Source organism: Lichenostomus cassidix, chromosome 1 (assembly GCF_008360975.1).
Source record: "Lichenostomus cassidix isolate B80296 chromosome 1, HeHo_3.0, whole genome shotgun sequence".
NCBI lineage: Eukaryota > Metazoa > Chordata > Aves > Passeriformes > Meliphagidae > Lichenostomus > Lichenostomus cassidix.
This window is the reverse complement of record NC_139479.1, coordinates 74545859-74812011: the sequence shown is the minus strand read 5'-3', so window position 1 is coordinate 74812011 and position 266153 is coordinate 74545859. Positions and strand designations below refer to the sequence as shown.

Below are 266153 nucleotides of genomic sequence, written 5' to 3'. Positions count from 1 at the left end.
AGAACTTTCAGGGTATCAGATTTGGACAACTCCAAACACACCATCCCTGCCAGGATATTGCTTTAAATCATAGACATTTAGAATCATAGAATGGCTTGGATAAAACCTTAAAAGTAGTCTTGTTCCAACCCCTCTGTCATGTGTAGGGACATCTTCCACTAGACTTAAAGCCCCATCCAGCCTGGTCTGGGACACTTATAGGTATGGACATCCACAACTTCTCTGGCAACTTGTCTCCTGGTGCTTCACTACCCTCCAAGTAAAAAATCTCTTCCTAAGATCTAATCAAAATCTCTTGTATTTTCATTTGAAACCATTTGCTCTTCCATTTGCTCTTGTCCTGTCACTATCTGCCTTTGTAAAAAGTCCCTATCCCTCTTTCTTATAAGCCCCCTTTAAGTACTGGAAACCCACAATGATGGGTGTCCCTGAAGCCTTCTCATCACAGCTCCCTCAATCTGTCTTTACAGCAGAGGTGTTCCAGAGCTGCTTGCATGGAAAATCTCCATGTAATCAAAGCAGAGAGGTAAACTTTACTTTTACCTACCCCAACAGTTCTTCAGAGGCAGCTCTTGTGTGGACCAAAAGCATCAGTGCCTCACTCACCCTGAACCACCCTGCTATCACCTCTGGTCCCCATCTGCTAAGCCACTGCTAAACCCAGACAGGGTGCCTGGGGAAGAGGAGGTGGCACAGGTGTTGAGCCAGTGCCCTCAAGGGGTTTTCTATCATACACCCAGGCGGTAGATATTTGTGTCTCCTTGTTTTGCGATAATCCTGCTTTATTTTGTCCACACTTCTTTCTCAGCAAAACTGCACCCTTGCTCCTTCTGTTGAGGCAAGAGACCTCAAAATGTCCCTTTTCTAGGGACCCTACTGACTATTCCTCCCTCACTAGGTCTGCACAGGAATGTAAGCACAGCCAGAGGTCTACCCAGCATTGTTTCTCTTTTCAGCATTAATTCAAAAAAGCATTTAGGCAGGATTAAGAGGACACATAATTCGCCAGAAGAATTCCCCAGCCTTGAACAATTTTCTGTCCCGGTGATTTCTATATACTTCATACCTCATTTACCTAGGGCTTGGATTTGACTCTTGAAGCTATTTCTCTTTTCCCACTAGCTATCTCTGGTGCCATGTTCTAATGACTTCCACCCACACCCCTGACTGAATAATGAAAACATAAATTCACAGTGTGAATCATAGTGAGGTTTCCCTAAATCAAGTCTCTCACTAAAAAATTACTGTAGAAAAGGGAACTTTGATAGGTAGTTCCGTCATTTTACTGTTACAAAAATGAAAATTGCTATCTTGTAATTCTTAAGAATTGTTTATTGTTACAGTTTGTCACAACAACATTTGCAACTGCTTTCTCAATAGCAGGTGGCATTACCAAGTAGTTGTCATTCCCACAGGAATTGTTTTTTTTTCCATTCAGTGCTCTTACACATATGCTAATCTTCTCACATCTTTCCAAACTATTTTGAAGCAACGAAAACAAAATCTTTCTGCAAACCTAGAATATTATCAAGAAACAAGCCATTTTCCTTGCAGGGTGTCATTTTTAATGTGAAGTCTAATGTGTCAAAGATATAAGTCCTGTCACTGTGCAGCAATATTCTACTGATTGCCAGATATTTGCTTGAGGAAGAAGTTTTCCCTTAATGAACCAAGTACATTTTAATACTGAGATGACAAAGCCAAAGGCAAGCCTCCACAGCAGCTGTCTTAATGTTTGCACAAGCTGATGCCTTCACGTCACCCAGTGTTAAACATTTCCTTTATAGAGCTGCTGCTGGTGCTGCTCCAGTGAATGATCAGGTTTACAAACCAGGGTGCTGTGCTGGGCAGTGTTACGAGCACAATTCTGTAGTTCAAACCTCTCAGAAGTCCAAAGGCCACTGCGATAGGGCTCAGGATGTCAAGTGCTGAATCAGTGCTAATTATCCTGTTGTAGAAAAGCAGAGCAATGTGACCAGTCCCACACTGGGGCAGCGCCTGAGTTACACCTCAGTGACTTGCACAGTCTCAGACATGGCATCATCAATGATTTCAGTTAAAGGAGAAGGGAAGGAGTGCCACTTTCCATGCCAAGCCCCTGTTTCCTGAACACAGGGAAATCAAATCACATTCTTCAGCCTTGCTGTTGAGCTGTTGCCTGGGATGGAAATCTGGTCTGTTACATCCAGGTTAAGATTTCCCTGATGGCAGATAGGCCTTGGGATGCCCTGCAGAACGAACCTTACCAACTTGAAGTCCTTTGCCTCTAAACTTCATGGTTATCATACGAGCTGTGCAGATGTAAAACTTGTCCTGAAAAAGGCAGCAATAAGATATCAATGTCTCCACACTGATCTAAAAAATAAATCTGTATATATCCTGGAGATCTGCACCATTTGGGGGAATACTGGAACTTCAGGAGGTTCACAGTCCCCCAGTAGGACACATGGCACAAATGCCAAAATATCCTGTGAGAGAGTCACTGCTTGTAAACCTGCAAAGTCAGTTTTCTTCCTGGCAGCCAGAGGGAAGTTCAGAGGAATAATCTGGAAACAAAGTCTGGTCCTTGGCAGTTTTAAAATATTTTCTCTGTTATATCAATGGCACCCAAGACATGCATCTTTGCAGTTCTGAGTTGTCTTAAGCACTTCTGAACCCACAAATCTGCTGTTTCTGTCACCAAGAAAAGGTTTTTTTCCCCCACAGTGTTTCCATTAACCAAACCAAGCACCTCACTGGGAACAAGTTCCTGCAAACAATATTTAAATGGACTCATTTTAATCTTATTTTGTTCTGCCAGGACTCATCAGTTACCTTTGGTTTACTTAGGTGGCAAACTCTCTGCTCTTAGTCTGAGTATTTAAATCACTATACAATGTCTTCCAGCTCAGGTCAGCACCTCAGACCTACCTTGTTTGATAATGTATTTGTAATCCTGCCAAGAACAGTATCAAAGGTCATTTGTCCCTTCTAGGAAGTAAGAGTGTGTGAAACCAAGAAAACCAATATATAGTAAGAAAAAGAACTTCCAAACCAAATCAGTATTTTTCCCGGACTAGGCAGTGTTGAGACTTTCATGTTGGACCTTCTGGATTGTGTCTGAGGGTCACACAATGGAGTCCTTGAAAAGCAAAAGGCAAATATATACATTCAGATGTAGACAAAATATCCTCCAAGACAAGATGGTGGAAACCACAACAAATGAGACCATTATATATAAAACACAGAAGAAAACAAAGAAATTCTTGTGATCTGAATTCTAGAGTCACATGAAAAGCCTGTTCCTTGTGAAGAGACTTTTCACCCAAGTTTTTATGCAAACAGGGTAGAAAATTGCTAGAACATGGGAAAATCTGATATGTTTAGAAGACTGAGAAAATTATAACTGAAATGCTTGGACTGTGTGTACCACAGACAGTGAATGCATTTAACTCAGAGCCTAGGTCTCAAACTGAATCTTAGAAGAGCACAGGATATTGACCACAGGTCAATCGCCTTCAGTTCAAAAGTCTGTTTTCACTCAAGTGGTGAGACTGTCTTGTTAGTGGTACCACAGATTTTGAAAATAAGAGTTGTGAGCCAAAAAAGATACCAACACTCATCCATAAACCAGCTAAACTGTATTAAGACAGACAGCACTAGAGTCAGCAAAGCTCTACTTCTGCCACAGATCCAAGACTTCATATTCACAATTAGTATGACCATCTGTGTGCACGGAAATAGTGAAAGAAAGAACTCCAACTAAACAGAAATCATCAAAAAAAACCCCAAAGAAGAACTAGATGGATAGGTATGTGACAGCCAGAGAACTACAAAACAGTCACAAAAGGTCTAGGACCAGCCCACTTGGCTCTGAAAGCTATAATCTCATCTGAAATACACTATTTCCAAAAGAAAGTTGGATAGACCAGAGCTGGAAGAGATTATCCCATTTAAAATAATATGATCTCGTGCAGTTACCCACAATGGAAGTGATATGCAAGGCACAGATACTGTTGAAGAGGAACACCAGAAGAAAACTATTCAAATGAGAACAGTTAGAAACTTCCTCAAGGAACAAAAACCAACAACAACAAAAAAAAGAAACTAACAAAAAAACCCAACCAACCAAACAAAAAACTATAAAATGTGAGCCAAGCTGTTCATGCATCTTTTTAACTTTCACTGTTTTAGCTGACATGATGGACTGATTAAGTCTTGCAGCTGTGAGACCAATCAAAAAGCCACACCAGAAACATGAAGGAAATACAGAATTAGAAAACAAGAACAGTACAAGGAGAAAGAAAATAAACAGCATAGAACGAAATAAACAGATCAGAAATACTTTCTGCTAAATTCAATAGGAAATTTCAAGTTATAAGTCTTGAACTTCCTTCTCTAACCTCAGCAATATCAGACATTCACCAGAGCTAGTAATTTCCTTTTCTCTCAGCGCTGTGATTAAATTTTATCCTTTTAACTCTAGTTCTGCTTGGACAGCAAAGCCTTGTTTGCCACCTCTACAGCAGGTGTGGCAGCAGTGTTTGTCTTGAAAGGTTGACAATGCCATAATACATTTTTGACACTGATAGAATTCAGATGAAAATTCCTCAGTGACTGGAGTGCCCCATTTGAGTAGCCCTGCTACCAGGGGTTTTAAAAATGCATCAGGAAAAAGGTTCCATAAAGTGTGTTGAAATATCTCATTGCATTCTTGCAGTACCATTTTATGTATGAATACTGTGCATTCACCTTGTCCCGACAGCATCGGAGGCAATGAGCACAAACTGAAATGCAGGAGGTTCCCTCTGAGCATCAGGGGACACTTTTTTAATTTTGAGCATGACAGAACATTGGCACAGGTTGCCCAGTGAGGTGGTGGAGTCTCCTTTTTTGTGGAAAAAGCAGTATCTCCAAAAGACAACTAGACACACAGTAGCCCACTCTAAGTGGCCCTGCTTGAACATGATGGCTGCCAGAGGCCAAACGAGCCTCAGCCATTTGGTGATTCTGTGATTCATGGAAAAGCAGAATTAAACAGAACTGTCTTTTCTCAGAGTTTTCCCTTTTTTTTGAGGAAGTTGTTTAATGAGGGGAAGACATTGGGTGCTGGGAGAGATGTTTTTACATGCATGAAAGAAAGGATACCTTCTCTAAGACTTTGGATGTTGCTAGCTGTCCATCTGAATACTTGTGGGCCCTGAGTGATGTCTGGCTTCAGCATCAGGTAGATTATTGTCAGCAGTATTGAACTGGCAGCTGATTCATGTCTGCCCCACAGAGACTATCACAGATAGAAAACATGGATCATTTGGCCAGATGTGAAAAGGTCTGGCGGCCCCATCCCATTGCTTGCCTCCCTCTGATGAGAACTTCTGTCCCATGGTGAGGCATTGCCATGGAAATCCCAACAGCATGGAGTCCTTCAGAGCTGTTCTTAGCCACAGAGCTCTGCCAGTAGAGCAGCTGCCCCACACCCCCTATATCCACAGGAACATTCACATCCCTGTGGCTCAAAGCAATGCTCCAGATGCTGGAATTCAGACCTCTTAACCTCCTCAGCAGCCAGCCCAGCCTGAAGCTCACCCAAACACACATAGAAAGAGCTCATCCACACATAAGGCATGATTTACTGAGAAGACAGGACCAAGTGTGCAGGGCATGGCCAAAGAAGCATGCTGACTGCAGCCTGTTTGCATGCAATCAACCCATTTCATCCACTTATCCCTCCATTTTCCCTGTTCCTCCCCAATCTACCTTGATCCTGCCTTTGGTTTTCCAAGTAATCAACTTATAATAAATTTTGAACATTCCCACAGTCCCTTTGAACATGACATAGTAAGTTTTATGGAATACCCAGATGCTCTGACCCTGGATATTGATCCCTATTCCCCTGGCAGTGAGCCCTAAGCCTGTGAGGTGACAGGGACTCTCTCCCACTGACACATGATCACAGGTGTCCCCCTGCCCATAGGGTCTCTGCAGGGAAACTGGGGATGAGCAGAAGAGGGTCAGCAGTGTCTGGGTTTTCCCTACATGCCAGTGTGCCCCTCTGCTCCTCTTTGGAGATGAGCTTTTGATAAAGAATCACATAGTGGGTAAGGGTTGAAAGGACCGCAGTGGGGTCGTCTGGTCCAACCTCCCTGATCAAACAGGGTTGTCCTAGGGTGCATTGCATAGGAAATTATGTATATCAATAAATACCTTAGGGTAGAATTCATTTCACTTAAGTGTAGCCTTCTATAGTCAGGTGTCCAACATAAATTACCTTTCCAGTCAGTGAAAAAAAGAAGCATTTCCCCCTCTCAGCACCCACCTCAGGTTGGGCAGGATTGCTCTCTGCAAGTCCCATATGTCTCACTGTAATTATGAGCAGTAGCTTTGATTAGTCTGGCTGCTTAACTTTGAAATATCTAAAACTGTTTGAAATCAATCCTAGCTTGAGGAACAGAAATGCTCTCCCTCGTGGAATCCTGGCTCCATGGTAGGGCTCCATATAGGGTGATCTACGCCTTGAAGAGTGAATAGAAGAAGGCAGAAATAATAAAATCAGTCACAATTTTGTATCAAAAGTAAAAATTGTATTGTTGTTTGGTAAGTTAGCCAGCCTCACTTTAATTACATACTTCTGTACATGTTGGTATGTTAAATTGGTACGTTAATACTGTTATTTACAGAAACAGTTTGTGCAGGGACTGAGGTTTGCAGACTAATGCTGAAGTGTGGAGGTTGCCACTGAAGTACTTGTAAATTCCATATATTTATAAAAGAACAAGCTTTTCTAGTGCAATAACACTACATTTTTTCCAACACCAGTACAGATTTCATTTTCTTAACATGGAAGCCAGAAGTTTGTCTTTAGGATGCGTGTAACTCTCCTTTTATCAAGGTCAAACTCAAATTGCTTTCTTCCACTGAAGAAATAAAGGAAGCCTATAAAAGAAACAACAATCCAGATGAATTAAGTTATTGGAAATGTAAAGATTAGTATGGTAGGAAGCATGCAACTCTCCTTTTATTAAGGTCAAACTCAAATTGCTTTCTTCCACTGAAGAAATAAAGGAAACCTATAAAGAACCAACAACCTGGATGAATTATGATATCGCAAATATAAAGATTAGTATGGTTTAACAACATCCTGAGAGAGCTCAAAGCAACCTTTGGATGCATTTGTGCTGCCAACAGCACCTACTCCCAGGTGTAACATGGGACAGCAGCAAAAACGTGGCACAGCGGCATGGGGACATCTTCCACAGCAAACCAGCCACGCACATGCTGCGTCACGTACTAGATGAACCCCACAAAGTGACTCTACAAAAGATCTTTCCTGTGCCTTTCTTCAGTTTAAAAGAGCTGCTCTGACACAGCAGCTGTGTTGGAGCCCTCCAGCAGGGTGCATTTGTGGCCACCTGTGGGTAGGTATTTCACAGACCAGAGTATGGCGCAGAGCAAAGCAAAGCTTGATGGGTGCTGCTGGATGCCATGCAGGAAAGGAGAGGTACAGCCTGGGGTGGTCATGTCCACACTGCCCTCTGAGAGTGAGGCCTCTCAGCACCACATGGGAGACTCATTTTGGAGGAAGAAGAAAAATTTGGTATGAAACAATTAACATGTGTGGATTTAGATGAGCACCAGATGAGGAGGGAGGAGGCAACTGGGAAGCTGTGACATCTGGCAATGTGAATGTATCCTTGAGTCCGGTCTAAGTAACATTCACCCTCATTCAGGAGAAGCTGGTGCCAACTGGGTCTCAAAATAGTCCCATTTTATGTCAGAGGACCAGGCTGGGACAGCTCACTCATAGCAGGTACACCATATGTTGTTGAGCCATCGCTGTTTTGAGTGTTGATCTTCATGGTGTGATGTACACTCCAATCTGAATACAGATGTATCTGTCCCTTAGAACTGGCCTTTCCAGATGTGCAGGTCTCACCAAAGGTGTACCATCACTATTTTTCAAGGGGCTAAAGTGAAGGATGGGAGTGTTACATGACTGCTCCAGGGTCTTCTTGGTCATCCTGTGGGTTCTGAGCAGCATTTAGAAGTGCCTCTCTCTGCCCAAGCACTCTCAGCCCTATTGCATTGAACCTTTCATGCAGATTTTATTAAGAACAGCTACTCACTTTCATGTTGAAAAACAGCATCAATCTTCCCATTAATTCCTGGAAATGCATCTCTTATCAGTAACGACTTCCTATCCATTGACTGACTTCTCTTTTCATAACTGAGAAAAAGGATAAAAAATCTGGAGTCAATGAAAACTGCAAAAGACTCATGATTAATTCCTCTCAGCTCGTTATCTTCTAACTATCAACAGATAACTAAACTCATTGAAGGTTTTGAGTATCATCTAGGTTGTGTAGAGAGAGACACAATTTGCCATAAATTAATTATTACTCTATTAACTGTACTGGAAGAATTGCTTCTATTTACTCCACCTTAAGATACATCTAAGAATATCTAATATTTGAACCATCACAATAAATCTGCTTTATATTTTTTCTAAGAGACCATGCCTAAAGGAGCTATAGATAATAGATTATAAAAAGATTGTTTTCATGTCATATCTCTGTAAGAAAAGTCTATCAGGAAAAACCTGGGGCTTTTTTGTTTTTTTTTCTTCTGAAGTTAAAAACTATTTTAAGTCAATTTACCTAAGTTACTTACAGCAAGCTATTAGATTTTTGGTGAGTTGATTTTTAGTGCAGTTGATCTAACAGTGCTCAAATAAGCAGGCTTGATAATTTGCTCAGTGAGAGTTTTAATGATCGAACTGTTCATCATTCAAGTTACGAGAGTTTGAGCTAAAATGTGGAAACCTGACCTTCTGCTTAAACTACAAATATGTGGCTGAATAGTTACTCTAGGGTGATCTCTGTATATACCATGGCTTGGGCATTGTGGTGGAAGGAAAGAGAAGTGTTGTTGTTTAGCTACAAAAATTTAGATTATTTACTGTTTCTGTTACAGGAATAGGCTGTTAGAAATCTATGTAAGGAAAAACTTGAGCAGTATGGATTGGATTGAAAAGAAAAAAATAATAACCATGCACAGCAGATAATTCTTTGCAGTACATGGCATTTATCAGCAACTTCATGAAACTATCTGTTACTAACTGGAAAATGAGTGGCATGCTCCTTCTTACTCCACAGAAACTTATTTGATATAAATAGTGAGCTTCTGCCTGATTTCCTGAGATGACTTGCAGAGCTGTATGATGGCTTTTTAACCAAGGCAGCTGAATGAAAACAAACAAATAAATAAATAAATAAATAAACTGTTAACTAGTTAAATCAACTAGAAGGAAAAATAAAAGCACTGTTCCACTTCCTTTCAAATATTTTTCCACAGCCAGTTGTGACACTGAAAGAGATCACCGAAAGTGTCTGACTAATGCATCCTAAATCATGACAGGATATTGATCATGTGATTATGTTTGCTTCTATTTAGAAAAGTAGCACAGGAAATATTACCTCCAAAATTTGTCCGCTATGAAGTAATATGTTTTCCCCTCCTTTCCATTATGAAAAGCAGCATCAATTTTGGTAATATCCTTTGAAAAGCCCAGGGTGTAGAGTTTTTGGGGGTATCCAGGAAGTATGGCATCTCCTCTCACAACCCAGAATTCATTCCCTATTAAGAAAAGTTGATAACAACACATTAAGAGAATCTTCTGGAAATGACACAATCCTTTTCATGAAAGCTAATGGTCACTTGAAAATAACCCTTGAACTTGAAAATAACTGAAAAGAATTTTAGTAAAAAAAGCTATAGTTTTCCACATCACTTTTTCTGAAAACTGAAATTTCAGTCTTTCTCCATACTTATCTTAGTTACCCACAAGCTTAGAAGAAGCATGTGGTATCATTCCTACATTCAATAGATAATTTCCCAAGAGAAAAAAAAATAGTGACATTTGTTTGGGGGGGGGGATATTTCTATGTGGGTATTAAAAAATAAGATACATGTTCTTTAACTTGGCTAATAGTTTTGTTATCTCTGTGATTGAAACATACCAATTTATTGGACTAAATTGAGGCTTGTGGAATCCTACAGAAAGAGCTTAATTGGTTTTTAAACCAGATGCAAACTCTCAAGGCTAATTGGGAAAATAAAAAGACAACATTTTACCTTTAAAAATGACCATTTCATCTTTTTCAGGAATTTCATATGCATCATCAACACCAGGTGGCAGCCGTGGCCAGAATGAAGATATTAAATCAAAATCAGCTGTTCTGACTGCTGGATGTTTGCGCCAAATATGCCTTGTGTAAATGCAGAAGAAATTTTAAATAAAATCACATGTTCACACACATTAATGCATGAAACCACAGCATGGCAATGAAGGCAGTATTTATGTGACTAAACCCAACCATGTACCCTGAGTTAGTCACAATTTTAACTTAATGTAAAGATAGTTATTTCTGTGGTGGGATTGCTCTCTTCTTGATGCAGACATCTAAAATAGGTCGGATGAACTGTTTTTCCAAGATATTTATTTCTCTTGATGCAGCAATGGAGCTTTGAGAAACCTGGCTTACATGGCTGGTATGAGGTAAGAATTTGGGAACAACAGCCCGATTTTCCTTTCCTTTTATTATTATATTAAACCCTTACTAAGGGGGCTCTTCAAGAGTGTATTTTGTCAGGGCTGGTAAGCCCTCAGCTCTCTCAAAGCAAGGACAGCAAAGAGGGTGTGAAGTGTCCCAGAGTTTTGTCAAAGCTGAGCTCTCCCAGATGCTGAACGCTTCAGACTTGCTTACAGCCTAAAGTGAAAACAGCCCATGTTTGCAGAGGAGCCATCTTTTCTAACCCTATTCACAGCATCCCTGTTCCAAAGGTGATCCTCCTCCTTATACTCACCTCTCTTCATTTCTCCACCACCTTCTTTGTTTTTTGTTTTCCATCTCTTCTCCTGATTCCCTCTCTTGCCTTCCTGTCTAAAATGGCTGATATTCTGATTAAAGTTACTTTTCTATGCTGTGGGACATAATTTAAAAAGTGACACACAGCTATTTTTTTTCAGAAGCTAACTTACTTGTCTTTAAAGAACATTATTTCTCCACGAAAAGTGGTCACAGCATCAAAAGTTAAATTTGAGCTGCAGCTGTTTAGCAGTACAGGATCTTTTGACTCAGTTGGGTCTTTTATCTCAGTAGATTCCCTTTGATCATTGTTTGTGTTAGGAGATGGTCCTAAAAAGAAGCAGTTTATGGAAGAAATTATAGTGTGAACTCATTGAGGTATATCCAGTACACAAAAATATCACTGAAAGGTATCCAAAGTCTTTGAAATTATAAGCAGTAGTTGATGAAAAAAATCTGAATTACCATAGAGGTACTGTATGCCAGTAATATCATCCTGATGAAGGAGTCCTGAAGGGTCAAATTTCCTGAAGACTGGATACATCAGAGCATTGGGGTCTTTGGAATGGGCAAGTCCCAGTGAATGGCCAAACTCATGGGCAGCAACATAAAACAGGTTAGTGCCTGAAAGTGTCAAACAAAACACATAACAGTAGAGCTGTATGTTTTTATTTGTCCTGAATAATGTGAAGGCCATAAGGTAGGTCAGAAGCTTTCAAAATTCCTTGCCTAAGCAAATGAAGGTCTTGTGGGAAATTCAGTCAGAGATGAAATTCTGGTCAGAAATAAAAACAATGGAATCATCATAGCAGAGTACAAGTAAATGGTCTGTAGATCCTACATAATTCAGTGTAGGAGAAGGACCCTGGGCCAGTGCCAGTGAGGTAACTATGCAGGGAGAGGTTGGAGGATTGGGGAGATTCCCTGTGGGGCCCCCTTACAAATGAGTCCCCCCCCAGTGCATGGCAGAAGCTCAGCTGGGGCCTTAACTTCTTAAACTGGAGGCTCAGAGGCTTTTTAGAGCTCTGGAAAACAGCTGTCTGATGCTGCTTCAAATCTGCGGCAATTTAAGCACTTGTTAAGGAAGAGAGGAGACAGACACTGCACCCTTGATTCCATGTGCAACTTTCTTCAGGAAGGGCTTGGAGAACTTAGTTACCTACCCTCTGTGCTTTTGGTCCACATTTCATCCTCATCAAAGTGAGCATCTCCACCAAAGTCCTTGCCGGGTGCATAGGCATGAGCAAGGGAGCCTCCTGGGCCGTCAAAGGGGAAGAAGTCATTGTGATCTGAGGAGCAAATCCCAAACACAGCTGACTGGGGGTTCATGCACACATTGAGCAGCATATAGCAGGTACAGATCCAGTGGACTACTGCCAGCTCCCTGTATTTATTTTCTTCCTCTTTCTCTTCCTCTGCCTCTATGCTCTCCCCCAAAACCTGTCAAGAATTATAGCCATAGCATCTAGAGCAAGAACTGTGTTTTTCTGCCTGCTTGTTCATGTGGACATTGAACTTCACATGTGCTATTTATGGGGAGAAATCATCCCAGGACAAATGCTCTGTATATTGCAGCAACTTGGCAATAACTCGTAATGGTTGCATGGGGTTTTACCTCTGGCTGCAAAGGAGATCATTATGTCTGCATCACCTCTGTCCTTCTTGATGAATCTCAGTGGGGTCACACTGCTCCAAACCATGAATGCTTTCTGGATGGCTGCATTGACATCTGCCGGACGCAGGTCTGGTGTGTAGTTTACTATCCTTTAAAATATAAGAGACAACCTTGGTAAGGTGTTCTTACCATTCACCCAGCTTTGCACACTGTCTTGACATAAAGGATTCCACTGTGATTACCTGTATGTCAGGACTTGTTTGGTCCACTTTGGCTCTCCTGCAAAGGTGGAGAACCCAGCTACATCAGGGAATCCACAGCGGTGTTTCTGTACCAAGTCCAAAGTGCCAGAATCCAGTTTCCCTGTCACCTCCAGACCAAAGAATTCCTGCATTTCTTTTAGTTTTTGCGTCATTGGGCTATTACTTTTCCAAACAGAAGATTCTCCATCTTTCTTAAAGCCATAATAATTTTCCAGGTACTTCTAATGAAAAAAAACCAACCAAAACTTAGGAAAATCAATGGTGTTTGCTTTTGGTGAAGCTTACAAGATATTATACTAACACCAGCCAGTTATGTGCCTTTGCTGCTTTTCTTTCTGTTCTATAGCAGCATGGATAATAGTTTGTTAAAACCTGTATGAATATTTTTCACTTAATTGTAGCTTTTCTACATTGTATTATCACTATAAATACTTTGTATTATCAAAATAAGTTTAAAATTAGCATTTGTTTAATAAATTATTTTCTGATACACAGCCCTCCACTTACCCTGAGCCCTAGGTTTACCTAGAGTCATTTAGATGAAGTAATTTGAAATACATAACCAAATATAAAATTTCAGTAGTAGTATCCTATTTCCCCACATTTTGGACAGTAATAATTCAGAAAAAAAGTCTATATTTACTTCATGAAGAGTTATGTTTCATAATATCACAAGTCACATAAATAATCACATTTCCACCTGAACTATAAACCAACCCTGGACTGACTCAGGAGTTTGATTATTTGTATAATCAACAGAGTCAATGCATCATCAGATTTAATTGTTCTCTAAAAAAAAAGTAAAGCAAGATGAGTTGGTGCTAAAGTAGCCATTGTCATCACAGTACCCCCCTCAAATCTGAGAAATATTCAATCAGCTATTTATTCTCCTTGCTTTTTGGCTGCTATGTACTAGTTACACAGAATGCAGTGGATGCTCAACAGCTGCTAAACATCTCCCAGAGGCCTGCCTTCCTCACCTGGATAAGCTGCATGCCTTCTTCCTCTGTCTGCTTTGTAGTTGCAGGAAAAGCACAAGAAAGTGCTGCGCATAATAACAGGAGAAATGGGAGACTTTCCATTCTCATTTCCAGTGTCCTTTAGACAAGTCTTTTTTGTAGTCTGCCACACACCTACTTCACCTTTATATAGTATTTGATTACTTTATAAAGCTTTCCAATCCCTGACTCATTGATTCTCACAATGTCTAGTTAGCAACAGAACATACAAAACAAAGGTTTCACCATGAAACAGATCAGTGCTGTCTTTCATCTGGTTCCACCCTTGTGCTGGTTTTGCAACATGGAAATATGATTAATGAGAAGATAATAAACCTGTAGTTCTTTTTAACAAGCTCATTAATATTTTAATTGTTAAAATGTAGTCTTACTCTCCAAAACTTAAAGCATATCTCTTTAAGGCTTTCCATTCAACGTTAGTATTGATTTCAAATGGGTTGGTGAATTACCTAAGGGGGTAAATATTCACAGATGGTTACAGAACTGTAGACTACAATCAGAAAATTAATTTTCAAGGTTTTTTTCGGGGGGGAGGGGGTTGCAAACTTTTTTCAGGAGGCTATTATAGTGCCTCTATCTTTCCCTTTGGTAGAGTCCTGTCAGTACTCCCTGCTTGATGAAGCAATGCTCTGTGTATGCAGGTTTTTTTTTAATAGTTTGCACCTGGATGAGAATTTCCTTTTTTCTGCAGGCAAATGTGGAATTAACACAAATAAATGAAAACACTTTTCCCAGCATATATAAAAATTATAAAAATTGAGCCAAGATGTTTTTATGCTACTTTTATTCAGCACTGCAGCACTGGGGAGCAGGTGAGAGTTTGAATGTGCAGAAAGATAAATCCCCTTCCACAGAGCTGGTGGGATAATAGAGATGTGAAAGGAGAGGTTGCAAATATCTTGTACACTTGAGGTATTTGCTGAAATTATTTTCTGCTGAAGAGCCCTGTATTGGTACCAGAAGGATCCCCAGAGCACAGCCTGCCAGTTGCCCTCCACAGGAAGGACATGAGGGATTGCTGGGTTTGAGCAGCTGGCACAGGGACAGTCACTGGCAAGGCTGGTGGGACCCTGCAAGGGTTGTCTGGTCACTGAGGACTGAATTCCTGTCCTAAGGGCAGATACCTACTTGAGGCATTTCTGTTAGGGAAGAGACCTCCTCCTCATTCCTGGAAGGAGATGGACAGGCTCAGGGAATGACCCAAAAATAGGTCAGCTGAGCCAAGGGGAAGCAATCCCCTGAGGGAGCTTTTGATAATGACTCCACTCACACAGATATGTGAGGTGTCCCTGAATGGGTGAGATGAATCTAAAAATTGGGTGCAGAGCTCTCCTGTGCAGCTTAAATATCTCTCTGCAGGAATAGCTTCTGGTACTTAGAGCCCCCCTATAGCTTTCCAACTCCTTTTTCTCTTCCCTCAGTGTCTCCAGGTGTACTAGAAGGAAGAAGTAACTTTCCAGCCTGGACGACTTGATAAATTTTCATCACTCACCTCTCTCTCTAATGAGACGACTATTAGAAGCCATTAAAACTGTTCAGGAAGGTATTGAGGAAATTTTTATGGTTTTCTGACTATCAGCCTTCTCAAGAACATACTTTTGCTGCTCTATCAACCTCTTTCTCACTTTTGTTGATACTATTCCCCATTGCTCTCAAGATAGCAATCACCTAGAATACGCTTTATGAAGAAAATTCCATAACCACAGAGATCTTCTTTGATGTTGTTCTGTGAGGTGATTTTTATCCAGAAGTAGCACAATATGTAGTGTCAATCTCTTGTTTTGGCTTAAAGAAGTCAGTGTGAATATTGCTATTTTCTTTTTTTTTCAACCTGTAAAAGTGTCTGGCAAGATACTAGAATTGCCCTTATCTCTCCCTCTTCTGGAATTAATCTTCTGCCTTGGATGCATTCCCATAGCCCCACCCTGTACTAACTGTACCAGAGAAAGACATGTAACACCAACAAGGAGTGTTAAAATTTGCTCCTTTTTTTGGGCAAGGTTATTGCTAATTCACAGTTTATCTATTTTAAAACTAGTGAATATTGTAGCATAGAGAAAAGCAAAAGAACATCTCATATCCTCAATAGGATGTAACTAAGTTGGTGTGTTCTGCAAAGCCAAGGGCTTAATTGCTCAGAGGTTGAAACTGCCCCACTCTGCTGCCTTATGCACCCTCAGTGTCCTTGCCAGGCTGGGCTCTGGCAGCAGTGTAGAACCCCTGGCCAGAACGTGGGAGAACAGCTCTGTGCATGGGACACTTCTGAGTTGTAAAATTGAAGTTTCAGCCTGTGCTGCCATGAGTGTTGCTTAACTCAGTGCCTCTGGCACTCCTTCCTGGCTGTGCTGCAAACCCTCAGACCTGGCAGCACAAACCTGGCCTCAAAAATATCTTATTGCTGACAAAGATGAGTGTGTGACCTACTTCTGGCTTTTATATAACAGTTGTGGGTCCCCAGCATGGTAATGCTGATTCACTGACAGCATTCAATTCACTGGCAGAATTCAATGTTCCAGTTCCAGTCAGATTGCACATGGGTCACCCTGGCTCTCTGTCAGGCAAGTCATTAAGGGATTTTTGCCTGAGATTTCATGTGCAATAGATTTGGTCTAGTTCAGCCATTGTCCTGTCAAGAATTTTAGATGTAACAGGTTATACTGTGTGTCTCTAATTTGCATGCCTGTTCTCAGATTACAGGGAAAGTTCCTATTCATACAGGACAAGTACTTGAGGTTACATTTATGGATGGATTTCCCCTGCTGGTACCCAAGAGGCCTTCAATTCCAGCAACCATTTATGAGTTATAACAAAATCATAGTTACCAGAAATCTTCTCTTATTCACTAAGTATAGACAGGAAGCTCCAACATTTCTGTTTCCAGTGCTTCCAATCTCATCTGAACTATATCTTTCATTTCCTAGGAATTTCATTGCTTTTCCCAAACTGGAGTAGCAGTCTTTCATTTCAAAGTTTAAGGCATAAACAAAGCAGAAATAGAGATAGAAATTCCATGGTTAACACACCTCCCCAGTCACCTTGTCTATCTGAAATCCACAGCATGTCGTCATCTGTTTCTGCTCCAGGCTACTCTTGCTGGACTTTTCTTCATGGCTAAGTGAATATCACTGTTTTTTCACATATTGTGAGTTGAAGCTAATTAATACCCAAAGGTGGAAGGATTATTTTAATTTTGCTGTTTCCTGGATAACATAACTAAAAAGATAGTGGTAACCTTATGCAGGAGAAATACTTTAATGTGAGTCATTGTAAGCATCCACAGTGTTCTGCTTCACTGTTGCTGAAATGTTCCTTTTGGTTCCTCTTTAATCGCTTACAGGTCTCAGCCAACAACCAGAGCCTAAAGGCCTGATTTCTGAAGGTAGCCTTTACATACAAGAAGGTATTTAGTTAGGATATCAAGGTATGTAGGCATTTTTAAAAACAAAGGGAATTAACCTCATTAGTTATGTACAAACAGTACTCACAAGAACCCTGCCTAAGCCTGGAGGCATCTATAGTCCTTGGACTGAAGTTTCTTCAGGATAGACTATGTACTGAGCAAAAGCTATTGAGAAATACACTGGGATATGCTGGGGCAACACCAGTTTTCCTGTGTCTCTGCCCTGCCTGGACTGCTGCCAGGTGATCTCACCCACTTTTCAGGCCATGACTTCACCGTGGTGCAGCACTGTGCTTGTGGCAATGCTAGGCTGTTGTGTCCCTACTTGACTTTTAAGACGTGGCCTGATTTGTAATGTAGGTTGGTTTTAGACCTGGCTTTAGATGTACTTAGAGCATATCTAGCATGACACAAAGCATGAATGAGGAAAACACGGCAGAGAAGAGATATTCCAAGGTCATAAAATCATACAATTGTTGGGTTAGAAAGGACTTTAAGGATAACCTCATTCTAACGCTCCTGTGAAGGGCTGAGACACCTTCCAATAGACCAGGTTGTTCAAAGCCTCATCCAACCTGGCACCATCTCTGCTGCAAGTACAGTGGGACAGTGGGTCTGTCTGTGGGTACACTGGGAGACACATGGCTTCCTCTGGCCCCGATGGATGGGGGCACAGCTGGTAGTACGTCTTTTGACCAGAGGTCCGAAGGAATTGTCCTGTGCTGAAGACCAGAAGTAAATTTTACCTCTGCCTAATGGGGTTTGAGCTGTGGTAACTGGAATGCAGTCCCTGTCAGCCATTTCCATGCTCCCTTTCTGTCTTTGACAGTTCTGCTAGAGAAAGAACAATATCGAGTAGACTTCCTTGTACAATCACATCATCAGAGCAGTGTTGTTAGAGTTGGGATCAAATCCCTCCAAAGAAAGGATAGACCTCAGCGGAATATTCTTATAGGCCAAGGGGTGTTTGAAGTCACTGAGCCATTGCCCTGTTGGGGGGACCCAAAGAAGGAGCATGGAGGAGCAGATGTGCTTTTCTCTGTGTTACACCACTCATCCTCAGGAGGATCCATCTGTGGTAGTTACATAAAAATCCTTGGCGTTTTTGTTATCATTTTGGCCTGTTTGCTCTGAAAAGTGGTTCTTGTGTGTGGTTTCTTGTAATAGTGGACTGCCAGCCCTGACTGCATTTCCATGGCACACAGTCACAGCTCAGCAGGGCTAATCCACTGACACCCTGTGCCCCTGTGATCATATCTCCATCACTTCCCACCCTGCCTGCATGCTTCCTCCATCCTTACCTTTTATGCCTCCCCCACATTGTTCCTGAATGTCTTTGTTTCCCTCCTGGTTCCTCTGGGTAATTTCTAATTACATTCCAGAAAAGCCCCTCTACTTCTTCTTCTCTTTAACTTCCCCCACAGACACTGAGCCCTGCTGAAAATGCTGAAGGGTCCTGCTGTTGTGGCAGATGCTTTGTCCCCAGTGGAATGAATCAGAACACAAGAACTGCTAAACTCAAGCAAAGTGCTTTATTTCTCAAAAACAACTTGATTAATAAATAGTTGGAGAGCAAAATAAATTAAAACTGTACATTAGGTTTTGCATTTTAAAGTTTTTAAATTAGAATTGCCAAAGGCCATCATTTCAGACTCAGATGCACAGGAACAGGTGAATAACACTGTTTAGAATCAAGAAACATGAAAAATTCTTTCTGGTACAAATATACCTCTGCACCATCACTTAATATTTCTAGCAATTAAACCAACTGTTGCTCTTCATTATATGGATGAGTTTCTTTTTCTTCATGTCAACCTCATACTGGTTTGATCCATGGAAAAAGTAGAAATATCCTAGAATTGGAAGGACAAAATATTGACAAATTAATATTTCATTTTTGTATACCTGTTGTTACACGCTCACTATTTTCTTGAGTGACTTGAAAAAAATCAGTCCAAAAATTTAATATATGTACTGAAATATAAATTATTTTGGCTTTGGTTGGTGGTCTTTGGTTTTCTTTTTAAATTGGATTTTAATTTATTTACCATTTTTCTGAAGGGCAGCATCAATTGGATGGGGGACCCCTTGGAAGTCAGCTGCTATTTTTCTTGGATAGCCTCTTTCCATTGATTGGGTATTTTCATTGAAACTGAAAAAAGAAATTGCATGAAACAGAAAATAAGCATATTATATTCAATGTTGAAACTACATGGATTTTTTACATAATATACTTGCTCTCAGCTGAAAATATAGTACCTGCAAACATCTGTGACCTCACAGAGCTGTATAAATCCTGGCTGTGTGACTATTTACACCTTTAGTAGCCTAGGTAAGTCTGTTTTCAGAATATCAGGCTAAAACATTTACTTTCATTCCCTGAAACTAACACTAAGGCTGGATAGGGCTTATACTGAATAATAGACTTAAATAACTATTCAAATATAATTATTATAATTTTACAGCACACAATTGATGAAGTGACCCCATAACAGAAAGGCAAACTTCAGGTGTAATAATGCTCTTTCAAGATAGTAATACAGATTACTTATTAGGCTAAGATTACTGCTTAGTTCAACTGTTTCTTAAGAAGTAACTATTTTAATCTCCTTCCATAACGTTCTCAATTGATTTGTCATTTATAAAGTTCACAGAGCACTTCTTCTCCTTAGTAACTGCTGAATGAATATGACATGATGACAAAGTCTACTCCAATTATATATTACACTAATTATTTTATGTTTTTATACTAGTTCATGCTGCTTCTTAATGACTAAACCAAGCTCATTTGCCCCTTAATCATAGCCTGGTAAGAGTAAGTGAACACTCAGGTGTTACAGACTTTGTTCTATGAAAAGACCTGAGTAATTGAGTTTCTGCTTTTAGTGGCTGAGAAGGCTGACAAAAAGAGAACTTGAACTTCCTGTACAAATACTCGTATCACTTGATTAAAAAAGCTATTTTGATTATCTCTTCTACAGAATAGAGAAGAACCTTACCTCCAGTACTTGTTGCCAACAAAGAAATAGGTTCTCTTGGTATTTTGGTCATGAACAGCTGCATCGATTTTCCCAACACTGGCGGGGAAGCCCAGGTTCTGAATGGGCTTGGGGAACCCTGAGTCTATTCTGTAGCCACTGACAGCCCAGTACTGGTTATCTACAGGAAAACAGAAAAAGTTTTAAGGATTCTTGAGGAGTCTAATCTCCTTTTAATCAAAGACCAAGAGCTTTCGGTGTAGTAAATGCCATCAAACAGCACAGAAATCCAGCTGAAAACATTACTCTCTTAGGGCACACAGAAGTTTGAATATCTCACAGCCACTGGATTTTCCTCTTTTCATAGTCATTAAGAGTATTATATTCTCAATAGTTAAAAGTAAAAAACTTTTTTTTGGTGTATTAATCATCCTAAAAACTTATTTAGATAACTTAATGTAGCAATCAATTTTGTCTCAGCTATTATCTTCTCTCTCACTATTTAAAGGAAATCTGTGTAGGACTGTTGTGAAGCAGCATTAGTTAATGGCAGTAACTTAATTTTCAAAATTTGAATGCATTTAAATATTAAGAATATCCTCTATTAGTGCTAGTATTAGTACTAGAATTAATATGAATATTAGGATAATATTCCTTCCATTATAATTAAATAGCATTAGCAGTATTGCTGTATTCATGTATTCATAAAAAACTAGTGGAAATGTAAGAGAAATACCTTTAAAGAACAGCACTCGATCCTTGTTGTCAACCTCATATGCAGCATCAAAGCCAGCTATCAGTGATGGCCAGAAGGAGAAGATGGTGTCGTGCTCAATTTCTGAGAAATATGGACTTTTGCGCCAGACGTAGCTGATAGAAATGAAAACAGCAGTGTTTCATTGCCTGTACTTTATCAGAAGATCAGGGGCCCATGAATGTACTTTAAATCCTGCTGTCTGGGTGCTGGAACGAGTGGTGCCTATGAGGCAGAGATATCACCCCTTTTGGGATGCAGTCCTTCTCTCTGCCATGCTCCCTCACAGATAGGTGCCCTTCAATATAGGTTGTTCTGAGGTCACAGAATAGTTGATGTTGGAAGGGACCTCTGACATTCATCTTGTCCAACCCCTTGGCTCAAGCAGGGTCACCTACAGCTGGTGGCCCTGTAGGCTTCTGCATTAGCACCCTGATGGTTTGTCCAGGACAACATAGGATATCTCTGGTAGTGCTGACAATTGCAGGTTTCTCTTCACCATGCCCCATGTAGTCAGGCATAGCTCATTTCAGTTGGGTTACAAATGTTAGATATACGTTCTTGAGAAACATGTTAAAACCCGGTTGAAGGAGAAACTGTTCTTTCCCTATCCTCCTTGAAAATTATTAAGTTTTTAAGCTACAATTCTTCATGAGTTTTAGAAGGGAGATCAGACCCACACCATCAAAGGAAGCTTGTTCAATGAAAACACAATACCAAGCCAGGAACAAGGGTAAACCCTGGGCCTGGCATAGTGTTTGCTCTCAGCAGGCTGGATGTGCCCAGCCAACAACCCACTGCAGTGCCAGTGTCAGAGCCAGACCCAAAGGAGGACACCTCTAACAGCAGGGGCTCCCTGTAGATACTATAGGGCAGTGGTCTAGTGCAGAATCCAAGGTCACAGTGACACTAAAAGTCACCGGTGACATTTTCCAAAGCTCCCTGGCCCACACACAGGATAGTGTAATGAGGACAGGGCTGCATGTAGAGCAGCTGCGGCCTGAGGAGTGACCCTGGAATTATTCAGCCTTGCACAATTTTTATAGACATGGGTTATGATGTATGATGGGCTTAAAACATTTTACTCACTTTTCAGTAAATCATGTTACTCATCCAGCCCATGCGGCTTAGTAAAATTTTGCAAAGTTGCCTTACCACTTTCAGAAAGAAATATCTTCCTTTGTAACCATGGGGAGATAAATCCCTTGAACTGCACATTATGCTTTGCCCTTTTGAATCTCACAGAAAGGTGTTTCTAGAAATGAAAACATTTACCTGCCCTTGAAGAACAGTGTTTCCCCACGGAGAGTAGTGATAGCATCAAAAGTCAGATGAGGGTCACAGTCCTCTGGTCTTTGGGGTGGTTTGGATGGTGTCATTTCTGTTGGTTCTTCCCTGGGAGACATTTGAGTTGGTGCTCCTGCAGGTATCATTTCAGTTGGTTCTTGTGGGGGAAGAGCTTTTGTTGGAAGCACAGGAGATTCCCTGGGGGGTCCTTTGGAAAATAGATAAGTGTGGAATTAGAAAGTGGATCAGAGTGTTTCATGCCACAGAATTTCAGGTTGTACCATATGAAGCCAAATTTATAGGCAGTTGTGCATGTAACAACCCCTTTTCGGATGAGAAGTGAGTTTAATGCTACAGACAAGAGCTGTTTCTCTGGTACCATTGCTGAAAGGTTCTTGGATATTTTGACTAACTGGAATGAATTCAGTCTACAGATTCTACTTTGCAGATGTAGACTGTTAGCTACAAAACACAAAAGATTTGCCCAAAAATAATAACACAAAACTAAACCTCAGCATCTTTCTTGTGGTAGGAAGTTCAGTACATTTTAGCTGTTGGGTAAAATTCATTATAAATTCTTATCCATCATTCACTAAAAAATGATGCTTCTTGCTTACCATAGAGGGCTTGGATGCCATCAATATCATCCTGATGAAGTTGGTAGTACCTGGTATCTGTGGCCATATATACAGGATACATCAAAGAACCAAAGACATTGGAATGACCAAGACCTAGTGAGTGGCCCAACTCATGAGCAGCAACGAGAAATAAGTTGAAGCCTAAAACAGATCCAGCACAAAGAACAAACACTAAATAATTTTTTTTTAATAACACGAGGATACAGGCGCCATCCTTTCATGTGTGATATCCTGTTCATAAAAAAAATAGCAAAATCTAACTACATCCCAAATAAGAGCTCTCAGGCCTTCTGGAGAGGACATGAGTTTTGAATTATAAACATTTCTTACTGGAAAACTAATCTGGGAGCAGTTTTTGCCCATGTTGCAGAAATTTTCAAACAAAGAATCAAGGTTTCTTTAATGTTAAAAATTGAAAAACCGGTGAGAATGTTTTAGTCACCTGATCAGATTTTGGGAATAGTAAATTACATGGAATTTGCCTGGTAACTACTTCACAAAACCAATAACAGGCAAGATTATCCCTGGACACTGCTGGAAACCAGACCACTTCATGGTTATATTTAATTATATTTACCAATAAACTCAAGATTTTTTCCTTTCCAGAAATTAAAGATGTGCATCAATTTAAATCAGAAAAAAAAATAAACCCAAGCAAAATACAAACAAACTAACTAAAGTAAGAGGTTATAGTGCAGCTTTATAGTGCAGGGTGAAAATTCCCTGCCTTTTGATGTCACGATTACTCAATGTCACTATTCTATGCTAATGTCAGTTCCTTCACTGGAGCTGTAACTGCAGTCTGCATTAACTTCAAGTGACTGTTGCAGCCCAGATCAAAATGTGTAGAACTATTTTACCAAATTACACTGCCATTTTACTTCTCAGTAAGTATTGGAACTACTGCCATGGGATATATGTGACGTTACAGCATCTTCAAGACAACACTGTCTAGTAGAAAACAGGCAACACAATATTTAAGGTTACATACCATTATAGGTAGTAAATTTGGTCCAGTTTTCATCTTCATCAAAATGGGCATCTCCTCCTAATCCATCACCAGGGGGGTAGGCATGTGCCAGAGTTCCTCCTGGACCATCGAAGGAATAGAAGTCACCGTGAACTGAAAATAAGGGGTGGAAAAAAGGAGATGCTTTTCATTATCTTGGTAAGAAAAGCAATAAGTACTATCATTCCCAGGCAACAGAGTCCCCTTACATCCAGCTGCGAAGGAGATCATTATGTCTGCTTGACCACTGTAGAGCCTGGTGAACCTCAAAGGGGTGACACTGCTCCAGAGCTGGAAGGCTCTTGCAATTGCTTCATCTACATCAGCTTGCAGCATGTCTGGAGTGTAGTTCAAGATCCTGTGAAATAAACACAAAAGGAATTAAAAGCAACCAGATCACATGTGACTGGGACACATGGTATCAAGGTCAAATATTTTAGCCAGCAATTATTATTAGTGATGCATCTCAAGCGGTTCAATTTCAAATTATTTGCCTACATAACAGATGAAGTTTTCACAGTTTTCTTTCACGTCTTTCAGAAACCCTAAACACCACCCTCTCAGCTGTAGTCCTTCTATCCACTGAGTGTATTATTTAGTAGGCTCTTAACTAACTAATGTAAACTCTTAATTTGGTATTCTCATCACTATTTGGAAGCCTGAGTAGTTCTCGCATTTGTGCCCCTTTCATCCTGAATGGAGCTTTTAAATGGAGATATACAGAAATAGTAAAGAACCTGTGCATGTTATTTCTGCCTAACATTCACAAAGTTTCTGAGTGGTGTGGAGAAAAACACACTGTAATGTATGTTACCTATATGTCACATCTTCTTTCTTCCACGTGGGCCTGAGTGGGAAGGTGCTGTATGAACGGACATCTGGCATTCCACATCTAGGCTGCTTCATCATGTCCATAGTCTTGTGATTCAGCTCCCCAGTCACCTCTAGCCCAAAGAATGACTGCATCTCTCGTATTTTGTCAGCCATGTGGTTGAGGTCCTTTGATTTAAACAGAGAATGTTTCTCTTCTTTATAATCATAGAAGTTTTCCAGATATTTCTGATAGGGAAGAAAAAGCAACAGTTTAGAACATTAATCTTTCTTTTCAAATGCTGGTAATAAAATATTCTACATTGCTAAATAAATCACCATGTTCATTTTCTCAATAAAATATTTCTTCAGTTCTGTCTGTAGTCCTTACCTTAGCAAATTGCATATCCTCTTTTTCTTGAGACACTGGAAAAGCAGAAGAGCATACAACATATAATAACTCAAGGAAAAGAAGGATCTTTGTCTTCATTTTTGTCTCCCTGTCCTACCAGCCCTTGCTAGAAGACCTCCCAATCTCTTCTTCCTCTGTCTAGGACTCACCAGCGTTTCACTATTTATATCAGTGCTGTGCTTGCTAAAGTCAATAAAGGCATGACTCAGCTTATAACATCCTCTGATTTTCCACAGAAACACAGAAAACAAATTTGGGTTTAGAAGCAAGCAAACACATGACAGTTTACCTTGCCCAAAACCCCCTGATTTCGCAATCATATTATCAGACAGTATGCTGTTTTTTTCTTCATCCCTAACACGGGCTGAACAAAAAACTCCCCATTTTTCAGAGGTGCTGAAATGACCTGGCTCTTTGTGAGGGACAACAATCTGTAATTCCTCATAGTACATGGTAAGGGACCTCCATAAACTGCCCTTCAGTTTTCTCAGTGTGGCTTCCATAGAGAACCTCAGCATGTCAGGGAAGAACCCCTTCTTTAGCCCATCTTGCCCTGGATAATTTTGGTGACATAGCCAACTATACAAACAACTACTTCCTCTTTTCTTGAACCTGACATCCCAGCTTTGTTACAGAAACATCATTTTTGCTGTTCCCTGGTCCATGTAAACATGGATCTATGGCCTCATCCCCTTTTTCCCCCACACCACAATGTAAAGGTCTCAGTAGAGCACCCCAGATCACATATCCCAGTCTGCATGGCCTACTAGCCAAGGGTGGTATCACAACTTAAGAATAAATGGCAGAAATTGCCCTAGAGAACTACAGACACCTTTGGGATGCAATGGCCTTCAGCAGAACCTTTTATTAAACTTTGCTAACATCACATGGAAGGTGATGAGGATTTGTGCCATAGATTCCAAGTTCCCCAATTCTCTAGAAGTCCTACTTTCAGTTCCTATGTCCTTTTCTGAATATAGTGCACTGTACTTTATGGAGGGATTGCAGAATCATTGTCACTTGGATCTCTATTAACTGTCATTTCCGAGACATCCATCTTTGGAAGCAGAATTCTCCTGTGTTGACTTAATGCCCACAAGCAAGTTCAAAATGAGAAACATGAGCTAAAAATAAGCTATTTCTCTTTGAACATGAGAAAAGGAGAAGAAAGGAACCACTTTTCCAGTGAGAGCAAACATATTGGAGACTTCATAAAAACAACCCTAGCACCACAGCAGCTGAGCTCTGCAGTCTGGGAGGTGGCCTGGGGAAAGGCATGGCCTCCTTCCAAAGGAAATCTGAGTTGAACAGCCTGGCTGGTGTCAGGTCACATTTTATGTGTGACCCAGGTCAGAGCCCAGGTCCCTGAACCGCTGAGTGAAGTGGTACAAATGTTTACGTCTAAGGCTGCAGCAGGATGAAGGTGGCTTTGCCAATAGCTCACTGCAGCTGTAAATGGGTCCTCCAGCTCCTCTCATCCTGGCCAGTACTCCTGCTGTTTTCCTGTGCCCTTCTGGTACCAAGTGTGTCCTCAATAAACCGATACAGAGGGCTGAAGCTACGGGAAACAGCCCAGAAAAATAACCACAACCCCATTAACAATAGTTTGCTGCTGAAGTTAGCAACTGCACTGGCACCCTAAGGGGTGAGAAGAGCCTCCGTGAAGAAGGGGTGGGATATCACAGGTGAGAACAGGGATGCAGGAAGGCAGCCAGGAACACTGGGAAGCAAGGACCTCTCTTTTTGGCAGCAGCAGGGTTTCTCTCTGCTGATTATGGAAGAGCATCCTAAACTGCATTTGTAGAGCATTATGTTTGCATTTCCGCATAAAAATTGAGACACAAATCATGGATGTTTTAAATACTGTGTTTGTATCTCTGCACCTGGAGCAGCAGCTTGCATATGGCACTTATCCTCTGCTTTCAGCTAAATGTTTTGTAAACACCCTGTTTGCTGTGTCTAGAGGCAAAGCAGTCAGAGCATGACAAGACAACCAGTTAGTGAACATTTTTTCTTTCTCAGTGGCTTTTGCATGGCTGCCAACAGGCATGTTACAGCTCCAGCTGTTGGTTTCCTCTTCCAGAGCCTGTTGCCTGCATGCTCGAGCTGATATTTATGGAGTGACTGGCGAGTGCTGGGAGGAAGAGTTGTATCTTGCCTTGTGTTTGGCAGCACGAGTGATAAAAATTAACTGCTGAGCAGTCTGCATGGCTCTGAGGTGTGTGAGCAAGTGTGATACTTGCATGTGGATCCAAGAGAAGACTTGTCTTCTTATGCTGAACCCTAAGACAGCAGTTTTGTTGCTCAAACTAACATGGGTATTCAGTTCTGGGTGTAAGTATTCCAGGGCACAAACAAGACCTGTGTTGTGGCATTAATCAGAGGTTTAAAAAATTTGAATATCACATTGCCAGGGGACACAGTAAAGATTTATTGGCAAAGATGGAGCTTGAATTTAAATTAGTTGAACCAAGCTAAACTGATGACCTCACATGGCACGCTTGCCTTACCTATAGGCCAATTCATTTATGAGTTCTGCTTCAGAGGTGCCCAGAAACACTTAATCCTTGACAAGGCAGAGCAGGTCCGGTGCCTGCTTCATTCCCTGGCCCCATAAGTAACGAGATGCTGCTATTCCCATCTGTCCTGGGAAGCTGCTCCCCTCTGTGCCCTGAAGTCACAGTTTCCCTCCAGCTGGGTTGGAGGCCATGCAGATGTTAGTGGTGACTTGCCAGCCTATGCAGCAGCAGAGCAGCCAGAACGGGTCCAGGAACACTGCTCATTTCTTCCCTTGGCTCATCAGCACTCAGACTCATTCATCCCATGTCGCCAGCAGTTCTCCACGCACTCAGGGACAAGAGTGGGTGCTTTCCCAGGAAGACCCTGCAGCAGAACAGAGCATTTCACCAAAAGCCTGCCAACATCAAGTTTAATATTCCTCCACCACAGAACTGTTTGTGCTCTGACAGTCTAATCTGTATTATCCCATGGGGTCTACTCCAAGTGTCAGGGTTTTTAGTGGATTTGTCAAAATTCTACCTGGGAATATTGCCATTTCTTATTTTTGTACTATTGAGATTCCATCTAGAAATGTCATTCCATTTCTGCTTGGCACTTTTGACTTATGGAAAGAAATGGAAGGATACTTAACACAGTAATGTAAGCAATTGTCATTAACTGTATAAACAACAGAAAATTAGTCAAAGGAAGCTTGAACTAACTAGAGACACACACACGCACACTATGATTTCATCTCCTTAATTTTTAGAAGGATCTATAGATGTCTTCTTTCCCACCTCCCCTTTACTCACACTCTTTCTAAACTCTCCCTCTTTAACCTACTTGTGCCAAAGAAGCAGGATGTGTTATGAAGGTCCTGGACATGCCCAGACATGGAAGAAGCTGCTGGCTTCTTTCAGTTGAATGGAACTGGGAGGTAAACTCATGCAAAGGGATTCTGGGACTTGAGGAACAATAACAGAAAAAGGCACAAACCCTTTATATAATTATATGAGCCAGTCTTTAATAAATAACAGCTGGACCATAGCAAGAGTGTTTGGGGAGGTAAGCAAGCAGAAAATTTGTGACAATTTACAGACAAAAGTAGGTCTGCTATTAAATACTCAGGAAAACCAGAGAACATTGAAACTGAGCCTGAAATAGGTATTGACTTGAATTCCATGATTTTGCCTATATATCCATATACTTCCATTTATCAGTGGAATCTCTTTGTCCTAGTTTTATAATATAGAACTAATAATAATAATAATATCAGTCACTTTTCTACTTCTTCTTCATTCTAGGTTCCACTGCAAACTGACAGATGGCATGTAGAGGTGGACTCAATAGCTGATTTTAATTAAACAGGAATGCAGATACTTTTTGATGTGTGTATCCTCAAGTAATATCAGCAATAACAAAGCTGAAATCACTTCCATACTTGTATTTAGTGTATAAACACATTTCATAAGTTGCATGTCATTTCCTCTCAGCAATGTCTGACTTGGTAGCTTAGCTGGCAGAGCCACAAAGTGATCTCAGTCCATTGGTGTTATATCATCCATCAGTGAACAAGAAGTGTGACAGAATCCAATGCCCAAGAATTCTGAGGCTTGCAGGGATTAAACTGGAATACAGAAGCTGGAAATTATGGCACCCTTATTTCATATGTGGCAATATATCAGGGTCATACTCTGAATTTAGACATGGCCTGAGCAATGGGTGAGACAGGAAGCACTGTGGTTGTGAGACACAATTAATTCACTGTTTCCTCCTTAGCATCTTGGCCCCTATGGGATTCAGACTGTCCCTGTCCCAACACACCAAACCATTGAGGTAACTGACATGTGGGCAGGAGCCTGCCTTTCCTTCTGAAGGGTAATGGCCAGTAAAATGTTGCACTTCTCTCTCCTCCCAGTCTTTTATGGTCAAGGACCTAAACCTGTGCTATTCTTATTCTCACATAAAGGATATGAACAAGCTGACAGATCTCTGGTTGTTAGTAGAGGTGATGGTTATTTAGACTGAAACAGATTTACTGTTGTTTCCTGGTTTTGTAGAGAAGACAAATCCACAGAAGATGATTTCTCGTTTGTGGGAGGTCATCCCATCTCTTCAAAACTTCTTAAACTGTTGCTTAGTTATGTCCATTAGTCTTATTGTTAATATAGTATGTGGTAATGTTATATGAACTTGACTGCGATGCTTTGTATTGAGTATTAGGAAGAGATAGGGAATTTTGCCATGAAAGATTCTCCTAGCTTTTCTGGAATTCCTTTTGATGTGGACTGGAAAAAGCTGACAGTTTTTATAAGTTGACACAGAAGCCCTAATATACTTAGCCAACACACTATAAATACATGAAAAAAAGACACTGCCTTGCAATGCCTGAGTTCTTTGTCCAAAAGAAGACCCTAGCAAGGAGAGCAGGGAAGCACTCTAGGAAACAGTCTGCCATCCTGCTGTCATATGTCATGGTCATGATTTGAAAATTATGTAATCCACTGCTGGCAGTCATTTCATGTAGTGATCCTTAAATAGCTGCCAGTAGACCATGAGTACCAAACATAAACTTTACCTTCATTACTAATCATCTTTGTCTGGAGACCAACATTGTTTGTGCAACCAACCCTTTCTTTGTTTTGATGAATAAATTAAAATGGCAATATCCCCCTTAGAAGGCCTGTCTGCTCTGAGCAAACCTGCACCCCCAAAGGTTTCACTTAGCAGAAGGATGTGTTGAATGATGAAGAGAGAAAACTTTAGATGCTACCACAGCAGACAAGGGTGCAATTTGTCAGCTTTATAATGCAATTGACAATTAAATATGTTAGAGATATTCTAGGACATGAAGCCACAAACCAGAGGGCAATTGCCAAATATAAGAAGCCAAAAGAATTAAATATTTGTTGTAGGTCTAAACAATGAAAAATATTTATTTAGTTTAAACTCTTGTTAAAAAAAAGGCTAGTCAATGTTTTAAAGATGCTGACTAGTGACATTGCTGCCATTGTGCATTTGTGGAAATGGTAAACTAAAAGTATGGAATTGGCTTTCTATGTCTCTTTTACTCCTGAATACCAAAAAATATTCTTATTTTGAATGCTAGTTCAAGCAATCAAACACCACAGTTAACACATTGAACTACCTTGGAACATAGATCCAAAAGGTTTATTGACTAAAAAAGGATGAATTTTAATAAATATTGCAAATATTAAATTCACAATCCATTTAATTTTTATGAAAAAAAATTACTTTAAACATAGGGCTCTTGTAGTTAACAGAGAACCACTTGTGATCTCAAGAATGCAGTCTCAGGCCAAAGCAAAGATGTAAAATTACTAATTAATATGTCACTTTGCAGCAGTGGCTTCCTCCAGCTCACCACTGTCTGCCTGCACAGGGATTACTGAACATCTAGCTGGGGTATTCAAATGAATTCATGTTGCCTTACCCAAAATAAGTTCAACTATTAAACCTTCACAACTTTACTTGTTAATGTTATCCAAGTGATCTGAGCGAAGTGTGTCAGGGAGGGATGAGCTCTGCTGCAGAGCAGATGAAGAGGCTTCTGGGGAGCAGTTTCTCCAGCTGTCACTGCTGAGGATGGAACAGGAGTCAAGCTTGTATATGCAGTCATGAACATGGACAAAGATCATGTTTCAAATATTAAATTAAGTTACCTTTTCATGCTCACAATATTCTCAAGGAATTGCACTCACACGACTTCATTGGAAATGATTATCCAGTAGCCTCCAGCTAATTAAAAAACCCAAGGCAGGCTCATCAGGATGTTGCTTCACTACGGTTTTGTAAGACTTGATTACAGTCTTTTCTCTCCAAAATGCCTTAGGATATTACTTCACATGCTAAAAACATGCTAAACTGTTCCCAGATTTAAGAGAAGACCTTCAGGTGTATGTGAACAGAAGGAAGTGCTGTGGGTTGTCACGGAGTTTGAGGAACATAGTAATAGGCAGCTGTGTAATTCAGAATGACTGATTTTCCCCTAGATCATGCATTTACAAGACACACAAAGCTTGTCAGTGCATCTCCTGTGCCCTTAGTGTAAACACTTAATCACAAACCCATTATGATTTCCAGATCTTACATGAACTTCTTGCAGTGAAGGCACTTCATGCAGTGCACCAGGTGTTCTCTCAGCAACTCTCTGGGGCAAACTAAGGGAGACTTACACAATGTCTTTCAAAAACGAGTTGGACACAAAATTACATGGTTGTACCGAATACCAAAATCCTCAGCATTCACACACACATGATTAGGGCACATCCTGATCTCCCTCCCAGTCACTACTCTACCCTACTGTCCACAGGTCAAAACCTGTCTTTCCTTTTTTTTTCCAGAGATAACTGTAATAGTATTTATTTTCCCAGGGAGATTTTGGTTAGCCTTATCTGTCTCTTAGTAACAGTTTCTCAGCCCCTCATATGGCAACCTTCTTTGCCTATAGAGATTACATGATATATCTGTAGTTAAACTCTCAATAAATAATCTCATATTGCATTTGATTCTGAAGTCATCTGCTTCTCTTTCACACCTCCAAAACCTTTTTTTACTGGCATGAGCATTTGGTTATCTAATTCTTTTTTTTATGCAATTTAGCAAATAGGTACCAACAACATTAAAAAGTAGTAAGCAGATTCAGTTTTCTTAGTATTACAAATATCAAAAGGTCATGGGTAATAGGCTGTGGTTTTTAAAATATATATTACAATTTTTTTTATATTTTAGTGTTTCTTGAAGTGGTTACTGATCTTTGGACTTGCACTGCAAAATATAGGGTTAGAACTGTCCAAGGTGACACAGGATTTTCCTTCCAGACACTGTAATTCTCAAAGGACCTACACAATAGGGAATTTGTCTTTAAAGCATCCAAATTTTGTTTTGTCAGAACTGGGATGCTGTGTAAAATGGATCATTAGTTCGTTTCTCTAACATCTATGTCATATAGTCACTCTTCATTCTGCTTGAGAACAGAAAACATATTTGTGAAGCAATTAAAAGGCAACAAAATAGACAGAGATATTATCATTCTATTCACAGTAGATAAAAAAAAAATAAAGGGACTAATTTTTTTTGTTATCCAGGTATTATTAGTGTTAGTTGAAGACATGCAGTGAAAGGAGAGCAGGAACATTTAAAATCTTGATTTCTTTTTAATCTGAAAATCCTCCTTCTTTTGACCTGCCAACATTCTTCAAGAAACAGGTGCATCTTCCCTTATATTCTAGGAAAATGTAAAGGTGAGGAAAAAAGTATTTGTTCAAAGAACAGTTCATCCCAACATATCTGAAATCAACTTCTAGTACAACATCTAGCAATTATTTCCGTGGTTTGTTTCTTCTGAAAAGAGGTATTGTGTAGAGTTTGTTCCCAAGTACTGCAAAGAAAGGACTTCTTGTCTCCTTTGATAGTTATTTGAGGACATATTCACTTGGTATTGTAGCATAAAATTAAGAGAAAACATAATTGATATGAAAGATAGTTCATTTTATGTAAAGTGATAAAGAATCTGGTCTGAGTTTTCTTTGGTGTTAATAGAGATTTCACTGATGGAAGAATGAAAAAATTTTTTCTGCTGCAATAATGGCTCAGTGTTCAATTTGAATAAAAATGATAGTTGGGCAGAAAATGAAACAAATTGCTGCCCACTTGAGAAATTGCATAATACGGAACATGAGTTAGTCACTGAATATGTGTTAAAAGTAATCATTCAAGATGCTTAAATTGTTAATAGAGAATTTTTCATTATTTCTCAAACATAATATGCTTGGCAACATTCTGTTTTTCTTTCCTCCAACAGCGAAATTTCCCTTTCCCTTAAAAGTATATACTAGTCAAAACCAAGCAAAGTTTCCCACATTATGTTTTAGCTCTTCCAAACTTCTACACCACTTATTACTTCATGTGTTTAGAAACCATTTCCTGCCCAAAGCTGACAAATAAAGTGAAAGAGCTTATTTAAAACAAAATTTTAAATCACATTAAATTCAGATGGTGTTGTGTGGCAAGAGCATTGAAAATATTATAGTTTTCCCCCTGAACTTGGCAAATTTTGATTTCTGGTTTTACACATTATTTTTTTTTAATACTATTAAAATTAGGGCATGAAATCCAATCAAGCCTATATTTAAAACATATTTTGAATTTAACAGGAAAAAGATTTTTTCCTTGAAACACAGTGTATTAAACAGTATTTATGTTCAGCTAAGTGCTCAGAAACAGAAATATGTAATTGCTAACCTTACAGTGGCACCACAGATGATGCACACATCCATCCATGCTCTTTACTTATGAACCTGCCTTATATACAGAGCAACACAGTCAACAGAAACAGAGGCATATGTGTGGGTAATTATGGTGAAAGAATAAAATTCAGAGCTCTGATGTTTCTCTCTCATGGTCTGTTTTCCCTGTACTTGGATCAGGACAACATCCTTACTCCCAAAATACTATACTACAGGTGAGTAATGGCTCGCAGACACGCACAGGATTGAAACACAGTTCCAATGAAAAGAAAATGAAAGCCGCAATCTTTGATGAAAACTACCTTGTAACTTCCACACTGCAAAAGTCACATCCATCAGAGCAGGGGAAGACCAACACTCAAAGCAGCACTTGTGATTTCATCTGTCACAGCTAATAAGAAAACTTAAGCACAACCTGTCATTGTGCAGAAAGGCAGAGGAGGAGAAGGAGAAATGGACAACTACAGTAGCTGCTTATATACTTTAGCTCATCCTATCTACCCAAAACCTTCCTTAAAACAATTAGTTAGGTTTCTGCATGCACAGAGGACCTTGGAGGGGAGATAATTTACAAGAAAAGGGATTAGAGGGAGGATATTCCTTCACTGAACTAGCAGACCCTGAAGAAGGAAGGACATGAAGGGATATGCAGACAAACTGCTTGAGAGGACTGGAGCACATCGCTGCAGTCGTGTCCTTTGTTAGTACTAAAATCTCAGCACAATCAGCTTGAGGTCAGCAGTACTTTTATCTGTGTAAAGACAGCTATAGGGTTTGTTGGTGGTGTAGCTCCCATTACTCTCAAGAGGTATCTGGGGAACATAATTCACTCAAACTGCCTGAAGTAACTCGTTTAAGATGGAGTGAACCAACCCTTAGAGAGTTTCCTCTGTTTGTCCACCAAACATAAAGAGAGTTTTATAACAGTGACATAAGTCCTTCCACAAGGGACATTCCACATTTTTATGCAGCTGTACAAACAATTCTGTATTTTTCCTTTTAGTAAAATAGATAGTGCCTCAACCAGCTGGCTGTCATGTTAACCACCAAATCTCTGCACAGGGAATGGGAAACACAGGCAAGAGTATGTTCTGCACACAAGCAATATAGAGATTGTTATATACAATTTGATTATAAATTATAATTATAAATTACAGTGTTGATGCTAGAAGGACAATAAAAAAGGATTAAACATCTGGTCTGCTATTAAACAAAGAATAAGGCAGAAAGTGAGATAGGATTTTCATTGTCCTATAGCATCTTGTCTCCAAAGCAATAAAAGAAACATATCTAGTTAATTTTTCTGGAGAGTGTTCTAGGAAAAATTACAGTGCAGTCATTGATACCCTGCTTTAGTTGTGGAATTAAACAGATTGCATCAATATATCTCTGTGACTCCCAGTAGGCATTTCAGGAAAGGAGCATTTAACCTAAATTTTATTGTTGAAATATCATTTTGTCTCAGTAATCCATAACAAATTTCTTGAAGCAGATTATTTTGTAAGAGTATTTGAATGATGCATGAGTCAGGCTCTGTTCTGGAGCAAAAACTACTGGGACAAATTAGCATTTTGCTGAAGCAGTCACGTACCCATTTCCACACCTGGCAGAACTGATCTGGTGGAGACTGAACGAATGCCCAGGAGACATAGATCTGTGGGAATGAGGAAGCATCAGTGGGTCAAGCAAATATTCTGAAAATCACACGTGCTTTAATAAAGGCCTGGGCACTGATCCTTCCCAAGCAGTAGCTAAGGCCAATTGCTGTTCAGGGAATTTCCTTGAGAGAAAATATCCAATGTGTATCTCGTGGAGTCTGAGGCACATTCATAAATAGAGCCATTGGTATCAGTTCAGTGAGGCAGCACCACAAGTGTGTCATAGGGGCAAATGCTCTGCACCCACTGGAAGCCTCCTGGGAACACCTACCCAGGCTGAGAAGGAGGATCACCCACTGGTTGTGGAAAGTACAGTGTGCCTTGCGTCCTCTGGCAACTGAGCTTTTGTGCTCTCCCTGCTCCAGAATGACCCCTTGCACTGCTGCTGTCAGCCAGGGTGCCTGGGTGTGCCCAGAGGCTCTGCCTGCAGTGTGGGAAACAGGCTGAGCACTGAGCCCCACACTCAGTCACTCACCATCTTGTCCCTGCCAGATGAGCAACCCCAGTGAAGTCTCTTCTGACCACCACAGGTAATATTTGCCCCACAAGACGCAGAAGTTGCCAAAGCTGGTAATGAAATGAAATCAGGAAAAGGCTCCTTCCCTCCTTTTCCCAGTGCTGTTCCAGAGCCCAAGCACATCAATCCCCATCCCAGAGCAGAGCCTGCCTGTGGAGAAGCTGCTACCCCATACAGGGTCACAGTGCAGTTGGCAGCGAAGCCACTGCCCTCATCTTCTCTCAGGCACTGCCAGAACAGAGGAGATGAACCCACAAGTCCATATGGAGTCTACTGAGATCTCACTTTAGAATGTTTAACTGGTGGGTGGATTTGTCCCTTGTGCAATACTGATCAGCCTGGGCTGTTTCTTTTCTTTGTAATAGCAAAAGCTATGTGAGAAAAGACAGAAAACTGAAAGAGGTGGGAAACAGTAACCCCACAACTGAGATCTGCCTTGCCTCCATTTCCCTGTTATCAATACCAGCTAGAAAGAGGCTTATGTCTGTCTTTTCCCACGCTACTACACAATTTGTCCAAGAACATTATTGCCCACAGAGGCTTCCTGAATCTTTCTGCCTCATCTGTTTTTCATGTCTTCAAGTGTAGTTCGAAAATATTTGTATAATGAAGATTCACTTGTTCAAAACAATTGCTTGCAAAGAAATATATCACTTTTCTTCCTTTTGCTATTTTATGTTATTTATTTTATGTGTTCTTCCCAAACCTTATTAATTATTTTTTTCTCTCTTGCATAATATTCCTGGATTTTTTAAACTCATCTTTCATTTTTTACTGTAAACAGAGATATCAAACATTAAAATCTTGAAGTATTCAAAATATAATAGATACTATCTCAGAACAATAATCCAAGGCCAAAGGTAACAATAACATGACAGAACAAAAGTGTGAGTGGAACATAATTATTGATGTGTGCACATTGTGGGCAGATGAGAGAAACAAGAAAGGGATGATCAGTTAGCCTTAAGCATTATGATGTGACGGAATAAAAACAAACAAAAAAAACATCAAAAGAAAAGCAGTTTATTTGGATCAAAGTTATGTGCAGTTGAGTATCTGATTGAGATCCCTGTTTAGATTCTGAACATATTGTTTGGAATACTTTTAGAAAAATAAAGGTATGAAAGTCATCTTCAGAAATGAAATTGATTTCCCCTAGTGTTGGATTGCTCCTTTTGAAAGATTAGCATACAGAGAATGTAATTCATCTCACCCAAGAGTCCATATTTAAAATACATTAAAAGAGCCTTATAAGAAGATTCTGTTTCTTTGCTTTAACTAAAACATAAAACCAAAGGGGATAGCAGGGATTTAAACATTCCTGTTTCACCAGAAGGACTCACCCCAACTTCCACCAAAAACAGCTGCAGGGTCCAGATGGACCTTGATACTACACATAACATGATGATTGCCAGTAATCTTTGCCTCCATTAGGAGGTATTTCTATTTTGGCTTGGGCTTTGCTAAGAACCAATGAAGAGCTGACTACAAAATGTGAAATACCATTGACTGACTAAATAATAGCATCTTGATTTTCATTGGGCAAAATCAATGAATCAATCAGAAGTTAGCTGGAGTAAAAAGTTCAGGTATTAGAAGGAGAGGGGATCCGAATTTTCTGATGGTCCAAAGGTGAAAAGAAACTGGATGCCCCAAAAATAAAAGCTTTGAGAAGTACTGATATTACTTCAACATATCAGAATACTAGTAATTTGATTTAAAAAAATTAAAAAGCAGGGGTGTTTTATGTAAAAGTCAGAAACCTGGCTAAATCAAAGACAAATCTTTCATCCATGTAGAGGCTTCATAGATTTGTCTAGGTTAGGAGCATAGTCATCCAGTTTCCTAATTGCAATCAATGAAGAAAAACAGATGCCTTCAGACAGAAGCTGAGATATTAGCGGCGTGAATCACTTTCTGTCTACCTTTCTTCATTGACTGAATGGGAAGCAGAGGATAAGTTTACATCTGGCTTAGCATTTCAGTTAGAGGCTGTTACACTGGTAAAAGTTAGACAATGTGTTAAGAAGCTGGTGTCCGTGCAAAAAGGAGGCTGTGTGAAGGGAACCCAAATAACACCCCAAAACAGCATGACAGGAGCACATCTGGCCTCCCAAAGGCTGGCATGTGCTTAGTGGGAATACCTGTCCAGCCCAGATGTGAGGAAGATACCTCTTCTTAATACCATATTTAATAGGTCATGATGGCTTCAGCATTTCACCTCTCTCATGGCTTGGTCCTCAATCTGCACAAAAGGAGATACCTGAGGAAGTGAGGCATTGATGAACAGGGGAGATGATTAGGCAATTTGTACAACTTCAGGGATGCCCCAGGATTAAGCAGAAAGAGAACACGATTGCAAAATAGCAAGAGTCCCTTAGGTAATGTAAGCCAGGTTTATCTTATGAATATGAAAGAAGTGTGTTATTTAGAGCATGAATCTATGTTCAACAGCAGCCAAAGCTTTCTACTTTCTTTATTCATTTAGCCAGATTTTTTTTTTGTTTGCTTTTGGTTTTGTTTGTTTCTGTGATAAATGTGAAAATGGTTTTATTTCCATAACTCACAGTGCCAGTATGACCAGCAATAGGACATGGAGAAATGGAATGAAGTCTGTATGCCAGTTCATGTTCTTTCTGGATTTGTATGTTCTCTTACTGCCCCGAAGGTTCTTCTGTACTTTTCTTCACTGGTTAATGGTCTTGCAATAGTTTTTTCAAAGAAATGAGTCCCTTATATTTCATCATCTGCCACCAAGTGCTATAACCTGTTCACTGACAAGGTTTGGGGACAAGAGTGTTACTGAAAAGAATTTTACGAAGTCTCAGGACGCTTGCATTACATCTCCTTACCTGCAGATCTTTTCTGCCGGATGATACTTGAATTCCTTTTGAAAGCCTTTGAAACTAAACAACATGAAAAATTTTAAGGCATTGTGGTATGGTCAAGGTGGGAGGAATGAGATGCCTAATTTGTGTCATTTATGTGACAGCTGAGCCCAAGGGATCCAATCAGGATGGAAATCCTGCTTGCTTCCATGACATTCAAATGCAGATACTGCTACAGGACTCACATATCAGGAAAGGCACTAAAGCTGCTCTTTCAACACTAATCCAAACTATATTAATCTCCATTCAAGTCCTAGCAGGCATTATTTCCTGCTGCATGACATAACACAGCCTGGCGTGTTTGTTCTTCTGCTAGGTGCAGAAAGGCCCTCCAGGCCTTTGTTATTTACTCCATGCCAGCTGAAACAAGAATGCCTGACACAGCAAATGAGAATGGGTTTGTGGCACCTGAGAGCTGAAATAAAATTAAATCCTTGCAACCTCCTTGAGGGAAATATCTAATGATTCAAGATGAGGAAGCAGACTAGTCAGTGGGATCATGCTAGACAAGTACTACACCCACACAATAAATCTGGGATATTCCCAAGAGAAAAAACAACAGTTGCTTGTGATGATCTCCAGTATGATAAATAATGAAAATATTGCCAAGCGTATGGAGCAAAGCCACTTTCTCAGACCTGGACAGAAAAATTATTTGAATTTGATTGTGTTTTAGCTGTTTAAGCAACTTTGAAATGTAGTCTCAGATACCCCACAAGTGTAACAACTTTTAATTTTTTTGTGTTACAAGACATAGGAGTGACTACAATGACTCTGCCTGTGAAGGCACATCTCTGGCACTATCACTACCACCACTGATGTGTTTGCTCTTTGCTCTCTTATCATTGTAATGGGAAGGAATGAAGACAACAAAACTACCCGGAGCTTCTTAGTTAATCTCACACATGGGGTTACATGGCTTCCCTTGGCATTGGTTGTGTTGAGTAGTAACAAATTTTTTGCAGAAAGATACATTATTTGAAGTCCCATTAAATCTCTCCTTATGAGAAAGCAGGAACTGGTAAATCAGCTAGCCCATGGAAAATGTTTACTGTTTATACAGAAATAACTCATCCTTCATTCTCTGAAACTTCAAACAGGAAGAGTTCAGCCTGATTCTGAAAATAGTCCTGACAGAATAAACAGGCAGGCTTGGATAACATTTCTTTCTCAAGGTCTTCCTAGGAGTCTGCTGCTTTCTCAGCAGAAGGTCTGGTATAGATCATAAACTAAAAACTTGGTAACAAAGCACTGTAAGTATGAAAATTTGAAGATTCAATGTCACGCCATTCAATGAGACTTATAAGAAAGCCAGGGCACTTATTTGTCTTCCTTACATCCTAAGCAAAGTGGTCTGGGAGCAATTCCTGACTCTCATTTTCATTTTCCTCTGGGAATCAAATCAAGCACAAACTCTATTGCCATAGAAAGGAGATGGAGCAGCTAAGGACCCACTCCACATTTCCCATATGAGTGGGATGCATTACAGCATTGAGCTGCCCTGCAGCCCAGGGCAGTCTGAGATAGTCACCCATCCTTCTCTCTGCCTGCCCATCGCTCGCCTTCCCTTTCCTGCTCCTGGCCAGGCTTTCTTCATGGTGGTCCTTATTTCTGTCTTTGCCCTCTCCAGCATGTCATCCAAACCTGGGAAAAGAAATACACCATGGATGGACTCTGACTTCTGCAGGTTGGAGCTCAGCTCATGGGCTACTGTGGTTATACCTGCCAGCTCACTGTACGTTACATCTCCCTGGAGTGTAAAGTCTTTGGAGGAGGAATTGACTCATCCCAAACTAGAGTTACGGAGACTGCTTTTCCCTGGTACACAAGAAACAGCACGTCTGTGCCAAAACAGAAAGCAATTTATCTCCAGTTGCGTGGCTCGTAAAGCCTACCTCTGCTTCAGCCCTAGCATTTCAGAAGACGAGAGTGTACCCTTTGGTCATTCTCAAAGCAAGTCACTAATGATGCAGTAATCACCCTATCACATAGCCTTGCAACTTCTGTCTTGACCAGGCAGACACACAGTGTGTTGTTTAGTCATCTAACACAGAGGAAGTGAGACAAATTATGTCACTGGGATATTTTAAGAAATAGGTATTTTATATGTGCACTATTTTCAGTAACAAATTACATTGCTAGAAATAATACTGAGAATTGTTTTGATTAATCATCTCATCAAAAATTTGTCTACCTACTTTGAGCCTAAACACATCTGTGCCACCTACACAGCTGTGGTTGCTGTAATGTGTGTTGGGGGGTGGTGGTGGTGGTGGGTTTGCAGATCCATAATCTTGTAGCCTGATCTGCCATGATGGGTGATTTAATCTGCCCATGCATTTCAGCATTGGATCAAAGCTGTGGGTCTCACATATTTGTGAAGGTTGGCTTGACATTTCTTGCTCTGTTGAGTTTTGCTTTCATGTATCCTCCCTTGTAAGGATAACAGCACTGGTGGAGTTTAGCAGTAGCAGTAACCTTCTCCCTTTTCCTGTTGCCACAGTTTGTTCCAATCCTGTACCCCAAAGGTTGCATTCCATACATTCATTAAATCCCTACCCTGTCGAAAAGCAAGTTGTTTTCCCAGATCCTTTGCTTCTGAGAAGTGTATTTTCAGGCCGCATTTCTTGCCTTCTGGGTGTTTTTAAATGCATTTTCTAAAACCTGGCATCATAAAATTGGCACAGTAATCTGAGCAGAGAGTAAGACACATCAGAGGAAGGAAAATAATTCCTAGTTTCACACAGTCCTCTGTCTTTGTCTAACACTAATATCTATTTATTCCTGAGTGGTTCCATTCTAACAGGATGGTTGGGCTTCTTTGTGATTTAGTATTGGTAGTTTCTGTTGACAAATATTGAGCTTGTAAATCTCTGACCTTCAGTAAACACAGAGAAGATGGTAAACTGCAGATAACTAATCACTGAAGCAATAAGGGTCATGTCCTTGACTTCTGCTTATTCTCCTGTAATTTTGGGGGAATTTCTTAAATTTGTATTCCTGTGGCTTGTCTTCCCTTATTTAATGGTATTGCAGATAACTGAGATTAAAGTCAACCTATTATAACAATTAAAAACAATACATGTCTGTAAAAAATAAGGCCTTAAAGTGTAGAGAAAGAGATTAATGATAATTCTAGAAACATGACGACCTGATTCAGTCTGACCTGAATATCCTGTCTAGTTCTGATCACACAGTCTTACAAAGCAGATAGCAAGAAAAAAGTCTGCCAAAAGTGTCAGGAGAATTAAAAAATATTGCTCACATCAAAGGGCAAGAAATTGTTATATCAGTTTTAAAGTTAAAACAAGTAAGAGTTCTGCTAAAGATACATAAACAAGCAACTTACAGAAAGTAGGTGCTCTTATTTACTGTTTCTTGATATAAGAACAATGAAACATTCAGTGAACTAGGACAATAGTTTTAAAATAGATCATAGGAGAGTAGTCTTCCATAATGAACACAAAAAATCTGTTGAGCTTACTGTATTATTTTAAATCTGAGATTCAATTGAGAATGTGCATATTAAGAACACTTGCATCTATGCAAGAAAGAACTAAAGAAAAACAATGAAAAAATCAGCAGCACTTGAAATATCACAGGATAGGATCTTGTTTACTCCTTGTTTCCATTATGGTTAGAAAAGAATAGGACCAGCTGAGATGGCCTGATTTGGACAGCTGGGTACTGCTGACGTTCTGTGACTGTAATGATTAGATTCAAGGAAAAATGTCACAGTTTAAACACATATCAATATAATGCAAGTCATTACTTGGAGTGTCATGAAAATTTAATGCAGAAAACTATAAATAGAGCAAGACGAATCGCAACAATTACAATTTCCGGTGTTTATTTAAGGCTGTGTGCACAGCACTGGATTGTTTGATCCTGAGATTTCAACCAGCATTTTCCTTCTGGAGTTGATGCTTGTGCAGCCTCACAGAGGGAGAATGAGCCCACATCCGATATTTACTTTGTGCATCAAGTGACTCAGTTTCAGGGAGTATAACTCATACTCTAACTCTCATGAACATACGGCAGAAAGTTCCCAAATGTGAAGCTGTGAGGTGCAGGTTTCCTCCTTGGCACTCAGCAGAAAACTGCCACAGGGCTTTTGCTGCCCTTTTTCTGAAACACTTAAATGGTAACAGATCCCGGTGTCGGTCCAAAACTTATGGTTCTAGCATCTTCTCTCAAATTACTATTAAATTTGAGACTGCTTATAAGAGAGCAATAATTTTCCCAAGTAGTTTGCAAAGCAGCTTTTATCTGGGCAATTATACCCTGAACCAAAACCAAGTGAAGTCAGTGTTCAGTTTTCTATTTTGTTTGAATCTTCATTCAGATCCTTGCAGGCTTATTGATTATTTCTTTTTTAGTATTCAAACTTCAGATACTACTAATAATTATACAAATATAGTAATTGAAATAAACTGATGCTACCACTTGCTTTGTATTTCCTTCAATATCCTCATTCTCTTGTTTTAATTCTCTGTCTCCCTGTTGCATTACTGCACTGCCATTCTCTGTTTTCTATCACTGTAGATAGACCTGAGCACATTTTATTTCCTGAACCATGATTTCCAACAGAATTTTAGATGGGACATTTCTGTGGTACTTTTAAGAGTCTCATTTAATTTTTGTTTTGAAATCTACCTCATCTGGAAACCTATTCTCATATACAAGATAGTTCGTGAACCAGTGATCCTATTGGAGCTTCTTTCCCTTTGTTTTGGTGCAGAATATCCCCATCAGAATGACAAAAATCTTTCCAAAGCATTTTCTCAATAAAACAGTGTGCTAAATTTTGGTGCTACAGACCCAAATTTTCCATGAGTAAGAGTCCTTGGGTGATTCCTGGAAACTACAGCTGGATAGCCCAGCCATCAGCTAAGTCTCTGATATGGGCTTCTTTGTGTTTGGTCTCTGCCAGAATAACAAAAAAGGCTTTTCTTTATGGCTTTTGCCTCCAGGGTCTAATCTAATCAACTGAGACTAACAGATGAGAATATGTAGCTAGAAGGAGAGCAAGTATTTTACCAAGCTCTGTTGTTCCAGCTGTCTGGCCACATCCTGGCTGCCCCTTGTTGAAACTGCACTCCATGGCACTGCAGACACCTTCCAATGGTCCTGGTGTACCTCTATTGCTGTTTGCCTTGGGAGACCTCAAACATGAAATCTTATACTGTGGGTCCTTGCAGTTTTCTATGACCAAGTTTTCTTCTGAGATTCGTCTCATCCTATTTTCTCTGCACCACTGATGTCTTTTGACCCCATGACCTAGCTCTACACTATCTATTTGCCATTGCAACACCCATGAGCTATAGCAAAAGAGCACATCATTTGAACCAGGGGTAAGATTTATATGTTAAATTCTCCTGATACACCAGAAAACATCCTGGAACCATTGATTTAATCATAGAACCATAGAATCATAGAATGGTTTAGGTTTGAAGGGACTTTCAAGATCACCTAGCTCCAGCCCCGGTGCCATGAGCAGGGACACATGTATGCATGTTATACCTTGACTGCTGGGACCCTGAAGTCATAGTCATCTACTGAGGTCACCTAAATTATTTTGGTCCCTCTACCAACAGCGCTGACTCCACCAGCCAAAGCTACAACTGCCCCTGCCCTTCCTGACTGTGACTGTGGACCGTCTGTGCTGACCAATTAAGGGACATAGCACAGGAAAAGCCCCCCCAGAATGGATCCCTCCTCACAACTGCACTGGCTCGCATGTGCTTCCTCCCTAATGCTTGCTAGGTTAGGGCAAGGCTGCTGCTGCATAGCAGTTCCTGACAGTTTTGAGCTACTTGCCCCTCTCAGGATGGGGCACAATGGGGCAAAGACTCAGGACACACTCCAAGCTGAGGCTGAAAAGGACATTTGCTAGATAAACAGGTAGTGGGAAGGACACCATGATCTCCAGACCCTGCAGACATGGCTGATTCACAACAGACTTTCACAAGTTCTTCTTAGGATGACGGACTCTGAGGAGGGCTACACAATTTTTGTGTTCCTGTGAAGAATATATTCAGGTAATACAAATCATGCAAATATAAAAAGAAATATTTGTACTTTCTTCCCAGGGTGGTAATCCCAGTAATGATGACCCTACAGATTGCTGTAATAATGTCATTTAGGCCGAGAAAGAAACACTTGGCCCTGGAAATGACCCATCTTCTTCTTCTAAGAAGAGCAGAAGAGGATCATGTCTCCAGCAGAGACTTTGCAGTATGGATGTGACCATTCTGAGGGCACTGCTCCACAAGGCTCCTCAAGCCTGGTGGTAGGACCCTGGTGTAGTCCGTGCAAAAAAGTCCAGACACAACATGGATGGCTCACTCCAATACACACACAAATGCACCCTCCTGTATTACTATGGCTGTAGGAAAACTGTTATATGACATGTGAAAAAGAAAGTGAGACCTGCTTGTCTCTGCCTGGTAAGAGTTTCCTTAGAGGAAAATACTCTTTCATCCATTTTTTGTGAGTAAGGCAGGGGCAGAGCACACCATCTGTAGCACAGCAAATGGGACACAGGTGAAGTGAGTGCCAGAGATAGTCCTGAATGGCACTGGCTGGAAATTCAAGCCACAGTATGTATCAAAAGACTGTGACTAAAATGGATGTGCCAACCACATCCCCTGTGTTAAGCAGAAAAGAGGAAGATCCCCAGACAGATGGAGTCTCCATGGGCTTTGTACCCTCTGCATCATTTTAGGGAGAACTACTGAGGCTTTATCTGGAAATGTTTTTTATCAGAACCATCAGAACCATCAAACCTGAAAACTGGTGTGGACTCACATTTTGTGCAGACACCCCACCTTGTGCAAAAAAGCTCCCAAACATAATTGACAGAAGGTCTTGAGCCTACATCCCAAATGAGCTTTCTGGTTAGTGGGCCATCAGCTTTTCCAAAGACTACTGTTTAATTGTATATGTGTAAAGAGAAAATATCTCCAGCAGGACAGACGAACAGGCACTCACCACAACATGAGTGAATGAGCAATTCTTTGGCCTGGACTGAAGGTTCAGGTCTAGATCCTTGTTTAAGTCAATTTGAGAAAATATTCAAACAGTAAGTTCTCCTCCCCAGACTCAGTAAGAATCCTGAAAGGTTGTCATGTTCCCAGGCAGTTAGAATATGTCTATATATGTGTATGTGTAATTTTCCAATGAATGGGGTTAGACTAAGGGATAGCACTGTGTCTAGGACAAGTATACTTGTATACAAGAGTATACTGTTTGAAGTGCATTGCATTGAATTCCAGAAAAGAGTAAAAAATTAGGAGCCCTGATAGTGAATACATCTAGAAACTTCCTGAACATTGTAATATCCTAACTTTTTACTCAGAGATCATAATTTCAATAGAATAAATAATTAAATTCCACTTATTAGTGTCAGGGGTTATTATATCTTCACATAATGTAAGAATTCACTATAGTCATCTGCGCCTTCCTCACCCACCATATCATTTCTGGTTCTGTGCAGAATCTCTAGGAAGCAAAGCTGTCACTGCCATCTAGCGTCTGCAGAGCAGGTTTTTGAAGATTATGCCAAGGAAGAAAAGCATTTTCAGAACACTGAATTCCTTCTCAAGTTTCTCAGCTACTAGTAGATCGTGTAGTTCATGGAAACTCTTGCAGTGTTGCCTAGATTCTCACTTTGGAAGATTTAAATGATGCTTGATCAAATTTTTTCTCACCTGGAATATATATTTACATCCTCTGAGTCCTACTTGCTCAGGATCTTGCAACCAGCACAGAAAACTCCCTGAGGAGCATCTGACAAATTCCTTTCCTTGTCTTTTCTTTTCCCCCCCTTCCAATGATCATTCCTAGTGGAGATCATCAGGGATATAAAAGAGACATTTATCAATAACTATTCATATTCTAATCACAGAAGCACAGAATATGCTGAGTAGGAAGGGATCCACAAGGATCATGGAGTCAAACTCCTGGCCCTGCGCAGGACACCCCACGAGTCACACCATGTGCCAGAGAGCATTGTCCAAATGCTGCTTGCACTCTGTCAGACTTGGTGCTGTCACCACTTCCTTGGGGAACCTATTCCAGAGGCCAACCACCCTCTGGGTGAAGAGCCTTTTTCTAATATCCAACCTAAACTTCCTTGACACAATTTCAGGCCACTCCCTACTCTTAGGTAGATTTGTGTAGTTCCACACAAAAACTAGCAACCTGGTGGGAAGTTATTAGTTGTGCTTGTATTACATCCTGGGAGACAGCTGCTTCAGCCTCCTTGTGGTCCTTTCCTCACTCACATCTTCTCAGGGGAAGCAGTTAGATCAGTCTCTGCCTCAGGAAAAAGACATATTTCTTTTCAGTTCTTGATGGTTTTGGGTGATATCCCATCGGGTCCCCACCAGGAACCCATGCAACATTATTCTCACGTGATGGCAGTGGGTCCCAGGGCACAAGGTACTCTGGAGAGCTTTCCTTTCTGGCTGACAGCAGCAACAGGATCCCTCTGGCTCTAATCTCAGCCTTTCGCAGCACAAGCAATTTTTTCAATTTTTTTTTCTCAACAAAATGCCAGGAACTGACAGCCTGGCACTTTTCTCAGCTGAGGTAGAGCTAACCACAGGACAGCTCCCATCTCTTGCAGGGGCTGCAGACACAGAAACTGGAGCCATGCTTGGACTTGTGCCGAAGGCTGCTTCCAGTCAGCCAAGCAGCTAACAGGAATCTGTCTGTTTGGGCTGGATAGCAGCTGGATATGATCATGCTGAAGGCTTTTGAAGGTCCAGCTTCCTAGGCAGTACCTTTTTTCCCTGCCAAGGGTTCAAAGTTAGCAGAAATTCACATAGATATGAAAGACATTCATTGACGTCTCAGTGCTTCCGTGCCCAGATTCGCATTCCCTTAATCAGTGCAGCTCATGTCAGACCTTTGAAATTCAGAAGACTCAACAACTAGCCCTTATGGAAGACTCATTATTATTTTGATGCAATTTTTCATCAAGTCTTTATACTGAGACTAACCAAGATTAAGGTTACATGTGCAGACCCTTATTTCACTGCCGAGTAGTTAAGTGAAACTTCAGCCCAATATCAAACATTTTTTTCAGGCAGACTCTGTCTGTCAAAAATTATTTTTATATGTAATTGAACCCAATTATGTTTGTTATGCATAGAGAATTGTACTGACTTTTTCCCCAGTGGTTCTATCAAGATTTTATCATAAAACAAAACTTTGATTCTAGTCCACTTTAAGTTTTTCTATCAGTAAAAGTTTTTTTCCCCAGTTCTATTTCCATGTGTTTCTTTTAAGCATATTAAGGTCTGGAATTCATTAGTTCACAATTTTATGTTCAGAATAGACCTCTCAATCTGTTAGGTTCTCTCAACTAACCATCTATGTTGTGTGAGCTACAGAATTAATCTCACCTAGCCCATCACTATTGAAGCCTGGTCATTTATATCTTTTCAAAGATATTAATTGCTGGTGAGCTTTGCTTGGCAGGCCTGGTTGATTGATTGACTTACAGGTTGGTATGGAGGAAGCAGAACAGGACAATGCAGTTCTAATTGATTGTTAATATCTAACATACAAACTAATGTGTAACTGTTTTTCCCAGTACTTCTTAATAATTTCTCATTCTTTCTGTTATGATAAGGAGTAATTCCAACTTTGTTCTTATTTTGCATATTTGAGGGATCCTTCCTTTTCTCTCTCTTTTGTGTTCCTCTCCTTACCTTTTCCATAAAATTATTTTTCTTGAAGAGAAAAAAAGGTAATAGTATCTTTAATCAGAGGTGAAAATCATAATGAATAAAATGCACAGATTAAGGTTCTTGATTTCTTTTTTTCCAATAGCTCTATATTGCTTCTGTGACAGGAAGCATATAAAATTTTAATTTAAGTAATTTCACAATGTCAATTTATTTCTCCAGTTTATTTAATAGTATTTTAAGAAATCTAAATAATCACAGTCCAACATCATTTGCATTGATTAAAACAAAACTAAACAAAACAAACCAAAACCTTACAATGTACTAAAATAATTGATATAGACATTAAAATAGTGGCCAACGTGAAAAAATATATTATTTTCAATATTTCACTTTGGATGTTCAGGTTCTCTTCTGGCACAGGCATGACCTCAATAAATGTCACTTCATTTAATACCAGCTGAAAACATGGGATATGATACCAGATGTAGCATCATGCACAGTTTCAACCTGTGTGGTTCTCTGGCTGCTCTTTCCTTTCCGATTTCTTGAGGGAGTACTTTTCCCTTTTCCTGCTTTCCTGTCTGCTTTGGAATGACACCTCATTGCTCCTGTACCTTCTCGTTGTTCTAAAGATGACATAGGTATCTGCTTCCAGGGGCACATTCTCATCTAAATAGGGGTACATTCAAATACCTTTGAATTCCCTAACTTCATCATTGCTGCCTGGTGTTACTTGCTCAGGGAGTCACCATGAAATGCTCACTCATTCATTACATATCTGAATTTCCAGTACGTTAAAAGGAATTTCAAGAAGGGAGGAAGCATTAGTTTAAAAATATAACACTCCTGGGTTTAACAGGTCTATTTCTTGGGACATGCTAGGAGATCTTTTCAGATTACTGGGGATTAGTAGTGCTCATGATAATGTGTGATGTATCCAGCATCTCACTTCAATACTAGACAAACTTTAAGTGGTGCAATGCCCCTTGAAATGCTAATGATTTCTTTTCTCCTTTCCTATTAAGATAAATCAATTCCAGACACACATTCAGCTGTACAAGTCCATATATGCAATGTACATTTGGTAATAGGTAGCCCAGTACCTGTTCACAGAACCTTGCTGTCCTTTAGCAAACCTAAATGCCCACTTTATTAATATTCCCATGTGCTACAAGCTGCTCTGCAGCCTATGACATGGCACTCGGCTGTAATTAGCACCAAAACAGGGAGTTAGTATGCAGGACACGGACAATTCTTTGACTCCAGATGCTGTATTCAAACTGCAGTGGTCCATTGAAGAAGTAGAGATAACCTAAGGAAAAAGAAGGTTAAAAAAGAATTAACACTAAGAAACTGTGTTATATCAAAATGATCCTTAATATAGTAATTATCTTGTTTGTTTTCATTTTTAATAACTCAAATGCAACTTCTTTGTATTTAGCATGCTGAGCTAATTTTTTTTTAAGATCCTCAGTCCATCTGCTAGAGCTGGATAAGAGTTTTAAAAGGACTGATATTCTTTAATATTGTGTCAAATTCTTACTGCACTTGATCAGGAAAATACAGGGTTGGCACGTTAGTTTGTAAGACACTGACTTGGAAACACTCCTTGAAAAGCTGGATAGGAATAGGCTCCATTAGAAGGGACAGACACATTTTAATATTTCTACATTAAGCATATCACTTTAGGTTCCCTAAGCAAGGAGGCAGCTCTTTTCTTGGCCAGAGCACAATTTAGATCAGAAAATTGATGCAGCCAAGAGCAGAAGTGTTGATGTGAAGAAATCAAAATTACAAATGCAGAATTTTCTACAATACATTAACCTCAAGTTTCAAGGACAATTAATTGTAATCAAGTTTCATTATCAGATTATGTACCCTTTCTTTCATAGACTGCATCCACTTTATCACCAATTCCTGCGAATTCTTCCTCTATCAGCCTGGGGTAGCCTTCTTCCATAACCTCTGCCTCTTCATCGTAACTGTATTAGATACAAAAGAAAAAAAATTCAGGGAATTTAAACAGCCTGGGAGTTTGGTCTGTGCCCTTTATATGTTTTGAAGTTACCCACATCCAAAGCACACCAGCAGTCTTTAGGTGCTTTCTGTGCTTCTGCACACCTCCACCAGAAGTGGAATAAGCACAAAACAAATAGAGCTACATTTTCAGAACTGTTCTATAAAGTATGTATTATATGGAGATTATTGTACATGGATGTATTGGTACTACAAACCTATCCTGAAGATGCTTGGCCCAAAGGTAGTGGAAAGGGATGGTTATGTCTTAATTGTGCTTGAGACCTGGCTGTGAGCCCCACTCATGGACAATATAAAAGAGATCTCTTAGGGTGGGACAGATTTCTTATTGCACTGATGCCATTCCATGTCATGCAAGCAACTCAAGGAAGCACAAAGGGAATTTTGTCCAGCAGGCATGACCATATTAAAAATTCTCCCAGATTAGAGCATTTTATTCTCATTTCTTTTCACTCATTCAGCTTTTAAAGTCTGTGCCCTATTTTTGCAAAAGCCTTGAATACAGCTTTTTGACATGTTCTACACAGTTATAGTACCAATGAAAACCACAGACTGGAAACATGAGCCACAGCCAAGAGCCTGGTTTGACCCAAACTGCTGATATTTCCATGCTTCTGGACAGGTTATCCCTAGGGACACCAACACTGACCTGTCTCCAGCTTACCTCCAGTACTTATTTCCAGTAAAAAAGAGAGTCTTGCCAGTGTCTTTAATATGGACAGCTGCATCTATTCTTTTCATTTCTTTTGGGAATCCTATTTCATATATCTTTTTAGGGAAGTCTTCAACTATGTCGTAGCCATTCAAAGCCCAGACTTTCTTTCCTGAAAATACAAACAAAGTGTGGGTGATTCTTTTGTAAGGACTCAGCTTTGAGGGAAGAGTGAATTGAGGATAACATGATCCCTCATTTCATACAACAAAGAGATTCTTAGGTCACATATTCAGTTGGTATTAGACTATTTATACTATGATTCTAGCTTAATTATACATGTCCTAATTCACTGAAAATTTTATAGATGGGCATGAGGTGAAACCAACAGTTTGCTTTTTGAGCAAGGAAGGTAGGATATTTTGTTCTTCTCTTGATTACCTTTACACTACCTTTTAAGCTTGATTAAATATGGTTTTTATTCTGCCAATAACAAAATTGAAAACTTACCTTTAAACATGAACACAAGATCTTTGATGGGATTTTCATAAGCTGCATCTATTTTATTTGGAAGCTCTGGCCAAAAGGACTTAAGTAACACCAGCTCTGCCTCAACCATCTGAGGGTGCAGTCTCCAGAAAAACCTAGTTGAGAAAAGGAAGATACATTTTATGTTTCTTGTCATACTGTAGAATAGCAATATCTTTGATGTGCCATAGAAAAAATAAGTTACTGGTGAATTTATGGTTATCATAACATAGTATATTGAATTCACAGAGCCTTTCTTAGACCTTTCCTTTCCGCAAAGTCATCTAGCTGTAGACCTTTCTGTCACTCACACAGTGATCTTCTCAAGCAATAACAGATTATAACCTTTTTTTCATTTAGAATAAGAGAAACACTGCTGTCCCATGTAAAGCTCCTGAATGTGGTACAACTTCACCCAAATAAATGTTAGCAGATTTGTGCACGTTAAAGAAAGTCCTGTGAAATGAAAAACGTGTACAAAAAGTGTCAGTCTTCAGCCATATTTTCTTTGTGTCATATTACTGGGCAGTCAACTCTGTAGTTGTATTATAAATTCTGCCTAAAAAGATACACGATGTAGTTTCTTAAGAGACATTTATATTGATTTGTGTCCTTTTGAATGTATGTTTACCCAAATCTTTAGTAAAAACCTTTTATCCAGTACCCATGATTTGTGACATGGAAGTCTCTTTACCTGTCCTTGAAGACCAGCATTTCTCCACGAAGTTCTGTTATTGCATCAAGTGATAATTCTGGATCACATTTCTCTGGTGTTTTGGGATGTTTTGGGTTGGGATCTTTTTCTCCAGCACCTGGAATCATATCATATGATGTAAGCCTGACAGTGTTAATTTCCTTTCTGTCAATCATGATATAGAACAGCGCACAGAAGAGCTTTCAAGAGCATGATAAATACAAAGATAATGGGCAAAAAATTTTTACTGGGGAAAGTCTGTTCTCACTTTCTCTCCTCTAGCCAAATACATTCCTGGACTTTGCAGTTCAAGAGTGCTGCAAAGATGTTAAAAAAAACATCCTTCTTTATCCCAAGTTTTGAAGGTCCCCAAAAAATTTTATTATTTCCATAATGTAACATGGATAGTTCTGTTTCTACTATTAGGTTCTGTTTTACCTTCTCTTTTCAGGCAGTTCAGGAAGTAGAAGGACTTTGGTCCCCATCACCTACCACTAACAGAGACAGGACAGTGACCAGCTGTGCTCTGCAATATTACTTCAATTTTTTCCCTCTTAATTACTAAATCTAGGCACCTTCTCTTCCAGTGAGCCATTCCTAATCAGTCATGACTGTTGTTATGGAAGATCTGCAGCTCTGTAGCAAATGTGCAGTGCGTCTGTAACAGTCTATAATGATACAGGGGATATATGTAGTATATTATACAGACTTACCATAGAGCTCTTGGATCCCTTGCACATCATCATCAGGAAGCACAAAACCAGTTTTTCCAGTGTATGTGTAAATTGGAAACATCAAAGCTCCAGGGTCTCTAGAGTGTTCAAGTCCCAGTGAATGGCCAAATTCATGGGCAGCAACAAGAAACAAGTTATAGCCTATAACAAACCACAGCAAAAGTAAATGTCTCTCTCCGTGCATCACCGTGCTAACCTTGATGCTGTGCTTTAAAATATGGGACAATGAATGAGACAACTGAATACATGGAAAAAAAATACTCATAATTCATGAAATCATAAAAGGGTTTGGGACCTTAAAGATCACCTAGTTAAAAACCCCCTTCCACTAGTGGACACCTTCCACTAGACATAATTGCTTCTCTTTTTTTAACCTCAGTGAGTTTTGCATTAATAAGGGCCTAATCGATTTAGTGTCTCATAGCTGGTGTTCAGCCTAAACTTTATATGATTATTTTGCTATGTAGGGAGATATAGATTTCTTGGAATTTCTTAGCAACACAGAAAAGCTCTGGGGTGAAGTCTTATCCCACTCAAATTAAGAACATTTTTTGTTGGGAATTCACCTGCTGTTGAGAGCCCATATTATTTTCAGTATTGCAGGAATTAGCTTTAATAATTTCAGGGGGGTGAACCAGTGCAGGCCTGAAAAAAATAGTGCTTTGTTCTATTAAAGCTCTGTCCTGAATAGGCAAGGTGATGAGTTTTCAAATTAAACTCTAGCAGACAATTTGAAGCTGAGGTATGTTTTCTGTAGGCTTCAGTGAGGCAATTCCCATCAGTCTGTGATCAGAACTCACTGCCCTTGAGCTCAGTGAAATCTCAAAATGACAAAATCTCACTCACGGTATTTTTTTTAATCACTTCACTTGGAATGTTATATCTTAAAATTTATTTTAAGCACATGGTAGACTTCTATTTATGACTGAATGTTAAACTTATCTTTCTACATGTGAACAGTGAACATAATGGTGAACAAACAGTAAACAGGCAAAAACCCCCCTGTTTACAGATATCAAACAGGGATAAATTTTCGATCTATCACCATTTCAAATAATCTCAGGAACTTCTGTTACCTTTAGAATCATCTGACCAAGTTTCATCATCATCAAAATGGGCATCTCCTCCATAGTCTGGGCCTGGGGGAAAAGCATGTGCCAGCAATCCAGAGGGTCCATCAAAGGGGTAAAAGTCACCATGTTCTGTAAAGCAAAATTAAAAACAGTTAAATTGATTACTCCATCTTACATATATAAGAATATCATTTACTTTCAAAGTAAAAACAATTGGTTCTGTGTTACCTTTAGTGCCAAAGGAGATCATGATGTCAGCTACACCACTTCGTATTCTGGTGAAGTTCAGTGGTGTCACATCAGACCAAACTTTAAATGCTTTTTTGAAAGCTCTGTCTACTTCATTACGTCTCAGGTCTGAAGTGTAATTCATAATTCTGTCAGACAGATTAATATCACCAGTTAATTATGTGAATTGAAGAAATATGCAATGCACTTTTATCTGACTGTACACCTCATTAAAAGTTTTTGCTTTTGTCCTATGATTTTATCACAATAACAAGGATTTTAGCAGCTGCATACAGAATTAAAAAAATAAAAATAAACATTTTAATCTTCATTAAAATAATTCAGAGATATCTGAAATTACCCAACAGCTTTCTGTAATTGGTTTTCTATGCACCAGAAGATTTAGAAAATTACATATTTTCAGTATTAAGTAAAATCATATCAGTAACTTCAAACTTTTATGTCATATAAAATATCTCATGATCCTCAGTTCCTGGAGGAGCAAAACATTATCCAAAGTGATTTTTATAGGCTATAATTGTCCATATTAAAGTAATATTTATCACTAGTTATGGAACTAATGGAGTTTAGTGATTTAGTATTTGGAATCTGATATATAAACTCAGACTGCATCTGTTTAAAACCAGGGTCGACAACCTTGTGGAATTAAAGGAGAAGGAGCTAACATGTGAATTGTCAGCCCTTCACTTCCTAAGGTCAACTTTCTGAGGTCACGGGACAAGGATTTGTGTGACCAAACAGAGATATCTACACCTGAGATGTGAAATGCCAGAGTCTGCTCTCACAGCCACGCCACACAGACTGGTTTGCACCACACTGCCCTGTCCAGGACAAGATCTCTGTGAAGCAAACACCAAACCAGGTCCAAACAGAGCTAAGGAGTGACCCAGGGAAGTGCATGATCTGAGTCCCTACCCCTCTTTCATTTGGCACCAGGGATGTGTCCTGAGTGTCTATATAGAGGCCAAACAAGGAGCTGCTATCTTACACCTCACCAGGTTTCCATGACAAAGTGCAGTGTTAAAAATTCATGTTTACTTCCTTGGGCTGCAGTGGAGGCTGGGAGCACCTTTCCAAAAGTGGGGCTGTAAGGGTTTTAAACTGCAACATTAGTTTGGTCAAACTCAAATGCCTCATATACTGAGCAACCTATTGGACAAGGCACGTGGAAAGAAGTTAATAACACTAATAACACTCAAAATACCAGGCATTTACCTGTATGTCAAATTCATTTTTGACCATTTGAGTTTCCTAGGGAAAAAGTTATATTCCCCCACATCTGGGACACCACATCTTGGTTTCTGCATCAACTCAAATGTTTCTTCATCTAGTTTGCCTGTCACCTCCAAGCCAAAAAAAGCCTGCATTTCCCGAAGTTTAGATGCCACTGTGTTTCCACTCTTCCTCAGTATGCCAGCAGGATTCGGACGGAGATCATAGTGGGTTCTGAGGTAGCGCTAAGAAGGGGAAAAGAAGCAATAAGCCTAGTTTCCAAACAGTTCTAACTGCACAACTTACTGTATATGAATCATGCAAATGAATTATTTTATACTGTACCTCTGCAAACTGAAGGTCCTTCTCCGTGAATTCATGGCTGTCTTCAAGGGGAATAGGGATTGCCAGGCAAGATGACAAACTCAACAAGAAAAAGAAAACAGCTGAAAGTCCTGATTGCATCATGCTGGATTTCTAAAGTCTGAAGCCCTGATGTTTTAGAGAGCAGTTACCTTTACTTTTATAGTCCCAACCCAGTGAGTCACCACATAGGGACAAGTTAGAACTTCCTTGTTGCTGGAAGTAAACATGCTTAGATGGCTAGTTTGTTTCTCCTCCCCAACACTGTGGTTTAGGCATCCGTTCTCCATCTGAGGGCTCTGAAACTGTATCCTCGTATAAACATGAGGTCTCTGAATATTGACATAGTCTGTGGGAAGAAATGGGCAGAAGCAAGCCGCACTTTTTGGTTATTTTGCAATAACTTACACTGGCAATAGCTGCCATCAATGCTGCAATAACTTACTTTTCTTTGCTAGGAAAATTTTCTTTTTACTATTTGATAAAAAATATTAAAAGGTTAATGTTTTTAAAATAAATTCTGCAATTTTTCAGTAGTTACAGCAGTTCAACAGCTATTTTTAGCTTTTGGAATATACACACTTAAATGTTGCCTTGGAGAATAAGAAGTAACATTATAGAGTATACAATATGACATGTTTCCTTGTTTCTGTTAAGAACGATAACTCCATAACATTAACAAATTTTTATTTCAGAGATCCATAAAGAGAATTGCTATCTATATTACAGAATAATTTACTGTCTGACATGTACTCAAAAACAGAAATGCTAAATATCAGGAAATAGTTTTGAACATTCAAAAGTGGTTTTTTTTGTAATAAAGAAGGTCATGTAAAGTGAGTAGTTCATACAATTTATCTTCCTCAAAATACATGAATTTAATTTACTATATGAGAGAATGACAATCACAGATCAATGAGACAGGTAACACTCACAAAGAGGCAATCTACCTCTAGCTACAGGTAGCCAATGGATCTGTGTGCCTTGAATAACAGAAAAATGTGATTTTGTCTTATGAGGTGAGTAATAGGATAAATGTGGCATTATGACAGAGGTGGTCATCACAATACTTCAAAATATAAGGATTATTTCTCTCTCCCCAGATGATCACAATCTCAGCTTCAGCTATAACTTGTGTCATATCACATGCTGACAAGCATGGGTCCCAGGGGAGATGCTATTTCTCCTGAATTTGCCTTGCTTTTGCATGGATAATTCCTTTTGCCTGTATGGGAAACCTCAGGCAGCTTTCTGGTAGATGGTGGTACAGGCTTCCTGGAATACACTACCCTGACATGGATGTTGTTGCCTTGTTGACAAAACAGGAAAAGGACAAAAATCAGTGAAGCTGAATGTGTAAAAGCTCTATTACTCAAACAATTATAGCTGTCTTATGATGACAAAAAGCAAAAGCAAACAAAGCTGAGAAGAATTTGTTCTGTAGGCTATTTCTGCCTCACTGCCCATCTCAGCCACTGCTAAATATGATTACACCACTTAGGAGTAGACAACATCAGTCAAAGCATTTTGTATATTCTCCTTTACAGCAATGGGGCATAAAGACTTAATAAATTATTCCACCTTCTTAAGAAGTGTTCTCCCCTGAAGTGCTTCAGGACAAGCACTGAATCCATACCACTGATGCTCTCACTGCCCTTCACTCCTTGCTATTGCAGACTGCCAGATTATGTATATATCCCATTTCTTTCCTTCCAACATTTCTGTACTGATATTTTCAGCATTGCTTTTATTAATGTTCCTGTACTCAATTAGCAGATAAGCAGTGTTTACAGTGGGTTTTGCTTGCTTTGTGTGGAGCCTAGGATCAGTGGTGCTGCCTTGGCATACTGTTTGTGGCTGCAAGAAATACTTTCTGGAGACCACGGATCTGTGAACGTTACTGCTCTTCACAGCACTACCAGACATAGCTGGGAAATCTATGAGCAAAATGAATGGCTTAAAACTCCACAGGTAACATTCCAGTGAATTCCAAATTCTCTGAAATTAGGTTTCTTACATAAAGAAGCACAATTGTATACCCTCATTTGTGTATCACTGGCCTTTACCAGACTTAGTTAAAAGATTTGTTATTCTGTGTCAAGTCCTTATGCCACTACTCTTTCTCAGCTTGGATATTGGAATCTTTGCTTCTGGAATGGGAGAAACTAATTTCTTAACCAACTGTTACTGCAAAAACGTGTTCAGTCCATTACACTGGAGGAAAGGATGATCCCAAATTATTCGTCTGTGGTTTCAGGTTTACCTTAATAAACATAGTTCAGCTAACTGACAATTAAAGGTGAAACCAAATATTCAGTGACAATATTTGGATGATATAAATGTAGAACTGAAAAAAAATATTTGGCTAGACTCTAGAGTAAAATTAAAGAACAGTGTTAGCCTACCCAACAATGCTCTGAGAAGATGTGAAGCCCTACTCTTTAAAGTGCTCAGGCTGCAGTTGTCAAAGCAGTAGTAACTATAATTGTCTTGCATGAAGGGAATGACATATTAGGCAGGGAAGAAAGATCTTTCACTTTCTGTGATTTTCTTTTCACCAATGCTCTGAAGTCCTTTGAATTTCACTATGAAATCTCTGTCAAAACATTTCCTTTTGGTATCTTCAGAGAGCTGTCCTCAGGCATTTCCATGGAATGTATGAAAAACTGGACAATCCATTACAAGAAAAACCTAGAACAGGCAGCTTTTCTGAAAACAACTTCCCTTTGTGTGAAAGAGATGCATAAGCCTGGATCTTCTCTAATGTAGGACAATGAAATATACAAGTCAAGAGATAGTCCACTGTAGTGAATAGGTTCTGCATGGGAATAGAAAAATAAACAAAATGAAAAAAAAGTGGGGGCCTGTAGCCATTTTTTCCCAGGGAGTAAATCAGAATGCTAAACCAGAAATTGGTTGCTAAAAGACTGTGTGCAATGAGCCATGTGAGAGTGTATTATGGCTGAATCATGTTTTCTAAACATTCAGTTAAATCCTCTGGGAGTCCTGGCCATGTGAATATACAGAATCCAATATGTTTTCTGACACAGTTTATTGGTACTTATACTATACCAGTGGCCAGAAGCCTATACTGAGGCATGGATTTTTGTCTTCTGTAGACAAAGTGAAGAAACTCTGGTGAAAGGCTATGCAAACAAGCAAATAAAAGGCTCAAAGAAAATGAGGTTTATTCCTCCTTTTTCTGAAACAGCATCACAGATGTAGTGTATGATGGTTTTTATTAAGGGGAGATAAAATCTTGGCTGAGCTAGGAACTAAGTAGAGACCTTTGAAGTTGCTATTACCTTTATATAGCAACTCTTTAAAACCTCAAACAAATGAAGTTTTTAAAGTTGGAAACGATAAATGATAATGTCAGAGCCAGCCGGTGTTGGGCGTTGTAAGATGAAAAATCTATGGGTCAGGTGATGCCACTGCCTGAGTCAGAAAATTAATTAAAACTATGAAGAGAAGTGTAAATTAAGGTAAAACCAGTCAGCAGTGGTTTATAGACCTTATGCTGACCCCAGTGCAAGCAAGCAAGCCTGGCAAGTTGTATTTTAAAAGCTCTGAAACCCACAAAACTGCTGAATAGTAAGATTTCAACAAGCACTGCAAAATTTCTGCAGTTCTGTCATCTTGTGGCTGTGGGTAAAGTTAGCTGGACTGATGGTAATTTACACAGACACAGCAGAGACTGGAATAATCATGCTGGTTTTCCCCCCAAGGAAAAATGGAAAAGGAGGGATGGAAGATGTGTCAAGAAGAAATGAAGTGCCTTAAAGCAGCATTTAGGTACTATTAATTTGAAAACAAGAATGGTGCCAACCATATGGTTTCGACATACATTTTTCTAACACAAATAATTGAAAGGTGTCCTGTTTTGATTTACAGTCTGTATTTGGTGCCCAAAATAACAGCATATAGTGAATGTGGTGAATGTTCAGTGACCCTGAAACAGCAGACACTTCACTTAAGACAAATAAGCAAAAGTCAATGGTCCCATTTGTTAATGTTTCTTACCACAAGGCAGTTGTATTTCAAGTGAAACATTTCCAGTGCCTGGGGCTGTGCCATCACATTTAGATCAGCTTCCTCTGGGAAAAAGGATGTTATTCTGAGGCCCATTGTGCAGATGGGTAAATGGAGTCTCAGAGTAGTTCCAAACACATGGAACTATTCTGGCTCTACCTCTTCAGGTGAGAATACATCTTTGGGACCTGTTGCAAGAAGGGGAGCCAAGACAACTGAGTTGGGATGACAAGGGAAGTTACATCAACCTGACTCCTTTCTAAAATAAACAGCAGCATCCCTGTGCCATTGTCTGGCATAAAGATGCAATTGAGGTGCTCAGAGATGTTCAATATAGTCGAGTGCCAGAAGTAGGAATCATATAAACGTGTTCCCAATAGGCAATGGTTGTTGTTTGAATTAGACCTTGGAAAACCTGTGGAGCAGGGGCAAGGGGCACCACAGACAGACTGCCTTTTTGTCTGCAGAACTAAATTTGGGCACCCTCCTGGGTGCTGTGTCTAAAGTCTCATTATGATCAATGAAGTCACTCCCTAAACCCTAAACAGCAAATTTTGCTTGTTAAATGTCTAAGTGGAGTTTGAACTTTAAATTTGTGGATTCCACACCTTCAGAAGGAGCAAATGGCTCCTTCAGGAGTGTGAAATAAAAATTAACGTAATGTCCTCTGAAACATTTAGGTTCAGAGAACTTATTAGTAATGAAAATTTGGGCTAAGAGCCTTACAGAAACATACAAATTGTTTTCCTGCCTCCACAAGCTCTTTTCTCTCATGTATGTAAACACATTAATTACTGGTAATGAAGACTCATAATTTCTGACTTGGTTTTCTGTTGATTGCTTCTTAAAAGCACTATATTTTCTACACCTCTTAAGTAATAACAAATCACAGCTGTCTCCACTGGATCTAGGGATATCGAACCAGTGCTGGCTGTAGTACCTAAAGCCATGAAAGCCTTTTTTATTCTAGGTATTGTTAGAAGAAATGCAGCAGAGGAACAGGGCAGGTTGGGAGTGGATTTTGAGGGTGGAGAGAAATCCTCTCTCCAGCACCAGTGAAAAATATGAGAGTTGCATCCATTGTTCGAAAGATATGTTCATATGTACTGAATGAGTTATTGCCTGACTCTTTCCAGATGCATCAATCATTAAAGACATAGCCTAATTGAACCATATTCCTCATTCCTTTTATTTTTTCTAGCCATTTTCTACTGGAATTTCTGCCTGGGTGTTTATAAATTTCTTTTCAAGATGAGATCCTCCCATATATGCTCACAAACAATTCAGAATGGTGTAGAATAAAAAAAATTGCATTGACATTATCTTAAAGAGATGAAGAGACATTATCTAAAGAGCATCACAAGTCCTATGGACAGGTGCTTGTCCATCACAGAAATGCCTCGAAGTGAAACTTACTGTAAATTGTTGATTTGTAAGGAGTTTTATGACTAAAACTATACATTTTAAAAACATTCAGGAAAGGAAATATAATATTTAAAGTCCTGGCTTTTGCTTGCCAACCACATTCATGTTGTTTATACAGCTGGCTTTTTACATAGCAGTTTCTCAACTCCTTTGCAAAAGCTCTTGAGGGAAAGGGGGACATAAACTAGAAGAGTAATGCATATAGTTTTATAGAAAGTACTACAAGAAAGTGGTAAATGCAAAACCAATGTTTGACTTACTGCTGAGTGATTGCTAAAGGTGAGTTTAAGAAAATCCATGGTGTTACCTAGCAAAGTGAGTGTTTTCAACCATGAAGTAGTGTGGCATAGGAATCAGTGTCAATTTTTTTCCATTATGGAGAAATATAATAAAAGGGGAGCTATACATCAAAAATCTCACCCCCCTAAATGGATCAAATTCAGGGTAGGCCACCAAGATATTGGGGGCTGGAACACTTGCAATGTGAGGACAGACTGGATAGCTGGACTTGTTCTTCCTGGAGCAGAGACAGCTTCAGGGGGACATAACAGCAGCTCCCAGTGCCTGTGGTGAGGTTTCCAAGGATCTGAAGCCAGGTATGCCACTGTGGTGTAGGGCAAGAGGGTGAGAGACAGTGGGCATTAACTGAAACAAGAGAGGTTCAGCCTGGGTATGAAGAGAAACTTTTCCTCCATGAGGACAGAGTGCCCACAGAGGGTGTGCAGTCTTTGTTCTCTGAGGTTCTCAACACCAGCTGGCTTGAGAAATGTTTGCTCTCACTTGAAACCTATCTTCAGATACTTCTTATGTTCAAATTTATCCGTCAGTGTCTTCATGGTATCAGTGAATTTTCAGTTACTGTGAAAAATTGGTCAGAAAGTGATCTAGAAAAATTACCCAGCCAATACCGTTTGTAAATGCAAATTAACTTTAATGTGATTCAGACTAAGTTCTCAAGATAGATGTTTTCAACATTTTGAACATCTTATTAGCCTATCTAATGCCATAACACTATCTTGTACACTAACACTGCTCTGTATGAATGATATTAACAGAGTATTTCAGCCATTACTGCAAATTTCCCAATTTCTTGGCCATTCTCTGACATTCTCCTCTTTTCTCCTTGGTCTCTGCTATATAAATGTCCTTCTGTATTCACTTTCAGAAAAAGCTTCCATTCCTCTTTTTCACAAGACCTAGCACACAATGAGCAGCATTCAATTGCAAATATATGGGGTTGGGAATAAAATGACGAAGATTTCTCCCAGAGTTCCTGGTAAAATGTATTCAGTCTCTGTCAGGTGGCTTTAAGCACCAAACATTTGGAACATAGTAGCTGTGGGATGAAATGATAACAAAAGAAAGGAATTTCTGCAGTGTTTCTGACAAGTCCCTAGAAATGAATTTTTCAGCACACTATCACTGTTCTTACATAAGCTGAAGCATTCCATTCATGTGTTCCCCAGCCTTGGCATTCAGCATTTTCTTTCCTGTACTAGCAGATAGCAAGAAGTGGCATCTTTCACTCACTTCTTTCTCTTTTCTCATCAGGCAGTGTGCTCTGATTCACTGCAGTGATAAAGACCAACTGCTAATGACTCAAACTTGTTAGTGGGGGTTAAATGATTATAGAAAAATAAAATTAGAAACATTATTGGTTAAGAGAAGAAGACTTGCCAAAACCGTGATATTTATTGGAAATGCTTGTTCATATTCATGCTGAAAAACTAAATTCAATCATTTAGATGTAGCAAAAGATGCCTGGAGATCATGCTAACCAACCCCCTGGCTCAAACAGCATCACCTAAAGCCAGTTTCCCAGAACAAAAATGATCAGAAGGATGGAGAGCCTCTCCTGCAAAGAACGGAACCCACTGAACAGTGCACTATCAAATCCATCTTTCTCTGATGTAGAGGGCAGCATTTTGTGGGGGCCTGTGTCAAAGGCTTTACAGAAGTGCAGACAAATTACATCTGTGGCCCTTCCCTTGTCCAGTGCTGCTGTCACTCCACTGTAGACGGCCACTGGGCTGGTAAGGCAGGACTTGCCCTTGGTGTAGCTGTGCTTGCTGTCTTGAATTACCTCTGTATCCTCAACCATCCTTACACTTGCGATTAACCTCCCCAAAAGGACTCAGAGTTGTTTAATTACCCTTAATCATCCTACTGCCTTTCCTGTCAACTGAGGGTGCACTACTGGGACACTAGAGGCTATTGGGAATCCTCAGCTCAGATTCCCTCCAGGTGGGCAAACATAGTTCAGTTTATTGGAATATATAGAAAAAGAAGGAAATGGTACCTATGCAATAGAATACACACAAAATGCAAGTAATATTAATCTCATTTATGAGAATTACTCTGTGATGGTTCATACTTGCAGATTCATAACCATTAAAGAGTTCATTAAATTACATGGGGTTTAAATCAGAATAGGTTTGATCCCTGACTATTTTAAAATGGTTAGAGCATCTTCAGCCTTTGTTATCTATCACGTTATCGGCAAGGCCATGAGACAGTCAGAACAAGGTCTTTGGAAAATTTCCAGCCACTGCTCCTGAACCTTCAGCATCTTCATTTGTTTAGTCCACTTTTCTCTAGCCAGATGTGAAGTGGAATTTATTATATAAACAAATTAGGAGGTATCTGTGCATAGTTGTGTCAGAATCTTTCAACTTAGTAAAAAATCTGGCATCATATGTGGCTTGGTTTCCCTAGCATATAAAATGGAAATTCCTGCCTGAAAGTGGACCATAACAAATTTTCACTGAAAGTTTCACAGAGTTTATGTATTAAGTTGAGCTATTACATTGTTTCCTTAGTATACAAAATGGAAATTCCTGCCTGAAAGTGGACCGTAACAAATGCTCACTGAAAGTTTCACAGAGTTTATGCATTAAGTTGAGCCATTACTTTATGTCCTTTCAATGCAAAATAATTTATAAAACCTGATCAAAGTTGACACAGAAAGCTCTGGCTACTAAAAGTACTTTTATTACTGTCAAATAATGAAATTATTTGAATGGTTAAAAATAAGGTTTGTGTATTCTTGTTTTCCTTTATTTCTGGATCAGGAGAGAGGAACATTGAAGAATTACTTTTTAACTTTGTCTAAGAACTTTACAAAATATTATAAAAAATCAAGATTTTCTCTGAAGGTTGCTTCTCTATAAAGAACCATTTGAAACTCTTACAATAACTATGAATTAAACACTTTTTATCACTTACATTTGGGAAACATTACGTGTAACACCTTCTGACTTACACCAGAACAAAAAGAATAAGTCTTGTTTCTATGCAATATTAATCCAGTTGACTTCCAGAAACAGAAAGTCTTCTGACAGAAGATGATGTTACAACATGACAAATCTACTTTTCGTTTTCAGCGAATTTGACGAAGAGACAAAATTTTACATCCGTGCACCTAACAATGTAGGAAGTTGAGGTTCACCCATACCCAGATGAATGCTCTTATCCATGTAGTAAAGTTTCTCTTGCCTTTTTGTAAGAAGACATCAATCCAGTCTTTAATCCTGCTTCATAGAGTACCAAATTATCAAAGCATAAAACTTTGATTGTACCATTAAATACAATTACTTTCATTCAGTTTTGCTCAATTGCTTCAGTTTCTCTATTTAACATACAAATGACTAAATGATCCATCTATCTCAGTATTCTGTCCCTTAGCAGTGATAATAAAAGACAATATCTACGGTGAACATGAGCTTGATGAGTTTGTGGTTGTTGCTGAATGTCTTTGCAATCTTCTGTAAGAATAAATTCCAGATATTCCCTTACTGTTCTATCACAGATGGTTTAATTTCTCTGTCTTAAATCAGACCTTTGCAAGCCTGATTCACTGTCCCATACCTCTAACATTGCACAGTTTGGTATATAGCAGCTTTACTTTCAGCTTCTGATGTACCTTCATGATTTTGCAAATCGTAGTTTTACAAAGGTTTTGATCTCCTCCAAACTCCTAATTTGGTAGCTGGTCCTTCAATTTAATGATTAAAATTGCCTTTCTGGGTATTTTCTTCACTGTCATTATATCATTTCTCAGATTTGGAGAACAAAACTGCACAAAATTCTCAAGAATTGGACATGGGCAAGTTTGATATAGTGGGAAAATTATGCTTCCCAACATTCCTACTCTCAGCATTTATCCTAATGGCTTCCAGCACTTTGTTGACTTCTTTTGCCTGCCACTGCGTACTGAGCCATTGATTTCTGAGTGAAGATTTAGTCTTGCAGGGTTCACTCTGGCTTTCATACAATAGGCTGTTTATGTTCCAGATCCAGAAGGCAGAAAGTGTCTGAACTAACAACAGAATCAAGGTTGTCATGATTACAGATGTTTGGTAGCTAAACAACAACTCCAGAAGTGCACACTGTCTTTTGACTTAATCAAAACATAAAGATTGTTTTACCTTATGGTGCGTTTTTAGCTGCATTGCCTCATTATCATTTACAGGAAAAGAATAAATAGCAGGAAGAAAAGATCAATTTCCCATTCAAAGCTGAAATGACCAAAAACCCCATGCGGCTAAAAAAACTGTAAGTTAAATTATAGGATATATGATGTGCTATGCACCAGACAAATGTGTGTTTTCTCTAAAACTGTGTAAATAACTGATGGGGTTTTTTCAGTCAGAATAAGAAAAATTAAAACCCCAATGATTTCATATGAAGTTTTTTGTGTTTATCTTGCTTGTCAGAAGGAGAAAACCACCCATATTTCATGTTTCCTTAATGAGAGCTAAGGCTAAGCAAACCCAGTTTAAAACCCATGGGTAGTGTTAGTTAAGTACAGCCATAAGATCCACGGAAGTGATCACCCACTCTGCTTGGCAGATGTGAGACCACATCTGGAGTGGTGTGTCCAGATCTGGGTTCTTTAGTGCACAGAAGAGGTTACCAAGAGGGTCAGGGGCTGAAGCACAGGACATAAGAGGAAAGAGAAGAAAAGGCGAAGGGGAAACCTTACTGATATCTGCAGGTACCTGACAAGAAAATGAAGAGGTGGCAGTAGACTCTCTTTGGATGTGCAGAGAAAAGACAGGAGGCAATGAAGGCAAAATCAAAGACTGGAAATTCCACTTGGGTGTTAGGAAAATTTTCTTTGTCATGAGAGATGTAAGATGTTTGAAAGGGCTGAGTTTTGGTTCTTTGTCTTTGGAGGTGTTGGAAATTCATATAGTCGAGTGCATAAGTAAAATGATCTAATTAAATATGAGCCAGGGGTTGCCGGTATGACCTCTCAAAGTTCCTTCCAACATAGCTTAACCTATATTTTACCATTTGAATGATGGTTGTTACTGATCCAGTAGACCATTGGAAAATCTTTCAGAAGGAACCTAAGTATTTTATATCTGAGCTGCTGAGAAACAACACTCAGCACATTGCTCTTGGTTTGCTGGCTTTTCTTAGTCTAGGCTGGATCATGTTTCTATCACCCAATTCAGATCTGTAAATATTATCAGGTCCACTGAAACAGTATTTTTTCTTGTGAAAAAATATTTGTTTAAAAATTTTTTAAGCTCTAAATTTTCTCCGATTTCATAGTAGTGAGTCAATGATAAAATTCTAAAGGCTAATCTTCTATCTTCAGTGTTTCACAAACATCAGATTATTAATCCTCATATATATCTATTACTCAGGTAAGCATTTTCATGCAGGGTATATAGCAAAATTGAGAAAGATTGGTCCCTAACTTCAAAGTTATCTGTCAGTTCCAGTGCATTCATTTCTGACAGTTTGTTAAGCACCCCAATTTGGTCTTCAAATCCAGGTCAATTAAAATTCACTGGATTGTATATAATGGAGGATCCTAAAGATATTGGTGAAATTCTCAATATATATTAATTTGCAGACCAATAACATCAGCAAGCTCATTAACGACAGTCATGGTCCAAATTCTAGTACATGATGCTCAAATGAAGTTTGCAAATTAATTCTTCAGCCAATAAATAGGACAAAAGGATATCCACTGCTAATGGTTTCCCAATCCAATTTCCATGTAATCAGTGTGTTGGCATTCCAGCTCCAAATAAATATCAGCTTGACAACCCAAATTATGTGTATCTGTGGTAGGTTTCTCCCTTTAAATTCTATGCCAGGCTCTCTATTGATTCATATGCTTAGCACATTCATCTGAGAAAAAAAGTCAAAGTGACTGGCTAAAAAATTCTTGAAAATGCTACTTACAAATGCTTTGTAAGAGGATGAAGTGTTCGAAATGGTCTGTTCTTAATTCTTTCAGTCTGAAATGTAGATGTGTGGGTGAGCACCATGTATATCAGTGTTAGAAAATGACTGGGAACATAAAATGAGTAGGTAGATTGCCAAAGTTAACATGCTGTTGTTATTATGCCCACTTTAACCTAAGTCAATTGAAACTGTTCTCTGTGGTTTGATAAGACTTGATTAATGTTTGTAGGAGTCACCTAAAACTATGACTCAAGTCTAAGCCTGAAACTCAGTCAGTATTTTTAGATTATTAAAAAATGGGGAGACAATTGAGGCAGGGAACTCCTTTGTCTTGTTTACCTAAGGAATGGAGAGTAAGGTGTTTTTCACAAACACTTGAAAGCAGAAGTCTGTGAGTCACTAGTGGATTTTCCACAATGACTATTAAACAATAACTAGAAGCATAACAACAAGTAGCTCAATTCTTAAATTACTTGAAAGTTAAAGAAGGCTCAAATTAACCTCTTCTAAATATTAATTCTTCTTCTTTAAAGCAATACAGACTTAAACTCTGTCCAGGCATGACCGTGTGTTGTCATTTTCTCAAATCCTTTAGCCAAATGATCCATTTGATATGATATTTTTAGCATTCTCTTTTTCAATTCCATGGTTGTAGACAGACTGCTCTGAACCCCTTCTAAATTTTTTGCAAAGAGTAAAAAAACTGTGTTAAAATGTCTGAAAGATGTAATTAATTTATTCACACCAGTGTTTTCAGACAACCTATATTGGATATATATGGTAAAATGCAACCAACTTTCTCAATTTACCAATGTTCCACAGTGCTAGGGCTCTGGTAAAACAAAAATTGTTCTGGTTAAATAAAAGACATGTTTTTAAATACAGTCTTATGCAGACAGTAACAGCAACATGATATTTATTCAGAACTATTTTCTGAAAAATTTGGGTCTCTCTCCATATTATTGGACGTACCTATGCAGACACTGAAAATGTGTCATGGGGAAAATCATGTTCAGTTTGCCACAAATGCCTTTTATCTGGGAACATTCTGTTTGTAGTAATCACTTTCTGTTTCTCTAACAGATTCTGGTCATTAAGCCAAGACATTATTGATAACAGAAGCTGCAAAATACTTTTAATCCTGACATTCTTTGCTGATAGCAAAGACACTACAGATATGTTGATTTCTCTGGGAAGCTGTTAAGTACCAGGGACTTTTTGGTAGATGTTTGAGTATTGTCTGACTCAGACTGAAACCAAACCAAACCAAGTCATCACAAGGGGTAACCTACTGCCAGTCATCTTTATAGAGTAAGTGGTTAAATTCCAATGCAATGATCCCTGTCTTGATCAACAAGGGGGAGACTTCCAGTAGTAAAATGTTGAAACTGCACAGATCTAGGCTAAATCCCAAACCTGAGATGGCAGAAGTATTATTAGAATGGGCGTGGCACAGAGGAGGACTAATAACATTCACTGCAATAATTTACTCCTGCTCCTACTCAACCTGAGTTAATGAAATTTTTGACAGCAGTATTGGAAAGAGAGGTCAGTCATGCATTCCTCTGAATAAATGCCAATAACTCAACAGTTATGCATAGAACAGTGATTACAGTCTTTATACTGTAACATCTGATTAAATGGTTAGTTGTGGGGACTTTCCTAAAATACATTCATCTGCCTTCCACACCATATTTATAAACATACGAAATTCTGTAATGTAGAGTGAAAGTTCTCAAGGTTATCTCATTTTACATAAACTTGCATTTTAGACAGGCCTGGGGTCTGAAAATGTACAGAGATGCAATAAGAAAGTGTTTGCAAACTAGACAACACTCTATGAATTAGGCATTAAGAACACAGAGCATTCAGATGAAGAAGCAAAAGAAAGAAGATAACTGTGTACGCTGTTCATAAAGGGACACAGACTCCAAACTTAGTTAATATAATTAATTTGGGTGATTAATTTGGGTGATTGTCATGGCATCAAGGGGTAAAGGTTTGGTGGAATTACTTCATCTTCCTCCTGTGAAAGATTCTGCATATAGTCCCAAGTACAGTCCCAGACTCAAGCAGAGTTAATCAAGCAGCAGTCTTGCTAACCAATGCATTTATTTTTTTCCACAAAAAGAAGACACAGAAGAAATGCTCATTTCCAGGTTTAAACTTTTTCCTCACATATTCCTGTTTTCCCCTCTTCATTTCTTTTGAAGGACTACTTCTTTATATAAGAAATTCTGTATAAAACAGTTGTAATTCACTGCAGAGGAGCTAGTTAAAAATTAGACTTTTTGAGAAAGATATGGAACAAGAAATTTTTCTTAGATATTTTGAGGTAACTTCATAATTTACCATTTCTTGGTAGAAATCCCTTCCTAAATAAATATAAATCTAATAATAACAAAAGGCAGTGTAATTGTGTTCCTTGTCTGCAGCCTCTATCAGGAATAATTAATAAGCTTATTAGTGTCAAATCATTAAAATTAAAGATGGAACAAAGTGAGGGCAGAAGGAAACTATTGCCCAAAATTTGGCTTAATGCTTGTAATCCCAGGTGTCCTGGAGCTGATGGTCTGTATTATATCAGGAAATTTAATTGAAATGGAAGGTGCAGTAAACATAACACATGATTCACATCTTGGTACTGGCGTCAAAACAGCTAGATAAAAATAGAATAAGCAAAAAAAATTTAATGAACCAGTAGATCCTGATTTCTTAGGTACTTTGAACTTGCTTTGTTTGTGACCTCAACTGGAATGATATTTTGCATTCCAGTGAAGAAATGTTTATTGGCTATGACAAACCAAGATATTTAAAAACATTGGATATGAAAATCCCTGTATCTTACATGCAGCACTAGTCATCACAAATTAATGATAAAGAGAGGAAGTACAACAGTCACATTCATAGCAGCACAGCAGCTGTTAAATGCTGCTTGGCAGCTCCTACGTTGTCAAGCCAGAGATGTACTTACTGGAACATGAGTTATGAGGGGCTCTAAGTGTATGAGGTATTCTCTATCTCCAGGTCTATAGCTCATGAAGAAGCTTGTAAACTCCAGAAAAGTGGATTCAAGTTTAGCATGTGGGGCCCATAGTTAAAATCCAGGTGTATGAAACTGGATATCCATTGAAAAACATTACTTATAGGGGTTTGAGCAGTGTAAATACTGACATCAAGGATGAGCTTTTGTGGAGAAAGGGAATATAAAACTACTGAGGTGGTATGCTGTTCTCAGCCTGTGGTATCTGGGACATAAGGACAGGTTAATTATCCCACTGGTTTTTAGCTGCTTTGGCTAATAAAACTGGACATTTTAGATACGTCTGAAGTTCTTGTCAGAGGCTGCAAATGTTCCAAGGCAGATTTTCACGGGAATTTTACCAAATCAAGGAAATAATGTCTCAAACATCTTCTTGGTAATACAGAAGCTGAAATGCGATGAAGTTGAAAAAATGCATTAAATATTAATCACATTGTCAATGCTTTAGAACTAATGTTACTAGGAATAACAGAGATTTCAAATATTTTTATTCTCTATTCAATTACCAGATGATTTAAAAAATATAGGCTATATTTTAAGTTTCTGGGCTTGATTAATGATGATTAATGATGGAGGACATTTAATTGTTCTAGATAAAATTTGCACGTACTATTACCAATACTTTTGTTGTTCTACATCAGTCATGAACAGAAGCCCACAAAGAATTTCAGACACATGGCCTTAACACTGGTGCCTCTATCCATGTGAGTTACAGGACAAGGTCTTGGATTATTTCAATGGGCACCAAATGAAAACCTGGAAGTGAAAAAAAGTGATAGTCTGAAATAGGAGGGAGATTTTTCAGAGTGACAAAATTCTACAGAGAAAGCACAGTAGCAACTTTTTGATTATTTAAAAATTTCTCTATATATCAGTGCTTTGCCTGTTGGACTTCAGTAAAAATATATTTTGGACACATATGATCCTATATTTCTGAAATATCACAGCTCTCTGCTGTAAGGTACCAACAAAGAGCTATAAGATACGTATAATTTTTCCTGGCTAACACTGTCTTTTTATCTTTAGTGTTCCATTTACAATTATAGCATTTGAAGTGAGAGCGAGAACTATGATTTCAGACCTGTATCTTGGAAAAAGATACTACAAAAAGAATAGATGGTTTACAAACTCTTTTTTGTATCCTGTTAAAAATAAAAGACAATTATTACTGCTTTTTTTTTTTTTTTTTTTTTTTTTTAGTTCTACAATATCGTTTGTAGTAACTTCTTTGGAATCCTATCAGGATAATATTTTCCCCATCACATACTGAGGACTTATTTTTCTGGAACAAAAGCAAAGACAGTGAGAGTACAGTCTGAAAAAAAGGAGATTTTAAGATTTTCAGGGCACGTTAACTCCCAGTGTCATTCCAGCAGCTGCTTCAGAACAGCACCACTGTTGGTTTCCTCCTGCCTGTGGATGATTTTGTTATGTGCAACTGTGGAGTGTGACGGGAAAGAGAAGCTATTTGTGGCTTTCCCATTAATTCAGTTTTCATTTTGGGCAGTAAGGAATCAGCAAATTTTATCTTGTTTTTCATCAGGGTCTAAGCAGGAAGGGAATGTGATTAGGCCCTTTGGTAAATTCTTCCTTTATTCTAGCTCTGTTTTTACCCTGGAATTGCTACACTGGTATTGGCAAAACTATGCAGGGTGAATTGAAATGATTGAGAAAGCCACTTGTCACTGAACATCCCTGCCATTCCCGTGTGCTACCCTCTGGAAGTGGAAATTACAGAAGTATTACATGTCAGTTATAAATAAAATATTTGCCTCGAAAGAATTCAGCCAGTTAAACAAAAATAATTCATGTCGTGACAGTAGGAAGACAATTCAGCAGCTCTGTAATCTTAGTAGAAAATAAGGCTGAAGTTATGGGCAGTTGTAGTAAACTCAGCCCCAGAAGAAGAGGTTCGGGTCGCTCAGCCCCCTTTGAGCTCAGCAGGAGCTGGCAGAAGCTTCCAGAAGGTGCTGCTCTTGCTGGGCGTGTGGCAGGGAGCCTGCAGAGTGAGCCAAACCACAGCTATGGCAATGGCTCGAACGGCTTCCCACAGCCTGCGTGCAAGTCTGTGACCTACTTCTTTCAACACCGCAGTGCATAAACATGCCTCCCTACCTGAGCTCTGCAGTAATTTCCAAGAATCTTTTCTTGATACTTTTACCTTGATTTACCCTTTTTTTCCTCTCTCCTTCTGCCTGGGCTGAGGTGCCAGCCTGTGGGGGCTTCTCTGCAGCCCTGTGCCCACCCAGCCACACCATACTTCATCTCAATCACCATATAAGTAGGAAAGTCAGTTTTCTCACAATTAAAGATGAGAGAAATATATTCTTATCACTCATCCAAATGCACTGTGATACACATACACTTCTCTCCAAGGTACTTTCCCCCTAACAGCAAAAGTCTTTTTAAATTCCCCAGCTTCCTGCAGCAGGGTCTGGAAGTCTTTCTTTATGGAAGGCTTAGGTGTTGTTCTTGATGTACCCAGAGGAGTGAGAGACAGCCCTATTCCTGGAGAGCCTGAGATGGAGAGAGAGAAACCTGGAAACAGGGCAACAGTGCCAGAGGATGCAGCAAATCCTTGAGTTCTGACAGGCACCTCCATGGTCACAGGGAAGGATGCTCCTGATGGACAGCTCAATGAGGGGAGCAGAAGAGAAGGTCATTCTCATTATTAAGGTGTTGTACTAGAAGGAAATCAGGAATTACAGGCCTCTGTACACCAAGTTTGTGGGATTGATCCCTGAATGGGCCATTCACTTAAGAGCTGGACTTGAAGAACCTTATCTGTCCCTTCCAACTCAGAATATTCTGTGACTCTGAGTGCAGGCAAAGCCGTGCATAATAAAAACATAAACCCAAGAACACCAATTTTTCTTGTAAAGAACCATGGAAAATGCGCTGAACAAGGAAAATTAATTTCCCATGGAGTCTTTCTATGTTCTCTTTTATTTTATCTCTAGGGTGTTGTTTTTCTTAGTTATAATCTACTGTCGAAAATGGGTTGCTTTCTCTAATCTCCTCTGAGGGTATCTCCAACCTCCTATGAGGGTTTCTCTGACCTCCTCTGAGGGTATCATATTTTTGCTGACACATCTACTCCTGTTTATGGCTTCTGAGCAGGGTTTGTTTCTCATTAGCACTATCTGGACATCCAACTGGGCTTCCAATTATGAGTCGTACCAGAAAATTAACTTGAATAAATCAGTCACAAAAATTTTCTTGAAGTGGCCTCACAGCCCCAAAATCACGGCTGCAGTTAAGCCTTGCAGGGTGTGGATTAACCCTTAGCAAAGCCTTAAACATCACTACTTGCAGGTGAAGTGAAGATAGTGGACAGTGAGGTGGGAGGCTGGTGAAGCAGGGTGGCTGTGTGGGCACATCTGTGCTGTGTGTTGCTCAGGGCAGAGCAGTAGACATGCCATCCTAGGCTGTTTTATGGAGCAGTGTGGCTCTCCTGCCTTTTCTGTGCCCTTAGGGAACAGTGTGGTATATGAGGCTGCACAGCCAGTATGTAACAGATATGGAATGGAGTCACGTTTTCTGATCATACCTATGGGTATGAGGTACAGCAGAGCTGTGGATCCTGCTGTAACTTACTCGGCAGCCCTGAGGCTGTGTTGTACTTCTCCAAGGAATAAACAATGAGAATCCTTGTTCTTCCCTGTCTCACTACTAGCAGACATCTCAAAATCTTGTCCCACTATCTTGCTGCAAGAGCAATGCCTAATCTGTGTAGGGTAGCTAAAAACTCTGTGTGCTGAGCTGGCAGAGAGGTGTGGGGCAGAGACCTGACATTAGGTGCTGTAAGTCTGATTCTTAAGCATTCTGTAACTGAGCAGATTTTTGGGTAACAGCATTGGTTTCTAGTCCATTTAGTACGGGTGCTGTAATACAGACTTCTGAGTGGTTTTCACTCCTTTTTCCTGTTTTCCAGGCAAAGAGGGTTTTGTTCCTAGAAGCATGAGTTTTGCCAAGAATTATAACCACAAAAATTGCTGTTTACATCGCAAATTCAGAGGCACAGACAGCAAGTCTCCCTCTTGTCAGGATAGAGAAGAAAAGAAGTTTGAGGATCTGGGTTACCTTAGTGGGGAGGTTTGGGTTAGCGTGGGAAGAGTCCACCACAAGGAACACAACACTAACCGTGGTTTTGCTGCTGCCAGTAAAGACCACAGGGTGCCACAGAACAGAGAATTTCTTGGCCTTCTTTTGTTTTTACACTAAGGTTTAAATGAAAAATACACCTTTCTCCTCCAAATAAAATTTGCCCAATTTGAGAACCATAGTGACTGTAAACAGCAGAACTGACAGTAGCTGCTGACAGTAACCTGAACTTATAACAAAGAAATCAACTTTGTGGCAAAGTGGAAAAAACATGCCAACACACAAAGCACTAAAGGGCAGGAGGAAACAGAGCGTGCTTCTAAATATTTCTTCAGATTAGTGTAATTTTCTGTCTTGTTTAAGTTCCACAATATTGCTGGGGAGAAAGCAGGTTTGTACAGATACAAACAAATTCATTGTGGGCTCAATCCTGCCCAGCAGAGCTTGCGGTGTGCTAGCAGTCCTTCTGCAGATGCTGGCAGCAGGAACAGAGTGTTCTTCACTTCAGAGCTGAGCCACGTGCTAAGAATAACTCTCTGACTGTTCTAGAGCAGCTTATTTCAAGTCAATTATAATTCTTCATCCATTATATTAAAGCCAAAGAATGCAGCACCTTTATATATATTCCTTAATCCACAAAGTAAATTCTAGCCCTTCAGCTTTTCATGACATATAAATTGTAACCCTTGCAGTTTCTTCTTCTTAGTTTTAGTTCAGTTTTCTTCAACTTAGTTTAGTTGAGGTCTTCATAACTGAAGTTACTTTTGATCTTTAAAAGTCCTGTGAAAACCTTAATGAAAACAGTTTACTTCCATGTTTTTTGCCCAAAGTATTTCCTTCCTCTTTTAATGCATATCACTCAGATAATGAATCTGACTGGTAAATTCCAGTAAGTTCTGCTAAGAATATTAAGTTCCAGTAAATTCCAATACTATGTAGATTTCATCCTTTTCATACTTCTTTTCTGCTATTTAATGTTATAGAAACATTACCATTCTATTAAAGGCATTCAATTATTTAATATGAATCATTAGTTGTTTTTTAAATAGGGTAGAAAGTATCCCTCTGTGGGTTTTTCTAAATACAGATTTAAGTAAATAATTGTTTATCTACATCTCAAATGTGTTCTTTTCATAGAACTCTCATGGTTTCTTCCCTAATAAATTTTACAAGGTCTTCTGCATAACTTTAAGTGTTTTAGAGATCTTTGAAAGTGAAAATAAAACATTACTAGAACTGTCAAGTGAAATTAATGGTGATGTTATGTCACATCCACTTATGCGTAAGTGAAAATGAATATGAAACAAAAGCTTTGGATTAAAATAAAGCTAAAAAATTACTCTCAGATCTTATCAACCATCTAGGTCATTACCTAGCAACTGTATCAACTCTATATTTTTTGACACCGCTTTGTTTTCTCTACTGTACAGATTATAAATTTTGTTTTGGAAAGAAAGAAGGAGGGAATAAGAATAACTGGTTTCAGGAAAGGAGACTGCAACAAATTCAGGGAAGTGGTAGATGCAATCTTTTGAGAAAATAGTTTAAGAAAATAATCTGTGTAGGACAGAGTAACCTCTAAGAGAAGCAAGTGTAGTATATTAACTGTGTAAAGGCAAACTTATCTGAAGTAAGAGAAAAGTCAAAAAAGATACCATTATACTTGGAGATACCTGAGAATAAGAAGGAATTTAATAAAAGCAGAAACACTATTAAGTAAAAATATGGAGCAGCAGCAGTAGCATGTGGACATGAAATGAAAAAGATTAAGAGATTAAGACATTAAATATTGTTGGGGGTCACATAAAGCAACAAGGGCAGATCATACAGTTTAATTAGAAATAGAAGAAAGACAAATGAAACTTGATTCTGTTGCTTAGCAGTGAAGAAACCATGTAGGGAAGTGAATCTTCAGTGCATGAACCTCACCATGTGGGAGCACAAGGGACTTCCAGTGAGACCAGGAATTCCACATATTTTTATTTGACATTTGAACCAAAAGGTGGATGGAGGAATGGGGATTATGACAGAATGTGTTACCACATGTACTTATACATGTCCTGGGTGGCTCTGGCTTTTTTTTTTTTTAGTAAGTTGTTTTTTTATTTGCCCATTTCACTTTGGTTTTTTTTTTTTTTAAGATGTGTTTCTTTGCAGTTGATGGTTCAGAGGCAATGTGTAATAAATAGATGAGGTGCTGCAGGATTATGCAAAATCATGAGAACATTTGTGTCTAAGCTTCTACATAACTAAGCACAGATGAGCAGGCAATAGCAGCAGCAATGTTGTAGCAGCTACTCCTGGAACATGCTGTCTTGTTTTTATGTGATAGAACCTAAAACAGCAACATGATCTCCGTGAAATTATAGAATCACTTAGGTTGGAAAAGACCTCCTAGACCATCAACTCCAACCTTTCACTGAACAACACCTTGTCAACTAAACCATGACTTCCTCAGCTCCTCCTCATAGGACTTAGTCCCTAGACTCTTCACCAGCTATACCAATAAATGGCATCATATAACTAATGAAAAAAGCAATCATCAAGCAAATTCTAGCTTTACCTGTGACTGCATGCTTCAAATACCAGCTATTCCCAGTCAAATTCATAAAATACCTTTAGATGAGACAGAATGATCTAGATTCAGAGTATAGAGCTTCTAAACCAAAAGCAGCCCTGTATTAGGTGACCCAAGTGGTGCCAACAGTGGAAGGGTGACCACAGGCTGTTGGAGCACAGATCTGAAGGTAAAGTCGGAGTGACAGACAAAGTAAAAACCTTTCCTGCACCCTCTCACTAGGACTTTTGTTTAACTTGTGAGCAGCTGCTGCTTCCTGTCCTCCTGTCAATTGTAGATGCTGAAAATTCCCTTATTTTGCAATTTATGAATATTCCCAAAGGCATTTGGAAGGATGTCTTACGAAATAATGTACAGATTGACTTTGATTTATTTGATTTGTTGCATCTTTACCAGCTCAGATTGCTGTACACCATCTCTAAGATCGTAAGCTCTCACTTCACTTAGGAACATGTGGTTACTTCTTGTGCCAGAATAAACTAGAGACTACATGAAATGATTGCTCTCAGAAACTCCTAGTCATAGTGAAATGAAGCCATTTTGGATCCAGGACCTTTGTATTTATAAAAAACAGCTACTGGCTTCTGTTTTCGGGCATGCTGAGTAGTACTTGCAAGTCAGTTCTCTTAAACGATGACTTCAGCAGTCTCTCAGTGTACTATGGAAGCTGCTGGTGCTTAGTTTTCTTTTAAAATTATGTAGATCCTACAGTATAGCTAATTTACCATCAGGAAATGCTAACACTTAATTTATGGATAAATATCTTTGCCCAGGTGGCAGAGAAAATGCAAATATTTATATGATTCAAAATAGTAACACTAACAATCTGATTGTTATTTGTCAGTGGTTTTGAGTCAAAAATATACCAGTACTGAAAATAAAATCTTTGGTCTTCCTAGGACTTCAGATCATTTGCCCATCACAATACAGGGATGCTGATTCAGAATTGTGAGATAATGAAGCTGGCAGCCATGCTGCTAGGAGGAAGGAGTGCTAAGGCACACAGTTTTGGGTAATAGCTTTGTCTTTTATCCTTATGGTGTATTTTATGATGAATGCTGCATATAGAATATAATGTGGGTCCTGTGGTCAATCCTTTATTCATCTTCTATAATGCAGCAGAATTCAAAGTAATTAATACAAAGGCCAGAAGTACAAGAGGGAATGTTTTCTCCTCAGTTATCAATCTATAAAATTATACAATAAATGAGTGTCATGCAGAGCACTTCATTGCTTAGCACTTCATTGCAAACACATTTTATCTTAGAGCTGAAAATTTCTGTCGTTCTGCTCTTTCCCTGGAAATAATTTTCATCACATACTTTTGAAGCAAGTTCAGGAGTTGTATTAAAAAACAAACATTTACTAAATTTTCATCTCAGAATAACAGTAAAAAAACCCTAAAACGTGTGTTTATTGATGTCTTCAGAACTTCCCCATATTTGTGCTATTAGCTAAATATTTTCTGCTTTGGGAGACCACCAATGGGAGCCCAGAAGGATCTAATGTGTTGTTCTATTTGCAGGATCCACTTCTTTAGCTGTAAGTACTTCTAGATGCTGACAAAGAATACAGTTTTGTACTCAGCTGTTCCTTGAATTAGCTTGTTAAGGGTAAGGTTGGTAGTGCTTCATACATCTGGAAAAAAAAATTGAATGTGTTTCTAGGAGCAATTTGAATGTCATCCCATCTATAAAGTCATGCAAGAGAGAAGGATCCCTCTCACTGAGCTTCACAAATTCAGTCTAATCCTGTCCTTCACAGAACTTGGTGTACAGTGATATCATTGATATAATTTGTAGTCCCAGGTCCTAGAAGGACAAAGAAATGAAGGATGAGGAGACTGGATAGAATACAAACTAGTAAAATGATGACAGATGCAGATACTTTAAAGATTCTATTCAGGTAATAAGAAAAATGATGATACATCTCACAAAAAAAGGGGAATGAGTGGTAAATCTTGATTTCTGTTTATACCCAAACAGCTGTGACTTTGCTTCTCTCTGGAATTCAGAAGAAAAGGATTTTTCCAGTTAGAGATGGACAACCAAACCAGTCATTAAACACTCTATAAACACTCTGCAATGGGCTGCCAAGCAGAGACTTACATTGAAACTGGGGAGCTGTAACATGGCTTTCTGTTGAATTGGAAGATATAAAGCAATCAATGGAGCAGTGACTAATGCTCATTACTTAACACACATAAATTTAACAGTAAAATAAAACTGTAGTCCTTTCACCACATAGAACTAATTTTGTCTGTCCTTTGCTCTGTTTTGTGCTCCAGATCACTCCTTGCTCTAAAGGCAAAAAGAAAGAATGCACTGCAGCAGTTGCAGGAGAGCTCATGGTTGAGTGACTGAGCAGTTAAAACAGGGCTGGACAGAAACTCTGTGGCTGCAAATCAGTGCTCAGCCCATCTTGCTGCCAAGAGGGAGCAGGTGGTTTTACTTCACTTTGCTTTTGCCAATGTCTTCTGTTCATAAAGAGTACCTGGAAATACAGAAACTTGGATCTGATACACTGCAGTTGAGTCAATGTGCTTCTCTGCCAACTAAGAGGTAGCCCTCTGCTTGAATCATAATGTAATTCATAAAAATAAGAGATTGGGAGGAATACTGACTGTGATGAAGCATCTGATCATCCTCCTTGCCAACACAGGATTATTACCTATTGTGCCCAAATTAGGGTTTTGTGCCAAGTCATTTTTAGGAAACCTGAGCTTTGTAGAATTTTCTCTGGAAAAATCACCATATTTTTTTTCCTTTTGAGCCTAAATTTTCAACTCTGTACTGTCACTGTCAATTATGCCTGTGCCAATCAAAAAATGTCCAAGTATTTTCATTCTTCTCAATGGTATGAAAATAAGCTGATTATCCAACTTTAACCAAAAGCTGTTCTTGTGGTTGTGTGTTCCATGCCCCAAGATATGGAGATGATACGAACATCTGAGCATGACATATAAGCTAGGCACTTTGGTTCTTTTGAATTGTAAGACTTCATGGACACAGACCTCTTTCCTACTGATATTTTTTTCTAATGCAGGATAATGAGGCACCTTGTCAAAGGTATCTAAAAATTCAGATTTTCACCTTACTGAATTTAACAATGTGGTGGCAGAAGCTGGAACAAGGTTCTCTATCCATTTAACACTCACTGCAAGGAAAACAGTGGCGTGTTTTCAAGACCAGTCATGTCCCCCAATTCAATTACCAGGTTAAGTCCAATAGGGAACAGAAACTTCCAGGAAAGATTGGTGTCTGTAGTTGGAAGGTCTGTATGGAATTACAATAGCTTTGAAATATATTAATATTTTCCACATCTTAGGATTCAAAGAATATCCTAAGTGCTAATGACTTCTGTAGAAACTAGCTCTACATTATGCCCACCTTGCTGCCTGAATGCCCTGTTAGCTTGAGAGTGCCCTTGTATACTAATTTTTAACTTCCCATAGTCTTTGTAAATGACTTAGTTGTCTATTTTTGGAAGAATAAGTCTCCCAGACAATATTGTTATTACAATAACAGAGAAAATATGACTGTTACGATAATAGATTCTTTTAGACATTTATTCTTAATAAAATAAATGTTAACTTGGTAGGAGCACAAATCAGTAAGTAGGCATGACAGCTGTCTGACTTAGTAGCTTGCTACCTATGATGATAGAATATAGCAAGAACTGCAATGATAGAAATTAGACTTAAAAATACATTATTAAATTTCTGGTGCCTTTTATTGCCAGGTCATTAGGATTTCTTAGTGTGATTTTTTTTAGTTATTATTTCTTTAGTCTGTTTTTAAATGCTGCAATGTTGCTTCTGTGACTCCTTTTGGGAGGCTGTTTCTAAGTCAAACAAATCCTTCATTTGCAATATTTTGGCTGATATGTATTAAAATAATTCAATTCTAATTCATGGTTATTAATAATAATCTAGAATGCTTCATTACAGCTGTTTTTGCACTTCAAGTTTATTTCTGAAATATTTGTTCTCTATCCTAAGGTTTTCAATCACCTAAACTCTTGCAAATATGTTCTGTTTTCTCTTAAGCCTTGAGTCTGCAAACACTTTAAATACATATAGAAAAGCTACATGTATCTAAAGGTATCGCCATGCTATAATCTTTAGTGCAGCAAATCTAGTTGTTTTATTATATTCTCTACGTATACTATCTAAACACAATAGAAATAGAAATAATAGAAATATGTGTTTATATACAATAACTAGGGACAGGGAATTATGCTCAAGAAGGACAAAATCAGGATTAAGTATCTGGAGGGCCTGTTCCCAGACACCTGAAACCTGCTCAGGGCAGCCAGTGAGTTCACTGTCCATGCAGAGAGACAGAGGATGTCTGTGGGTCCCAACTGAGATTAAAATAAATACCCAGAACATTTTCCCCAGGTCTCCTGTGCCAGTATTGTGCATCTCCATAGGGTTTTGAGACAGCCCAAGTGGCACCAGGGCAGTGTGTTAAACATCTCAGTGGCTCCCTAGTCCTGAGGCACCACATTTACTTGCTTGCACCCTAACGCTGAGCTCCACCTCACTCTGCCATGATCTTGATAGCCTGTATCCAGATATAAATCAGTAGTTCTGCTTGCTGTTTGGAAACTTCCCTGAATCACAAAAACGATGCCATTTTCCTATCTGTTTCTCATTTCCATTAGGAATCACTTGCATATTCATCACAAGATGCATAACTCAGCACTTGAATCATCAGGGGAAAGAACTGTATTCCATTTCCTTTGAAATTCTGTCTACTGCAGCATGGTTTGACCACTTAAATCAGTTCACAAGTCAGTATATTATGGCATGCTTTCTAAAACAATAAAATTCTTACACGTTATCCCAACTCCGCTAGAGATCTTGCAGAAGCATTAGAATTTTAAAGCAACCAGATGATTGTTGGCTATATTTTGATTTGCCATTCCATATTAAAAATGGCAGGATGAAAGTCAACAGGAAAATGTGGCTATATGGACAGGAACAGAATAGTTGTTTAACTAGCTGGTCAAACTCGCTTTACAGTTTATTTCAGTCCCTATAGTGGCAGTGGCACAGTTCGCCTACTATATGTAAGTATACAGGGAGTATGAGAACTGTTCAAATTTCCAGATTGTTTAAAATTCTTATTTTATTGCAGCAGCTGGGGCAGAGTTCCACTAGAATCCTAGAAACTTAACATTACACATTTGAGATCATTGAGTAGGAGAATTTTTCTATAAAAGCCTAATGCACATTGACATTCCACATTAAAAAAAAAAAGTTGAAAAGTAAGAAAAAATAGAAAAAAAACCCCAGCATTTCCAAGTGTTGGTGCAAAGCAAATGCCAGTTCAGTGGGACTAGATGCTATGCTTTGTGTCCAGAAAAGAGAGTACAATTTTTGCTCCTTCTCACAAGGTAATTCAATTATAGGCAAAAAGGGATATTGGCTTCCATTCTAAAACTTATTTTCAGCTTCTGGGAGTTTTTGGTTTTTTGTTTGGTTTTTTTTTTGTGTCTGTAAGTGTTTAAGAAGCTTAGTACCAAGGTGTTATGAGAAACCCCCGCTCCTCTGCCCTGTTGTACTAAATACTTCTGGGCACAGGAGACTTCAGTCACAGCTTTACACTTGAAAGAACAAAAATGATCCAGAGATTCACCTCGCCCATATCCCTAACTCGGCAAAACCCCAGCGCTGCCTTATCTGAGGAGCTTCACCAGCATCCGACGCGTCTACAAGCTGATGAGTTCCGCAGCAGCGGCGGCCCCGCAGGAGGAGGGCCCAGGGCTGGCTCTGTCCCCGCTGTGCCGTGTCGCCGTGCTGGAGCACCCAGGGCAGCAGGCAGAGCACGGCTGGGGACACAGCTGGGGACACAGCTTCCCCTCGCGGCGCTGCGCTGCCATCGTGCGGCTTTCGCAGCGAAACACGCGGGGCTTGAGGAGCGCTCAGCATCCGCTTAGCATCACGGGGAACCTGAGCATCTTTCTCCAGAGCTGCAATTGCGAGTTGCTTACTATCACAGTGTTACACACAGGTTAAAACCAGGTAAGTTAATTTTGGTTGCTCCTGTACTTAGAATGTGTTTATCTCACTCACAGAAGAAAGTAACAGGCACAAGTGAAGAAATCGCAGGGAAAAAAGAAGAAAGGCATGAAGTTCATGGTTTTCAGCAGAAAATATTTAGCAAAGGCCAGTACAGTTTCAGTGTTTCCCAGTGGCATAGATGAGGTATGGCTATTTTTATGGCTCAGTGATACTCTGGAGTTGTACAAGTTTACTAACTCATCATTGCCGTCTGAATTCTCTGGGATGAATGAAAGAGTTTCAGTTTGGACAACGCTCTCAGGCTCAGGGTGTGGTTGTTGGGGAGTCCTGCTCAAGGCCAGGAGTTGGACTTGATAATCCTGATGAGTCCCTTCTAAATCAGCATATTCCATGACTCTATGGTTCATACAAATTTTTAACAGAGAAAATGGAAACGTACTATGGATAGATGAATTTACCTGGATCTCAGCTGTCTTGATTAGAAGAGAAAACATTTAAGTTATCAGCAAGCATCTCCATATGAGGCACGAATTTTAAAAGCAACTGAATTGCTTACTTAAAATATAATAAACAACTGTTAACTTTTATGACCCTTGTATAATTAAATCCACTTTAGATGAGGTTATGAATATGGTTTCCACAGGAACAAAAACATACAGAAACAGAAAGGGAAAAATTCCTTCAGAACATGTTCAAGACCTCAAGACCTACCACTTTCATAGCCTGTCTTTATCCTATAGCTGAAACTATGAAGTTTATGCAGGAATGCTGATCTACCTGGTCTGTGTTCAGCATGGTCCCTTTAATAATAAAATAACTCACTTCCTGAAGAGAAAAGGCGCTTCCTGATAATGCTACTTTAGAAAGAAAAAGCTGCTTGAGATAAAGGAACTATCATTATTTTACAGGAGCAATTATTTGAAGTTTCTATTCTTGGGGAAGCTTCACAAGTGAAATTCTGCTTAAACTTTTTCAAATTGTATATGGAGAAACAAAGTAAAACTAGGATTTTCTTTGAAATTAGCTCTTTTTATAGATATCAGATCAAGCCATAGGAGTATTTAACATTTTGACCTACATAGATAGCAAGTAAAATTCACACTTAAGCAACATCCATTGTGCAGCAGCGTTAAGAAACCCAACCTAGACAGAATAGGCTAATCTGAATAGCAGAGATGGGCTGTGTAGATGCGATTCTTCACCTGAAGTAATTTCACCTGCTTTTGTTCTATTCTACTTTTCTACAAAACACAGAGGAAAAAAAAGGTAAAAGTTCTTAAAAGTTTTTCTAGGCTTGTATGTCTCCTAAAATAGAACAAAATTGCAAGAGACAATACTAAAATGATGAGCTGAAATGTGTTTGAGCACACACTTTTTACTGCTGTTAAAACCATCATGTCTTTCTCCCTGGTGGCCTAGCCTCTCAGTTCATCCTCCTACCTGTGACAGTTTCTTTAATCTGTTAATTCCGTTTTTATCACACCTTCTGAATTTCTGCAGGCCTTGGGCATTTGTTTAATGAAAACCATTAAACTGAGATAGACTGGATGAGATCTCCAAGGAAACTCTAAGTGCTGAACAAAGTAGTTTTAGAAGCTCTTTCTTCTGTACAGAGCTGATCCAGTATCCCCTGCTTTGTTTTGGTTGCAGGACAGCTAGTGATGCCATCTCCCATGGGAACTGGCTAGTGACCCATTTGTTCTAGCTTCCAATAGTCCAATGAACTCGCCCAATGCCTCTGATTCACTATTTAATCAGCTGACAGATTATGCTGAATATGTCCAGTTATAAACCTTATTTCTTCTGTTGAACTGGATTTATGAGACAGAACAAAAAATGATATTGAGAGAATTTGGAGAGCAAATTTAGAGTGCACCTAAAATCCCTTTGGTAGAGAGCACACTCATCAGAAATCCAAGTTCTACTAAAGTGAATATCTAAGTTTATAACGTTTACCTGAATTTTCCTAAAAGCCATGGAAGCTTTAGTAAGCTTAAATGAATTTAAAAATACATATTAAAAAATAAGAGGAAAGGGCATAAAATAAGTGTCTTGTCAATCATAAAGAATCTAATTTCTGTAAAAACGAAATCTTAAAATGTTTGGAGAACTGAGTCTCTGTTATTTACTTCCATTATTTGCTTAACCAAAATAACTGTACAACTTGATTGGAATAATGATTGATGAACTCAAATTATGCTATCAAATCTTTGAGTTAAAAAAAAGCAAAAGTGTTCAATAAACAAACTAAGCAAGAAATGGGAATGAGGTGATTTTTCTCTCTGGCATTTATTATCATCAATACTAGAACACAAGTTCTTTGCTTAATGAAGTTTAAGGAATATTGAGCATCTACAGATGATGAACTTAAATGGAAAAAGCATTTAATATTTTGATTGCAGAAATAATCTACTTAAAAGACAAGCACTATGCAAAGCAGAAGCACAGCATTTATTAGTAGAACAGTAGTATCATTAGGTTGGAATAAAAGTTTTATAAATAGCACAGTACCCAGTACAATGAAATTGAAACCTTACATGCTAATACCCTAGCTGTCCCACAAACCCTCAAATTGAGAGAAAAATAATATTCTGTAATAAACAAGGACTATGAGCGTGTTCCCTGATGAACAGTGACCATTTAGGAAAACAGAATGAGCATCAAAAAATAAAATAGCACATTAAGCTCTCTGTTCTGAAGCTTATTCACTGCTTACAAATAGCTCCTGACACTTCAGATGCTCCCCCACGACTTCAAAAACCAATTTTTCCACTGAGAAAAGCAGCATACTCACTATGTTGCAAAATTTTGTGAAGAAGCCCCACAAACTGTAACACACTACATCATTAGTCATAAGTTTTGCATTTAAGAATTATGCATTGTAATGAACTTCAGCACAGCATAGACTCAGCTGTACAGTACAGACTCAGTTGTACAGCATAGGCACAGCAATATCCTCGTGTGAATAAACACATGACCTAAAATCACAGCCCCATTAACAAATTAGAAATAAAGAAAAGTCAGAAACATTGGCAAAGGGTAGGTCTTGGCACATAAATATCCCTGTGGTTCACTGAAGTGTGAGTAATAATTACTGTCTTCCCATGAACACTGGCATCTTCAGTTCTACAAAGACATTTTTCTACATTAGAATATTCATTCTCTAAGCCAGTAATCACCACACCAAGGAAAAAAACTCCAAAAAAACAACCCCAAGCCATATAAAGTCAGTTACTGGGTCTGGAATAAGCTTACTGAAGATCCAGGAAGGGAACAGCATTTCACTATCAAAACTTTAAACTGGCTTCAAGGACAGAACCACTGAAGTGCAGAAAAAACACCATCAAGGGAGATTTGCATAGGACAGAAAAGGAACCAGCCACTTCTACAGCCCCAAAGAAGCACATCCAATATAGCAAAGCTGAGAACACAACCTCCTTTCTAATTCTCCTTTCAGCTTCAAAATCTTTCTGGGCAGTTTCCACCACATTGAACACTAGATGGGAAACATATATTTATTTTTATATATAAAAATGCGTATGCACATATCCAGGCTACAAGTCTGAACCAGGGAGAGATCATGCTGCTGGTTAAACCAAGAACCATGGAAATGCAGGGGAAAATGGTAGGACATAACTGTATTTTGTTTTGAGATGTATTTCCTGTTCTTTCCCCTATGTACCATCAATATTTCCATTTCCCATCCTGGCAGAAGCACCATGTCTTGACCCATGCGCAGTCCTTGGAGCTCCACCAGTGGCCTTTGCTTTGCATTACTACTCAGTCCTGATGCTAAAAAACCTTAACATGCATGAGGGAATAAAACACTTTCTTTGTTTTGTAGATAGAACCAGGATCTCTAACGACTATACAAAGCATCACTCTGAAGCAAGTGTCAGGTACACAGAGGACCTATTTTTTATATAACTAAAATCTTTGTAATCTGAAAAAAATTACAGCCATTACATTTCCCATGGATTAATAATGATTTATTTCAGGTATGTCCCCACTAACATTTTGTCTACGTTCAAATTTACATATGTTGAGCAGTTAGATGAGAATTAAATATATAGCTGTTAAAGTTTGTTGTATTTCCTTGTAAGTTTTAACTATTGAGAGACATTACATCATAGGACACTACTTCATTTTTCATTAGAAAAATTGATTTATAATTAACTGATTTTGAATGCTAAAATAACTTCACATTAAGCCTATGATAGTTAGCAGGCTATATGCCACATCTACCATTTCACTTTATGATCGTTTAATTACTGTAATAGGCACAATAAACCTTTCTGAACTATTCTAATATTTAAAGGAATAAGAAAGACTTACCTCAGTGGTATTATCAGAAAAAAAAATTAGCTAGCTAGGAGTTTTTATGTTCTAGCCCTTTAATTTACTACCATAAAATGAATATTGAAAATAAACAAAGTAATTCTGGAAACACTAAGGAAAAAAATTAAATTGTATATTAGCTAGAATTGAAGTCAACTGAAAATAAAGGTATTTTATAATCAGCATTAATTCAATACAGAGCTGACAAAAATATATACATGGACAAACCCCTGGAACACAGAGTGATTTCTTTTTTCTTCAGTTGTCAAATTTAGGGAAGAAGTTTAATTTAAGAGGCTAAAGAACTTTATGTTTCCAAAACTTCTTCATCAATATGCAGTTTCTAGAGAAACTGGACACAACCATAACATTTTCATAACTTATAAAGTCATTCAATAGAATAATAGAAGGTCATTCAATAGAAATACACTGGAACCAACTGACATTAAAGAAATAGTGTTTGGCTTGTTAAGACAAAGATCTGTCCATTCTAAGGCCTATAAAACAAATCCACTAATTTACACCTTCTGTCATCCTTATTATGGTCACTATTCAGGAGAAAAAGCTAAGGAGATCTGGATATGTAGAGAGTGTCATACTCTAATTAACCAGGACAAAAACAGGAACAAGATTAAAGTTTAGAAACCAGATGACGTGATACACAAATCTAAAAAACTGATTTCATTTTGGTGACACCTGGCAGTGGTTTAAAATTAAAATAAAAATTAAGATACCACAGGCTACATAATCTTGCAGTCCATGTTGTCTTTAATATGTCTGCCTATCAATTCAGTGCCCTTTCTCACAGAGGGAAAAAGAAATATAGGAAGAATAATAATACAGAGGGTAAAGAAGTAATAGAACTCTTGCCATCAACTTGTAGATATGAGATTCCTGCTGTGCATATACCACTAAAATTCTACTGACTTAGGAAGGTATCAGGAATTTCACTGTCAGAAACAGGATAAAGCAGAACCATGGAGACAACAAACAGGCACTGCCTTAGGTCTGAGACTGAGAGAAGACTGTCCTTAGGGCAGGTATGGCATCAGACCTCAAGAATTAGCAAATGTCAAGAGTGGAACAAGCTGCATCTGCAAGGAAAACAGTATCATAAACTCAAATATATTGATAGGATGTTGTCTTTGATCCTTCCTGTAACAGGCTCTAAAAGACCCTATGGAAGAGTACATTATGAAACACCAGGTCCTTTCCTAAAAACAGAAAAGTGACCCAAGAAATATGCTGGGGGAGAGTGAAGGGAGGCAGCTGGGGAAGACAGCAAAGCTCATTCCCTCTTCATTCACACATACTGGAACAGGTTGTTGGAACAGTGTTCATTCCATGAATAATTAGTGACAGGTAATTTCCAAGATCATTAAGTCCTTATCAGCACCTAATAAATGAGATATAATAAAAAATAGTGTAAGCTGCTGCTTGCAGTTGAGATAAAGTTCTATTTCCTGCATTCCTGCAAAGAAATTCTTCAATAAGGTTAACAATTAGACTGATCCATCTTGCTGGAATTAAGTTCTCTCAGTGATTTTAACTTACACACACACATACACAAAAACACCAAAGGAAAAACTAAGAGGCAGCATGACAAAAAAAAGTTTTCTGCCCTATTACATATCATTTTATTCATCCTACTTAACAAAGCTAAACCTGTACAAGTTTGTACATATTGCATTGAAAGAACTGTTCACTAGCTCAAAAAAATGAACAAAACAGCAGAAACATTAAATTTATGGTCCCTTTTGCAATTTTTGTGCAGTCAGTATCGATGTATCAGCTCACAGCTTCTGAGTAACAAAAAACCCTCTAAACAAAGGCCATAGAGACCACAGAGCCCTCATCTGGCTACCCAAGACAGGCACCACGCTGATGTCCATAGTCATCTCAAAAGCCAAATTCAAAGTCTGCGATACAGAAATGTGAAATTATAGCCATTAGCAAATAATTTTAGAAGAATTTAAGAAGCTAATTTAAATAGTAAAGATAAATTGGATCGAAACTACATATACAGGTTAAGACATAAGTAAATGTACACAACTGTTTAATTCAAGATCACTTTTTTACACAGGAGAAAGACTACATTCCGATCTACCAGTATGGCTTTTTCCATGAATAGGTGGGTGTTTTCAAACTTTGAACTGAAAACTCTTAGATGTCTAAGAAAATTGGAAGTAATTATGTTAGGAAGAATTAATATCAAGAAATGAAAGTGAGATTAATGTGAAATTTATAGTATGATAGACACCACTATGATTTAATTTTGGAAGACATTTCACCTTCAATTTAATTGTCATACTGTGCAAGCATATTTCACCTGTGAACTTTTCATCTTAGAACACCAAAAGAAAAGGTGTAACTTTTTTTTTAAATTCAATAGACTGAAATACACCAAAACAAAATGAGCAAAACAAACATTAAAGTTCAAAGATTAAAGAAAGCATTTAGCAGAACTCAAGTTTTGGCTCGTGGACATGCACAAAACTAAAAAAAACCCAAAACACAACCAAGTTAACAGCTATTGGCACTTATCCACAGTAAGCTGTAAGGTGATGTAATAAAAGACAGCCAAGAAATGTGATTGGTTCACAATGGAACTGTACAAGCCATTAATTCACATTGAAACAATACACCTGACCGCAGATTTGAGCAAAAAAACTTAACTTAAAATTCTATTTTATTCAAATTTGAAAAACTGTATCGATTTTAACTAGTTTAAATACATTCATCCCCAGTCAAAGTTTTACAGTAACTGATGATTTTCAAGCACACACACAACCACATTGTAAATCCCTGAAACATGGATTTATTTTAGCAATACTGATAAAACCATAACAGAGATACAAATGATACATCACATAGCATCTTACACCTTAATGGCAAGTACTTGACCACCTCAGATTAGTAGGTGCATCACTCCTACTCTTACACTCTAATACCATCCTCTAAGACCAAATGATTTAAATCAAATTCAAAACAGTTTGCAGTCACCTAAAAGCGATGATTTTTTAAATCACGCTGTAAAAGATTCTCTTCCGACCAGTATTTCAAAACTTTCAGAAAGAGAAAACCCCAGTGGGGACTAAACACAGTATGCAAGGAGAGTCATTGTAGTGAATTTGAAAGTCATTTCAGAATCAGCATCCCTGAAGAGATTTAGTATACAGCAGTACTTCCCTTGACATCAGTTATGTAGTGCATGTTTATCTGTGCATCTTAGGACCTTACTGTACCAGTAGATCTTAGGACTCTTGAAATTAATCTCATTCTGGCACAAGCTTTCTGTGGGGTAGGGCAATTTCCAAATGAAAGGCACTCTGTTATGAGTGAAATCAGAATTATCAGCAATGTAAATGGATAACTTATTGAAGAGAAAAGCCACAGCTTACATGAGGTCTAAAATTAGGTTCTTCCTGTAAAGTAGGTGAAAAAATATTTAGAACAGCTGTACTGCATCTGTTTACATGCACACAGACACAAGCCATTGTACAAGCTGAGATCTTCCATGTATCTCAACAGTTGTTTGGTTTTTTCCCTCCGGTGCTTCTTATCACTTGGGTGAAACCAAGCTTCTAAGGTTCAAGGTGAATTGCAGAACAGCCCATGGCCCACCACTGCACTGCTTCCTGCAGTTCACAGCAAGCAGATCTGGAGATAAGTGGCAAGTGTGGTCCTCGGTAGAAGAACAAGAGCACAGGCACACACCACTCGTTGCTGCCCCTTATTTTGCCTCACACCTTTCCCTTTTTTTCTCCATCCTCCTTCTTAAAAAAAAAAAAAAAAAAAATTCATCTTGGGAATACAGCTTTCCTTAAGGACATGAAAACTCACGCTTGGTTAGTCTGACTAAGGGATGTGCAAAACAGAAGTAATTTCCCTGAGGCAAAGATCTTCAAGTCATGCCTAGTTTACATTGTCTATTCCTATTTCACCTGTTGAAATATTTGGCACATTGAAGCCTTGATCACTGACTGAGTCTCCTGGCATTATGACAGTCTATATTACACATTTATATAATAAAGCAGAAGTTTCAAACGCTTCATTCTCTCATTCTGGTTTGGTTTTTCACATTTACTGATTAAAATCCCTTTCCTTCTCAAGGGTGGCACTGGGCCTCCCGGGCAGGAAGGCAGAGTAAGAAACTTCTACTGTATTTAAAGGTTGTCATGAATACCGAATGCCTAAAAGGGCAATCACAGTAGTTACTGGATTCAAAACACAGAGTAACAGCGTGACAATATCACATTACATACATGTAACGTGTATGCCTGTTACTTGGTCAAAGGTAGGTGATTAATTAGTTGCTTCTTGATTTACATTATGAAAACCATCCAGGGAGGAAAAAAAAAAGTCATGTTATGAGTGCCTCCAGTCTAAAACACGTAAGAAGCAAAGCTTGAAACCAAGTCTTCCCAGCTTTCCCTTTTAAAATATAAATTGCACTTTTACACAAAGCAATCCAAAAAGCAGGAAAAGTCTGAAGCTGCCTTGTTGTACCAAAGAGTATCTTTGTTCAGCATCTGAAGTACAGACAACTAGTTTTCAGCCATTCTGCACAAAGAGCCTTTTGCTCCAGACCTTTCTGCTTTAAAAGGGCCTGCCTAGAAATGCCATGCCACTGGATGGGGAATAAACAAAGAAATAAAAAACAATAGTAGGAGTTTAAGGCCTTTATCTCCACAAGGAGCTGAAAACTGCGGCACAAGCCATGACCAATACTTAGTACACAAATTAGCAAACTCCCACCCAGGGCTTCCAAAATCAGTCATTCTTTCTAACATTTGCCACACGAGACAATCATACCAACAGCAAGCAACAGTGCCAATTAAGTATTTTTAAGGTCTTCAAAAATTCATAGCAAAGGGCACTTCTGAGAAAGACAACCTTATAGATTTGGTTTTAAAAATAGACACCACACTCACATTCAAGGGACATCCTTCACTTTTAGGCCTTTGTCACAAATCTGAATCTTTATTGTTCTGAAATAAATGCTATAAACATAAGACTCAAAACAAGAACTCCAACTTTCAGTCTCAGAAGAGGTGTGGTTCAATGCCCATATCACATGTAACAAGAAAGTTTCCTTAAAAAAGGAAAAAAAATTACTGTAAAGTCTTTCTTATAAATGAAAATGCAATCCTTTTTCTCATTACTTTGTGTACAGGCGGGCACCAAAAAAATCTTTTGCATTTTCTTTTGAATTCTTGCTATGACGCTTGACGAACTTTCTGCCATTCAACAAATTCATCCAGAAGTACAGGCCCTGCAAATGGACAAAACTTAAGAGTTACATTTGCCAATCTCTTTCAAACATCTTCTCTCAAAGTATGAGGGTTAAAACTACTGGTCTAGGAAACAGCCATGACAATCTTATTGTGAATAATTAGAACATGGGCCAAAATGGGACTTAGGCAATTCAGCCACAGCATGACTGACTACCAGCCAGGTGGAGAGTTCAGCCCCAAGTACCAGCAAATGGGCTAAAATTGTTAAAATAGAGTTTATTATATACTAGTACAAAATGAGAGTTTGCTGTTTATAGTTGTATTTGCAAGTCTACAGTTTCATGCAGCAAGCACCTTCACTAGATCCTCACTGAATAGAAGCTGGCTCGAGTATACCATCATACTACTGACATACAATTAACAACAATTAATATCTGCAGTTTGAAGATGGATGGTTATCAGGGCTGTTTTTCTATACATTGTTGGAGAAGAAATATTTTATACCTTACAGTATTGTTTCTGTTACAGAGATTTGTTTTATGCAATTTTAAAATTCTCTGCTAATATTTGAATAAGCAAAACATTAAGAATACTTACATGCACCATCTTCATCATAGTTGCTAAGATCTGCATGGACAGTCCTGCTGAACTCTAGTACGTTGTACCACTGATCCTTGTTCATAACTCTATACTTCGATTGCTAGGAAAAATAATTGTAAAATATTAAAATGTCAAGTGGCATTTGGTACTGCTCCATCTCATTTATCTCATTTTATCTTCAATCAGTTCCTAACAAACAATTTAATGGGTAACAATGGCTGCTATTTACTTGGTTTTTCCTTTTAAAAAATGCTACACATGAACCTATTTCACAGTTATGAAATGACATAAAATGATTTCTGGAAAGATCAGGACAGAATCAAAACACATGGGGATCAGGAAGTCACCATGTTAAGCTCTAAAAACTGGTATACTTTTGCCTTGCCCTGAAGTGGGGCATATCTAGTTCAGATATATTTCCAGAACGAACCGCTTTAAAAAAAAAAAAAAAAAAAAAAAAAAAAAAAAAAATCTTCTTTTCTTCAGGGTACAATCCATTATGATTATAAGGACATCTACTTTGCAATGTTAGTACTGTTTTGAAGCCAGGCAATAGTCTCAAGCCTAATGTGTTCCACAACCTATACACTTTTACTTTAATCAGTCACTTGCAGCTGAGCTGACGAGAATCTTCCAAAGACAGCCAGAGATAAAGGTATCTACACACTGTGTCTGCACAGAGCAAATCTGAAACGCAGCGTAGACACAACTGAAGAGACTAATGGGGCTCTACTATTTAATTTAAAACTTATTTTTACAATATAATTAAGAAGGAATTTTAGCTGCCGTTGATAACAGAAAGGGCATGGGACACAGGGAAGAAGATAAGGATCTGTGATGCATACAAGAACATCGATGTTTCATAAGCACATTAAGCAAGGGAAGGGGAGCAATATGGATACATTCTTGAGTAAAACAACACAGTCACAATCTTTTCACACAACAGTTCAACTACTATGCTATCATTCACAAAGTCAAGGAAACTTGTACCTCCAGGTATTGATAAAATACTGAAAACAGTGGCCAGGTTCTTCCAAGCAGAAGAGCTAACATAGACTTTGCAGTATCAATATCAAGACTTCGCTGGTCTTTTTCCTAAGGTTGAATAAAGAAAGCATAGAAACTAGTCAAGTAGAAGCTTGTTGAATAAATAAAAGTAAGAACTTGTTTAACATTTCAGCAGTCTTACCCTTGCAAAATCAAAGGCATATCTGTAGATATTCTTAAAGGATGAAATGTCATTCAACTGTGACCGTAAGAAGTCAAATTTACTCTGTAATTTTTCTGTGCAGTCACACCTTAAAATAAAAAAAACAAATAACATTAGAAGTCCAAACCACAATGTTTAGGCAATGAAAAAAATGCCAGCAAACATAAACTAAAATGCAATCATCAGATATACAGGAGTAATACTATGAAACTGACTTAACGAATATTGAACATGCTCAACATTTGCAGTTCACTGAAGTGATGAATGCTGGCTTCTGTAAGCAAGTTCGTAAAAATATATTGCAACATAATACAAAGTGCATGCTTCGCATCTTAAATAATAGCCTTTTTATTCCATACTCTGCAACCTTTATTCATACCCAGCAGTCTCTTATCTTTAAATCACTATGAAAATTTGAAGAAAACATCATTCAGTGTGTGCATTAAGGGGTAAAATCCAGCTGTAAATAATGTGGAAAAAGCAAACCCTAAACATGTAGTTTTGAAGAGTGCATTTACTAACAGCAGGATTGAGCAGGCACTCTGCAAAACATACTAGTCTGCTGATGTTTTATGACTGATAAATGCAAGCTCTGATAAACCTATCACCTGAATTAGTCAGCAGCTATTCAACTGAAAAACCAAAGGCTGTATGAGAATGTACAGGTCTGCTAGTCGACAGGATAAAACCATGGTAAAAATAACCCTTTGGCAGAAAAGATCTCTATGTACTTTACTCAGCAAGGAATTTTGGTTCCAAACAAAAAACGGGTTAGACTCCCCAGCAATGGCAAAGGAAAATGCAACTTAACCTTGCTAATCCTCCAGAAAATACTTGCTCAAAAGAACAGTTACAACATGACATTTTATTCTTATTAAAAAGCTGCCATGATTTAAACAAACAAACAAACATCTACCTTGCGTTGTATCCTTCACGAAGAAGCATTCTTTCAGAAACGCAGATGTACATAAATACTTCCTTTGGTTACATGTTCCCCTTTGGCAGCCTACCTCTCAGAGAATACATCTGCACCTCTAACAGCTCCACATGGACTTGTCACATAGGCCCAGCAAGTGCCCTTCGGGGGCTCTGCAGCAGGTTGCTGAGATGCTGTACTCTGCCCACAGCTGCTACTTCCTGTCCTCAGATCTGCCAGCCTGTGTGTGCACAGCTGTCTGTCAGTCTGTCCCTCTCAGACCACAACAAGAGAAATGTAGCAATTCCTACTGATGCAGCCTTTTACTATTTCTTGTCTCCAGCAGCATCTACCTAAAGCAGCACTGAGTCCCAGCCAACATTGGTGCTAAATAAATAAAACTATTAGCTAATTAGGCTACATATTCGGATGACAGAACTAATATATTCTGCAATAAACCACACAAATTTGGAAGAACTCTTGTTAAAAGAGCTTTGGTAAATTTAACTAAAGATAAAACTACTTTTTTTGTCTTCAGCCATCTAATTGGTCTGTATTCTACTGTTTAACCCTTAAAATAGCATTATGTTACACTAGAAAAGCATCTTATTTTATATTCATATCTCGTCTATGTTCAAATCTTCATACTTCCAACAGAATGTTCTACACATTTGAAAACAAATCCGCCTATTTAACATCTACCTAAATGCTCCAGTTGTTAGTTTACTAGTGACATATATAAACTACTTATAGTGGGGTTTACCACACATTTTGTTAAATATAATTTGACTGAAATTATTTATCATACCATGGGTAAACGCAAATTTCAGTATGATTAAATTTCTTACAAACTACTTCGTTAAAATTGTTCAAAGAATCATAAATTTAAGTGCAAAGTAAAATGCCAATTATTGTCTACTGTACTATTGGCTATGCATATTTTAATGCACAATTGATTCTTTTGAAAAAGTTCGTATGAAAATGTGCTATTCTTAAATGTGTTAAGACTCCTGAGCAATTTATCATCAGCACATTTATAACCAAACAGCCCAACGGATCATGCTCAGACAAGCACCACCCTCTGGATCCTGACACAGGGACACATCTCTGTTAAAGCCATTTATGGCATTTCTGTACCTAGCCACTGACTTTCTTCCAAAAGGAGGCATGGAGTTGTCAAACTCATCTTTTACAGAGATACAGCTGCTTGTGTGGCTGCACCATAAAATAGATCACTGAGGTCACCCATACTTAGAATAATCTTCCGAACAATCAGAACAACCTTCCAATCAGCACAAGCGAATTAACACTAAACTCCTGTACAGACACTAGAAAAAGATGTGATTTCTTAAACTGTCTTTACTGAAAGAGAGCATTAAACAATGGTACCTCAAGATCAACAAAACTAGACATTAGCTTACTAAATTCTCTTTTCATTCCTGTGTCACATTTTTAAGAAAACTTCAATTAGTACCACAAAGCAGATGTATTTTAATTTCTATTGAGGTAGAGAGATCATTTGAGGTATAGCTAATATGGACAGAGTGATGATTCATTAACACCTACTCAGATATTCCAATGTTTTATATTTCATATTTATTCACATATGCTTGTTTTTTACTAAAAAGAAAAATCAGTAAGATGCATACAAACATTAAACTAAAAGCATTTAATGTTAGTACATATATTTCATCATAAGGAGGTATTTAAAGTAGCTGAAATAAACTGTCTAGCAGAGGTACTTGTTTCTCTCTGCTATGAAAAGAGCTTGCATATATACATACATATATATATATATATACATACATATATATATATATGCACACGCACGTATGTATGTGGCAGAATTCACCCTACCTACACAATACACTGGCAACCTCACAGCTTAGGTTGCTTAGGTCCCATAAGATGCTATTTAGGGCTCAATTCACCTTAATTTTGTCAGTGTCTACCTTACCACACATTTATTTTTCCCATCTCTAAGCAACAAACTTCACCAGTGTATTACAAAATGATATGCAGAGAATATCACTTCAAGATTCAGGCACCCAAAGGCTGCCATCCAACTGTAGGTTAGATTTAGGTGTCCTAAGCTTCAGGTTTTGCCATTCATAGAGGACTAGCCAAGCAACCTCTAAGAGCAATTCAGATGACCAGTCACTAGGTCTTAGGGCAAAATGAATACCTCCCTAGGCTCCATTACACTGACTTGATCTCCAACAACTGCAGTAAGAGTTTAAGAAATCCAGGTCTTGCACACAACCCACACATTTAGTTATCTTACTAGGGAGCTGAATTCCACCCAATCCTGCTCATGCAACTACGCTGTGTGACATTTCACATATTTTGAAATAAGGATTCTATAACATAACTCTGACTAGAATACAGTCTGGGTTTTTAATGCTTTTCAAATCTCATTTCTTCATGCAAAAATTGAAAAAAAAAAAGCTGTGCAAGAATGTAGTAATACTTTGTTAGTTTAAGTGTAAAATCCTTTTCCTTCAAACTTCTGTCAAAACTTACAAGAGAAACTAGATTACTCCATTCCAAATGGAATCCCATATGATCCTCCCTTCCTAGTAAGCAACAACAGCACAGGTCTACAGGTGTGTATTTTCTTTCATCATGGCTTAACCCCAGCTGGCAACTATGTGCCACAGAGCTGTTTGCTCACTCCCAGCCAAAACCCGCACATATTTTTAAGCCAAGGGATCTTGAGTGTGTATCCTGAGTGAGTGTCACTGCTTCATCCAGGTGCTCAGCCTATAGCCAGCTTATTAGAGAACAACAGGGGAAGCAAAACATACAGGTTAACTGCTTTAGGCTGAGGCAAGTGCTCTCATCACAAATCTGTTTATATAAAATGCACAGCAGCACCCTATTTTCAGTCTTAAACACACTTAAGACTACAGCATGACCAGCTTGGTTCAGAAAAGAACCAGAAGATTTCCAGTCACAGCAAATTACTAGAAGCAAAGTCCAAAACATCAGCTCTGAAGAGGTAACTGATTTCATACATATTTGTGCTTGCATTCTGTAGATGGGCTGACCCTTGAAAGCTTCTGTTTGGGCATAAAAATTAAGTACTTCAAGTAAGTGACCAATACCCATTCACCACATCTGAAAAATCATGTGCCCAGAATTTAATCTCTGTCATTCTGAATTTCAGGCAATTTAATCATTTAAGCTCTTAATTTAATTTCTGCTGATAGTCACAAAATAATGAAAGCATCCATCAGGAGCCAGATCCTAAACCAGTTAAGAGTTAAGAGAGTCAGTCCAGAGTCACTGACTCCATAGATTTGTGTAACTGGAGGGTATCTGCCCAATAAAATTTCCCAAACCAATTCACAACTGACAGGACAAGAGTAAAATCAACCCCTCTTTCCTACTGTGCTCGAGCTGCAATAGTAGCTCCCTGACATTTTAATACTGAATGCAGTGGCATAACAAGGCACCCTTAAAACACTCAGGTACCATGAATAGTTACACGAAGAACAAACAAAAAGTAACAACTGAACTAAGCCTCACAAAAGGCTGGTTAATTTAATGTATGAAAAAATCTCTTTAAGCAGGGCATTCACTTACCAGAAATTCAAATACAAACAGAAAGAGCTAGAAGTTAATTTATAAATTGAAAAGGTGTTATTTAACCTAAGCATTAAGCATGATTTCTGACATGCATCTAATAAATAATACTAACAGCCAAATTATCCATGCAGTCCTCATGCATAAAGCTCAGAAATCAGTAAAATCTTTCCAGAATCAGTGCTGAGATATGCTTATGCGCATCTCCAGATCTACTTATTTGTGTCTGCTAATTAGAATGATATTTTAACGTATTTTTGTAAGAAAAGGAAGCCACCAAAACCTGACTTAACCAGATTTAGACAGTAACTTAATCCTTTGAGTGAACGCATCAGATTAATTTTGCAGTTGTGGACCAAGACCAGACCTAAAAGCAATCTTTTTTGTGTCTTATTCCAACATACAAGAAACTGAGAGCAAGAATAATTAAGCTATAGGTACAATTATAAAATTAGAACATTCTATTAGTATATGTAAAAACACTCTTACTGTAATGAGGTCATTCCTTTTAACCATTCTTCCTTGGTAAAAAATCCCATGCTTTCAGCCTCTAGCTTCCAGGCTAAAACTAACATAATAATCTAGGGGAAGCAAAAAAAAAAAGGGGGAGGAAAAGGAGTCATTATGTATGAAAATGCTGATTTACTAATGTCCAAGAATAAAATCAAGCATTCAAACATTCTAGCAATTGTGGTACATGCTTGTACTCCACATTTGTTACTATTAAATAATTCAGCTACATGAAATTTTTGCCTTAATTTCGATTTCTGAAAATGAAGTATTACTATGATAACCCCTTCCCAAAAAAACCCTCACACACCAGCCAAGTATAATTGATGTATTCAGCTGAACTGTCTTAGAGCAGCTCCTACACGCAGAAGACGAAAAACTTTTTGCTTAGTGGAGTTAAGAGCTCTATGCAGAACTTAATATCATCTAATACCCTCTTACGTGTTACTAGTACTATGAAAGAAACTTACATTTTCAGGTTCAACACCGATGTCTTCACAGAATTTCTCCATTCCTTCAGGGCCTACAACTTCATCAGGACCTTCAAATCAAACATTACACCAGATTGAAATATTACATAACATTCACTGCTCACAAGTGTTATATACAATAATAAGGCTATATTACACCTGAGGTATTTTTAAAAAACACTGAATGGCACTGTTAAGTAGCTACTATGCTAGAACTATTCTGTCAAGTGTGACTGTGCAGATGTGTGTGTTATGTACTACACCAAAATGTTTGTGCTGTGCGTTGCCCCCTTACAATAGCAGACAAGCCATTTTAGTTTTGGATCCAAGTTCTCAAAAGACTCTGTTGAGCTTCCTATTGGCATAGCTCAACTCCAATAACTGTGGCAGTCAGCTGTTTTACCCAAAAGACAATTTGGGTACTGCTACTCTCTGAAGTTACTTTATGAATAAGGTTCTTTGAAAAATTATTCTATCAACAATTTTTTTTATTCTGTCTGAGCTAGTATTGCAGCTATTATTCCTTTGATGGTGCTAACATTATGGGTTTATACTAACACAGAAGAGGGTGAATCTGCAAATAATGTAAGATTAGTTTTATGATGCTGAGTAATAGAAACAAAATAACAATAAATTGAAGAAATGCTAAGCATGTTAGCCATGTACAAAGCAGAATAAGGTTTAGGGCTGTAATGAACACAGCTTGATTAGCAGCACAACAGTTAGTGTTCTGCTGTCATTTCTCCATTTTAACACACACACAAAAAAAACCCCTCTAAAACACAGCAAAACACTGCATTTGAAGAGTGCACACAGACACTCTACAGTATTTTGTTCCCCTAAATCTCTCTCTGGTTTCAGTTATTTTGACTAAGCCTGTTCCAAAATGACTCCTACTGGGCAGCCAAATATTATTAAAAGGCCTGTCGACACAGTATTTTGATGTGTCTTGGATCACTACGTTAACATTTAGTGAGTATGAGCTCATGTAAAAGGCAAAAGTTTTATCTTCAAAACCACATGCCATTTTACAACTTCTTGGCACATTTTGCTACTTATAATAGGTAGAGTCCTTGATGATACCTGTCTCCACTTTATCTACTGCTAGTGTAAGCAGAAGCTCCATCAAGAATTTGGATAATGTGCTTTGAATAACTACTCCCTGTGAGATAAGAACATTGTCAATAAAAACTATTGAGAATGGCTACTTTTACAGGAAAATAAAATGCAACTGACACTTAAGATCACAAACCCCTATCTCTTGAAAAATATTGCAAAGGACATTTTGCCTAGGTAAGCAAGGCAAAACAGTGTTAGATAGAACATGTCAAAAAATAAAAAAAAAAGCAAGTTATGAAGCGAAACACAACAGTTCACCAGAAATGACAAGTAAAAGCTTGAATCAGTCTTTCTGGTCCAGAAATCATACATACAACTCATGCAGACATATGTGTGTGTACAGTTTTATCTTTCAATGGAAACATTTTGTCTCCTATTGTATATAACTTAACTGGAATTCTACTTTGTGCTAGAAATGTGACATTTTTTGATTACGGGTTAACTAACAAAGTTGAACCTCCTACATTAAATTCTTGACTCAACAAAAAAAAAAACCATACAGACATTAAGTTTAAAGGATGTGCAAGCACATTTATCACAAGAAAATTTACTTTCACTTGTTATTTCCCTAGAAAAGACTCTACTCCAGAAGACTATGCCTCAAACTTAAAGCAGCAAAGCAGATTACTATAAACAAGAGTAGTTCATTGCTGTGAAAAGAACGTAAGGAAAATATCAGTCCTGATAAATATACTTAAACCAATTGCTGGCAAATAAATCAGCAGATCATTTCATACTAAAAACTGGCCATTAATGAGTTTTAATCACCAATCAGTTATGACAGACTTTAAGTAGTGACTAAACAAGGAATTAATAGGTTAATTAATTTAAAAATCCTGAATTTGGAAACCATGTAGTTGGTAAATAAATAGCAGCAATATTATAATAAATTATGCAAAATACATTGCATATTCATGGAAAACAGCTGTTACTTCGATGGCAGTTTTTAGTTATTTGAAAGAGGCTACTCCAAATACTTTTAGAATGAGACACTTGTTATTTAGAATATAAAAAAAGTTAGTACAAATTCTCAGATGGGAAAAACAGTATAAGCATCTATTATTTTGCTTTGTAAAACAAACCCAAGAAGCTTAAATCATGACCTCTGTCATTAGCCTTCCAAAATGATCATAAGAAAGATACACTTAAATAAGCTTCACTCTGAATTACCCTCAGTGTCCTGACTTCTACTTGACAATTTCAAAATCAGTATATCCTGATTCAACACGGTACTGCTCAACATCAGTAATTTCATTTTAAAGCATAGAGTTAAAAAAAAAAAAAAAAAAAGGAAAAAAGAATTAATACCTAGATGGTATTAATAAAAGCTAAACTGATTCAGGTGCATGTTATGAGAAAGCAAATATTGACAAATTTTTATGTCTACATCAGCATAAATAAAGCAAAATGCAAATAGTATTTGATGTATTGCTTTATTTAAAACAAACCCATATAGTTTTAAACAAGAATCCATTGCATATTACCTGCATATTCATAAAACCAAGCCAGGCACTTTTTGCTTGAAAAATGTTCCTCTCCACCTATTACTTTACCAGATGTTTGTGATCTGCAGTAGCATATAGAAACACAGAGATGAACAGTGTTATTTTAACAACACATGTAAAAAAAAAGGAAAGATTAAATTACAAAATGTTTATTATGAGTTTAATCTATTTAAATTGTTTCACAAAGTCATTATACATCTACAATTATGCTGAATTTCATTAAGGGCATGTCTGTCATCCTCAACTCTTGCTGGAACATAAAACTACCTTTAGATACAACCATTTCATAGCCCAATTTATTGCAACTATTACTTTTTCTCAAATGCACAAGTACTATTATCTTGTAGATATTAAGCAAAAAAAACCCAAAATACCACAAAGATGGCCAAAATATCACCCTTCAGTAATTCAAATGCCTTATTATCTACGTGTATTTATACATACAGGCATTTAAAGTTACGCCTCTAATAAGCAGCATGATCTCCAATACTGCTGAGTATGCACAGATCCCATTAAGGTCAACAGGAGCTGCAGAGTTTGACATATTTAAAAGTCAAGCTATTTATAGTTAACCATCCAAATTTGGGGAAAAAAGCTTGGTAAATTTGTTTACATTATACATGTAACTAAGAATCTGCAAACTCTATGGATATTTGATACATACACCAGAATAGTTGAGTGCAATCTGTGGAAAGACTGAAGCTGCTCAGCACACACAGCTTCCCCTCATCATTGTCTTCATTATGTAACACACAACCCAGTTTGCCTCGGACGTGAATTTTCGTAATTCATCATTCATTAAAAGAATGCATAGAATTTCTTCCAGTAAAAACAGCGAGCACACAAAGGCATCTTTAGTCAGCAAGCAGTTGCAGCACCTTTCCAATGCACACTCCTTTCAAACATAAATTACAGACTTTTAAAACAAGCTAACATTATTTCTAACAATGAGGTGAGAGCTAATCATATGAGAGGATTTAAAATTATGCAGCTCCCACATTGCAATTTTAAAATTAAAATGTCAAGCAGGAGAAGAACAGTTGAATTCTGAGAGGGCTGAACAACTTTAACTCCCATGGATCACTTTTAGCTTCACTGGAAAAGAAAGCAATAGTCTCCAAGATGAAGCCGCCTGTGCTGAAAGCTAGAATTAAAGGTGTCCTACAAACAGCCATCCATTCAACTGGCATTAGGAACTCAAGTCACCAGAAAGAGACAGTCATATGGTATGTTATTGCTTATTGACTTTATCCAGATTAACATAGATCTACTTATAATCACAGATTTTACTAGAGAATATTACCAATAAATTGCCGCGTAAGAACATAATGCCAAAAATATGCCTGTGTATCTAATGTTTTGTGATCACCTAGCATGAACTCTCACTTACATCATAGTTTTTGCCCAACAAATAGCTCCCTGTAGAATCTGGTGGTGTGGGCTTTTTTTTTTTTTGAGCTATCAAAACACCTTAAGTAGAAGAGATTAAGATCATAAAATTTTGGTTAACAGTGTTCCAGAAAGACAAACTGAAACTGAACACGTGTAGAGAAGAGCTAAGATGAGCAAGGAAACTGAAAGTCAGTATTACAAACCAGAATAATTTAGCTTAAGTGAACAAAATAAAGTATGAGAAAACAGAAGTGTTCCCTCCAAATATCCTCTGAGGCAGAACCATGAGGGAGTAGAGCTGTATAATGGATAATGCTGGCACAAGAAGAGTTATTTACAGGCAATGAATAAACTGACTGAAACTAAAAGGTCATCAATGACCCATGAAAGTGAGCTCTGGAATAGTTACCCAAAATGAACAGCCATAACAAAATAAGAGCCTGGGTACTTCTAAGCTCAAGCTCAGCCAGCCTATGAGAAAGGCCATATGGCACAATTTCTTGCAACAGCCATTCCCGTAGCGTTGATTTCGTAAGTCCTTTGTATCCTCATGTCCTCAGGACGTTAGTCGTAACTAGTGCTTTACTGACACACTTAACAAGGTCTAATAGATGAAGCAGGCAGACAGTTACTTCAGGGAAGCCACACTGTAAGCTCGTGCTGCACCGTGCTAATGGCTTAGCATTCTAAAAACAACTTTTGGGTATCACGGCATAAAGTGGCCTTTTTACAGTAGCTAATGAACAAGATGCTTCAGACTCCTGTATTTATTAGAGAAACCTTTCCTGCTCTTGTTTTCCAGTGTGCTGACCAATCCTTCCAATTCACTGAAAAAAAAAAAAAGGGGTGGGGGGAAAAAGACAAAAAAAAAAAGAAGGAAAGGACGATTTAGCGCAGACACGCGGAGAGCCGCCTACCCCAGGGAGATAGAACGAATATAGGGACAAACGCCAGCACTGGCCCTAGAGGTACAGCCAAAGGCAAAGCCAGCCGGGAAGGGGAGGCGTTTCTCCCGAGGCGTGAACACGCCGCACGCCGCCGCTGCGGCCGCACGGCGAGCCCCGCACCTGCACCGGGACGTGCCCCCCAGCACGGCCGAGGCCTGCCGGGGCCCGCCGGGCCGCACAGCCTCACCCGCCCGCCGCCCCGGGAAGCCCCAGGGCGGAGGAGCGGCTCGGCCCCGCGGCCGCTCGCCCGGGACGTGACCGCCGGCACCGGCCGCCGCCCCGCGAGACGGTACCTGCCGAGTTTACATTTCTTGAGGCCGGTGTCGTCCGCCGCCGCCGCCCCCGAGGACTTCCTCTTCTTCTTCACCGGCATCGTCCTGCCTCGGGGCGGGGCCGCCCCGCTGCCGGGGCCCGCAGCCGAGGCCCCCCCGGGCTCGCTTCCCCCGGCCGCCGCTGCCTCCCGAGACCGGCGGTGCGGAGACGAGAGAACAGCCCGTTCCGTTCCGCTCCGCTCCTGCTGCTCCTCCCCGGCCCCGCCGGGCGCTGCCGCCCCTCGCTCGCCGCGGGCAGACGCCGCCGCCCGGTTCGCAGAAGCGGGTGTTGCGCCGGGGGCGGGAGCGAGCGCGGGCGGTATCGGCTGCGGAGGGAACGGCGAGAACGACCCGGACACAGACGGCGCCGGGCAGGAAGTGGCAGCGCCGCCGGGGCGGGGCCGGGCCGGGCCCTCCTTCGGGGGGCGGGGCTGCCGCGCGCTTCCCGGCCGGAGCGGGAGCCGCGTGCCCGGGCGCGAGCCGGCGTTCCGGGGAAGGAACCGGGGAAGCGCCAACGCTGCCAGTCCCTGCCAGCCCGCGAGGTCACAGGCCGCACCCGGGCGGGAGCTGCCGGCCGTGTCCCGTCGGTGCTGGAGGCGAGCCTGGGGCTGGGGCAGCCGACTGCCGAGAGCACGAGCGGTGGCCGAGCTCTACGGCAGCTGCTGGACGGGACCGGAGGCGCTCTGTCCCTTCAGAGGCCCTCTGGAGAAGCGGTCGGGACCGCTGGGCAGGGCGGGGATCGCCACGCCCGCACTGAGCCGGGATAGCAGGGGCAGCCACGAGCCTGTGTTCCTGCTGGGTGGTCTGAGCACTCGCCCAGCGCTCCCCGGCGCCGGGCCCGCAGTCCTTCTCCGCCTTGCGGCACCACGGCTCCCTAGCGGAAACGATCCCTAGCGGAGTGGGGCGGGGGCCAGGGAAACACCCCAAGTACTGCGGCGGCCGCGACACCGTGACGCAGGTGGTGACAGGAGAGAGATTTCGGTGAATCCACGGCAAGCCTGGCTGCAGACCGGGGCAGCCGACCCCCGGGTGACTGCCGGGCACCGCAGCCGTGCTGGAAAGAGCGCGGCACCTCCCCCGCCCCGCCCCGCCCGCCGGGCCCGCCCCGTCCCGCCGATTGCTGAGCGCGTCGACCGCCTCCTCCTCCTTCCCCGGCTTGCTCGGCGGCACCTGGACCTAGCCCGCCTGCGCGCCAGGGCCGCCATCTCCGGTCACCATAGTGACGGGTCCCGCCGACGCCGGGACGCCCGGACGGCTCCGGGCGTCTCCCGCTGTGCCCCGGGGCGAGCCGCCGTCCTTCCCGCCGTGAGCCCTTTGGGGCTTCTCCCGGTAGCGCCTGCATGTGCTCCCGTGGGGCTCTGGGTCCGCCCCCGCCTTGATCCTGCCTGGCGGGGTGCGTGTCGCCACCATGGCCGGGGAGGGAGACAGGAGGAAGCGCTTTATTTCAGCCACGGCTGCCAACTACTTCGGGCTGGACCCGGCGGGCGGTGCCGCTACTTTGGCCGCGGGGCTGCATTCCCGTCCGGAGCTGAGCCGCTTCCTCGACGACGGCAATGAGTTCCTGCTCGTGGTGCAGCACTCGGGCGCGCAGCTCAGCGCCTCCAACAAGGTACCGTAGTGTCCGGCATCCCGGCGTGCGAGCGGGGATGCGGAGCCCGGAGTCTGCCCGGGCTTAGTGGCCGTGAAGACTGGCCATTCCCAATAAAGATTTGGGAGACATCTCCCTCATGCGAATATCTGTGCAGGTTTCTGTGTCTGCTGAAAAGTGCTGGCGGCTGCCGTGGTTTAACCCTAGCCGGCAGATAAGTACCACTCATTGTCCCCCCACCCCGCCGTGGGGAGAAAAATCGGAAAGAACGGCGTGGGTTGAGATAAGATCAGTTTAAGAACTGAAAATTAATAAAATATGGTAATAGCGAACTACTAATACACTAATAATCATGTTAATAATTGTAATGAAAAAGGGGGAGAGAGAGGAAGAAAACCCAAGAGAAGCAAGCGAAGCACAGTGCAGTTGTTCACCACCCACTGACCGATGCCCAGCCCGTGCCCAGCAGCGATCGGTGCCTCCCGGCCAACTCCCCCCAGTTTATACCCTGAGCATGATGCTCTGTGGTATGGAACATCCCTCTGGCCAGGTCGGGTCAGCTGTCCTGGCCATGCTCCCTCCCAGCGTCCTGTGCCCCTCCTCACTGGCAGAGCATGGGAAACTGAAAAGTCCTTGGTTTAGAGTAATTACTGCTCAGCAACACCCAATTAATTACTATGTTATTAACATTATTCTCATATTAAACCCAAAATACATTACTATACCAGATACTAAGAAGAAAATTAACTCTATCCTAGCTGAAACAAGAACATTGTCCCCAGTTTGTGAAGACCGTATGGTCAGCTGATGATACATTTGTTAGTGGAGTGTGCCCATGTTGGTGCAGTTTAAGCGTGCTGTGTATTGTCTCTGTGTGAGCATAATGCAGCCTGGGGCATGGCACATTATCTTGCTGCAAATGCTGGGTGGAGTTGGATGTATGATTTCTTCCTGGGCGTGACTGCATGCAGGTGACCGGAAGGATTGCATGAGCAGTGTTCGTGCAGGGAATGGGATCCGATATGTGGCACATTGACTTTTATTTGACAAATCCAAAGTGGGTGTTTGTCCAAAGCATGCATTTTTCAAATTGATGTGTCCAGCTGTGAGCAAATCTGAGGTTCACTGTGTGAAATGTCGTACCTTGAGTGTTTGTGTTCATCCAAGTGATAGTGTTGTGCACTCAGTGTCAACGTGTAAGGAGGGCATGGTGTGGTGCCAGCCACACAGAGTGTACAGGCAAGTTGTGGGTCTTGACATGGGATCTGTTGTTCTGAAGTGAGACCAGGGATGTGGTGCCAGTTTTGTCAATGGCTTCACACGTGGAAGATGCATGTAAGGAGTCCTTAACATGTGAAGTGTGGACTAGTAACTTTCATGTCTCCTTGGTTAATCTGTCAAGTCTAGTGCATGCTCTTTTCAGGCAAGAATGAACATTTATGTCTATCAGTTTTTGGGGATGCTGCTGAACCACTGTCTAGAATACAAAGCAGCTTCCAGCAGCTGTGGAAGATCAGATGCACAGTGGTGTTACACTGTGTACCTGTTGTCTCAGTGAAGCTACATCTAGTTGTTGGGCTAAGGACTTGATCAGAAAGTAGAACTGATAGTGTCCAATAAAACTGAAAGCTGTTCTTACTACCCTTTGTTATGTTTAACAGAAGAATAGTACACAAATGTTTACAATTGCTCAGAATTTGGGATTGCCGCTAGTGTATCTTTTTGCTATTGATTAATCAAAAGTTTAATTATATTTTCCTGTTTTATGAATTCTTCAGCCACAAATACTTTCAGGAATTAATTTTATGGTAATGTTTGGAATTTTACCCATAAGTTGGGCTGCGGAGGGAACATGAGTCATGTTACAATTTATGATTTACTGATGAAGGAGCATGCCTTTCTCTGTCCTTGAGAAATCTGTGAATAGTGTTATGTATTTAAAAACACAGGAAAACAATACAGAGTATTTAGAATATATAGAAAGATATTCCCAAAGGTATGTAGCATAAAAATACAATAAAAAATAGGCTTCATACTTAGTTTACTCTGGGCACAAGAAAGTGTTTCTTTTTTGTCTGGGAAAGTGGTAAGCAAAGTTTTCAAAGTATAGTGAGAAACTATGGTATTTACAGGCATTATATGGTATAAAAGACTTTATGTATTTGATATTGGAAGTCAGGTTCCTATGGACTCAGAAATAAGTATAATAAAAATTTTAATTTTCTGTGCAAATCAGATACTACGAGAATTTTATCAGAGCCCAGAGGGAGTAATATGGTGTTTTATATTTTTTTTCTTGATGTGAATTGTTTCTGTAAATGGTGTATGTAAGTTAGTATAATATGCAGCCAGTAACAGCTTTCTAAAAAATCTTGTCTTCTTGATTATTGCAGATTGAAGCTACCGATTCAAAGAATAATGTGTTGGTGTTCTTTAAGCTGCGACCTGATGTAATTACAGAAGAAAATCTTCATAGTAATATTCTTGTGTCATCCATGCTAGATTCACCAGTCAACACCCTTTATCAAGCTGTACGACAAGTTTTTGCACCAGTATTACTAAAGGTGAGCAATATACCAGTTTAAATGTCCTGTAGATTTATATTGAGATATTTGAATTCAATAGGATGTTCAGTAATTTTGAGCTAGATATTTTGTGCGGTGAAACCAAAGTATTTGAGGACATTGAACAATGAGTGATAGTTATAATTTCTAAGTTAAAGAAACCTCCTGTCAGTAAGGGTGAGAGGAAGATGCTGGTCATATATATGCCTGACTGGAAACGTGGAATACACTGGGGAGTGGTAGTTAATGTGGAAAACAGCTCACACATTTTCAGAGTGCCTTTCTAAACCCAACAACTGACTTTGGAGTTTGTGATAAAAATGTTTTTTATAGTATTATTCTGAATTGTTAAATGAAAAGAATGAGTTGCTCTTCCTTGACTTTGGGGAAAAAATGCTACATTGTCCCATTATGTGGCTGGTACTTAATCTGAATTTTGTAATTTTTTTAAGATTAATGGGAAGAAAATAGTAATTACTCTTTCATATGAGTCACAATTTTTGAAATTTTCATTACAGGATGAGAAGTGGAGTAAAGCATTTGATCCCAAACTGCAGAAGCTTTTAAGTGAGCTTGAAGCTGGCTTGAGTAGTGCTCTCAGAAGATCAGATCCCAGTTACACAGGAACAAAATTCAGTGCAGATGATGTGCGAGGTTTGTTTTGCAATTATGTCTTTTATAGTTAATTTTGAATTTGGAGTAAACAATTTATTTACAAGTTGATTGTTTAGGCTTCCTGGTGATTACACAGTGTGAAGTATAACTGGCTGTTGTTAGTAGACTGGAATTACTGTCAGTCATACCAGGGGAACAGAGTTGACTTTTTTGCTGCATCTAGTCAGGATCAGAAGTTAAAGGATATTTACATAACCGTATAGTAAAAATTTGCTTTAGAAACCATCTTTTAACTGAACATACTTTATAAACATTCATTTATTTAATATATAAATATTTTCTATTTTATTTGCAGCTATACTTACACCAACAGATGAATTTCAGTTCTGGAGAGAATGTGCTCGTCATGGAAGTAAAGTGTGTAGTAAAGAGAGAGCTTCGTATTTTAGAGATCTGTTTGAGGACATTGCAAAAGTATGTTTTATTTTGTGTGAGCAGTGGTATGTTTCTAGACTTAGTAAGAAACACTCTTGCTATGAAATATGTGTCAGTATATGTATACTGTTTTCAAATATATTACTCTCAACTATTGACTAATTGAATATGTAACTATTTATTTATTTTATCTTAGACAAAATTTTACTTTAAATGATAGATGCATGGGAATACTGACACTTAAATGGGAGCAGATTTATCACCGACTGCTAAGAGCTGCTGTAGAAATAGAGCGTTATGTTACAGTTGGTTAGCTAGAGATTGATTCACAAGATAAAAAGGACACTATAAATACCATCAGGCAAAATTTTTGTCATCCATAAGGCACTTTCTTGAATAGTGCTTCCGATATCAATGAATACTTCACATGAATAAACTCACAAAAATGCTTGGTTTTTTGAGAGGATTATGACATGTTCTGTTACACGATAAACCTCAGGAAACAATGACACTTGTCAGTTTTAGAAAAGTGTAAAGGTTTCTACAATACTATTTGCAAAGTAAACATATTAAGGATATTTTTTTCCTAGGATTATTACAACTTGGATACTCTCTCTTTATTTGACGCTGTGGATTTGGTGGACACTACCAAGGGTACTGTTGACAGTGTGTGGAGACAAACAGAACATGATCCTTATCCACAGTATCGCATGCATAACCTCTTGGATGTGATAGGTAAACCTTTATGCAGTCTTTATTAAATGAACAGTTGAGAAAAGTAAAATGTTTCCTTGGGCAGAGACCTTCTTCTTCATAAAGGCACCAGTCACAAACAGCCCACAGCATGAAGGTGCTTTCTTATTGTAATTATGATCCATGAATATTATTTGCCTTCTAATATGCAATAATTCAGTCAGTTTTGGTAAATGCCTTCACACATGCTTGGGTAGATGATAGATAGTTAGAGGATGGAGTTGGATACCTTTCAGCCTGTGGGCTGGATTTGTCATGCTTCTGACTCCCTCTCTTTCAGTCAGAGGAGAAAATTTATTTACATAAGCCCCCATTAAAGGTCGATTTGGTCTGTGTGGAGGTGAAAGCAGGAATGTGCAGAGAGGTTCTTCTCTTATTCTTTCAACAACAGCCCAACTTTCGGGGACAGGCATGAGACAGTGAGTTTGTCTGCTGCTGCCAGATGTTGTGTGTGTGTGAGAGGAAGGGTTGTGGGGAGCAGCCAGATGCTGCCATTGCTGCTCATAAAGACAGGTGCTTGTGCATGAAATCCAGAATCCAAATCCATCACCTTCAGATGTTGGACGAGCCTCTGCTTACCTTGGAGATGTTAAAGAGATTTATTGAATCTGAAGCTAAATAATCAGTTATTGCTTCATTTGTGTGGTTTGAAGTCAAGACACTATGCTAGGTTTTTTAAAAATGTGATTGGAATGTGGTGTAGCCTTTAAAGGAATTATTTTAAACAAACATAACAGCTTGCTTTTTTGTACTTTTTTGTCTTCTAGGTGGCTCACTAGGTAGATTCGTTCAGAGAAAATTATCAGCTTTGAATTTGTGGGAGGATACTTTTCATAGTGTTAAAGAAAATATTCAGGCTGGCATCTTGATTTGTGAGCAGTGGGTGTCAGCTTGTGAGTACCTAACTGGACAACTGTGGCAACGTTATACTCTACATCCATGGAAAAATGAGAAATATTTCCCTGAATTGATAGCCCAACTTGGCAAACGCCTTGAGGAGGTAGAGATTTGAATTATACACATTAGTTTCATTAAACACAGAATTAAGCAGCATTGTTTGCAGTTAAAAAATTGAATTGAAACAATTTCATAGTCTGTTCAGAGTCAGATAGTATTCCATAATCTGTTTGTCTGAGCCTTTGAAAAGTTTCTTGTAAAAAGGAGAGGGATGGGTACTTGTAAATGTATGTTTTAAGTAAAAAATACATTTGATATATCAAATACTTTTTTTTCTTACAGGTGCTAACTGTTAGAACACTGCATGAAAAACTTATGTTCTTTTTACCAGCTGGAGAACAAAATTCTTTGCATCTTTCTCATGTGTTTGAACCCTTTGCTGGCCTAAATCCTGTACACTATAATCCTTACACAGAGGTATAATGCTTATTTTTAATTTGTTCACATTCTTTCTGTGTCTTTTTGCAATGTATATAGCCCTAAACTAACACGTGAACTCATTATCCCTAGCCATTATGGAAAGCAGCAGTCTCTCAGTATGAAAGAATTATTGCACCAGCGGAACAAAAAATAGCAAGCAAATTGAAGAAATTTATTTCAGAAATTCAGGACAGTCCGCAGCAGGTATGGGTAATTTTGTAGTCTGAAAACTTTCCTGAAGATCAAGTTATTTAATTCTCAAGTAGTCAGTTTGGGGGATAGGATTAAGTACTTAGAGCCAAAGACAGCACTACTGGGTAGTGTCAGCCTATGTTTAATTTTTTTCATGAGAAAAATGATAACTTTTAATAATCTTTGTATTCCAGCTTCTTCAAATATTTCAGAAACATAAGGAACTGATAAAGCACCCAAATATAAGCAAAGAATTGCTTTTTGAAAGGGAAACATTGCTAGCAGCACTTCAAGATTATGTCAAAGGTATTTAATTGCATTAGATTTTTGCAAATTCTAGAATCTTTATTTACTTCTAGAATTGTGCTAGTATTCCTAGTATATTTTTATAACTACGGTAATGTTCTAAGGTTGTTCTATTAGGTTGCTGATCTAATGAATCTTTTGCATGTGTTAGACTATGAGACAGACTTTGAAACTCGATGCCATGGTGTTCCTGGTGATGTTTCTGGCCCACTGTCAGGCAAGAACCTTTCTGAAGTTGTCAATAATATTGTATGGGTGCAGCAGCTGGAACTGAAGGTAACCAATTCTGTTACTGTTTAGACACAATTTATCACAGAATGTAAAACATGACATTTGACTCATCTGTGGGGAATTCCACACAGAAGAATTGAGGGCTTCCCAAGACTTATATAATCAAGGTTCCATATCAGTGGTGCTGCTTGCTAAGTTGAATTTTATTAACAGACCTAGAATGCAGTCTTTTTGTAGTAAACTGAACTGCCTGCTTCTTTTATAAAAAAAAAAAGACCAAAATTCAGACAGGAGGTGTTTTTGTTAAACTTTACCCTTCAGTTTACATTTTAAAATTGTGTTTAAGATTCACAGGCAGACAGATTCTGAAATACTAATTCTCCCTTGTAATTAGTAACCTTTGCAGTGTCCTCTTGAAATCAAAGAGGTTTCTTTGTAGTACATTTTGAGCTTATGCCTGCCAGGGAATTTACAGTAGTAGAAGTAAACGACTGTACGCCACTTGTACAATAATTCTGTGTTCTCTTAAAACATACTTGACTGTAGTTGAATTCATATTGTTTTTGTAAGTTTGTATTTACTCGTTGGAAACTTTGAATGTTTTTTGGAAAACATTGACCGGTGAAAACCAAAATGCTTTTTGTGAACATAATTGCCCTCTACAATAACTATGGATTTGAATGAGAATAGAAGTTACTTATTCCAAAATAATTATTAGCCCAGTTCAGCTGATGTGTGTCAGTTGTATGTCTGCTTTGGGCTGGGCTAAATTTTTTAATTGCTCTCAAATCTCCACTGATTGTATTGATCAGTGTTTTAATTTGTCAACATGTAGATGTGAAATTCAGTTTCAAATACCTTGGAGTATTGTCATGGACCTTATAGATACAACAGAAGACTCATGAGAGATCTGTGCCTTTACAGAGAGTTAATTAAAGACCTCCTGGTCTTTAATTGTGGGACATCCTGGGATGTTTTAATAGTGGTGGACCCCATTGGTGAACAGCTTATTCAGACCCAATTTACTGTAAAGAGAGTTTGAACATCTGGGACAGTTCAGGATTCACTTTTTTTTTTCCCTCTAATCTGTTTTTGAATATGACTTGTATGTTTTGTAACACTGATATTTATTGTTGTGATTTTTCTTTTTTGATTGAATACTGGGAAGTTAAGCTTCTTTTCTTTATTGTTGTGTTTAAGGTGGATGATTCTATCAAGCTGGCAGAGGCTCTTCTGTCTGACTTACCTGGATTTCAAACTTTTTGTCAAAGTGCAGATGGTTTTCTGGAACAGTTAAAAGTCTATGAACAAGACCAATTTGATGATTGGTGTAGGAATATCCAGTCAGAATTATCAAATCCCAAGTCAGGACTGTGGTAAATATATCCTTGTTTAAATAATGTTTATTAAATAATGAAATCTCTAGGGTGGGAATTTATTAGAACTTGACAAAGGAAATAAAAAAGGATTACAGAATTGAGAATGAATGGAGAGACAAAATAGAAGAATTTATTATACTTTCATCATCCTGCCAGTCTTGGTTGGTAAGGTGAAGTATACAGGATGGTATTATGAATAACTAATTAATAGCTAATATTGCAGAATAATAATTAGTCTTGCAGTTTGTTTTAGCACCTGGAATGAAAGACATGTTTGGTTTGCTTGTTGTTTTTACTTGTTATCCATTGTAATCCATATAGTGATAAAGGCGCAGAAATTAGATGGGATTAGAGTATAGTTGTAATATACTGATGACACATGTAGAGTAACAAATTAATTGTCATTCACAAGAAATTCTGCAGTCTACATAGGGCAGATGAAAGAAGGGTAAACATATCAATTTAAACTTAATGATTTTTTTACCAAAATAATAACATGTCTTTATGGGATATTGAAATATATTTTAACAATTCTTGTTTTAGTTGATTTGCCACATAATTTCTGTCTGCGATTCTGAGTTGCAAACTTCCTCTGAATAGTATTTGTCCACAGTTACAGAGCATACAGGAGTTGATGCTTAAGTGAAAACCTTTATTTTAATGGAAATACTCAACTATATAGCAGCCATCTAATTTATTAGTACCATAATTTTTTTTTATTGCAAGATATTAAGAGATCCAAACTGGTTAATTAAAAGAACAAGAAAAGAAGTAGCTCATTACAAAGGGGAATGCAATGGATATGGGAACTAGAAAAGAGATGAGAAAATAAAGGAAAAAATCAGTGAAGCCGAAGTGTTTATGAAAAGACGGTGGTAGAAGCATTGCTAAATTAGGAAAAAAAATGGAGTAATGATAGGCTGATGTTCTTATTAGCATCGGGTTGCACATGCCAAAATTCTTCTCTGATGCAGGTTCTGTCTCTTAGATTGGTTCCCTCAGATTATTTTCTCCCCACTTTGCAGTGCTGAAGATTGGGGCAGGTAAAGTGCCTGCTTGAGTGTGATGGATACTGTGTAATTTAGAAATACTGTCTAGCCATGAGTTACATGTTAACTATTGTCACAAACCAGAAAAACTTTGTAAACAAAACTGAGAGTCATTGTTAATTTTGTCTTCATTGGCTTTGAATTAAAAGAAAGGTTACTGGAATAATTTATGAGTAAATTAAAATGTTACTAAGCATAGAAAAACATAATAGAATGACATCAAGCTGTTCAGAATAATTTGTTATATTATGGTAAAATGCACCTAAGAAAGAATAAATATGAAATTATATTCAGTAATATGATTTATTTTGCTTCAGTATCCAAGCTAATAGCCCTGTGATGGAGTTGGATCACAATTCTGGCACATTAAACATACTTTACTCGGATCGGTTGGTGACTCTGCTAAGAGAAGTACGTCAGCTATCAGCACTTGGGTTTGCTATACCAGCCAAAATACAGCATGTTGCAAACACTGCACAAAAGTTCTGCAAGCAGGCAGTCATCCTCAAGCAGGTATAAGATAGTGCCATAATAACTTCCTGTTCTGACTTTGCAGCTTTAGTTTCTTGAACTTTTCTACAAAGCTGTCTTTTCTGTCTGCGTGGTTAAGATTTTTCCTGTGCTTGTCTGTATGAAAGTGACTTCTTTCTTGAACAAATTAGCTAAGTCCATAAAAGAAAATAAAAGTAAAGAAATGCTTTACAATTTCAGAATGTGTCTTCTTTTACAGTATAATATTAAAGTAATAAAAAGTTACTGTGTTAATATACAAAAGTAAGTCAAGTAATTAGTTGATCACCTGGTTTTAGTCTCATTTTTTATATTTATGACTGAAGGGAGTTGTCATAAAATGGAGCAACTTCTCCTTGCCATTGCTAGTTTTCAACTGAAAATATATTAGTTATTATTTTAATGGAAGTAGGTGAGGGTTTTTTGGGGGCATGTGATATATTTTTTTGAATTGCAATCAATGCCACATATGTTTTTGTTTGGTTTGTATTTCAATTCAGTTTCACATGTGGTGTCATTGATATCTGAGACACCCCTGCAGTGAAGGCAAAGATGACATAAGACCTTTTATTTGTTCCTGTAAATTTAATCTCTCCATTTTTACAGGTGGCACATTTTTATAATTCCATTGATCAACAAATGATTGGGAGTCAGAAGCCAATGATGTTACAATCTGCTCTAGCATTTGAACAGATAATTAAGGTGAAAGAATCCTCCTCTTTTTGTCTTTTCAATTTCAGTGGTATCTGTGCATATTCCTGTGCTGCTTTTTCTACATTTATTGTGTTGTAATTGAAAAAATTATGTAATGATAAACAGGCGAAGCTGATTAGCAATTATTAATGTCACATTTTTGGTTTTGATCTGTGCAGAACAAAGACCAAGAGAGGAATTTAAGGTGTCCTCTCATTTTCAGACATCTACTTTGTGGGGCAGAAGTCTCAACATGAGTTGATCTGTTTCAAACTCTGTTAGGAGTCTGTCATTAATCCTTCTCCAGCGCCCTGATGTAGCTATAACACTATACCTGCATGTCTGTGATTTGCCAGATTATGTTTCTAGTGCAGCTAGGGAAAGGGACGTCCTACTTTTTTGCTAGGAATAAAACAATCTTTCTCGTGTCATCACTTCCTGTATGCTAGCTGGTAGACTGTTTTTATCATTAAATCTTACAAAGTTTGTGTGTTTTTAAAGCATTCAAAGTCTGGTCCTGGAGGAAGAGCTCAAATAACATGGGATAATCCCAGAGAACTGGAGGCTTATATCCAAAAACTCCAAGCTGCTGCTGAACGGCTTTCAACTGAAAATAGAAAACTAAGGAAGTGGCACACAAACTTCATTGAAAAGGTACATTCTCCAGATGAAATTGAAATCATGTCTGTTATAGCACACCTTAACCTTTCTTTCATTTACATGTTGATGAGTGTGTTTATTATTCCTTAAAATTCTTTTAACAGGTTATATCGCTTATGAATATTGATCTACTTCGGCAGCAGCAGCGTTGGAAAGAGGGACTTCAGGAGCTCAGAACTGGTTTTGCCAGCCTCGAGTCACAGGCAGGGTTTGATTTCCATCCTGCTAACTGTCAACATTTGACTTTTCAACAGGAATCATTATTTAAGACTCAAACATAGCATTATTGAATTAATTTTAATTAAGGAGTTACTAGCTGGCTTAGGAAAACATCTGTGTCCTACTTAATGCTGGATGTGAGGTAAAATCATAGATCAGGAGGATGGAGATAATTTTTTTTATGTCATAGCAGTAATAGAAGAAGAACTTTTGGTCAATGACAGGTGTTAGATGAAGAAATGGGAAAACCTCAGGTAATATTGATCAGTAATTGATCTGAGCCATTAATGCAAGGTAAAATGAAGAAATTGGTACAGATAATGAGTGATTCCCACACAGAATTGAACAAATGCATAAAATTTAGAATTAAAATGCATTTCTGCCTGAAATAATGAGAAAAACATTTTTTGTTTGTTTGCTTATCAACTGACAACTTTTAGAGTAGTCACATAGAATTATTAAGGTTGGAAAAGACCTGTAATATCATCGAATATGATGATAAAGATTTTGATTAAAAATATCATGCTATCAAAGTAAGCTATTTTGAGGTATCATTCAAGTAATTTTTCCTATAGCCTTCATCAATCAAAGGACTATATTCTTAGATGGATATGTTGTTCTTATCCTTTATAATGCAAACCCAGATTATTTTTGTTGGTATTTGCCAGTCAAATAAATGCAGTATCTTTACAGTATTTTACTTCTAAGTTTGTAGAAGTAAAATTCTAAAGTGTTCATTCTCTCATGATAGTATGAAAAATAAGTGTATTGATTCAGCTTCCGGCTTGTAATTTCTTTTGAAGTTTAGTTTGCAGATTTTTATCTTAAAATCAGTATCTTTTATGAAAATAATCTAGATTTGCTTTAGGGTCTGCATGAAAATTGTTTTGGTATTACACAACATTTTTAGATGGAAAATTATGTTAACTATATTCAGTCACTCTTTTAAAATCATTGAGTAGAATTGAAAGAACTTAACCAAATGTGTATTTTCTCACATTCCAAAAATTCTAAGATGGTATAGTCTTACTGCTGTTGTCACCAAGATTTTAAATATTTCTTTAAAAAACCCTATTTATAATTGTCTTAAGGCTTAATAGAGACAATTTCAGGTTTTCTTAATCTCTAGAATCTTTCTGTTGGAAGAGCTCCTATGGACAGCTTTGAATTGTAGGGCAGACCTTAACTCTGTAACTTCCTGCAGCAACCCTGGACTGCCTCCAAAGCCCTGTCTGAAAATCTCTATTCAATTAAACAACAGAACCTTTTAAGCTGGAAGAAGTCTCTAATTTCTTTTCTGGCTTCTGTTGTCCTTTTGCAAATCCCTGGATGACTTGCAAATAACCATTTAGCTCATTGTCAGAGCATGATGCTAATAATACTGAGGTAACAGGTTTGATCCCCATATGGACAATTCACTTAAGAGCTGGGCTTCGTGATCCTTGTGGGTCCTTTCCAACTCAGAATATTCTGTGATTTACAGAACTTAGTGTATGATAAGGCTTTATGTGTTCTTACAGTGCAGTGTAGCAGATTCTGATGAAAATCTGAATTCTTTGAGGTAAAATCTTATGTTTATTTATTAGTTAACATTGATCTGTAGAAACACAAGAATTTTTATAAATACTATTTAAAAAATAGTTTACATATTCCAAGGAATAGAAGGTGTGATACAGGTTTAAGTCTCTCATTCACCCAGCTCTTTATCTTATTTCCAGCAGAGTCCTGTGCATTTTAGAGTAACATTGAAGAATGTTATGGTAAACCAACGGGTGATGAACATCAGTGAAGTTCTTATACTGATCTGCCATGGAGACTGTTTCATTTGGATTTTTTTTTTAATTCCTGTATTAATTTGAAATAAATGCAATAACTCTAGATCTTTTTAATGTTCAAACTGGGCACATAAGCAAAGAATATATTGATTTAGAGGGGACCCACAAGAACCATCAAGTCCAATTCCTTGCTCCTCACAGGACTACCTAAACCTGAGCAATGTGACTTAAGTATGTTGTCCAGATGGTCCTTCAACTCTGACAGGCTTAGTGCTGTGACCAAGTCTGTTCCAATGGTGTGATCACTGAATTTTACTAAGACCCTGTCTTCAGATTTTGTACTGTGTGCAGTTTCATCTTGTAATTATGGTTTGAAGAATAAAATAAATTAAAAATAAACATTGTTAAATTTTAGGGCTTCAGATCGAGTGACATGAAAGCTTGGAGACAACACTGGAATCATCAACTTTACAAAGCTCTGGAGCATCAGTATCAAATGGGCTTAGAAGCACTCAATGAGAATTTACCTGAGATAATTATTGATCTGACATTCAAGTAAGATTTTTGGTTTTGCCTTATAAGAAAATATTCATGCTCAGATTACATTAAAATATTAGTTTTTCTATTGTTTGTTTCACTTTTTAGGCAAGGCCGGTTGCAATTCAGACCTCCTTTTGAAGAAGTACGAGCTAGATATTATAGAGAAATGAAGAGATTCATCTCTATTCCAAATCAGTTTAGGGGAGTAAGCGAAGCAGAAGATGAGTCTATATTCACTGTTATGACCGAAAGAAATGCAAATGGATTTCTGACTGCTTTCAGTAAAGCAGAGGATTTGTTCAGAAGGCTGACAGATGTTTCTAATCAATTCAAGGTATTTTCAATATTGGACTGACTCATGTTTTTTTTTTTCCCTTAGATTTGTATCATTTTATGCTTTGGACCTTCTAGAAGTAGCTGAGCAATGACATTTGTGAATTACTGTCCTTTTCTACAAGGCATAAAAACAAAAGCTTAGCATGTCCATCCATATTATGTTAACCACTAAATCACATGCCTAACTTGAAGTATATGTATAGTTCCCTTTGGAAGCTCTGTGTGATAGCTGACTTTTCAGTCTTGCTGTTTTGATTATCCTTAAATGTGTAAATATGTCAAACCATATTTTACCTCCTAATTTTTGCACTAAGAGAATCTGTAGGCAATTGAAGGAGCACAAAGGACAAAGAGAATGTAACTTGAAAATACTATTGAAGTGTTTTAATGGTATTGAGAAACAGTTTTTTAATCTGGAAAATATTTCTTTTCCATGGAATAAAAAATAATGTTGGAAAGGAATGGATTGTAATTGGCCAAGTAGATATGGAATCTTTGGTGGAGAAACATCTTTCTAGCAAACAGGACTGGGAAAAAAATTTCAAAGCATTAAAAGTCAGAGGGAAAGAAGCAGAACGTCTTCCAAGGTATCTTGTAACTCTGTTCTTTTGTTTGAATAACATACTCTATCAGATATTTTAAAGGTAATATTAAAATAGAGATTTTATATGAAGATAGAATTTCAAGTGTTTTTAAAATGTTGATTTACTTTTTAAATGTTTAGGTTTTAATTTTTCATTTTTATTTTTCGATGCTTGCTCTCTTTTATTTGTGCTGCCTTCTCTGAAAACTTTTAATTCCTCTGATATAATGAGAAACTTCCTCAAAATTCAGGGCTGATGGTGAAGTATTGCAAAACATAGTGTTTTAACAAATCTTTCAGCTAAGTTCTGTACTTGTGAAATCTATATGGCAGTTCAGAACAGTGTAACTGTGGCAGTAGAACTTGCTGTCTAGTGATACTCTGATTAGTAAAGATTTTCATGAGTTCATGGACAGACTGAGGTGAATAGAAGAGAAATAGCTGATGTGCCTTATAGCCACAATCGGCATGTTGCTAAAAAAATGTATGAGTTGAAAATATTGATGTTGAGGGAGGATACTCAGGAAGATATCAAATAAGGTAGACCTTTTTCTTAATATTCTTCCGACGTCTACTTATGGTCACTGATATATTAGATATGGGTCCTTGAAATAACTCACTATGGCTTTTCTTCTGTTCTTATTACTGTTGAAGGCTGGGTTAGTAAACTGTCATGGAAATTAGAGAATTAAAGACATGAATATACAAATAATGAAGGTATTTTTCTTTCGAGTGTGGTAATAGTCTTTTTGAATTTTATGGTGCTGGTTATATAGAATCAAGCCATTTTTTGAGTATTTGGAGAACCAGAGCTTTGGACATAAGTCCCCATAAAACTGAAAGTCTATATGCATGATTGTAATAAATATTTCAAAAGGTACTATGAGTATTTTTCCCAATAAGTTATGACTTCTATTTGTAGAATTTTAAGGGAAATTTTTAATTAGGTTACAAAGTCAGGGTAAACTATAGATGTTCATAGATCTTAGAGATACTGACATGTAAGTATATTACTGAATATTTGCTGTCTTTTAATCTCTTTTTTTGAAGCACCATCAGGATAGATTGTTTAACTGTTAATTGCAACCCTGTGAAAACTGTAATTGATGATTTCATCCAGAAGTTGTACGATGTTCTAGTTGTTTCTTTGAGAAAATCTATTCAAGGTAAATAACTTCAATGAATAGTATTTTATTTTTGTTTGTTGCTGCTGTACTTGGGCACATTTGTGTTAATGTAAATACTATTTTAAAGAAATATTTTACTTTAAGGCAGAGTGAACTGTAGAAATCACAATGCAGAGAAAGCAATCAGTTACTACTGTGTATTCCTCAACACTTCTTTTTCACTGCAGACCTAACCTAGGGCCCTTTGATGTCCATTGTGTATCTTTCCTGTTCTCTTATTTTGGACACATCTGTTCCAGGTGTAAAAGAATACATATGAACATTATTTTGCTTGTTTCTTGTATCTGATGGAAAAATTTATTGCTTCAGGAAGGAAAATGTGTTTGATGTTTGAGAGCAGAAAATTTACTAGGTGTTACAGAAAGAATCATAAAATGTTGTAATAAAAATGCTATTAGATTTTTCTTTTACAAATTGAAATATTGAATGAGGAGTCTTAAATAATCTGGACTTACTCTATAGAATTGGTTGTCACTCAGATAATTGAAACTGTTAAAACTGTGTTAAAAATGCAAAACATTTCCCTATTTTGGATGGTAGATCTATATCTGGAACAGTAGGATGAAATGGAATAAAGTGTAGATGATGAATAATAGTGCTTTGTGCTTTAAATCTAACAATTGTCACAGGAAACATAGAAGAGGGATCATGCACAAAGTGAATTATTTCCATAGACTGAAAGGTGAATCTTTCCTGGAGCTGAACACCTCCTTTCTCAGTACCAAAAAGATATACTTCGGTTGATAAATTCAACATTGTAGCTTATTCAGGCATTTGTTTGTGAGTCTTTTCAATATGTAAAGCAAGGTGGCTTTAGTTAGTTTCTTTAAAAGAACCAAAACAAAACCAAACAACCTAAAAGCATCTGTTTTTCTCTGTTTACCTAAGAAAAAGACCTATACAACTTTTGAAAGTACAAAAACAAATGGCTTATATATTTATGTTTAATGTTCAGAAGGGACTGTCGTTCAGAAGGGACTGTCATACTTATGGTCTAAATCGTACACTGAATGCAATGAATTACATAAAAAAAGCTATGTGTAAACACAAATGTACAATTTTTTTTTCTGGTAGTAGATAAGATTGGAGTCTGCAATTTTTTAAGCCAATATTTTGCATACTTATGATTAATGTTGTATCATTGTGCATTTGTCTGATTTGGATATTTAAAACTGTAAATATTTTCTCCATGATAACTTTATTTTCCATCTTTATGTAGCTCACCTATGGGATGTTTCTGCATTTCTCAGCGATGCCATGGAAACACTAGTGATTAGGCCCCAGACTGTAGATGAAATAGCAGAAGACAATTTAAAATATTTAAGCCTACAGGAACAAAAAGAAAGGGTAAGATACTATTTTCTTCTATGCAGAACAACAGCTATAAAACTGTAATTATTTTCTAGTATGGAATCTTTAATAATAACTAATAAAGTTCATAGAGAGGTCATATAGGGTCAGGGCAGTAGTCCATTGAGTACAGTAATTTGTACTGCACTGGAGTGGTTTGCCTAGGGGAAAATATAAAGTCAGGATAGCATATTTGATACTTTTTGCTTCTAACCTTCAACCAGAACCTTGCTGAGTTTTATGTGGCTCCTGAGCGTATAGCAACACACAGTGGATTTCTTTTCCACAGCCTTACCTTGTCTTCTCTTGAGAGCAAATACATGTTTGACATCCAAAATATACTCTGGTAAAGGACCCCTCTTTTTCTTTTTTCCCTGCCATCTGTTAACTTCATACCATTTATGTCTTTTACTGGAAGAGATATGGACCAAACAGTTCCTATTATTCCTTTTCATAACACATGACTGTATTCTTCTTCGTTGCGTCTGGTATCAGCCATCTCTGTTCTAGATTGAAGTGTGTTAGTTTATCTAATCTTTTTTCATGCATAAACTGACTCATAACATTTTAGTCATCCTTGTTGCCTTTTGGCAAGTCTTTCTATTTCAACAGGTTTTTCTCAGTTTTTAAGATCTGAATAAACCATGGATTTATATGATGAAATAGTAACATTACCTCCTATTATCTTTTTGATCTCTATGCCTCATAACATTTAATTTGCTTCCTACTCCTTAGATTAAGCTCACACTTTGGTAAAACTAGCTGTCATAACTCCAAGATATCAAGTCTAAGGTGCAGTTTTTATTTTAGGATTCAACTTGTACATGTGAAATTTATTTTTTCACATTTATGTCACTTCACAGTTATCTAATTGAATTTTGCTTGTCACTGGTATCATCAGTCATTACTTCTTCTACATTTATTCTGCAGTTCTTTGCAGGTGAAGTATTTTAATGCTTGGAGTAGCACAGTATCATCAGTAAACTTTATCATGTCACAGGCTGGTCTTCTTTCCAACTCTTTTATGGGCACTTTGAGCAGTCCAGAATAGGTATCTACAGAACTCCATGGGTGACATTTTTTGATTGCAGGAGCTAGCCATTTCCTCCTAACACTGTTTTCTGTCGTTTACCCAATTAATCATCTGTGCAAAGATCTTTGTTCTTATGTCAAGGTTACCAGTTTTCCTTAAATGCCTTGGATAAGGGTTTGCGTTAAAAGCTTTTTGGAAACTCAACTGGAATGTATGATTTAACTTCCCTTCGTCTGTACCCTTACTGATGCCTTTAAAGAGCTCTGGTTCTACAAGATTGTGGAATTCTACAAAACCCATGTTAGCCCTTCACAACTGGATAATATTTGTCCTGTGAAGGATTCAGTTCTAAATGAGTGCATCTGAGGTTAGGTGTTTATGTGCAGGTGTCTGCAGTGCATGCACTATTAATACACGCAACAGAAGTCTGGTCCAGTTGCCCAAAAGTGCACTTTTAGAGTTACTGAGATGCATTTCCAACATCCCCACAAGGCTAGGTGATGAAACAGATGAGTACTGGGAGACCTTTACCTTCCTGCAGTTGCAGCTGGAGGCCACACAAGTGCCATGGGACGTCTTGGATGGCCCAAAATGTGTATTTGTGAAGAACTGAATGAAGTCCCAGTGGTGTAGTCAGCTGCAGCCTGGAGCAATCCTTGTCACCCTGGGATATTCACTTGTGACTGATCCTCTCGAGTTGATTTTTTAGCTCTACTGAGAGCTCAATGCAATTTTTCATGTCTAGGTGTCTACTCTGAGAGATGTCCTGTGTATCAGAGAGCTCCATACAAGTCTCAAGGTAGATAAGACACAGGATGTATAGGAAGCCCCATAACTCCTGGGGCTGTGGATATAAGGCAGATGGGATAGGGCAGAGGATCTCAAACAGCACTGGAAACCTCTGTCATTAAATGACTGAGACCTTCGTTTCAATGGAGTTTTAGATGTGTGCTTAACAAGTCCGTATACTGACATCTAATTTTAGCTTGATCTTTGTCTTGCATGCAGATTATCTGCTTGGCCCTTCACTCAGTAAGGATGGGTATAATTGTTTACACTATGTAGGAACTCTGGGAGAATTATTGGGTAATAAATAGAGTTACTCTGTAGTACTATTGCCTGTTGTTTCTTAATTTTTAAAGGAAAACATACATAGCAGGACATTTTGGTAAACACATAGAACTGTATGTGTTTATCTCAGATGATTCTTCTGACTTACATAGTTTAAAAATATCAGTTTAGTTTTTCTTTTAAATTCTGTTGTCTCCTAATAAGTGGGAAAAAAAGATGGATTTTTTTTCCCTGCATAAATGGGTGACAAAAACTGGTGCTCTTTTAGATATTTTCTGTTTATTTGGAGTGTCTCTGTTTCTTCTATTTTTTTTTTTAATACTGTATTTTTGTGGGTTAACTCTGGTATGCATCTAAGCACCACACACCTGCTGGGCCATTTATGCAATCAAAGAGCCTCCCCCCTCCCACAATGGGACAGGAGAAGAGGAAAGGAAGACTGAAAATGAGACACCTCATGGACAGAGATCAAAATAGTTCAGTAAATGGAGAAAGAGAGAAAGAAGTAAAAGAAAGAGAAATAAAGAGAAGAAACAGAGAAAGAAGGCAGTGTTATATGGGATGGAATGTCTCTGCCTGGCTGTGTCTTGTGTGTTGAGATAAAAGACAGCTTAAGAGGTAAAGCGAAAGCAAAATCAAAGCAAACAAGGCATTTATTCACCACTTCCCATGGGCAGGCAGGTGTTCAGCCATCTCTGGGGGAGCAGGGCTCTATCACACATAGTGGAGACTTGGGGAGACAAAGACCATCACTCTCAGTGCCCCCTTCCTTCTTCTTCCCCCAGCATTCTATGCTGAGCATGATGCCATGTGGTGTGAAATGTCGCTTGGGTCAGCTGGGGTCAGCCATCCTGGCTGTGTCCCGTCCCAACCCTTTGTGCATCCCCCAGCCTCGTCACTGGTGGGGTGAGGAGCAGAAAAAGCCTTGGCTCTGTGTAAGCTCTGCTCAGCAGTGACTAAAACATCCTTGTGCAATCAACGTCATTTTCATGACAAGTCTAAAACACAACCCTATATCAGCTATTAAGAAAAAAATTTCCTGCATCCCAGCCGAAGTCAAGAGACCTATACACAGGTTTATCAAATTCTGGTGCTCTGCTGCTGCTCTCCAATTTGATTGAGTTGATCTCTGCAATATATAAGGTGGCACTTACGTTTAACATTCACTTCTGTATATCTCATGTTAGGATCAAGGTTTAGAATTTCTCTAAATGCCTCAGATGCTATTTTTTTCAAATGTTTTAATGTTATTCTATAAGTATCAAAAAACAGCTTTATATAAGCTTATTGTCTGTGCATAGACAGGGATTTGTATGTATTTGCTTTAGCTAAACAGGATCTGCTGAATTTGTGCATGCACACTTATTTTTGAACTTTCTGATTTTAGGTTTTTCTCCAGTTTCAAGAGGCTGAAGATAAAAACAAACTTCTGAGAACTGTGGCTGGTGCAGGTTTGGACACTATCAGTAACCTAAGAGCTACATGGGATAAATTTGAATTAATGATGGAAAGCCACCAGCTTATGATTGCAGAACAGGTAACAATGAAAGTTTAACATTTTTACCAGAAAATGTTGAAATTATTTTGAATATGTCTAGGGGAATAACTTTTTCTTAGTTTAAGTCCATAAATGTTGTCAGTTCAGTGTTAACACCAGCATTACTGAGTTGAGGGAGAGCTGTCTAAGGAAGAATGCTAAGACTCTTAAGCAATAATTGTTAACTCTGAAGCAGTAATTAGGGGAAATTTCTGTTGAACTGATGCTGAAATGAATGTTATATTGTTATACTTCTGTATCAAAACAACTTTCTCGTGACAGAAATGGCTTAACAAATATAATGGTTAACAGGATAACTGTTCAAAGACAACATTTTTATTACTTTATCTTGTTTTTAGTATTGAAGCTTTTTATTTTCTTTTCAGTTAACTTTGCTAACCTATGCAATTACAGTCCTGTAATTCTAGTCCATAGGCAAATTGCTGAACTTATTTGAAGTTCTACTGAAGATATCAATTTGCCATACAAATATAGCAATTTTTCTATGCCCCGTAAGAGGCAGGTTCTGCAGGTAGAACAGGCTGAATAAACAGGACTCAAGTACTAGCATAATGAAAAAACAGTTGTGCCCCCTTAAAAAAGCCAACAAAACTAGGAGAACAAAGTTGAACAATTTCTTGGGTATTATACAAGAAGTTTTTTTGAGTTTGATTTTTGATCAAGTTGTAATTACCAAGTTTTGAAGTTAATGTTTTGATTTTGATCATAGTTGTAGATACAAACCATTTGAAAGAATGTAATTTTGCCTATTGCTTTGCAGGTAGAAATGATGAAAGGAAATGTGATTTCACATATCAATATATATCTTCAAGACCTTGAAAAATTTAAAGCTCGCTGGGATCAGCTAAAGCCAAATGATGATGTCATTGAAGCAGGTGATCAGGATGTACTCGAGAAAAGTGCTCAGATGATAAAGGAAAAAAAAAAAGAATTTGATGAACTTGAAACTGTGAAAAAAAAACTCATGTATGCATGTTTATTTCCCTGTATATCTTATATAATAATGTATGGATCTTTTGCAGCAATAGTAATTTTTATCACAACAGATAATGGAAGTGATATAACTTGTATTACATGTTTTTCATTAGCTTTTCAGGCTCCTTTTAGTTGATTTTACCTAACATGAATTTCTTAAGCTAAGTTTTTCTAGATGTGTTTTGGATAAATAATTTGAGAAGTCTCTTAAGGTCTTGCAAAAGGAAGTTTGTACACTAAAGGCTTGATTCTGACTTTCAGAATTCTCACTAAGAGAAGGTTTGGCATGTTGGTCCAAAAAGATCCTCAATTCTCTTGTAACTTAAGTGGGTGGGAGCTCACCTCTCCCGCAAATAAGTGTCCATGCTCATTATTACACATCTGGAGAGGATGAAGTTTTCTATTTAACTTCTTGCCTTGGTATGTAAATGATGGTAAATAAACTTAGCATATTCTTTTTACCTAGCAGGAAGAAACAATCAATTCAAAATTATTTTCTTTCCAGCTTTGATTTTGGGGGCACAAATTAATTCACTTTGCTCATAAATAGGAAATCAATGAAAGTTTATGGAAAATAATTGTGAATATGGGGGAAGATAACTGTGTAGGAGAGTTATCCCTCATTTCTTTATTTTTTGAATTCAAGAAGGAAATTATAAGGAAATTGCAGGTGGCAGCAATGTTCTTCAATACAGCCAACGACTTTTCTTAAAAAAGTGCGATGATGGTACCATTTCTTAAACCATAAAATTACAGTGAAATAATGTTATGCATAATGCAATGATCTTTTTATATAGTGAGGAATGCCATCATTTTAAATTGGATGAGCCTGACTTATCATTGTCAGAAGCTGTAAGTCAAGATATTCAGAGTTGTGCAGAAGTCTGGGCGCTGTATGAAGATTTTTATCAAGGTTTTCAGGAAAAAGCCAAAGAAGACTGGATTACTTTTAGGTAATATTTTGTTCCTTTATTTTTAATGGACCTACGTGTGTGGTTGTAGTACTGTGTTGTTAAGATGTTTTTATGTTTGATTTTCATGCAGAAGTAAAACATACCTATTTGAAGAATTTTTGTTTAACTGGCATGACAAACTGAGGAAGAAGGAAGAACATACTGTAATGACAGTAAAGTTGCAAAAAGAAGTGGACAAATATAAAGTAAGATGCTAATTGCCCTGGAATTGTTCCAGGCCAGGTTGGATGGGGCTTTGAGCAACCTGGTTTAGTAGAAGTTGTCACCACCCACAGCAGGGGGGTTGGAACTACGTGATCTCTAAGGTCATTTTCAACCCAAATAATTCTGTGATGTATGAATTTCAAAAAGGCCTGTGAAACAAAAAATGTCATGGTATTACTGGGCAATGTGCTCCATTCTATACTTAATTGTTCATTTCTTTCAATAAAATCAGTTAAAACTGAACAAAATGTCCTCTGATACTCTTTTGAACATTTCACTTACTTTTGAGAACCTTTAGTTCTCTGCAGTAAACGGAATGGTCATTACAGCTTACATAGACACAGATTTACAATGAATTGTCTTCAGAATCATACTCCTAAACTTTAAATTCAGGAACTGGAAATACTGTACCTCAGTTCAAGAATTTAAATTTTCTTTTTGTTTGAATAACATCACTCCACAATCAAGAGATGCAATTTTTCTAAAGAGTAGATGGATTCACATGTGCATTTTTTCTGTAGATGATAATTCCACTCCTGAAGTATGTAAGAGGAGAGCATCTTTCTCCAGACCATTGGCTGGATCTTTTTCGTCTTCTGGGTCTTCCCCGAGGCACTACACTTGAGGGTTTGTTATTTGGAGATCTATTAAAAGTGACAGATGCCATTTTGGAAAAAGCAATGGAACTTAAGGTATGAATATTTTTAAATACTGGATCTGCAGGTTTTTTATGGTTTATTTTATGTCGTATGGCTTATTTTATGTTGTTCCATATGCATATATTTTTCATACTATAGAAGTAGAATTTGCGTTATATTTTTGAATGAAGAGATAAAACTCTGTAGTTTCATAGGGGATCTGTTCTTGCTTTTAAATAGGATTTGAATTGTCGAGCTCAAGGTGAAATCACAATCAGAGAAGCATTACGTGAGCTTGAACTCTGGGCAGTTGGAGCTGTCTTTATGTTAACAGATTATGAAGATAGCCAAGGCAAGACTATCAGGCTTATTAAGGACTGGAAGGACACAGTCAACCAAGTTGGAGATCATCGCTGTCTTCTGCAGTCTCTTAAGGACTCTCCATATTACAAAGGTTTTGAAGATAAAGTGTCCATCTGGGAAAAAAAGCTAGCTGACTTGGATGAGTATCTGCAGAATTTAAACCAAATTCAAAGGAAGTGGGTCTATTTGGAACCGATATTTGGTCGTGGAGCTCTACCCAAAGAACAAGCTCGTTTCAACAGAGTTGATGAAAACTTCAGGTTAGTGTTATGGAATGCAATTTACCTTTTGTAGTGTCTTTGACAGGTAGTCTAGAACATTCTTCATGGTGAAAATATATGGAAAAATTGGAATATGTATGGAGAAGAGGGTCAGAGACAGAAGTTCTGAAGATGCATATGTATGATAGCAACATATATCTGAATAAAGGTGGTACTGTTTTCACTTAATGGGGTACATGTGAAGAGAGGAATCATGTGAAGCATCAAAGATTGTGAGCAAGGCAGGCAAACACAAGATAAGTCTTAGCAGCAGAAGTAAAGGTGATATAATTGTTTTTTTGAGAGTCATGTTGAAGACCATCACTTTGTTCACTAAGGCAGTCCGCATAGACTTTTTGGAGATACAGATGGTTAATTTGTTTCAAACAAGTCAAAAGATAAAAAGGGAGTAGATTGTAGAAATATAGAAGGATAGTTACCATTATCTGTCTTGGCTTGAGTTAAAATGACTTGAAATAAAAGTCAAGAATAGAATTTTCTTCGTTCTGCATGGAGAAATTTTAGCAGGAAACCATTGTTTTCAAATTCCATTGGAGAGATGGTGATGTAAATTCTGAAATGTTTCATCATTAGTACTGAAAACTGAAAGTTATATATCATCTGTTTATATTACTTGCCTATGTCTTAATTTTTATTTACTTGATTTTATATATATGATATTTAAATTAAAGTTATAATGGGTTTATGAATTTTTTTTTCTGTCAAGATCCATTATGTCAGATATCAAGGATGACAAAAGGATAACATCACTGAATGCCCGGGCAGGAATAAAAAATACCTTAACTACCATACTTGACCAGCTTCAGAGATGTCAGAAATCTTTGAATGAGTTTTTGGAGGTACAGTGAACATTAATACAGTTTTTTATAAAGAAAGTTGGTAATTTTGAGTTTAAATCAACAAAATTGACTTTTTTTTGTTTTCAAATAGGAAAAGCGCTCAGCATTTCCAAGATTCTATTTCATTGGAGATGATGACTTACTAGAAATTTTAGGACAGTCCACAAACCCTCTGGTTATCCAGTCTCATCTTAAGAAACTCTTTGCTGGTAATGCATTAATATTCATTTATTGAGTTATAATGCATTTATGAATGCATTATATTCATTAATATTAATATTCACATTTGTGAAATGTACTTCTTTAAAATGAGCTTCTTCAAAGTTAAATAATATGTTGCAGTTCCTTTGTTTCCGTGACACTAAGTAATTAATGTTTGAGAATATATAACTTTATTGATGTTTTCTATTTAATAGGCATTAATAGTGTGAGCTTTGATGAAGAATTTAAATACATAGTTGCTATGAAGTCTGTTGAAGGAGAAACTGTGCCACTTAGAAATAAAGTTCTTCTGTCAAATGATGTGGAGGTAAGAAAATCACATCCTAGTCTAGTTCAAGCATCTTTGGGAAATTAATTTGTAATGTAATTTTGTAATTTTTGAGTTTTTTCATCTCTTTGTCAGGTGTGGCTAAACAGTTTGGCTTCAGAGATGAAGGAGACCCTAAAAAAAATGTTAATTGACTGTGTTGATGCTGCAAAAAAATCACAAGGTTCAATTGATCCATCACTCTTTCCTTCCCAGGTAATAGTTTATCCAGTAGTGCCACTCTGTAGTCTTAGGTTTACCACATAAGTTATTTTTAGTTTCTGAAAGAACTTTACCTTTGAATTTGGAGGAAAATAACCCCAAACAAATCCGTTTTACTCATTTATCATATAGAGAAGTTCTTAAAAATATATGCTCTTACAAATTCCTTTGAAAACATTTGAAATATTCAAGTCTTTTACATGGCAATCTGACATATCATTTAATGGAACAGACTTGCTGTGTTAGATTACATCACAAGTTTTGGCAAAATTTGCCAGGTTTTAAGATAGTTTTATTTGTTCTTTGGGGCATAGCAAATGTAGAGCTTTGTCTAAAAATTATACAATAAAATATTTAAAGTATCAGACATAATAAGTAATTGCAAAGTATTGGAAAAACTGGTTAGTTTTTATATTTGTTCTGTATTTATAAAATATATTTTGAACTTTCTCTTCCAAAGATTCTTTGCTTGGCAGAACAAATTCTGTTCACTGAAGATGTTGAAAGTGCTATCAAAAACCACAATCTGCAGCAATTAGAGTTAGAACTCATGGCTAAACTGGACCATTATACTAGCATCGGTAGTAGCATAGAAGATACGGGGAATACAGGTATGAAAATGATAATTAATATATAATTCTTTATTATGACTGCAGCTGTATAGTATTTTACATTCTGTTTATTTAAACAAGAAATTTTATAAATCTGTCTCAATTTGACTTCATATAGCTAATTTACATAAAATCACTCACCTATTACAGCCAAGATTAGAGTCTTTAATATTTCAGAGTCAACAAAAGGTTTTATATATATTAGAAATTATCTTGGAGAGTTTATGTATTTGGAGATCTCTTTTCTTAATTTTTAAATAAATTTCTATATTTTAGTTTATGTGTCTACTGATAATTTTTCTTCACGTACTGAACTGTGCTCTAGTGCTGTGTTTCACAGGAAGTGGTCAAACAGCAGTTGAGGCACATTATGTCAAGCCAGTATATTATGTACAACTGTGCAGGTGATTCTCTTTTTCTGTGTTAAACGTACACATCTGCCTCTGAAATAATAATTCTTGAGTACCTCTGAGGCAAAACAAACTAGTTGTTCTAAAGACATGATTTTTCTGAACCTTACGTAGTCTGAATGGGTTAGAATAATTATGCCTCTGAGTACTTTTTCCTCTCTTTTGACCAGAGGCAGGGTTTTGAGTGACTACCTCAGATGTAAAATTCTATACTGTAGGTTAGGTGAGATGGCTTTAACCTTAGGTATATGCAGACTCAATTTGACATGTAGTTGATAATCTTCCACCACATTTGTATAGCTGCTTACTGCTTTAAATTCTAGTTTACAATTTGTGAACTGTAAACATCCGACACATTAATTAGAAATAGGATTTGTGTCACCTAACTCCACCTACCTCCAGAAGTCTGTGTGTGGCTCTTTATCTGAGCTGCCTTTCTGCGCTCTTTCTATAGCTATTTGAGAAATTTCATCAGTTACAGAGGAGTCTTCATTTAATCTATTGTATAATACATTGTTAGCTTTTTAGTTTGATAATAAGTGTGATTATGAAGTGAGTTGCCTGATTATTCCCGCTTACTTTGCTTTAATTCCCATCATGGAATGGTATAGAAGCACACAAACTGGATTTCTTTCAAATGAAACTAAATTAAACAATATGCTGTAAGACTACACTTAATGCACCCAATCTGTTAATGGACATTCATTCCACATCACCGTAATTATTCTGAGTAAAATCTCCAGAGCGTGTGTTATTGTGGTTTTTAGATCCTCAGCAGATCACACAGCAGGTTGGGCCACACTGATTGCTGAAGTGGATATGGCTATTAACACTCTTGGCATAAATTGCTTTGCAGAAAAGCCTCTCCTTCTCCTTTTTCCTCTCCCTCTTCCTCTTTCTCTCTCCCTCCCCGCCCTTCCCCTATCTAGAGGCAGACAAAATCACTTCAAAATGACTGAAGTTACACGATGAATTACATTGCCTGTCAGAATATAATTTTATGCTGCTTGCTTTAGAAAATAAAAATTGTTATATAATTCAAACAAGGTCAAAATAAAATCTGTTGGTATTAGAAAGCAGCACAATGAACTTGCGGATGGGTAATGTGTCTTCTTTACTACACTGTTGTGATTTTTTTTCTTTTTGTATAATGATTTGCAGGATCTGGAATCCTTGAGCTCAAGCTTAAAGCTCTGATTCTTGACATCATTCATAACATTGATGTGGTAAAGCAGCTGAATCAAGCTCAGGTTCACAATGTTGAAGACTGGGCTTGGATGAAGCAGCTGAGATTTTATATGGACAACCGAAAATGTTATGTTCGGATGGTAGATGCTGAACTCCAATACACTTATGAATATCAGGTGTGGTATTTTTAATTTTTTACCTGGTGGCTTTTATATATGAGTCAAACAATCATTTCGGACATGCTGCTGATTGTCTTCCAGCTTTTGCTATTTTTCTAAACTTTGGCACGTACTTAGCATGCTACTTCATAGAAGATATTAAAAGATAGGGTAATAATTTTTATTCCTGATGCTGATGGGATAAATGTAAGTTGTATCAAAGTAGATGCATTGTCATTTAAGTATTTTCTCATATGCTTGCTTTTATATATCGGAGTGCAGTTTCATCTGTAGTTATGAAAAAATTTGAACAATACTTTGTCATTTGGTATAAAATCAGGAGAACTTTGTAAACACATTCATGTACTTAATGAGACAGAAATTTTGGCTGTTGCTTTATATTTTAAAATTAATCACTTTTGAGAAAATTAATGAAATTACATTGCCAGTATTTTCTGTCTACCAATCAAAATAATTTGTTTTGTTTTGCAGGGTATTTCCCCAAAACTTGTTTATACACCTTTGACAGATAAGTGTTACCTAACTCTTACTCAGGCCATGAAGATGGGCCTTGGAGGAAATCCCTATGGTCCAGCTGGAACTGGGAAGACAGAATCAGTAAAGGCCTTGGGTGGACTTCTTGGAAGACAAGTATTAGTTTTTAATTGTGATGAGGTGAATATGGTTTTGTTTTATTTAGGAAATGGTATCTATGTCCATATTTCATAAAGCAATATTATATTCCAGAAATAACATTAACATTATAATATTAAGCATTATTGTATCAATTATATTTAATATTAGCAGTATTAATAATATGGAAATCATTCTGGAAATTTGTCTGTTGACATTAGAAATTTGTGGCTGTTTCCAATGACATATTTTTTAATGGATGGGAAGACAGTAATTTATATTTTCTTGTTATTTGAATTTTGACAATATTCTTTTTAATTTCAAGGGCATTGATGTGAAGTCAATGGGGCGCATATTTGTGGGCTTAGTGAAGTGTGGTGCCTGGGGCTGTTTTGATGAATTCAATAGACTTGAGGAAGCTGTATTGTCTGCAGTATCCATGCAGGTTCAGACAATTCAACATGCATTGAAGAAACACAGTCCTGTATGTGAGATGCTTGGCAAAAAGGTACAGCAAAACTTAATTACTTTGTTCACATAGGCCAAACTTAAAAACTGACTACTGTAACTAAACATAGTCCACCCAGCATTTCTCATTACTGTTTCATTTGACAATATGTCATTATAATGTACTTCTAATGCTAGGTTGAAATGGATCCTAATTCTGGAATTTTTATCACTCTGAATCCTGCTGGAAAAGGTTATGGAGGAAGACAAAAACTGCCTGATAACCTCAAACAGCTTTTCAGGCCAGTTGCTATGACTCATCCAGACAATGAACTCATTGCAGAAGTTATTTTGCATTCAGAAGGCTTTAAGGATGCGAAAATACTGGGTAGAAAATTAGTGGCTATTTTCAATCTAGCAAGGTAAGCTTTCACCACTCCACCTCCCCACTCTTTAGTAAAGTTACCTTTTTAATTCTTTTCCCTTGTAGCTCTTAAATCTTTAAATGCTCTTAAATGGTTTACCATGCAAATCTCTGTACAGATGCTTTAAACTTGTAAAGTAAAAATATTGCAATATATTGGCAGGTTGAGGTTTGGAAATATCTTGAATGCAGTTATAATCTCAATGGAGCAAATTGCTTCTCCCCTAGAATGTCACTAAATATAAATGTGAGAATATGAATGCTCACAAGAATGGTGTTGTATCTAGCGTCTTGAAATTGTTGAAGTGGAAATGACTATTTGGTTATAAGTGTGTGCATTAGAGAGTACAAAGATCAGAGGTTACAGTGAATGCTGTTATGGTCAATAATAAATACACGTTGAATATAACCCCTCTGAAAATTCCAGTGTCATTGCTGTATTTCTGAAATGCTTTTCAGAAGACACTACAAATACTCACCAGTTTCTCTTTTGACCAAACCCATATTATAAGTGTGTTCATTCACCAATCCAAAATTTCAGGTGCTCTCACCTAGAGCTTATTACAGTGTTGTTGTTTTTAAATTCAGGGAGCTTCTGACACCACAGCAGCACTATGATTGGGGTTTACGAGCACTCAAGACTGTTTTGAGAGGCTGTGGCAGTCTTCTTCATCAGCTGAAGAAAAGCAATGCAAAGCAAGAAGGTAAGATTGACCATATCAAACTTTTGACACTTCAGGATCTTGTACAAATATAATTCACTGCAGCTTTTTTGTTCACTGGAGTTTTAAAAAGCCATGGCTGGGATCTGTAGGCAATTTAGAAAAGAAGAAAGTATCTGTGAAAGCCCACCTTCACTAGATCACAAAAGACTTGTCAAATTCTAGACTGAGCTTTTATAAGATGATAAGAACACAGATTGCAAAACTTCATTTGGGAATCATTGTAAATGCTTCTCAAAGACTTGTTTTCACCTGTTTCAGGACAGGAAAGTTGATCCACTGATGCTGTCATTATTCGTTAGTTATCAAACCATTTTGATTCTATTTGATTTTTGCAAAAATTGTCTCATGGCATTACATTCAGATTGGTAGACAGAGACAAAAATATAAGGATAGGTAGAAATTATTGAAATGTATTAGACTAGACTGAATCATGGTACTTTTAAAATACTTTTTAAAATTGTTGAGGTGTTAAATGAGAGGGAATTCACGTCTTTAGGAAACAACCATTGCTTCTTGTTTGTTTAAACAGCATATATCTGAAAGTTTACAAATCTTGGCATAACAAATGCTTTGCATCTGGCCAGCATCATAACCACCTCCTATCTGTATAGAATGCATTGTGGGCATATATCATACTTACAGTAAGTATACCTAACTGTGCCTAGCTTCCACGTAGAATAGTACATGAACTGGAAGGTAATCTGTGCTCCAATTCTACTTTCAACATCTGAGCAGTGTCACCTCAGGTTCTGATATATTCAAAGGAGGAAAACACCGACAACAGCTTAAACTGATCTGTTTGCTTTGTTTTTATTTCCAGTTAATGAAAGTCACATAGTGGTTCAAGCTTTGCGGCTGAACACCACATCAAAGCTTACATTTGCAGACTGCACACGTTTTGATGAGCTGGTTAAAGATGTATTTCCTGGCACTGATTTTAAAGATGTGGAATATGCTGAGTTAACTGCAGCTTTACAACAAGTCTTTGAAGAAGCAAACTTGGAAATTATAAGCACACAGGTAAACATCAACTACAGCAACAAAACAGTGTTATTCTGAATTAGAACTGATTTGTATTATATTCATCTGACACATTTCTGGTTTTTTATTTTGAAAAATCTTTTCTAAAAATTGAGAATAACTGGTAGTTAGGATCTAATTACATGTGTTCAAAAAATTAGATCTGTGTTTGAAGCATGGCAGATTAGCTATGTAATTGAAAGAAAAATAGTGCAAGGAAAATTAAGATGTGAACATGTGACACATGGTTTCATTGAAGCCAGGTACAAATGCCAATGAATATTTTGGATTGGACAGTGAAAGAATGAAATATGTGAATATTTGGTTGTCTCAAACAGTTCTCTGTCTTGTTTTTATTTATTTGCTTCGGAACTGGATGAAGTTTTGTGACTGAAAATTTGTTAAATTGTCAGTAAAAATATGCCAAAAGACAGCTATTATTTTTATATTGGTAATTTAGTGCAATGCGTCTAACATGTAAAATAAATTTCTTCATAAAGTTTAGTAGCATAATTTAAATTATTTCTGCAAAAATGTATTGTTTAAAAAACCAAAATTATAGAAAGTGTCTGCATGCAAAGTAAATCACAGAAGTACTATAAAAGAACATGTTTCATTTAGCTTTACAAAATCATGTAGCCATTATCTCTTCCATTGTCCAGATCAAGAAGGCTTTGGAGTTATACGAACAACTGCGTCAAAGAATAGGCGTAGTTATTGTAGGTCCAAGTGGTGGAGGTAAATCAACGCTCTGGCGGATGTTGAAGACAGCCCTTGGTAAAACTGGCAAGGTAGTGAAGCAGTACACGATGAATCCCAAAGCTATGCCTCGGCATCAGCTACTGGGCCGTATTGACATGGACACCAGGGAATGGTCTGACGGAGTGCTCACAACCAGTGCTCGGCAAGTGGTGCGAGAGCCCCGAGGTATGGCTGTCAGGGACTTACAGGTCATGACACTGAAATTACTGAAATTGTTCCTTTTCAGGTACATCTTCATATTGTGTTACCGCTTGTGGATAGCATAAGGCAAGAAAAACTTCTGGTAACAATTGCAGTCAAGAGCCTTTGTACATACTTTACAAATTTTGTGATAAGAAAGCAAAAATAGGCAGCAGAAGGTAAAGCATGTAAGCATGTAAAGAGTGTCTTCATAGAACTTTAAGTCATAATGAAGAAAGAATAATAAATGGGGTTAAGATAGCATGGAGCGATATTTTTAAACTGTTTTTGTTGGGTTTGATATTTTATTTTTGTGTCTGGAAATAGATATTACTTCATGGATAATTTGTGATGGTGATATTGATCCTGAATGGATTGAATCTTTGAATTCTGTTTTGGATGACAACAAATTGTTGACTATGCCCAGTGGAGAAAGAATTCAGTTTGGTTCAAATGTCAACTTTATATTTGAAACTCATGACCTTAGCTGTGCCTCTCCTGCTACGATATCTCGAATGGGAATGATCTTTCTGAGGTAAGTCACGGAGTATTAAACACTTTTAAAGTAAGCAAATGTACTTTTCTTGAAAGCTGTTCTCAAGTGGAGGGAGCAGTTGGTTAGTTGCTTACACTTAGGATGCCAGTCACTGGGGAAGTTTCTTTAGGTTGCATATCCCTTCTGTACTGTTTATTATAATGTTTTGACTTAAATACCTCAGATTTTTTCAGAAAGACATGCTGAATTCTTTTTTGGAGAGCCTGAATATTGGTCAGATATTGTTAAAGTATTTTACCAGGTTTTTTTTTGCAATTTTGTTGTTCTTTTGAAACAATCTATTTAAAGATGTGGATGCCTTGTATTTATCTGAATCTTATTTTGCTTTGACTTAGTGATGAAGATACAGATCTTAATGCTCTAACAAAGTCTTGGCTAAGAAGTCAGCCCGAAGAATGCAGACACAACCTTGAAAATTGGATTGGGGACTATTTTGAAAAGGCTTTAAACTGGGTTGTAAAGAAGGTTAGTAAATGAATACTTAATCAAATTTCAGCTTCTGTTAAGTGTGACCCATTTTTGTAGTTTAGCACTGAATAGATGATTCAGATTAATTTTTGAATTGTAAGTAAAAAAAGAAACAAACCTCAGTGCTTTTTTGATAGAAGGACAGAATTTGATAGAATGATTGATAGAATATCCTGGGTTGGAAGAGACCCACAGGGATCACTGAAGTCCAGTTCCTGGCACTGCACAGGACCACCCCAAGAATCAGTCCATGCACCTGAGAGCGTTGTCCAAACCCTTCTTGTATTCTGGCAGGCTTGGTGCTGTGACCACATTAATGGTCCTTTATTTCCTTAATATGATTAATTCTAGGGCTATTCTAATAAGTTGCCAACAACTGATTGCTGTACTTAAACATTTGAAACATTTAATATGATTTTAACTGACAAAGACAGATACTAAATTTCACAGAAATAACACGCATTTCGTTGTTCCACAGCAGACATTTTTCTATATATTTTCAAAGATCTAAAAATCTTGAATATTTAAACTAAAAGAAAAAGTGGAGAAATAATTTTGCCTATTGCCTATCACAAAAAAAGATGGCTAGAATTTGACAAGTTGTACAGTGTACAGTGAAGGTTGTAATAGGTTGAGGAGAAATGTAATGTTATGAGCGTGCTAGAGGCATATCTGGAAAAGTATTTTGACTGTTCAGAATGCTGAATTTTAACAGCTCTCACAAATCTGTCCTGGATTTAAGTATATAACTTTAGCTCTTTGGGATTCTACTCAAAACCTTAACTGAAAAATGTTTTAATGGGTGAAAAATAATATGTAATTACAATATTATAAAAAGAATAGTCTGAAACTTTGTATATTATCTGGATCCTGGGACTCTGGGATGTATGTCATGGTAATTGTTCTGTATATGCTAGATTTTCTGAAGGATTCTAGATGCTTAACAGACTCCCCTTTTGAAGGAGTTGGATTTGCATTGATCAAGTAGCTTACATACACAAAATATTTTTTAGGAGATTTCCCCACTGCTGTGACCAGTGTGCTAGTGTTTAAGAGACCTGCATTATCTCCCCTTGGGGAACATATATGGTCCTGTTGTGTTCTTCTAATTATTTTTCCTCCTAGTTCTTTCACCCATAGCATTTTTCAGACTTTTAAAGTATCAAAGGTAAAAGCATGACATGGTTCCTGAGGCTGCAAAATTTGCCTTTGGTGCTAAAGAGCAAAATCCATAAAGAATCTGTTCAAAAGGAAGATTTCCAGTATACAGTTATGTTTATTCCTTATAGATTCTCAAAATCTGTGAGGAAAGTTCTGATTGCTTATCCTAGGTTACATGAACTCATAATCTGGAATTAAAACCTCCAAATAAATGCTTAGAAATAATTTAATGCCAAGTGCATTTTCTAGAACAATAGCAGTGCTGAGATCTTTTGCCATTTGTGGAAATGTCAAAAAGCAATGAGTACTGATAGTGTGATAGGAGCACATCACATTTATAATGAGGAATATATTTAAATCTACTACAATTTTCAATTTACAGAATGACTTTGTGGTAGAAACAAGTTTAGTGGGAACTGTGATGAATGGACTGTCTCATCTTCATGGGAGTACTGCTCGTGGACAGTTTATTATTAACTTGTTACGTGGTCTTGGTGGCAATCTCAACATGAAGTCACGACAAGAATTTGCAAAAGAGGTAATCTCTGTGCTCTAAGTTGATTTTAATTTGCGTTATCTGTAGGGAAATAGCTGAGAAGTAAAGGAATCTTTTATGTGTCACTGATACATTGCATCCATCCCAGATAGCTGTTCTTTGGTTCTGCACCAAGAGATACTGAAATGCCTTTGTCCATACTGCTTAGTGCAAGGACCCACTGTAGCAGACTGTGTGTGTCTATATGAATTGTATGTGTAATTCAGATTTGTTTTTCTGGGTTTTTTTTTCTGTTCAGAATACTTGAAACAATAGTATGAGGACTTTACACTTCACCAGGGAGGTATTCTTAGGGCATTACATTGAGGTTATGTATTGTATGCTCTAGTGTGTGGTTCTGTCTTTGTGTAGATCTTGAGAGCACAAGGGACAGGCAAAAGTGTTGGAAAACTATTTGGGTGTACTGATCCATAGTGGCTTGAGAACACTGACCTTGGAGATAGTTATTTCCACAATCACACTTGGGTTTTGTGTTGGAGAGAGGGAAGTAGTTCCTTCCAGAAGACAGCCACGAGCTATAATACATGTACTGGGCAATTGGTAAAGTTCTAGGAATTAGTTATTCATGAATATGAATGAGTTACCTCATGATTCTCATTAGGTTCCCTAGTATAAAAAAAAAACCCACAACTTGTAAAGCTTTTCTAAATACAATGTAATTTAATTTCTTTATATTATGAAAAGTGGAAGAGTAGTGTGTTACTGTTTAGTTACGGACTTAATGGTAAAGCATATGCATGATATGATTGAATTTTCAAAGGCAGCCTCAAACTATCAAATCAAAGAATTATATGATTGATTTTGCATAAGTATTCTTCGAACATTCTTTAGACTAGCTTGATATGGTAGTTCTTCTTGTTAGGAGTACGGATTTAACTGAAGTTTTATTTTTATTTTTTTTAAAGCTCTTCAGTTGGGCACAAGAGTCTCCTCCTGATCCGAGGAAGCCCCTGGACACATACTATGACACTGACACTGGAGAGCTAATGCTGTATCAGTTGAAAAAACCTGAAAATCTAACAGCTGATGACTTCACTAATCTCCAAACACTTCCTGTCATCCAAACCCCTGACATGCAGAGAGGTTTAGATTACTTTAGACCATGGCTAGATACTAATAATAAGCAGCCATTTCTTCTTGTGGGTCCTGAAGGATGCGGAAAGGGGTAAAAAATAGTTCCTATTTTAAGTAAAATATACTTCTAGTTGTTTGACAGAATTTGTAATATTTTTTATAATAATGCTTTTGTCATACGACTTTCTGATAGAATATGACTTGTTTAGGTCACTAATTAAGCAAACCTTCTGTGGTGACTAATAGGTAAATTCTTATGAAGTTCTACAGGGACAGTTCAGACTGTCACTATGCATCTAAGACATCTGAATGCAGCTTTTAGATATGAAACAGGATCTTCGGAAAACCTACTGTCATGGAGCAACAGCTTAGAGAGGTCCACAGGAGATCCAGTCTCATTTCAAGAGGCTCTTGATGCCTTGTCGAGGCAGCTGAATTTAGTGCATTCTCTTGCCTTTATTAGATCCCTAATTTAGGTGGTTTGGATTGCTATAATCAAGGTATTTAGATTAGCTGTTTGTTTTGTGTAGCTGTATACACTACGCTTTCACTGAATTTTGTGAATGGAAAATGTTACAGTTTTAAAGGCAAGAACGTTGAATTCAGCAAACCTCATATTCCACCTTTTCCATTAATACAGGATGTAGCATATACGTTTCAGTTCAAAAATGATAAAGTATCTTTGGATACGCAGGATTTTAATTTATTTATGCCTATAGGTATGTTCATGTTTGCTTTTCTAGGATGTTGCTTCACTATGCATTTTCTCAGCTCCGCTCCACTCAGATTGCTACCATTCACTGCAGTGCACAGACTACTTCTCAACATCTTCTGCAAAAATTGAGTCAAACTTGCATTGTAATCAGTACAAACACTGGACGAGTGTACAGACCAAAGGACTGTGAAAGACTTGTTTTGTACTTAAAAGATATTAATCTACCCAAACCTGATAAGTGGGGAACAAGCACTCTCGTGGCATTTCTGCAGCAGGTGAACACTTATGTCTATTTTTTATAGAGACTCAAGTATAGTGGATATAATTTAGTGTATGTAGTAAATACCTACATCAATTAATCTCAGAGTTGAAATCCTGCATCTTTGTTGGCATTGGTCTTGTTTGTGCTTTAATAGACTACATAGGTGTCAGCCAGAAATAAGATACCATTTTTATTTGGCTGATATTTATAAATAAAGACAGTGCCCATCTCAGTGAGTTACAATGCAGTAGACATATGAATGAGAAGAAAATCGCCAGGATTAAGTCAACATGGACTCACCAGGGCCAAGTCATGCTTGATGAGGCGAGGAATATAGTCTACCTCGACTTCCCTAAGACCATTGATGCTGACTCCCAAAAGATCCTCACAAGAAAAGCTGTTGATGCAGGCTGAATAAGCAGATAGTGAGGTGGGTTGAAAGCTGGCTTAAGAGCCAAGCCTGGACGATGATCATCAATCGTACAGAGTCTACTTGGAAGCCAGTATCTGTTTGACATCTTCATTAATAATCTGGACTATGCAGTCCTGCAAGTCTGCAGCTGACACAAAATTGTGAGGAGTAAGACACCTCAGACAATTAAGAAAGCAGAAATAATGGTATACTTCTTACTATTTTATTGTATTTTTTTCCTTAAGATACCCTGTTGACTTTCTTTTAATGAAATATTTATTTAATTATTAAAGGTTCTTACATATCAAGGATTTTATGACGAGAATCTGGAATGGGTTGGTTTAGAAAACATCCAAATTGTGGCTTCCATGTCAGCTGGAGGAACATTAGGAAGACACAAACTTACCTCGAGATTTACTTCTATTGTTCGTCTCTGTGCAATTGAGTAAGTATATGTAAATTAGTCTAACTCTCAGAACTCAGATTCAGCCTCTCTTTATAAGGACCCCTTGTCAATTAAGTCCTGACAAAGATGTGGCTGTTGTCATCTTTCATGTTTTCTGACAGTTTGGGATTGTCAAATTTGGTGCTGTTTGGTGCCTTCTGGCACCAGAGGCCAGCTTAGAGGAATCTGTAGCTGCTTGTTGATAGTGAAGCCTCTGAAATATGTTGCTTGTTGGATAATTTTGTGTTCAGTAAAATGCTTTCTGCAACTTTATGTTAAGACGATGTTTGGTTAAAAATTTAGAGGAATTGAAGTTTATTTGTTTGGTTTTAAGTTAGCACATATCAATAGGGATGTATTTAACAAATGGATGTATTTAGAAAATTTCTGAGAGTGGCCTATTCAATAAAATGATAATTTTATTTAGCTGCTGGATGAAATGCTATTCATTGAAATTTCTCAGTAATTGTGTATATAAGTTTAACTCAGTTTTAATTAAATTTAAAAAGTCCATAATTATTAGTTTTTTTCACTTTTTAGCTATCCAGAAAGAGAACAACTGCAAACTATTTATAGTGCCTACTTGGAACCTGTACTACAGAAAAACCTAAAGAATCACCCTGTTTGGGGTTCTTTACCAAAAATACATCAGCTAGCAGGATCTATGGTTCAAGTATATGAACAGGTATGGAAACCCTTTTCCTTTCTTCAAGGTGGAGAATTCAAAAAGGCTTCTGATATTAACAAGTGAGTAAAAAAGTTTATCAGCATTAAAATCCGAGTTTATATCTTTTTAATAATGTTGATATCAATTTTGGAGCTTCTTATTTGCAGAGAATCCTAAATATTAGGAGCAAGCTGAGTAGGCAGTAAGTGCTCTTGCTCTCCCAGAGATTTATTTTAGGATTTTGACATGCATCTTAACACTTGTGTACTTTCAGTTCTTATTTTATAAAATATGCATAATAGTGTTTTCCTACTTAATGGATGAGGAGACAGTGCAACGATTGTTGTGTGCTCAGCCTTGTTATGGATGCTGTTATGATTAGCGGAGGAGATAGGAGGGTGGAGTCCTTTACAACCATCAAAGACTACATATTAAAATTGTACACTGTTAAAAATATGTGTTTAGACACACAAATTCATTTTAGCCTCGTGAAATTTTGTGGACTTCTATCGAGCAAAACACTTAAATTCTTGCTTTTCTTAATCAGTATATAGCCTTACTGGGGTAGGTAGTATGGGGATGTGGGTGCTTGCTGTAGAATGTATGAATGTCCCCATCCAGGCAGAACCATGATACAAAACTGATTTTTATGACTGGAATGTGGGTTTAGTCACTGGCTGGCATGCACCCATTAGCAGGAGTTTCATATGACATTATCAATTTATTCTAAGAAAACTTAGTTTAAATCTCACTATACTGCGATCATCTAACTGATGAAAGCACTTATTCTTTGAAATAAAGATGTAGTTGTAAATTCAAATATCCTCTCTGGGAGAAGAGTAAATATGAAGTATTTTGTAGTGAGAAAGCATTACTTATTTAGGTAGGTTTTAGTGAGAAAATCTTAATAATTTAGGTAGGTTTTTATTACGTTTCAGTATTTCCTTTGCATTTCATATTTGATACTATTTTAAAAATTATGTATTTTGTCTGCTTATACTGTGGTATCAGTCATAGGTGAGATGTGAAGATGTTTCCATCAAAAATGGTACAGAAAAAATGTTTTGAGAAAATATTTTGTAGTCAGAAAACAAGATTTAAACAAGGAGTGCATTTATAAAATATCTAAATGTACAACCAACTACAAAACCAGTTTATCTGGTACCTTAGAAAAAATGCTTTACATTTTACAATATCACTTCTTTCCTTTCCTTAACTCCCATTTTTAGGTACGAGCAAAGTTCACGGTTGATGATCACAGTCATTACCTTTTTACACCATGTATTCTTACTCAGTGGGTTCTTGGTTTATTCAGATACAATTTAGAAGGTGGTAAGTCACTTGGTTTTCATTAATAAAGCAGTTCTAGAATGGCCTAGATGATTATTGGTGTCAGTCTTACCGTTGACTCCACATGTAACTAGTTGATCTTTCTAAACTCTGAACTGTCTATAACTCAACAGAGGGAAAAAATGCCTGAGAGTTCATTCCATAACATAAGAGTAAACAAGTTTTAAAAAGTCCAGTGATATTTTAAAATATGTGTGGGTGCTATTTATGGTTTAAGGGAAGTTAGTGGGTTGGGACTCCATCCTCTGCTATGGGAACTTGAACTGTGCCCCGTACTCCCTACTATTTTGTTTTGTGGTTTTCTGTGGTTTGGGTTGGGGTTTTTTTTTTTTGAGCATATGTGTTGTTTTCTGAATTACCAGAGCCTTGCCTCTCATGCTTGTCCTTCTATACCTGGTGGTGTAACCCTGGTTTGTACACATACTGCACAGGCTGCTTTCTAGTCTTGTTTTTGTCCCTGAAATTGGTATCATTACTAGATCGCGAGCTATTACTCATTATGTTTTAGCTCTTGGATTGATTAAAAGGTTGCATAGAGGGCTGCTTAAAGAGGATAAAAGCGATAAGAATGTTGTGCTCCCATTCCACTTATTTTCTGGGGTCATGAGATGGTAAATACAGCTTGAATGGTGTCAGAAAAGCTGCACTGACTGTCAATGAATGAGTAATCTCAGCCCATTTAAGGACTTCTTAGTTGTATCTAATGTCGACATATGCATGTGCTTTTCCAGTAATGAACAGCATGGCTTGTCATTTACTTATCTTCCTTTTTACTTTTGTGAAGAATATTTAAGATTTGGAGTCTATAGTGGCATTTTCTAATATAGACTGATTTGGGTATTTATTCTTATTTTAGTGTTTGCTATTGGTCTTTGTCTTCCCATTTAAAAATGTCTTCTGGATGTTCTTGATTTCATTGCTTGGAATTTTGACTTTTAATTTTAACTTTGTGTGCAACACCTCATTCATTTTTGTTAGAAGCTGACACTTGTTTTAATAGAGAGAACCTGTTTGAATAGAATATATATAATTTTACCTTGTAAATGATCTGTAAAGATATTATTAAAAAGCACTTCATAATGTTTACTTTTTCTCTTATTTCTTCCTTACTGATGCTCTCCTGCTGGTATGTAATTTCTCTTGCTAATTTTCAATTTAATATTTTGAAATGGAAATTTGAACATTTATTAAAAACATATAAAATTAATTCTCTCCTTAAATTTTGTAGGTTCATTGGTACAAACTGCAGACTTTGTATTGGAAGTTCTTGCTTATGAAGCACATCGCTTGTTCCGTGACAGAATTGTTGGCAAGAAAGAACTTCATGTATTTGACAACATTTTAATCAAAGTATTTCAAGGTGATTGGGGCTCAGATGTTCTGGACAATATGGCAGGTAAGCCCTTTGAAGCATAGCACAAACTTGAAATATTTGTTCAGGAACTGCCTAATCAAGTGAGATAGCATATGAGTTGAACACCTAAAGTTTCAAATGTTTCCTTTATTTTCACAGATACCTTTTATGTAACTTGGGGAGCTTCTCAAGATACATTCATCACACCAGGACAGGCACTACCACCGCATGGGAGGACACTTGGCAGACTAAACTCAACAGACCTGAAAGATGTTATTCAAAAAGTGAGACATGATTAAAGAACATACATAGCAAGGGTTCACAGCAATGATTCTAGACACTTTTTGCAGGAAGTAACATGCAAGCACCAGGTTTATGGCAGGGTCTGCTTCTTGTCAAAGAATCATCTTTTGCATTTGGTGAAGTGAGGGAAGTTTTGTCATGCTATGTGGCAGGCAGTAGGAAGTATCACGTAGCAAGGTTACTTTAATGAAAAGGCATCAGTTGCATTTGCTGCTGATGTACAACAGTTTGATGAACTAACATTTCGAGAAACATTTAGGATCAGTCTATATTTGTGTATGGTTCAAGTATCTAAGTGTTTTATTAAATGATTACTTTTTGAATTTGTAATTTGGTAACATAATTTTTTTTTTAAGAAATGCAAATGGACTTTTTGGAGATTTGGCGTGCTTTTAAGCAGGAAAGTACAAAGAGTGAGCTTGATGAGGAATGCAAACAATTTAACTCTTCTAGGCTATCTGATTTTTAGGATGAGAGCTTTGAGATTGTCACCATTAGTCATAGTGTTTGATGGAGTGCTCTTGCAGATGAGAATCCATTCCCTCTCCTTAATTTCCAAATTGTGACCAATAGACCGTATGGGAAAAGATGAAATGCAATAACCTCTGTAAGCAGGCAGTTTGTTGGTGTTGGTTTTTTTTTTCTGATTGCACATTTACATTGGGCTTCAAAAATGAGGTTTCATTAAGTATAACACGGTCAGAATTTCATCTTAGTATCCGTTTTCCTGTGTGTTTTACTAGGAACTTCCATAACCTGCAATTATGCAGCAATTAGGTGTTTAAAACACTGTTCTAAGTTATTAATTAATGAATCTATAGTCAGAGGCACAGATCTGATTTTGTTCTGGTCCATTATTCAATTTTAATTAGTTCAATGGTAGATTCCGATTTCAATATATCAAAGACTTCCAGGATGTTCTGGTGCTGGGTGTAGTGTGATATGTTCATTATTGATATATTCATTACTCATAAAGGGTATACAAGGTAGCTAAATTCTGTCACAAGAATAATTTGTTCAAAATGAATACCAATGTAGTCTCTTAAGTTTTTAAGCCCTTCTTCCCTAGATGTTTAAATGTTGGATGTTTTAATATCTCACTGCTTTTATTTATTATTAGTGATCCGATTCTTTTTTCTCTCTTTTTTAAAATAGGGTATCATTCATTATGGACGGGACAAAAAAGAGATCGATATTTTACTGTTCCATGAAGTCCTCAGTTACATGTCCAAAGTGGACAGGGTGCTAAGTTTCCCTGGAGGATCACTTCTTTTGGCAGGACGGAGTGGTGTAGGTCGTCGGACAGTTACCTCTTTAGTTAGTCATATGCATGGAGCTGTTCTGATTACTCCCAAAATTTCCAGAGGTTATGAGCTGAAGCAGTTCAAAAGCGATCTTAAACATGTAAGTTGCTCAGTTTCTTCCATTTTGTAATGTTGTAGGTGTATATTAAAGAAAAAAAAAAAGAATACAGGAATTTTGAAGGACATGAAAGTATTGTGTGAAGAGATATTTTAAGAGAAGCAAAATAGCAACAAGTAAATGAAACAAGTAGATTTCAATGTCTATATGCATATACTGCTCTTTATAGTAACTAACTGAAACTCCACTTCTTGGAATACCAGAGCTCTTTTTGAGTGTAATAGAACTTGTAAAATGAAGTTTATGTGAGTATTTGAAATACTTTTTCATGAATATATTTCTATATTGGTATATACTTTTATTTTCTGTCTCTGCTATGATCTGCCAGTTAATAGTAGTTGAATCAAATAAAATTCTAGTCATTGATGGAAGTGTACATATTATTTAAAACCAGATGCAAACCTTGAATCAAGAGTTTCTCATTACCTTCAGCAATGCTAAAGAAAATTCTAGAACTGTGCCCACACAAAAGGGTGATACAGTTCTATCATTGAACCGTATATATAAATATACTCTATGAAAGAGTCTCTTTTAGTTATTTTTTCATTACTAAGGTGTATATCTAGGTAGAATATTCTTTATATTTGATATCTCATATAACTGTACCACCTAGAAATCTTTTGTAAATACATGTTAGAGTAGATGCTGTGGAGAAAATAGCTATGTAATACGTAGTGAAGGAAAGATTATGATCCTTGTCAGTCCCTTCCAGCTCAGGATATTGTATAATTATCATCCTCTTATGAACAATACATATATTCCATATGCTGAGATTTAAATGTTTTTCCTGCTTCTAGGTGATGGAGCTTGCAGGCATTGAAGCACAGCAGGTGGTATTGCTGCTCGAAGACTATCAGTTTGTTCATCCCACATTCCTGGAGATGGTCAACAGTTTACTGTCCTCAGGTGAGTCAAGTCCAAAGAAATTATGGTGCTACTTCTACCACACAGAGTTAGCTCAACAAAGCAGAGTTAGATGATGTTTTCTAACTTTATGTCTCTATCAGAAGGTTTAGTTAGCTTTCTGTGCTGTTTTAGCTAGAGTGTTTGTACATCAGCATCTGACTCATAATTCACTTAGCTATCTTGTAACCTACCCTGTAGTACAGGTGCTTTCAGTTCCTCTAACCCATTCCAAAGAACTTCTTTGTAACAGTGTAACAGCAAAATGAGAGTGCATTCTATTCTATACCTTCTCTTTTAGAATAAAATTCAAAATTGAGGGGTTTCCAGTGCTTTACTAGATTGTATGGAATGGGTCCTTACTTAAATGGGCACCAGCCAAGCTCACTTTTCTGGAAGTAATGAGGTGATAAGTAACAATAACCAGAGTGACTTTATGTTTTTGTCAAGCTTTGTTCCTGGATCAGAGAGAGGATCATTGAACGACTGAGTATATAACTGGCTCCATGGTTTTTTTGGAGCTGCAGTAGTTTAAGAGGTGATTGATAAGAGCACCAGGCTTTCCTGCCTCTCCGGTGCAATCCCAAATCTACTTACAGTATCAGGTTTTTATCATCCAGTGTTAAATGTTTACATCTGAGGAGCTGAATGACTACTCACTTTCATGTTTCTGTATCCTGGTGTATGACAAAGTCTGGTTTGATTTGTTTTGTATGTAGTATTGGGTCACTGCCTTTGGGGAGATTTGAATGAGCTTTTTTCAAACACATTTCAGCAATATGCACTAAGTAGACTGTTAAGTAGAATCACTATAATTTGGTTTTCTGTTTTTGTGATATCATGAAAAGAATGATTAAGTACATGGGATGATACTCATGAGAGCGTAGAGGCGGATACTACCATATTAGAATTGTTTATACAGAGGATTCAAAGGAAGCCTTCAAAGAAATTTGAAGAATTATAGTGTATTTTATCTGACTTGAATTCATTCTTGAAACAGGAGAAGTTCCTGGGCTATATAAAACAGAAGAATTAGAACCATTGCTATCACCTCTGAAGGATCAAGCTTCGCAAGATGGATTTACAGGACCAATTTTCAATTATTTCACATACCGTATGTCAGCAGAATTATGACTTATAATTTATTACAAAGTTTAAAATGTGTTATAATAATGGACAGATAGTTTCTAATATAGTCCTTCTGTGTGCAGATTTAATTTTTAGTTAGTTATTAAATACGAGACAGGGATAATGATATTTGTGATATTTGAGGGTGCAGAATCCTCACCTTAAAATTTATTTTTCTATCTGATATTTTGTATTCATGAATTTTCAACAAATATTATGAAATCTGGTGTTGAAAGTAATTAGAAGGAAGAAAGCTTTTGTTCCCTTTATTTTCTGGTTTGTATAGCTTATATATATATATATCTAGTAACACTGATTTCATCTATTTGTCAATTATACTGAGAAATCACTTTGAATTCTGACTATTCATGAGGAAGTTTAGAGATAGGTTTCTTAATTATTTGTGTTTGTTCCTTGGTCCAACAAGAAGGTCGAATAGTTTACAAATAAATCAAAGAATATGACTGAAAGAATATAGTCATAGTACCAGGCCATGGAACTGCTCCTAATTGGTTTTATTGGTTACTTGAACTGGAATGAGAATTAGTGGTATCTATTTAAAAACTGTCAGCTCTTCAGAATTAAAAAATACACTGTAGTATATATAACGAGAATTCATGATACTAAATAAGGTTCTATTTATAAAGATTCCTATCCTAGTGTGATTGGATGTTACAGGCTCTTTTTTTCCAGAAATTACCTTGTGATAAGTATTTGTAAAGAAGTAAAATATGTTGTATTTCCAATAAATCTACCATCATGTAGTCAGATTGTTATGTACTAAAAATTTAATATGTTGCATTTTCTTAGGGATCCAACAAAATCTGCATATTGTCTTGATCATGGATTCTACCAATTTAAATTTCACAATAAACTGTGAAAGTAATCCAGCACTTTATAAGAAATGTCAAGTTTTGTGGATGGAAGCCTGGTCAGAAGACAGTATGAAAAAGGTAATTTGCATTAATTGTGACTTCTTTAAATTAGTATCTGTAAATATAAGTGAGCTCTGGTGAATAAGGTCAAGATATTTAAAGTTGTAAAGCAATAATTATCGCTGTACTTATTGAATCCATTTGTACACTCTTACAAAGAGTGTACAAATGAGAGAGTACAAATTGTACAGACAATTCTGCGGGACAGTTAAGTATTATTAGTGGTGTTATTTTACCAGTAACATTAGGTTTTGTCCTCTCTGTGGCCTGGCTTGAACAACATGCTGACTGTTATGACTCTGATCAAACACAGCATTTAAGAACAAAATACAAACAGGCTACAAGCAAAATACTAAAGCCAATTGTACTGGATTTGTGTGGCAAGGTTTTGCGGGGTGGGGAGGGGCCTGCAGGGGTGACTTCTCTGAGAGGCTGCCAGAAGCTTCCCCCGTGTCAGGTGGAGTCTTGAGAGAATAAGAAGTTATCAATGACATGGAAAGGCAGAATTTATTGTTCTGATTCTATAAATATTCTGTAGGTTCCTTATTCTGAGTAAGTCTATCATTTTCAGTCTTTATAAAAGAGAAGCTAGATTGATTTGTGGGGTTTTTTAAAATTTTTAACTCAAATTATCATTATTTGAAATTTTCATGCAAAAAATTATGTGGTTTTTTTAGATACCTGAAATGCTTCTGAATAATTCAGATGAACAAGAAAAGACTGGAAAAACACATAAGGAAGTTAAGAAAAAACATTCAGGTAATATTTAGGTAGACTTACTAGTTATTATTCTTGTTATTAAAAACTTGATTCTCTGTTGAGCATAGATAATAACATAGATACTTTGAGTATGTGTTTACATAGGCTTTGGTGTTGTTGACGTGGCAGGCATTTGGCACAAGGGAGTATTAGTCTGGAACATACATCCTGGCTGATCAAATGCAGTTTCTTTTGTCACAGGAGTCACTCTTTATATTCCATTTCATAAACTGATTTAGCTTATCTTGTTTTAGTCTGTATCTTCTTTCTATGTGGATATTATTTCACAACCTGAAAATTTGATATTTTGAGAATTTTTCGGTTTGTATATTTCATCATTCTTCTCGTAGATCCGCTCATTTTACTTTAATAACATCAAAAGCTACTTTCTTGTAAGTAATGCCCTTTTTTCGGAATTATTTGTTTTTATAACAAGACTTCAAATTTGATCATGTTATAAATAAGGTCTCAAACATAATCTAAGAGATCAGTGCCAGCACTCACTTGGAGAGTACTACTTTCAGCCACTTTCTGTTAAAGTAGCCCTTAGGGGTCATGGAACCAAGAGAATATAAGATGGTAAATTATTCACTTGGAGTTTCTTGTTTTTTATATTGCTTTTTAATAGGCATTTCAGCCAATCAGAATAATGGCCAAGCATAGTATTTAGTGTTCACATTACCATCCCTCTTTATCCTAGATCATCATACTTAATCTAGGCCAAAGTATTTATTAGAGGCATTCATTATGTGTAGATATGCTTTAGCAATTTTTTTCTTTTGTAGGGTAATGCAGTTTATTTTACAGTATTTTTGGGCTTCTTTTGGGAAACTGTTCAACAAACTAAATGTCAAGAAAACCTTTTTGTTTGCCTGTCATCAGAGATAAGGGAGAAGACAAAAACACATGGGCTTTATTTCTAAAAAAGTCCAAGTATTTTAAAATTCAGTTTTGGTGGAAGTAGTTTCTTATATGATTAGCCCTCAGTAATCTGCAATTAATTTTCCTGTCTTTTCCAAACATCAAGTCATTTCAGTGTATTTCTTTTTGAAGAACAAGCATTTGAAATGTACTTATATGTTGTTTCCCTTAGAGTATTTTAAAAAAGTATAGTCTTTGTAATATTTTGAGTGCCCTTAATTCATATCTGAAAAAGCAAGCACATTCGGTTGCACTTTCTTAGTTATTTTAATGTGAGATAAAATTCAGTATAATTTTATCTATATAACAAATGATGCTGTACAGGTGATTCTGATTTTCTGAAGTCATTTTTGGCAATCCATGAATCATGTAAAATATACGGAGCAACGCCTAGCAGGTATATGACATTCCTTCATGTATACAGTACCATCAATAACAGTAAAAGAAGAGAGCTAATAAAAAGGCAGAACCACTTGCAGGTATGTATTTAAAACACTTAAAACACTATTTGGTGTCTTTCCATTCACACCTACTTCTTTCCCTCCTGTATATTTTGGAAAGATCTGTATGGTCTTTTGGGCAACTTTTATCTTTACCTGTCTCCCATCTCTTTCACCTCCTCAGTGACCCTTGTGCTGTTCAGAACCACACTTACAAATCCATATTTTTTCTTTAAACACTTGTAGAAAAAAAATTACTTCCTTACCTTATATTCTACTTTGTTTCTATTCTGCCTGCCAATATTTTCCCATCACTGTATTATGCAATTTAATGAGACTTACATTTGTAAGAATAGAAATTGTTTTTTGGTTTATTTAAAAGGAAACTGGGGCTTGTTTGTGAGAAGCACTAATTTACTCGTTAAATGCTCTGGTTAAATAAAGGTAATAATTCACATGAAAATTAGAGATGTGTATCCTAAATTAAAACATCTTCCAGGAATTTTTTTTCAAATATATATTGAAATATTGCTATTATATAATTACCATAAATAATGTAAAAAGTGTGAATAAAGAAAATAGTTAATCTTAAGCATAATTGAGACTTTATTTTATATATATATATCTTCTTTAGAGAGTGTACAAATATGGAAAAATCAGATAATCTATTTTGTTTAATTCTGTTTCATTTTTATAGATTTGCTTTTAGGGGAGACATAGTTACATTAAGTTAATATCAGTTAACTGAAATGGAGTTGAATTATTGGGAAAAAGTTTATGTACTAGTTGTTGTTTCATTAAAAGTTTATTATTTTGAGAAATTTTTTATCTTCTTGATGTAGCAATAGGTCTTAGAGTGACACATCTAGAAGTGCCAGATCTCATTTTTAGGTTAAAAAATATCAAGGGAATGTAAAAATCAATTAAAAAAAGGAGAAAATCAAATCAGTCTACATTACTCTTAGTTTGTCCGTACTAGTAGCAAACTTCCATGTAAATTCACTTAAAATTCATTGGTAAATATGTGTTTCCTATAAACTTTTATAGGCAGGTGTTTCAAAGCTGAATGAAGCTAAAGCCCTGGTAGATGAACTGAACAGGAAGGCTGAAGAACAAAGCATTTTACTAAAAACAAAGCAGGATGAAGCTGATGCTGCTCTTCAAGAAATTACAGTATCTATGCAGGTGGTGTATACAGTAACATCAAAAGTGGGAAAAAAAGAAGAAAAAAAACTATGTTTTTCTGCCTTTGGTCTCTGTAACTACCTATGTTTTGTATTCTTTTCAACTGTTACAAAACCTTATGCATTTAATAAGAATTTGCCTAAGGGAAGACATTAGCCCTGAGGCTTGAATAAAGTTGCAACAGGACAGACAATTATGTAATTAAAATCGGGTTTGAACTGGTTGAGTAGGAAAAGATCAGTGCAAGTTTTTTACCTGAGCAGCGTTCACTGTTGCATTTTGGTCTGTCTAAAAGTTTTCCTAGAACTTCGCAAATCCAAATGATCGGTTTTATATTTAGCAAAGACAGGAACTTTCAACCAAATAATTACAAGTAGCACTATTTTAAGAAACAAATACCAGGAATTAAATTTGTGGACTACTAGAAAGTATCTATTTCATGAGGTCTGGTTCTCAGAAGTTAACCTCAGAAAAGGTTAAATAATACTTGTATGTTCATGACTCTTTGAATTTTTATTCTTCAGCTCAGAGGTAGACTTTTTGCAAAATTCTATAATTTTCTTTAGTAGTGTTTTCTCAGTCAAGTAAAAGAATTGTTTAGACAATAAGTCTCTACATTGATACTTGGAATTATAAATGTAGGATAAGCTGTAATGAGTCCGCTATCACTGCACGGGTTTGGTTTTTTTTGCTACTGGTTTAGTCTGGTCAGTCTGAAACTTGATGTCAAAGACATTCTCTGTATATAGTAAAGTAAATGCCTGGTCTTTCAAACCATTTGTTTCACAGGGCTGTAAAGGTGCATTACTTCCTATCTTTGTAAGTCTCTTCCTGTTGGCAGTTTTTAGTACTTTTAGGGTCTATCTGCCTGTTGTAAATGAATTTTAATTATGATGATTGGCTTGGTGTGTTGATGATTTCAGTTTTAAACCTGTGTCTGCTGTTGTCCAGTAGAGTTACAGGCATGTGGGTCGCACATACTACACTGTAGGACAAAATCAAAGAATATGCCAAGAGCAATGAAACTTGATGGCCCCACTGACATCAGAAAAATTACAATGGAAATCTGATTATTTAGGTTAGCATAAAGTATGGTTGCCCTCTAACATTTTAATGTCACTTCAGATGATCTAGCTTATGTAACAGAGAGAGCTGTAATACACACAGACTCTTTTAATCTCCTTTCAGAGAAAGGCTTTTGACCTACAACTGAATTTTAAGGTTTTCTTATTCAGAGTGATCATTCAGTACATGTTCATTTGCATGAAATGTCTAATCTAGCTTTATGTAGCTAATGTTTTATGGATTTGAATGTAATCTTCAATAACATGCTGATCTCTAGCTTGGGTTAAGTGCTCAGAGGATTATTATTATTTTAAGATTTTCTCTGCTTTTATGCATCTGTTACCTTCTGCTACAACTTCTACTCAGCTTGACAATTGCTGGTGATGATAATGTGTTATATACTGGAAAAACATAAACTCTGGTCTTTGTTGTCTTGTATCTTTTAGGTGAACTGAGGTTAGAATATTATTATTTTATTTTATGCATTTTATAGATTTATCCTCAATGGATAAAAGGCATGTAATGTCCTTTCTATTGTAGTTTTATATACTAGGTATTAATTGTTGTTAATTGCTGTACTGAAGTGTTTAGGATTCCAGGAGATGGCTAATAGCTACTGTCTGCTAGTAGACACTGGTAGGAACAGTACAAATCCAGGAAAAAAAAAAGTAGACCCAAACAACTTACAGTACACATGTAGGACACAAGACAGTAATCCTTACAGACAAAAGGTACCAAATTACAAATAAAGAAACTGTTCTATGATTAGTAATTCTGGGCTAATAAGCTGTAGTTCCAGCCCAACTGCTGCTTTTATGGTCATGATAGAAAAAGAGAGTTTTAATGGTGTTTTGAAAGAAATTGAAGTAGAAATGGGAGTAGGACAACGACAATGACAGGAAAATAGTAGTTTCAAATATAGTAAGAATGTTACAGAGGCTGTCACACATATGCTTTTAGAGGAAGGCTGACATCATGATGAGGAATGGAAAATCAGAAGCAAGGGGAAAAATTCATAATGAGCCTCAAAAATAGAGGTACAGATCTGGTCTGTGGTAAAGAAAGGGAAGGACACACAGTAAAAGCAAATAATGCTTATTCTTTATAGTTTATTTACCTAGACTGCTTGCCTAATATCAAATAGACTCAGATATTTTATTGTAATTGGTACTGTGCAAATTATTCTAATGAAGACAAAAAGAAATGAGACCCAAAAGAATAAAATCTATGTAAATTTGCAAACTAAAGGTATTCTTTTTTTTAATACAGAATGCTAGTGAACAAAAAGCAGAAATGGAAAAAGTAAAACACCAAATAGCAGAGGAGGCAGCAAAAATAGAAGAAAGAAAAAGAAAGATCGAAGATGAACTAAAAGAAGTTCAAGTAAGAACTGATAAGGAAAAATAACATTTTGCTGTCTGATTTCATCTGACTTACTCATGTCCTGCTATGCAAAATGGTTTTCCAGAATTTATCCCCACAATTCCTAAATTTTGCTCCAAATTATTTTATGTATTTAAACTTCTGTGCATTAGAAAACAGTATTCTATGTGCCAAATATAGATTGTCGTATTGGCATTTATATTCTATCAGATAGTAATTACAGAGTTTTCAACCCAAATTTTATCTCCAGCTTTGTAAATGTGAATCTACATCAATGGTAGTTGTTTAAATAATGAAGTTTTTAGAAAGAACAAGAAATTGTATGAAAACTGGAATGGCAAAGGTTTAGTTTCTTGTATCCTCATCTCTCTTTTTAATGTGTTTTCATGTTTTAAGCCACTGGTTAGTGAAGCTAAATTAGCTGTTGGAAATATAAAGCCAGAGGCTTTGTTAGAAATCCGGTCACTACGGATGCCCCCTGACATAATCAGAGACATTCTAGAGGGAGTTCTGCGGCTGATGGGGATTTTTGATACATCATGGGTGAGCATGAAGAGGTGAGAATTTTATTTAAGATTTAAAATTAAATATTAATTTCCAATATGGACTACTTTCTATTGTATTCGGGAGTAATGTGTGCTCAGAACTCTTTGGTTTCATATGAACATAACCTTTTTAACATTTGTTTCTTCTTTACTTTTTAAATTATTTTTACAGTTTCTTGGCCAAAAGAAGTGTAAGGGAGGACATAGGATCATTTGATGCCCGTAATATTCCAAAAGAAATACGAGAGAGTGTTGAAGAACTTCTTTCTAAGAACAGAGCATCTTTTGATCCAAAGGTAATTCCTTATTGCATTACATAAAATGAAAACAAGACCAAAAAAAAAGACCAAAAGAAAAGACAGGATTGCTCGGTTTGCCAACATAATTTTTAGGATGAATTTAGAGAAAAAGTGATGAATTCTGCTTATAGAATTTGTCAATATAAAGAAATAAAGGTGTAGCAGAGATTACTCTGTCTCATACTGCCTCCAACAGTGAGAATTTGGTTGGTGAGTGAGAAGAGGGGGGATGAGATGTCATTACAGAGTCGAGTACTCAGAGATTTTTGTTACTGCTATAAATTAGAACTCAGACCAAGGAATTATAACTGGCTCCCCTGGCCTCCTTGTAACAGTAAGAGTCTAATAAATCATGCATTAATTTAACACTAGTTAATTTCAGTTTAGCTTCATAGTTGTAAAGATTCCCATTGTGGTTTTTTACACAGATTGATGGCCTACAACGTAATCTCTTAGTGACAATTTAAAAGATTAGTTCACTAGAAGAGTTGGCTTACTAGCATATTTAAGTTGGTAACTAGAAAATCTGTTACCGTTACTTTTCCTGTATTTATCTCTTTTACATTATACTTCAAGGACTTTCTTGTGACAACTTTTCTTGGACTGAATTTTTCAGAATGCTAAACGAGCCAGTGCTGCAGCTGCTCCATTAGCAGCTTGGGTGAATGCCAACATCCAGTATTCCCATGTCCTAGAACGAATTCAGCCTTTGGAGAAAGAAAAGGCTGCCTTGGAAGCGTAAGTTAGACTCTATTACAAAATAAATGTTTTTAATTCCAATGGTGGTGGGTGAAACTAAAGCTGCCAAGGAGGAATCTGAGTATGAGAAAAGGCTTCTTTTCTTGAGGGTTCCAGAGCATTGGAACAAGCTGCCAGAGAAGTTTTGGAGTCTCCTCCTATGAAGATATTAAAAACATGCCTGGTCATGATCCTGCTTGAACAGGAAAGTTGGACTAGGTGATCTCCAGAGGCACTTTCCAACCCCAACTAGTCTGTGATGCTGTGTGAATTGAAGTTTATTAAAAATAAAAGTTACCTCATCCATAGGTAATAAAGTGTACATACTGAGAGAGAAAAAGTAAGTGTGCAATAATTTCCTTTTTCTGGAAGCTAAGCTTTGGATGTTTTTTGTGCAATCATGAGTTACCTGTCTCAGCAGAATACTGTCAGGGAGAAATGAGCATCACAGGTATGCTTAAAGGGTATTCTTTCAGTGAAACCCATGCTATTTTATGAGATATGTAGTTCCTCTTTTTTCAGTCATGTATCAAGCTTTATCAGTTTCTCCTTAGGATCAGAAAGATAAGACTTTGTCTTATGACCGTCCATAACCTGAGGAATCTGTACTGATTGTTTTGCCATGTCTTGAAATTCTGTATTGGAAGAATTTGTTCTGATCTTTAAGAATGGGGTGTTTGGTTTCCATTTTTAAAAATATGTGATGAGAAGTACTCAAAGCTTTTACATGTGAAAACATGTATTTTAATATAAAACCAAGAAAGAACTGCCTCTGAACTATCTCTATGTAAATTACTCTCCTTTTATATTTACTCTGTGTCCTTTGGGTCCTCAGTCTTAAAGTAAATGTTACATTTTTGTAGTAATCTCAAGAAAACTGAAGACAGAAAAAAGAAGTTAGAGGATCTTCTGAACTCTGTTGGTCAAAAAGTATTGGAACTGAAAGATAAGTAAGTTGGGTTTGTTTATTTCAAGATATTAATAAAAAAACATTGATGATTTTACAGTATGAATAATGAATTTTATCTCAGGAAATGTAACTTACTGTACTGCAAGATATTTACGTCAGAATTAGCAATACTTAGGCTGTCTGTACTCTCAGTGGATATAAATATTATTGGATTACAGTTCATCTCCTTGATCAGATGAAGCAAATGCTACCTGCTTCTCACTACTGACTGTGTTGGTAGCCTTTATTGTAGCCATTGTAGATGTCAAAGGTAAACAGTATGTTTTTCACCTTATAAATAACAGAGGACTTCAATGACTCCTTAGGAATTTGGAAACATTCCTGTACAAAACTTCTACTGATTGCAGCTTGAAGAGAGGCAGTTCTGTTTCTTTTAGGGTGGCCTACTTTTCTGAAAGTTAGCTAGTTAGCTATTTCTTTTTTTCTTAGCCTCTCATCAAGTACATGACTCACGCTGGCATAAAAATAGATCTGGTAAATGTTTATACTTTCTCCAAATTCTGTTTAATCCAAGTTTTTAGTTTGATTTTTTTTATTATGTGCATAGTACAGGAGATAATTTACAGCCTATCATATGTACATATTATTAAAAGCCATGTTTTGTGGTCTGAAAAAAAAATTGGATAATTCTTGTAATTCAGCTATACAGTGATTTCTTAGATTAATTATATACTATACATTAGACTTAAACATATTACTTTATATACTATATATTACATATTTATAATGCAATATATAAATACATTACTTTAAATAGGAGGATTAAATGTATCAAACATTTTAAATATTAATCAAACTAATTAGATATTGAACATTTCAAAATAATACCTAAACCATGCCTGGTTTTTAGGGCATGTTCTTACTTCATACTAGTTTACAAAATAGACTGCTGTGCATTGAACTGGAGTCATCCATGTGAATTAGTAATACTCTTTTTTAAACATTTAATAGATAAATTTACTGAATAGTTAGAAATGTATAGTATGGCATTGAGCCTGCCATTGTTCTCACTAGGTGCAGAACAAAACTTTATACAATCACTAAAATCGTCAGGCTGTTTAAGCAGAAGAAGGAATGATTGTCAGATATTATAGTCTGTGTTTCAAATCTATTTTTAAATCCCACCTGTGCATCTATCTGAATTGTGTTAGCCAAAAGTCTAACAAGCCCACTTAGAAGCAGAATGTGTAAAAAAAGAACTGCTGCAGTTGTGTTCTTCATCAATAATAAGCAAGGCATTCATTAAAAATTCAATCAATTAAACTGCCTTGGAAGTAACTGTTCATAAGTTTAGTAGTTCATGACAGCAATTCCAAAGAATACTTGTTTTACAGGTTCCAGAGTAGAACAACAGAAGCAGCAAAACTTGAAGCAGAACTAAGTAAAGCTCAGAAAACACTGAAAGCTGCAGAGGTACTGATAAATCAACTCGATAGGGAGCACACAAGATGGAGCACTCAGGTTAGTGAAAATGTTTATAAATACATCTTATAGCTAGCTGATAATTTGATGATGCAGTTTTTGCACTGTTTGCAGAATTTGAGTTGCTGCCATTCTGCATGTCTCCCAGTGCACATTTATTTGGTTTCTCATTAGAAAATAAAGCTTTCCTTCTGTCTGAAACTTCTTTTTACTTCATCATACTTATCACCTCACTACCAAATACGTAAAAATTCCCCTGGTATTTAATACAAAGCATACAAAATTCTGTGATGGTTTTCAATCACAAGAATGTAATTGTTATGATGGCCCAACATGTCAGCAATTGGACTCTCCAACCTGAGATACAGACAAAAGGTACAGATTTTAAATAATCACAGTCTTAAAATGTATCTCCTTTATGGCATCAATGTTGGAAATGTGCATATAGGTCTATCCAAAATGCTGGGTTGCGTTTGAAGTGTTCACTTAAATACTTGAAACTTTCCTGCTGCTGAAGTAGGGAAGGTAAGCATATCTTATTTGCCCAAATGATGTATTTGAGAGAAACTAGCAAGTCTTTGGAGACACAGGCCCTTCTACAGTCTGAAACAAATAGGAAAATCTCAAGATATATACAAGCTGACAATAGCTGTCACCTCCAGAAACCCAGTAAGTAACTTCCATGGGAATCTTCAAGGAGAATAAATCTCCATGCAGAGATGCATGGTCCTTCCTCTCCACTGATACTGAAAAAGCCTAAACTATTAGACTAAATGCCTACATTTTGAAGAACTAAAGTTAAATTTAGATGAATCCTTCTTGTAGGTTGTCCACCGTACCGGAAAAAAGTGAAAGATTTTCCTCTGAAAGGTACTTTATAGCTATTCCATCAGCTGTAGTAAGGATTGAATATATTTGAACTCCAGAGTGTAAATGCTTCTAAAAGTGACTCCTCACAATTTTTTACCCTGGTACATTAGAAAATTCAGACTATCTATTAATAGTATGCTGTAGACTAAACTGACAAATTAATCAGGAACTCATCCCATAATGAAGACAGCAAAAAGGCAGTATTTGTCTCCCTCTTTAACGTAAGGAGGAAGCAATAAAAAGTTGCCTTTATTTTGTGTAGCAGCATTTCTTTTTAATGTCAGTTTGATTAAAGTAAAAGTGGCAGTACTTTGAAACCAATTATGGGAGTCACATATTATGTTGATATCCTGTATTTTTCTCCAAAATACTGGAACAGTTCAAAACAGAGTTGATTTAGTGCAGATAAATTATTTGAAGATATATGATGAATATATTTTATCATGTAATTGTGCAGTGAGTAACAGTAAATATAATACTTGCATATAGTATTTATTGTCTGTATACATATTGTAAGTTATACTTACAGCCTGACTGTGACTAGGATCACATATTTCTTATTTTTCTGACTATAATACTGTTTATCCATTTGCTTATAAATTGAACTTGTCATCAAATTAATGGATTTTTAGCAGCTACATTCTCAGAAATATCTGTCCATGCCCTAGCCCAGAGCTAAAAGGAATTTTTCCCATACTTCCATGTGTGTCTTAGCTAGGTTTAGATACCTGAAATGCAAGAAAAGAAACTGTCTCAACTGTATTAACAATGGCAGGCAAACTTATTTCTGACTTTTTGGTAACTGATGTGATGTATTAATGCAGTTTTTGTTTGCAAAGCACCTATACATACTGTACTTTTTTTTTTTAAGGTGTCAGAGATAACAGATGAACTGGCTACATTGCCTAAAAGAGCTCAGTTAGCAGCTGCATTTATTACATATCTTTCTGCTGCTCCTGAGGATCAGAGGAAAAACAGCTTGGATGAATGGACCAAATCAGCAGGCCTTGAAAGTAATTTTGTGTGTGTGTTTGTCACTCTCTGCGTACAAGTAATTAAGCTAGATTGAGGAAGTGAGAAATGCCAGTGAGTTTTAATGAACAGTCTCAATTGTCTTAGTGTTCCCAAATGAGACGAGATGTTTTCTTACTCAATAAATATTTCCATATACTGACAGATTATTTCTTAGACTCATTCTATGAAATTATTAATATTACAAATATTTATAAATAATTTTATCAATATAGTACTTGCTTAAAAAGAAAAGTTTACAAAAATGAATGTGTTCACATTAACTGTTGTAAATTTGCCAGTGCATTCTGAATGCTTCTGCTTTTTCAGTATTCCTTTTTATCTGTGTTAGCAAAATGATTAAATATTTCTGACATCAGCTACTTATTATTAATAAGTTCAATAAAAGCAAAAAAATAATAGGTCAAAGGAAAATCTACAGACTTGCGCTCTGTTAGACAGAGTCTCTGCTGTATATAGACTGGTAAATGCTTTAAAATTATACAGACTGTAAATGATTAACACAAACAATGCTTTGCTTACACTTTCATTTGTCAGAGTTTGATTTACGGCGGTTCCTGTGTACAGAAAGTGAGGAGTTAGTTTGGAAAAGTGAAGGTTTGCCTTCAGATGACCTTTCAATAGAAAATGCTCTTGTCATCCTGCAGGTAAATTTTCTTTTTTGTCTGGTCTAGGAAGTATTTAAATTTTTATGGATTTCAGTAACATAGCAACTTGAACTATTTAATTTCATTTGTGTTATTTGTTGGCATCACAGAGTGCATACACACAGAGAGAAATAAAACTTATGTAACAATGGATATTTTGTAACAAAGGGAAAAAGAAAGAAAATACATGTTTTCATTTTTGCTTTTACAGTTTTATTCTTTATCAGTCTATTCAGGCTTATAGTGTAAATAATTGTTAACAACGATACAATCAGTGGAAGATTATGTCCTATACGTGTTCACTTTGACACATAATTTCTATTACTTGTTTTCTCAGAGAAAGGAAAACACGACATGCAGATATCTTTCAAGATCTATCTATCTATCTATCTATCTATCTATCTATCTATCTATATATATAGCTAATAGTACTTGAGAAAAGGAAAAGATTCAGTTTTATCATACAGTTACATATAGATATATAATACATAATATACAATTATGTATGTAATATTCTAGTCATTTATTAGGTCTGCTAACAAGTAAATATTTAATAGCATGAGGAGAATGTTCATTTACTACAGGTGATTTACTCAGATGATTGATGATTCAAATCAGTTACAGAATTTTCTCCAATTTGAATTTATCTTCCTTTAGCATCCTTTTAGTAGATCTATATCTTCTTTTCTCAGTTTGATTAAAAAGCTTTTCAGTAAATACTGCCTGGTACCATTAAAGCTACCCATATGCTATAATGAGATCTTATTTTCATCTTTTCCATTAGTTGAATAGCTGGAGCTCTTAAAAATCTCTGTGTGTAAAGAGCTTTCTGAAGCACTCCCTCAGCTGAAATAATTTTTTTTGTGTACATTTTTTTTCAGCATCCTTATAAACCTGAAATTGGACATGGTATTTTATCAATGTGGTCTACAGTACAGTTCTCTGCCTTTGTGCTCATCATCTTTTGATGCTTGAATACTGATCGTATTTACCTTCAGTTTGAGATCTGTGTAGTTACTCAGTTTGGAATACTGGAACTCAGTCTAAAAAAAGCCCCAAACTTAGAAATGCTTTTCTATCAGACTGAACCAGAGAATTGTTGAAAATGCATGTTTAAACCTTCAGCAAGTCTGCTGGCACAAAACTGGGGGACATGGCTCCATACATCAAGATAATATGAGGGCTGGATGATGTCTGCAATGAGGACATGCTGAGAGAGCTGGGGTTGTTCAGCCTGGAGAACAGAAGACTCTGGGTACACCTTACTATGGTCTTTCAATACTTAAAGAGGGCTTACAGAAAAGAGAGAGAACAAGTCTTACCTGGGCAGATAATAAGAGGGGAAGGGAGAATGGTTTTAAACTAAATGAGGAGAGATTTAGATGAGATGTTAGGAAAAAATTCTTTACTGAGAGTGTAGCAAGGCACTGGCACAGGTTGCTCAGAGAAGCTGTGGATGCCTCATCCCTGGAAGACCAGGTTGGATGGGACCATGGGCAGCCTGATCTAGTGAGTGGTATCCCTGCCCATGGCAGGGTGTTTGGAACTAGATGGTATTTAAGGGACTTTCTAACCCAAGCCATTCTGTGATTGAGCCTCTGATACACAACAGGGTAAAGCTGCTGCCCAGAGGGTCCCTGACAGACTGGAGAAATGGGCTGACAGGAACCTCATGAAGTTCAGCAAGGGAAATTGCACAGTCCTGTGCCTGAATAATAACAACCCCATGTACCAATATGTGCTGGGGACCAATCAGTTGCAAAACAGATTTGCAGAAAAGAACGTGGTGGTCCTGGTGGACACAAGGTTGTACATGAGTCAGTAATGGGCCCTTGTCAAGGAGAAGGCCAATGGTATCATGGACAGCTTTAGGCAAAGTATTGGCAGCAGGTCAAGGGAAATGATCTCTCCCCTTCACACGGCACTGGTGAGGCCACACCTGGAGTCCAGGCTCCAGTTGTGGGATCCTCAGCACAAATGAGACATGGATGTACTGGAGAGAGTCCAGTGTAGCTTTATGCCTGCAAAATACTTGTATTCATGATTCTTTCTGAAATGCATTGAGGTCCAAACCCAGAAGTCTTGTATCTTGCCCACTAGAAGAAGAAAAAGGAAAACTAATGCTTCTAAGTTTAAAAGCAGTTGTGAATAACTGCTGAAAAGCTGTAGATTATACTCATTGAATAGAGACTGCTATTTTTAAGAGAAGGTGAAGAACTGCCCAACTTCAGCAGGACAAACATCTGAGAATTTTGGATTTGGGTGCTCTTCTTTTTTTTTAAAGAAGAGATAAATGAAATATGTAAATTTCCTAGTCTGTTACTGTTTCTCTAAACAATTTATTTAATAAAAATATTTTAAAATATATATTCCATTATTTTGGGGAAATAAAAAAAATACTCCAGTTTTATTCTTAAATAGATTTTAGTAAATATATTTGTATTTTTTTTCCCCCAGAGTAAAGTTTGCCCATTTTTGATAGACCCTTCTTTCCGGGCTACTGAATGGTTGAAGACACATTTGAAGGAATCACGTTTGGAAGTTATTAACCAACAGGTGGAGTACTTACTCATGGTCTTACCATTCTTTTCTATTTGAGCTTTCTCTATTCCAGATCTTACAAAATAATAGTTTTTAAAGGTGTGTGATAGCAATCACCAAAAACGAGTTTATATTCTGTGAGGCATACAATTTCTCACACAGTTCTAGGTTATTTAAAATTGTAAGGTCAACATCTGGTATTACTTCTACAAGTTTGCCTCTTTGTGCTGCTCTCTCCAAGAATGTCATATTTCCTGCTGAGAGGGAGATAGTAAAAGATTTTCAAATAGAGAGGTCTTTTGTATACTTGCTTGCAGTTCACTGGATTTCAGGAGTATATATACATTTATTCCCTATGATTGTTGTGTTGTATTATCTACACTGGAAAGAGTAAGTTTGATTTCAGTTTGAGATTAAAGTACCTGAAATTAATTGTGTACCTGCAACTGCTTACATGAGTAGCGAGGCTCAGTTGCACACACATAGGCAGGCACCTGGTGCTATTTGGAAGTCACTTACTTACCCCCACCTGGCCTCAAAATATTGCTTCAAAAGTATGTAGGTTCTTACACAGATCCCTGCTGGCCCTGTGCAAGCCTTGTAGGTACTCTTTGATGGTAGTAGATAACATATCTTTGGGTAATGGATTGTTTCTCCTGCTGGCTGATAGGCCTGATTACCTTTAGCCTCTGTTGTATACATTGTCTAGGATCTCCATTGACTAATGGGATCTTAAGCACCATATGCATGTTTAAACACCTGTTTGCAACAAAAGTCTGCATGTAGATCTCTTAATAATGTGAATCCAGTCCTTGGTTCAGTTTGGAGACATTGCCACATATGAACATTTGAGATACCAGACTTGGATTTATAGGTGCACCTGGCAGACATGATGGTGAACTTGAAGATCTAGGGATGTTAAACAGGTTTTCTGTGTCTCAGTAGCTGAGTGGATCAAGTTTATTTAAACTAAACATTTGTGGCTAAACCCTGAAATATCATATGCCTCTAATAGGATTTTTCATCTATACTGCTATTTTTTAGATTTGGACTATTTGATGTAATGCCTTCCTACTCATTCAAAAAAACATGAATCAAAGGAATTTATTTTTATTTACCCAGGACACTAACTTCCTAACTGTTCTTGAGCTGGCAGTGAGATTTGGGAAAACACTTATTATACAGGAAATGGATGGAGTGGAGCCTGTACTTTACCCATTGCTAAGAAAAGATCTTATTGCTCAAGGTAAATCACCAAGATTTTTGGAAATGCTTGCTCAAAACTTGTGAAGTTTAGATATATTTATACAAAACTTGATTTTTCTGAAAACATGAATATTGTGTAGTTTTCTTCCTCTGTAGTATTAACCTGCTTCTAAAACGGCAGTGCGTGAAATGGTGTTGGAGATATGTTCTTATTTAGGAAGTCGAAAAATATTGAAAAGTATTTGAAGTTTTCTTTTTTACTGAAATTAAAAGAATGTGTTTTTATCAACTCTTAAAAATTTAAATTTTAAGTTGATTTCTATGATAATTTCAAACACATAGTTCTAGTAGGAAACTTGGGCCTTAAATAAACCAGAAGTTTCACAACTGCTTGTGCAGTTAGAAATTAAAGATTCAGTATGTTGGTGTTCCTGTTTCTCTTGCATTTGTCTGAAACTAAAGAAGACAGACTGGTGTGTTCCTGATGTGCCCTTGGAATGGGGAGGGTCATACAGATCAGCAAAATGGTGGAATTTGGTGAAAGGGTCCCTTAACCAATGCAAGAAAAGGGAAAAAGTACAACATTTCGGTTTTACAATGTAGTGTCTCTGTTTTGGACTGATAATATACTCTATCAAAATGTCTATATAGCTGCTGTGGACTTAGTTGCTTTAAAAAAGGTTTAATATGAAAAACGATGATATAAGTTTAGCAAAAATAAATAGTAATTATATAAGTATCTCAGCATGAATTATTTTGAATCAAGTTACATATTTTGAAATTATGTCAAGAGAATTGGTTGCATCAAAAAATACAGCAATGTGTGTTTTAAGTACTTTCTAAATTTCTGTAATTAAAATAATTTGCTTTATCCTTTGTAATTGTATTTCTGCCTCAAGTGGTAATTCCTCAGCATGTATCGTGTGCATGCAATTTACTGCATGAACTTTGGGTATTGAAGATAGCTCAAGACTCTTTTTTTGCTGTCATTTTGTCTACTACTGAGATCTAATAATTGTGAGGTTGCAGTAGTTGTTTAAATGTTGTAAGTACATGCTCAAAATAAATGCAGATACCATAGGATTCTTATATACATTTATCTCCAATATATGAAAGACCTGTTTAAGAAAAAGAAAGTGTTATTTTAAGTCAGTCTTCCATTACAGATGTACTTGTTTGCTTATTCTCATTGAAAGAACACCACCAAAGCGGTGATTTCAGGGGGGTTAGGTAGAACACTGTAAAAAAAAAAAAAATTGTCCCTCTAGCTTCTTCTGAATTTTGGAAAGCTGATGAGATGCAGTATGAGAGATGAATATGTCTGCAGAACTGTGGAGAAAGCAGATTAAATTCAAATATACTAGTTTGTTCAGGGAAATTGCTCATAACACTCAGACATCCTCTTTTGCTTGTTAATGAGCTATATTAATTCTAGGTCTGTGTGAGTCCAAACTAGAGAGCTGTTATTGGAAAAGGGAGAACAGGTCTCTGTTTGAATCTTTTCCATCACTGTACAAGCAAGCATGAGCTCCTTCTTTTTGTCAAAATGCAAGTGTGGGGCCTGCCTGCAGTATGTTTCTTGTGATGACTGCACCTCTCTTCATTACTTGGCATACAACATTAAGAAAAATGTGAATGTATGTACTGCAGTAAATTCTTCTTTGTACAGCTTCCATTTTCTGTTTGACATTTTTACAACATAGTCCTAAAATTTATTCTGATCTTTGGCATAAAGGCAAAATTGGTATGTGATTTTCATCTCTACCAGTGTTTTAGGAAGAGATTTATATTTCTGTTCTGTGGTCAGTGCTAAAAATAGAGAAGCACCTAAGTATGCCATCTTGGAAAGTTTTCTGAAATGGAAATTTTCACTTATCATCTTATAATTCTGTTCTTATTTCTTGTTCAGTATCAGGAGGCAAAATCTTACTCTAATCATGTGATTGTCAAAGTCTGTTCTTTTCTAACCCTGCTCAAACAGAAACCTGTTAAGGAAGAGGGGTGGGGGGGAGTGCCATACATGTAATTTTATTCTGTAACAGGCACATTGAGAAATAGTAGGAGTATAAACAGACTGAAACCATGACATCAGTTATTTAATAAATCACTTGTTTCTTTCATAACATGATTAAATTAAATATATTTATAGTAATACAAATTTATGGGACATTTCTTAATGGAATATTTTTCTTTCATTCTACTTCTAGATATTCACAGATTTGCTCTATAACAGTTGTTATAGAAAATAATATCTTCATAGAATTATGATTATACACCAACCTTCTACAAATAAATATAACAGATCCAGAGATGAAATCTAACGGGTTTGGACAACATTCTGGAAAAACTGAACCATCTTAGTTAGCCAGTATATAATTATGGCTAGTATAGAGTGGTAGGCCAGTGTTTAAAGGTGAAGGAATATGTTTAAAATTACGACAAGATTCTTACACATGACGGGAATTCTCTAGGTCATCTTCTGTGGTGTTTTATCTTGTATTCATGGTCTGAAAAATTCAAGAAGTCATTAGTATTACTTCTAATTCAGGTGCATTTTTTGTCTTTTATGCTTTGTGTTCTGGGTAGGGATAATTAAATTATTCAGGTGTATTAAAAGTTCTTACTGTGTAACTTTCCTATATTAGTGCTATGTTATTATTTTTCTGTCTCTAACAATGCAGGTTGGGATGTGCTCCTTAAATTTTTTGAATTTGTATTTTTTTCCAATCTATTCATAAATAAATATTGTAAAATATATTTACATCCACTATTCATAAGGTATTACACAGTTAGTATTGTTTTCAGATAATTTTAAAATGTTCCAATCAGAGTGAGTATAACATCTATTTATTATTTACAGGACCCCGTTATGCTGTACAAATCGGTGAAAAAATGATAGATTATAATCAAGACTTCCGTCTTTTTCTATCAACAAGGAACCCAAATCCCTTCATTCCACCTGATGCTTCTTCTATTGTTACAGAAGTAAACTTTACCACAACAGCAAGTGGCTTAAGAGGACAGGTAGGTATTTAGAATAAAACACAGTGTATGTTTGGCTGCATCCAGCATCTGGAATAAAGCCCTATTGGGCAGTTTGCAGTAATGGTTATGGAGGTATTTTCTAACTCACAAATATAAATAGTAAAATTTTTATGCACTTTGGAACCAAGGAGTGAGTCCGGTAGAGAAAATGAAAATGTTCTCTTTGACTTCCGTTGCAACAGATTAATTTCTAAGCCTTTTCTTTCTGTTCAAGATGCATTTATGGTACCATGGAAACATTTCTGTCATAGCTCTCCAGTGTCCTACTTAGAGAGTAATGCTGGTAACATCAAGATACTTTGTGTACAGAAAAAATGTAGTGAAACCAAAATACTGTGTATTTTACGCCTTTAAAATGCTAGTAGCTTTTGAGGTTTTCTCTGTAAAGTCTAGGAAGCAAAATGTAAGATACAAATGGAAGAAAGTAAAAAAAGAAGAGGGATAAAGGAAGAAAATCCGACCTCTGTTTGGTAGGAAATAAGTTTTTCTACACTAACAAGAGGCTTAGAGTGAGATGTAGATTAGATGTCAATAAATAAGATATAATTAAAAATGTGAAGCATAGATAACCATATAGATTTCCTCTGTGCACTGGAGATAGGGAATTGGCATCATAGAATGCATCCATAAAAATTGACCCTTCTTTAAAGGGAAATACGGAAAAAAACCCCAACTTTGTTTTTGTTTTCTCTCTTTGTTTTTAGCTTTTGGCTTTAACGATTCAGCATGAAAAGCCTGATTTGGAAGAGCAGAAGACAAAGCTGTTACAACAGGAAGAAGATAAGAAGATTCAGTTAGCTAAGCTTGAGGATTCTCTTTTGGAGGTAAAACAAATTTACCTCTTTTATATCTTTTAGACCAGTAAGATAACATTGAGGATAACAATGGTCACATTGTCACGGGTTTGAATGAAAATGCTGGAAGTGTTGGAATAATGAGCCTTCTGGATTTTTGATTAGAAAAAATAAAGGCATTATTTGCCTGTACCTGTTGGAAGAATAGATAAAAAGGTACCTCTGTTATGAAACTAGTATTTCAACACGTAAAGCATTTTCATAGTTAAATTTATTAACCTGGTGAGCTAGATTTAGGCTGATTTAGATTGATTAGAAATTTAATTCATTTTAACACACCAAGAAGAGAAAGCTTTATTAAAAATTATGCTATTTCATTTTGAAATCGAGTTTTTTAAAAAGCCACATTTTTAAGCTTGTGAATCATATCAAATGATTCTTTCTCAAGTTGAGAAATGATCCTGTGTTGTGAAAAAAATAAAAAAAAAATCTCACTACAAAATGGAAAGATTGCTGAGAGAGACATTTAAAATTTTAAACCTCCACAGTTGTTTCTTATTAGCAATGAGCTGTAATATTCTTTATGGTTAACATTCCCTTTCTTGCATATAAAATTAATATTCTCAGGTTTCAGTTCATCTTTTTATTTTACTGGAAGTACTTATGCTCAGAGACAGCTGTTCACCTCCATAAAAAACGTAGCTTCCAAGGAAGGACTGTTTTATTTTTTGTTTGTGTCCTGCCATGGATTTCACATAAACTGTGTTTCATGCTTGTAGGAATGGATTCTCAAATCCTCTGTCCTTCTGAAAGGTCAGATATGCAGGGAGATTGACCTGGTGCCTCAAAACCCTCAGTCTGTAGCTAAGTCACAGGACTTTGCAGTATTGGGTACAATGTTAAAATAATAGTTTTTGCAGATTAGGCTGGCCCTTTATTACACTGGCCCACAAGAGAGCTGCACAGGGGCTTATTACAAGGACATGTAGTGACAGGACAAGGGAAGAATGGTTTTTAAACTGCAAGAGGGTAGGTTTAGATTAGATATTATAAAGAAATTCTCTACTGTGAGGGTTGTAAGGCACCAGTTCCTCTGGTAACCTCTGGGAACAGGTTCCCCAGAGAACTTGTGGATGCCTCATCCCTGGAAGTGTTCAAGGCCAGTTTGGATGGAGCTTTGAGCAACCTGATGTAATGATTGGCATCCCTGCCCATGGCAGGGGGGGTTGGAACTAGATGGTCTGAGGTGCTTTCCAACCCAAACCACTCTATGATTCTGTTCTATGATTAATAGCTCAGTGTTAGAATTTTGCACATAATTATCTAATGTGATTTGCATTTCCACATTTACTGTCCCTATTGAACTCCCTATTAATTATCAAAAACTAAACTTAACCCTTTTCTAAAATTCTGATGGGGCAGATTTTTCTTATAGGAAGATGGAAACATGCTCTGTAATAAAATTCCATATCCAGATTTGACCATTTTAACATCTTATTGTCTATCAGAAACTGAGGGTTCAGAGATGTAGCAGAAAAAATTTCAGTTTTTAGAACACACTTTTTGTGTGCTCTTGGAACTCAAAAATCTTCTTCTGATCTGAATTATCAAGTGCAAAACTTAAAGTAGTTGATGCCTAAGATATCTGCAACAAAAAGCAACTGAGTACTAACAGCAAGGTTGATGTCAATTTTGGAATTCTTGTTAGCACTGGAATCAGGATACTCTTTGACCCTGAAGAAAGAAAGAAACCTAAAGCTCAGTGGAAACTGGCAGGTACTACATGGACTTTGTCAACGAAGAAGCCAGTGTTGGGTGAGGTCCGGCTAAATTTAAGTTAGTCCTAAACCAACATTACCATTCCATCTGAAGTACTGTACTTGTTCTCTTCTAAAATCCCCAGAGTAATGACATAGGTGCCGTGGCTGTCAATAGCTCACAGTATCATTTCTCATACATAAATCAGATGCTTTGAAAAAGCAGATCATCTCATCCTGAACTTGTTTCAGGTAGAGAACTAAGTGCATTCCACTACTCAGATTGGTTAATCTCTGCCTCCAAATATTCTGAAGTGCTGTCCTACAGGTGGTTACTCAGAACTGATTTGGCTGACAAGCAGCCAATTTTCTGACTAAAATAAATGTATTGATGTGTATTTACTGAAGGTTAGTAAAAAACCTTAAATATAAGTTAACTGTTCAAACTTCTCCCATTTCTTAGAAATGAAATTAATTGCTTAATTGCCTAATTTAAAGGGGAGAACTCAGGAAAAATGTGGGAAACTCAGGAAAAATGTGGGATAATCTCAAGGATTTTGCAGTGATCTCTGATTACGAAACTTAAATCATTGTAATGTGAATATTCATCTCAGTTGGAAACAAGAGCTAGATTGTACAGGAGATATTGGAAGGCTTTTTAAAGCAGAAAGGAATTTATGAATGACTGGGTACAGTAAGTTGTTACAAGTAGCCAACTTTAGGTTAAATGGGAAGTTAAACACCAGAAAAAAGTACCCTAATCTGTGTTTACCATGGGGTATTTTAGTGCCTAGGAATCTGATCACAGAAATCATTCTCAAAGGTTGCTAATAACCTCTGTTTCAGAATCTGGCAGTCTGGATTTTTGGAGTATGTTCTTGAGCATGTTTTTGAGCTTTATTTTCCATACTTCTTTAAAAAACATCTCAGTTTTTGGAGTGACCATCTGTTTTCTAGTACACTTGAAATGCATTCAGTGATTCAGAAATATGCACAGGTCAGAAAGATAGACAGCTTCCAAAATGGTTACTTTACAGGATTTTTTATTTTTAATGTAACATAGATGACTTTCTTTTTTCCAGACACTTGCCACATCGCAAGGCAATATACTAGAAAATAAGGATCTGATTGAATCTTTGAATCAAACTAAAGCAAGCAGTGCACTCATCCAAGAATCACTGGCTGAATCTTTCAGACTTCAGAGTTCCCTGGATAAGGTAGATGAATATTTTAGTCTGTTCTCCTACTATCTTTAATCTCCTGCTAAAAATAGTAATCTTTTATATAGAGAAGATACATACATCCACAGGATTATAAAATGAGTAACAATTTTTTTTGAGTAAATGATATTTAGGATATGCAAGTACATGCAGTATTTTCAGTAATTAGAATGGTTTGTTTTGCATATGCTGAATAGTTACACAATTTAAAGTCTGACAGTTTGAATTAAAGGAATTTTGACAAGTAATGGCTTCTGACTTTATTTTTGCCATCCACTATTGCAAACATCATAGTTCATGTGGATGTTTTTGTTTATTGTGCCCCTTGCTATTGGAAAAGTGTAGATTGTTGGTGATGCTATTCATCTGACATCCTCTTTTTGTGACAGATTGCAGTTTTCTTCTGTGTTCTTATTACTTTAGCTTAAAATTTTCCATTGAATTTTGGGATGTGTTCTGTGGTGGGAAAGGACCTTAGTGCCCTAGGGATTAATTTCCAGCATGTCCTTCATAATTTATTGAATTTTTTGCTAAAAATGTTTTCTTCCGGTTTTGAAAACTAAAGGCAGTGTTGAAGTCTTGAGTGCTGGTCCCTCAATTTGAAGGCTTGGAAAAGATTCGGTTTTCCAAAGCAGAGGGAGTCATAGGAATGTTTTCTCAGTGGGATGAGTAAATATTTATGCAATACTCAGTAGGTGGCAGTAATGCACCTGTTTTTTTAATATGTGTGTTGTTATTTTCTACAGGAGAGGGACGCCTATCTCCCTTTGGCTGAGAGTGCCAGCAAAATGTACTTCATTATCTCCGACTTGTCCAAAATTAATAATATGTACCGCTTTAGTTTGGCGGCGTTCCTGCGGCTTTTCCAAAGGGCTCTGCAAAGCGAGCAGGTATTTTCTCTTGAAGCTGCTAACGCTGCAGAAGAATCCATCTGCTTTGATCCTTAGAATTTATTAGTTACTCTGGACATTTTTTAAAAAAAGCTTATATAACTTTAAAAAAGCTTGTAATAACTTATAATAATGATGAAGTGTACAACAAGTGATGCTGATCTGTTGTGCTCAGATACAGGCACAGATGAGAATGTGATCTGTGTAGGTGATCAGAGTACAGGCACATGGACTTCTAAATTACCTTATGTTGTATATAAATCACAGAAGTTCTGTACCATCTGAAAGCAAAGTAACTCTTTGTGATTTCAGGCTTGTTCTTTGTCTAAGGTGAGTTAGGAAAACAAAGGTTGATTATAACTTTATTGTAGGCTTCATTTAAATAAATTAATGATAATATGCTAATAATGCTGATTTTATCAGCAAAGGGTAGAAGAAGAAAATACCTATATTTCTGCATGGTTCATTTACCCAAAGGAAGGTCAAAACTTTATCTACTTTTATACAGTTTGTAAGCATGCCTGCAGCCTGTCCTGTTTAAAATGTAATTTTTATTATTCTGTATTCTTAGGCAGTATATTCTTCTTGGAGCACAGAATGGATATATCCCTCATCACCTCACCCTTTAGATCTAAATACCCACACTGAGTAATAGAGCATTTTCTTTTTATTCAGCCTCTCTAAAGTTCTTCATATTTCTCTTTGTTTCTACTTTAAAAAAACATTCACCAGCCTTTCATCATGTTTCCTTTGGATTCCCTTTTATTCTGGCATCTGTGATACAACTCTCCTTCAGCTCCAGTCATTCTACAACACCGTTCTGATTATGTGAACTTGCCCTCTTTAAAGTTCCTATTACTTCTTTTCCACAACATAAGGTTTTAACTTCTTGTTCTTACTCTCACACTCCTTCATAATATTTTTACTTCCTGCCTATAATGTTATCTATTTAAAGCTCAACTTCTGTTTTTGCCTTCATTGCTTGCTTTTTTCCTTCTTCTTTATCCAGTTCTTCATTTTTGCCAAGTGATCTTTTAGACTGGGAAAGGTATTAGATGAATCAATTGCCCTCCTTAAACTCATTTCTTCAAATTCCAGCATGGTAGAAAGGAGCTCATATTACCTATAACACACTGCCTACCCCTCAGTCCCTTTCTTCTTTTGTCCTATGTTTCAAATTTTTTTCCTGTTAGAATTAGTCTTTCAATCTATGAGCTTTGAAGAACAGTGTACTTCTTATTTCCTACAATGTTCATTTCAGTTGGACCAAATTCTACCAGAAGTTTAATAACTACACTTAAGATCAACATACTTGTTTAGTAGTATAAATGTAGTAATTTGATGCATAAGCAATTTTTTATCAAGTGAAAATAAAGAGATTTCAATGATATTAACATTAGAAAAAACTGTTTTCTCATTCTCAATGTATTTTACCTTATACACAAAGTTGTATCATGTTCATAGTCAAAATATTCAGTGTAAAAATATTTATTTCTAAATACTTCTGCATGAACTTCCCAATTAATCATCTGCTCATTGATAGTTGCAGATAAATTTAATAATATGTTTTTAGAACTAGTGTCACATTAAGTTCAGATTATTTGTGTCATTTTGCTGAAATTTACAAAGCACGTGAAAAGTTTTTCACTTTCACATGAATTTTTGAAATCTGAAATTTTCTTTTAAGGATTCAAGTAATACTGAGGAACGAATCAAGTTGCTTATTGGCTCATTGAAACATGCAGTATATGAATATGTTTGTCGTTGTTTGTTTAAGGTAAGATTGTATTTTTTCTGGCTTTTATATAGTGCACTGGGTTTGAAAATATTCTTTCAACAGCCAACATTTGATCTACTTCAAATAAGCAGTATGGTGTAATAGGTGCAAAAAATTACACTATTAATATTTAACATGTTTAATGAGGAGGACTAAAAATCAGGATATGAACAAATTAATATTGCTGATGCACATTTCTCTACTGAGCTCCACCTTTCTGCCTCATTCTGGTTTCAGAGTCAGTCCTGGGCTTCGTGGTCTTCTGAGCACTATTTGCATTCACTCTTATTTCTTGCATTCCTAAATATGAGGTTTTGTGTGATTATTTGTTTTTTTTTTTTTTTTAATATTTTGGTTTGGGTTTTTTTTAAAGGCAATGAAAGTGGTTTTGGTAGGTTGATAGTTGGACTTGATTATCTTAATGGTCTCTTCCAACCTAGATGATTATATGTTTCTAAAAGTCCTACACTGATATTCTCCTTTATCTTTTCACAGCCTGACCCAAATGTCTACCTCCTACCTTGTTTTTTTCTGTTCCTTGTTCTTCCTCCATATGATGTTCTTAGTGTACTTCTTCTTTATTTCAATCAGATGTCTTTTCACTTTTTACTTTCTTACTGAAAACCTAACGAAGATATGCCTTTCATTTTTAGTTAAAGTTTTTATTTTCACATGGCACTGTTATAACAAGAGGTCTCTTTTCTCATAGCACCAGGCTGAAGAGTGCATAGGTCTGCATATGTGGTTTGAGCAGTACAAATCACCCAAGTCTGTAGTTTGATCTGTGAAAATGGAGAGATCTTGAAAATTTTACACCACCTCCTCTCCCTGTCCCCAGTCTAGCAATATTATGTTGAGGGTACAGTGGTAGCAGTTATTTCTAAGGGGTTTTGTTAATCAAAGTTCACGTGGATTCTCATGAAATAGTCTCATAATGCTTAATATATGTCTTTGAAGTCATGAGTATGTGAAGCCTTCCACTAAGTCACTACATTTTGTGAATATGGAAGGCAGATATTTTTATATGTAAGAAAAGAGTAGAGAGTTCAAATGCAAAGCAGAGAAGAGGTTTCTAGTAGGAAAGATTTAAAGTATGATCAGATTGGAGTTTAGAAAATACTGAAAGTGTGTTACTGTGCAACTTCAACCTAATGGTCCTTCCATCTTACTATTTTATTTTAATAATGGAAAGAACAGGTAAACTCTTCACACTATCAACAATTCACTGCTAATTCTTCATTTTATCCATCGAAATTTTTGAAGATTGCTGTGACACTGAGGTTTTACTAGTGTCTTCACAAAAATGTATACCTTTTGAAGCATGTTAGAATTGGGAAGAATGAGTTTGTCTGTCTGTGGTTTTTATTTGTGTTTACGTATATAGTCTTCATGTATGCTACTAAATGAAATGGTGCCAAGAAATTTACATGAGCACTGGAACTGGCCCACCTTTCCTGTTAATTTGTCAAAATGTTGCAGTTTTGCATTAGGATTTATGTCATTAATCATTACTATGGAATTAGATGTGTTTTTTAAATGAAATGTTACTTATGAGAAAAAGCAGAAAGGTAATTTTTCTGAGCGTGTTAATACATTTTTACTGCTTTTATTTCAGGCTGATCAGCTAATGTTTGCTCTACATTTTGTACGAGGAATGCACCCTGAACTTTTTCAAGAGAATGTAAGTGCTAGAGAAGAAAATCCCCAAGTATTTTACTTTAACTTAATATGAAGAGTAAATAAGTAGATAAAGTTTTTGTCAGTAAGCGTAGGACTTCGATGTAGTTGTCTGCAGTGAAGTCAGATTAATCTTATAAAATCTGTCTGCAGTGAAACAGTATGCATAATTGACTGAGTACAATTGCTGAAACATGGCTGATTATCCTGAGTCAAGACATATTTAATTATCTAAAGTACCTACATGGAATGGCGAGGCAAAACTAGGGCTCTCTGTACTAGAAGCTGGAGACCAGAAGGGACATCAAATGATAGTAGATGTCAGTTCGATAGAGGAGAGTCTATTATAGAGGTAAAGGTAAAAATGAGATAATACACTTGAAGGAAGTAATGGAACTTGATTATATGGAGGATGTGAACTTAATGTACAAGGTTCAAAAAAAGTTGGTTGGAGCCTTCCAACATTATGAATGAAGAGTAGTTTTGCTGTAGTCATATGGATTGACAAAATGAAATCCCAGTCTTTCTGCAGTGATGTGGCCTCATAAACGTAACTTATTTTGTTAGTAGAAATATATCCTGGCTGCTCTTCATTATCTGAAGTTCCCTATTTCATATTTGTTATTTTGTTTGAGCTTCTGAAAATATTTTGCTGTGTCTTTCTCCAGTTTCAAAAGTCATGAAGGCAGCAACCTACACACAGTTTCCTGACTAAATTAAATCCTGGCTTCTTAAGTGTTTGTAAATACAGCCCTGTGTGTTGGTTTCTATTGTTTAGCATGCATTTCTATCAGCTATTAGAGCTCTTAGACAGCTCAATCTAGGTTATATATAATGCATATTCCTTCAGTATCTGAAACTCAAGAGTGAACACAAGCAAATAATATCAAGTTTTTTACTTCTCTGAAAGGTAGAAGTTATTTTAATTAAATTGTTAAGAGAAGAGTGCTTGTGCAAAATTCTTAGTGAAGAAAATTAAGCAGAAGTGGTTATTCTTTTAAAATTATTTCTTCTAAAGCTTTTAATGTGATGAGACTAGGAGTTGCTTATTATGCTGCTAGAAAATATGGTATTCTATGTCCCAGAAGAATTCAGCCTTCTGCACTTACATTTTTTTTGCATAGTGATATGAAATTTATAGTACAACTTCAACAATATACTATAGAATGCCTTGGTTCATAATAGGGACATTCTCTTTCTGAATCAATAGGTATAGATTTTTCTGAGGTAGTTTTCTATGTCTCTGTATATTATACTTCTGCTTTTCTTTCTGCTTTTCTTCATAACAATATTGCACAAACCAAAAACTACTCCATTCATTTTTTGTGCCAAGCATTTTCTTTGTAACTGGGAGATGTGCATCAGTTTGTAACTGAAAGAGGGAGTTGTTTCAAGATGCAGATTGATGAGTGCAAAAACTTATGCTGGGGTTTGAATCAGCAGTATTGCTCTTAGTCAATTGACTTTAAAATTTCTAATGTTGCTATTATCTTTAAGAAAAAATCTTTATCATGGAATCTAGATATTAATTATGCAAAATTTCAGTACTTGTGAAGAATTTTTAGTTTGTTTCTTGCCACCTCCAAATATAGGATTATGTAATTTCTGGTGGTTTTAAATACTTGTCTAATCTGTCTTGAAACAATTAACTACTGTCTTCTGGGATACATATGCCAAGTCTAAAAGTTTTAATCATAAATTCAATCATGCATTCTGTAGTTATCTGTTCTAAGTGGGCTGCTGATGCCCCACCAGGCAGGTTGTGTGTCTTGATAGTCTGTAGATGGGCAGTCTGGGTAGAAGCTGTGGGTGCTGAGAAGTATAGAGCTTCCTCTTTGCTTCTTTTTCTTACGAAGCACTGCAGTCATGTAGCTTGGATTCTGCAAAAGGAAGTACATTCTGGTGGCATCACCTGGCATTTAAAAAATGTCTTGGAACTCTTTCAGAATCTAGGATTTGATTTGTTTAGTTTCCTGCTTTGTCTACATGCTGCTACATATTAATCTCTATTCTTAAAGATGTCTTGTGACTTATCCGAGTTGTTAATTTATTCCCACCAGGAATGGGAGACCTTTACAGGTGTGATCATTGGAGACACCATCAAAAAATCAGTAAGCTACATTTATTTGCATATTTAAAAATAAGGAACATTTACTTTAATCCTGAAAAGTTAAAGTTGTATTCTTCCTATGTTGTTTAATTAATTGTATTCATACATTAAAGAAACAAGTAACTGTTCACATAGTAATAAAGAAATATAATTTTTTTTTTAATTTTGAACATGGCAAGTAATTTTCTAATTTGAATAACTTTTTTGCCTTTGTTGCATATTTTCTTTTATTTTTCTGTTACTGGAGTGACAATTTGTAATTGCATTTTTGAGGATGTTTTCAGCCCTCTTCTGTAACTAAAATCAGTGTTTCTGAATTTCTCTGTTTCCCAGAGTCATGTATGAGTTGTACTTTTTGTATGGATTAATGAAATTATCCTCACACTTTGCTAGCTTTGAGTTGCTTTTTTCCTCAGTGTCAAGGGTTCTATATCTGGAGATGTATTTATATATTTTCCTAGGTAGCTAAGCAAGCTTGTGATGCTTTCTTTGCATGCCTGACCAAGCATGCTGTAGTTTACTAAGTGTCTTTCACTTATATTAAATCCGTATACTATTAACATAACATTCCAGTAGAAAAGGGTAGAGAGAAAAGCTAAGCTTTCCATAATATTGCCCATTATAGCCCTTCTTTGAGCCAAATATTTTGGCAAAGATTTTAGAAGTTGTTTTTAGCAAACATGAGCACAGTCAGGAAGCATGAGCTCAGTCTTTGCCTCTTCTGCTCTTTTCTGCCTTCAGGCTCAGCTACATTTGTCATCATTCATGAGTACTTTTAAAGACCTAGAGCCTTGTTTAAATATCTATCAGGGTGTCATTTACATTGAGTGGTACAAGACAATGACCAGCTTGAGTACCTTGATTTTAGAATATTCATGAGAGCAACTGTGTTCACATGCATGCTGGGAGAAGTGGCAACTTATTTAAAATACAATGTATTACTTAGGTTTTCTCAGGCATTGGTTGCTAAAATGATCCTTAAAATCCCGTTTCTCTAGCCATTAGATGGCTCTACTACTGGCTTTACATTTCAGTGTGACTGCAGTAGTCCCCCCTTCGTCTCTCTGGAGTCTTTTTAATTCAATTAAATGTCTGTGAACTGGGTGATTTTCAAGTATGTTCTTTCTGTAGGTCATTTTCAAGCAATGTGAGATCTGATTGTACAATGGAATTTAATACCTGTCTTACCTACACCCCACCTAACACACAACCCATGGATTTTGGAAAGATTGTGCAAATGCGCCCTTCAGCCCAGTTCTAAATAGAATGTTCTAAATATTGCAGACCAATCTCAAGTTTACTCCTACAATTGCTTCCCAGTTTCCTAGTTTTATTCTTTCTCAGACTTCGTAACTCATGGCTGAGATACCCTTTCACAGGAAGGCTTCTTTTTTTTCTGCTGAACATTGAAGATTACTCTTGAAGGTGCTCATTGACTGAGAGATCCAAATACATTTCCATGAAGTGACTGGTCAGACTGGTTAATGTGTACTGTAAGATCTTTTAATAGAAAATTATATCGTGAATACAGAAATTCCACTGGAGCTTAAGCAGTGTTGTTCATCCTTAGAATTTCCTCCATGCCAAACATGTAACAAGCAGGAAAATAGAGCTGTGGACAAATTTTACCAGTGCAGAGATTTTCAGAAGTGGTGTTTTGCCCTTTGTGTGAAGAACCGTCTTCATGATTGCAAATGTGTGCAATGGAGTTGATTTTTGAAGTCAGTTGCTCAGAGTGGCTATGCAGATAGCAAATAATTTTTGTCACTAGTATTTAATGAAAAACTACTTATAATTGAGTGTTTCATAAGGATACTCTAAATGGCAAAGTATTTTCAGGCTTGAGTAGCTAAGCAAATGTTAATGTGAACAGTATATCTAATATTTAAATCTCTTGGTACCTTTTTTGTTACGCCATTTATGAACTTAGCAAAAGACGACAGACAGGTTGCCGTTAAGAGTGCTATTTTTATTAAAACATGGGTTTCACGATCTTATTACTCCATATAGTGTTCCACAAAAATGTATGTAACTTGTATGTGTGATGTAACTTGCTTCCATAAGGATTCACAAAGAAGCGCTCGTGATCAGATTCCCTCTTGGATAGAACAAGACCGAGTCTGGGCAGTAGCATCTTTGAAGGTATACATCATGTTGCCTTTGAATTTAAGTTTAAAAGACTATGTTTTTGGCAGATATTAATTTGGACTTGAATACTCAAATATGTATTTGCCAGATCAAAATATTTTGTTATTTTAAGTTGCTTATTCCATCTTCTAGAAACCATGGCTTAATATACTCACTTGTAAAACAAAAAAAAAAAAGGGCTTGTTTGGTTGGTTGCTTTGGTTTTTTTGTTTTTATTTTGATTTCATTTTTCTGAACCTATTTCATGGATATTTCTACCTCATCTAATAATGAATTTCAATGTGTGTGAGTGAACCTGTTATCTTACTGAGATTAGAAAATATCATAAGTTTACCAAAGGTACTACAATTTTTACAGCTAGAAAAATAGGCAGAGAAACAGTTGCAAACAATTTTTAGTTGCAGATTTTATTTATGTAATGGCTTTCATAAATCATATTGTATTAAAAGACATAAACTGTTAATTCAGAAATTAGTATTCTCCTCATCAGATTTCTCTGTACATCTTTACAGCTGTTTCACAGTTTGTGATTGCTCATATTGAAGTAAAACAAATAATTTTCTTGCATTGGTTCCTCCTACTACAGTCAATATTGAAGTCCTTTGATCCTGAATGGAACTAAAGGAAAATACTAATATTGAAATTCTGCCTCAGGCTCTTCTCCTCCTGCATGTAGCTCAGCAGCAAGAAGAAAAACCTTGACTGGTCTTTGGCAAGGACTTTTTTTGCTAAACCCAGAGTTCACTATTTAATTTCTCTTCAACCAGGAATCAGGAACAATCACAATAATGGTGTGGAAAGCATGATAGTTAGATGTTTAAACAAACAAACAAACAGACATAAAATGAATAACTGAGTGAATCAGTAGCACGTAGTGATAGCAAAAGAACTTGATCATCATTAGAGGAAAGGACTTAAAGGTAGAGCCCAGAGCTTAAAATCAGAGAACCTTAAGGTATAAAACCAAAATTATAGTGCAAATACAGATTTAGTCTTTCTGGGGAATAGGCAAACAAATGGTTAATTTTAAAATGCACTCTTTCCTTCCCTAACACCAAGGATAAAATTCAATTTTGTGATTTGCACAAGTAGTGGTCATAATGGTATTTGGAAATTAATCAAAATATAACATGTCCAAATGGCTATTTTTCTTTGTAGTTAAATCTCCACTATTTGTTTTGTAGATTTCTCTCCCAGGACTCTATCAGACACTTTGCTTTGAAGATGAAAGTCTGTGGCATGCTTTTTCTCAGAGCTCTATATGTGAACAAGACTTTCCATCTTCTGTTGCAAAAAGAATTTCCTTATTTCAGCAGGTAATCTTTTCATTCATTATATTAATGATGAATTCAGCACTGAAAGTAAATTTTACCTCCAGGCCTGGTTGAATCATAAGCAGTGACAGTATCTACACTGTCTTACAGTTTAAGTAGTTTTTTTAGTCAAAGGATAATTTTTTTTTTTACTGTAATGCATATTATTTCTCTGTTATCTGAGTCTTTTCAGTGTTGGTATATTAGCTGCAACTGAGCATACTCTGTAAACTAATAATTTTCTTTAGAAAATATTCTTTAAATTTTATTTAGAAATACACACAGAATTAATTTTATGAATAGGTATTAAAATTCTTTCGTGATTTCTTTGTTACTTGTCAGCTTGTGCAAACTCACACATCTGACTGAAAACAACAAAATGCAGTAGCAGCTTCTGTTTCTTTATAATAGAAGTAATGAAAAATGACTTCTTGAAAATCCAGTGATAAAGAGCTCAGGAAGAATATGGGAAAGGCAAGTTCCTTCCTCAACCCAAGGGTTCTTTTCCACTGGAAGAGAAAAATATAATCACTGTTGTGCTTATGGAAGAAAAGGTGTTGTTACTTAATCTCAAATGATCTGTGATTTTACTTTTGAAATTACTTTGCATAAAAAAATCCAGAGACAGAATGGGGTATTAGACAACGTAGTTTCATGTTGATAGGCTTTTAGCAACTGTCTATTTGGAGTTTTTTGTGGAGGAGGAAAATTTCTGAAATAGCATGCATGGAATTTAGGAACAAACCATTTTGGAAGGAAATTTGTCTGAGTCATATTTGGTTCAATGAAATGCTGAGAGCACTTCTTATGTGTGCAGTGTGTTTATAGAAAATGTCTGCATTTATAGGAAAGTAAATCTAGAATGATCAGTATATCTTGTTTCTTGTACAGAAAATATTAAGAATGTTTCTGTTGATGAAATATACTGAAACTACATGGTTAGACTGATGCACCACCCATAAATTAGTTTGAGCTGAAACCAGAAATATTACTATTCCAAGCAGGACTTTGCTGCCTATATACGTGCATAGAATTTAAATTACTACTATAAAGCTAAGTTTGCTTTCTGTCATTCTAGCTACCCACATAGCTACTTTTTTCTAAAACATTGTAGAAAAGTTTGTAGCTTACAAATAGACATTAGGTATAGATCTATCTTCTGATTCTATTGATAGAACAAGCTACTTACAAAAGAACGATTACCGTAGATTATCTTGGAAAGGGATGATAAGATAGCTCTATATATTCAGAGAAAATAACTTTGTACTTTAGATAAATTCAAAGAATTCAGCCTTCTTAGAAGAGTCTTGCATTTTAAATTGTCACTATATAAAGTCATCTCCCCTGAATATATTTTATTTTAAGGTACTGGTGGTCCAGGCTGTCAGACCAGACAGGCTACAGAGTGCCATGGCTCTTTTTGCATGTAAAACCCTAGGTAAGTTAATTTTTCACCAGCATATTTCTGCACAATTAAAGATCTTTTTTTGTCCTATGTTTCTCTTGTTTTATAGTTCTTATGGAGTCACTAAGTTTTAGCATTTGAAAATACACTGTAAAAGGATTTGTTGATTTTGCTCTTCTAATATTTTGTTAGAAGTGCTTTTAAAATGGTTTTGTTTATGCTCTGCTGTGATTGAAAACATAAAAAAAAATCCTGTCAGATTATTTTAATTAATTATTGAACACTGGAGTAATTAAGAAAGGAAGATAACTTTTTCTACAAGTTTTTCACTGCAGCACTCTCTTTAAGACTCAGATTTTCCAAAAATATTTTATTTAATATCATTTACCATTTAAAAACCATTAGGTTTGCGATTTTATAAATTGCACTCAAAAGATTATTTTATTAATTTTAGTCATTTTTGTCTCATGGTCTGTAATACTCTTTGTTGTCTGTTTAAAAATACACATAATTTAGGGTGACTCAACGCTATGGTTGTCTCTTTGCTCTAGACAGTCAGTTTCCTCACTGAAGTCTGTTGTATCCAAAGTTTGAAACCCATATGCCAAATAATCTTAATATTGCAGTACAGCACAGGAAAGCCTTCCTTCAATTTTTAGCAGTCATGAGTGTCTCATCGGGGTGGACACTGTAAGTTTTAAAAGTCACTTTCTGTTACTCCCTTATACTGTCTGTCAACATTATTTGTTGCTCAAAATTGACTCCATATCTGCCACTCACACTGGTATTTTCAGCATTAGGGTATAGCTTCTCTGTCAAACATTATTAGTGGATAGAGAGGATCCTTTGATCACGGTAAGTGTACAAGGGACATGCTGACAATGTCCCTGCCTGTTGGAATCAAATGACAAGAGTTATCTGCAGTGTGTGTGGCTCAAAAACCTGCAGAGACCTGAATGCAGAATAAGTTTATTCGCTTGCTTGCTGTCTTCCATATCTTAATGTATTACATAAATTGCTTGTTTTGGGACCAGTTCCTTGGAGGAAGGCTGCACAAAGGAATGGTTTTGGTGAATGAAGCTACAGCCTCAGCAAGGAAGGCAGAATACCATTGACTCTATTTCAATTTTCAAAACCAGTAAATAATCCACAAATCATCCACAGATCTTTTCCTGCATATCAGTGAGAACAGTGAAATCATAACTAGCACTTTCTAACCAGTAAAAGATGTCATGCTTATATGAATATTTTTTCATATTTTCTGTACCATGTCTTTTTCAGTATCCCTGCCCTGAAACAACTTAAACAAATTGTTTCACATGGTGAGCCATTAAGGTTCCAATCTTGTCTGGCTGATGTCCTGTGAGAAAAATGAGTTCCAAAAGAGCTGTAATGCTCCAGAAGAAAGCCTTTCACTTCTGCTTTATCCAGACATTGCTTTTTTAAAAATTTTCTCATATTTTACCTATATTTTTAAATTTATGGATGAAGAGTGATTAAAACAATTTCTCTTGAAGATAAGGCTCATAAGAATTTTCTACGAATGCATTTTGTAATACTTATGCTGTTGAGAAATTCTTATTTCTTTATTTTACATGCTATACAGGAACCACCATGTTAGCAGCCTTTCAGTACCCAAAAGGACCACCAAGAAAACTGAAAATGGACTTTTTACAAGGCCATGTAGTAACAGAACGAAGGGAATGACTTTGAGCTGAAAGAGAGTAGATTTAAATTAGATATTAGGATGAAACTCTTTCTTGTGAGGGTAGTGAGGGACTGGAACAGATTGCCCAGGGAAACTGTGGATACCCTATCCCTTACAGTGTTCAAGGCCAGGCTAGATAGGGCTCTGAGCAATCTGGTCTACTGAGAAGTGTCCTTACCCATGGCAGGGGGTTGGAATGAGATGATCTTTGAGGTCCAAATACAAACCATTCTATGATTCTATGGTACAACTTATGTAATATTGTTCTATGTGGAATATACAATAGCTCAAGTCTGAAAACAGACTGTGCCCTCAAGAAGTGTGTGTTGCATCTTTTAGTAGTTGTGGCGTAGATGTCACTGATTTGGGCTCTTCTGTCTAGCTGTATATTGTGATTTCCCATTGCACCCAACACTTCACTAGTTAAATGCCAGTCTAAAGATGCATGAAAATGTGTGGTTAACACTAATGTATTATACACTTATACACAGGTCAGATCTTTGGCTCATGTATAAATGCTTTGCCTATACTAGGTCAACATTCTAGACCTTTAAATTGTATATTAAAACAAGTAATAGACATAAGTAATCACAGTACCTAGAACCATCTAAGTCTAATAGTTAAGGCTCACAAGACAGTAAGGAGAGAAGTGCTGCATGTGGACATACACATTGCAATTAGCTTTAGCAAATAGCATAGCTTCTCATTCCACTCTTCTCTCTTTGTATGCTTTTCTCAACACTACACTCTAAATAAAGATTGCAGTTTATATTTGTGAAGCTGGAAATTCAGGCACTGTGCTTGTGTATTTTTTTATCAATATAGGGTGCCTTATACCTGCATGTTGTAAGGAATTTTTTCTTCATTTTAAAACCAGTTTTATGGTGTCTGCTGAACAGAACTCTTGACAGCCAGATGGACTCTAAAGTGGTTATTGAAGCACTCCGTCATGTGTAGTCATTTATTTCCATAATAATAGTAATTCTAATTATAGGAATAAAAGAATTATCTCCATCACCTCTGAATATGAAACGCCTGTATAAAGAGACACTGGAAATTGAGCCCATCTTGATAATAATTTCTCCTGGTGCTGATCCTTCTCAAGAGTTGCAGGAACTTGCCAGTGTTGAAAGAAATACTGAGTGCTACTATCAGGTCAGTCTTAGATAAGTGTAATGATTAAAAACCACAATGTGTAAAATTTTACTGTAATAATACCTGTTTTAATTCATTTTTCAAGGAAGTTAATATGTAAAATCATAGTTTGGTGTCCATGTTGTTTTATTTTTCCCACCTGTCTTGACCCTAACTTCTCATTCCATTGGCAAAATGGGCTGGAGAAGAGAGACGCAATTAGTCATCCTCACAGAAGCAGAATCCAAACAAGAGGCATTCCTCCAATGTGGAGAATGAAAAACTGAGAAGATGGATGGAAAATAACAAATTAGGCTGAGACTTGTTATACATGCTGCAGCATTATCTTTTTTAGTGTGGAGTAGTTGAAACAACAAAAACTACTAAAAACTAGACTTCATAATTTCCTCTGCTTATAGGATTTGCGTATTTCTTTCTTTAATATAGAAGAAAAACATAAATTGGGTGTTCAACATTTGTGAATACTTAGGCATTTTCTGAAATTCTGTAAAATATGTTGAGAAATTTTACATCCTTGAAGGTTCCCAAGAATCCACTGGACAAAGCCCTTAGCTCCTGGGCTGATCTTTCATACCTAGCCCTACTTCAAGCAAGAGATTGGACTTCACACCTTCCAGGATCCATTCCAATTTTAATTATTCTATGAATCAAGTGTTTTTCTAATATTCCCAATACACAGTACCAATATGCTTTATAACTTTCTGTAAGATATTATTTCCTTTGGTCATTTGAAACATTAAGGGGAGGAAGTTGTTATCTAGGTGATCACTGGTTAGCATAGAAATAGAAAATGTCAAGTTTAGTGTTGCTTTTAAATAGTCCTTGAAATCGTTTCCTGGAATATACACTGCTATAGTATATTTTTCCCATCAAACTGTAAATATTTAGTTCCTACTGCCATCTTATCTAGCTGGGAACATTGCAGAATGTATATTTCTTACTTTGCCATGTTTAAATATCGTTTACATGCTGGACGTTCAAAATGTAGCATAGTGTGGTATTTACTTAAGGATCAGGACTCAAAACTAAATAATCTGAAAGTTGTTCTACTAATGAGAATATTTTGTTATTATTTTTTCCTGCACTTTCTCATGTCATTTGAAAAGCACATTAAAGATCAGAATTTTCCTCTCTGTTGAATTATTTCTCATATGGAATAAAGAACAGAGTGCTAAATTTATGCCATCTGCTGCCATATTGCTGGTGACTTTCAGTTGTCTTCTTTTGGCTATTTTCAATTATTTCAGTTTTATTTAGTCATAGAATCATAATGCGAAGACAAGATCTTTCAGACTGGCTAAGACCTCTTTATTTTCAGATTGGCTAAGACCTCTTGTTTTGTTCAGGGTTTTTTGTTATGTATAGCTTCCAAATAGATTCTAAGGTAGAACTAATATGGTACTATAAAAAGTGAAGAAAGGAGTGTATGTTAAACTATTCATGTATCTCAGCTGGAAATATAGCAGCCTTAGTTTTCAGTCATCTTAATATAAAATTGAGTATTTCTCTTCAAAGGAAGTACTCCTAACTTCCAGTCAAAAGAAACTTTGTTCTCATTTATCTCTTCTTTTTGCAGTTCTACAGTAATGCAGTTTAGTCATTGATATTCAAATTACTTTTTGACTTCCTACGGAATACCATCACTGTCCCCAAGTGATGTATGGTTTTTTCCATAAAAAGACGAGATAATGTTGTTTGCTCAGAAACTCTGGCTAGATAAGTTGCAAAGAAAAACTTGTTTCCCTTAATCTTTTCCCTACTTAAGTAACCTATCAGATTAGAGAAAATTCTGCTTATCTTTAGCACTCCTTTTTTTAATGTATGTACCCTAACTTGAAAACACGATTTTGTATTTAACGGTTAAATGAGGTGTGAGAGATTCTTGATACAACTTTATCTGCCATTTCAGATTGCCATGGGCCAGGGCCAAGCTGACCTGGCTGTTCAGACTTTAAGAGAATGTGCACAGAATGGAGAATGGCTGTGTTTGAAGAACCTGCATCTCGTTACATCTTGGCTTCCTGTATTGGAAAAGGTGAGCATAAATAGAGAAGATGATACTGGAAACCAGACAAAATTAGTATGCAACATTTCTGAAGCGTTTCAGGCATTTCCATGGTGATGTTTAAAATTCCAGTTTAAAAATATACTTTCGCGGTTTTCTCAGTCATTAATAAGGTGAACTGCTTCAGACCTAAGCAGCTCCTTTCTTCGTGTGCTTTATTTTCATACAATGTAGAGTATTTCTACCATGATTAGTGATCAAATGCTCCAGTTAGGACTTCTGGTATTTTAGGGGATACTGCCTGTGTTTTTTCATGAACTATGAATCTATGTATGCTTATATTTATTTTTTCCCACCTTAGTTCCAGGACTTTCTTTTTAGTAGTTCTTTTTTTGTGAGTCTGAATCACTAGGAGGTTTTTGCTAATTTGAGATTAAAATGTCTCATACAGAAACACACACGGTGTGTAGACTCATTAACTTGCTAACTACAATTGATTGTATGTGATATACTTTTCATGTGTATCACTGTGAAATCCTCAAAACAAGTCAGAAGAAAATAATGGAATTCCTTTAACAGTTACTACAGTCCTAATTTTCCAGTTCTCAATGATTTTTGTAAATTGTAGTCCATGGATGTGAGCTTGGAGTCTGTCATCTGTCTAGCAGTTACTGTGCGGCATGTACCTTTAGCATTCCTATAATCCATTCTGAAAAAATGGAAAGGCAAAGCAAGATAACACTGATGTGTGTCATCTTGTCTGAACTAGACAGTCAACAGTAAGGAAATGTTTGTGAGCTCCTTGCTGAATACGAAATTTCAGATCTTGTAAGTATTAAAATATGGATATGTGTCAGGAGGTTCTTATTATTTTCACAAGAACATAATACTGTGTGTGTTAAACTTCCTGCTGAGCTTAATATAGACTAAGATTTGGTGATGTTTGACTCTGCACATCCCCTTGCCTGTTTTGCATACCATTAGCAAGTGTGAGACTATGTAATTCTTACATTTGAGCATCCTCTTAAGAGACTGCTGCATATTTATAATTCAGTTCCATCTAGGTACAGAAATTTAGTTGTCACAATCTTTCAGTAAGGACCCTAGCACAGGTAGATTGATAACTGGCCTAATTGCATTACTCCAAGGGTTTCTTTCAGCATAAAAAAAATCCAGTTGGAGGCCAGTCATCAGCATTGTGCTCTAGGCATTGCTACTGTGGCCGGAAGCGTTTAACATCGTAATTAATGAGGTGAATAATGGGTCAAAGTGCATCCTCAGCAAGCAGAGATGGTAAAAAACTGAGGGAAATGACTGATGCAACAGATGAGTGTACTTTCATTCTAAAGGACCTTGGCAGACTGGAGAAGTTGGCTGATGGGAACCTTGTGAAGTTCAGCAAAGGGAAATGGCACATAGTTCCCATGAGAAAGGAGTAACTCCAGCCACCCAGACAATCTGGGGATGAAATGGCTGAAAAGCTGCTTGGCAGAAAAGACCTTGTAGCAAAGACCACTGGCATCCTGGGCTGTTTTAGGCAGTGTTGCCAGCAGGTGGAGGGACGTCATCCTTCTCTGCTCAGCACTGATGAGGCACATCTGGAGTTCTGTGTCCAGTGCTTGCCTACCCAGTACAAGAGAGACGTGGGCATTCTGGAACCAGTACAGTAAAGGGCTGCAAAGGTGATGAAGGAACTGGAGCATGTATCATAACAGGGAGAAACTGAGAGAACTGAGGCTGTTCAACTTGGGAAAGAGAAGCCACGGGAGGAATCATTATTTTGTGTTGGGAAAGAGTACAGGGGACCGAGTCAGACCCTTTTCAGTGGTGTCCCATAATAGGGCGAGAGGCTTCCAAGCTCCACAATTCCATGATTCTAGGTACCAGCTGTAGTTGTCATTTTGCTTAAATAGCTGAACCAGTAACAGTTTTTCAGATTTTTTTCTTTACTAAAAACACTGAAAACAAAATGATAATAATTATACTCTGGAGATTATCAAAATGAGTGGATTGTGAGAAAATCTCTTCAGAGTTTTTTGAGCTATGTTTCTTCCAACACACACACACAAAACTGTTGACATAGTTCTGAAACCACTTGTCAGGCAACTTTGGTGTCTTCCACGGCAAATATGTGGGTTTCAGTTGAGCCTAAATCACCAGCAGTGAGTTTCCATATATTCAATAATTACATATTTTTGTGAAGCCTTTATATTTTAAATAACTTTCAACAGTATTTCTCTTAGAACTTAGTTTTCCAATCTTCAATTTTCTATGAATCGGGATACATGAAGTTTTCATGCAACAAACACTTGAATAAAAAGAAATTAAATAGCTATACTGGTGTTGAAAGTCATTGAGATCTGTTGTTGATATGCAGCCCACATTGCAAGTGTTCATAATTTTTGATGTAGCCTTCTGGTGTTTTTATACTTAAAAGAAGTAAAGAAGTGATCTATATTTTTATGTGATGAATTTAGTATCTATGGAAAAGGTGGAAATATTTTGACACAGCTAGGATGAACTTTGAATTTGAGCACAGCAGTGATATAAACTGGGTGGAGGCAACACAACTATAACCTTATGTGTAAAAGCAACTAGATTTTTTAGATAAGCCTAACTTTCTAATCCAGGATATTACAGTTTTGTAAATACTGTTTTATATATGTTAAAAAAACCCAAAACACCTCAATGCCTGTGCCTCATCTCTTTAATAGGAACTGAATACATTACATCCTCAACCAAACTTTCGTCTTTGGCTTACTACTGAAGTTCATCCAAAATTTACTCCGATTTTGCTTCAATCAAGTCTGAAAATAACTTATGAAGTAAGATCTGTTTGGAAAGCTTTCATTAGATTCTTACATTGAATGAACCTGATGTATAGCAAACTATATATTTAGGTAGAATAACTGGTTTTACCCTATATTTCAATTAAATATAATGCAAAAAATACAGTTAATTTAGCTTGAAAAATTATTTTTTTCCTAGACGCTTTTTTCAGTTGAAAGTATGAACTAAAAATGAATTTAGATGGGGGAAGTAGTGGTTCTGTTTTGTGCTCCAAAATCTTTTGTGCATTTAATCAATGATTCATAAAAGCAAAAACCTACACAGGTGCTATTACACGAATGGAAACCAAAGTATTTCTCCTTCTTGATAGATATCCTCATCTGAAGATTACAGAATCCTACTTTTTCTCCCTTATTTTCCATTTTGGTCCCATAGCTTTATATTCCCTGAACCCTTTCAACAAAAATGGCTCTCCTCCCATGTAGCAGAACATACAGTTAAAAGCCTTTACTCAAAATTGAGAGCTTTGCATTTGAAACAGCTCAGCTTAAGGAATAATTTGGACCATATTCCTCCAACTGATTGGAAGTAGTCTAATCATGAATTCACTTAAGCAGTAATGTCCAATATGGAAATCATCAATAGGAGTGCTCCTAAGTCTTCCATTTGTAAAGGAGTGTGAAGATTTTGCTTGCAGCTGATCCAAGAAACTCCGACCCTTTAGGCTCCAATGTTGCTGACTTTCAAGAAGCTGAAATTGTTACACTTTTATACTGACTGCAGGTAGTTTTAAGGTTTTGGAGTACCTTCTTGCTTATATTATGGTCTTCAATGGTACAGAAACTGCAGGACTGTGTTACTCATCCCACTATCTTCGGAATAATTGGAACTTTGCACAAACGCGATATTCTAAATACTTTTGTTTCCTTTCCAATTGTAGTAAATATGTTCTTACCATGAAAGAACAAAGATAGCCAATGATTTGGCAAATGATATTTGATTATTATATGGTTATAGTATGTTCCAGTGTACGTAGAATGTTACCAATGAAGATACAAATATTGAAAAAAAAGGTAAATTTACAACAGTATTTTGCAATTATTTATCAGAAGCTATGATAGATAACTATGGTAGTCTTATGGAAACACTATCAGCCATTTTTCAAAAGAATGAAAGAACAAAGAACATTCTTAGGAACACAAAATTAAATATCTTTAAAATTTATGTTTGCCTTCAGACTTGCAAATAATTTGCGAATGGCTGAGTATCCCATTGTTTTTACTTTTAAGCACTGTAATTTCTGTTATTATAGACAACTTAAATGCAGTTATTTATAGTGGTTGTGAACATTACCTACCACTACCTCAGAGAACTGGTATTTTGTCATATATATATACCATATCTATATGCTAGCTAACAGAGTGTGGTGATGGCATAAAGCAAGAGTTGAGCTTGTAAATCAGAAAAAAGGTTCTTTTGTTTGAAAACGGATACATTTAATTTATGCTGGTGTATTTTATTAGAGTACTATTCTTTCACTAAGTTCTTTTTGTGTAGGACAGCCCTATCAGTCAATCCTGGTTACCTGGTAACCATTTCCTTCAGTGTGTTGAAGTTATTTTCAGTATAGAAGTTAGGCCATTTATTACAAACAACTTTCTTCTATTGTTAAATTTTATTCTATTTAGTGCTGTTTGTTGTTTCATTGTTATAAATTTTAGGTTATAATTTAAGAAAATAGCACATAAAATATAAGGTTTTCTGTCTAGAACAGTGTTTTTCTTTCCAATGCAGGCACCTCCAGGCCTCAAAAAGAATCTCTTGCGAACTTATGAATCTTGGACACCAGAGCAAATCAACAAAAAGGGAAATTTGTCTCGAGCACATTCTCTCTTTTGTTTAGCATGGTTTCATGCTGTATGCCAAGAACGAAGAAATTATATCCCTCAGGTAATATTTTATTTGCTATCTTTAAAAAAATTTACCCAATTTATTAGCATTTATACTTGGAAGTATTTTTCATCACATATACGTTGGGTCGTATTCTGAAATGAGAAAAACTTGGGTATTTCTGGTGCCTGCCTTTATTGTCTCTGAATTCATTGCAAAATAAGATCTTGGTAACCTCAGTTCCTGTCCCTCTGAAAATTGCTCCTGCCTGCATGGGGTTATTTTGTGATTCATGTACTAAGTGATACTGATGCAGAAGTGGGGTCCCATGGAAAAGATTCTGGGAATTCTGTTTGCTTGGGACAGGAAAAGATATTACTGAAACACAATTGAATGTGAAACGTGAGAAAAGAGACACTAATGGGAAGGAGGAAATGACATTGTCTATTCTTTCTTCATACAAACTCCTTCAAGGAGAAGGAGTTATAAGGGAAATTGTTAATTTCTTGTGAGAGTTATAATGATTTTCAGAGATGTGTTTTTTCCTTAGCTAAATTATTGTTTAAAGTAAACTTTTTTTTTTTTGGGGCTGCAGATGCTTAAATTAAACCGAGCAACAAACTGCTATATGTCTTGTTTATATTATTCTATTTGCACTAGATGTGAAATTACTGTGTCATCCGAAGGATTTGATCTGGCATAACCTGGAATATTTGGTAGTTTTTTGTTAGTTTTGACTTCATTATTTTCTTAAGGTTGTTTGCCTTTTGCAGTAAGAGGCTTTTGAATATGGTGTTCAAGAAGTACAATAGGTGAAAATATTTAAAGTATTAAACTGACACAGGAATTCTCCTTTGTTCTTGTTCAGATTCATGTTCATTTGGCATTAATTTTTCAAGTAATACAAGATTAGATTGGTGCTTTTTCTTTAGTTCCACTGCACAAATGTGCAGACAGTGATGGGTTTATATCTCAAGATTACCAGTTTCTAACACTGATCGACTGTAGACAATCTCAAGTAGAAGCTCTTGTATTTTATAATGAATTTTGAGTTGTTTTGGGTACAGATCTGTCCAAAAACCCCAACATGAATACTGTTAGGAGCATCTTTCCAATATATGACCTCCAGGGTGGCTGGCTGATCGTTTATTGTGATCTGTGGAGCAGCTGCAGTCTTGACCTCAGGCTGTATCCATCTCACTGGACCATGTGCATGTTGTCTGACACATTTGCATTTCTCATCATGAATCATATGCACTGCTGCTATGATATGAAAAGGTGTGCAGAAGTACAACCATGAGAAGATAGAGCAACAGGACATACCTTTGAGATCTGGATTTCCTCTATTCTTTGTCATATATCAATATTTATTTAAACTTATCCATTTACACTAAAAGCTTTTTGGAAGAATTACATACACAGTACGCATTCCTGCTATGTAAAGAGTAATGCCACAAAAATAAAAAGGAGGTACAAACTGCAAATGATTAAAAAATGCATATGGTGGTCAGCATTTTTATGGTAATAGTAGCAGTAATTGATAAATATTTTTAGTCAGAAGAGAAGTGACATGAATTAAGGAGTAAGATTATGAGAGTGTATTAAAGAATATGTTTGAAGAATCAGTCCTGTTTATGAAAATACTGTCTGTATACTGAAATACAAAGAGGCTCTCAGAAATAAAATTGTAATTCAATGCATGATCTAGTCACAGATGTCAGCAAGTTTTAGTTGAACTAAATATTGATAGGAAATAAAATAACCTTAAGTTTACATATTTCATACTCAGTGGATTCTGGTTTGTTTAAGTATATCAAATGAAATGCACTGTTAAACTGATTTTTTTTAAATACTATCTCTATTGACTCAAAAAATGCACTTTGGAGGACACAGGTTGTTTCTTTTTTCATTAAGTATTACACAGCATTCAGTAACCACGACACTGATATTTTACTGCATGATCATCATTGTGTGACTAATTAAATTCTTTGGGTTTCTTTTCATGTCAGGGTTGGACCAAGTTTTATGAATTTTCTTTGTCTGATCTCCGTGCTGGTTTTGACATTATTGATAGACTCTTTGAGGGTAAGTCACTTCTTAAGGAAAGTTGCATTGGTAGGGGTGTTGCATGAAGAACTTTATCTTTCTACAAAACTCATGTAAGAGTGGAGATGCTGTAGAGCTCATCACCAGTAAGCAAAACTAGAAAAACAGGGTGAATCATAAATCCATTTTTGGGTGATTGGGTAAACTAATAATTTCTTGGTGCCCAAGAAGTATTCTGCTCAGCTTCCTGACTCCAGAGGAACAAATAGGAAATACAGGGCTGCCTGGAAGATGAAGTCTTTTGTCTCCATTCCTTCCCAGTCTGAGCTCCTCTAAATATTAAATAAATGAATTGAACATTTATTGAATATGAAATAATTCTTCATATTGAAACTCAGTATTAGATAGACTCACTTCATTGTTCTGTTAAGCAAAGTAGGAATTTCTTAATATTAGTTACTATGGTAAAGGTAATTTTTTTTAACTCTTTGTATTTTGTATCATTTCAACGGAAAGTTAGGAACTGATATGTAGAGATAATTTACAATCCTTTACTTAAATGGGATTTGTGGATGATTAATACTTCTGAAATTAGATCTTAGTTATATAGACTTGAACCACATAGCGATGGAAAGAGATTGAATTGTTAACTGTCAATGATAATCATTAATTATTACTGTGAAAATACCTTTACTTACAAAGGAATGATTGAAGCATTAGGAAACAACAGTTACTACCAGGAAAGCCCCTCTTAAAGTAAAAGCCACTTCCCTCTTGCAATGGACTCTAAGGAGTACCTTTCTAAAGAAGCTTTTACCTGCACATGAAAGCTATAGGATCTAAGTAGGTCATTGTCCCATGTAGTTATTTTGGCCAACTATGATAGAATGGAAGAAAAATAAGATATTTTGAACTTGTGGGATATAGTTAGGTCAGAATAACCTAATGCAACATCAATCTGACCACAAATTTATTAGTGCCACACTTAAATTTATGTGCTATGTTGTGTGATTTTTAATTATTTGCAAAGTATCTATCTGGACCTCTTGGTGTTTGAAAGATGACTTTCCAATAATCTTACCTATTTTGAGCATAATCTGCTTTTGGTTTAATCAGTGAGTTTATTTTATGAGGTCAGATGGTACCATGGTAGAAAATAGTGTATAAAATTTTACTTATGACAAAGGAACACAAAGTTAAAGTTCCAATAGCATAATTTCTGAAATGCATATAACATGCATATTGGTTCAAAAAGCACTTCAAGGCTAAAGTAAAATTTCTAATAATTCATTTGCAATACAGTAAGTGTTCATTTTATCAATGACAAATATTTACAAACTCTTTCAAGTTTCTGCAGCTTTTACTATTTGGTCATATAGGAGAACAATTAAAAATTAATTATTTGGTGTGTTCATCTCTTTTTATTTCCCTGAAAAACTGTAATGACAAGAAGAAATGCCTATAATGCAATGGTTTCCAGTGATAAAAAACTAATATTAATTAAGTATTTCATTCATAGGTTCCAAAGATTTTCAGTGGGAATTTGTTCATGGCTTGTTTGAAAATGCAATTTATGGAGGCCGTGTAGATAATTACTTCGATATGAGGGTTCTTCGGTCCTACTTGGAGCAGCTTTTCAATTCACGAATCATTGGCAGTTTAAATGCCAGAGGCAAGAAGATGAGTAGTTTCCCATGTTCAATCTCTTTACCGAATTCCTGCAGTATTTTGGTAGGTATACATCTCCTATCACCTAATAAATAATTTATTTTCAAAAAGTATCCTTGAAATATTTTCATAGAGAAAACCAAAGTTACAATCCAAAGGATACCTCTATTTCTTCAGAAAATTAGCTCTTTTCCGGGGAGTATTAACTCTTGTCAGTTCAGTCGCTGTTGGTTTTATGATACCTTATTGGACTGTGGTGCAGAGCAGCACAGCTATGAAGAGTTGAGTGAAAGAAATTGGATTAATTTATGACAAGGATATAATTACATTTTGATGTAATTAGTATATAATAATAACAGTAGTTTATTTTAAAGACTGATAAATGTTCGTACAACTTCTGGATGAAATAGAAAAATCTAAATATATCTCCTTGTTTCCAAAATCTATGAACATTCTGACAATCTGCTGACAGGCCATGGAAGGGTATATGACATTTTATTTGGTGATGAGTATGATTCTGATTCTCCTTCAGTATTTCTTTAGTGTGAGTGGGAATTCAACAGTCTAAACAACTGATCTCTCCCTGTCCTTTCACAATATAATTATTGTTGTTACTATGATTAAGGTTCACTTGCATTTTAATGAAGGACTCCATAGTAGACCTCTTATATAAACTGCTGTAAATAGTATTATCCCAGTTAAAGTAAATTGCTCTCATTTGGCATTCTCTACCTGGATTCTGATTGCTTAGGTTTGGTTTGGGTTGGGTTGGGTTGGGGTTTTTTTATTTCTTTCATATGAATGTTATTTTTTATTTTCCATAGATGTGCTGAGTTGATATCATAAACACAGAAGGAACAAACAAGTCAGGCTGGTCTGTTCTTGTAGATAATACGGTCAAGTAAAGTAATAATTTTTTCCAGCCTGCACATCATTTAATATCTCTCACTATCTTATATGTTTTTTATATAAATATTTGTAGTTCTATGTCTTCGATTAGCGCTTCCTCAGTGTTTGGTGTGGAGTTCTGCTACTGTTGTTACTTCTGAAGTTAGATTCCATATTAAAGTGAGCTGTGCATATCCAGCACATGCTCCTGCAAGCAAAGACAAAATGCATGTGACATATATGCAACAGGGTGCAGCCAGTTTGAAAGTATTTTTGCCTTTAAGTCACAATAAAAGAGATGTCTAACACCATTAGTCTACCTTAGTCTGCAAGGGCTCTCTGTGTTTGGTGCAAGAGAGCATCACTAGTGACACTTGGAACCACTATTGATGCTATTCTGCATCTCAAATGATTATGCAAACCTATTTTTACCTAAACTATTTCACTCCTTTGAGTGATACTATCGTTGTAGATTTAAATAAAAAATTAATTTTATAAATGTGTATTATACTCTTATTAGAATTTCAAATGCCAGAGTTTTTAAAATTTTTTAATATTGTCATTAATCTTACCTTTAAGCTTTCAACAGAAATATAGTACCTACTTTTCAGTCTTGGTGTATTTTTGTTTTCATTTGATAGCATCACTGTAATCAGAATTGCTTTTTGCTTTTTCAGAGTGGAAATGTAATATAAAAGAAGATAGTTACTGATAAATAAAATGAAGAAATCTATAAATAAGATTACAAAAATACATCATGTCTTACATACTTATTCTCATCTCTGTGTTATGCTATGAACTTAATGAAATTCTTTTCAGCATATATGCTGTTAATTGTCATGAGTGAAATAAAAAGTTCCCTCATCTATGTCTGTTCTTTTCTTTTTATGCAGGATTATCGTAATATTATTGAAAGCCTTCCAGAAGATGATAAACCTGACTTTTTTGGCCTGCCAGCTAATATTGCTCGTTCATCACAGCGTATGATCAGTTCCCAGGTAAAGTTAGCATTTTTCATTGACCTCTGAATCTTTTCTGCAGCCATTCTAAGCTGAAGAACCCAACCACCAGTTCATAAATACAATTTCCATAAGAAAGTCAGAATAAATGTATGTATTTTTTAATATGTTGACTTTTATCTGTAGAATATTTTATTATAATAACATTCAATTTTTAGTTACAAGAGTATTCATTTAGAACTGAAATAAACAATTATTGAGAAAGTTTCTGATTAGTATAATTCAGTTCACATTGAAGAGTGGTCTGATAGTTTCACACATAGAATATGGGTAAGATTTTATGCTTTTTCTGAACAAGAAATTCTGAAGAATTCTTTCAGAAATTCCAGAATTCTTCCAATTAGTAAAAAAATACCATTGTTCCAATTAGAAATGTGATTTTTAAAAAAAAAAAAAGTTATTCTCACTGAAGAATAGCATATAACTGCTTAGGCATGTCATAATGAAATTCCTATTATAATGAAAAGTAAGTTCAAGGGTGTTGTAGGTCTTAATTTAAAAATTCACTGATTTGATCTATTTCCATTATTGATTTAACTGTAATATATGCCAGATGGCTATATCATAGTCAAGAGTTCTCAGTTATCATTTAATCGCAATCTAGTCCAGATTTGAATATATATTTAGTATGTGAGAGTGAATTAATCTTAGTGTTGGAATAATAGGCAATGATTAAACACTTTTTACCTCTTTGTTTTAATATTTGTGTGTAGAAATTGCAGCTTGTGTGAGGGACATAGTTCACCCATTATCCCAGATACTACTGAGGACACAGCTGGAGTAGCTTTCCTTCTCACCTTTGGGGGAGCCCAGAAATTTTGAGTGTCTCTTGTTCTCCTCATTAGTTCTTTTTTGTTGGTCTGTGAAGGGAAACAAGAGAATTATTTGAATTCCACGTCTTCATCAACACACATTTGGGTCTTTGGACAAAGCTTTTCATTGCTAGAATTGTGTCGCTTGTCTTATGTATCAATTTAGTTGCTTAAAAATTGGTATCTGTATAATCTGGAGATGTCCTGGTGTATTTAAGACATCTACTAGGAACTGTCAAATACAGTGCAGGACCCAGGTGAATACATGTTCTGCTGGGCAAGCAACTAGAATTCAGGGCAAAATGGCTCTAGAAGCCAGTGTTTAAGCAACTGATTCCCACTGCTTGTGCACCCTGATCCAGTAGAGTGTGGATCTGGAGGTCCTGTGGTATATTTGTCTATCTGTAACATTTTCATAGCACTATGTGTTACATCTGAATTGAGCTCCTGATGCCTAGAGTCAAGGGAGCAGTTTGACTAAGAAGTTCCTGTACCTCAGCCTGACTTGAAATTCAGTAAAACTTACAGGCAGGTGAAAGTCCACCTTTTGCTTATTCAGGTCTACCAGTCATACCTTTTAGGTCAAATATGGAGCAAGTTTAGGACTTTGAGTAAAAGCTTAAATTCTTTGTTCTGTATTTTTATTTCACTCCTTTTCAGTGAAGTCAGGTTTAGATCACACAATTACTGTATAAGTGCAGTTAAACAGTACAAGTATTTTAGATACCCACTAGCATAGTTTATTTGACTGGTAAATTAATTGTGTCAGATAACATGAAAGTTGATGGATTTGAGAATCTTACATCAGAACTGTGAGGTGAATTGGTCTGTATATCAAGGCTCTCTTTAATTTCTCTTTAATTTTCTGTACAGTCTGAGTGTGCTGTCTTAAATACGGACAAGTTATAGAGGGGGAAAAAATTAAATCATAGAATCATAGGTTGGAAGAGACCTCAAGGATCATCTGGTCCAACCTTTCTTGGCAAAATCAATTGGAACTTCCCTGTAACTGGAATTTCCTATAATTTCAAGACTATGAATTACAATTTTTAAAAAAATATCAGATTGTTTGCTCACAGTCACTTAAAAAAAAAGTCTTTGGGTGTTGTATTTGTTGACTATCAAATACAATACTGGTAAATTTGTTTAAACGCGTGTGTTCACTTTAATCCATAGCTGTATTGTTAGACTATTTGTGGTTTTTTTAGAACATGAAAATAAGTAAAGACAAATCAGTAGGATGAAAGTGCATAAACTAATAGGATGAACTCAAGAACATGTCTATTACAAAGCTAATAAATGCTCTGAGATTCAATGTAGCTCCTTTGGTTTTGTCTTGAAATCATTTACATAAACATCCTTTTAGTTGCTTTTGTTTCTCTCAGATTTACTGTAGATTGCTAGTTATTTTTTTATTTCAGCTGTGCTTGCATAACTTGTTACAAGCTGCAGTTGTTAAAAATGCTAATGTTTGAAAATCAGCATAGACTCAGAGTTCTCATGTGAAGGGAAATAGATAATGAGTGCATTTCCATGTAAACTCACACTCTGCTGAACTGGTCTGCCATAGCATTAATTATAAGATATTAATTATTAATTATAATCTTGAAAATGTGAGACTGCTGTAGTTACCATTCTGTGAGGTGATTTTTTTTTGTCGTAAGAGAGATTTTCTCATCCTTCCAATAGCAGTTGGTGGTATTTCTTTAACTCTGAGGCAATTTAAGTAACAGAAATGTGAGATTTTCCTTAAATTGTTCTTCTTCCTAACTGTGAATCCTACTCCCATTCCATTTCTGACAGTTGGGCAGCTGTTTTAGATCCTCAAGTGATTCCATGGATCACAACTGGAAACTGAATGATTGTTTTCTAATGGGAGTGTTTCTCAAAAATCCATTACCAAGCTAAAACAAAGAAAAGGTGAATGAACAAGGGTAGTCAGAACTCAGTTGCTACGAGCTCTGTCGCCATGGCTCTAGCACCAGAGCAGTGAAATGTAATACTGTGTCCACTACTCCACTGATTCTGTAGACTTTCTATGAATATTATTAATTTTTTATGCCTAGGAGTGATAGTTTGTGTTGCTGCAGCAACACACTTTACTGTAGTAGAAAAAGGCTGCAGCACAGTGCAGCATTTTGCAGTCATGCAGATATCTCTTCTGTAACCTATGCAGTGCTAGTGTTTGGGTAAACCTAAAACAGCAATAAAAAGAAGGAGACTTTTTCAGAAATTTTGCAAGTGTTCATTATATTCACAGCATTCTTATCAGCAGAGAAATTTTCTAATTTAAAAGCTGACTATTGCTAGCTGTATTATTTTTACATTGGCAATTATTAATTAAATTATTAGAAATTAAGTCTTACAGTGTTCTGTAGTGTAATTCAGAGTATTAATATTGAATGCATACTGGTAAAAGCCATTTTGTTTTTAAGAAAACATTTTACTTAAAAAGACATGATCTTTTCAGAAACATGACTTAGATTTTTTTCTGAATTTTGTGCTTAGTTGCTCTAAGTAGTAAAGATAAGCAAATTTTTAGAGCCTGGATTTCTAGAGTTCACTGTGTCTCTTTGGTTCTGCCTTACCTAATGTTAGAAGGAGCCTTTGACACATCTCTTGTGTTGAATACGGTCATGAATAATCTCACATCTCTTGCTCTGTTCTCTTTGCAGAAGAGTGCATTAGAATAGAAAAAACTCTCCTGACAGTGCAGCTGCAGGAGTCAGTATATCTCATCCTGCATACTTAACAGATTTTTGGTACATCTGCAACTCCAGTTTTTCCACACTCAACAAGAGTCCTCAGCACTTAGTTACAATCATGCTCCTTTCTCCTGAAATGATAAACACTGTATTTTTGCCTGCATATTCGCCTGTATTCAGGTGGTCCAATATCCCAGTCTAAGTTATAACCAATTATTAGACCAATCAGAATATGTGGAGGTTTGCTTTAGGCTTTCTGTACAGTGAGAAGATCCTGTAATTTAGATATCTCTCTGGTGACCTTCTTACAAAATGGGCTTTTGGTGCCAGTGTACTTGTCTATTATTCTTAGTTCTATGTTTTTACAAATTCGTATAAACAAATTTCATCCTTCATTATAATTTTAATAGAACTCTGCATAAGTGTCTTCATCAAAATAAAATTTATCATATGTGATGAATGGAATTTTACAGACTGAAACAGACAAGCGTGCATATGTATTTTTACACCTTGAAAAAAACTATCCCGTTCTGTGCAGGATTTACCATACCTGCAACTAATATGACTTACTGCCAGTAACCACCCTAGGAAGATGAAATGAAAATGCAGAGGCATTGTTTTGTCTCCCTTTCTTGCATAGCACACATAGTCAGTGCAGGCCCTCTAGAGAAGGTAACACTTAGAGCCTCCTGTGTTGAGTGATCCCAACAAATCCTGCAGAATGAAAATGACTGCAGCCTGGAAGTTGTAGCTATGTATGATCAGTTGACTGGGTAATCTAAACATTCTTCAATAATACAATAAATTGTTTGGAGAAAAAAGCCAATCAGTAACTGGCAAGTTGTGCAAGATTCTTCAAGTATGACTGCCAATGATCATGAATATGTCTAGCATGTGGTTGGCTCATTGCTAATTTCTATATACAGTACTATGTTGAATAATTCTAATAATATCTTGCCTTAGGAATTCATCATTCTTTTACACATAGAGATTTATAGTGCTTCACAGAGAGTATCATATGACACAGGTTAAGTCTCAGTAAGGTTGAAGAATAGGTTGTTTTTGACATTTTCATAGATGAATGAGTACACTCTTACATTATCATGCAAAGATAAAGGATAGTTACAGTCCTCTGTATGCTAGGACAGTATCTTGATTCTTTTCTGTACACCATCCCAGTGATGGCACAAGTGGAAGGCAAACCTGTGGATTTGCAGTTCACTTTTAGGACCTCCTGAGTTTGATTGTGCATGCATAATTGAAACTTGCTTTTTAAAGTTCATGGAGTAATGTCTTATGTGAGTGGGACCCCATGCTGGAGCAGAGAAAGAAGTGAGGACTCACTGGGCTGTGACCACAGCCCTCATTCTGTGTCCCTCTGTACTACTCAGATTGGAGGAGGTAGACAATTCAAGAGTGAAGTTGAGCCCCGGAAGAAATGAGGGATGGTGAGAAGGCGTTTTTAAGATTTGTTTTTATTTCTCATTATCCTACTCTGATTTCATTAGCAATAAATTAAATTCATTTCTCCAATTCAAGTCTGTTTTGCCTGTGATGGTAACTGGTGAGTGATCTCTCTTTGTCCTTAGCTTGACCCATGAACCTTTCTTTTAAGCTCAAAAAGAGCATTTTCTTTTCCCTGTCCAGCTGGGAAGCAGAGTGATAGAACAGCTTTGGTGAGCACCTGGTGGCCAGCCAAGGCCAACCTAATACATCTTCAGAGTGTTTCAGGATATCACAAATGGAAAATAATCCTTAGGGTCTCATTGTTGAAGAGTCCACAGACTGTGGCTTCTTACCAAATTTTCAAATAAATACTGTAAAATTATTTAATTGTAGATTTTATATACAAATTAAAAACAATGAGTTCTGAATACTTATAACCTAAATATTAACTGGGTTCCAGTTCACTTCAGCTGATCTTGCTGGAAGTATTTCTCCTCCTATGTTTTGTCCTTTGTACTTTTATTTGCTTTTCAGCCAGGCCAGTGATACTCTGCAGTTTAGGTGGTTCAGATTTTGCAACAAAATTCCTTGTTCTATGAACCTTTTCCATACTAATTTTATAGTCTCAAGTAGAATCCAAATCTGTCTAGCATTTTCTGAGACAGGGCAGAGGATATAAGGTAATTTAATTTTTCCAGATACGTTTCCCTCAAACCCAGCTGCATGCTTGTCTTTGCCTGTTTTGTATCAGAGTGAGTGACAGGAACGACTCTCACTTATCCCAGATAGCAACATCATTACTTTTGTTATCTGAAAGCAATGCAGATAAATGGTTTCTTGAGATGCTTCTTTTTCTTCCAACCATAGATATTTATCTCAGCTCTTTTGATAATAATTGATTCTGCTTTTATGCCCCATCTAACTAATTTCTGTGTGTATTCCATCTGGCATTCATGAAAGCACCATAAAGAGTTGAACAATTTCTGTAACTCTAATGCGCTGCTTTGTATTGTTACCAAGAGGACTGCCTTGCTATTTGACGTACTTGAAGGAATACCTTTCCTATCATGTGCTAGGTGCTTTTTCCTGTCTGTGTGCCCCTCCATTTCTCTTTGGGCTTTGGTCATTGCTGCCTCGTAAGTTTAGTTTAAAGCTCTGCTTGCTAGCAGCCATCCTGCTGCCAGGTACTCAGTGCGTTTTGTCACGAGTTCTGTCTGCCCCAACTCAGTCTCTCTCAGATGAGTTGCCCCACCTAAGAGAGAGAAAGTTACATCTGCAACATAACAGCTTTGCAGCCAAGTTAGCGTTCCTCTATTCCTATTCCATTCCCACTAGCAGAATTGGTGAGAACACCGCCTGGGCCCCCATGTCGGTGTCACCTGCCACTTTCTCTTAATGGCGCTGGTTCTGATCCCTGAGTCAGGTGCTGGTAGCCCACATGCTGATAGGGCTAGTCTCTCTTCAACTGTTTCTACTCATTCTGCATTTTCACATTTTCAGGGGGAGAAGGAGCCTTTTCCTTTTCGCTAGAAGTCACAAACTTCCCCTTTTATTTACCAGTACAGGCATATTTTTTGGATAGTCACTACAGGTTGGCAGATAAACTAATACAAAAATCTTTTCTAAGAGTGATAATCATCTTACAAAGCTTTCTTTTTCTCAGAATTAGGTGCCTAATCTAACGGTTATCTAGGCTCCCTGTATATTTCAGTCCAGCTCCAAAATATTATATTTATACCTGCCATGGAGTAAATTATGTAGATGTTTGAAATCCTATTTCCTTCACTGATATTATCTTCAGTTAGTGTTTTAGTTTTTCTTAAAATACCTGCTGTGTTAATACCAAATATTTTATTTAGATGTTATTCTAACATTTCCCACAAGTCAATGGTATTTTAAAAACAGATATTGTGGAATTAGAGTTTATCTTTGAAATACACAGAGAGGTTCTGTCAGATTTTTAGTTCAACTCTCAGAGGATATTTTGTTTAAATCCTACTAGAAAAGACTTGTGATGTATTTATTGATTCAAGCCACTTCAAATTCCCCTGACTGATATTGGAAAAAATTCTTATGAGTTTGTTTTTCTTTTAAATGTTTAGCTACTGTGATAGAAAAATATGATAAGCCCATTTCAAAGCCAATTGAAATTAAAAAAAAAAGAAACCGCAGTCTAATATCTCTCATCCAGCTTCAATCATATGAATATTATCCACCTCTTCTAAGCTAGTTATCATTTTTTTTTGTTTTGTTACTAAAGAAAGACAAGCAGCTACAGGGAATAATTTGTGCCATCATAGATAGGCATCTAAATAAAGGAGTGAATCACCTTTTGGAATTGCCTATTTATTTCCATTGAACTTTGGATCAAGCTTTATAATAATGTCAACAGCTTGTATAATGAACATTTTAATGAGCATTTAAGAGATTAAAGAAAACAGCCATAACTACCAGATTGTTGCTTATGCAGAAAGCAGGAGGGTTTCTTTTCTTCTTTTCTACTGGAAACTGGACTATTTGAAAAACGGGATTTTTATTGGAACAGGATTTGGAAAATAGTTGGTTTTGCCATTTCTGCATTGAGTATTGCAACAATGTAAGTATAGTTGTCATTTCATTAAAATGCAAGAGTTCAGGAAGAGGAAGTGAAATTTCAAGCATCCTAAAGTATGCAAGTTAGAGTGCTTGTCTCAAAGACAAAAACGGGATTTTCTTAATAATAAGATGACTTTTATTTTTGCTTGTTTTATTTTCTGGGACAGTGAAAGATCAACACATTTCAAATTCCATTTGTTTGTTACCAGTTTTATTTTATACAATTGCTAGAGCAAGTACGTGGTTCCTGCCATTGTGCATCCTTAGGCAAGGCTATCATTCACATTAATGGAAGAGCATGTGCTTGTGAGACTGACCTTTTCCTTGCCCACTCTCTGCCAGTGTGCTGCAGGTGAACTCGATCTCCTCATCGAGATCATTGATAAAGATATCAAACAGAAGTGGCGCCACTAGTGAGCCTCAGGGACACCACTGGTGACCAGCCAACAGCTGGATTGAAGTCCCTGTCAGTGTATGAGTGTGTTCATATTCTTTGCATGGGCTGTTTCTCTCCCATTACTACCTGTTCCTTTGCTTCCCAAACCATGCACAGAGGCCTTAAAATACCTCAGGTTTTATGTACCATGCCTCACTTGTGTTCTCTTACATTCAGCAGATGCCCCATGTTTTCTTTGAACTTTTTCACCTGTTGAAAAAGTCCACCCCTAATTGTTTCCTGCTGGTCTTATCTCCAGCTGGCCTTAGGCTTTCCTAACTTCATCTTGAATTGCCCAAGCAGTTCTTTCATTGCCCTTGATTTTTCTTCTCATATGTTCCTTTCTTTTTTGCCTTTCAATTGACTGAGGTACTCCATGCTTATCAGTCATTCTGCCAAAAATCCTGGACTTTCTGCACAATGAGGGAACTTGTTCTGAAGCTCATTCAAAAATAGTTTTTTATTCCCCTTTTTAATCAACTGAAATTAATGTGCTTTCCCCTCTACTCTCAAATTTTCCCTTTCCTTACTATACTGTATCATACTTTCCTTCTCCCTTATGCCCATTAAACCAGTGTCTTATTTCCTTCAGTCCAAAATCTTAACTCTGCAGTTTACTTCATGGCTATTCTCAACAAATATATGTAGATATAAATAATAATTTCTGTCTGCATTTCCAATGTTGACTGTTAACCAGCACTTTAGAAATTTCCTTCAGTAGAGTAATCATTAATAAATGAGCTTTTTCACATATGTTTTAAAATATAAAGATCCACAGTTACAAATTATGGTATTAAGAGGGCTTCTGTGACTGAAATGTAACTCTTAATTTGAGTTAAGGTTTTGTAAGCTGTAATTGCCATGACAAATGTGTTGATGGAGTTCTTTAACACAGTATAAAGCTTGCATGTTTCATATCTCATACTCCCTAAAAATCTCATCTTGCAGATCACTGCTATAAATATCAATTTGTTTTCTTACAGAGCTACAGTGCACAGTGCTATAGAGAGTATTTAAAAATGCCTAGGAATGATCTGTGCCTGTATTCATACTTATATTCATGTGGGAGGAGTGACTGATACCCCAAAGAGCTGTGCTGACATTCAGTGAGATGTGGACAGGCTGGGGAGTTGGACAGAGGCAAAACTAATGCAGTTTAGCAAAGGCAAATGCAGGGTCCTGTACTTGGGGAGGAATAACAGTACAGGCTGGGCCGTGACCTGCTGGAAAGCAGCTCTGTGGAGAAGGACAAGGGGGTCCTGGTGGACAGCAAGCTGTCCCTGAGCCAACAGTGTCCTTGTGGCCAAGAAGGCTAGTGGGGGGTGCATTAGGAAGAGCATGGCCAGCAGGTACAGGGAGGTGATCCTGCACCATCCTCAGCCCTGGTGAGCCACATCTGGAGTGCTGTGTCCAGTTCTGGGCTCCTCAGTGCACGAGAGATGAGCTACTGGAGAGGGCCCAGGGAAGGGCTGTGGTGACTGGGAGGGCTGGAGCACCTGCCTTATGCAGAATCACGGAGAGACTTAGGCCCGTTTCACCTGGAGAGCAGATGACTGAAGGGTTTTATCAATGTTTACAGATATCTTAAGGGTAGGTGTCAAGTAGATAGGGCCAGACTCTCTTCAGTGCCATTTCGTGCCAGCAACAGGACAAGGGGCAGTGGGCACAAACTGATTCATAGGATGAGTGTCACAATTGATACTCAGATGGTTCATGTGAGTATAAGAAAAAGATCCCTAAATGTGAGGTTGACATAACACTGGAACAGGCTGATGGAGAGGTTGTGGTTGAGTATCTCATCTTCTGCAGATACTGAAAACCTGTCTGGAGGCGATGCTGTGTGCTCTACTCTGGATGAACCTGCTTTGCCAGTGGGGTTGGTCTAGATGATCTCTAGAAGTCCCTTCCAACCCCAACCATTCTGTCATTCCATGATTCATACCATGACATTTCATACTCATCATGAATGGCAGCTGAATCATTTGAAAACTTGAAGATTGTTCTAGCAGAAATTCAACATAGAGAATTAATATTCACACATTACATCAGGATGACTTAAGAAAACTGTGGTATCTGAACAATGTGAACTTTACAAAATCAGGTAAAAAGCATGTTGCCCAATTGTATACTCCACAGAAATGAATACTAGCACAGACATCTCACACAATGCTTTCTTTTTATACGTGGGTTTGCTTAAAGAGAAATGTTTTTAATGAAATCCATTAGAAGTCAAAAGGACTCACTAATTGGACCTTAGTGTAACTACTAGATACAGTATTTATTTAAAATAAATGCTCCTCTGTCTGTACTTGAAAATGAGAAATTTTGCAGGAAAAAAGTTATCTTTCTATAACTTTTATTATATAATGAATATTTGTTGAATTAAAATTAATATTGAACTAATAGTGAAGAACAGTGAAGAGCAAGCTAGTAAAGTAGACAAGGTACAAACCAGGGTCAGGAAACATGAAGCAAATTTTGCCTCATTAAATGTAATTGCAATGATCTCAGTGACTTCAGTAAAACATCATTTTATCATTGGGTTCTTTTTTTTTACGTAGTTTCTGATGTGCTCTTATTTTCAGCAAGTTGCTGGCTCATTCTGTACCTCCTTTTATCATTCCTTACATGTCTTTTTACTTATATTAAGACTGCTCTGCCTTCCTAAAACTGTGATCAAAAGTATGGTTCTAGTTCAGTGCCAGTGCTGGTTTTTACCTTGTTTCTGAGAGCAACAGAGACAAAAGGTGTAGGGGAGGCTGTATGAGGACACCTGCAACACTTAAATTGCTGGATTGTGCTTGAGTCTGAACACCAAATTTCCACAGCTGTTATTACCCAAGTCAGATAAAGAAAAGTTAGGGTATGTCCACCCAATATTGCAGTCATACATCTGGCTGCAGTATTTCTGCTGCGTATAGAATAGGAGGGCTGTGGTGTGTGGTTATTTTTCAAGGTGCAGCTGTAATGATAGCTGTAGCTTTGAGTGTTTGTCAACAGACACAATTTTCTCTTTCACAATCTAGCTCAACAGGACTCAGGGCATGAATTTTATATTTACTGTTCCTCCACAATTCTAATTATGCCACATAGAGTAATATTTGTATAATTATTGAAAAGTATTTTAATTATTGAAAAGCAGTTTATATTATTCTTGAACTTATGTTATTAATGTAGATTCCAGATGAACATAAATCTATTTTCTTAAAATAATTTAGCATTTATATAACCCTTCAATTGTTCAGAGTGTATAATTACTGACATTTATTACATCCCACATCATGAATACATGACTAATAGTCTCTAGTAGAAATTGATGAGTAATGCCAACCTGTATTACTACCCTGCAACTGAGAGATCTGAGTACTTAAAAAGAATTTTTAAAATAATGGGAGTATTTTGAATACACCTGTGGTGATGCATGAAAGAAATGTGCTGTGCTGTGCCATTAATGGAGTGGAAACTACTGTACTGTGTTCTATTGAAAAGAGCTGGAAAACATCTCTTTACCAATTTAGTGAATCAATGTAATGCTTCAGATATCCTTATTAATTCCCATAGGATTGGTACTGTGTCTATGAGAATGTATTGGTGCTCTGCATATGAGAAGTTTGTTCTCTTCTAGAAACAGGCTGCCATTTTAACAGACTTCTTAAATTTTGTCAGGATTTGTAATTAGTTAAGGTCAACCACCTCTTCTGGCATTCTTTTTAGCATCATGGTCTCTAGGTAATAGGTATCCTGTGGACCTGTATGAAGTACAACTCTTAGTTATTCTTTAGGAGAAGGGCTTGTGCTGTCCATCAACAGCATGCTGCTGACTTTCTTCCTTCCTCTCCTGCACCCCTGCTCTGTAGAGGGTCTTCCTGCTGTCAGAGGTATATGGTATATGATCCGCTTCTGTATGAAGGAAGGTACAGGTGGGGTCAGTGTCTTTCCCTCATTTGCTTTGTATTTGAGAAGGCATGTATTTCTGTATAGAGTCCAGTCAGTCCTACCTGAGATCCTTAATGAGTGAAAGTGCAGCTTTGAGGCGGCCTTGATGGAACAACAAAAGAGCAAGCTTTGTACCTACACTGATCCACATGCAGCAGGAACGATTTGCTTATGAGTGACATCAAAGTACCTTCATCCCATTAGCATCCCTGGATTCTGTTCTTGCTGAGAGGGTAAGGGACACAGTCAGGGACTAAAAGTCAGAGAGGTTTCGATGGCAGCTTGGTCTTAGGCTACTTTCACAGCAATGGGGGAACTGCAGTCAAGCTGTCAGAAACAGTATGGAAGCACATAGGTCTGGCAGAAGGGATGTCACACACAAACCTGCTCCCTCGTGACGCAGTAAAGACATAGCTGCATTGCACTGGGTTAGTACTTTCACAATATTTACCGAAACAATTAAGCTATAGCTTCATATTTTAGTTTGAGCTGTAAAGTCTTATGAAACTAGAAATGACTCCTCAAGCAGCTGTGTAAAGGGATATATTGTTTCATTCAGAGAAATGAATCATAGAAGTGGTTTCTGTGCTGACTATGTTCTTTTAAAACTGGTAGATGGCAGTAGAGTATCTGCTTTGACATCTGAAGATTTACTGAGAGGACTTGGCTAGATTTTTGTACAAAAAATATCCATAGTCTTGAAAAAAATACCAGTTATCTAACTAACAAATCTTTTCAGCTTTGCATTTTTAGAACAGTAACATATTGAGTTCAGAAATGATTGATAAGAGATTTTCTTTTAATTCACTGACATAGAATTTCACAATATATTTTTGACTGTATTGCTTTCCTCTTTTTCAAGTCATAATACTGTGTGTAAAATTTGATTTTGTTACATGATTTGTAGGGTATATTGCTTCTGAAATTTTTACAAGACTTAGATGTAAGCTTGTGTTTATTACATATTTGTGAAGTAGCAGTTTTTGCAGTAGTTATGAATGACTGAAGGCACAACTTTTTCCTCAGCTTGTGGGGGAAGAACAGAAATAGATTTTTTGTTCCTAGAAATCTGGGTTTTTTAAGTTCCAGAGAAGGAAGAATTAAAATCTCAACATTTCCTCATTTTTATTTTTTCCATGAATTTTAATTTTCAGGTCAAACCGGAATGACTTTTTAGTAACTCCATATGAAGCCACATGGGAACATTTGTTGTCTTTATAGCTCTCCTTTCTGTTCATTATCTTTCCTAATTTCTCTAGATGCCTGTGTTTTTAAGTCTAATGTGCTGGTCAATATCATAGCAGCATATGTCCATGGATGCACCCAAAAGTATACAATGGATAAAAAAGCTAAGATGCACAACTAATTTAATAACTAAGTAAATAAGATTGACATTCTTAGTTTGACCACCCCACCTTTCTTAATGTGTGCAATTTGTATTTTTCTGTGCTGACAACTCAGAAAAAAACATGCAGTGCATTAATTTTCCACCAAGAATGGAGAAAATACTTGGTAGCAGTTTCTGTAGGCTGTTCATTAGTATTAGATGCACTGTTCACAAATAAGTGGCTCTATTTAATTTTTTATATAAATACTGCTATTTAGTTAATTTACTTGAAAGAGACAGCTTCTACAAAGAATTGTGCTTCTGAATAATCTTCTCACCTCTCTTTCAACAGACCATTCTATCCCTCTCATGTTTTTAATGAAGGTACTGTTTTCCTGCTTTATGGTAGATTTTTTTCATTCTTCTCATTATTCAGAATATTTAGATGTGTATTTGTTCTGGACTAGGGCAACATGTAAGAGCTTTTAGTATATAATATATCAAAAGAATACATTGTAATAACAAAGGAGAACATTTAAAGGTTAGGTATTGTAAAAGTATTCTTATTTTGAGTACCCTGTATTATACATCTATGATTAAATTTTCCATTTCCTTAGTACTATAAGTACATGCCTGGGTCAGAGTGCAAGGGATATGATTCCACAGACCTGGATATATGCATCTGTGCTGGTTACTTCTGGCCTCTCTTTGTGGTCATGGAAAAACCGTGTTTAAGGCAAGCTTAATCTGGAGTGAGTATTTGAAGTTGCTTATAGGTTGGCCTGCTGGTGTTGTATATACACTACAGTGAGAGATACTGAATTCTTGTCAAGCTTTATAGTTAGATTTCCAGGAAATTAAATTAAAATCCCCATTCTAATTTCCAGAGCATGGACCCATCTATCTGAGGTACCTACCTACCTGAGGAATTTAGTTTTCCTATGTAGTCAGTCAGAGAGCCTTCCAAATGGCAAGTTAGCCCACTTAAGATGTCTGACTATTGATTATGTAGGAAGCCTAAGGTGGTAATATTTTTAATCTGAGTAAGTTTTAAGTAAGCTTTAAATGCCTAAGGATAGGTAGGGTAGATTCATGCTTGTCTGATGTGACTTTGTACAGTGTCCTCTTCGAACTCAAGAGTTATTTTGTCTTCTTAAATACAGATTCCAAATCATATTCCCTTTGTCATCTGAATCAAGGTCTCCTTCCTTCTAGGTATTTATCCAGTCTGTGTGTTCATTCCTGTTCTGTTGCTTTGCAGAACCATTTTTGGTTTTCATATGGCCCCCAGAAATGTGTTCCTGATACCCCTTTTTATTGTAAATCCAGTTTCCCTTCCAACTCCAAACTTGTTTCTCTTGCTTGGAGGTGAAAACAATTACTTGAAGCAGCTGCAAACATACTACAAGCCTTGGGACACTTCTGTGATACACCTGGTAATTCTAATAGGGTATTATATCCCACTCATGGTTTTATTCAGGTCCTTCCCAATCTTAACACATTTTTTGCATCCAATCCATGCATTTGAGTCTAGAACACTGAGTGTTAAAACTTGATTTCTTTTGATTCAGTACTTTTAATTTAAGTGTTTAACTTTTGATAGTGATAACTCAATGTTTTTTAACTACTTTGATGAAATATACAAAGCAGAAACACATATAGGCAAACTGAAGAAAAAGATTGAAATGAAGGATAGCTAGTGTATTTCCTATTTAAATTATATTGACAAAATTTATAATTAGATAATTAGAAACAGGCAGCTAACCCCATACAGTACAGTTAGAAAAATACTTTAATTACTTGATCTTGCAGTTACTACTTCTCAAAATCATTTCCGCTCTATGGAGATACATATTTATACCTCTAAACGCACTTTAAAAATGAATACCACAGTTACTGTTTCCAATCCCCCATATTCACAAAGCAATCATATAAACATTTTTCAGCTTTATAGTGTGCACTATATGCAAGTTTATGTGAAGTACTGCATTCTGAATTACCAGTTAAAGTGTATTTGATATAAATGTTTTATTGCTTAGCAAATGATGGCAGGCAACTATCCAAAAACAAATTAAAAGATACAAAACTATAGCTGAAAGAATGATGTCTGGAAGGCACAAAAGTGTGTTTATTATCTGTATTGCTTGTCAGAACATTTGCATATGTGCAGAGTGGAAATGAGGAAGAATAGCAAGAATGATAAAGATGCTATGATCAAAACATTCATCAGAGAAATTAATTTTTCGCTAAATTAAACAAGAATCTTTTTTGATATACACAATAGCTGGGCCACACAAAGGATTATGAAAGTTTAAAATTAAGTTATGAGAATGAGAGGATGAAATGTTATTTTACATAAGAGAAGCTATAAAGAGCAGTGGCTCATATTTTCTTTTCCTTTTGTCTGCCAGAATACTTGCCAGAAGCCCTTTTAGGCCTTTGCATCCGCTGCTGTTTTCAAACCCAGATGCGATTTGTCTTTACTCACTCAACCCTAACACAACTGAGCAATGTCTTTATATCCCTGCTGGGTAGTCCATCCTTGTGCCTATCTTCTGTGGCAGACCTCACTGCAGTCTAGAACTTCGTCATGAGGGGAAGCAGAGGGACAGACACTGATCTCTTCGCTGTGGTGACAGTGATAGGACCTGATGGAATGGTGTGAAGTTGTGTCAGGGGAGGTTTAGGTTGGATGTTAGAAAAAGGTTCTTCCCCCAAAGAGTGGCTGGGCACTGGAACAGGCTCCCCAAGGCAAGAGTCGCAGCACCAGCCTGACAGAGCTCAGGAAGTGTTTGGACAATGCTCTCAGGTTCATGGTGTGACTCTTGGGCATGTCCTGTTGAGGGCCTGGAGCTGGACTTCAATGATCCCTGTGGATCCCTTCCAACTCAGCATACTCTGTGATTTGAGGTTTCTAGCTTCCTTTACATCCATGGTGATCTTCTGCCTTGATTGTTCTGACTTGCTTATCATGCTTTTTTCCTGTGCATCCACCAGAACTGGTTTTGTGCTTTGAGGGCTTTTTCCTTGAGGATTCACCAGCTCTCTTGGCCCCCCTTTGCCCTCGAAACGAGTTGCCAGCTGCTTCCTTCTAAAAAGATGCCTGGCTATGCTGAAACCTTCTCTCCTGAGTTCTGAGGTTGTGAATCTACTGTTGGCCTTATAATCTTTTCTCAGGATTTTAAAACACAGTCTCATGGTCGGTGCTTTTTATAGAAGCTAAAATGATGGTTTGGTGTACTATCATCTTGTAGTGCTTCACAGTCCCTATCAAAGCTGATAAATAAGAAGGTGCTGTTTGCTTCAGTGAAAGAAAATGAAAAACAAAAGAAAGCACTTCATCATTGCACATCTTTCAAGACTAGAAAATAAGTCAAATCCCAGCAGGAACAACTTGACTTTCTCCCTCATTTTGTGTTACAATTAAATAGTCCAGTCCTTCTGAATGATTAATACATTTTTTACTATCAAACTTAATTCTTTACTGTCAAGCAAAAGAGGAGAGATTTAATAAGTTGTGCTCTAACATACCTTGAAAGAACGCACTGTGGAAAAGTAACTAAAATTTAGCTAAAATGCCTCAAAAATACCACGGGGTTTATATGCAGTTTAAAGGAAAAACTGCAAGATCACTGAAGAATTTTAATTTCAGTGTTCTTTCTTTCAAATGTGTGCATATATTTTATCAGATGATTTGTGAACTTATCAGGGTTGCTAATAATAAAAGGCAATTGGACCTAGTGGACTAGAAGCTCCCTTTCTTTCTGGAAGGTTTACAGTTCTTCTAATTTCTTGCCTTCTTTCTTTAGAAAGTATGCATTTAAACAGTTTGAGGTAGCATGAATATCTAAATAAGAAATCCTGGTCAGATCAGAATGAATTGCCTGTAATTGTCTTGAGTTTTGATGCCTAATAGTTACTGTATGTATTTAGTAATATATTTTTAATTGCAGATGGAGCCTAGTTAAAGGCAGAGCTCAAGTTTTGTCTCTAAATTTTGTGGAAAAGAGGCTTTTTAATTAATTACACACCTCGTTAATTTTTAAATTATAATTGAACAAAGACAATTACTGTGATAAGAAAAATACGTAGGTTTTTTTTTGTCTTAATATGAATGATGTTTGGTACTTGAACATGGATATTGTTTGTGTTTTGATCAGATCACGATCAGTAATTAAGTATGCAGGAAAGGATAGTTCATAGATAAATTGAAGAGTATTTGTTATTGTATCACATTTTTGTACTAAAAGAAATTTGTTTATCCTTCTTCAAGAGTGCATTTGTATTCTCATCACTCAGGTCATTTCACAGCTTCGGATCCTGAGTAGGTCAGTAACTGCTGGCTGCAAATTTGACAGAGAAATATGGTCTACAGAACTTTCTCCTGTTCTCAGCCTATGGAAGAAACTCAATCAGGTAGGAACGTATTTAATTTGAAAAGACACTTTTTTTTTTCCTGGTGACTACATTTAAAATACAGTCTAAGGAATTATCTTGAGTATTGAAGCATAAGAAGAGAAAAAGTAAATTAAATGCATTTGAGGTGGGAAGTACAATGTTAGGTGTACATAATTAGCTATGAAGTCTATATGTGGTATGACAGGCTATCACTTTTTGCCTCCATATGGAGGTGAGACTGCACTCAAAACATGAGAATAACATCCTTTGTGTGTTTCCAAGAAAAATACTAATGTACTTTAAATTTTAATTTAGTCTCTGCATTTCTCTCATATTCACAAGGCAATGTTAAATGATTTTAAATATAATGAAGTTTTTTCTTTATAATGTTGAAATATGGTATAAGCTGTAAACTGAGGTTCTTTAAAATCCATCCTACAGTATCCAATATTATACTCTTTATGTTCCTTTGTTGGTCTTGCTTGTTTCAGTTTGGTGGTGGTTTTTCATATATATTGTAAAGCTTGGCTTCCAACCATTGAATTCTTATTGCAGGCACCATTTAGCTGTGATGTGTTTGAATGCAGACACTACACATGCTTGGAAAGGATGTCTCCCACCTCATGCTAGGTGCCCACTTATATATTTGGCCATTACTTTGTGTCCTCAGTGATCAATTAATAGATCGGAGATGTTGTGGCCTAAAACTATGTCTTTTACACAGCAACACTGTAATGGGAAAAACCTTTCCCTTCCTCAGATAGCCACATACAAAGAAGTGACATGAGGTACACAGTAGAATTGGCCATTACATTTTGAAATATCTCGTTGAATTCTCATCTAATCCATGCTAAGTGTATGATGTATCATTTTTGTGTGATACTAAATAACATCCTGTTGAAATCTGTGGCCTCTGAACATGGACAGCTGTTAACCAGGTCTGTTGGTCCTGTAAAAAACATATGTTTCAGTTCACACCTTCGTTATGTCTTACTGACTAGATTTAAACATAGCTGAAGGCCTGTAAATCTCCTTTGCAAGAGCTCAGATGAAACTATTACATAAAAATACACACAAACAATCAGAAAAATAGAGATTTTGATTATAGTGTTTGGAAGATGGATAAATGAGGCCAGTTTTAAACAGTAAAACAAATCTATACCGCCTTAAATACTCATTAAGAGCACATGTTGCTAATGGCTAGTTCTTTATAATTGTTAATCATGCGCAGTGCAAATTTGAAGAACATATCCTTTTAAACTTGGATCATAAACTAGCTGTGACTATGCAGTACCATGAAGCTGAGGCTGCATAGCTGGTACTGGTGCCTGAGGTTCTTGATAGTCACCTACATGGAGGTAATCAAGATTGCCTGAGACCTCTTTGACAAGGAAAGCTGGACATGATAAAGGCCTCTTCTTTCGCCCCTACCATTGCCTTTAAATCTCAGGTCTCCTTTCATATGATTTTTTTTAGCCCTTTGCCTCAGTTCCTGACCTATAGGCTGGGTTATACCTAGGTGGGGTTATTTTTCAGGCTGTAGCAGGTATCTTTATTGGGTCACTTGACTGTTTTTCTTTGCTGCATAATTGCCTCCTGTCTAAAAGCAAAATTAGCCTTGCCAGTTCTTAATTGTGCCCTTTCATAATGGCCATTACATGACCATGAGGTTGTTCATAGTTCTCAGGCCTCTCTTTTCAAGCTGTGCCCATATTTTCAAGACCTTTGCTATTATCCTCTGCTGCCCCAAGCTTCACATTATAACAGGAGACGCCTGGTACTGAATTCCACTTCACACCTAGCTTCTCTCCTAAGGAATTGATAACACATCTCGAAGGCCAGTACTGGAGCCTTGCACAGTAGGTGTAAGACCTGGTTAGCATGACCTGTTCCTAGCTAGAGCAATTTCTCTTTTTACAGAATCACTGGGTAAACAAATTTGGGTATTGTTTTCAAGTCTTCTCTCCTGTGAAAACAGTCTGAGAGTTGGGGTTGTTTCCTGAGAGAAGGCATTGGGGAGAGCTTGTTGTGGCCTTCCAGTAAGAGAGCTGGAGAGGGATGTTTTGCAAGGGTATGTAGGGAGGGGACAAAGGGGAATGACTTCAAACTGAAAGAGGGTAGGTCTAGATTAGATGTTAGGAAGAAATTCTTTCCTGAGAGGGTGGTGAGATTCTGGCACAGGTTGCCCAGAGAACTAGTGCATAATCCATCCCTGAAATATTCAAAACCAGGTTAAATGGGGCTTTGAGCAACCTTGTTTATGAAAGGTCTCCCTGCCTGCCCAGGAGAGTTGGAACTAGATGATTTTTAAGGTCCCTCAACCCAAACCCTTCAATGATTCTGTAGTATCTTAAAGTTTCTTTGATTTTTTAAAATCTTGATGCTATTAACAGATAATGAAATAAATGTTTTGAATATATCCTTAAGAATAGGCTGGCTTCTGACCTTTTACAGGGGTTTTTATTTGTGTGTGGGACATTTTCTTGAGTGTTTAAAAGAATTTAAATTGTAATATTCTTTATCAAAATTAGTTTTCATAGTCTGTTCAAGCAGTAATTGCTTTAAGCTTTGAAAAGCCCTAGGTATTTTAATATTTCACAGACATTGCATACAGTTCTACATTCTCATTCTAGATTGATAGCTCAATGAAGGCATCATCTTTGTTTGCAGAATTTTTAAAGACCTGGAAATTGAAATGAAGAAAATAGTTGAATTGCTGCTTAAGTTAACAATCATAAATGATTTTATTTATGCATGAATGGGCAGAGAATATGAAACTAAAACAGGTTCCCAGATAAGAAGAAGTAAAATTAAAAAAGTATTCCTCAAGTCTGTAAAAAAAATTTTCTTCCAGAGGCAAAAAGACATTCAGAAGTTGTTAATATGTAGACAGAGATTAAGTATGTTTTAAACAGTTTTATTCCCATGTTGACTATGTAAGTCAAGGATTAATTAAAAAAGTATTATCTTACAAATACCTTGAAAATAGTTGTTGTACATCTATGTACTGATAATCCTGAAATACAACAAAATTTACCACTTGACATAGGTATGTCCCATAGAATTTAGACTGCAATGATTTGTTGCTGTTGAGCAGCTAGCAGAGTAAAGAAAGCACCAGTTCTCAGTGGCAAGAAGGAATGACCTTTATTGTTTTGATTTCATCATATATATAGAGTTTTCAAAAGTCACCCAGATTGGTCGGTCAGAAGCTTTCCCCCAGGCCTGATTGGCCAGGCTTGCACTGTCCAAGTTCTGGGACACTGTTCCAACAACATCCAAACTTTATCTTTATTTATAAAACACAAGAAAATTCTCATGGGAAAAGCCTGTGCTAGCCACAATGATTGATCTTAATCTCTTTAGAGTGGAAGTGCTTTTATCTCTGCACTCATAATGAAACTCCCTAGCCAACTAAACCTGATGCACACAGAAGCACCAGGAGGAAGTGGTAAGGAAAAGTAGTGAGCAATTCCTTCAGCTGGGAGACGGATGCTCCCATTTTCTGACCTCATCTGTTGTTTAGAGAGTTTTGCTGCCTTCCAGGGGCTCAGCTCTGGGACACTGTGGAAAGACTGCCGAGGCTTGTTGAGCCCTCAGACTATGACACCTTTTCTACATAGACCACAGTGATTTTTGTACATAGACCCAGTCAACTGCCAGGGGTATTGTGGATCATATGAAGCTCCAAGGGGTCACAGTCTTTGATGGAGCCTGAATACAGGTCTGGATAACCTGCAGTAGCTTTTAGCACCTGACAGTCTCTAGAGGTTCCTTCCAACCTTGGCTTTTTTGTGGTTTTGTCAACAGGAGATATTTTTGTTCAGTTTTCAGAGCTATCACGGTCTTTATCTTTGCTGTCTTTCCAAACAGCAAAAAATGGCAGATACACAATGGAAATTGTAGCTTTTTTCATTTTAGACATTTTGAAATGGGAAATAATTCTTATACATTAATATGGTAGTGAGGACTTACATTTTGTTACTTTTTCAGAAATATTTCTGGAAATTTGCAGGGCTTAATTTTTCCTCTCAGTCCATACATGTTGCAAACCCTGTTAAATGTTACTACCAATTACTCAGATATCCTGAAATTGTTGAGGGGGGAGGTTACTATTCTTTATCTATCTATAATGGTAGAATCATGGGAGCTGCCTCTCCTTCATCCACTGTTTATTAGTCCAGCCAGAATTCAGGCTCTGAAATTTTTCATTGAATTTTACTTTAAATGAAATACATACTTAAAATGTGCTTCAAATCAGTGTGCACCTGTGTTGAAATTACACAAGCAAACTTCTCTCTTTATTTATCTGTTCTGCGATAATACAGAATGTCTTGACATTTTCACCTATATTAGCCTCACTTGAAAACATACATTTTAATTCTTGCCATTAGAAAACCCCCTTGTAACTAATACTGTCCCAAAACTGCTTTTACAGTGTTTTGCAGCATGATTTAATAGCAACTTAACACTTACCAAGTTAATTAAACTCTTATGAACCTGCCATTTAGTTAGAAAAAAACACATTCTCATATGCTCAGTATTAGTTTGCATGAAAGACTTGTTGCTGTATAAAATAAAGTCTTCGCTGAATAAGTGTTCAAATGTCATATAAATTTAAAAAAACCCTTCCTTAATGTGGAAGGGTGGCCCACTACAAATTTTAGGCAAGAGCTGGGCCCTCGAGTTAATCAGAGTTAATTCATCCAGTCTCTGTCCTGGTGTCCATTCTCTTCCCACACAGCCTTCTGCCCTGACAGAGTGTGGATTAGGACCTGTATAAGCATTCATTGTCACGTAACTGGATCAGTTGGAAGTCACTGTCCTGTGGAACTTGGGCATTGTCCATAGTAGAATAGCTGTCAGAGATGCACAAAAGTGTGAGGACACAATGGGAGTGCATAAGTGTTTCATCATGTCCAAATGGCTCTCTCTCGTGAGGAGAGAGAGAGAAAGAGAGAGAGAGAGAGAGAGAGAGAGAGAGAGAGAGAGAGAGAGAGAGAGAAAGAGGAATCAGTGCTATATTTTTGTTGCAAGGTGGTTGCATTTGCTGCCTTGTTTCAGAAAAACCCTTTGTCAGCTCCACCGAAGTTAGAGGCCCACCCATCATAATTTCAGCAGGAGCTCCTTCAAAATGGTTAGCTGAAATGTATGATCATAAATTATCTTGTGTTCTGTGTCTTTTGTTATGTTTGTAAATTTTAACTATTTTCATAAAATTGCATAATGCTGCAGGAAAATTGTAGAAGTAGTTCTGGAAATAAATGAGTTGTTGCTCTTTTATCTAAACCATTATAGAATCAAAGAATCACATAATATCCTGAATTGGTATGGAACTACAAGGATCATTGAAGTTCAACTCCTGGCACTGTACAGGACAGCCCCAAGAATCCCACCATGTGCCTGGTACCTCATTAGCTATCTAAGCTTTAAAAAAAAGTACAGTTTTTTTTCCATGAAGGAAAAATCAGTGACACAGAAATATAGGTCATTCTTTAGTGTATTTTCAACAATTAAAAGCATGTAAAAAAGAGTGAGAGACTAATATCTAAAAGAATAGGCAGAGAGACTTGAAGGAGGAGGCAAAATAGGTATGTGAAAGGGACAATGGAAAACCCATCACCACCACCACCACCACCACCATCAAAATCGAGTTTTGAATCAAATGCAGAACTAGTAGAGGTATATGAGTTTATTTTCATTATATTTGTTATATTTCTGAGGGGATAGTTTTCAGAACTGTCTATTGGAGTTTGCAAATGCATGAGCTTAAGCAGGTAACAAAGTAAAGCTCTGGGACAACTTAGGTGAGACTATATGGAGTCTTACATTGTACTAAGATAGCAACATATACGGAATTGAAAGACGGAAAATGATCAAATTTTCAAAATACTCCTGATTAGTATTGGTAGCATAATATAGTATTTAATATTAAATATTAGAATCTACCTTCAGTTTCTTGTGATTAGGAGAAGCACTCAATACTTCAGCAGTTCTTCGTGTTAATTCCCAAGCAGGCCACGAGGATACACATATTTTAAAAGCTGATGTGAGTTATATACATAATGGATTTTAAGGGAATGTAATAGCACATTAAATGTATAAGCTGATACTGGTATTCATGTTTAATTTTCCTATGGAAATGACAGATGGGTTGTTTTAACAAGTTCTTGGGGGAAAGCATTAGAAAGAGTGATGAAATAAATATGCAATTCATAGGAGACTGTTATGTAAAGGACAGTATTGAGGCACTTAGAGGACTTCTCTTTCAGTAAGCTTTTGTGAATTAAGAGCATCAGAGATTGAGCAAAGCCTCCAAGTTGCAATGTCTTGGGTTTTTCTTTTTTTTTGTGCAATTAAATACCTCAATAAGAAATCATCAACTAGCTTATGTTAGTTTTATATTAGAATTTACATATACTCAGCAAAATATGGTGTCAGAAAAAACTGAAGTGAAACTGGTAGTGTGATTTTAGAATGCATGCTAAGAAAAAACACAAAGCTGTATGTTGTAAATACTGTGTGTATTATGTAGTTGTAAATACTGTATGTTTCTTGCACTTTGATCAGTAACGTTTTTGTATACCTTTTTAACAATGTTGGAAGGATGACTTCATCCTTCATTTTTCTGTCAGTCAGTCACAAGCCAAAGTATTGCTCATTCATTTAGCTTCTCTAATATTTTAGCTTGGTAGCTGAGGGCAGTATGAGCTTGAAGTTAAAAATGTAAAAATTCTGACAAATATATAGTGCCTGGGAAAGATTATAGAGGTAAATACCCTGTGTATCCTTGAAAGCAGAATGCCATGTGAGAATGTAGAAATTTATTTAACCTGAAAAATAGTCAAAACTACTTATTATTTTAAGATGACATATTTCAGAGAAAGAAAAATCTGATTTTACCTTTACTGAATTACTAGAACTTGAAACAGAAAAACATTTTTTCCCACAGGTTAGAGTTTATTTTTTGCATTTGTGCCTTATAGAATTTTCCAATAAGGTTTTTAATTCTGTAACTGGAATTCATTGCAACATCTTGTCACATGTCAGTTTCCGAACACGTGCTAAAATATATTTATGTAATAAGCTGCATATGAATTAAGATTTGCAAAATTACACCATTTCTTTAAATTATTGAATAAATTTGGATTTTTAGTGGCTTTAATGGAAGGGAAGTAAGTTGTAAAAATGGCAATGTGAGAGCAGCAGTACCTCTCACAGTCTGAATTACTCAAGATTTGCACATAAAATTGTATTTATTTTGTATTTATTCTATTTAATTTGATTCCATGTTGAACTAGTCTCATGAAGCAAGCACTGTATCTGGCAGCATAGTTTAAAGTACCCAGTAAAATCTTGTGCTGAGTACACCACTGCTTTTTAGATTGGCACATGAACACAAATAATAAAAGCAGTGATTCAGCTAAGTGAAGATTTTTCAGCAATTCAAGTACTTTTGAAGTAACTGGGTAGACAGACCTGTCTCAGAAGAGTGTTGCCTTTATTGAACATGTCACAGACAGTACTGAAAGTATCACAACACTTTTAATGCAGTGTCAGAAAAGAGATGCTATCGCTACTACTTCAAAGCTAACGAGGTCATATGAAGTATTCTGAATTAAACAAATAATGTGTTGTACAACATCATAGTTTCCCTGAGTTTATTAACTGGACATCACGTGTTCTTTCTTAGAATTCTAACCTCATCCATCAGAAGGTGTCTCCTCCTGCAGAACAGCAAGGATCTCCAATCTTATCATTCATTACTCTGGAACAATTCAATGCCATTCGCCTTGTGCAGAGTGTCCATCAGTCACTTGCTTCTTTGAGTAAAGTCATCAGAGGTACCTCACTGCTGAGTTCTGAAGTACAAAGTTTAGCAAGTGCTCTCTTAAACCAGAAGGTAAGTAATTTTGTAATGAATATACATTATAATAAGCACTGAAAAAACCCAAGGGAACTGAACTAATTCTAAACAGACATGCGTTTTCATATCATCATTTGTTCAAAGTTTTGACAAAAGACTCTAAAATGGAGTTCTTTTAATGATAGAAACTCTAAAACAGAATAATTTTTTTAATGAAAAATTTTTCAGCAGTATCTGCAGAAGCTTCTGAATATATTATTCTTTTATCAAGTTTTCTCCTAAAGCCAAATCAAATAAGGTTAAAAGTTGTGGAATACTATTTTGATTTCAAATACCAAGTCATGCAAGATACATCAAATATATTAGCTGGTAGAATGTGTAAATCTGTTCCTTTACGTAGTTTTTGCATTTTCTTAAAATTTAAGTTGTATTAACAATTCTCTTTGCTTTTATTCAGCATGGAGTTTTGCCACACCACACCAGACAAGCTCTATCTATCATACCAACCTATCATCTCACCCTGTATTCTTGATATACAAGAAAATCAGTCAAAATTTCTAAATGTACTTTCTCCATGTTTTTTGGCATCAAACTGGGCATGTTTATAAACTGGTATAATCAGTGACAGCAAGTTTACATGCACTATCATTACTAGCTAGTTAATTGGATTACAAAGATAGTCAAACACTGATGTGACATGAAACTGGTTTTGTTTCACCTCCAGCAGCTGATAAATTCTGTCGATGCTAAGGTGTAGATACTGAGGTTGCTTCTGCAATGAATGATAATTCCTATTAACATCCTGTTTATCTCCATGTGAAGAACAAGTACTGTTAAAAAGATTGTTATGCATTTATTGATCTATCAAATTTCTAATCAAAACAATAATTAAATTTGTTGTCTTTTTAGATTCACAAGACAGCATTTGTTACCAAAATTGCTGTACAATTAGAATAAATGAATGTTTTCATGTTAGCAATCTCACTGCCTTTTTTAACACATTTTGGCTGCATGGTAGAAACTAAGTACAAATCAGAGTGAATGGAAAGGATACATGTAGTGGCCATTCTTTAGTTCTTACAGTTATGTTTCTTGTTACTGAGCAAGAGAGCATGGCTTGCTTGTGTGCATAAATTGGAACCGGCAGGAGCTATGGAGCTGATCACTACAGCAAAAAGTTTCTTGAAAATTCTATGCATTTTAACCTCTCAGAAGCATCAGTTCAGTGCTTCCTGATACATTGACCAGTGCTTCTGTCATTTCATCTGCTTTCTTACCCACTTTCCTTGACACGGATCACTTCATTCGATTGTGACCATATAGCAGTTTTTTCAGCAGTCTTCCAGAGGGGCTAATGCCACATTCTTGGTATGGCAGCTAAACCTCACTATATTTATCATCCTAAAGTGATTTGCTTCATGTATTTTCTATACACTCTTCTTGTTTAGTGTTTTCATTTGTTATGTAGGAAAGGACTATTTTTCAAAACCTAAATTTTAAGCCCACTAGATTGTAGTTCTTTTAAGATTATAGCACCTGAAGAAACTACTGGATTACTAGTAGAAATGTGAAATTCAATAAATGTATGACATAAATGGTTTCAGCAATGTGCTGTATCTGTGTAAAATTGGTATGTTAACCCCATAGTAGCCATTGTGAAGAAAATTAACTCCACCCCAGCCCAAACGAGCATAAGTACATCTGAGATGGACTTACATAATTAGCTAAGCTATTTCTTTAGGCTTCAAGTAATTTAGAGTGATATATTAGCAACATTAGGCAAATACCTTGTAAGTGATAGATGGATGACCTGCCTGTAAGTGCATATTTAGTAAAAGAGTCTGCAAAAATGCAAGGTTTCAAATAACAAATAAGTTTCAAAAAATCTTAATTAGGAAAAAAAGCTCATGCAGTTAACTGTGCTTTATTAATTGTCTTGTATGTGTTCTAGTTTACTCAATTAATTTTTAATTACTATCCTTGAATCTAGTTATGTTCTGTTTTTTATCTATAAAAGGTAAACATGGAGTATTTACTTCGAAAGATACCTTTTTTACGAAATTCTGTGATCAGATTTTGTATATCTGATCAGTACATATGCTAGTAGAATGTGAATGTCCTGGAAAATGCAGCTGTAAATATTAAACAGTATAAAATGTTTATTCTGCTCGGAATCTTCAGTATTGTGCAATATTCCACAGGTACTCATTTACATAAATTCTCTTTCTCATAAGTATGAGAATCCTGCAGTCACTTTCAGTGTGCTTTATATTCCTGCTGAGTAGGTTAAATTAATGTTCCTATCCTTATTTTTTAAGGAGGAAATTTAACAGATGCCCTTTTAAGCCTTGCTTTTTGAAGTCAGTGAGAAATTGGTATGGGGAAGTCTTGTAGGACTTTTTTCTCAGGTGTTGCTCTACAACAACTGTAAGGTGATGAGAAAGTAACCATGCAGAGGAACTGTATCAGATTCTCTTCGCCACACAGCCGCAGAACTGTGTGTTCAAGTCTGAGGAGATTGCAGCAAAGGAGTGGGAAACTGTGGCTGCAGTTGAAAGATTATGTGACTTTTCAAGAAATAATTGTCTCAGGCCTTTTGGAGGTGTTCATGGAACCAACTGATGTTTCCTTATTGAATAGCAGCGGTTCTTGCAAGCTCTCCATCAGCGCTGTGTCTGGGCCACACAAAGAATTAGCAGGAATATGACATTTCTGTTTGTTGGTTGTATGTTCTTGATCATCATATTACTTGTATTGCCTTTTTTCTTCATAGATATATTTGATCTCCAGATTATTTGTTTTCATTCAAGTTGCTAGCTCAAAATGTAATGACAATGGATTTGAAATGGATACTTTCAGCAATATATTTTTATTTCAGTGTCCTGTCACATGGCAAAGCAAGTGGGAAGGTCCAGAAGAGCCTTTGCAATATCTCAGAAGTCTTGTAGCTCGAGCACTTGCTATACAGGTAATTTTAAAGTCATTTACCTCAGTATGCTGTTGTTCAGTGAAACGGTATATTATGTAAATTCCACTAACAGTAGACCTGTACAAACACAGGTCCCAAAGAGTTTTAGATGTGTGAAAAGGTATGTAAAAATCTAAAGATCAAGGACTAATGGGATAATATTTTTATGATATAATAATGAAAACATCTGCATTCTCCAGGTTTACAAGGGACTATAATAGAAGGAGAAGAGTCTTCCAACAGCTTTGTCAATCCACAGTCTGACAGTAAAAAGGGTGATTTTTAGTTGAGGTAAATCTATGTATACTTTGATTGATAGAAGCGGTGTATTTAAGATAATACACAGTCTAATAAAAATATTTATCTAAATTGATTAGTATTTAAGGAAACAGATTCCTTATCTATATTGGATACATAGAGAGAAAACTGTGAGAATAGTCAAGAGAGCAAGACTGCATTAGGAAGGACAAATCTTTGTCACCTCCAGGCAATAAATAGAGAGCTGTAGGTTTTGATTTTGATTAACACATCTTGTCCAATGGGATACCAAGATGTCCATCAACATTCATGATGACTGTCAGATTTAGAAGAAAGATTTAAGTGGCATGTGACTTCTAGACATTACTTTTTCTAAAGAAATTGTCCAATAGATGTCTCCAAAGTATTAATAAGACTCTTATGCAAACAATTTCTTTTGGCTAATGCTTATTTTTCATTTATCCTTTCCTTCAGAAAAGGCTTAAAGTATAAACAAGAAAAGAAATATAAATATGAATAGCAACAAGTGATAATGCATGTTCAAATGTTATTTGGTCATATAACTGGAGTTGAACTTAGTCCAATCTGTCTTTTCACTGACTGTTATAGTCGTTAGTATTAAAAAAGCATCATTTGTGGCTGAGTCAGTGTGTTCATAAGCTTCAAGAGTACATTACTGTTTGCAATTTCTGCTTCCATTTGGTTGTGACCAAACTACATGCAATTTTCCCTACTTGTATGATTTATTTTTAATGGAAGTCTGAGATTAGAGTTCAAGCTTCTGTGTGGAGTGCACCTCCCATACAAAGTGATAATAAGGAGGTAACAGGATTAAATTACTCTTAATAGTAATAGATGATTTTCAACCACCCATATTCCAGAAGTTTTTATTTCCATATATTACTCCAGTCAGCTATTGACAAATGTGCTGCATTTTATTTGCTGCATTACCATGATAGTAATCTTCCTTTCTCATTGCTCAAACTGCTGATAAAATGGTACATTTGGATTAGTCATTTTTATGAAAGTTATTATGAAGGAATCATGTGCAGTTTTTAACAGTTATTTATTGCAAGAGGGAGAAATATTATTAAGGCAGAGCTTTACAGTAGATATTTAACTATGTCCATAAGCAGTGGATTATGTTAAATTTTTTATTAGTGATAACATTCACTGGTTGTCTCATTCTATTTCTTTAATGTCAAATATGTAATATAGTTGTGTTTGGAGCAATTCTTAAAAATACAGTATAAATCTGTTTTGCATCTCAAGCTTCTAGTCAAATCACATCTGAAATACAATTTTTTTATGTCTATTAGTAGAAAAATGTTGATTATTTCTAATTAGGCATTTCAGTTGAATCATCTTTTTCCTTAAATGGGATTCCAAATCATGATTGTGCCCATTAAAACTTTCTGATTAGCTTTGATAATTTTTAATTAACTTTTCTTTTTTGTGACTTTTTGTTATTGATTTTATAAATGTAATTAATCATTAGTTGATTCTAGGTTTAGTATTCAGGAATTCAATAAAGGATTTAATAAGCATATTTCATAACTCTGAAAATTATCTTCAGATTTATATTTAAATAAATGCCATATTTTGGATTAGTTTAGTTTTATATGACCAACTTTATAGGCTTTTATTTTATACTAACTCTTATCTCCTTCTGTTTCATTGACTATAAAACACTTATTTCACTTTTTGAGACAGGTTTAATTTAGGCATTTTTTAAGAGGAAATAGGAGACATTGAAAGATCAAAGTTGTACTGAAGGATTACATTTACTAAGGATGCAGCAAGTCTCTACTCAGGTTATTAGTTAAAGGCTGCCTTGTCAAGAGGTTTCCTGCCAGTGCAGAAAATAATAAAAGCAACTGCAACAAGTATTTAATGGGAATGGGGAGGAACACAAAATACGGGCCAGATGGTAAAACATTCATAGTAGCATTTATAGAAGTGTAAAGATGTTCTGAGAACATTACACAACAACAGGCAGAAAAACAACAGGTGTTGTATTTTTCAGGTCTGAATTCACTCCGTAAGAAGCAAAATTTGAAAAAAAAAAAAAAAGAAAAAGGAAAACTGCATGTTGAAAGTGTAAAGAAATTTGTATGTGCAAAATGCAGTAGAGACATATATTGCTGTGTACTATGTTGTGATGATAGACCTGATGTAAATAGCTGATTTCTTCCCAGGTGGATGTTCTGGTATTTGAATGGTAATTTTTGCTTTAAATTGAAACATAAGTTATGTGTTGAACATTCTTCTAAGATGGAGCTCTGAATACTTAAAATTAGCAGTGCTGACATTGAACTTTATACTACTGTGTTTCAGCTTGTCTGTCTACAGTCATATATTTGCTATCAACATTAAGAAATGAAATGTATGCATCATCATAGATCATTGTATAGGTTTTTATTCTTGGTCCCTTATACTGTCAGTTTCCTCATGATGGCACCCTAGATGTTTTCTGTGGTTTCGCACTTGTGGTTGATGATCATAGCTCAGCAATAATATGCATCAGTGTATAAGGGTATTAAGTACATCCCACTCTCTAGATAAGTATCTTCTCATGGCTGTGGATACCAGCAGGAGAGAAAGAGGAGACTCAGAACTGCAGCTTTTAAGAGGCAAAACAGCAGCCCAGGCAAATGTCAGCTGAATAGCAACCTTGAAAAAATGCTTCAGGTTGACAAATTGCTAATTAATTTTTGTTTCCACAGGAACTAAATAAAGAGCTTAATTTCACCTTTTCAAAAAAGAACCCCAAACCCTTATTATTCCATAGAGACCTTCTATTTAATTCTTTTGGACTCAGCCGGTTTTATGTCATTTACAAAAATAGTTCTTCCTTTGGATGACTGTTTGGTCAGAGAGCTGCTAAAAGGCTCACATACATTCTGACCTCAGAATCATAAGCACCAGTTTCAGAATTCTAATCAAGGAAATGTTTATGAATACTGAAAGATTTTAGTTGCGTAACTTAGGAAAGATTTTGTTGAAAATGTATGTTTATCTATAAAGTACTCCTAGTATATAAAGAAGTTTAATTTCATATTTTTTCAAGAGGCTTGTATTTATCTTCTGAGATGCTGTTTTCTTGTCCCCTCCCATCCTAAGTAAAATCTAAGTGATCAATATGATCACTTAGTATACGATTTTTATTATTTTAATGCTCTTTTACTATTTGAGGAAGAATTACCTTGTTCCTATTTTGGAACCCTGTTTCTCTATTTCAAGGATTAGGTCCCCAGAAAAGTGGATTGGATACCCAATGTATAAGAGGTTTGAACTCTTGAAAATTTCCTGCTGAGGATTGTCGCTGTTGAGCAGCTAGCAGAGTAATGAAGGCACCAGTTCTCAGTGGCAAGAAGGAATGACCTTTATTGTTTTGATTTCATCACATATATAGAGTTCTCAAAAGTCACCCAGATTGGTCAGTCAGAAGCTTTCCCCCAGGCCTGATTGGCCAGGCCTGCACTGTCCAAGTTCTGGGACACTGTTCCAATAACATCCAAACTTTATTTATAAAACACAAGAAGAATTCTCGTGGGAAAAACCTGTGCTAGCCACAGAGGATAATAGAAAACCTTCTGGGAATAGGAAACACAGGATTTCTCCTTCACACCCCAGGCACCTTGGTAGAGATATTAAATTTTCATTCACTCATAACAGGCAGAAAGTCTGCTCTTAGAAAGCCAAGGAAATCAAGTCCTCCCAATTTCCACCAAGTTAAAGACCTCACATGATAAATCTTTTACAAATCCAGAACTGTCATGCTCAGTCCCCCTATTCATCCACTTGGGCACTCCATAATAAGGTCTATCCACATTCAAGTAATCACACTTAGTTTCCAGAATGTTTTCTAATACATTGCCTTAGCAGATCTTTCAGCAGGTACAATAGCTTAATGGTTTGTTTTTTACAATTTTAGGAGAGGCTGATTCAGATGGATTAGTTTGGCTGGCTCCCCACCTTGTCATTGTTCCCCTCATGACTCTCTCTCTTTGTGAACAGCTGTTACCTAGGTACCTGTACAGTGCAGAATACTCCATATTTAATATTCTAATATTAAAGCACAAAAATTCATAAAAGTGAGGTGTTTTAAATCCATCAAGTCCATTATTTTAGTTCAAATTTCCACCTTATTCTGAAGAACTAGTATTTTTCTGCTGCTTTTCTTGGCTTCTCCTCTTTAGCTGTCAAGAATATCAAAACAAAAACACAACTGCAGCCTAATATTATCTGCTAAGGAACCTATCCTTAATTGGCTCCCTCAGTTCTTGTCATATTGCAGCATGATTTCATTTTGTTTAGGATTTATCAGCCAGGATATGTCTTTCAAGACCTTTTATCTAAGTGATAACTGCTTGGTAAAAATCGGAAATTTGCAACTGCTACTAAAAAAATATGTTTTGTTTGTCTCTAATAGGCAAATCTGAAGCTCTTAGCATGTGTTTTATCATGTCCCTTTTAATCACTGTCTCAGAATGCATTGATGAAGTAATGGCTGACACAGAGTAGTAGTGCTTTGTAAAGATGCGCCATCCAAACAAGAGACTAAACAGAATACGAGATGAAAATATTGGACATGGACAGGTAATAGGAGTTGTCCATTGAAGTAAGATCTAATTTCCAAGGAAATTAAAGCAGAAGCTGAAGCATTTCTTGTGCTCAGAGAGTTTTTGTACTCTTGTCACTTACAGAAAGCTGCATTCATGCATTGATAGTTTCCCCTCCAGGCCGTTCACCATCTTTGCAGCCCTCCTTGGGACACTCTCTAATAATTTAATATCTTTCATATACTGTGATGCTCAAACCTTAACATAGCTCATAACTTTTTGGGTTTTTTTAGTGAAATGTTTGTTTTCCTCCAAAATACAGTGGGTTTTAACACTAAATCTGCAAACTGTGCTTTTTTAAAATGTAAATAATTTTGGTTGTGAATGAGCAAGACTTGTCCAGTTTTGGGAAAACATTATGCCTTTTGCACAAAAAACAGTTGCACAAAAAAATGGAAAAACAGTTTCTAAAGAGCAGCATTGGAAAAGGGAAAACATTGCTGCCTGCATTTCTTTTGGTTGAATTGTGAGCTGTTGAAACTTATTCCCAATGCGGGTTAGGTGCTCTGTTAAACTGAGGCATCCACAAGTTATTGGCTTTTCAATAAACATCAGGCTTAACTGTTATTTCAACAGAATTCAACTGCTGTTCATTAACCTCTTGAAATTCTAAGCAGGTTTTGTGAGAATGGCTGTTCTGTAGAAATTATGAGATACTGAGCAGCACCCCTTATCACACCACTAACCAATTGTTCAGCTGTTTTGAGTATAAAATATTTATTACAGGAGATACTTACTCATGAAAAGATTTTTTTAAGTGTTGAATAAAAGAAGCACCCAGTTCATTGTCTCTACAGACATTATGTCTCTGAGAAATAACCCTATTTTAAAGCAAATGATCTTTTTTCCTAACCTAAGTTTAAATTAAAAAAAAAATAGTTTTAGTATTCTGTATTTCTTCTATGGATGCAAGATAGCATTTATATACTCAGTAAGTTACAAAAAGCTGTACTATATATTATGTAAGATTTAAAGCTGTAGTTGATAAACTTTATTTAAACTAATAAAATAATCATCATTCATTGATTTTTCTCTTAAGCTGTAAGATACATTTTCACAATACAGGAAGAAATCTGAAAAGATGCAATGATAAAATAATAAATTTTATGCATTTAATTTGTCAAAATTAAAAGTGTAGATTACTCTGTTTCTAGTAACTTGTTTTTCACTGTATCTCCTTAATCATGGACAGAGCTGTCTGCAAAAGAGAAAGCGGAGTAAAATGGATAGTCTTGTCTGACAAAAGCTCAAGCAAGAATGGTTAATTTTAGTACAAGTGGTAGAACACGCTGTTATTAACATTCACATATGAAAATGAGTCCTTATGTTAGTCTGTCAAAGACTGGTAATTTTCAATTCCATCCATTAATAAATAAGAAGGCTGCAGCACACACTAATGCACCAATTTGTAGGTTCATCCCATCAATCTACTTTGCTTTTTCTAGACAGCTTAGAATCAGAGAGAGGCTTGGGTTGGAAGGGACCTTAAAGATAATCTTGTTTCAACCCCCTGGGGTAGGCAGGGATGCCCTCCACTAGATCAGGTTGCTCAGAGCCACATCCAGCCTGGCCTTGAATGCTTCCAGGGATGGAGCATCCACAACTTCTCTGGGGAACCTGTTCCAATACCCCATCCACCCTCACAGGAAAGGATTTCTTCCCTGATATCTAATTTAAATCTACCTTCTTTCAGTTTTAAGTCATTCCTCCTTGTCCTGTCACTACATCACCTTGTAAAAAGTCTATCTCCAGCTCTTTTGTAGGGCTCCCATCACATACTAGAAGGTTGCAGTTAGGTCACCCTGAAGCCTTCTCTTTTCCAGGCTGAGCAATCCCAATTCTCTCACCCTTTCCTCATACAAGAGATGCTCCATCTCCCTGATCATCCTGGTGTCTCTCCTCTGGAGTTGCTCTAACAGGTCTATATCTTTCCTGTGCTGGAGACCCAGATCTGGATGCAGCACTGCAGGTGGGGTCTCAGCAGAGCACAGCAGAGCAGAGCAGAGGAGTAGAATCCCCTCCCTGCTCTGCTGCCCACACTGCTTTGGGTACAGCCCAGGACACGTTTGGCTTTCTGGGCTGAGTGCACACAATGACAGCTCATGTCCAGCCTCTCATCCCCCAGCACCAAGTCCTTCTCCCCAGGGCTGCTCTCTATCTGTTCATCCCCCAGCCTGTGCTGATACCAGGGATTGCCCCAACCAAGGTGCAGCACCTTGCACTTGGTCTTGTTGAACCTCAAGACATTCCAATAGGCCCAATTCTTAAGCCTGCCCAGGTCCCTCTGGATGGCATCCTGTCCTTGAGGTTTGGCAACAGCACCACTCAGCTGGGTGTCATCAGCAAGTTTGCTGAGGGTAAACTTGATCCCTTTATGTATGTCATTAATGAAGATACTAATTAAGACTGGTCCCAGTGTGGACCCCTCAGCACACTACTTGTCACCGATGTCCTCTGGGACTCTGAGTGATTGATCACCACTCTCTGGATATGACTGTCCACCACTTTCCTGTCCATCTCACAATCTACTCATCAAATCCACCTCTCTCCGGTTTAGAGAGAAGGATGTTGTGAGGGACCATGTTAAAGGCTTTACAGAAATCCAGCTAGATGGCCCAGAAATCCAGACCTGTAGCCCTTCCCTTGTCCACTGCTGTAGTCACTCCATCATAAAAGGCTACTAGGTTGGTCAGGCAGGACTTGCCCTTGCTTACAGTAACTTGCTCTTCTGATCACCACTGTATTGACAGAAAAATTCTGTCTACTAATAATAAGCAATGCATTCAAAATCCTTTATTGTTTTATTTATAATTCTGATTTCATAGTTATAAGTGCATACATAGAAATAATGTAGAGTAATAAGCCAGCTTTGTAACTAAAATGTAAGTGTGATTGTGACTCTGTTTTAGCCTGTAGATGGTTTGCTGGGAATAGGGTTGTTGTAACAGTTTGCAAAATATTTTATTTCTTGTTTTGAGGTTTTAATTGGTCAAAATCAATGGTAACATGCTCTAACTATTTCTCAAATATCATTTGCAGATATGTATTAAAAAATAAGACCATTTTTTAATAGAAACACATTTCCATTCCACAAGCAAGCATTATCCCTAATTAGCATTCATTTTGGCAGTTCTTTGGGGGGAAGCAGAAATGTAGCTGCATATTGACCTATCTTCCTCTCTTTAAAGGAGAGGCTGTATTACAAATTTGAAATTATAACATAGTTTCATATTGTATTCCTTTGCAAATATATAAAAACATATATAAAATTTCAGAGCCTTTAAAGTTTCAAGGCTGTCATTTCAAATTTAGTTTGTGAAGGAAAAACTTCATAAGAATAATTCTTGACTAAATCCTTCTTTATATGTTGTGTGTGCAGTAGTTTTACTCTCGGGAATTCACAGTTAAATTAAGCAATCAGTGCAGGATACAAGTGCACTCAGCAATTCTGCAAACAGTCATGACCATATTTTAAAACTGAAGTCAACAGAGAGGCATTCAGATTTGGGGGGTTGTTAATTTTCTTGTTTGAGTTCTTTCTTGGTAGTTTTCCTTTTGGTGTGGTCTTTGTCTCTAAATGTTCAGCAAGGTACATAATTGAAGAAAAAAGAAACCAAACCTTGACTCAAAGTAGAAGAGTTGTTAAGAGTGATGGGATGCTTAAAGGCAGGAAGGATAAATATTCTCCTGCTCTATAATGTTTCCCAGTGTGTTCAGCTGAGTGCTGTAGAGCAACTGAATTAGAATGTGTGTCCGTACATGGAGGAAAATGTGCAAAAGCATATTGATATATTTGTATTGGTGATTTCACAAAGTCATTCTGAACTAAGAGAGTTATGATCTGTGAGAAATCTGTTCTTTACATCAGAACTTGAGTTTCAAAATTCCTGTCAGGTTTGTACTGTTGTACAGTGTTGTATGTACTTTTCCTTATATGCACAATGTGTTTTCCTATAGGTTCTCTATCATTAACATTTGTAGAATTATTTCTAATATTTCATTATCCCATGCAATAAATTAAGCTTGTGAAATTACCTATATATCAGGCAAAATTCAGTAAATAATTTAGAACTAAACCAAATATTGTTCATTCTTCAGACCTGTAGATTACAAAGCTATGAAAAAGATTTATTCCGTCATGTGTATTCATGTGTTTTATCATCACACTGAGAAAGTAAAAAGTCATAATTTGAATATATCAACAGAAGACTCCATCAAATAAAAGATACAGTAAGATATTACTAGAATAATAAAACTAATACCAATATGTGTATCCAAAGATACCATAGAAATGCAAAATTCCTAATGACCTTACTAAAGGTCAAAGGGAGTTATTTCTTCCTATTTTACACTTTCAAGGCCACATCTGAAACACTTGTCCAGTATTTGGCTGTTCATTTGAAAAACATTACCCAGGTTGTCCAGAGAGTTTTCTGGAGATACAGAGTTTGTAGAGGTATCTTTGGAGATACCCAGAATTAGAGTAAACAATGCCCTGAGCAACCTAAATTGGCATTGAATATGACTCTACTTTGAATTGTAATTTAATTGGATGCCAAAATGTTTAATTTTATGAATAAATTATTTCTGTAATGGGAGTAATTTAAAAACTAAAGCCATTATAGCTAAAAAACCCCAAAAATTCTTTAAAAACTGTAAAAAAAAAAGTATGTTGTTGAACAAAATGTGCAATATTCTGGGTGGCTTCTTGAGGACAGGTGTGAATGAAACTTTATGCCATGCTAATGCTCTTTAGCATTCTCTTAGACCTCAAGTGTGACAGGACATCTGAAAGAAACCTACAGCCTTTATGATGAGCTATTCTTTTGGGATTGGCCACAGCAAAAAAAAGTTTGCTTTTGGGTTTAATAAAAGGTTTTATGAGCCTCAAAGAGCTGATGTGCTGCACTTGAGTTACCTTTATGCTAACTGCCTTGGCTTTACTATGTAGGAGCAAACAACAATCCATACATAGCATCAGTTAAAAAAAACCTTAATTATATCCTCTGTCTACACAAAGTTATCCTTTGTTGAACAAACTGATAGTCTGAGAAGTAATCCCATGTTGGAGTATTCTGTTTAATGGACTGTAAGCAGCTTTAGCCTGGTGTGCCAGGATGCCATGTTGCAGACACGGCCATGACATTGTTTAGTTCCTTTGTTTAAATGGAGTTGCATCAGCCACTGTTTCCATTCTGTGGTCTCTTTTTTTCATGTAGAAAAAACAGATTTCCTTCTTTGCTTTTTAATTGTGATATCTTTTGGGTATTTTGGGATATGGATTCCACAGATTTAAACAATTTCTGAATAGATGGCTTTAGTATGTTTGATTAAACTTCCATACTTATCTGAGAGTTAGGTTAAGCTTTAATAGTTACTGATATAGTAGAGTTCTGTGACACAGGCATGGGTGAGAGATTTTCTCTCTATTTTGACAGCCGTAAGAGGGATGTTAACAAAAAATAAATGACTAATAAACGAGAGGAAAAAAAATGGAGAGAGAGGACTCATGACTGCTGTTCTAGGGGTTATTATTTCAGAAGAGTAACAAGGACAAGTAACAATGAGGGAGATGCTTAACAGAAAATCTGTATCACATGGGGTGTTACCCAGGAGAATGAGCCATGGCAAAGTAGTTCTCTTTTGGCTCTCTTTATTGTAACATAGCCTTCAAGCTGGTATTGTAGAACAAATTACTGCAGTGCATCCCATCATTATTATGGCTAATATATTGAGTATTCTGCAACCTTGTTTAGTCACACCAGTGCCATCACAATATAGATTTGAGCATCCCTGCTCCAGAGCTCTGCAAAGGATTTATTTCTGATGTAGTCCTGACTTTGTCCAGGTCTTATTGCAGGCACTCTAGTCTGTTACCTACAAATGAATGTTGTGTGCCACTGTTTTCTCTCCCCTGGAACTTACTGATGAAGATAGGGAGTTGGTTCCACCAAGGAATAGTTCCAGCTCTTCAGCTTGCTTATCCAGTTATACTCTGCTCTGAAACAGCAAGTGCAATCTAATGTCTGGTGACTGATGTACTTAGTTGTTGAGAAAGGAGAGACTAGAAGGCATGAAGCAGAAGAATATTACCTAACTGGATTCTGTGTTTAGTGATTGTACAGGAAATATCTGAAAGCAGGTATTTTTGGCATATGTCAATCATGAACTTTTCAGTATGTTGTTACAGTTCTTATGCATCATTCTGGTATCCATATTGAATGTAGGAAACAGCAGTTCAGGGGAAGTTAAGTTCCTGTTTTGATTAAAAAATTAATTGATACAGTACCCAGAATGAGATCCCATTTGCTAATGTTTCTGCCAGCTATACCTTACTGCATATCTGCTTCTAGCACATGGGCAGCCAGCCTGCTGATGCTAAGGGACACAGAACACTCATGCTCTAACACTGTGCTGTTGTGTTACTACTCAGACTTCCGGAACAAACTGAGTTCTGAGCTATGTCAAACTGAAATAAAGCCATAATAGTATTTTATTTAAAGCACTCGCCAGCAGTTTTGGTCCATGTGAAGAAAAGGAAAAAGAAAACTGAAAAGAAAACAAAAGAACAAAGCAAGGCAAGGAAGGGAAAGGAAAGGGGGAAAACAGAAAAGGGAAAGAAGAGGAAAATTTTAGGCCAAACATAAACTCCAAGTTATATTACTGTGTTACTTATCATTTTAAACATAGTATGAGCCAACACCTTATCATATCCCTGAAATACTGCAGTATTTACGTGTTCATTTAATGAAGGATAACTACCTCAAGAATAATGGCTCACATGCACAAACATTACCACAAGGGAGTGAATTGTTGTATACCAGTTGTTCCTCAGAACCTAGGCATTATCCCCTCTGCACTCAATCCCTGGAAAAATCCCTCTATTTTGTTTCTTTGAGCTGTAATACCATCACTTCTGCTGGTGTTTACCACTGAATGCCTACACTTAGGAGCACGCCTATAGAACAGCTGCTGCACTGTGAGGAAAATGGGACTGTAGCATAACTGCTTATTTGACCTTTGCTCAGTCTAAATTCCACTTAACTGAGAACTTACTCCCCTAGCAGTGCTATTCACCATCGTTTGCTCTCAGACTTAGCCAAAGTCTTGCACTTCTTCCCTAGTAATGTGGAATTCTTCTAAAACTAGTGGGAAAACAGAATTATACAGTGTCGTTCCTGGCTGTGCATGTTCATATAACACTGAATACAATTTTCCATCTAGGCACAAAACTGAAATCACTTCTGTTGTGATTTATATGATTTTCTTTTTCAGTATAAGTTCTCTTCTGGAACCACAGCAATAGAAAAACACGGTAGAAGAATATACATTTGGAATGAATTAAAACTGGTGAAGGAAGAGTACTGGATTCATTTCAGAGGAGTTCTGTGATCCTAAAGCTGTATAAATGATAATGTGAAAATCTGTCAGCCTCCTTATTCCTTCCACCCTTCAGTTTGCTTTGGGATTATAGATGATAAGGAAGACTTCTCTCTGAAAATGGAATAGATGTCTCTTGGATGCTAAGATACATGAAAAAATATTATTTGAACCACCTGATACCACACTTAGAGACCTGCTTTTGTAAGGGAAAATAAAGAAAAGGAAATGTTTTCATTGTACCAAACAGAACCCCACATTAATGGAAGTTTTGAAATATCCTGCTAGGAATTGCTTTGCAAGCATTTTGAGTATTGCTGATAAGTTTTGGTAATATATTTAGAATAATATTTTGCTAAATTAATCTATCACAGGCAATTAAAACTTAAATTCTAGTGTAATTGTAAAAAGAAAGATTTGGGAAATATTGAAATAATGAAATTTTGAAATAAACAGTTGCAAAGATAAGTGTAGGATAGATTTTTTTATTTTATGTTGTAGTAAAAATATTTTCAGGGGTAGGATATTTGGACTTGCAGACCACATTGTGGGTGTAATAGTTATATAGTTATGTAAGAGTTGATGATGGAATAAGCCTGTCAGACTGAAATGCTGCATGGCCATCCAGGATGAATAAGTCAAAGAACTTTTTATCACTTCGACAAATGCAGTCAATATATGTTTTTTCACAGTTGGGATGGAGGGGAGGGGTGTTACTTTTTTACAAGATTTCTTCTTTTCAAGAAACATCACTTCAGTCTTTCTACAGCTTAGCTTAAACTTTCTTCCCATCAACACCTGATCTCTTCCAGCCTTATGGCAGTGGCAGTGGGACTACTAGTGACAAATGATCTGTTAATAGAGTGGTGTTGTCTTTTGAGACTGTAGCATTTCCCTAATAGGCTGTCACGTGGTCTTATAGGATTAAAAGAAGCATAAGGATATTTTTTACAGTTGTGTTGTAAAATACATTTGATTGCATATAAATCTTAAACTATTTATTAAATGGATGTAAATGAGCTACGTATTCAGCTTTATGTAGAGCAGCATAAACCATTACAATTTTGCTTTTGTGATCTAATGAAAGTTTTTGTTATTGTGTACATCCTAGTGCTACTTAGTTATGTGAGTTCAGAATTAATATCACCCATACTGGTCTTTTAATTGGGTGGAATATAAACATCTGTGTTCCTAACAGTGTTTCTCTTTAGCAGTTACATTAAAAGTTTATTTGATGACAGCAGTAGAATGATTATATTAAATACAAGCTGAAATGATTATGTCTACTTTTATTACACAAAATAATTTACAAAACCTCTCCTAAACAGAATACAGAGTTACTGCTATATGATAAAAGAAATTGTTATATAAAGTCATTAAAAGAATCATGCAGACAGGAGTCATTAACTGTGTACATTTATCTAATGAAAATGGAAAGCAAAAATCTTCAAACTGATTCATAATCATTCGGGTTGAGGGCTCATAATCAGGGATGTGGCAGATAAAAAAACCAAACAATTAAAGGTTTGAACATGCTGGAAACATTATGGAGATGTGTGTGACACACTGCCAAAATAAAATAAAATCTACTGAGTGGTATGCACTCACATTTTAGATAATATTGTCTCTTCTAAAATGGTTCCATGGAATTATCCATCAGTCAGCAGATCAAAGAATAGAGTAAAGTACTTTTTAAACAAGATATGGGTGCTTGGCATGTGCATTGTGTAATGAGAGTGTAACTTCCAAGTTTTTTTATTCTGTGACTAGAGTAATTTTATAATTTCCTGGGAGTTGGTATTTGGAAAGGTGTGGGGCTTGTGTTTCTCTGTTTGGTGATAGCATGTGGAATCTTACATTCTGATTAGTTTCTAGCTTAGTATTTGTAGAACCACCAAATGGTTTGGGTTGGAAGGAACCTTAAACATCATCTGGCTCCAACCCCCCTGCCCTGGGCAGGGACACCTTCCACTGGACCAGGTTGCTCAGAGCCACATCCAACATGTCCTTGAAGACTTATTTCTGTGCAGAGCTTACTTGTAGAGTGGGTTAAACACTGATTTCAGGTTCATACTACAATATCATAGTCAGGACTGTGACCATATCATATAAAGAAATTGTACCAAAGATACACATTGTAAAAGTTTCAGAATAGGATTTTGAGCGTGGACTGTTGCATAACCACTCAGGTACCTAAATAACTTGTCTGAAGACAGCAAATTCTTTAGTGTGAGATTGTTAATGTTTTGAGAATCAAACTCAGACTGCATTTCTTAGGATGTGTGGTTTATAAAGATTGCAAGATGCAATGTGTGTCTCTTTTCTCATGTTGGCACATAAGGTGTTGCACTGGCGGCAAATTCCAAGCTTGCTGCTCCTAACAGGCATCATAGCCGCATGTAAGAAAGAGTGGAAGAAGGTTGAGGCATGTGCTTTGTAAGGATAATTGAGGACAGTTTTTCTCCCCATCTTTATTAGATTCATTTATTACCAAGTATAACAGAGGCCAGCTTTTAACTTATAATAAATTCTGTGAATTCACTTCTCAAACTAATATACTAAAAATGGCAGCATCAACCTAGTAGTAGGAGATATTTAAAAAACCTGTTGGCAAGTACTTATAAAAACTGTTACTGCAGATGGAAAATTAAGTGTTCCTTCAATATAATATGCCATTTATACAAAAGAATGATCTTGAAGCCTACCTAAAAGGAATGCAGTTATTTTCCTGAACTTATTAAAGCAAAGACAGTAATAGCAGCCATTTGGATGGAAAACATAAACTCCCCTGTAAGTAAAGGTGAAATAAGGTTTTGACAATGATAAAATTGTTGAAATGATGGCTTTCACTCTACAATGATAAATTTTCTCTTTACAAAGTAAGCTGCACTGAACGAAGAATGAAACATGAGTTTATTTAGAATGGATAAATCATGTTACACATAAACTGCTGGTTTGCCTTATATTTCAAAATTTTGTTCATTTCCTTTTTACCAGTGTGAAATAATTGAAATTAATATTAACCTTTGAGATTTCAGTATATTTACAAACATTTTTCGTTAATCGTAGTAACTGACATAACCACATTAACTCGAAATGTTGAAAATCAAGTAATAATTTAATAATTTCAGGGTTCCTTGTTCCCCCCCTTTTTTTTTTATTATTCTCTTTTAGAATTGGGTAGAAAAGGCAGAGAAACAGAAACTATTGTCAGACACCCTTGACCTCTCTGAGCTGTTTCATCCAGACACATTTCTCAATGCCTTACGCCAGGAGACTGCAAGGTGAGGGGAAAATAATGTGCCTATTTGTGCTAATGTGCCATTGTTCCTTGTGTGTGAGGATGGTTATTTCATTGTCAGGACACAGACCCAAAAAATTATGTCAATTGCTGTCATTTGTCATCTCATTTTTATTTCTTGCCTTGAAGTAAAATAGCTGTGAGTTACTTGTATAAATGCTGATTGTTGTATTTTTTTTTAGTCAAAGATGTATTTTTCATCAAAGTAAGATTTAGTATGATATGGTACACATTGAAAATACATTGGTTTTGGTTTTGTGTTTCATCTCCTGTTGTTATATGTCAGTAAGATTTACTGTATATGTGTTTCCATTGCAGAGTAATGAGCTGCTCAGTGGATAGCCTTAAATTTACAGCTTCATGGAAGGGGCCAATACAGGAAGGCAAACTCCAAGTTAAGGTATTTTACTAGCATTTTATGAGGGTGTTTTACTAGTATAGTCCAAGTCATCTGTCCATAAACTTTCTGGAAAACTGAACTATAAATACATTAGTGTGCCTGAGATAAAAAGTCTGGTTAATGGTATACAGCTACAAAAAAGGCAGTGCAAAAAATTCCACAGAAATTAGGAAAGGAAAGCAGTTATCTTTTTAGTCCTCCCCAGTCACTATTCTCATTTAAAAATTAAGCCTATTCTTGCTCAATTCTCTTCAACCACTCTTAGATGAACATTGAAGCTTCAATTCCATTAGTTAAAATCCCTCTCTTGTCCAGAAAGACAAGTAGCTTATAGCAAGAAGAAATATATGTGTAAATCTGTAAGTCTAAGGGCATGTGTCAGCATTTCTTTAATCACTGAGAAGACACTACCAAGAAAGTAAACCAAAGTAAACTATAAGATAACTAGTTTTTGATATGATAAAGACCCAACAATTTTTTAATGACCAGTTAGGCCTATAGCCAGCAGCCATAAAGTCACCATTGGTTGCTTAGACAGCAAAGAAGAGATGAATCCTCAAATGGTTTAATTTAGCTCTCTTAACATTCTTAACAGGTAAAACTGCCACTTTGGCTGAATCCAGGTCTCTGTGCACCTCTTTTATACTTGATTTTGTGGGGAAGTGACAAAATAAATTTTTTGCGCTATTTCTTCCTGCAGGTATGTTGATCCCAAAATAATCCTGCAGAGCTCCAAGTTCTGTGTTCAGCATGGAGCAGGGCCCTTAAAGCCACATCCTCAGAGACTCATGTGCCCAATGCAGGGCACTCAGCAGCAGCTGTGGGTGCACATACAGCTAAAGCAGAGCACAAAGCAGAGACACTCCTGGACTAGGAGAGAGGGCAAGTGGCAGAGGCACCTTCTCTAGTCTGATAATGGACAAGGCTGTGGGAGATATTGGGTTCTGGGCTGGCTGCCGACACTGTCTAAAATTACTAATATAGAATGTGTTGGATTTCATATTCCTAAAATATTAATGTATTTTAAGGCCAGTAAAGATAACTGTAATCATCCAATCTGACTTTAATACAGTACAGTCTTTTGAATTTTGTTGGAACTAGAGAATATAATTTTGAGGATTCTGCAATCTTGGTATTTAAGTTAGTGTAATGGTTGCCTGCTTCATTTCATGAGAAGCAAATAGGGGTGTAGAACCTGGAGATAAATAGACTAAGGGACTTTTAGGGTTTGGAATAAACCTGGTATTTGACAAACCTTGGAGCCTGCAAATCACATGGTCTGAGGTTAGAGATTCAGCCAAGACTTCTAATTCTGTAACCACAAGCCGAAGCTGAGGTTCACATTTCAGATCAGTCATTCTAGTAGGTTAACTATCAGCTGCAGATTATAGATTATAGAAGCCTGAACTTCTTCAAAACCATTTTAACATTTCTGAAAAACGTCAGAAGTCAATGTCAAATACCTCAGCTCCCTGAATGAATGATGTTACCTCAGTTTATTCATATATTAAAAAATCACTATATTTTACAGTTGCAAAATTGAAATAGCTGCTTGGCAAATAAAGAATGAGAGGAAAGAGTTTTGTAACAGTACTTCAGTTTTTATTAAACTTCTAATTGAAGTTTAAAATGTTTCGCTGTGTGAAAATTTATGTGGTGAATTTTTGACAATGCTAGTTAAAGTGCACTGTTAGCAGTCTATATCATATGTAGGCAAAAAGGTTAATGTATATAATCCATTGCTTTACAAGAATGTGTCATGTTCTAAGAGGGATTGCAAATCAAAAGAGAATTTTGTTTAAGAGAAAATTCCTTGCCCCAGGAGCACTACACTCAGTTAGGTGAGTGGTTATTTTTAGCAAAACTTAAGAATCCCATCAAGTTTCTTCCCTTGATTTGAATATTATATTTTCCTCTGTAGGAGAAATATTAATTGATTCTCTATTAGTAAGTATTCACTAGTATTTTCACTGCTCCTTATAATCTTTGATGAGCAGAAAGGCTTTGGGACCCTTTGCAGTGCTGAATACTTAGATATTATCCTATCTTGAGTCCTTCCTCATGTTCCTGGAGAACTGAGGAGAAACTTTCCCATTAGTATAGCTAAATACCACATGGACTGTAACTAGGATGTAAAAATGTCATCAATTCAGAAAAATCATTCCCTAAAATGTGTCTTGTTTGATGTGGATCCTCTGGATTGCACATTAAGCTTGGTTCACCGAAGCAGTATGGATTTCAATACTGGTAAAGTGAACGTTGTATCTGCAGTTTCAAGAATTCAAGCTAACCTTGTCAAATGAGAAGCTATTCCAAGTGGGGACTCCAAAAAAAAAAAAAAAAAGATTCAATCAGTGGAATAGATAAGTCCTTAAACACATACTGTGGTGAGATAGCTGAGACCTCTTTTTATCCCACCTAAATCAGAAATTGGAGTTCACCAGACACCCCTACAGGAACCAGACCATGGTGTAGGCTATTCTGAGGTTTATGTTAATGGTGTTTCTTCACTTTCTGTAACTACCTCTGCTGAGAGATTTGATTCTGTACTCACAGAGTTGGGAGAGTCTGTTTCAGAATATGGGAGAGTTGTGCTCCAGTCTATGAATCAACTAATATTTAAAAGCCGAATAGAATGTCTCTGTTGAAGGATTGGCACAAGCAGGAATGCAGATGAATTTAAACCTGATAGTCACACATACTTTGTATAACTTTCTCAGTAACACTGTCTGTTAGGGACTGTTTTGAAGACATGTTTTTCGAGATTTTTTCTTACCTTTTATTTTAAAAGGTTTTCATGGCTTAGAATTTGTTCTGTGATAAGGAAAAGAAGAAGGAGATCTCTTTATGATCTGTATGATGAAAATACTTTCTCAGTCTTCCTGTGATTTTAAAAAATGGCATCAAGCTTCAGCGATTGTAGATATTTGATGATTATAGATTATTATAGATGATTATAGATTGATATCTTTCTATGCCTAAAAATACAACTAATTTACTCTGTGTTGATCTGTAAGTCAGAAGCAGACAATGCTAGAACTGTCAGTGAAACTACAAAGCAGGCAGAGGAACACTCAATCAGGCAAAAACACACCTTAATCTGTATGAATTATCAAATCAGATGTTAAATTATGAGTGTTAATTCAGGTGACAGTTTAGACATATGAATGAGGAGTGGATCTCTTCTAGTAGGATGTGATGAATATTTGATTTAGAATCAATCTGTATAAAATTACACCATCTTTAATATCACTTAGAATCAACCTGGATCAAATTACACCTTCTTTAATAACACTGCAGACTGCTTTAACAAAAGGTACTGAAAATGTATGGCTATTGCACTATAATCACATATTGATATGCAAATACATCTCTTCTGTTTGCTTTGTGCACTGATTGTGCTGTTTTACAAAAGCAGGTAGTCATTCCTTTTGGCATTCCATTTTCTGTATTGTAGAAAAGAGCGAAAGAAAGGAAGAAACATGGCAAGAGACTTATTTGGTAGTAAGTAGTATGACCTTGGGTAGAACTTAATATAAATAGTGAAAAAGAAAGAATTATTGGAAGTCTCAAATACGTAATATGAATATTAATATCAAAACTATACTCTTGAAAACTTACAGATATATTATTATAAGGCATCCTGAGAGGTCTTTTTTTACAGTATACTTCCATCCTGAAATATCAATAAATTAATGATGGAGGCCTGTAGAGGTAATGAAGTGAAAATATGACTTCCTGAAGTCTGCTGCAGTTTGTGTCGCTTCATGGGAAATTATGGCATTAATTAGTAAGGGAAAATCAGTTACAGAGAATTTGAAATTTGGAAACAGACATGCTTTGGTTCATGTTATCAGCACACTTTCTACAAAGGTATTTTAAAGAAACATAGTCTGGAATGTGTAAAAATAACTTTTTTGAACCTAAACTAGTACAAATAGCTGTGAACTGCCAAATTCTTTGTAAGAATTAAAAATTATGGTCACCTCTTGCCATTACTCTCATATGTTTCAAAGATTCTATGATTATATTACAGATTCTGTGAAATCAATGTCTTTCACAGTGCTTGTAATTTCTCTATAGCGTTTATTATAGAAATGAAAGCATGCCCATGAAAGTACTCAGCAAAATTGTGTCTGCAAGTACATTGTTCTAGTATTGTTGGTTTTTTTTCCTAATGTCTTTTAATATTGAATCAAAATAAAAATTCAGTCTTAATCTTCAAAGGAGATTCTACCATTGGTCGAAGTTTTCCAGGAGATTAAATGCTGTTATTTTACATAACTATAATGTCATAGGGACTGCCAATATCAAAAGAAGAAATGTGCAGGAAAAAGAGTTCTTTCAATAGGTGGTGCACTTCTATAGGAGTTTATTTTAGAGATGTTCAGGATGGTCAGACTTCTGAACACCCTGGCAATAAACTTTAAAACCTCTTCATCAGACGAATCTTCCTGTAATAACTTTGACAAACTTATTTATTAAACTAAACTCCCTAAAAATATTCCCTGCAGAAAGCAAGACGGACAGAAAGAATAAAATAGGAAATGAATCTTTGTAATGTTTGAGTGATAGGGATTAGTAAGAGCTTTGTAAGCCTTCAATCAGAATTGTAGTGAGATGCAGTGCAATCTAGGACTTGTGCATATAATAAAGTGAGGCCTTCGGTATGAGGCCTTAACAACAGAGAGCAGAGGGAAGGAGTTTGTGTTAAAGATTCAGTATGTTCATTAGTAAGACTTTCTTCCTTTTTTGCCAGCTAGGATACTTTTATTCATAATCTTTGTTCTTGCAAGACAGAAGTGGCACTGGGATATATATAGGCTATCATTAAAGATTATTGACACCCAAACTTTTCTTCTTCTGCATAAAGCCAGCTTTTTTCCAAAATATCTCTGCTTGGAGAGTTCTTGAGTTTGAAAAGAAATGATGCAAAACATTTCATGTTAACACTGTACCTTAACAGCATCATACCTGAAGAGATCACAATAAACTTGGCAGCAGAAGAGAGAATAGTGAAGAGCAGACCTCAAGCTTTTGACAACAGGTTGAAGGAGAAAAAGAGTTTTTGCAGTGTCAGATAGAAAGTTTGAAAAATAGAATTTATTAGCATTCACTGTGGACTTGTTAAAATAATTTGTGAAAGTTAGACAGAAGTCTGCTCTGAACTTTCCATTTGGGGTTGTTCTGGTTCATGTTATCCACAGTTTTGGTGGTTTTACTGTAAGTCCTAGTCTGTATGGAGCACAGATTACTCCAAAGGATGTTGTCACTTCTCTGGTCACTGTCTGTCCAAGGAGAAACACAGCTTTGTCCTATGTCTTTTTCAAATGCCATGTTTTATAACAATTTTTTTTAATATTAGAATACGTACATGTGCATCTTGCACATTGTAAGGAACAATCCCCAGCTCAGTGTTAAAAGAGAAATATGAGTTTAAAGAAGCAAATTCTTGAAGAGCGCAATCTCTGTCTACAATCAAAAGAATAATTAGGTATTAAAAATGCAAAATGTAATCTTAGCTGGTTTACAGTTAATATGTTATTAATAAAAAAGCCCCTAACACTTTGGAGGAAAGCATTCCTTTTCAAGCATGACAGTAACCCCCATTGTGTTACTGTTTATTTCTATCTTTTCTTGTCAAATAAATAATTTTAGAATACTAAAGTTACCTAAGCAAATTATATTTGTTATATCTTCTATGATATTGATCTTCAGTGTAACATCATACTTTAACCCCTTTTTGCAATCTGGTAGACATTTTAAAATTTCTTGCAAGGGAAAATACATTAGAAAATGGTATTTTTCTCCATTTTGGTTATGTGGTCACTCATCCAGTTTCCAGCAGCATTGTATTTCCTAATTCCAGCACTGCTTTATGAACCCTGTATTTTGTGAAAGGCAATCTCAGTATTATGAATTTAACTCAGGGCTTTAGTATGACAGTATAACAGACAATGATTTTCAGATTATATCTTCTGTTAGAGATCTGCTGCAGCTGGAGAGTTAGCCTTTTGAAAAGCTGCATGAAAGTTATTATTGAGTTAAATTTTATTACTGTTAAAACTGAAGTTCATACTTCAGCAGGCAAAAATGACTACTGTTATTATTATTATTATTATTATTATTGTCATCGGCAAAGTGGTAGTATTTATACTGGAGAAAATAAAATGCTCAGCAAATTTTGAATTTTTTTTTTAAGAAATCCTGAATAGATATCACTGTCACTAATCTGTGGAAGACTCCAGAGAAGAAAAAAGAGAACATGTAATTCAGAGGCTGAAATGATTTAATTAAAAGAAAACACTTGAAACATGTTGCATGTAAAGCATTGCATAGTTACTTAACAAAGCATCTGTGATTCTTACTTAATTTTTTGCCGAACAGTTTATCTAAGAAATCTTGGGTTTGTTAAATACATTTTTTTCTCATATTATTTTAACATATTTTGTTTGCCTCTGCTGAAGCTGTGCAACTGCACATTCCATTCTTTGAAAGCTGTGCTCAGACTTCCAAGCAGGAAGTCATGCTTATTACAGTGATTGTTCTTCTCTTCTTCTAGACATTGTAATGATTGTGAACTTGGCTGTTGCTATCATAATTCCATTAATCTAATGCCAGGCAACTGCAGTTTCATAGTTGATGACATTTACAGGTATTTTCCTCCAGCATTTCAAAGAATGTGAATCCAAATCAGAGGAAGTTCACACCAAAGTGTGGTCCAGATCTTGCTTTTAAATCATGTTTCCTATTCTCACAGAGAACATAACAATAAATAATTTCCTGTTATTTAAAAATTTGGTCACAGTAAAAAGATTCATCATTTATTAAAGCATAGTTCAATCATTATTGACATTTTATGACTGTTATTTATGTTTGAATATTTCATATTTCCATGGCAGATCAGTGGCTTACAACTGGAAGGTTGTCGTTTCGATGGAAATCGACTTTCGGAAAATCTGCATGATTCTCCCAGTGTGTCATCTGTTCTCCCTTGTTACATGGCCTGGATTCCACAGGTACTAAATTATTAAAAGCCCCAAACTTTCAAGACCCATAATTTGATTTTTTTTCTGTGTAGTAGCTTTTCTAGTATGATGTTGCTGACCTGTTTTCCTTTTCGTTTCAAAATAAAAATCCCAGCCATTACTAGGAAAAGCAGTTACTTATTTTATTTAAAACAGAAACTTACTATAATTTTGTTAATATTCTTTAGCTTCTGTTGATTAGGTGAAGGTAAGGGCTTTATTTCAGTCATACCTTTTTTTCCTTGTCTTTTAAAAACATTAGCATATTTTCAAACCTGTATTTAGTAAATGTATACATGTTTTTGGGAGTTCATCCCTAGAATATATTTTTTGCATTTCAAACATTAAAGTAAAATGCAGCAGCAATAAAAAAACAGAGAATATGATGTGAGCTGTAAGCAGAGAAAGCCTTTCCCCTGCTTAAACTAATTTTAAAAAATGCCAATGCTTGCAGATTTTAAGATGAAAGCAAAGTAATCCAAACAGTAAAAACCGTTACTGCTTCTGCCTTCCAATTATCATAGCAATTTCTGATAAATAACACCAAAAGTCACATAAAATGTATTCAAGGATGTGTCTTTGAACTAAAAAAATTGCTTATTGTAGAGTTCATCCCACCTCCATTGGGAAGCGCATCCCATCAGAAGGTAGCTGGGATAAATGGATCTGGGCATGACTCTAGACACAGCCTAGACCACTAAGTCTGGGACAGACAGGTGAGGAGAACCCCACATACACCCATGCATATGTATGTAAAAAACCACACCAAAAATCAAGTGGAAATGTAGACGCTAAGAAATAGGAGTGGATGCAGTTTTATCCCCGTACCTTTATCACAATAAACAAAATAAGCAGTGTATATAAAAAAAGAAAAATCATGTCAACTTTTATCCTGTTCTGTAGAAATTAACTCATCAGGCAGATTAATTTATTAACTGTAGGAGATTATTATTTGGCAAGCCACCTAACTCAGCAGAGTTATCTCTTAAAGAAAGCCATGTTTGGTTAGAACACTGATTAAGAAAAGTGTTCACTGGACCCAAGAAGTTGAAATTTCATTTAGAATTGAGTTTATTAATATAATAAATTCTACCAATGATGTCCTCGGTTGTATATCGTGATAGATATTGTGCAGGGAGCTCCATTGCTAACACACTGCTGTATCCCACCCTTTTTTCTTTCATTATTATTTCCAGCAGTGGAAATATAGCATTATGTTATAGTACAGCATTAGAAGTATAAAGGCCAGCAGATTTAGACCTTAAACACAGAAGTAAATGCTCGCCACCATCTGCACCATTGCTCCCTGCTTGGTTAGGAAAGAAAATACTGAAAATTTAAAAAAAGGGACAAAACCCCAAACATCACAAAACCTCTTACGAAGTTGACCAGTGAAAGATTTTTCAGTTCTTCTGTATTTACAGGGTTTGCTTTTTTCAGATAAATAAACAGATTTCTAATTTACTTGAGAAGTGATGCATGGGATAAATACAGACTTGCCAAACATCCTAATATATTGGCTCAGTGGTTGGTGGTGGAGGAATGGAAACATATTGAAAATGAGAATTGTAAGCAGTCCTCCCATTGTTCTGAAAAACATTCATCTTGTGTTAGAAATAAAACAGATTTCTAAGTATTTTTCTGAATAAGACTTTATTTTTTAAACTCCAAAGATAGGACCCAGAAGTTATATGTTAAATCAGCAGAGAGCTTCAGCTATAAAATTAAAAAACGAGATACTTCAATAATCAATGAATTAAACTTTTTCAAATGTACTTATATTTGAAATGAATAGCAACTGACATCTTTGTGTTGAAAAAAAATACAACTCATATAAAACATAGGCCATACTTTGTCAACAGCCCAGATATTAAACACAAAATGTCCCTAAGGAGAGTTTTTCTGAATTAATCTACCATTGAGTTGTTTTGCTGTGAGCATCACTGTAAAAATTAACTATAATCAAATATTGTGCTCAGAAACCAAAGCAGAATTGGATATCATGCATTTCCCTTACTTTCATTACCTCTCCTTAGGAGAAGAGTGCATAAAATTGAACATATTGTCTTAGGGTTCTTAGGTTTTGAATTTTATTTCTATTCTCCATAAATACGTCTTTTGGAATCCAGTGAGCAAAAATATATGTATAATGTAATGCTTTGAAGTAATTTTCAACCAAACTTATGTAAAGTAGCCTGCAGGATTTCTCTGAGAGAGTCCCCTCAAAATGCTGCAGTGCTCAAAATGGAATATTTTGAGCTACTAATGTGATGCTTATTCTCATTAAACTGTGAAGGTCCTTTCCAGTTTTAATCCACTGATAGATCCCACACTGTGAAGGGTGTCACTAAAGGGGATGGAAATGTGTGTGAGGCAGTCTGACAAAGAGAATTTCTGGAGTGTACTTAAGCCAAGGACATAAGGATTTATGGTTCAAAAAGACTTCCACAGGATGGCTTTAACCCTCAAATAATGTGATTCCTTAAAACATCAGTGGGATTGAGAGAGGCACAAGAACAGATATTTTGTCTGTAAAAAAGTGTAAAAAGAGATCTTTGAAGGCAAACTGGCCAACTTTTGGCTCCCAGCTTTGGCAAAACTTAAGTTCTCTGATGAACATTCTGCTCTCAGACTGGCCAGCATTTTGTCTTCTTCAGTACTGTTAACCAGGGGATCAATGGGGTAAGTACAATCCTTCTAAAAGCAGCTGAGCTCCTGATTATTAAGTTACTCTGTACAAATATTACTGCACATAGATCTTCTGCAGGGATTTAAACACTGATGTCCAAAAGGCAGGAGAAGTTAATTTTCAAAAGGGACAACAACATTCTTCAATAATGGCTTACACTTGACATGCAAGGCAAAGTGCTTGAAACAGTTATTGTTTGCATGTTTCCTTTTTCCTGTTTTTAGTTATTTTCTAATATTGGAGCATCACTAACTCACATTTGATGTGATTTGAGTTAAAATTACACTCATTTTTATTTTAAATTTTTTTCTGACAAGTGTGCCTATTATTTGGTTCTTGAAAATGTGATGTTTTCCTGTTGACAGGAAGGGACATTTTGAGTGTGACGGAAAACATGCTTAATATATATCAGTTGAATCAAACCCTAAATTATTTGCAGTAACTAAATACATCATGGTTTGAAATTAAATGCTGTGGGAAGTCTAGACTGAGTCTTTGATCTTAACTCTGTGGTCAGATATATGGACAATGCCCATGCAAAGCCCTAGGAGGAAAGTGCATCCAAGGCAGTTTGTAGTACAGACAGCAGAGAGGAGCTATTCCATAAAGTAGCTGGAAATAAGATTTTTTGGATTGTGATTCCTGCAGTATGACTCTTACAAGTGCCTCAGAACACACCAGGGGCTGTGCCACAGCAGGAGAGCAGGCTTTGCTGCAGGGATTTAGGGGCAGTAGGGCCTGTCAAGGGCACAGCTACCACAGGACTCCAGCCTGCCAGGATAGCAGCTCCCTGCCCTACAACTCAGGGGCTCCTAAGCAGCTTTCTCCCCACAGGGAACTCTTCAGCACTTCCCTTGCCCTCGTTTGAAGACACTTTTGACATGTAATTTTTGGGAGGGTTTTAGCTGAATGAAGATTTTTATATGTAGTTCATAGGATCACTCCTGTGAGGTACTTCTTGGTGTTTGAGTTAGAGTGAGCAATTTTTGGGAAGTCTCTGCTTCATTGCTAATCCATCTCCCTAGTCTCCTGGGCCAAGACTTCTCTGCCCAAGGCTGCACTGTCCAAACTGTATCTTAGCTTTAGATATCATACCAGTGAAGATTATTGCTTTCTCATCTTTTGTTGTCTTTCTAGGTGATAACTAAATGCTTGTTTGTTGATAGGATGCATATGGTCCATATTCTCCAGAGGATTGCATATCTTTACCAGTCTACACGAGTGTGGAGAGAGACCGTGTGGTGACAAATATTGATGTACCTTGCGGAGGAAACCAAGACCAGTGGATTCAATGCGGTGCTGCTTTATTTTTAAAAAATCAGTAATCTAAAACTGCTTTAACTTTAACTTGTGAAGTTAAGAAACATTTAAACATATAATTTCTTACTAATTGAAAGAGAACTTTAGATTCATTGCTTTTATATTTTTAAAGCAATGGTTTAATTCCTGTTTATTTTTTTTTAAGATATATTCAAATCATTCTACTTGATAGAACTTCAGTGTATCTTTGTGGGATATTGTAAAAGTTAATATGACATTACTGAGCAAACTGCTAGTTTGGGTTGGTTCTCTAGACTGTAATGTTGTATATTTCTTTCTTGAACTTGTTGAAATCTCTTCTGGTTTGCCCAGAAATATTGAATAAAAATTCAAAGTCAGCATTTTTTCTTTTATTGGTTCTTTTCATTATTCTTTTGGAGCTGTTATTTATATGCCTCTGTTACTTAATAAAATAAAATTATAAAACTTACCTTTTGTAACTGAAATATAATGTTTTACTTGACGATAAGAGTCAGAATAAATGCATCAGTCTCTTCTAATGATGTTTTACTTGTAATTATTTTTCTTTGTGTAGGTAGTAAATAATAGGACTTTCATAACTTTATGTGGAGTTGCAAAGTCATGTGGAGTTACAAAGTTAGACTACTATCATGGTTATTATCTAGAAGTTACTGAAAATAAAATGTATGCAACTGTATTGAATTCCAGTAAAAATGTGCACATAAAGGCCCACAATAGCCAAACAGTTCCGCAGACAAAAAAAAAAAAAACAAAAGAAAAAAAAGAAAAAAAAAGATATTTCCACCCAGTTGCCAAATGAATAACAGAAGGATATAATGGAGCTTTTGCTCTGTGATGCAAGTGATGTCTGGAATCTTGTTTGTAGTATAGGATAGCCAAGTCTGATTTCACTATTTTGGTATCATGTGGGGATGCTGTCATAGCATCAGAGTGTAATTAGATAAAATCCCAAAAGAAGCAGGAAACTCAAAATCCAGCAGGGAGCAGCATTACTGATGTCTCAATATAAAAATTGAAAGTGCCTAATTTTTAACAGGAATGACAGAGTCACCTCATCAAAATATTTTTAAAAGCCATAGGCAAAAAAAGCACTTTCTTGGTGTTCGTGGAAAACAAAATAGATGTCTTGGCTCTGATATATGTGATAGATTTTATATTCATTTTGGGATAGTATTTAACATAAGACTATATTTCAATTTCCTGGTATTTTTCATTGATGGTTTGAGGGAGGGAAAAGGAAAGCAGAGAAAAGATTGATCACTTCTCCAGGTCAACTTCCTGAAGAAAGTGTTTTTCTCTCTTCTCTATTGTTCACCCCTTAAACTTGGTATTTGGTCTCTGTTTGGAAAGTTTTCCATTTTAGTTGTCGTTCTAATAAAAAGATGTCCTAAAATAATTTGATGCAATTGCACATACATTTTAAAAATTGAATCCTCCCTAAAAGCAGAATAGATGTACTTCATAATTTTCAGATAATTGCCTCATCTTCCTTTATATATTTCACTCAGATTCACTGAAGAGTATAAAGGTAGCAATTTTTTAAAAAATTGTCTCTGAAGAAAATTTTGGAAAAAAATTACAAAGTCTCCAACAGAACAGAAAGCACTTGTGTGAATCAAGGTACAAGCTCTGTGAAGATTTAGAGGATTACTTGTCCAGTGAAAATATTCTGCCATACTAGACTTTCTTGGAGGTGAAAAGTTCTGCAGAGGGCATGCTTTTAATTCCCATAGGCACATGTAAAGAATATGCTGCAACTTTCTCTTTTGGATCCGATATTTTCATAACCTAGACTTGATTTCAGCTTTCATATATCTCAAAACTGAGAGATATTCTGGCTCTTGGGAGTTCCAGCTTCTCTTTTGTGGGCAGGTAGAGAAGTACAGATACTCAGCTGTTCAGATAACTGGCTGAGGGCAAAAATGCCTGGAAAATAATACATCTTATTTTAATCTACCTTGCACTGAAACTAAAGACCAGAGATGTAGTAGGTGGCTCTGATGACCCATCTTGCGTGTAATGGGAAGTAAAAATCTAGTGCAGAGAGTGGTAGAAATCCTGAAATGAATCTTTAGTGGAACATTGTGGGGATTTTCATGTTTTGGTTTTTTTTTTATTTCTTTTCTCTCATAAATGTAAGCTTCAAAATGCCTTCCATATTGCCAAGAGAAATACAATGATTATTTAAAGTCTCTGTTTTCATGTCTCCTCTTGCTATATATTTAGTCTTACTGATTCTACTAATATACAGATACTGATGCTATCACAAAGAACAGATATAAAAGGACTCCTCCAGACCTACCACGCTGTATTTCTGTTCAGGGTCAGGAACTTATTCAATTTCTTACTGATGACTTGTCTGTATCCTAACCCCTCAGAACTGGCCTATCTCTGGAGGCTTTTTACCCCTCCTGTCATCCACTACTGCCACGGATTTAGAGCTGTGGAATATTTCTCAGCTCACAGCATCAGGAGTTTTGTTCCCAGGATGTGCATTCATGCATTTCTGTCAGAGCTCCTTGTCTTAGCCAGCTTGATGAAATCTCATTTTGTTTGGTTGTCCTCTCAGTTTAGAGCCCTTTCACATTTACTACAGCTGTCTGTTTTCTTCTGCTCTTTCTGAGACCTTCCCTGAGTGATATGAAAAAGACCCAAACCTTCTTAATGTTTAGCTATAACTGGAGCATTGAGTTATATTTTTATTTGGACAGAGGTCCTTTGGGAACCCATTGAGACTGATCTTTGTTACAGACGTGAAAGGCTCTCTCTTCCTAGGTCTCTTTGATGTCTTTATTTTTTTCAGGACAGGACAAAAAGCTGATTTAAATGTCAAGCTAATTTTTCATCTTGAAATACAGTAGTTTTTTTAATTATGTAATATCATTATCACAAAAAAACCCCAAAACCTTGCGAGCTGTGTATTATACTCACAGTGTATTAAGCAGTATGTTTGATACTTATTTTGATTAAGTGATTCACTAATCTCTCCTTCTCATAACTGGAGTTATAACCCTAATGTTTTAGATGGCTCCCAGATGACCTAAAGAGGAAAAAGAAATTACTTCTCATGTGTTCCTTGATAGATATTGTCTGTTTGCATTGTATAATGTGCTTTCTTTCTGCCCAGTGTTGTAATCTATATGAAAGATCCTATAGGTAACTGCTGCTCTAGATCATAGGAATTATATTTTTGGCAGTAAAAACAGAACTGTAGAGTTTTTATTACCACCAAAGTGCAGCTGTATGACATGCACAGGCGATTGAGAGGTATGAATCAGGAAACGTAAGAAATAAAAACATCAGAAATGCCTTAATGGTCTGACTAGGGTTTGCAAGAGTCTGTTCTGCTTTTCAGTTTCAAGGGTATAAGAACTTGTAAAGCTAAAAAGAGATATAAAAAGAGATCTTAGAAAACACACATTACTACTCTGTAAACACGCTCTTTTGAAGACTCGAGAAAGGCATCTCTTAAGTAAGTGCGAATTGTTATCAACAGAAATCAAAGTGACAAAATGCAAAGTGATAAAACCTTAAAAGAATAACAAAACCTTTGAAAATTATGAAGATTATGCAGTAATATCTGAATGTCTTTTAAATACCTTTTTTTTTTACAAATGCTTTTATTTTAAATTTGAAAAGGAACAGTTTCTTCCTTTTATACCTTACAGCAATCAAGTTTCTGTGAGATACTGGTGCCGTCATCCATTTGAAGATGTGCTGTTTGGTGCATTTAGCAAATTCAGTGCAAGTCTACTGTCACAGAGCGTGCTGTGTGCCCAAACAGAAGAATACGTGTTTGTTGAAGAATCAGACTCACTCTTTGCTATTTTGGTTAAACAACCTTTCAGAAGCAAGACCTATGGTGTCGATAGAATACTTCACATGTTTTAGTGCTAAAGGAAAGCTCTGTTAAGTTGGGGTTTTTTTCGGGGTTTTTTCCCAGAAAATTTTTAGAATTTCAGTAAAATCAAAATGCTGCAGTGGAGGGGAAGTTATGCAAGTTATGCTGAGTATAAATAGAACTGGTGATGCAAACTGTCTTTCCCCTCTGTTTCTTTATTTCAGCTTTCAGAGACCAATACTCAGCAGAGCAGTAATCTGTCCCCACACAGCTATTTAATTGTTAGAGCTGAAGGGGGAATAACCTGAACTCCATGCTCAAAAGAATCAAATATTAATTATATGATTTTTTAAACTGATAGACCATCTTTCATCAACAAAAGTGGGTTTGCATAAATTATACTCAATATTGGTTACCATAATAAAAATGTGCAGCCTTTACTAGGGCTAGAAATTTCCATATGAAGTTTTACATAGACATTTTTAAACCCCTTTAATTTTTACATTTTCAATCCACTGAAAGGTGTGAAAAAGAAACTAGATGTGGGAGAGTCTGAAGACCAATAAAGAGTGGGTCACACTTGAGAAAACAAGCTCAGCCTCTCTGAGTTCTTGTGCTGTGTTCTCCTCTGAAGGTGTGCATCTTCATCAGTGCACTGGAGTTCTTTACAGATCAGAAGCTTCCCTGGAAACCCATCTGCCTGGGAGGTCATCCTCCTTCACCTCATGGCCTCCAGCAGGTGCGACTGTGTAACTCAGCCCCATTGCCTCGATCTTTTCATTTCAGATACTGAAGCTCCTTGTAGCAGAGCTCACCAAATGGATGTGTTTTAAGAAATGCTAGTTTTTAAGGTCTAGATTTCTTGTTTCTAGTTCTTGTGACTTTTATGTAAGATACTTAGAAAACAACAGAAGAGGGCTTTTCCACTTTCAGTCTGGTGCAAACAGACTTCACTAACCTGTTTTAGAAAATCAAGGAGCCAATGTGATGTTACTTCTTTGAACAGCTTCACGTTAATTACTGTTAGTAAGGGCTGCGGTTTGCCTCAGGAATAGTTCTTAGGATATGATCTTTGTGGAAATTGAGGCGGTTGTTTCCTTTTATTTTAAATTTGAATTTGTTTGTCTTAATTATAACACATAAATAATCATATAAATAATCATAGAATATCCAGAAAGCTTTAAACAGGCCAGTTCTAGAATGGGTGTGTAGGTATGACTGGCTAGTCAATGCAAGAATTTGGGTATTCACCCTTTGTTAGAATATGCTGCTATTCTACTTCTTTCTCATCAAAGCCATCTGCATTGCAGTGTCTTGTCCAATACGTAAATTAACTGAGAGCACATGTCATTTGAGGACAGTGTAAATACCCTGTCTGGTGTTCATCCCTGCTTGGTGATCCTGTAAAGGGAGTTTCCAGAGCTGCAGTAAGCAGATGCCCTAGGTGATGTCAGATCTGTGTACTCTAACTGGGAGCAGTTTCTACAGAAGGGTCAGAATTGCTACTGGTTTTGCATCTCAGGAGACAGCAAGCTGCTCCAGCTTTCTTTAGAAGAAGTCTTAGATATATTCTTCATTTTGCCCCAGTGTTAGATCCACTTAATTTTTCAGAGCAGCAAATATGGATCTTCTTGACAGATCAGCCTTGGAAAAGGTAATTAGTAATCATGCTTATGAAGTGTTTCAGATCGGCAATTTCATCATCAGAGCTGTCTGATTCCTCTCAGCCCCTGGCAAGGTGAGTTCTCCTCATGCAATCCCACATGGCACTACTGCCAGCCTAAGAGGATTTTCATGCACTTTTCTCTCCCTCCTGAGATCGGGAAGCAATGGCAGTGTCTTCAGAGCATGTTGGGATGGGCACAGTCATATCAGCATCTCCCACTAGGTGGTACTGTGGACTCGACCCTGGTGAGAGCCTGGCACAGGGGACTGAGGGGTTTGGAAGGTAAAGACAATTTATAGTCTATACAATATTGCATCAACAGTCCGTTCCAAAGGAAATTTCTTATCAGCAATGCTGAATAAGCAGCATTAAAAAAATGCTTCTAGTTGGTTGTGATGTAGTTCTTTTTAGAAATAAGTGATTCAGCAAGTGAATTTCTCATTCCTTCAAGGCGCCTGTGTTGAGCAAGTGGAAAAGGCACTGACTGACCCCTCTGGCCTGTTTGCAACTATTTCTGCACATCTTCAGTGTCAGTGGGGAGAAGCGTCACACAAGGCCACCAGCCTCCTGGTGTGTGTCAGGCAGAGTGTGGCCAGCAGGCTGAGGAAGGTGATCCTTCCCTGCACAGCACTGGTGACACACATCTGGCATTCTGGGCCCAGTGCTGGCTCCCCCATGGAGAGACATGGACATATTGGAGCAAGTCTGAACAAGACATTGGCAAACTGGAGATAGTTCACTGCAGGCCAACGAGATGGTCAAGGGGCTGGAGCACATGCCTGATGGGAAGAGGCTTGCTCAGCCTGGATAACTTTTACTAGGATAGACTTACTGGCAGCTTGCCATTGCCTGCACAGAGGTTATCAAATTTCATGACAGGAGAACAGGGGACAGAAGAAGTTATAACTGCATATAGGGAAAAATATTTCCCCCCTGAGGACAGCCAGGCACAGGTTGCCATGAGAGGTTGTTCAGTCACCATGCTGGGAAGTATTGAAAATTAGACTGGATAAAACCCTGAGCAATCCATTCTGACCTCAGAGTCGACCTTGCTGTTGGGGGCTTCCCGGTGTCCCCTCCAACCTGAAATATACTATGCCTCTGTCTGGTGGATTAGTTACATGTTCATCATTTCAAGCACAGGGTATAAATTACAGTAAGAAAATAATGTCATTTTGCTCTTTCTGCTTTGTGCTCCATATAGAAATGACCTGCAAGTCCTTCAGTTTTACTGCTGCCTCATAAGCTATCAGCAAGTTCAGGGGTTAGTCAATGGAAAATGAAGCACTTCAGAGAATAAATGGATGAATGAAGTATTAAACCATAATAGAGCAAGCCAAAAACAATTTAGAGGAACCTCACTTAAGGCATAAAACCAAAAATAAATGTTCTGAACACTTCAGAAGCAAGATGTCTGCCAAGGGGAGTATTGGTTTATTAGATGAAGTGCAAAAAGAGTACTTAGGGAAGGTAAGACCAAAACACAAACCTACATTCTTTACATCAAAATTAATTTCAGAGAAGCTGAGTGTGGTTCTCATACTGACATCTTGCTCTGTGTTTTTAAATAAGGGATGAGCCTTAGGGATCATCTTAAACTGATCTGCCAAAACAAAAAGCCTTAGAAGAAACTAGAAAATACTTGTTAGAAATAAGTTGTCCGGTCCTCATGCAAGAGTGCTAAAGAAACTCAAGGAACTCCAGCACAATATTGTCACTAGTCAATATGGTGTCTAACCTGTCATTTTAGTGGACTGTGGTTCCAGGGGAAAGAAAAGTTCTCTTTTTTTGCCAGTCCTCCATTGAGACTTTTTTCTATGTAAAAGCCAACTGAAACTGTAAACCAATAAAATCTGAAACTCAACTATCTTAAAATCAAGGAAGGTCAGCATGGATTTTTAAGCCATATTTTAGAGAAACAATTTGTTAACCTTTAAAAAAGTTTGAATTTATCGATGGAGTCGGAAAAATAATTTGATACAGTATACAGGGATTTTTACAACGTGGGAAAAGTTGGGGAAAAGGAACTAAGTTGTTCAACAATAAAAAAATGAGAGAGAGATAGAGTGCAATGTTGTGCCATTTTGCAACAGCTGAGAATCTCAATTTCCTTCTTGATCTTTACCAGAGCAGGAATCCCAGGCCAGAATGCATATTTCTTCAAGGAGGAGTCTGGTTAATTTTACTGCTTTTACTGCATTCAAACATGCTGTGCCCAAGGGAAGGTTATCTCTTAACCTGTCTACACTTTATGCCTCTCTCTTGGATGTTGTATTATTGATCATCCTGAAAGGTAACAAAGAAGTAATCAGCCAATCCTTCCTTCCTTCCTTCCTTCCTTCCTTCCTTCCTTCCTTCCTTCCTTCCTTCCTTCCTTCCTTCCTTCCTTCCTTCCTTCCTTCCTTCCTTCCTTCCTTCCTTCCTCCCTCCCTCCCTCCCTCCCTCCCTCCCTTCCTCCCTTCCTCCCTTCCTCCCTTCCTCCCTTCCTCCCTTCCTCCCTTCCTCTAATTCATCTGATATCTGGTTAGCCATTAAGGTAGCTAAAATGAGGAAAAAATTCACTGAAATAGGTGTGAGGAGAGAATGAAGAATTTTTTCATATCTTGGCAGTTATGATCCAGTTTATATCAAAAAATTGACTGTATCACACCTGCTTCTAGGGATTGCCTGGAGCAGCAACAGCAGAATCACAGGAATTAATACAAATAAAAGTATCCTGACTGCACTTCCTGGTTGGCTCCTAAAGTAATAAGAAACAGACCTTAAAATTTCAAGCTGATCACTTCCTAGCACAAAGCTTCTTCTAGGAGTGAGCTGATGAGATGTGAAATTTGTGTTGCCACAGGCAAGTCAAAATTACCCTGACTTGTGTCTGTGATGC

At 36.8% G+C, this 266153-nt stretch overlaps 5 protein-coding genes across 7 annotated transcripts; 1 reads left to right on the top strand and 4 right to left on the bottom strand.

Annotated features, from left to right (window-relative positions):
* Nucleotides 1–6811: 6811 nt before the first annotated feature.
* LOC146444932 (stromelysin-1-like) lies at nt 6812–13810 on the bottom strand. The gene is made up of 10 exons (XM_085064294.1): nt 13703–13810; nt 12702–12943; nt 12460–12608; nt 12008–12133; nt 11310–11468; nt 11018–11174; nt 10111–10244; nt 9453–9612; nt 8103–8203; nt 6812–6912 (listed from the first exon to the last, which is right to left on the bottom strand). Exons 1-10 carry the CDS (start codon nt 13808–13810, stop codon nt 6812–6814), a joined length of 1437 nt encoding a protein of 478 aa, XP_084920420.1.
* A 4844-nt stretch (nt 13811–18654) lies between these two features.
* On the bottom strand, nt 18655–25248 carry LOC146444931 (stromelysin-2-like). Its single transcript, XM_085064290.1, has 10 exons — nt 25009–25248; nt 24622–24866; nt 24017–24165; nt 23790–23921; nt 22778–22939; nt 22149–22368; nt 20856–20989; nt 20141–20300; nt 19190–19293; nt 18655–18994 (listed from the first exon to the last, which is right to left on the bottom strand). The coding sequence occupies exons 1-10, from the start codon at nt 25105–25107 to the stop codon at nt 18894–18896; spliced, it is 1506 nt and encodes a 501-aa protein (XP_084920416.1). The 5' UTR covers nt 25108–25248; the 3' UTR covers nt 18655–18893.
* Nucleotides 25249–48763: 23515 nt separating this feature from the next.
* LOC146444930 (collagenase 3-like) lies at nt 48764–56258 on the bottom strand. Its single transcript, XM_085064276.1, has 10 exons — nt 56086–56258; nt 55744–55985; nt 54508–54656; nt 54283–54408; nt 53186–53347; nt 52473–52590; nt 51761–51894; nt 51263–51422; nt 50440–50543; nt 48764–49873 (listed from the first exon to the last, which is right to left on the bottom strand). The coding sequence occupies exons 1-10, from the start codon at nt 56206–56208 to the stop codon at nt 49773–49775; spliced, it is 1419 nt and encodes a 472-aa protein (XP_084920402.1). The 5' UTR covers nt 56209–56258; the 3' UTR covers nt 48764–49772.
* A 36557-nt stretch (nt 56259–92815) lies between these two features.
* Nucleotides 92816–106113, bottom strand: DCUN1D5 (defective in cullin neddylation 1 domain containing 5). Its single transcript, XM_085064262.1, has 8 exons — nt 105649–106113; nt 102996–103078; nt 100393–100463; nt 99902–99993; nt 94888–94996; nt 94689–94793; nt 93696–93798; nt 92816–93136 (listed from the first exon to the last, which is right to left on the bottom strand). The coding sequence occupies exons 1-8, from the start codon at nt 105726–105728 to the stop codon at nt 93081–93083; spliced, it is 699 nt and encodes a 232-aa protein (XP_084920388.1). The 5' UTR covers nt 105729–106113; the 3' UTR covers nt 92816–93080.
* A 446-nt stretch (nt 106114–106559) lies between these two features.
* On the top strand, nt 106560–258213 carry DYNC2H1 (dynein cytoplasmic 2 heavy chain 1). Of its 3 annotated transcripts, none has more exons than XM_085064244.1 (89): nt 106560–107275; nt 109648–109818; nt 110337–110472; nt 110789–110907; nt 111459–111603; nt 112389–112621; nt 112861–112995; nt 113089–113202; nt 113385–113496; nt 113648–113772; nt 114928–115103; nt 116473–116668; nt 117272–117367; nt 117860–118012; nt 118123–118221; nt 120428–120567; nt 120658–120886; nt 121348–121475; nt 122522–122637; nt 123878–124005; nt 127500–127649; nt 128431–128636; nt 129443–129598; nt 129690–129804; nt 130345–130515; nt 130702–131084; nt 131812–131944; nt 132036–132153; nt 132361–132473; nt 132570–132689; nt 133156–133306; nt 134878–135080; nt 135555–135737; nt 136021–136203; nt 136341–136564; nt 137155–137270; nt 138112–138311; nt 138974–139238; nt 139581–139788; nt 140145–140274; nt 141821–141976; nt 142900–143159; nt 143812–144058; nt 144751–144902; nt 145443–145587; nt 146799–146901; nt 148169–148315; nt 148433–148557; nt 149732–149980; nt 150796–150904; nt 151902–152015; nt 152840–152982; nt 153642–153723; nt 154969–155123; nt 156132–156269; nt 158604–158717; nt 159114–159274; nt 159435–159558; nt 160178–160299; nt 161163–161249; nt 162604–162730; nt 164433–164574; nt 165131–165240; nt 167698–167796; nt 168904–169027; nt 171848–172011; nt 172737–172856; nt 175666–175800; nt 176550–176693; nt 178381–178470; nt 180086–180151; nt 182208–182258; nt 184322–184399; nt 185590–185721; nt 187084–187156; nt 189826–189986; nt 191896–192021; nt 194706–194816; nt 196576–196731; nt 198681–198756; nt 200237–200448; nt 202167–202271; nt 219849–219965; nt 227641–227850; nt 230693–230782; nt 246220–246329; nt 246665–246746; nt 253649–253765; nt 257630–258213. In XM_085064244.1, exons 1-89 carry the CDS (start codon nt 107075–107077, stop codon nt 257786–257788), a joined length of 12900 nt encoding a protein of 4299 aa, XP_084920370.1. In that variant the 5' UTR covers nt 106560–107074; the 3' UTR covers nt 257789–258213. The 3 variants fall into 3 exon arrangements, with proteins under 3 accessions (XP_084920370.1, XP_084920364.1, XP_084920379.1); XM_085064238.1 differs by having other exon boundaries at nt 148148–148315; XM_085064253.1 differs by lacking the exons at nt 246220–246329; nt 246665–246746 and having other exon boundaries at nt 148148–148315.
* The last annotated feature ends 7940 nt before the right edge of the window (nt 258214–266153 follow it).

What these genes read in the sequence shown, in the direction of transcription:
- LOC146444931 (XM_085064290.1), bottom strand. Translation starts at nt 25,107, where the DNA reads ATGAAGACAAAGATCCTTCTTTTCCTTGAGTTATTATATGTTGTATGC. An exon ending in AGGATATGCAATTTGCTAAG is followed by an intron (nt 24,867 to 25,008) that starts GTAAGGACTACA and finishes CTTCCCTATCAG; the next exon opens with AAATATCTGGAAAACTTCTA. An exon ending in CAAATTTACTACCTATAATG is followed by an intron (nt 22,940 to 23,789) that starts GTATGTAACCTT and finishes GATCTGTTTTAG; the next exon opens with GCTTCAACTTATTTCTCGTT.
- LOC146444930 (XM_085064276.1), bottom strand. Translation starts at nt 56,208, where the DNA reads ATGATGCAATCAGGACTTTCAGCTGTTTTCTTTTTCTTGTTGAGTTTG. An exon ending in ATGCTGGTCTTCAAGGACAG is followed by an intron (nt 51,895 to 52,472) that starts GTAAAGAGACTT and finishes TTTCTCAACTAG; the next exon opens with GTTTTTCTGGAGACTGCACC. An exon ending in TGCAGTCTATGAAAGAAAGG is followed by an intron (nt 49,874 to 50,439) that starts GTACATAATCTG and finishes CTTTTTCCTTAG; the next exon opens with GTTATCTCTACTTCTTCAAT.
- DCUN1D5 (XM_085064262.1), bottom strand. Translation starts at nt 105,728, where the DNA reads ATGCCGGTGAAGAAGAAGAGGAAGTCCTCGGGGGCGGCGGCGGCGGAC. An exon ending in ATGCCTTTGATTTTGCAAGG is followed by an intron (nt 94,794 to 94,887) that starts GTAAGACTGCTG and finishes ATTCAACCTTAG; the next exon opens with GAAAAAGACCAGCGAAGTCT. An exon ending in CTATGATGAAGATGGTGCAT is followed by an intron (nt 93,137 to 93,695) that starts GTAAGTATTCTT and finishes GTCCATTTGCAG; the next exon opens with GGCCTGTACTTCTGGATGAA.
- LOC146444932 (XM_085064294.1), bottom strand. Translation starts at nt 13,810, where the DNA reads ATGAGAATGGAAAGTCTCCCATTTCTCCTGTTATTATGCGCAGCACTT. An exon ending in AAGGCATGCAGCTTATCCAG is followed by an intron (nt 12,944 to 13,702) that starts GTGAGGAAGGCA and finishes TTTTTTCATTAG; the next exon opens with AAGTACCTGGAAAATTATTA. An exon ending in TGCTGTTTTTCAACATGAAA is followed by an intron (nt 6,913 to 8,102) that starts GTGAGTAGCTGT and finishes TTTCTTTTATAG; the next exon opens with GCTTCCTTTATTTCTTCAGT.
- DYNC2H1 (XM_085064238.1), top strand. Translation starts at nt 107,075, where the DNA reads ATGGCCGGGGAGGGAGACAGGAGGAAGCGCTTTATTTCAGCCACGGCT. An exon ending in GACAAGAATTTGCAAAAGAG is followed by an intron (nt 141,977 to 142,899) that starts GTAATCTCTGTG and finishes TTTTTTTTAAAG; the next exon opens with CTCTTCAGTTGGGCACAAGA. An exon ending in AGTTAAGAAAAAACATTCAG is followed by an intron (nt 153,724 to 154,968) that starts GTAATATTTAGG and finishes GATGCTGTACAG; the next exon opens with GTGATTCTGATTTTCTGAAG.